General features: G+C 45.0%; 1 protein-coding gene and 2 long non-coding RNA genes across 9 annotated transcripts; all 3 read left to right on the plus strand.

Annotated features, from left to right (window-relative positions):
* Window positions 1-31,381: 31,381 nt before the first annotated feature.
* On the plus strand, window positions 31,382-120,689 carry LOC109494198. 3 transcript variants are annotated; one of them, XR_006589301.1, is made up of 3 exons: window positions 31,382-32,234; window positions 98,621-98,776; window positions 101,375-102,101. It is a non-coding gene; the product is annotated as an uncharacterized LOC109494198 (long non-coding RNA). The 3 variants fall into 3 exon arrangements; XR_006589302.1 differs by lacking the exon at window positions 101,375-102,101 and adding an exon at window positions 98,899-100,478; XR_002148850.3 differs by lacking the exon at window positions 101,375-102,101 and adding an exon at window positions 120,047-120,689 and having other exon boundaries at window positions 31,384-32,234.
* Window positions 68,549-89,626, plus strand: LOC123381834. The gene is made up of 2 exons (XR_006589303.1): window positions 68,549-69,495; window positions 89,394-89,626. It is a non-coding gene; the product is annotated as an uncharacterized LOC123381834 (long non-coding RNA).
* A 10,026-nt stretch (window positions 120,690-130,715) lies between the features above and the next one.
* Window positions 130,716-243,336, plus strand: MYOCD (myocardin). Of its 5 annotated transcripts, XM_019817188.3 has the most exons (15): window positions 131,116-131,192; window positions 174,842-174,907; window positions 179,730-179,774; window positions 184,359-184,414; window positions 185,878-185,953; window positions 189,070-189,231; window positions 207,492-207,670; window positions 209,967-210,092; window positions 215,824-216,068; window positions 218,004-218,157; window positions 228,925-229,809; window positions 231,753-231,896; window positions 234,412-234,540; window positions 237,790-237,847; window positions 240,103-243,336. In XM_019817188.3, the coding sequence occupies exons 5-15, from the start codon at window positions 185,938-185,940 to the stop codon at window positions 240,654-240,656; spliced, it is 2,652 nt and encodes an 883-aa protein (XP_019672747.2). In that variant the 5' UTR covers window positions 131,116-131,192; window positions 174,842-174,907; window positions 179,730-179,774; window positions 184,359-184,414; window positions 185,878-185,937; the 3' UTR covers window positions 240,657-243,336. The 5 variants fall into 5 exon arrangements, with proteins under 5 accessions (XP_006939859.3, XP_011287135.2, XP_019672747.2 ...); XM_006939797.5 differs by lacking the exon at window positions 179,730-179,774 and having other exon boundaries at window positions 130,716-131,192; XM_011288833.4 differs by lacking the exon at window positions 179,730-179,774 and having other exon boundaries at window positions 130,716-131,192; window positions 207,522-207,670.
* The last annotated feature ends 4,552 nt before the right edge of the window (window positions 243,337-247,888 follow it).

The following is a 247,888-nucleotide window of genomic DNA, read 5'->3' on the forward strand; positions in this document are numbered from 1 at the left end:
GTTGCTTTGGGAATGATGTTTTAATGAGGGAGCCCGCTTGCAAATCTTCCTGAAGATGTATTATGGTGTCAGCCATCTACAGCGATCTGAAGCAGTCTGAAAATACAAACGCCAAAGCCTGCCCCCACAGTCCAAACAGTTTGCGGACGATGTCTAAATAGTCTGGTGTGCTAACCACAACTGAGGAATTTATTAGAGCATTAAAGGACTGTAACAAAAATGTTGTCATTCAAAGGCTCGGGGGAGGCGAGTGGCATGTTCCTAAGGCCAGACGCTGGGGCTCTGGCAAGACTGCGGGCAGAGAGAGTGTCAGGAACCCCAGGATCAAAAGGTGATTGAGGGGCATTTAATTGAGGAGTGAAGCTCTGATTATTTGCGGTTTCCTTTCCAGCCTTGGAATTTGGTGCAACCCTTTGAACAACCAGCTCTGGGACCCTGCAGGAAGAGGCCCTCCCCCAGGGATTCCTGGAAATTACAAATAACGGGGGTTGGGCTTTTGTCCGAATGTCTCTGGGACCAGACTCATCATTCTTGATTGTCTTTATTCAGTGCGGGACATCCTGACCAGTAGCCAGGATCTCCCAGTGCAATTAAATTTATATCTAAGACTCTGGAAGATGCTTGCATATTAAAAACAAAAATAGGGGCGCCTGGGTGGCTCAGTCGGTTGAGCGTCCGACTTCGCTCAGGTCACGATCTCACAGTCCGTGAGTTCGAGCCCCGCATCAGGCTCTGTGCTGACAGCTCAGAGCCTGGAACCTGCTTCAGATTCTGTGTCTCCCTCTCTCTCTGGCCCTCCCCCCGTTCATGTCTGTCTCTCTCTGTCTCAAAAATAAATGTTAAAAAAAAATTTAAAAAAAAAAAAGAAAAACAAAAATAAAAAGAAGTGCGCACATGGAAAGAGATCTGCAAGGTTAATGCGATCGATACAGATGTTAGAGTATCACCCAAATCGTTACATGTGCTACTTGTGTTTCCGGTCGTTCCATTTGATGCCTTATGCAAATGTTTCTCGTCAAGCACCTCCCTGCACTGGATTCATTTCCCAGAGTATTTATAGGTGTTCCCTCTTTATTTGGTAGGTCTTCACATTATGCATGGAGGTGGCAAGGGAGTTGAGAGAAAGAGAAGATAGAAAGTCGCTTCATTCTCTCCTTCAAACCCAAGGCAATTTGGAGTCTTGATGAGGACAAAAACACGTATTTGATCATATAACCCACTTTCATTGAACACTTAGGATGTTGGGAGACTGGGGCTCACAAAAATACGGGGGGTGATTTATCCCTTCTACGGCTTCACCACCTTGTCTGAATTTAGGACAGTTATTTACATTTTTTGAAGGCTCAGTTTCATCAATTTAAAAATGGGGATAAGAAGGGACACCTGGGTGCCTCAGTCGGTTGAAAAGTCCGACTTCGGCCCAGTTCATGATCTCACAGTTCGTGGGTTCGAGCCCCGCCTCAGGCTCTGGGCTGACAGCTCAGTTTCTGTCTACCTCTCTCCCTGTCCCTCCCCCATTCACACTCTGTCTCTCTCTCTCTCTCAAAAATAAACAAACATAAAAAAATAGGGATAAGAAGAAGAAATGTGTAAAGGAGAAGACACATAGAGTATCCAATAAATGGCGTCTTATAATAATTATTATTAAAAGTGGTTTAATAATAACTAAATTAAAACATCACCCCCTCAGCATTCAGTTGAGTTGTCTTGTTGCGTTTTGCCAATGTTGCTTGCCAAAACGATGTTTCCATGCCCAACAGCACAGGTCGTAGTCGTTTAGATTGGAAAGGACTGTTCATGGAGTAACTCACATGCTTGCCCTTTTTAACGTTAAATCGTCTGAATTTCTTGGCTTAACTCCAAAGCCACTCTTAAAGGAAGAAAGATACCTTTATATATACAAGGGAAGAAGATAGCGTAACCCAGGAAAACCTTTCTTGTGGGAAAATAACCATTCTTGTATAAACTCTGTAGAAATCCAGCCACAGAAGCCTGACAATAGATGATTTGGAAGTAGATGACTTCCAATTAACCTGCCAGGCAATTGGGGATCACTTCCGGTTTCTTGCCAATCTGATCCTTCAGGTCCCTGTGAAAGACAACTATGCTTAGTTTCCTTGGAAGTGTTCTCACTGCATTGAGGCATTGTATCTTCATGTGGTTTTCTTTTAGAAAAATTTTTTTCTGTTTTTATTTTTTTATTTTTGAGAGAGAGAGAGACAGAGCGTGAGTGGGGGAGGAACAGCGAGAGAAGGAGACACAGAATCCGAAGCAGGCTCCAGGCTCCGAGCTGTCAGGACAGAGCCCGTCATGGGGCTTGAACCCACCAACTGTGAGATCATGACCTGAGCCGATCTGAGCTACCCAGGCCCCCCCCCCGTTTGATTTTTTTTAATTGTCATCTTTTCCTTCAGACTACAAATGCAATGTGTGTTTACTCAGAACACCAGACTCCACAGAGATGCACAGTGAAAAGGCTGATTATCATCCTCCAGATGCTTGTCCCTCCTAACTACAGGTTCACATCCAGTCCCCTTACCAAATTCTCTTATGACCTCCAAACTAGTCTTATATTTTCCCCATGTATAATTATGCCATCTGCAAATAACGATGACTCTGCCTTTTCATTTTCAATATGTACTCTGTCATCATGGCTTTCCTATCCTAGCCCATTAAATAGAAAGCTCTAAAACCTCCTGTAACAACTGCTTATTTCTGATTTTCATTGGGATAGTTTTATGCATAATGATTTTATATTGTGTATAGTGCTGGCCTCAGGTCAATAGTCATTATCAACTTGAACAGCTTTTGGTTACTACTTTCCTTTAGCGGTTTTATTAGAAATGGGACTTGACAGGAATTATCAATGTTATTGGCTCTACAACACCAGCTTTGGGTTTCATTTTGAATGTCCAATGAGTTTTTCCACAGATCACTAATTTTGTCTTTATTAATTTTTCTCTCCAACTTCCTTTAGGTTATTTTTGTTTGTTTGTTTTTTAAGGTTTTTTTAAAGTTTGTCTGTTTGTTTGTTTGTTTGTTTGTTTATTTATTTATTTATTTATTTATTAATTATGTGAGACAGACCTCAAGCATGGGAGGGGCAAAGAGAAAGAGAGAGAGAGAATCCCAAGCAGGCTCTGCACTGTCAGTGCAGAGCCCGACACGGGGGCTCAATCCCAACCTGAGGCAAAATCAAGAGTCAGATGCTTAACTGGGCACCCCAGTGTTCTTTTTTTATGATAGTTTTATTGTGACATAATTCACAAACCATAGAATTCATCCATTTCATGTGTATAATTGTGGTTTTTAGTATATTCACGGATATGCACACAGTTGTGATAGTCCAATTTAGAACATTTTCATCCTGTTAAAAAGATACCCCTCATGCTTTAGCTATAACTTCCAAACCCCTATGTCCCACTGAAAGAACCACTAACCTGATTTCTCTATTGATTTACCTATTCTGTACATTTAATATAGTTGGAATCATAACATGTGGTCTTTTGTGACTGGTTTCTTTCACTGTGCATGTTTTCAGGGTCGGTTGGTTTCTGCTATAGCACGTGTCAGCACTTGATTCCTTATATGGCCAAATGATATCCTTGTTGTGTGGTGTTTACAACTCACCCACTTGAATTTTGTGGGGTTTTTAAAGATCTCACTGGATTTATTCAACAACGCATGAATTGGCCAGCATCCTATCTAGCAAATAAATTAAAAGGGGCTCTGAAGAACTGAAAAATGGAAGACTTTTGTAGGCAGAAGGGGGCAGAACAAGGAAGTTACTAGCAAAGAGTGGATTGCTTCAGGTGAGAACATCTTCTTTTGGGAGACATCCGGGGTTTATCAGACAGATTACTTCACTAGTGCTGACCAGGAAATTCCGGACTGGCTAGGTAAGATTACCTTGCTGGACTGCAGTTGGGTTAGATGTTAAGTCTTGGTTTAGTAATGTGGGCTTAGCACAAGTGACTCCATTTGGGGCCTGTTGTCTCTTTTTTTAACAACGGATATACAGTATTTGTTTACCCATTCATCAGTTAATGAACATTGGGTTGTGGTCACCTTTTGCTATGATGCTACCATAAACTTTCATGTATAAGTTTTCATGTGGACATACATTGTCAGTTCTCTGGGATAAATACAAGCAGTAGAATTGCTAAGTCATGTCTTTAACCATTTGAGGGACTGCCAGACTGTCTTCCAAAGTGGCTGCACCATTTCCCAGTCCCACCGGCAGTGACTAAGGCTCAGATTTCTCCATTGTCTCCCCAACACTTATTGTTGTATGACTTTCTGATTCTAGCTGTCTTCATGGATGTGGAATACATCTTGTTGTGGTTTCGATTTGTGTTTCCATGATAACTAATGATGTTGAGCATATTTTCATGTACTTGTTAACCATTTCTAAATCTTTTTATTTTTTGGAAAAACAGTGTATTCATTTATTTGTAAGAATTCTTTGTATATTCTAGGTACAAATTCCTTATCAGATATATAATTGCATATATTCTCTCTCATTCGGTAGCTTGCCTTTTCATTGTCTTGATAGTGGTTTTTGATGAACAGATTTGTTCCGTGTTAATGAAATGCAGTATATCCATGTTTTCTTTTGCTTTTCATGCTTTTGATGTTATTTCTAAGAATCCATTACCAAATTCAAGGTCCTGAAGATTTCCCTGTGTCTTCCTCTAGGAGTTTTATAATTTTAACTCTGACATGTGGGTCTTTGAACCATTTTGAGTTTGTTTTTGTATACAGTATGATGAAGGGTACAAATTCATTCTTTCATATGTGACTCTTCAGTTGTCCTGGGAGCATTTGTTGAGGGGACTGTTCCTTCCCCATGGAATGGTCTTGGCATCCTTGGGGAATATCTGTTGGCAATAGATGTATGGGTTTATTACCAGACACTCAATTCTATTTTCCTGTTCTATAAGTCTGTCCTTATGCCAGCACCACACTGTTAGATGACTGTAGCTCTGTAGTAAGTTTGAAGTCCAAATGTAGGAGCCCTACAACATTGTTTGTTTGCTTTTTCAAGTTTGTTTTGCCTATTCAGGGTCCCTTGCATTTCATATGAATTTTAGAGTTCATTTTGATTTTCTTTTACTTTTTCCTTACTGTGTCGTGCCAGTTCATTTAATTTCAGTTTATAAATAATGGAATCTTTGTAAGACTTTGAATTTTTTCCCAAAAAAATGTTAGCTGTAAGCCATGGGTAAAAATACAGCATGTTTTCTTTTTATTAAAAATTTTTTTTATAATTTTAGAAAGAGAGAGTGTGAGCAGGAAAGAGGGGGACAGAGGGAGGGAGGGAGGGAGAGAGAGAGAGAGAGAGAGAGAGAGAGAGAGAGAGAGAGAGAGAGAGAGAATATCTTAGCAGGTTCCACACTCAGCACAGAGCCCAGTGCAGGGCTCGATCCCAACAACCCTGAGATCATGACCTGAGCTGAAATCAAGAGTCAGATTACTCAACTGACCAAGCCACCCAGATGCCCCAAGGTGTTTTCTTTTTATCAATTTATATATTGTTGACCTTATTTTTTCTCTAATACAGGAATTATCTGAATTGCATTCCTTAATATCCACGCTCTCTCTCTTTTTTCGATGGTGTCACCTTTTTATGTGAATTACTTCAGGTTTTCTTGTATTATGAATTTTGACTTATCAAACTCTACACTTTGGAATGTGTTAAGGGTTTGTTAGAAACCAAGCACATGATCAAAATGTAAGTGTTTATGGGCATATGAAAACCATGTATTATTCTCCATTTGTACATAACAAAGTATTATACTATCAAGCTGGGTGATTGGTTTTTCAAATATTCTAGATATATATATCTTTACTTTTTGTCTACCATCACATTTTAAAAAGTCATATGGACTTATATAATTATATGGAGTCTCATATCTTGCACAACATAGTTTTTTACTTTTTAGGATTTATTCATATTGTGTGCAACTCTAGTTTATACACCTTCATTGCCAATTAATATTCCTTAATGACAATAATCTATACTGTTTTTAACCATTTTCCTATAGATAGACATTTAGGTTACACCCATTTTGTTTGTACCGATAAGACATTCTTCACATATCCTGAAGTATAAGAACCTCTCCTGTGTACGTAACTATGAGTGAAAATATTAAGTTAAAGCATTGGTGGTCACAGAATGTAGACTTTTTTTTTTCTGAGTCTTTGACATTTTTTTTCTTTTTTTTCTTTTTTTAATATGAAATTTATTGTCAAATTGGTTTCCATACAACATCCAGTGCTCATCCCAACAGGGGCCCTCCTCAATGCCCATTTTTTAAAAAAAATTGACTTATGGCCTAGTATATGGTCCATTTATGAAAATAAACCATAGGTGCTTACAGAGTGTACATTTTCTGGTTGTTGGATGCTAAGTCGTATGTGTGTCTGTTAGTTCAAACGTGTAATTTGTGTTGTTCAAATCTGAAATATAGTTATTGATTTTTTAATCTATTTTATTTGTCAATAATTGAGGGAAATATGTGGCTATTTATGATTTTTCTTACTCTGAAACTTGATTTTTTTTTAATTAGCCTCTCAGTTTCTGTGTTTTAGATGAGTTTAGTCCACTTATGGTTTTTGTGATTGTTGATATATTTGAACTACTTTCTATCATCTTTTTAATTTCTATCTGTCCCAAATTTTTACTAACTTTATTTTAATTTTTATTGTGAAATTTTTGCATATAAATATTGCACAAAACAAAATAAAATCTATAACCCAATGATTTAATCTCAAAGTAAACATTTGTAGAACTGTCACAAAAATCAAGGAAAAGAAAAAAAAAGAATATTCCAGAAACCTCAGTCATGCCTCCTATCAAATATTGGTTCCTTCCTTCTCTATGAATACACCAGTATTCTTACTTCTAATGTATTGATTAGTTTTTAGTTTGAACTAATGGACATGAATTCCTTCTCAGATGACTGACTCCAAGTTCAAAGTCAGCAATGGTACATGGAGTTCTTCTCATGCCTCAGTTCCCTCTGACTTCTTCTGATGGCTTTATATTTTTTAATGTTTTCATCAGTTTCACTGTGCTGTATCTTCAATTGAATTTCTTTTAATTTTGATCCTTGTCATGTGTAGATGGCTTTTTGAACATCTGACTTATCAATTTTGGAAAAATCTCACCCACTCTCTCTTTAAATATTGTTTTTGCCTTCTTCCCTATCTTTCCTGTCCTCAGATGCCAACACTGTAAATAACAGATTTTATTTTATTCTATTCCCTATAGTATATTCTGTATTTTCCTCTTTTTTTTTTTAATGTTACATTCTGGCTTTTTTTTTTTTCAAGAAACAGACTCTTTTTTTTTTTTTTCAATTTTTTTTTTTTCAACGTTTATTTATTTTTGGGACAGAGAGAGACAGAGCATGAACGGGGGAGGGGCAGAGAGAGAGAGGGAGACACAGAATCGGAAACAGGCTCCAGGCTCTGAGCCATCAGCCCAGAGCCTGACGTGGGGCTCGAACTCACAGACCGCGAGATCGTGACCTGGCTGAAGTCGGACGCCCAACCGACTGCGCCACCCAGGCGCCCCAACAGACTCTTTTTCAAAAAAATTTTTACTGTCTATTTATTTTTGAGAGAGAGACACAGACAGAGTATGATTGGGGGAGGGGGAGGGGCAGAGAGAGAAGGAGACACAGAATCTGAAGCAGGCTCCAGGCTCTGACCTGTCAGCACAGAGCGCGATGTAGGGCTCAAACTTGCAGACTGCAAGATCATGACCTGAGCCGAAGTCTGTGACTTAACTGACTGAGCCACCCAGGTGCCCCCTGGCTATTTTTTTTTAACTTCCTATTCACTGATTTCAGCTAAATCTAATTTATCATTAAACTCAGCTACAAACTCTTAATTTTGATTTCTGTATTTTTCATTTCAACAATTTCCATTTATTTTTCTATTGTTTTTGTTCTCTGATTAAGTTCTTAATTGCATCCTTTATTTCTTTGGTCATATTAAGGATAAGTGTGTTAAAATCTGTATCAAATTATTCATTATCTGGATCCCTATATATCTATCTTTATTGTTTGCTATTTGTGGTTGTTTTGGTTTTCCAAACTCCCCCCACCCATGGTCTCCATGGAACCACGGACTCCATTTTTGTCTTTCTATTTACAAGAAGATGCCAAAAATAATGCCAAGGCCTTCAGTTCCTCATCCATCATTTCTAAATGGTTAGAAAACTTCTCAGTGAAAAAGTAGTCACTTCTCAGTTCCTTCTTATCCTAGGTTTTTGCTCTAGAATTATTTCCTGCTCCTTAACTCGGAAAACTTTGAGATTTTCTTTATTTTGTTCATATTTTCTGGTTATTCTCAGTGTAAAGACTGATGTGAACTGAGTGAACTGAGTCCACTATTACTTTGTCTTAGTTTGTGCTATTTTTTATGACTTTCTTACTTTTAAAAAAATTGAAGGGTTTCTTATTTTTTCCTGTAGATTCGTCATTCAGTTTGTACTCTACTGGCTTATAATGTTACATATTTTTGAATTTTCTTTTATTCATGACCCTTGAAATTGTGTTACATACATTTAGCTTAGCAAAGTCTAAAATTAAAATATATCATAATCCTCTCCTGAAAACACAAGGAATAAAAACAATTTTAATTTGATCATCCCTTCCCAACATGCATGCTAGTTTTTATTTCAGTTTAGTTCTCTTCTTTTAAGTCCTTAAACATATTGTTATAAATATTACTATTTCTCTAAACATAAGTACTTGGGTTATGTATTTTCTGTTTCATCTGCTTTTTCTTTGTGCATTTTAGAACGTGTTTCTGACATCATTTTCCTTCTCTTACAGTAGATCCTCTATAACTTCTTTAAGTGCATATCTTTTGGTTGTAAATTCTACTTTTCCCTATAAATATTTTTATAGCCACCTGCATTCTTGAAGGTAATTTTTTCTTAGCAACCAATTCTACGTTCATAGTTATTGTTTTTCTCATCACTTAAAAAATGCTATCCTATTGTCTTCTGGCTTCCATTGTTGCTGTGAGAAGGTGGTTGTCAATCTTACTGCTACACCCTTTTGTGCCGAGACCTTTCTTGCTGGCTTTTAACTGTCTTTTGTTGTTGCTGTTGCTGTTTTTGTTTCGCCCCGGATATGTATAGACATTCTTTCCTTTTAATTTACCCCTTAGTGGGAAATATTTTGAGTTTGCTAGATTTCTGGGTTTACTAGTTTTTTATAATGTCTGAAAAATTCACAGCGATAATCTCTTCAAACAATGCCTGGCCTTTATTTTCTAATCCCTTCCTTTGGGTACCCAATAAGATGCATGCTAGTTTTTCTTATTCTGTATTCATATTCCTGAACATCTATTACATATTTTCCATCTCTCTATTTCTGTGTTGCAATCTATGTAGTTTCTGTGGAAATATTTTTCACTTCACACTTTCCTTTTTCAGTAATTTCTTATCTGCTATGTAATCCAACTTTGATTTTTTTTTTATTTCGACTTTTTTTTTCATTTCTAAAAATTCCTTTCTTGGCGGCAGGGTGGGGGGGTGCCTGGCTGGCTCAGTCAGTGGAGCACGTGACTCTTGATCTCAGGGTTGTGAGTTTGAGCCCCACGTTGGGCATAGAGCTTTACTTTAAAAAACTAAAAAAAAATTTTTTAATTCCTTTTTTGGGGACACCTGGGTGGCTCAGTTAGTTGAGCATCTGACTCTTGATTTTGGCTCAGGTCATGATCCTAGGGTCGTGGGATCGAGCCCTCTGTCGGGCTGCACCATGAGCGTGGAGACTGCTTAAGATATTCTCTCTCTCTCTCTCTCTCTCTCTCTCTCTCTCTCTCTCTCTCTCTCTCTCTCTCCCCCTCTCTCCCCGTCTGCCCTTCTGCCAACTCATGCTCTCTCTCTCTCTGAAATAAAAAAACAAAAGTCCTCTTTTTCCTCCAAATCTTCAAGTTCATTTTTATATGTGATTTATAATTGTATACTGCTTAAAAATATATGGCACTGTTCCCAGTGGTCTCTTTTTGCATCCTTTTCCTTTCTGTAATGGCATCTTTCATTTTTTTAATATTTAAGGTATTTATTTTTTATGTTTTGTATTTGACAGTTCCATTTTTTGTAGTACTTGGGAATCTTCATCTATCGTTTCTATTGAATGTCATTCATTGTCCTTGGACTTGTAGTGTTTGATGATCATGGTCTTGCTGGTGAGTTTTTAGCTTAATTTCGATTTCTGGGAGTTTTTTGGGCCTCAGTTAGGGTAGCTCTTATCCAGAGAGTTTACTTCCACTTCTTCTGGTAGCAAGATTTGAATAATCTTGGTCAGCTTTAGCTCCTCGGAGAGTCTTTGTCCAGAAGTGTGTCTGCCTTGCTGATAGTTAAGGATTTCGAGTACCGGAGGAAATGCTGCTATAGGCAATTGTGTTCAAACAACCACATTCTTCCAGATATTTAATGCTTTGGTCCTAGCTTTCTAGCATTTGGAAACCGATTTAGTTAGTTTTTTTTTTTTTAGCTCCCTTTCCTCTTGATGACATAACCAATACCTCAAAAAATTGTTTCCATTTATGTTACTGTTTTTTGTGAAGTGTGTGTGTGTGTGTGTGTGTGTGTGTGTGTGTGTGTGTGTGTAGGAGGGGGGAATGTCCCTCAAAGCATCTAATCAAGTTAATCATAATGTCCAAAGTTGAAATTTGTTATATTTTTAATCATGACTCTTATTATATCTGATCTATTTCATCTCTACCAGAATTTTTATTACCTGCATATTAGATATGTCATATCTGTCCCCTAAGCTTATCTTCTCAGGTGTGTGGTTTTGTTGTGTGGTGTTTTTTGTTTTGTTTGCATTTTGGTGTTCTTTGCAAGATATTTCTTTATTTGAACTTCCAGGCCATTAATGCAACTTCTCAGGAATAATGATTCATTTGTTGCTTTGCATTTTATTTTATTTTATTTTATTTTATTTTATTTTATTTTTTTTTCAACGTTTTTATTTATTTTTGGGACAGAGAGAGACACAGCATGAACGGGGGAGGGGCAGAGAGAGAGGGAGACACAGAATCGGAAACAGGCTCCAGGCTCCGAGCCATCAGCCCAGAGCCTGACGCGGGGCTCGAACTCACGGACCGCGAGATCGTGACCTGGCTGAAGTCGGATGCTTAACCGACTGCACCACCCAGGCGCCCCTGTTGCTTTGCATTTTAAATTAACAACTATTTTTGGGGGGCCCTGGGTGGCTCAGATGGTTGCACGTCCGACTTCGGCTGAGGTTATGATCTTGCAGTCCGTGCATTCGAGCCCCGCGTCAGGCTCTGGGCTGACAGCACAGAACCTGGAGTCTGCTTCCAATTCTGTGTCTCCCTCTCCCTCTGCCCCACTCATATTCTTTCTCTCTCTCTCTCTCTCTCTCTCTCTCTCTCTCTCTCTCAAATACATAAACATGAAAATTTTTAAGAAAAAATGAACAATTGTTTTTAGGTGCAGATGTATTTTGTACTCTCTTTTCATCTTGAAAATTCTCACTACAATGTTCTTTTACTGCTTAGCCTTGGACCATTGTGCCTTTAACAGTGGATATGGTGATCAGTTTTCTCCTTGACTGAAAATGCCTGCTATTGGGTTATTATCTGCTGTTGCAGATTAGAAAATAAAGCTTCCTTGCTGGGGGAAGCTGCGGTAATATGAGCAAACTTTGAACCATATAATTCAACCTTTTGACTCCACCTCAAGATTTAGCTGATAGGACCAGCGTGTATATGGACCCAAGGGGCGACAATCTAAAGTGTAACCACCACCCTGTGATGTATACTGTCTTGTTACTTAAAAAAAAAAAAAAAAGCTAGACAATAGACTGTCTCAGGAAATACAACAAAAATCATTAAAAGACTTTGCCTCTTATCAGAAGAGGCTGAAGTAAGGAGGTGATGAGATACAGGTGACACTGTAGGGAGAGTAATAAACTAAAGCAATGAGCAAAATAAAGCTTGAGTCAGCAGAAAAGCTACTTCGTAGGATTCCAGGTAGATCCCAGTAATACACCCCCCCCTTTTTTTTAAAGTTTATTTACCTTTGAGAGAGGGTGAGACACAGCCCGAGCAGGGAAGGGGCAGAGTGGGAGGGAGATACAGAATCTAAAGCAGGCTCCAGGCTCTGAGCTGTCAGCACAGAGCCCGATGTGGGGCTTGAACTCACAAACCATGAGATCTGTCTGAGCCACCCAGGTGCCCCAGTAATCCCCCTTTTAGTCAATCCTGTGGAGTCTTTCTTGGGTTCAAACATACCTCACAAAGTTATTTTCTCCTCCTACTGAGTAGCTGGCACAAGGTCATTACCGTAACATTCAATGTATTAGTCAGCCTGGCATAGATCTCTGATAGCCACAGTTTCAAACGGGTAGGGTTACTAGATAAACACCAGTTATGATCTTGGATTATAAAAACGGGGAAAAGGGGAAGTTTTCCGATTGTTTCTGATCACCATATACCCTTCCCTTAAATTCAGGCCAAGTCCCTGCTTTTCTGAAAAAAATATATAAATGCTGCTTGTGACGGACAGACCATAAGGGAGCTGTCTGATCCCTGCACCTTGGTGTCCTTGCCCTAGTATAATCCTCTCCCCTTGAATGCAGGCAAAACTTGTGACTTGCTTCTAACCAATGCAACAAGAATATTGGGGTGTCATTGTCGCAGTTGGGTTGTATTATGTGGCAAAAGTGATACATCATGTCCATGATTACACTACTCTGTACATGGCTCCTCCTTCACAGCCTGAAAATAAAGCCTCTCCTTGAGGACTTAATGAAGTAAGCGGCGAGTTGGAGATGGCTGGTTGGCAAGAAATTGTGGCTGGGCTGTAGGAAACTGCATTCAGCTTCTAAAATCTAAGAGCGGCCTCCAGCCAGCAGCCACCAGCCACCAAAACTGCTGTGGCTCTGTCACGTGGCCACAGGACATGAAATCTGCCAGCATCAGGAATGGGTTTGAAAGCAGATCCTTCCCTAGTGGAGCCTAGTTGAGAACACAGATCAGCGCCTTCATCACAACCTTGTGACCCTGAACAAAGCACCCAGATAGACTGTGCCCTGATTCCTGCCCCACAGAAACCAGAAAATAACTGTATGCTGTGTTTTTTTTTTAATTTTTTTTTAACGTTTATTTATTTTTGAGACAGAGAGAGACAGAGCATGAATGGGGGAGGGTCAGAGAGAGAGAGGGAGACACAGAATCTGAAACAGGCTCCAGGCTCTGAGCTGTCAGCACAGAGCCCGACGCGGGGCTTGAACTCACGGACTGCAAGATCATGACCTGAGCCGAAGTCGGCAGCTTAACCGACTGAGCCACCCAGGCGCGCCAACTGTATGCTGTTTTAAGCCACTAAGCTCGTGGTTGTTGGTTATGCAGTGATAGAAAACGCGTGCACTGGTAAAGGAGCCCAGTAAGAAAGTGCAACACGGAGACATTAACTCCGCCCCCGCCATCTCCCTTGCAGTGCGACACAGCATCAGCAGAGCGATGCCCCGTACAGTTTTCCACTTAGGTTAGTACATTATTTTATGACCCATCCCTCCTTAAGCCTTTGTAAGACTCAAGTGTCTCCCTAGGAAATTTTATCGGGCTAAATTGAAAGTGTTTATTCACCAAGGTAAACTGGTGGTGGAATTTGTTGAATTATACTTGAGTAGAACTTCTACTAGTTTTCATGTGTGTTTACACACATTATCTCAGCTGATACTCATAATCCTGGGAGATGTGTAAGCAAGCGTTTCTTCCATTGAAAATGAGAGATTAAATGGCTTGTCCAAGTATCTTCGTCCATTCAGGCTGCTGTAACAAAACACCACAGACTGAGTGGCTTATAAACAACAGAAGCTTCTCACAGTTCTGGGGGCTGGAAGGCTGAGATTGGGGTGCTTGGGTGAGGGCCCGCCTCCAAGTTGCAGGCTTCTTGCTTGATCCGTGCATGGAAGAAGGGGCTAGGGAGCTCTCCTGAGCCTCTTTTATGAGAACATTAATCCCATTCATGAGGGCCCTGCTCTCATCACACAATCACCTCCCAAAGGCCCTACCTTCTAATACCTGTGGCATTGGGATTTCAACATAGGAACCTGTTGGGGAGGTGGTGTGTGTGTTGGGCGGGGGGGAGGGGGGGAGTAATGACACCAAGTTTACCAGCTAGTAAGTAGAAGAACCAGAAGTGAATGTAAGTCTTCTAAAACCAAAGCCAGTGTTTTCCCTCTACATGAGAACCACCTCCTGTAGAGGTGTCTCCTGTAGAGAAGACACTACCTGAGTCCCAACAATTATATTGAATCGTGGCAATATATTCCCAGGGTCTTTTGTTTTCAAAAATGGAATAAAATTAGAAGCTGGAGATCAGCACTCCCTCTAAAATCATGGAGGTCATCTGGTATACAGTTAGGCTTATGAAGGGCATCAGATGCACTGTATATGATGGAAATTTTGTCATCACTAAAGCACACTAACAGGAATGCTCATGCATGTATCCTTGTGTTAGATTCATACCGACCAAGACATTTTAAGAACACTTCAGGTACGGAAGTCCCTTGTGTTCAGAGGTTGGAGGTCAAGCTGACTGGGTCAGAAATCCTCTGTAGGTTCAGCACAGAATGATGAAGTTTTGCTTCTCGCTGAAGGAAGAGAATGCTTCCTTTGACATTCCAAAAAAAAGTTCCGTGTCATGGAAAGCCTCAGAAGCTTGGTACGAAAATGAATATGGCCAAGAAAAATGTTTTGTTACTTGCAAAGTATATTGTCAGATGGAAAAAAAAAAAATGGTAAGAAAGAGAAGGAAGAAACTCAACTCTCACTTCCAACCCAGTCCAAGGTTTTCAAGGTGGATGAAACTTTTCCTTTTAGAGTAAATTCTAGCTTATGTGGTGAGATAAACGTGTGATTTCGAACCCAGAGGACATCTCACACTAGATTTGTGTCATTGCATTTTGTGACTATCCATGTGCTCTGTGTTTGGTCGGAAATGCAATGATCTTGACCCATTTTCCAGTGTAATATATGTGGTGACAATAAAACATACACGCAAAACACATGGATACCCAACGATTTCTTAATGTTGACACAATCCTTATTGTTAGAGCTTTCTAGCTAGTAGGTCTGCCTTCTGTCTCTCCCGTAATTACTCGCCCTCATCACTTCCACTAATCACCTTCCTAAAATAATAAATTTACTCACGTTACCATCTCCTGCTTGAAATTTCTGACAGGTGTTCCTTCCATCTGGGAGAAAGTAGACACACAAGCCCAGGCACGACCAACTTCCCATTCCCCTTTCTGTACCTCATCCGCCGCTGTTTCACACCCTACATCATTCGTGCCAAGTTCAAAATTTCCCATCGGTAGATATACACTCAGGAAAATATGAGAGCTCATTATTAATGAACTTTTTCTATAAAGACTACTTCACCAAAAAGCACACCCTCTTTCTGTGGCAAATGGAATGGCTCAAATACAAAATCAAATTAATAAACTTGTTACGGCAGACTTTGGCATAACAAGAATAGAAGAGGAAGTCAAGGGTTATGAATATTGAATTGGGTTGTTGAAAGCAAAATAAATACTTTGAATTGTTTTAACGTTTTTATTTTTGAGAGAGAGAGACAGGCAGAGTACTAGTGAGGGAGGGGCAGAGAGAGAGGGAGACACAGAATCTGAAGCAGGCTCCAGGCTCTGAGCTGTCAGCACAGAGCCCGATGCGGGGCTCGAACTCACGGACCGTGAGATCATGACCTGAGCTGAAGTCAGAGGCTTAACCGACTGAGCCACCCAGACTCCCCCAAAATAAATACTTTGGATTATATATCTCTCAGTCTGAACTTCCATATACAAAATTATTTTCTTGCTAACAAAAATGTGGGAGAAGTCAATGAGGGATGTGCACATTTCTTTGTGCACAAACATGTCTAAATAATTAAAATCGTGATTGAGGGGTGGTTCGGTTGGTTGAGTGTGTGGACTCTTGATTTTGGCTCAGGTCACGATCCCAGTGTCATGGGATCAAGTCCCGCATCAGGCTCCATGCTCAGCATGGAGATTCTCTCTCCCCTGTTCCTCTGCTCCTCTCCCCCGCTTGCTCTCTCTAAAAATTAAAATTAAAAAAAATTTTTTTTTTAATTTAAAATTGTGATTGAGGGGGAGCAAGTCCTGCTGCACTTTCAAGTTTCCAGAGTAGGGCCACCTGGGTGGCTCAGTCAGTTAAGCGGCCGACTCTTGATTTCAGCTCAGGTCACCATCTCACTGTTGATGAATTTGAGACCCTGTCGGGCTCTGTGCTGACAGCTCTGAGCCTCTTGGGGTTCTCTCTTTCTCCCTCTCTCTCTGCCTCTCTCTCTCTCAAAATAAATAAATAAACTTAAAAAATTAAAAATAAAGTTGCCAGAGTGTGATGGGACAGGTTGAAAAACATGCAGTGAAATAAAAATCCACAGCACAACACCGCTGTGCCTTGCTTTCTGCTTTACTCGGGCAATCCAAGCTTCAAACGCAGAGACGTTAACATATATAATCTCTTGCCGAATTTCTTTTTCATGCAATTTTTGTATTCATTTGAGAAAGTAAATGCATACCTATTTCCATCTACTTCTATAAATATATATGGTAAACATATATATACTTATATAAATATACGGCAAAGGATTCTCTAAAGCAAGGAACCATCAATGGAAAAAACCACGGGTAAGAAAGGAGAAGGATTAAAAATGAAACCAGGAAATTCAAAAATCAAAAGTAGCCGGACACAAAATGCCATATATTGTATGATTCTGTGCACGTGAAGTTTCTAAAGTAGGCAGGTGCATGGAAATGGAAAGTATGTTAGTGTTTGCCAGTGGCTAAGGGAAGGGGGAGTAGAATACATCTACTATTGGTAGAGTTTTCTCTGGATGTGTTCTGGAACCACACAGTGGTGGTGATGGCACCACTCTATGGACATACTAGAAAACACTGGACACTTTAAAATGGTGAATTTTATGGTGTGTGAGGTGTATCTCAATAACAATAATAAAGGTAGGGAAGTCTTCATAGTCATAAGATGCAGAAGGAAACTGCTGAGTAATCGTGACACACTGCCCCAGAAATGACAGGTTACCAAGAGAAGAGAGGCTAGAGGCAATATCAAAAAATAAAAAATTTACAAAAATAAAGAAGGCACCAGTGGAGAGAGAGCAGAGAACAGAATGAGTTGTTTTTGTTTTTTTTTTAATAGTTTCTTGAACTGGGGCACCTGGGTGGGTCAGTCGGCTAAGTGTCTGACTTCGGCCCAGGTCACGATCTCATGATTCATGAGTTCGAGCCCCGCGTCGGGCTCTGTGCTGACATCTCAGAGCCCGGAGCCTGCTTTGCATTCTCTCTCTCTCTCTTTCTCTCTCCGCCCCTCCCACTCATGCTCTGTCTTACTTCCTCTCTCTCTGTCTCTCTCTCTCCAAAGTAAAAATAAACATAAAAAAAATTAAAATAATTTCCTGAGGGACTCACACTTGACGAAAGACCATATAAAGTTATGGACTCATATGAGGGCAGCAATAAATAGCTAGCAGAAAAACAATTAAAATGTGGGACTCGTGGCAAAGCTTCCTCACAAGCCCCATTGGGTTAGGCCAATGACGTGATTGAGGCTTATAGTAGTATACAGGGGGTGACCCCGGTCCGCACCCCAGCTTTCCCACCTATTTCCTGTGTCTATTCGAGATAGTTCATCTCTCTGGTTTTCAATTTCCTCTTGTGTAAAATGGGAGAATGATAGTACCTACCTCATAGAGTCATTTGTAGAGATTAAATGGGGGGGCGATATCTCGAGCCATCTGGAAATCAATTTGAGCTCAGTGCCTGATATATTATGAACATTTAATCCATTGCAATAGTGATTAGGAAGGATGATGATGGTGGTGGTGGTCATCGTGGTCGCTAATGCTTTTCTATATTATAAATCTCACTGTTACCGGGTTACGGGGTCTGTTCCAGCCAAATCGGTCAACTCACCAAATCAGTGTCTCTACTACATCTGGTTTGTTTTTTATTGCTTGATTCTTACTTCCTCGGTTCGAGTCATTTCTTCTTCTTGAAATGCTGCTTTGAAATGGTACTTCTCTTCCAAGATTCCTCTCCACTGTTGACATTGACCTCATCAGCCCGTTCTTACCCATCGCACCTCTCCCTGAACTCCCGCTTTCATACTTCCAGTCCTCAACCGTATGAATTTTGGCTCATGTGTACAGGGATGTTGGGTCACATCTGCTGCGGATAATGTAAGAGAAAAGAAAAGAAGGGAAGTCAGGGAAGAGGGAGGGGTGGTGAAGAAAATGGCAAAGCCGGATTGCACTTGTAGCTGAGGCAGGGGAAATAGACACAGAAAAATAAAATAGGATCTCTGAAACGACACAAACAGCCACACAACTGTAAGTGTCTGTCACATAGGTTAGCATCAGTAATTTTGGAAGCAGGTGCACCTGGGTGGCTCAGTCAGTTAAGCATCCGACTCTTGGTCTCAGCTCAGGTCATGATCTCACGGTTTGTGGGATCGAGCCCTTGTGTCAGGCTCTGTGCTGACCGTGCCTGCTTGGGATTCTCTCTCTGCCCCTCCTACACTTGTAGTCTCGCTCTCTCTCAAAATAAGTAAATAAACTTTAAAAATAATAATGATTTTGGAATTAAACCATTCGAGCATTTACTCATTTATTCACAAGGCTGCAAATGGTTTGACATGTCCTAAAACCATTAGGATAAAACTATCCTAACCACATCTAAGACCATATAGCCTGGATGCGGGGCTGGAGGCAGAACATGGCAAGGGAAGGAACTTTTGGAAACATACTTATTCATCTCTGACACCCTGACGTGCTTCTATAAAGATCGCCTAAAATTTTTGCTATTGTACAAAAATGGGGTTCAGAATGAGGAGGGGGTCATTAATGAATCATAAAGCCACAAAGACACTGGCTGGTTCAGTCAGTAGAACATGCAACTCTTTGTCTCAGGGTTGTGAGTTTGAGCCCCACGCTGGGGGTAGAGATTACTTAAAAATAAAATCTTTAATGGGCGCCTGGGTGGCCCAGTCGGTGGCCCAGCAGAAGCATCCGACTTCTGCTCAGGTCATGATCTCATGGTTTGTGAGTTCAAGGCTTGCCTTGGGCTCTGTACTGACAGCCCAGAGCCTGGAGCCTGCTTCAGATTCTGTGTCTCCCTCTCTCTCTCTCTGCCCCTCCCCTGCTCGTGCTCTATCTCTCTCTCAAAAATAAATAAATGTTAAAATAAATTTTTAAAAAAGAATAAAATCTTTTTAAAAATCCAGAAAGATGGGGCGCCTGGGTGGCGCAGTCGGTTAAGCGTCTGACTTCAGCCAGGTCACGATCTCGCGGTCCGGGAGTTCGAGCCCCGCGTCGGGCTCTGGGCTGATGGCTCAGAGCCTGGAGCCTGTTTCCGATTCTGTGTCTCCCTCTCTCTCTCTGCCCCTCCCCCGTTCATGCTCTGTCTCTCTCTGTCCCAAAAATAAATAAAAAACGTTGAAAAAAAATTAAAAAATCCAGAAAGATACTGAACATTTAGATAGATGTTTAGAAATAAAGAATAAAATTCCTCTTAGTATGTCTGTTACCAAAAACAGAGGAGAAAAATAATTCATAAGTTCTTTTTTTTTTAATTTTTTAACATTTATTTTTGAGAGACAGAGCATGAGCAGGGAAGGGGCAGAGAGAGAGGGTAACACAGAATCTGAAGCAGGCTCCAGGCTCTGAGTGGTCAGCACAGAGCCTGATGCGAGGCTTGAACACACGAACCGCGAGATCATGGCCTGCCTGAGCCGAAGTCAGATGCTTAACCGACTGAGCCACCCAGGTGCCCCTAAAAATTCATAAGTTCTTATTAAAATTGTGTGGGTGGAAGGTTTTCTTTTTAAGTCTGAAACAAAGGATGAGTTAAGTTCAATTTACAATTCTCATTATCCTTAACTTGAGAATGTATTTTGAAAATTATCAATTTCTTTTAAATTTTCAAAACATATGGGTACAAAATTGTAAATGGTATTCTATTATAAGTTTCCTGTGTCTTTTGCCTAAATAGAGTGGTGGGAATAGAAGCTAAAAGAAGTTAAAAGCCTCAAAACAAGTTTGGCGATGTAACAGATGTCTCTGGGGGCCCCTGTGTCATTTCCCCTTGATCCTCACCTGATTGTAGCCATGTTCGCAGTGGCTATTTCTGTGTCAGGTCACACTCGCCTCGTGTTTCATTGTGAACAAAGAACTTGAACAGAGAACTGTAAGTAGGCATAGGGTTTAGCCACGCGGCTATGGAGGTGGGAGGAGCTCTGGGCAGAGGGAAGAGATAGTCCAAGGTTGTACAGACGTTTGCCAACGTCTCTGAGAAACCGCACACATGCTGGTGTGGCTGGGAAGGGGTGAGGGAAGGAGAGGGCAGGAGAAGGCGGAATCAGAGAGGCAAAGGGGCGCCAGAATATGTGGGGTCTTGAAGGCCATTCTTCAGGCTTTGGCTTTCACTCTGAGTGAAATGGGAAGCCATTTCTGGGATTTGCAGAGGAGTGACTTGATGTGAGATTTATTTTTATTTATTTTTTAAATGTTTACTTATTGATTTTGAGGGGCGGGGGCGGGGGGAGAGAGAGAATCCCAAGCAGGCTCCACGCTCTGCATGGAGCCGGACACAGGGCTTGATCTCATGCCTGGGAAATCATGACCTGAGCCAGGATCAAGAGTCAGTTGCTCAACTGACTGAGCCTCCAGGGCACCCCCTGAGATTTATTTTTAAAGAATTCATACTGGATATTGTTTTTAGAATGGATTTGATTGCACGTGAGGGTACAAGACCAAGGTTGAAGATGAAAATCTGTTAGGAAGCTCTTAGGGTATTCCAGGCAAGAGTTGATCATGTTTCACACAAGGATAGTAGCCAGAAATATGGTGGGTCAGATTCTGAACATATTTTGAAAGTAGGGATAGTCTTGGGTTGCCTATAGAGTTTGAGAGAAATGGGAAAGTCAAGGATGACTAGAAGGTTTTTTAGCTTCAGCAACTAGAACAATGGAGTGTATAGGAATTCAGTTTTGAACATATCAAACGTGAGATGTTTATCAGACATTCCCATGGGAGGAAAAAATGGGTGAATGGATAGTTGGATACACAAGGATGGAGTTTTGGAAAGAGATGTGGCTCTGGTTATGGTTGTGATGACCACGTAACATATCCAAGAAATTGAGTGAGATGCGGAAGATAAGGGGACCATGAAGGGAATCCTGGATGTGCTGAAATTAAAAAGTGAGGCGGAAGATGCAAACTTGTATAAAAGACTGAGAAGAAACAGTTGGTTGGGTGGAGAGGACACTCAGACTGTAATGTCTTAGAAGCCGAGAGAAGAAAATGCATCACAGAAGGAGGGAATGATCCATCACTGAAAATATTGTTGGTATGGCAGAAAAGTGAGCTCTGATTATGAACGATTTGAGTTAGTAATGTGGAGCTCACTGGTGACTTTGGAGTTGACCAGTGACTGGTTTGCTAGGAGTTTTCTCTGCAGTGATTGGGGCAAAATCTGATTAGAAACAGTTGAGACAATGAGAGGAGACACATTGGAGACATGGGGAATGCACAACTTGTTAGAGTTTTTCTGCAAAGAAGAACAAGAAAATTGGGCAATAACCGGTGAGTGAAGTAACATCAAGGGAAGATTTTGGTTTTGTGTTTTTAAGAAATAGCGGCATTCAGTATACTGACAGAAACGATACAAGGCTAAGGATGAATGAGAGAAGCTTGGACTGCTGGAACGAGGCTCCCAGGTTGGGTAATAGGGAATGAGATCTAAGTATGAGTGCCTACGTGTAAGCATTGGCTTTAGACGGGAGCATGGATAGCTCTTGTGTAGAACCAGACAGGAAAGCAGAACATGTGAATGCAGACTCTGATAGGTGAGTAGAAACTGGGATGGGAATCGGAGGAGACCCTCTTCCAACTGCTTGGATAATCTCAGTGAAGTGAGGTGAGGTCTGAAGCTGCAAGAATAAGGAGAGGGTCAAGGGAGTCAAAGGTGCAAGGGAATATGCACCACAGGGAATAACCATAATAATCCACCATGGATTTTCAGCTGGGTAAGAAGGAAATAAAACATGAAAGGGGTGAGAGGTCCTCCTGAACTGGATGTCCTGGTGAGGTGGAAAAGTGGTGGAGGCCAGGGTGTCAGGTGCCCTGAGTAAGGTCAAAGTAGGATGCAAGAAGTGACAGTAGGGAGGGCTTGTAGTTATTGGTGACCCCCAAGTCTAGGTTGTGGGCAGCTGTGGTATATGAGCTCATACTGATCGTTACCTTTCTAAATGCTTTATTATCTTTGCTTTACCTACCTGTTCTCATTGTCATTGTTCCAGTCCTTTCCTTTGAGTTAGTAATCAGGTATTCAGATATTTCAACTTGAGTTATTTCTACTCAATTTTCAAATTCTGTATGTGTGCCATTTTGACAATTTATCCCCTGAAATTCTTTTTCTTCCCCTTTTATTCCTTTTTTTTTTTACCATATTATCTTTGACATATCATTGAATTTATGTTCTTTTTACATTCTTGTAGTATACTTATAATTTGTGTCCATTTTTTTTGATGAGGTATAATTAATTTACAATAAAATGTATATAATTTAAATATATTATGAGAAATGTATACACCTGAGTGATCCTGTTCCCCATCGTGGTGTAGTGTATTTATTTTATGCAGAAAAGCCCTGTGTCCCTTCCTGGGCATTCATCCCCAGAAGCAACCACTGGTCTGGCTTTCCACTCAGTACAGTATCTTTCAGATTTATACAGATTGCCACATACCTCAGTAGTGGTATTCCATTGTATGATGTATTCATTCTTGGACTGATGATGATAAAATATTTTCTGTCTGGGGCTACTATGAATAAAGTTGCTCTGAATAGCTTTGCACAAGACTTTTTGTGGACATATGTTTGCATTTCTGTCAGTAAATACAGCTCTTTCTTCCTTAACTTATGATGGAAGTCGACACCTTGGAAAGTTGAACCATCATTGTAAGTCAAGGACATCTGTACCTACAAATGGGATTTCTGGTTCACAGGCTAGAGAAATATTTTTTAAACTTCCAGACAACTTTCAAAGAGATTTTCAATTTTACTGTCCCACCAGGAATGTATGGGAATTCCACTCAACCCAAATTCTCCCCAGTGCTGGGTGTAGTCAGTTTCCTTTCAGCCATTTGGGAATGGGGGGGGGGGTATAGAACAATCTTGTTGTGGTTTCACTTGGCATTCTCCAAATCCCCAACAGTAACAAGAGAGACTTTTCTTGCACTTTTGTCCATTTTTTTCTGTCTTCTTTTGCTCAGTATCCGCTTAAATCTTTTGCTCATTTTTATTAGGTTATATGTCTTTTATTATTGAGTTGTAAAAGTTTTTATATATTGTGGATACAAGCCCTTAATGAACTATGTGTTGGGAATATATTCTTCCAATCTGTAGCTTCTCCATTAATTTTCTTAATGGTTTCTTTGATGAGTCGAAGTTTTAAATTTTTGGTGAAGTCCGATTTATCATTTTTTAATGGTTTAGTGTGTTCTGTGTTCTCTCTAAGAAATCTTTCTATCTCTAGGTCAAGAAGATTCTTCCTCTTATGTTTTCGTCTACAGGCTTTATGGTCACAGTTCTTACCTTTACGTCTGTGATCTGTCTCAAATTAATTTGTGATACATTGTGAGCTAGGCATTGAGATTCTTTTTAACCATATAAAATTCCAGTTCCAACATTATTTGCTGAGCAACTTTCCTTCTCCCGCTGAATTGCTTTGGCATTTTGGTAAAACATTATTTAATTGTACATTAGGTGGGTCTGTCCTGTTCCAGTGGTCTGTTTGTCTTTCCCTTTACAGTACCACAGTCCTGATCATAGTCACTTGAGAGTAAGTCTTCTTGGGGCGCCTGGGTGGCTCAGTCGGTTAAGCATCCGACTTCAGCTCAGGTCGTGATCTCACAGTCTGTGAGTTCAAGCCCCGCGTCAGGCTCTGTGCTGACAGCTCAGAGCCTGGAGCCTGCTTCGGAGTCTGTGTCTCCCTCTCTCTCTCTGCCCCTCCCCTGCTCATGCTCTGTCTCTGTCTCAAAAATAAATAAAAACTTAAAAAAAAAAAAGCTTCTGAAGTCAGGTAGAGTAAGTGCCCCAACTCTGTTCTGTTTTGTTTTGTTTCTTTTTTCATAATTGTTTTGAGTTACTTGGCCCGTCCATATAAGTTTTAGAAATATCTTCTCAGTTTCTACCAAAAAACCCAAAGCCTGCTTGGATCTCCAGATCAGGTATGGAAGATCTGCCATGTTAACAGGATTGAGTCTTCTGATCCATGAACATAGCATATCTTTCTAGTTATTTGGACAATCTTTAACATCTCTTGGCAGTATGTTATCGTTTTCCAGGTAGAGATCTAATACATCTTTTGTTAAATTTATCTCTAGGTAGGTATTTCACATTTTGAAGTATTTTGTAAACGGTGTTTTAATACATGTTTTATTTTGGATAGTTTTAGATTTATAGAAAAGTTGCAAGACAGTACAGAGAGTTCCCAGATACCCTTCACCCAGTTTTCCTTGCTGTTAACATCTTCTGTTGCCATGGAACGTTTATCATAACCAAGAAACCAACCCTGTACATTAACGTGAACTACACTCCAGATTTTATTCAGATTTCACTAGATTTTCCACAAGCGTCCTTTTTCTGCTCCAGGATACCACACTACCTTTAGTCATGAAGCGTCCTTAGTCTCCTCTCACCTCTGATCATTTCTTCATTTTTCCTTGTGTTTTATGACCTTGATAGTTTTAAGGAGTACTGATCAGATATTTTGCAGAATTTTCCTCGGCTTGAGTTTGTGGGTTTTTTCCCCTCACAGCTGGACTGGGGTCGCAGACTTTGAGGAAGGATGCCATAGAAGTCAAGCGCCCTTCATATCTTATCTTATCAGCAGTGTGTGCTATCAACGTGACTTAACACTGGTCGTGTTAACTTTGATCATCCAGCCAAGGTCATGTTTGCCTGGTTTCTCTGCTGATAAGTTACATTACTCACCCCTTTGCTTCTGCTTATGCCACTGTTTGGAAGCATACCTCCTGAAGAGGTATCTATAAATCATAGATAATTCTTCTGCAGGGAAGATATGTTTCCTCCTTCCCTCCCCTTCCCTCCTGTTCCTCCCCTTCCCTCCCGTTCCCTCCCCTTCCCTTCCCTCCTTATGTAGATCAGCATGAACTCATGAATATTTATTTTATTTGAGGATTATAATCAAATACTAAATTATTTATTTTCTTGCTTAAATTGTTCCAGCTTCACTCTTTGAGTGCTTTTTCAGGTTGGCTCCTATATCCCTATGACACGTTCCCATCCTTTTTTTGGTTTCGTTTTTTGTTTTGTTTTCCCTTATTTTCCAGCTCTACAAGATGCTCCAGAATTAATTCTACAAGATGCCCCAGGATCAACTGTTTCCCAACGAGCTCTGGTTCCTCAGTTGGAGAATAATAACAGATCTGGGCACTTGGTGTGCTCAGAGCTGCTAGGGTATCACTGCTTCTAGGCTTTCTCAGTGCACAGACCTAAGAAATCCGTGTATGTGTAGTAACCTGTGCATAGACTTTGGGTTGCAGACTTGGAGGAAGGCTGGCATAGATTACAGATGTGTTTATAACCATAGGGTGATGGATGTGCCTATAATCATTTCTGTATATATCCGTCTGCATCGATATGGAGCTAAACTTGAGTCCACAGCGGCATCTCCAACTCTAATCCCGTACAACCTGCTTCATTTCTGCTTCCCCTTCCCCCTTTCTTATAACCTGCCTCCCCAACCGTGGGAAGACTGGCCCTATTCATCCTCCACCCCTTAATTCATGAGTCCAGCCCAGGATACATGGGACACAGTTTCAGAATTATTAACCACTTCTCCAGTGAGAGACAACATTATCAGCTGGAGTGCAGTGTTTATGTACAGTTGCTTTTGTCTTTAGCCTTCAGGTTTTCAACCAAAATACTATTTTCCAAAGTGACTTATGTCAACTCCTCCCTCGTCCCCCGCCCCATCCTGATCAGTGAAGTTATGCCATGCATTTGTAATACAGTTAGATTTTTTGTTGTTGTTGTTGTGGTCTGCATTCCATTCTGGGGTTCTCTGGTTCCTGGTTGCTGTGTTTTGTCTTTATTATTTTATCTTACCTTGCCTACATTCAAATTCAGTTTCTGTACTGTAAAGTTTAATGGGTTTTGACCAATGCATAGTGTCATTTACTTCCCTCTCCAGTGCCATACATAATGGTTCCACCACCTTAAAAATTCCCCTTAGGGGCACCTGGTGGCTCAGTCGGTTAAGCATCCTCTTGGTTTCGGCTCAGGTCATGATCTCATGGTTCATGAGTTTGAGCCCCACATTGGGCTCTGCACTGACAGCCCAGAGTCTACTTGGGACTCTCTCTTTCTCTCTCCTTCTCTGCCCCGCATCCGCTCATGGTCTCTCTGTTTCTCTGTCAAAATAAATAAACTTAAAAATTTCTTAATATAAAATAGACAAATTTGAAAAATCCTCCTCTTTATCCTCTTTGTAATTAGCTACTCTCCCTTCTCCAAGGTGCTGGCAACCATTGGTATAGGGTTTTCCATCCCTTCAGTGTTACCTTTTCCAGAATGTCATATGAGTGGAATCATGCTCTAGGTAATCTCTCAGTTTGGCTTATTTCTGTTCACGCACACCAGAGAGGTAGGCATGTTTTGGGATAAGCCCCATGTTTATGGATTAGTGATAATATAAAGAATCTTTTGTGGCAGGTAGATAAAGAAAAGGCTTTAAAATATATCTTGTATTTGGGGGCACCTGGATGGCTCAGTTGGTTGAGCATCCAACTCTTGGTTTTGGCTCAGGTCATGATCTGACAGTTTGTGGGATTGAGCCTTGCTACACACTGACAGCACAGGGCCTGTTTAGGATTCTCTGTCTCCCTCTCTCTCTGCCCCTCCCCTGCTCTCTCAAAATAAATAAACATTAAAAAAATCTTTCTTATATTTGTAAAATGTTCATAATTTTCAAAGTGCTTATAGTATACCATTTCTTATTTGATTTCCACACCGTCCTGTGGACTGGGGAGCCATTCCTTCAACAAAGAATCTAAGGTTCAAAGAGTGTAGGTGGCTTCTCCAAAGACACAGAGCTGGTGAGAGCCTTCTGGTACTTGAACTTGGCTTTTTAATGCATTGTTTGTATCTGTGCTTCTCTAGGGTGCCTTCAATCACGTGTTGCTGTGAATCCTTTTCAATGAGCCACCAAGTCTTGACCAATGAGTAGAATTCATTGTGAGGACAGTAAAGAGGTACTTGATCTACATGCGTCCCACCAGGGGAGCCCCAGCAGAGGGGGCCGGTGGAGTGGTGTCACGAGGGAAGAGGAGAAAGACCAGATGAGTGTAGCAAGTGAGTTGATGGCCACAGGGCTCAGAGAATGCTTGCCAGACAGCAGCATAGGCATGTTGCAGTCTTGAGAATGATTCCAGAGTTTAAAAATCCCAGTGTTTGGCCCAACATGTCCCATGATTGTAGGTCAACCATGTCATCAGGGGCCCAACAAAAGTGATTGGGGTTGTTGGGCAACTGGCATCGCCAGTCCTTTCTTTAAAAGTTTACTTATTTATTTTGAGATAGAGAGAGAGACAGAGCACACACACAAACAGAGGAGGGGCAGAGAGAGAGGGAGAGATAGAATCCCAAGCAGACTCTGCCTGTGTGAGGCTCAAACTCATGAACCATGAGATCATGATCTGAGCTGAAATCGAGAGGTAGACACTTAACCAACTGAGCCACCCAGGCACCCCTGGCATTGCCAGTCTTAAGACTAGAGGATATATGACTGTTTAACAGGAGGTTGAAGAAACTTTTCAAGGCAGTTTTGCCTATCTGGGATTTTTTTCTTACTTGCTGACTTTATGCCCTATACTCGACTGAAAACACAACTCCAGCATTTGCTGGACAGAGAGGACGGGAACACTCCACGTAGAGAACACAGCCTTGCAAAGCAAAGGAGAATCAGGATGTGTATGGATGCTGCCCAGGGACTTCATAAGGCGGTCCCTTTGATTAAAGCCATTTATGGATATGGCACATGCAGTCCTTGGGCTGACTGGTGCGAGGCAGCTAATGACAGCAGAGAAAACATCGGGACGCTTGGGGGGGGGGGGGCGGGGGTGCTATGCAAATTGTAGGCAAAGTGCTACCACTTGCTCTGTTATCTTTGCTCTCTCTCTCCCATTTCGTGCACTCCTGTTAAAGAATCGGTCTCTTTGGGCAGTGATGTGGTCTGTTTTTCTGGAACATTCTGTCTGGCTTCTTGCTCACTCGTTTCTCGTTGCTGGGGGAACCTGGCCACAGAGCCAGGAATTCTTCTCCTTTTCCTCTCTTTCTGGCCATTTCTCATGGGTTTTGCCCACCCACCGTTCTACCTCATGGGGGTCTCCACCCAGGACCCGGCTGGGCCCCTGTTGTCTCCACTGACAGCAGGTCCTCCTGTACCCTGCTCTCCTCCCCAGCTGACATCTGTCTGTCTGGTTGAGTCCTGCCAACAGGTGGTGCTGGAGAGAGAATGACTCTGGAGGACAAGAAGGGAGCTTCGTGCTGACCTTGTCAGGGTTGCTCTGGCAGAGTCTTTCCAGAACCTTCGTTTGCCTCTTTAGGGACCAGCAGCAGCCACTGGGCCCCTTTCTCAGAGGTCTGAGCACCTTTTCCTCAGCGGCTGACATCTCCTTTCTTCTGTCCCATTGGCTCCAAAGCAGTAGCTGTCTCCCCAGGGGTCTTCTGTTCTTTCAATATTCCACACCCAAGTAATCAGTTTGTGTACTAAACCCCGTCTGTTTGAAGTTGCTAGTGTGGTTTCTGTTTTCCTGACTGGATCCTGACCCAGGAAACCAATTAGAAGTCTCCTCTTTCTCCCAGTTCTTACTTCTTTAGCAGATGTCTCCTTCAGCGCTTCCCAAGACTCTGTATGTTGGGGAAAACCTTCTGTGGATTTCATCACATTTTATCAGTATCAAACACTGAATGCCTACAATGCAGACCCCACACTTTTCCGGAGGGTAGGCATGGCAGGGTAGGATACGAATGGAAGGTGGCTCCGTTATATTTTTATATATGTGTTATGTATGTGTTTCTACTACTTTCCCCCTAAAACAGGGCAGAGTAGAGGAAAATAAATAGACACGGATTAACACACACATACATGTGTACCTACATCATTAATAAGTTCTAGGCTCTATCATTTCTTTTATCCCATCAATTATATATATATTATATATGTATAAATTATATGTTACATATGTACAAATTATATATATACACAAAAAACAGTAAACAAAAGCAAATTTAAGACTACATTAGCAAAAACACAGAAGTTTTTGTATTTCTAGCTACTGTATCTCTGTTGTGCTTGGGGAATAGGGCTCAAAGTTACCACCTTTTAATTTTTTTAATGTTTATTTATTTTTGAGAGAGAGAGAGAGAGAGAGAGAGAGAGAGCGCGCGCACAAGCAGGGGAGGGGCAGAGAGAGAGAGGGAGACATAGAATCTGAGGCAGGTTCCAGGCTCCGAGCTGTCAGCACAGAGCCCAACATGGGGCTTGAACTCATGAACCATGAGATCATGATCTGAGCTGCAGTCAGACCTTTAACTGACTGAGCCACCACCCAGGTGCCCCAGTTATCACCCTTTTAAACATGAGGTTTACAAAGCAGGCTCAAAGGGCCCCCTGACTTGCCTTGTTTCCCTGGCTAGCGAGCACCAGGTCAGCCTGCTTGACTCTCGGCCACCAGACACACCATTTCTTTATTCCCCGACTTCCCTGGCCCCTGAGGCACGTAGCATCTCTGAAAGAATGTGAGCTTCCCCTGACAGCCTGGAACAGAAAAGTTCAGCCCCTGGCTCAGTAACTCAGGACGCTATGAGTCTTGCTGTCTCCTCTTTGACTTTCCCCTCCCCCGAAGAGGAGAGTTATTTTCAACCCTCCATCTGTTTTGTGTTTAACGTGCAGAAAGGTTGCACATCTTCACGGGCCTTGTTCATGAGCAGTAGATTGTACAACAGTTTATTACACAAGTGGAGGTTTTTATTGCTGGCCTTTGTTGAGTTGCCAACTGGGAGAAAGAACATAACGTGCTCAGCGGTCCCTATCAGGAAAAATGAGAAAGCATTAAATACCAGTCAAATCGTCAAGCCATCGAAAAGCGGGTAATCAAATCCAGAAATCCCTGTAGCATGACTAGTGAGAAGGACTTCTCTCACTAATAGTGTTTTTACGTCCATCATTGTTTCTCAAGTCACTCATATCGCAGGCAGTATCACGAAGCGTTATGTGAGATGCGTGTCAGTAGTGGAGTGCGTGTGTTTGACCTCGAAAGGCTCATCCGTTTCAAAATCTGACCATGGCCAATACATGGTATCAAACGTTTAACTACTGGTTTGTCCCCCAGGCAGGGGTAGAAAACCTGCACGAAGCATCCTAGGAAACGTTGTATCAGAGTAATACCAACCATAGCACGCCAATCCCAATGGTAATGGCTTACCCTTGCTCCTTCTGTTCCATGTTCCCCAAAGCTCAGAGCATCACGGAGTCAGCCGGATAAAAGTTGTTGGAGACTCAGAAACGGACCAGTCGCACAGTGTTCGGTCCAGTTCACATCACGATCACCTGGGGACCCCTGCCCAAGACTAAGTAAAATCTCCCAGGCTGGGCTAGGACGTCGGTATGCTTTTACGGTTCTCCAGGTGATTCTAACATACAGCCCGGGCTGAGCACCCCAGTTGGAGTCCAGCTGCCTCATTTTACTGGTAGAAGAAAAGGAACCAGAACAATTGGTGGTCCTCTTTTCTAGCAAGGAATTTTCTACTTTAGTTCCCAAATTTCATAACTGTTTATTTCTCAAAGCAACACATTTAGGGGTCCTGGGTCGGTTAAACATCTGACTCCTGATTTTGGCTCAGGTCACAATCTCAGTTTGTGACTTCAAGCCCCGAATCAGGCTCTGCATTGACAGCCTGGAGCCTGCTTGGTATTCTCTCTCTGTCCTCTCTCCCTGTACCTTTCCTGCTGTCTCTCCCTCTCTCTAAATATAAATAAATTAAAATTAAAAAAAGGAGAGTCTGGGTGGCTCAGTTGGTCAAGTGTCCAGCTTCAACTCAGGTCATGATCTCACAGTTTGTGAGTTCAAGCCCTGCATCGGGCTCCATGCTGACAGCTCAGAGCCTAGATCCTGCTTCGGATTCTGTCTCTGTCTCTCTCTCTGCCCCTCCCTCACTCATTCTCGCTCTCTCTCTCTCTCTCTCAAAAATAAATAAAACATTTTTTTTAAAGAGTCGGACAGTTAACCGAATGAGCCACCCAGGAGCTGCAGGAAGCTGCCTTTCAACATGAAGGAGGTACAGTCTTTCCCTCCATTACTTGGCCGTGATTAGAATCCATGCACATATGAACAAAACCAGTCCTGGTTTATGCCTGAGTCCAGCATGAATTTTGACGGTTTCCCCCCGCATCACCATCATTCTCAAAACGTTCCAAACTGGACATTAAATGTTCTGATCACCTTTCTCTAGATGAGTCCCCCCCAAAGTCTCGTCCACGCTTTCTCCGAAAGACCCACTTCTCTTAGGCTGAGAAGCCCCAGAACCTGCCTTCTAATTGCACCCTTGTTGCGAGTCTGACAAACACATCTGATAGCTCACGCCCCGGGGGGACATTGGTCAGTAGCCTTGGACTTCTCAGCTTAATTGCCCTAGCTTTAATGCCACTTAAATCAGAATGTAAGCACTGAAAGAATTTCAGGAATCCGATGATATAAATTGTATTTTTAGAGCTGAGAATGAGTTGAGCTAGTGACACAGTGCAGCGCCTAAAGATAGATCTCTTTAGTTTTCCCATGATTTATCACAGGCGAGTTCACAGCAGGTTAAAATAATTGAATGCGCTGATAGCATGCATATTGGCACGGTTTTATGAGCAGTCATTCATAACATATTTGTCACGAAGCATAGCTTCCAGGATGGAACCCTGATCCGCAGGCAGTGTTTTAGCCTCCACGACGCAGTGGAATTAACTCCTCTGTGGAGCCTGGCCACGTCGTCACGGTGTCCGGCCCCCAGCTAGAGCTGCGGGGAAAAGGATCAAGGGAATGACTGGTCCGCCAAACAAACCGTGAGTATATCATGACGACAGGCACACTTTCCCTGGAGGCTAAAGAGAAAATGTGCTTTCTGGGGACGGCTGTAACTCCGTGCTTATAGACTCAACCTGCACTGACTTCTTTCTTTTCCCTTCGTGGTTCACTTTCCCCTTTTCTCCCAGTGTGATTTTTTTTCCCCCTCTGCTTATGGGCTGCGTCCCCTGGGCATGTACTTTTTCCACAATAAAAAAATGACTCTGCGGGGGTCACTGCAGCAGGTGACAGACAATGCGTGTGTGGTAGGTACACGTGGACCCAAGTTCGGCTGCGTTCCTTATTTTTCTGTGAATCTGCTTAGTTCCTGTGTTGAGCCCCGATTTGGCGTAGGCGTGGAGGCACGTCCTCTGTCAATCCGGGATGTCCTTACTCAAACACAAGGTCCTGTCTGGGTGCTCTGTGGCTGGTCTGCTTAGGGGACACTGGGCTTCAGGGCAAGTGGGAGGTGCTCGGGGCTCCCTCCCGGGGACCCCACCCTCCATCATATTGGCTTTCTTGGCTTCTGTGACCCTCCATCTCCCCAGATTTGAATAGTCCCCAGGTTTGAATCTACTCTGGAGAAGGAGTTTCTGAGATCTCCGATCTCCCAAATCTTAAGTTTCTGTCCGGAGCCTGGGACTTGGGACTCAAAAGCTAAACCTGTGGCTCCTGTTACCTACATTTTACTGGTTTTCCCTTCCCTAAAGCACTAAAGACAGACAGCTGCACTGCCTAATGGGGGGAAAACATGGGGGTTACCAGGGAAAACATACAGGCAAATTTCTCCCAGTAATTTCCCACCGCATACAGCATGCAGTCAACAAAGGTGACTGCTGTCTTTACACAAGGTAGTGTAGAGAAGCAATAAAGACCACAGACTTGATAGCCAGCCTCCACAAGTCCAAAATCTGGCTGCATGGTCTCCTGACTGTGTCCTTGGACAAGCCACCTAACCATTCTATGCCTCAGTTTCCCCACATACAACAAGGAGATGATAGCAGCACCTCCCTACAAGGTCCTACCTATATAAAGTGCTTGGTGAATTAATTATGCTATTAGTATTACCACTTCTACAAAGCTCTGTCTCTCAAAGCCATTGGTGACTGTAATTGCATTGATGCCACTGGTATACACAGTACATCCCATGCATAGAAGGTGAAACCACACCTAATATTTCACAGGGAAAGGAGCTACTATTCCCAGGTGGGAGGCTGGGCTGAGTCTCCTGGAAATGCAGCCCTTTGGGTAAGATGTGGATAGAAATGATCCTTAAGGGCTGGGTTAAGAAGGAATCAGCTGACCTCAGTCAAGGCAATTCTGAGATTCTTGGTGTGGAGAGACAGATTCTTGAGATTCTGGAAGACAGTTCCATGCTTCCAGTCCAGAGGATAAGAGAGTGAAGCAGGGAGAGGGGGAGAGGGAACGGAGGCAGGGAAAGGCTGGCTAAGTCGGTGTGAGGAACGTGCCTGGTCGACCACTGCTGGCCGCTGCCGGAGAACAGAACACGCACCGGGCCTCTCCTAAGAGGCAAGTCCTGTGCTGGCTCTTGCTGAGGGAGGTGCCGCTCCTGTGAGCAGAGACAAGAGGGGGAAACGGAGGGGGAGATGATGGTTCACCAGTCCCTACGTTACATAAACGTCATTCTCTAGCGCATCAAACTGATGAGCTTGAGAAAGAGAACGTGGGGGACTCTGGCATTTACACCTGGTCCCCTTTCTATCCCAGAGCTGTTCTGGTCAATGTCCCTATCAGCCCACATGAAGTCAGGATGAGCAAGTCTGCAGGGACAGCAGAAGCAGTGCCATGTCAAGGCTTAGGAGGTCTAGACTCAAGACCCAAGCGTATGACCAACTAGCCTGTGACCTTGGACATACCTTTCACCTTCCTGGACCAAGGGCCGTCCGTGAAGAGGTAGACGCAGATAAAAGCAGCTTCATTTGGGGAGAGCAACGTAGCATAGTTAAGAATGCGGGTTTCAGAGCCAGAGGGACATCAATATGAGTTGTCTTTGCCATTAACCAGATGTAAATATAGGGCAATTAACTTATTTAATTTCTCTAAGCTCCACTTCCCTCATGTATAAAGATGGAGATAATAACAGCACACTTCTCATGATTATTTTGAAGATTAAATTCAAGAGTGTATGTGGAGTGTTCAGCACAGTACTGCTGAAACACTGTAAGTGCTTGATCGATGGTTGCCAATATCACTATAGCGAGTTTTCGCTGGAACCCAGGGTTCCGTCAGGTCAGGGGGAGATGGAACTCAAGACAGCGGGCCCTCCTTCATTCACATCATCTTTGATTTTCTATCTGCTTTATCTAGTGTAAAAAATAAAAATAAAAATAAATGTCTCACGCTAAAAAATTAACAATAATACTAGATATCACTGGACTAGACCAAGAGTTGGCCTACTTTTTCTGTAAGGGGTTAGGTAGTAAGTATCTTGGGCTCTGTGGGCCACATGCGGTCTCAGTTGAATGTTCTTTTAAATTAGTTAGGGTCAGTCTTGGAGCATAAGAGTGTTTGTTAGGATGGGACCACAGCAATGACACAGGGCCCTCACCCTTGTAAAACAAACATCTCAGTGGCTGCACACAGTTGACATACTTCTTACATCACAGTAAAATGTGAACTGAGCACTGGTCTACACCACAAGTCTTTTGGAGACAAAGAATCTTTCCATCTAGTGGCTTCTCCGTCCATTTGGAGACCTCCGTTGGATGGAAGGAAAAGAGAGATGGGCCCACAGTCAAGAGCTCTTTAAAAATGTAAAATCCAGGGGCACCTGGGTGGCTCAGTCAGTTAAGCATCCGACTCTTGATCTCAGCTCAGGTCTTGATCTCAAGGTTGTGAGTTCAAGGCTCATGTTCGGCTTTGAGCTACGCATGAAGCCTACTTTAAAAATTATAATTAAAAAAAAATTGTTAAAACCTTTCTTTGCTCAGGGACTATACAGTGATAGGCCCGGGCTGATTTGAGCCTGTAGGCCATTGTTGGCACACTCCTGGCTGATTTGAGCCTGTAGGCCATTGTTGGCACACTCCTGGATCAGACCATTTCTTAGGTTTCCTTCTGCAGATGAACCAAACTTCTCTGTGATCAGCCTTGTTTTTCCCCATCAAAGCAGACTAGTGACCCACTCTGTAAGATCTCACACCCTCTGTCATGTGATAATCTTTTTCACATTTCTAACAGTTGTCAGATTAAGTGGTTTTGTAATGTTACAGAGAGTCCTTTTGTGGGCGGTCTTCATAGAGATAGTGTATCAGTTCCCTAGGCCTGACTTTAATAGAGTACTACAAACTGGGTGACTTAAGACAACAGAAATTTATTCTCTCCTAGTTCTGGAGCCCAGAAGTCCAGAATCAGAGTGCTGGCAGCCTTGATCTGGGGGTTCTGAGGGAGAGTCTGGCCCATGACTTTCTCCTAGCTTCTGGTGATGGTCACCAGTCCTTGACATTCCTTGACGTGTAGACATACAGGGTCAACCTCTGCCTTTATTTTCACATGACATTCTCCCTGTGTCTCTGTATCTGTCCCTTGGCCATCTTCTCATTAGGTTACTCCCCACCCTAATATCCTCATCTTCACTTGACCAAATCAGCAAAGACCCCCATCTCCAAATAAGACCATGTTCACAGATAATAGGAGTCAGGGGTTCACTCAATCTTTTGGGGGGACAGAGGTCAGCCCATAACAGGTGGTGAATGGCACGTGGTCATGTATTCTTATCTAGGAACTGTGAAAGGATAGAAGTGATGAGGGCTCAGAGGGTTATCCCATGTGGCAGCAGAGATAAATGAGACAGACCAGGTGGCGACGAGCTTCATTTTTACCCATCATTGTAAATTGCTGTACTGTTACAGCTGCTACCTTGGAGAATGCAGAATTTTGCTTTTTAAAGTGTGTGTGTGTGTGTGTGTGTGTGTGTGTGTGTGTGTGTGTGTGTGTGTTTAATATGGACATGGAACAATGAGCTAGAAAATGTTGCACATTCTGTACCCTCCTTCTATTTTCAACTTATAAATGCTGCATTCAAAATACCGGAACAATGTGGCTTGCGGTTACTAACAAAATTAAAAATAAAAGTAAAAAGCCCCAAAGCATTCGTGTCACCCCGTGAGGGAAGAGGGGCCTGGTGCCCTGGACATAAGGCCTTTCCGGTGAGTTTTTCACCCCTTTCTGCAGAGGTCAGGATTTGAAAATCACTACCAGCTGGTTGGAATTTGGTCCTATTTTGAAACCAATGATTTAGACTGCTAAACCATCGCTGGGACTAAGATTTATTTTCCCCCACTTGGTCTATGTTACAGAGATCCAATTTGCAGAGTGGAGGAAAGGGGCAGAATACTTTCTTGGTGACTCCGCACCGCCTCTGCCAGTGGAAAACTACCAATATCCCACAGCTAACCCATGCGAATTGGTCCATGCGACACCATGTCTAATAATCCAGGCAGGACTTAATGTTCCCCTTCCAAAGTTCCATGGCCTTGTTGTCTTGTTCCTCATCGGTGGCACTCATTATAGGCTGCCATATTTGCAAGTCATATCTCCCCTCCAGAAGTGCAAGCTCTTTGAAGTCTTCCTCTTGTAAAAGAGAGGGGAACAAACCACAAGAGACTCTTTTTTATTTATTTATTTACTTACTTGCTTATTTATTTATTTATGTTTTTATTTATTTTTGAAAGAGAGAGAGAGACAGAGCATGAGTGGGGGAGGGGCAGAGAGAGAGGGAGACACAGAATCCGAAGCAGGCTCCAGGCTCTGAGCCGTCAGCCCAGAGCCCGTCGCAGGGCTTGAACTCATGAACTGTGAGATCATGACCTGAGCCGAAGTCAGACACTCAACCAACTGAGCCACCCAGGCGCCCCTGTAGTTATTATCTTTTTGAAGGAGAATTTGATATTAAAACCTGGCACATTTTTAGCCCAAACATTCCACTTCCATAAATTTTATCCAGGAAAAAAACCACAAATGTGTACAAAATGTATCATCAAGATGACTTACAGAGCAGGACGCTGTTGGTTTCATTAATGATGCCATATGCATTAAAGTAAACACAGGGGAGTCTGTTAGAGGGACACATAGACAGAATTTTCTTTTTCTTTCTTTCTTTCTTTTACATTTATTTTTGAGAGAGAGAGAGAGCACGCGTGAGGGTGGGAGGGGAAAGGGGGCAGAGAGAGAGGGAGACACAGAATCCGAAGCAGGCTCCAGGCTCTGAGCCGTCAGCACAGAGCCCGACGCGGGGCCCGAACTCACGAACCGTGAGATCGTGACCTGCGCTGAAGTCGGACGCTCGACCAACTGAGCCACCCAGGCGTCCCAAGAGACTCTTCATAATAGAGTACAAACCAAGGGATGATGGAGGGAGGTAGGTGGGGGATGGGCTAGGTGGGCAGTGGGCATTAAGGAGGGCACTTGTGGGATGAGCCCTGGGTGTTATATGCAAGTGATGAATCACTGAATTCTACTCCTGAAACCAATATATTGTACTGTATATCAACTAACTGAAGTATAAATAAATTTTAAAAAAAAGAAAGAAATCTTACCCTTTGGACTCAAGGTGGAGAGGAGGAAGCCAGTAGAGAGGGCGAGACTTGAGATGCTAGAGAGCAAAGAAAAGCTTGGGAGTGAATCCTTCAGGATCCAGGAAGGATAGGGCAAAAGGCCAAGCTGGAATGGTCCCTGCCCTATACAGGAACACCGAGTTGTGGAGAATTTCATTTCAGCTTCCCTGGAAGCCGGCTAACCCCTTCTGTTTGGGGTGCAACATCAGACCTAGAAATCAAGAGACTGTACCTAAGGACAAGCGTGTCAAAGCTAGCAGCCCTAAGCAACTCACTTCACTTCTCTCCGCCTTAGCCTTCTCATCTGTGTGATGGGCTACATAATGGACTTTGCATCTTGACATTGTTGCTGGGATCAAATGTGATAACGGGTGAAAAGTACTCAGCCCGTAGCATAGCACAGTGGTCTGTCCCCCAACTTCCCGCATTTACCCCCTAAGAATTTTGAGAGTGCTTGGGTTGGAGCCTGAGAATCTGTAGATGTATCATGCACAGAAATTTTTATTTTCCAGGAATTTGGGGACACAAGGCTGTGGCAATACTAATGGCTCAATAAAGAGTAGCTGTATTCATTTTACTATGTTCATCATCATTAACATCATCACCATTGTTGTCATCGTGGGGAATTCTTTTTTTTTTTATTTTAATAAACAAGTTGATCTCTAGTAAGCCTATATAAAAACATGAATAAATTTAATCTTTAAGAATGGTTTTGAGGGGCGCCCGGGTTGGTTGAACGTCCAACTCTTGATTTTGGCTCAGGTCATGATCCCGGGGTCATGGGATCGAGCCCCGCCTTGGGCTCTGTGCTGAGTGTGGAACCTACTTGAGATTCTCTCTCTCTCCCTCTGCTTCTCTTTCCTGCCCACGCTCTTGCTCTGTCTCTCCAAAAAGAAAATAAAAGAAAAAAGAAAAGAATGATTTTGGATTCGAGAGTACATAAATCATGGATTCTTATTCTGGCCCTACCTGAAACAGCAGTGTGGCTTACAAAATAGTTAATATCTATGCCTCAGTTTCTTCATCCATAGAATAGGTTGTCGCTGGTAAGGGTTGTGGTAATGATTATCTAAAGTAGCTGACACACAGTAGGTCCTTAATCTGTGACAGATTTTCTTTCTTTTAAGCAATGGCTCAAATACTCTTATTATCTAAACTGTTTCCCCCATTAGGTCTTATGTAGGGGCCACTATATAAACAGATAAAGACAGAACTCTTTTGGTTCATGGTTAGATGGGGGTCTTCCCGTCTCCCCACCAAATTCCCCTGTTGGTCCTTAAGTTACCGCCACAGAACGCTATGTTTAAAAACAAAATCAAAACCAAACCAAAACAAAAACCTCTGTCTTTAAATCACATAAATGTTAACTGATCTTTAACATGATTTTCCCAATGTTTAAAGTATCTTTGGAAGAATATATGTCTCACATAGTATGAAAACTTGGCTGTCAAAAATGGACTCACATCATGGGGAATTCTACCTGAAGATAACGTCAGGGGAAGCATTCAGCAATATTGGTGGATTCTGTAGCATAATTGAATCTAGTTGCATCCACCGTGGTCTGATACGGAGACAGATTCATTGTTTGCAGAACTGGTAGGCTTGTAACCAAATCCAAACGACGCCCAGCTTGGAGCTCATGGCCATTTTTTCAATGGTACACTTATTTAGGTGGGAAATGGCCTTAACTTACAATAAACCCTTGGATTTCACTCAATAAATCCATTGGCTATAAATCTAACCCATGATTCCTTTCCATCATTTTCCTGAAATGAAGAACAAGGGAGAGTCAAGGAGGTGCACGTCACCACATTCTGACTGGGGAACTCCCGAAAAGGAAAGAGTTATGAGGTCATAGCATTACAGGGGCAGTAGGGGGAAAAACTCATCCTCCGATACTTTCACGTACAGACTTGTGCCCCCTTTAACTATTAAAACCAATGTTTGTCCATTGTTCTTAGACATCCAGGGGCAAAGCCTTTTAATAAACTCCTCTCTGTGTTTGCTTGCTTTGATGGTTTTCAAACTCCTTATAATCAGTAACACATGTTTTAATTATTTTGTTTTCTGCCATACAGTTTGCTCAGCTTTTCCCAATTCCTGCAATTAACACTTAGGGAGGAGAAAGCAAATCACACAATTCATTGTACTTACTTCAGTATCTAGCATAGGAATTTCTTACTAATGCATCAGTGAAAAGATTCATGAACTGATGGTACCCAATTCATTACAGCGTGTCTTACTTCAAAGTCCTTCATTTTGATCATACCTGTCTAATCATTTGACTGTTCTGCTTCTCTGTATGCTCATTGTTAGATTAATAATGATTATAGATTATAATAGATTAAAGATAGTAATGGATTAACAGTATAATAATAGATTAATAGATCATCGTAATAGATTGATAATTGGGACACCTGGGTGGCTCAGTCAGGCGTCCAGCATAGGCTCAGGTCATGATCTCACGGTTCGCGGGTTTGAGCCCCGCGTCGGGCTCTGTGCTGACCGCTCGGAGTCTGGAGCCTGCTTCGGATTCTTGTCTCCCTGTCTCTCTGCCCCTCCCCTGCTCATGCTCTGTCTCTCTCTCACTCTCAAAAATAAACAATAAACATAAAAAAAAATTAAATAATAGATTGAAAATAGATACTAGTAATAGATTGATTGTAATAATAACAGATCACTCTAAGGGCACATGAGGCTAGCACCTTGTCTGTGGGCCCTTGAAATAACTAAATGGCAGAGGTGTGTTCTCTTAAGGGAAATGTGCGTGTAGGTTATCAGTAGCAAGGCAAAAGGAAGAAACTATTTTTAACTGGGTCTCTGGCCCCACATAGCTCCCAGAAGCTGGGCTGGACAAGGTAGAAATCTTCGCCTACCTCCAGCTACCATCCCCTTATCCCCAAAGCACAGTTCCTGGGTCTCAGAACTTACACTATCGATAAGCGAAACTTCTATTCTGTAGCACCAAAGTGAAAGGACCCAGAAAGACCGAGAGTTAAGAGTGTCAATTACTTAGGACAGAGTAACTCTAAAACAAGCACCTCTAACATCTTAGCGGCTGAACATGATTCAGATTTACTTTTCGCGTTGCAGTACAAAGTAAGTTTGTGGGGAGGGGAGCTCTTCTCCACATAATTTCCCGGGGACCTAAAATTTTTCTATTTAATGGCTCCTCCATCTTTTAGGGCTCTTAAGACCTCCTCTTGATGGAAAGAGAAGAGGTACACGGAACATTTTTTGGTTTGACAATAGGCAAGTCGCTTGGATGTACAGTCAAGAACCCAAACACAGGGCAATCCTTAATTATGAGAGAGCTGTATAGCGGTGTGCCTAGGAAGGAAAGAGAATGGTGAACAGAGCCAGTCTCCGTTACAGACAGCAAGTACTTGTCCCCAAAACCTAATGGCTTAGCTGGCCTCAGCCACTTGCTCTAGACAGTCATGGCAAGTGGGAGTTCCCCTGGGAAAATAAAGGGCATTATGTGGGAGAGACTACTTGGTGAAAATCCTGAACTTTTAGTTCCAAGTAAAGATGGCCCATCGGTGTCCCGGGATCTGAATTATTCACCCAGGATTCCATTCTAGAAGAGCAACAGGCTTTTCTAGAAGAGCAACAGAATTGGGAGGCTGTAAATAGGAGAGGGATAAAATGCTGTCTTCGACTAGCAGCCGATGCTCGATTCCTCTCAAAAACCTGTGCTCTCCTCCTGATTTCTGTCTCCCACTGAAGCACAATCCCTAGAAGCAAAAAACTATTGCCCATGGAGTGTTTACTGTTGCTAAAAGTATGAGTTTTCAATACTCATAAAACTCATACTTTGTTATCATGTGTTCCCCCCCCCCCAAAAAGAGGGACGATGTCTTCCATTCAGATAATTTCTCACCAGTTGTAGGATGATGGTGGTGATCGATGATGCCAAACTTGGATCCTCACTTCGTGTCCGACACCACTCTAAGCACCTTGCAAGTGCTTCCTGCTTAGTTCCTCTAACAGCTTTTGAAATAGGTCTTCAAATTCTGTTCTGCATTTTGCAGCTTTGGAAACCGAAACACCAAGAGGTTAGATAACTTGTCCAAGGTCACACAACCATAACTGGGGCCAGAATTCCAACAATAACAACAACAAAAAGAACGAGGTCTTAACCACCACATTCAACAGGTTCAGTGCCAAAAGCTGAACATCCCCAAAGTGCATTTAAGTGGGAAACAGATAAGCATGATTTTGCACTCAATTGTTGTTTTTTCTGTCAAAAATAGAATTCATTTAAGTTTATTTAAACGGCAAAGCATAACACCACTGTTACCATGGCATTATATTTTCAAAGATTTAGAGCAAGATATACAAATATAAGTTCCTAGATACGAGTAAGCACCTTCTCCACTAATCTTAACAACAGAACATCTTAACCCTTTCTTCCTGCACTTTCTGTTTATTTATAAAACGCTTTCTCGCAGATGGTACCTTTTAAATCCCTTCTGCTCTTTTGACTTTGTTATATTGCACGGAAACATAGTGTTACATTTCTGAGAATCTCAGAAAAGTATTTACCTCCTTCATTCCCATCTTCTGTCTGTATCCTCTTAAATGTGCAATAATTCCTGTCAAATTTTCCTTCCGCAAGAAAAAAAAATAATAATCAGAGCTCAATCGGATGTCTTATGTGTTCCACTCAGAAGAGTTCCCTCCAACTAGCCAATTATTGTTACTTTCATTATACCTTTATGTCATTGGAGAGGTAAAGCTTTCTTGTTTTTCGTTTGCTATTTGCTATTGCCATGGCTAGGACATACAGTGTGCTATTAAATAGCAGTGCCCAGGGGGCACCTGGGTGGCTCGGTGGTTAAGCATCCAACATCAGCTCAGGTCATGATCTCGCAGTTCGTGGGTTCAAGGCCCACGTCAGGCTCTGTGCTGACAGCTCAGAGCCTGGAACCTGCTTCACTCTCTGTCTCTCAAAAATAAATAAAAAAATGTTTTAAATAAATAAATAGCAGTGCCCAGAATGACAGTTGCTTGGCTCCACATCTTCCAGGGAAAAGCATGAAATGTTTCATCATTAATTGTGTCGTTGTAGGGTTTTTAAAAACATTTTTTAACGTTTCTTCACTTTTGAGGACACAGCACAAGCAGGGGAGGGGCAGAGAGAGAGGGAGACACAGAATCCGAAGCAGGCTCCAGGCTCTGAGCTGTCGGCACAGAGCCTGAGGCAGAACTCAAACCCGCAAACCGGGAGCTCGTGACCTGAGCCGAAGTCGGACACTCAGATCGACTGAGCCACCCAGGCACCCCTCCCAGAAACAGTTTCAAGATTGCGCTTTGATACTTTGCTCCTGCCATTTCTAGATGAGTCTGGCTCCCTTCACAAGCTTCTCTGGGATTGACACTCGGGCTTAGTTAACTTGGTACCCCCGGTGCCTCCTTCAGCACACTGCAAGGTACTCCTGAAATCACTGAATGAATGACAGCGGGAGAGACAGACGTGAGCTCGTGTGTGCTAACCTCCGAAAGGGAAACTTTTTTTTCTTCTTAGGCACAGAAATGAAAGGGTGTTACTGTTTATTTAATACGGGACAAGGTCAGATCAGTGAACTTCTACAACTCACATCAGACCATATTACTAATCAAACGCACTAGCTTCGTGTACTATAAAAAGCCAAACAATAAGCCCTCTAAGGACCCCATCCCTTAAAATTTATGTTTGTGACCAAAGTCCGCTGCATCTCCTTGGGCTGATCCTAAAATAACTCTTTTCTCAAAAAGTCGCAGTATCCTGGCACTTCACAATAACACAAAAGGGCCCGAGCCCCGGGCAGCTGTTTGTTTTTATAGGAGCGAAAGCAACTCTTTTTTAATGAGCACAGAGCTCCCCATAGGTTCGGGGATTTTATTCAGCTGTTTTCTGAATCTCTCAAAGCTCGTCTTACTGAAATTTCAGCGAGACCCCATCCACCTTGGCGGCGGGGGAGGGGGGGAGGCGGTCCCACCTCCTCTGCCTGGACACCCACCTCAGCCTGCTGCTCACCAACTCTGATGTCAGACAGACACACAGACAGAGGGGCCTTGCTGGCAGGGAGCGGGGCTGCGTCCCTTGCTGTGTATCCCAACAGCAGAGGTATTCTGGACCAGTGCCCGTGTTCCTGTACTGGAAACAGCACACGACTCAAAGGCATAGTCCCTGCCTGATAGGGCTTGGGTTCTGGGGTGGTAGCAGCCGCTGAGGCCACAGAGGGCCCTGCACACCCTTGATCTGTCTGCTGATGTGTGGCAGACATTTAACCACTCCCCCCACTGGAAGGGGAAGCCGGAAGAGCAGGTGTCTGGAACCCCAGAGGACCTCCAGGGAGCGCAGGCCCTGAATAGACATAGCAGGTCATATGGCTGTAACCTCCACCATCCACCTGTCCCCTACCGGTGTTCCCAAAATGCCACTTCCCCAATAGGGTACAACCCATGCCTTCTGGTTTCTACCTGCATCCATGGATGGGTGGGCTCCAGGGGCCCCTGTCCACCTGAGCCCCTGGGCCCATCCACTCCACTAAAACAGAGATCATAAAGAAAGTAGAGAAGGAGGACGGGTTCCTCTCAGGCAGGTTTCAATACGAAACACAGATGATACATGTTCGAGGAGTAAGGAAATCCCTCCTGCCCTGCGTGTCGAATGCTCCAGGCACAAAGTCAAAACCCTGTCAGTGGTTTGGCTTTTTTCTCCACCATCTCTAGGCCTCTCTGAATCCTGAGTTCATCCGACACCCGCGGAACCTTGTGCTTCCTGAGCATCTCGGAGGGAGGGGATGATTTCCACAGTGTGCCAGCTGCCACGGACACAGTTAAATCTCCTGGTTCAACATTATGTTTCTTGCAGCCACAGGCTGGAAGTGAGGTACGGAGCTGTGTCTTACTTCTGTACCCCAGAGTCAGCGTGCGTTCCACGAAGGCCAGAAACACAGTTCCTCAGAATGGAGTCTGCAAGTCGAATGGGCTCCCCATGGAAAGCGGAGGCCCACAGCTGCCCCCACCCCGGGGCCCCTTCAGTCTGCAGTGGTTCATCCTGGAGCACGGGCAGAAGGGTCTCCTACCGTCTGCCACAAGCCCCCCAGCAGTGCTGGAGGGTAGAGCCCACTGCAGGAACCAGCCCATGGTTCAGTGGGAAATACAGTCAAACCTTGGTTTGCGAGCATAATTCGTTCCGGAAACATGCTTGTCATCCAGAGCACTTGTGTATCAAAGCGAGTTTCCCTGTAAGAAATGATGGAAACTCAGACGATTCGTCCCACAAGCCAAAAATATTCATATAAAAATTATTACAACACTGTAATATAATACAAAACAATAAAGAAAACACAAAATATAAAGAAAAACAAATTCACCTGCACTTACTTTCAAAACCTTCGTGGCTGGTGTGAGGGAGACGAGAGAGAGGAGGGTTACTGCGTAGGACGACTTTCACTATCACTAACGGAAGTTGACTACAGTACGGTATTAATAAACTCTTGTCTTATACTGTATTTAGTGTAATTGGCCATAAGGCAGCAGAGGAAAGGGTCTCTATCTGCAGGCAGCCCGACCTAGAATGGAGCACAGCATTCCTAGGCTCGCTCTTGGATGGAGAAGCCAAGGACTGTCCCTAGGTGCCTCGAAGTGACAAAAAATACACTAATGCCAGTTGTGGGCACCTTCCAACGTTCTGGAAAATCCTTGATTCAGGTCAAACACAGTGGCCTGAGACCAAGCATCCAAGCCTGGGAGATGATCACCCACAATCCCAGGGAGAGAAAGAGAGAGAGAAGAGCCACTGGCTCAGTTGTGATCATGTGACATTCAGCGTCACATACTAGCATTGCAAGACATGGCTCGTTTATCGAGTTAACATTTATTAGCCATGTTTGCTTGTCTTGTGGAACACTTGCAGAACAAGTTACTTGCAATCCAAGGTTTTGCTGTATTTATTCATTCAGCACAATGGAGCACCTGAGCTGGGCTAGGGACTCCACTGAGCTCTGGAACAGGTAGTTGGAGGTTGGTGGGGGGGGGGGGGGGTGCTGCTCCTGGTAACCCTGACCGTCTTGTCCATCCCCACACCTTAGTAGTCAGACCTGAAAGTCTGGTTCACACGTGAAGCACGGCTCTCCCTGGGGCTCACGGCACAGCCATGAGGGTGAAGAACCCTTCCAACAGAAGCAGGAGGGCACACTGCCATCCTCGGTCAGCACAGAGCTCCCTGTGACCCGCATCCCCACTGCGGGATGCTCTGAGGTCCCCCCGGGGCTTGCTTATCTGGTTCTTCAAGCACCATTACTCGGCCACCCCTTTAGAAGCGGAACAAAAACTTCACCGAGCTTGTGAGAATATTCAGACATCCACAGACGCAGAAGCAAATGAGGCCCCCAACGAGGCAGGTTCTGAGCGCGGCTAGACCAACAGCCAGAGATCAGGTCCCCATTCAGGCCCCACCCACCAGTTATGACACTAGAGCGAGTCCCCAAAGCTCAAAGAGTCTCAGTTTCCTCCTCTGGGAAACAGGGGTGGGGAGAAAGAAGGGGGTAATAATTCCTGTCTCCGGTCGCCAAATAAAATGCAGGGTGCACAGTTCACCTTGAGCGTCAGATACATTTGAATGATTTTGAAAGAATGCCCACGCAGTATCTGTCCCCGGCGGTATCTTTTACCTGCTAACTTCGGCAGCCCTGTGCTGGTTATCAGTTAGGGGGGTAGATGATACGGGGCGATGTCTGTAAGTGGTGGTGTAACCTTGAGGAGGATTTGGGGCTGGTCTTATCTACGTTGGGGCTCCTGGAGGCAGAGGCTGGACTGCACAGACCCCCCCAATTCTGACACGTGGACACATAGTCGATAAACAGTATGTTGAATGAGGCACAATGATGAAATGATGTTTAGGTGGCATTTCTGATGCCTCATCAGAGCACTGATGAGGAAGGTGGCTGTAAACACTGTGGAGAACCCACCTCAAGTGCAGCCTGAAGGAGGGGCTCGGGGCTGTTCCCTGCCCGAGACAGAAGCAGGGGGCCAGGACTGCTGGGTTGAAAGAAGCCAGGAATAGCAGTAAAATTGAGCCGGCAAGTTTTCAGAGCAGAGCTCTGATGGTGAATTCGTGACTCAGTGACAATGTGACATTGTCCCCAGACTGTAAAAATAATTGATGTGCACTTGAAAATGGAAAACAGAGGCACCTGGATGGCTCAGTCGATTAAGTATCTTGGCTGAGGCATGATCTCATGGATTCGTGGGATCGAGCCCCACATCAGGCTCTGTGCTGACAGCGTGGAGCCTGCTTGGGATTCTGTCTCTCCCTCTCTCTCTCTCTCTCTGCCCCTCTCCCGCTCACACACTGTCTCCCCCCTCCTCTCTCTCTCTCTCTGTCTCTCAAAAATAAATAGCATAAGTGGGGAGGGGCAGAGAGAGAGGGAGACACAGAATCGGAAGCAGGCTCAGGGCTCCGAGCTGTCAGCACAGAGCCTGACGCGGGGCTCGAACTCACAAACCATGAGATCATGACCTGAGCCGACGTTCAGACGCTCAACCAACTGAGCCACCCAGGCAACCCTCACATCGCCACTTTTAAATAAAATTGTCCACTGTTTTTCCTGGGTGCTTTCAAAACATCTTCAGAATCACTCTTTCACGTTACGAATTAGTATTGTTGTGAAACTTATGGGAAATACTTTAAACTTACCTGTTATCTGGAGAGGAATTACATTTGTAAAATAATGTCTCTTTCCAGGAATAAAATTTATTTCCCTTTTGTTCCATTCTTTAAGGTATCTTGATAAAGTTTTGTAGTTTTTTTTAACTTTTTTTTAGTTTATTTTCTGAGAGAGAAAGAGTGAGCAGGGGAGTGGGAGAGAGAGAGAGAGAGAGAGAGAGAGAGAGAGAGAGAGAAGGAGGGAGAGAGAGAATCCCAAGCAGGCTCTGTGCTATCAGCACAGAGACCAACACGGGTTTCTGAACCGTGAAATCATGACCTGAGCCAAAATCAAGAGTCAGATGCTTAACTGACTGAGCCACCTGTCAGGTGCTCCTATTTTTTTTTTTTTTTTTTTTTTACAAAGCCCCTGAATGCTTCTGTTTTAGTGCATTCCTAGCTATATTGTATATTTTTTTATTCACTTGAATAAATTTCTTTCTCGAAAAAAATACACTATTTGGTTTTTTGAAATGTCCAAAAGAATCTTTGGGGCTTTTGTTATCCTAGTAGTTGGTGCCTATTTATTTTGTTTTAGCCAACTTTCTGTGTAACTTTTTAGTTTGAATGGATTTTTAGGAGATTCTCTTGGTTTTCCAAGGATAAACATCATCCATCACCTGAAAATGATGACTTTGTCTCATTGCTACTAGTGACCCCTCTTTTTTCAGTTGTTTGTTTTATGGCTTTGGCTGGAACTTCGAAATATTGTATAAATTGTGGTGACGGCAGGTGCATACACAATTCCACGGAAAATTCTGGCATTTCTTTGATTTGCTAATACTGATATTTGATTTTATCCCATGCATTTTTATGATGATGCTTAAATGATTTTTTTTTTCTTCTGGGCTATTCATGGAATATATTTTAATGTCCTCATGTTAACACATGCTTTGATTCTTTAGAAAAAAAAATGCAACTCGGCCACAGAGCATGATTTGTTGACGTCATACCAGATTCAAAATTCTAGTATTTTCTTTCTGGTTGGACAATGGGAAAGCAGTTGGTATTTTTTTTTTTTTCTCTTGTACTGTGCTTGTCAAATTTTAGAACCAGGGTCAGGATAGCTTTATAACACTAATTAGGAAGCTTTGGATCTTCTTCTGTCCTTTCAAACAGTTTACAGAGTAGGAGAATTATCTGTTCTTCAAAGTTGGAAAAAATTGTTCATGAAAGCATTGGAGGCAGCGCCTTTTTTGGAGGTGAGCCTTTGACAGACTTTCACTTTCTGCCCTAATTATGTTTTCTATTCTGGCTGCCGGCTTCATCCCGAGTCAATTTTGGTCATTTATATTTTCTAAGAAAATTACCCATTTCATTGAGATTTTCAAATTTATTAGCACATGGGATTCTCTTAGAATGCTTTTAAATTCTCTCTTATCTACAGCATCGTTCCCTTGTAACTAAATCTTGTACGTTTGTGTTTTCTGTCTTTTATTGTTAGTCAGACTTGTAACGTTTGTTTATATGATTGATTCATTTGTGATACTAGGAAGATTCCGATATCAGACTTTTAAAATGAATTTTTTTTTCTCTTTCGTAATGAATTTTTGCTGCTTTCTTCATTATTTTTTTTTTCCTCTCTGCTTTCCTAAAGCGTATTTTGCTATTCTTTTCACATGTGGTAGTTGAGCGCTTAATTATTTTCTACCCATCTCCCTTCTTGATAACAATGAAAATATTTAAGAGTGTGCAATTGCCATGAGTGTGAAGTGTGGCAACATCCCAGGGTTTCTCATAGGCAGCTTTCTTGTTCAGTATTTTCAAAGTAATTCAAAATTAGATTTTCCCCTCGTAACTACAGAAGTTATTTATATAGCATTTTGTCTTAATTTTATGAGATTGGGTTTGTTTTATTCAGACTGGCATTAATGGGGGCACCTGGCTGGCTCAGTCGGTAGAACATGTAACTCTTAATCTCGGGGTCGTTAGTTCAAACCCCACATTGGGTATAGAGATTACTTAAAGAAAGAAACAAACTGGCATTAGTAGTTTATAGTTTTTGTTGTTGTCCTTACAGTATGTTTAAATCATGCTTGTATAAAATTTTTGCTTTGAGGGGGCTCCTGGGTGGCCCAGTCAGTTAAGCATCCGGCTTCAGCTCAGGTCATGATCTCACGGTGTGTGAGTTCAAGCCCCACGTGGGGCTCTGTGCTGACAGCTCAGAGCCTGAAGCCTGCTTCGGATTCTGTGTCTCCCTCTCTCTCTGCTCCTCTCCCCCGCCCCTCCGTGCATGCACTCTCCCTCTCAAAAATAAATAACAACAGGGGCGCCTAGGTGGCTCCGTCGGTTAAGTGGCCGACTTCGGCTCAGGTCATGATCTCTCGGTCCGTGAATTCGAGCCCCGCGTCAGGCTCTGTGCTGACAGCTCAGAGCCTGGAGCCTGTTTCAGATTCTGTGTCTCCCTCTCTCTGACCTTCCCCTGTTCATGCTCTGTCTCTCCGTGTCTCAAAAATAAATAAAACATTAAAAAAAAAATTTTTTTAATAAATAAATAAATAACATTTAAAAAGATAATCTAAAAAATAATAAAGTAAAATAAAATTTCTGCTTCGGGGGCACTCAGGTGGCTCAGTTAGTTAAGCTTCCCACTCTTGATTTCAGCTCAGGTCATGATCTCATGGTTCGTGGGATTGAGCCCCACATTGGGCTTGGTGCTGACAGCACAGAGCCTGCTTGGGATTCTCTCTTTCCCTCTCTCTCTGCGCCTCCCCTGCTTACTCTCTCTTTCTCTCATAATGAATAGTAAACTTTAAAAAAATTCTGCTTTGGGCAACATACATCCTAAGGTTGATTTTGTGAGTAAATATATGGTCAGTTTGTATGAACATGTCAACGGCATTTTAAAATAAAGTGAATTCCATTTTTTTAGGGCTCAAATTTAATTTATGTGTATTATTCTCATTAGCTTGCATACATTAATTTGTTATGATCTTAATTGTTTATGACTTCCTACATTTATGGAAGGACAAGAATGGTATATTGAAGCGTTGTATTTCTGGTCATTTCTCCTTGTACTTTTAGTTGGTGTCGTTTATGGACTTTGATAGAATATTAGTTAGTCATTAAGATTAGTTATATTTTTATGGTGAAGTGCGCCTTTTGAGATATAGCATGACATAATACGACCGTCTTTCTTCTGTGTAAATTATTGTATCTTTCATTTTACTTCAATGGAAATATTTTCACACATCTCTCTTTGTTTATGGGTAAAACTTTATCAGTTTTACTTTTAAATTTTGTGAGTAATTTCAGTTAAGATGTATTGTGTTTAAAAAAACAGACTAATTGGGGACCTCTGTGGCTCAGTCAGTTGGGCATCCGACTTCGGCTCAGGTCACGATCTCACAGTTCATGAGTTCAAGCCCTGCGTGGGGCTCTGTGCTGACAGCTTGGAGCCTGGAGTCTGCTTGGGATTCTGTCTCCCTCTCTCTCTCTCTGCCCCACCCCAGTGCTTGCTCTGTCTCTCTCTCTCTCAACTATAAACATTAAAAAAATAAAAATATTAATATAAATAAATAAGTAAACAAAGTAAAAAACAGACTAATACCTACTTCTTAGTTTTAAGGATTCAATGAGATAATACAATTAAAATAATCATTGTAGTTTTTGGCATATGGAAAATGCTCATTAAGTACCAAAGAATAATAGTATCAAATAGCATGCATTAAATTTTTTAAACAAAATTATAATTTAAGAATTGTACCTAAGGCAGTAGCCTATTTGCTTTTATTGCCAAAGGTCTTATTTTAGGTATTACTTTTGACATTTTGTTTCATATTTTCTATTTTTTACACGCCCGTTGCTTTTTCCTGGTCTGTTCACCACTTTCTCACCAGTGAGTTAGGCTCTGTGCAAAGTGCTGAGATGCTATTGGGAGCAAAGTGCTGAGATGTACCTGGTCTGACGTCAGGGGGCTTACATTCTGGAAGGCAGACAGGAATCAAACCAACATTCAAATGATATGTGTGATTATAACCACAGTGTTTTGATGGGTGTTAAGAAGGTGAAATGGTAACCACCATGTTGGATTCATATAAAGTGTTGGCAAAGCACTTTCCATACCTTATGTCAGATGAGGACCATTATGGTGGTCTAACAGGCGTCCCTCAATCGCATATGATTACAGGGTAAATGGTTAATTCCTTCATAATAAACATTTCTTGCATAAAATGTCACAGCTCACACTGGAATCTCGCATCCTGGGAAGACAGATAAATGTTGCCCTCCAATGGGATTCAACATTTCTGGGGAGAAAATAAACAGAACATTCCTTTCCTTTTTTTTTTTTTAATTAAAAATATTTTTTAATGTTTATTTTTGAGAGACAGAGAGACAACGGGCGTGTGAGTGGGAGAGGGCAGAGAGAGAGGGGGACAGGGGATCAATGCGGGCCTTGAACTCACAAACCCGTGAGATCATGACCTGAGCCAAAGCAGGATGCTTAACTGACTCAGCCACCCAGGTGCCCCCAGAATGTTCCATCTCTTAGGTAAAATATCCAAGGTCCCAGGCTGCAACTCTACCACATTAGAGGGGGAACGAAACCCTACTGAGTCATTAGGTATTTAATAACATGCACTGTGTGTCTTCTGTGTACTAAATACTATGGTAAGCGTACAGGTACATGGTTCCTGCCTCAAGGAATTGCCAGCTGTAGGAGACGCACCATAAGGAGGAACATGGACAATAGATGACTCAGAAATTGGACGTCGTGTTGGGGGCAATTATACTCCAAATATGCAGGACAACTACAATTCTTTTTTCTCCAGTCAGAGCAGTCTAACCATGGAATGAATTTCCTCATAAGGAACTATTCCCACACCCCAACTGCCTCCTTTTCGGAGCTCTCACACTCTAGGCTACTATCCACCTGTCCTGATCACTGCAGGGCCAGGTACCAGACAACTAGGGACAGCCCTGTGTCCCAGAGCCCACTGAAATTATTAAACTCGCCAATCCTAGGGGTGTCTGTGTAGCTCCGTTGGTTAAGCGTCCCACTTGGGCTCAGGTCATGATCTTGCGATTCTCGAGTTCGAGCCCTGCGTTGGGCTCTGTGCTGACAGCTCAGAGCCTGGAGCCTGCTTTGATTCTGCGTCTCCCTCTCTCTCTGCTCCTCCCCCACTCACGCTCTCTTTGTCTCAAAAATAAATGAACATCAAAAAAAAAAGAAAAATTTTAGCCAGTCTTAAGTCTCCTTACCTTGCTTTACCTGTTTTTTTTTTCCAATGGAAACCACAGTAGAGGCTCATGTCCACAGTTCCCTCTTCTGTCTCCTGACTCACCCCAGTGCCTCCCTGTGTGGCCCTCCATACGTGGTATGCCCCCTTCTCTTGAGAACTGTGAGTAATAGACTATCTTTACTATGGCAGTTGTTTCCTGACCAGTTGGCCTTACCGCACCTCAAATTTTCTATTAATGCACTTAATTTTATTTTATTTTTTATTTTATTTTTAAAATTTTTTTTATAACATTTATTTATTTTTGAGACAGAGAGAGACAGAGCATGAACGGGGGAGGGTCAGAGAGAGAGAGGGAGACACAGAATCTGAAACAGGCTCCGTCCGGGCTCTGAGCTGTCAGCACAGAGCCCGACGCGGGGCTCGAACTCATGGACCGCGAGATCATGACCTGAGCTGAAGTCGGCCGCTTAACCGACTGAGCCACCCAGGCGCCCCTAATGCACTTAATTTTAAAGCAATTGCCAAGTAACTTCTGGTGCAAAATTGCCCCAGATCTTTAACCTCAACTCTGGACGTCTGTGTTTAAAAAAAAAAAAGGATCTAGGTGAATTAAGGTCAACAAGATTGGGGAACTCTAACCTTTAGATTTTGTGCACAAAGATTTGACACTGACATTCAAGGCCTCATACAATCTGACCCCATCAAGCACAAATTCTGCCTCCCCCCCTCCATAACCCTTTGTTGCTCTGGGGCTCTGGTTTTGCAGCCTGATTCTTGGCTACATGCTGATCCCTCTTTCCAAACCTTGGTTCCAAATGCAGACTCAGCATTTCCTAAGGACCTCTCGGACTTCTAATCTCTTACATATTTTTTTTAAATAATAAGTATTTGTTTATTGGAGGAATTAACTCACCACTGCTTAGATGCATCTGAAGCTGTTAAAACACCCCTCTCTTGCCAAATGTTTGACAAACTCTCCTGCAAATATGAGGCAGTAATTGCAAATTATCTCATAACCACTGTCAAAGTACTTCTCACCATTTAATTTTCTATTTCTGTCACTGTTTGATTCCTGCCTCTCTCTCTCTCTCTCTCTCTCTCTCTCTCTCTCTCTTGAATTAGAGGCTTCACAAGGTCAAAGATGAAGTCTATTTTTGCTTATCGTAATGTCCACATTACTTCACATCCTGTCCAAGAGTAAATGTTTGGTGAATAAATGAGTAATTGATTAATTACTTACCCAATTAATTAATTACCAGGTTGTCTTGCCTTTTCACCTTGATGCTAGGCTTCCGCACATTATCATTTCCATTGTTTCCTTCCGACCTTACGAATATACTTACATTAAAACAGTACCTATTGAAACAATAAATGACAACTATTATCTGAACTCCATTAGTGTTACCAGTGGTGCTGCACAGAGACCCAGCGACAGATGCCAAGGACTCGTTTGTTTTATTTTTAAAAATGGGCAGCCTCCCTTCGAACAAAAACACAACTGCCTTTGAAAACAAAAATGATGTTATTTGTGGCAATTATGTCGTCACTTATCCAGGAAGGACAGATTTCATTAAAACCGAATGCCGGTTCCTAAAACCAGAAGGTGCCCTTTACAGATGACAAGTGTCATTGTTCTAGGATGCTTCCGAGCACTGGGGAGAATTAACAGAGCTCACTCTCTGCTATCTTTATTTCTGTTTTGTATGCTGAGATGCCCTGCAGCCCGGGGGGGGGGGGGGGGGGGGCGGGAAATGCTGACTTGGCAGTTCGCTGTGAGAATTCCTACCCTCAGTCCAGGGTCGGGTGGTATCTCGGGGCTCCTTGTAGTCCCCGCCACCACTCTCAGGGGGCTTCTGAGGGTTAAGGGCAGGTGTCGTCCACAGGTTCGTTCCCCAAAACTTTCTCACCATGCCTTCCACCACCACGGTCTTAATGCAGTTAAGATCTTGGGGCGCCTGGGTGGCACAGTCGGTTAAGCGTCCGACTTCAGCCAGGTCACGATCTCGTGGTCCGTGAGTTCGAGCCCCGCGTCAGGCTCTGGGCTGATGGCTCGGAGCCTGGAGCCTGTTTCTGATTCTGTGTCTCCCTCTCCCTCTGCCCCTCCCCCGTTCATGCTCTGTCTCTCTCTGTCCCCCAAAAAAAAAATAAAATAAAATAAAAAAACGTTGGAAAAAAAAAAAAAGATCTAATCGTTTCCAGGGCGCCTGTATAGCTCAGTCAGTTGAGCATCCAACTTCAGCTCAGGTCATGATCTCACAGTTTGTGAGTTCGAGCCCTGCATCGGGCTTACTGCTGTCAGCACAGAGCCCACTTCGGATCCCCCTCTCTGCCCCTCTGCCGCTCATACATTTTCTCCCTCTCTCAAAAATAAATAAACATTAAAAAAAAAAAGATCTAATCATTCCCCCCCAATTTGGGATTTAATTTATATGTAAAGGGCTTGACTCCCCCAAATAAAAGGCTGCATTTTGGAGAGAGCCCACAGACATGATAGAATGGGTCAGACCGGGGCGCCTGGGTGGCGCAGTCGGTTAAGCGTCCGACTTCAGCCAGGTCACGATCTTGCGGTCTGGGAGTTCGAGCCCCGCGTCGGGCTCTGGGCTGATGGCTCGGAGCCTGGAGCCTGTTTCCGATTCTGTGTCTCCCTCTCTCTCTACCCCTCCCCCGTTCATGCTCTGTCTCTCTCTGTCCCAAAAATAAATAAAAAACGTTGAAAAAAAAAATTAAAAAAAAAAAAAAAAGAATGGGTCAGACCTCTTCTCTCAAAGAATAAATATGAGGCACCCTGACGGCCGTTGAGTGTCCAGGGGATTGTTTTGACCATAGTTTGTGTAATAACTGCCAGCACCGAGATCCAGAGAAAACTCTCTGTTCTTTCTGAGAGGTGGAAACCTTCGAACTTCCTTGAGAAAGTAAATCTGCACTTCAAAATTTATATCCGAAGGTTGGACAACGAAAGCACGCTTGCCGTTTCTCAAAACGAGAATGGTCATCTTCGAGATGGTTCCAGAGGTGATGGTTATCCCAAGAGCCCAGAGAAACGCCCAACAGCTTTGCTGTCCCCGCCGTCTGTGCCGGGGCAGTTCCCTCCAGAGAGTAAGGTTTGTCTCAGGTCCGTGAAGGGCTCCTTGCTCTTCCCTACCCTCCCCTGTTTCTTCTTCCACGGCCCCTCCGTCCTCACCTCTACCCCCACTGGCTCTTTCCCTTCTCATCCCCTGATGCTATCCCATCCCCTTACCTTATGTCCCTGTCTCTCTCCTTTTCTCCCCTTTGCCCCCCCTCTTTTCCGAGCCCTGCCGTGAATCCTTTTCCTGCTTTTCCTCCTTCCTGACTTAGAACTGCCCGCATCCCTGTTTAAGGTTTGAATCTGCCATGGATCCCGATAAAATTAGATGCGCTAAAAATAGACGCACAGAGGCACCTCAGAGCCAAAGTCAGAGGAATCCAAGAACCTTTCTCTGTCCCGATATTTGAGCCTTCGTCAATGTTAACAGTGGCTGCTTAGACACGTGACAGTGGATGTACCATGTGGTTTTTGAATGTTTATTTATTTTTGAGAGAGAGAGAGAGCGTAAACAGGGGAGGGGCAGAGAGAGAGGGAAGGGGACAGAGGATCCAAAGTGCTGACAGCAGGGAGCCAAGCACAGGGCTTGAACTCATGGACCATGAGATCATGACCTGAGCCTAAGTCAGAGGCTCAACCGACTAAGCCACCTTCCCAGGCTCTGGGAATCCAAGATGGAACCACCCCATCAACCCGCTGGTCTCCCCTGAGCTCACACACACACTGCAACAGGAACTTGTTTCTCCAGAGAACACAGGAGACCAACTGCAAACCTGCAAAGAAATTCTCTAGTAGCCGAGAAAAAAATGGCAGCCCAATCACCTGGTTTGGTTTAGAAACTAACGACTTAAATGGAGAAAGAGTGAGCAGAGAGAGCCAGAAGTAGGGGTTCAAGGCCAGGCTTTCCCAGCCAAGAGGAAGTGAGCCACAGCCCCCAGATGCTCCACCGATGAATGGAAGCCCTGCTCTTCCAAGGCTCTCCAGTCCCCACGGCCGCCTCTGCCTGGCCTCTCAGGACCCTGCATCCAGGAACCCAATCTGGTCTTCTGCTGCGTGCCTGCCCGCTGGATCAGCTGGTGGCCATAGTCCTGTCCTGTCTTCATCTCTCTAGGGCACAACCCACGTCCTAGAAGCCTATAGCTGTTCTGAAGAGGACAGGAGTCTCAGCAGCTTCACTAGCTTTTATCAGCACCCTTCCCTGTTGACCAGCCACCAGGTAGAGAGGCAGGGCCTCTGTCTGGTCAAGGCCACTGATGCCTACCATGCAGGGGCAAGGTGGGAATTAGCTAACCCTGAAGGCTTTTTAAAATTACAGTTCTGGGCGCCTGGGTGGCTCAGTAGGTTAAGCAGCTGAGTCTTGATTTCCGTTCAGGTCGTGATCTCACAGTTCATGAGTTTGAGCCCCACGTGGGGCTTTGTGCTGACAGTGTAGAGCCTGCTTGGGATTCTGTCTCCCTTTCTGTCTTCCTCTCCCCTGTTCGTGCTCGCTCTCTCTCTATCAAGAATAAACATGAAAAAAAAATTTTTTTGATCACAGCTCTAAGTGATGCCACACTCTGTAAAGGATCACTCCACTTTCTCTTTGCTTGCTATTTTCTTTCTTTCTTTTTAAAAATTTTTAAATGTTTATTTTTGAGAGAGAGAGAGAGAGAGAATGAACAGGGGAGAGGCAGAGAGGAAGGGAGACACAGAATCCGAAGCAGGCTCCAGGCTCTGAGCCATCAGCACAGAGCCCGATGCAGGGCTCGAACTCACGGACCGTGAGATCATGACCTGAGCCGAAGTCGGACGCTTAACCGACTGAGCCACCCCGGCGCCTGCTCCTGTTTTCTTTTGTGTGCTTCCGTAACCCAGTTTATGGGTTAAAGGCATTCCTATGCTTTTGCTGGTGGAAAAATGCTATAGAGACCAGAGCCCTTCCAACAGAATCTGATTATTTTTTTCTTTATGGAAATAAGAAAAAAAAAAAAGATGCGCAGAGATTGTGGTTTGCACGCAATTCAGAATCATTCAGGTCACAGAACGCCGTACTGGGAGACATACGCCTGTTTCTAGGAACACATTTTGTGGCATTTCAAAGATGGTTCACATCCAAATATCAGTTTATGAAAATCTCGTAAATGAACATATGGGTGTGTGTGCGTGCGTGCATGCACATGTGTGTGTGTTTTGATGGCAGATCACTTAATAAAACAGCTTTGAGGTATAATTGAAATTCTGCAATAAAGTCAAAACTGTAAGTGACAAGTTAAGTTGGGTAAGTTGTGACAAGTATATACAATATAAAACTAACATCGCAATGAAGAGGGTGACTATATCCATCCCGCATCAAGTTTTCACTTTGTTTTTTTTTGGGGGGGGGGTTGTTTTTGTTTTTTAGAGACTTTATTTTTTAGAGCAAGCAAAATGGAGTGGAAGATACAGAGGGTTCTCTGTACCCTCTATCTTCATACACGCACAGCCTCTCCCATGATCAATATTCCCCACCGGAGTGGTACGTTTGTTACAGTGATTAATCTACACTGACACATCATTATCTCCAAACACCATAGTTTACCTTGGGGTTCACTCTTGGTGTTGTAGATTGAATGGGTTTGCACAAATGTACGATAACATGTGTCCACCGTTATAGTATCATACAGAGTAGTTTCACTGAACTAAAAAATACTCTTGTGAGAGGGGCACCTGGGTGGCTCAGTCGGCTGAGCGTCCGACTTCGGCTCAGGTCCTGATCTCGCGGTCCGTGGGTTCAGGCCCTGCACCAGGCTCTGAGCTGACAGCTCGGAGCCTGGAGCCTGCTTCGGATTCTGTGTCTCCCTCTCTCTCTGCCCCTCCCACACTCATGCTCTGTCTCTCTGTCTCAGAAATAAATAAACATTAAAAAAAATTTTTTTTTAATTGTTTCATTTTGATTTGGCAAAGTGAGCACCAGTATCATTGGGTAGAATGTAAAAAAAAAAAAAAAAAAAAAAAAAAACCTGAATCCAAATCTGTTTTCTTCTGAAGTTCTCTAGTCATTCGGGAGTCCCTCTTTCTCTCTTGCTCTCTTAAGGAAGTTTTTACTTTCTAATGCACAGTTAGAACATAGAGCTTTGTTTTGTTTTACCAGCAGTGCCCTGCATAGTGTGGGAGAAACACCCTTAGTTTCAAAGTAATCTATTTTACAGGCGGACACCATCGTAATTGACAGCATTTGATGTGGCAATATGAGTTCAATGCATTTTCCTTCTTCAGGGCCTGTGCAATTCCTTTTCCTTTAGTCTTGGATGCTTTTCTTCCCCATTCTTTGCCTGGATATTCTTTCCTTATCTTTTAGATATTAAATAAAATATAATGTCCATTTTGCAGCCGGCCCTGACTTAACTACCTCTCTGTTATTCTGTCTTGTAGCATCGTGTCCTTTCCCTCTAGATTTGTGCTGGCCAATAGGTAGCCACTAGCTGCAGGTGGGTATTTAAATTTAAATGAGTTAAATTGAAATAAAATTTAAAATTCAGTCCCTCAGCACATTACCCACCTTTATTTTTATTTATTGATTTTTTTTACATTACCCACATTTAAAGTGCTTAATAACCACATGTAGCCAGTGGCCACTGTGGTGAACACAGTGGGTATAGAACATTCCCATCATCTCAGAAGTTTCTACTTCAGAGTACTACATCTAGATCACTTATAATTTCTTTTTTATCATTTATTATTTATTTTGAGAGAAAGAGAGAACGTGAGTAGGGGAAGGGCAGAGAGAGAGAATCCCAAGCAGGCTCTGTGCTGGTAGTGCGGATACGGGGCTCAAACTCACAAGCCATGAAATCGTGACATGAGCCAAAACCAAGAGCCAGACGCTTAACTGACTGAGCCACCCAGACCCCCCTAGATCACTTATAATTTCTAATTTTATGTTACTTGCACAGAATTTTTCAATTGGTCACTTGATGTTTGTCTCCCTCTGGGCTTATACTTCATGAGTGTGAGAATTACAAAACATTGGTCAGTGCTCCGGCCCTAAGTAGAAGCTCAGTATTTTTTGAATGAAAGAACACAGGAGTCAGAAAGAACTTGCTGGAGCCTGTGAGTGCAGGGCACAGTGTTTGGGCACTGGGAACAGCCTGAAGTCCTGTTTCATGCCAGATTGTCGCACAGGAGCTGGGGCAGAGACATATATTACACAGACGTGTTATCTTTGTGGAAAGCCGGTGGCTTGGATGGCAAGGTGAGAGAGGTAGCAGTCATTATTACATGAAATGAAATACACATTAAATCTCCTCCCTAAGTTATCTCACACACACACACACGTGAAATATACAGTCATTCTTGGTAGAAGAGGGAAAGTGAGCTCGTCGCGGAGGCTCGCTCTACTACAGTTGACAGAAAAGTGCTTCGTGCCCTATATAATGTCCTCTTGGACTGCTCATCCAATGGTTCAGCAAATGTTTGACCCAGAAAAAAAAAAGCTGCCCCCGTTTAGAGATACGTAATAATCAGACAAGAGCCAGCCTGGGGAATAAGCATGGAGGGAAGAAACATACCAAACCAAAACCACTAGAGAATCACCTTGCAAAGCAGAACAATAGTACAAATGAGCACCTACCCACAGAGTCAAAGAATTTTTTAATGGTGTTGGTGCAACTCCAAGCTCAAAGAAAAAATACAGGAATCAGGCAAGACGAGACGAGACCACAGAAAGAAAGAATGGGAGCCGGGTGACCTCCAGGGAAAACGTGGAAGAGGAAAAAAAAATAATCTCAAAACCTAAAGTGTACTGGAATGAGCAAAAATTAAAATCAATACTGCTGACAGAAAAAGACAGGGAGGCTAGTCTTAGGGGAAAAATGAGCAAAATATGTGCAAAGCAGTAAAAGAGCTACAGGGAAAGGAGACATGGTGGGTAAACATGGCGGTGATGGGTGAACCCCCAAGAGGAAACTAACAAATGAAGTAGATACTAACATACAAGAGAAGAACCATCTAAAAAACAATTTTAATGTTTTATGTATTTTTTAGAGAGACAGAGAGAGACAGAGTGCAAGCTGGGGAGGGGCACAGAGAGGGAGACACAGAATCCGAAGCAGACTCCAGGCTCTGAGCCATCAGCACAGAGCCTGAGGCAGGGCTCCAACTCACAAACCGTGAGATCATGACCTGAGCCGGAGTCAGACGCTTAACCGACTGAGCCACCCAGGCGCCCCGAGAAGAACCACTTTATATAACAAAAGTGGGTATTGTCTTATGGAAGGGCACTCCATGTCCCACAAAAAATTGGCATAGGATGATGAAGCAACATGTACCAATTTGCTGCTTTTCCATGATTACAGATAGTACCCTACAACACCCACCTCTCAACACCTCCCTCATAAAGAAAGAAAACATAGATTTTAAGGATTTTGAAAAAAATTCAAGCTGAGTTCAAAATTCTCTTAAGCAGCACATGTCTACAACCCCTCAGATAAGAAATGAGACTGATTTTTTTTTTATACCAAAACAGACATGTTCAAATATGCAAAAAAAATAAACAGCCTCCATAAACCCTTCCGGGAAAAAAAAAAAAAAAAAACCAAGGATTTGATAACCGAACTGAGATTTCCAGGAGATGAATGGGGGACGATGTGACTAAAAAGACAAGAAAGTGTTTCTTAAATCAACTTAAACAAAAACTGGGAAATTTACCATTACAGGAAAATACACACCAATTTTTAGTAATGTTGAAAAAGTAGGAAGTGTAATATAATGTTCTGCTTGGAGGGTACCCTGTAAGGTGAATTATCGTGGGGCACCTGGGTGGCTGAGTCAGGTAAGTGTCTGAATTCAGCTCAGGTCATGATTTTGTGGTTCCTGAGTTCGAGCCCCACGTCAGGCTCTGTGCTGACAGCTCAGAGCCTGGAGCCTGCTTCTGATTCTGTGTGTCTCTCTCTGCCCACCCGCCCCCCCCCCCCCGACTTGCACTCTGCCTCTCTCTCTCTCTCTCAAAAATAAATACACATTAAAAATTTAAAAAAATACAGGCCCAGAAGTAAAAATGCAAATTTGACTTCCAAGTCAAGGATTTATGAATTGTTTGGCTCATATAAGTTACCCAGCCCTTTTTAATGCATTTCCCCTTCTTCTCAGAGGGTCGTTTTGAGGCCGTACGCGGATAATCCATGTCAACTATGACTTTGAAGAGTGCCTAGTACGTGGTGCCCAGACTGTAACTGTCAGGAGGAAAGGTACAAGAAGTGAAAATGGCCTTGGATGTAACAGGGATCACCCAAAACCAAATGACTCAGAAGGACAGCAACGGGAGGGACTGGTGTCATGAGAGTATAAGAGATGTGGTCTGCAGAGTAAGAGAAATAGTCTCCAAGAAGTGATACTTGAGCTGAGACCCCCCAAAGGATCATAGGAACCAATCAGGTAAAGGGCAAGGCGGTGAGCGGAAGATTAGAAACCCACTGGTGCCTGTGTGGGGGAGGGGGGAAATAGCAGCAGAAGCAGCAGGTGCGAGCAGATGATAAAACAGAGAAACGTCAAGTACACAACCGTGGAGAACGGTATCATCTCACTGCTGTGGCAGACGCTTGAGTTAACAGATACTGCAAAAGGAATTTTTGTCACGCGTCCATTCAATTCACTGAACAAATACTGAGCTAAGCTTTTATGTGCCAAGTACTAGGTCAGGTGCAAGGGACAGAGCCTGGATAGGCAGAACCCTTGGCTTCATGGAACTTAGGGTGGGCGGGGGGTGGGGGTAGTTTTGAAAAATTAATCGTCAGTGCACTGGTTTTACTATTTAAAAAAATGACGGAACACTACAGAAGCATATGACTCCCGACTTAATTCGGCATCAAGAAAACTTTCCTAGAGAAAGTGTCTTTTGGAAGATAACTTGAAAGAAAATTGATAGCTCTTTAGGTATGAGGTGGGATGGTCAAGGCGTTCGTGAAGGTATTGAAGTAAACAAAACGTGTTGAATTTGAGTATCCACAAGAAGTTGAGTGTGTCTGAAACAGAGAAAACCAGAGAGAGGGAGAAGAGAGAGAGAGAGAGAGCGAGAAGAGAGAAAATCTGAAGAAGTATGCAAGGCATAGTAACCTATGGTAAGGATTTTACTTCCCATTTCTACAGAGAATCATTGAAAGAGGGTTGACCAGTACGTTTTATGTGTTTTAAAAGATCATCCTGTTTATTGTGTAGAAAATTGTTCAGAGCGGCCAAAAGTGAAAGTCGAGGGGACCAAGTGTATTTGTCAGTGCAGTCTAAGTTGTCTTATAGTAACAAACAACCAACCCCAAATCTCAGTGACTTAAAAAATAAATAGGCTTTTCTCACTAGGGCTGCACATCTTCCACAGACCGCCCCAGGATTCTGCTCAACATGGCCCTTGTTCAGGAATGCAGACTGACAAAATTTCCACGTTGGGGGATTATTCGCCACTGCAGGGAGAAGTGAACAGGGCAGACCACTCAGCAGCTCTTCCCAGAGTGGAATGTGCCGTGTCATTTCTGCTGACATTGAATTGGCCAAAGGACATACTTAACTCCAAGGGGCTGAGAGGTACAATCCTACCATTTGCCTGGATGAAGGGGAATAAGATAGTTGTACACATCTTATAGGCTATTACACCAATTAAGAAGATTCGACGGTATTTCTAGGTTAGCAAGTGACACATGAAGAGTTAAGAAGAGATTTTAAGTTTTATTTATTTGGAGAAAGAGAGCATGCTCAGGGGAGGGGGAGAGAGAGAGAATCCCAAGCAGGTCCCATGCTTTCAGTGCAGAGCCTGACGTGGGCTCAAACTCACGAACCTTGAGATCATGACCCAAGCCAAAATCAAGAGTCAGACAGTTGATTGAACCACCAACTGAACCACCCACGCACCCTAAGAAGAGATGATAAAATTAGAATTACTAAAACTCATCAATTGGTTGGATGTGGGAGTTGAGGGAGAGGGATCATTGCCCTGTGAGAGATAAAGCAACTATATGGTGGGTTGGTGGTGACATATTCCAAGTTAGTGACCCCAGAAGGCACATGTTGCAGGAGGAGGAAACATCTGGAGATGTCGTTAACATCTTGTTGATACCTGAAGCCAGTGGAACAGAGGAGGTTTTCAGAGTAGGGCAAGCAACTTCTCTTCCTTTGGGATTTGCTCAATTTTAGCACTGTTCTATGTGACAGGAATGTCTTCAGGCCCAGAAAGACTGACCGCTGGTCACCCTGTGAGAGACAGAGTGAATATAAGGAACGCCTATGACAGATTCTTGAGGAAGACAGCATGTACTGACTGGGTGGGTAGAGAGAGGAGAGCTGTCAGATGATAATACTAAGAAAAAGAGCCATGAAGATAGAAGGCAAGTCAGGAGGGGTATGCGTCCAGAAACATGGGAAAGAGGTGTTTCAAGAAAGAGAGAATGAGTGGTCAACAGAGACAAATAGTGTCACAAAGTCAGGTAGGACACAGGTTGGAAAGTGCCCATTGCTTTGAGGTTGGAAAAGAGCTGAAATCCGAGTCCTTGATGTTTATACCTCCAAGCAGAGAACCAAGAAAGAGTGAAGGGCTCATCCAGACACGGGGGGGCTGACACATCAGGGAACAGTCTGGACCTGTCCCTGGTGTAGTGACCAGATGGAGGAGATAATATGGCAACTTCTCACACAGCAGAGAAGATGTGGGGCAGATCAGGTGTTCTAGACCTATGCTTCTCTCCACACCTGCTCAGGAATTCAAAAGGGATCCACTTAACACACAAGAGGAATCAAAAATGACTCTCCTTAATTGTACAGATGTAAGATACAGATTTGTACTCTCTCATTCAAAGATACATAGACAGAAAACAGCCACTTTGGGCCTGTGAAGGATTTCGAAACACAAAGATGAACAATAAAGAACATAAAATTTTGGTAAACATCTGATTTTTTTTTTCTCAATAACATTCAGGAAAACCCTGATTATGTAAACAGATGAAGAAAAAGGAATCTAGAATTTCAATAGCAAGTTCGAAATTTTATTCTGCACTCTTACTGGTCAGTGTAGGCTAGCTACTGAGACATGGGAGAAAACAAGCCTCCAAAATTCAAGTGACTAAACATAACAGAATTTTGATCATGAAACAGCAGAATGCTGTTACCATGTGACTCATAGAACTGAGGTCTTTTCCATCCTGTGGTTTCAAGGGGGGACTTTTCCTTTTTCCCCTCTAAATAATCTGTAATTGTAACACAACACCGATGAAAGCCGCTATCGTTTTTGGAACTGAGCAAAGTAATTCTAATGCTCATTTCAAAGAAATACAATTTTGCAAATATTATGGTTGCGTATTAGACCTCTAGAAATTACAATAAATTAAAATGATTTTTTCACCTTATTTTTTTCCTATTTGTTATTAAATAATTATAAATTCAATAGAACGTTCAAATAGCACAGAGAGGTCACATGTACCTCGCACCAGATTTTTCTCAATGCCCAAGTTGGGAGCTTGACCTTGTACAATGGTGTGTACCTAGTTCTGTGTCATTTTATGACGTGTGGGTTTGTGTAACCACTGTCACAATCAAGACACAAAACATTTCATCATTGCAAAGATTCCCCCTTGTGTTACTCCTTTATAACCACATTCACCTTCTCTCCTCTCCCCCATCTCGAATTCCTGGCAACCACGTATCACTTCTAGCTTAATACTTTTGTCATTTCAAAAATGCTATAGAAATTGAATTATACACTGTGTAACCTTTGGAGATTGGCATTTTTCACTCAGCATAGTGCCCTTGAAACTCATCCAAGTTGCTGCATGTTAGGATAGTTGGTTACTTTTTATTGCTGAGTAATATTCCATGGTGTGGATGTATTGGAGTTTATTTAACTCCCACTGGAGGAAATTTGTACCCACTGGAGGAAATTTGGTCATTTCCAGGTTTCGGTAGTTACAAATAAAGCAGCTATGAACAATCATGTATAGGGTGTGTGTGTGTGTGTGTGTGTGTGTGTGTGTGTGTGTGTGTGTAAACATAGGTTTTCATTTCTCTGGGATAAACACCAAAGATGCAATTGCTGGGTAGTATGATAGTCGCATGTGTAAATTTTTAAGAAATTGCCAAACTGCCTTCTAGAATGGCTGTACCATTTTTTAAATTCACACCAGCAACATATGAGAGATCTAGTTGCCTTACATCCTCTCCAGCGTTTGGTATTGTCCCTCTGTTTTACTTTAGCTGTTATAGTTGACATATAATGATATCTTGGTCTTAATTTGCAATTCCCTAATGGCTAGTGATGTTGAAAGTACTTTCCTCTTCTTATTTTCCAACCGTATGTTCACTTTGGCAAAATATTTTTTCGTGTCTTTGGTCATTTTCTATTCTGATTTTTTTTCTTCTGTTGAGTTGAGAGTTCTTTGTATATTCTAGATACTAATCCTTTGATGGATATGTGGTTTGTAACTATTTTCTCCCAGTCCACAGCTTGTCTTCTTTTCCTCCAAAAAGGTTATTTACAGAGCAAAAGTTTTTAATTTTGATGAATGCCAGTGTATTAATTTTTCTTTTTATGGGTTGTGCTTTTGGTGGCATGTCTAAGAACTCTTCACCAGGCCCTGGGTCTTCTTTTTATAGGTAGTTAAAGTGCAAGTGTAATTATCATCTTGAGACTTTCCCTCTTTTCTAATGTATGCATTCAGCACTCTAATAAGTTTCTCTCTTGGAGCTGCTTTCCCTGCATCCCACAGATTTTGATAATGATGTATTTTCATTTTCATTTAGTTAAGTGTGGCTATTTATTTTCCCTGAGACTTCTTCTTAGACCCATGAGTTATTTAGAAGTGTGTTCATTAGTCTGCAAGAGTTTGGAGATTTTCCTGTTATCTTTCTGTTATCGACCTCTGATTTGAATCCACTGTTGTTGGAAAACAGATTCTGGATAAATTTCCATTTTTCACAATTTGCATTATTGTTCAGAGTTGAGTTTATCTTGGTGTATGTTCTGTGGGCCCTGGGAAAGAACATGTATTCCCTTCCTGTTGGGTGGCATATTCCGTGAATCTCAATTTGATCCTGCTGGTTGATGGTGTCATTAAGTTCTTCTGTATCCTTGTTGCTGTTCTGTGTAGTTATTTTTTGAGTTTGGGGGGAGGAACGGCATTAAAGTCTCCTACTTTACTTGTGGATCTGTTTCTTCTCTTTTCATTTGTTTTTGCCTTGCATATTTTCTCTTTCTGGTGTTTGGTGCCTATACATCTAGGATCCCACTATCTTCTTGGTGGGTTGACCTTTTCCTCATTATTCAATGATACTCTGCACCCAGTAATTTTGTTGTTGTTCTGAAGTCCACTTTATGATGTTAACAAAGCCACTGCCACTTTCTTTGGATGCACATTGCACGATAAATCTTTGCCCATCCTTTTTGCAACCCGAACACATCGTCAGATTTGAAGTGAGTTTCTTACAGACAGCATAGAATGGGGTCTTGTCATTGTTATTGTTTGGCTTGTTTTTTCTGTTTTAATCTACACTGTCTTTAATTGTGTGTTTAGATCATTTACATTTAACACAATTTTAACTGTTGATACGTTAAGGCTTGAGTCTGCTATTTTATTTTTATATTTTCTGTTTATCTCTATTCTTTCCCCTGCCTTCCTGTGAGGGACTTGCACATTTTTTTTAGAATTCTATTTTGAGTTGTCTATAGTATTTTTTAATGTATCTTTTTGTACAGCTTTTATAATGGTTTCTTTGGGTATATGTTTAACTTATACAGCTTAATGCATTGCCTTTTCCCAATTCTAGTGATGTATAGAAACCTGACCTCTCTTTACACGGCTTTACTCTCCCCCATTTATAATATAAAATTGTCTTGACTATTTCCTATATATACAAGGAAACCCACACTAGACAGTGTTACAGCTTTTGGCTTCAACTGTTGAACATAATTTAGAAAACTTAAGAAGGAAAATGTATTTACCTATATTTCTTTCTCCTGTGTTCTTTTTCTCTTTTTCTTTTTTAAGTTTTTATTTATTTATTTTGAGAGAGACAGAGAGAGAGAAAGCATGAGCAGAGGAGGAACAAAGAGAAAGGGAGAAAGAGAATCCCAAGCAGGCTCTGCTCTGCCAGCACAGCACCTGATGTGGGGCTCAAACTCAAAAACCATAAGATTATGACCTGAGCCAATATTTAACCGACTGAGCCACCCAGGTGCCCAGCCCCCTTTCTCTCTTTCTGACGTTCTCAGTGTCCTTTCATGTTTCCCTTTCTGTCTGGACAACTTCCTTGAGCCATCATTTTAGGGTAATCTGCTGGTGACACATTCTCTTAATTCTCCTTTATCTTGTAATATCTTGATTTTCTCTTTTTCCCTGAAGGATATTTTCTCTGGATATAGGCAGGGTTTTTTGGTTTGTTTTTTTTTCTTTTTCTTTCAACACTTGAAAACTATTCTGCCATGTCCTGTCTGGTTTCTGACGTGATATTACCATCATCCGAACTGCTTTTTCCCTATAGCTAATGTGTCATTCTCTGGCTGTGTTTAAGAATTTTGCTTTGTCTTTAGTTTTTATGTTTGACTATGATGTGTCTTGCAGTGGGTTTCTTACAACTACACCTTCATTCTTTTTTCTTTTTTTGCCAACTTGGGAAATTTTCAGCCATTATTTCTTCAAATTGTTTTCTAGCCCCACCCCTTTTCACCTTTTCTCCTTTTTTTTTTTAATGTTTACTCATTTATTTTTGAGAGAGAGAGAGAGAGAGAGAGAGAATGAGCAGGGGAGGGGCAGAGAGAAAGGGAGAGAGTCCCAAGCAGGCTCCCCACTGTGAGCACAGAGCCTGATGGGGGGGTTGGATCCCACGGAAGCGTGAGGTCGTGACCTGAGCTGAAATCAAGAGTTGGAGGCTCAACTAACTGAGCCACCCAGGCACCTCTCCTTTTCTTCTGAGACCTCCATCTGTTGTTATGGTCCCACATGTCCCTGGGGCTGTTTTCTTTTGATTTTTTAACATCTGTTTTCTCTCAATCATTCAGACAGGAAAATTACTGTCCTTCTGTCTTCAAGCTCTCTGATTTTTTTTTATGTCTATTTTCTCTCGATCATTCAGACAGGAAAATTACTGTCCTTCTGTCTTCAAGTTTCTTCTCTCCTTCCAGTTCTGCTGTCAAACCCATCTGTTCAGTTTTCCATTTTGGTTCTTGTTTCATTGATAACATTTCCATTTGGTTCTTTTTTATATCTTACATTTCTTTGCTGTAGTGTTCTGTCGTTTTATTGAAACGTCCTGTATTCTTGGTATCATGTGTAATTTTTTACCAAAACCAGGACATTTGGGACTATCATGCTATAAAATTAAATCCTTCTCTGATACTACTATGGTGAATGAAGGGAGGGAGGGGGATGCCACCTCACTTCTGCCAGGTGGGTGGGCTTAGAAAGTCTAGCTTTTCTACTAGGCTCCATTGACACCTGGAGGTTGGAAGGAAAAGTCCCTTGTCACTGCTGGGTGGGGGTGGGAGTTGAGGTTCCCATTAGGTATTCTTTAACTCTATCTCAGCAAAAATGGAGTAGAACACCATTCCTGCTTCCCATGAGCACCCAGTGATCTCCACTGACATCACAATGGGTAGGGGAGTGTCTTGTTACCACTAAGTGGCAGTGAACATTCAGACTCTCCACTAGACCTCTTCTGACACCACCTGGCAGGGTTATTAGGGTATCTCGCTCTAACCTGGCAGTGATGGAAATCGGGCTTCCCCACCTGTTCTTCGCTGCAGGGTTCCAGGTATAGCCACAGCTTTCTGTGTGGTATTTGGCTGGAGTGAGCCCCTGTGGTCTGAATGTGTCCTACCTTGCAAGATGGCACCTTTCCTGATCCTTGGTTACCGAGAAGAGGCTTTCGTTGGGGTCTTTTTTTTTTTTTTTTGTCTGTGCCTAGTGGTGTTTCTGGGTATAGGTCTTTTCAGTTCTAAGTGTGGGATATATGAGGGAAACAGAAACCCAGAAGATTTACCACCATGTTGTTCCTTGGATCCTGTGGTACCAAGCCAATTCATCATCTCACAACCTTTGAGAGTCTTCTTAGGTTTCTTTTGTATAGAATATCTAGGATTTTTAGTCGTGCTTCCCGGGAAGAATAGGAAAATGTATGTCTACTCAGTCTTCCTAGAAATGGATACAAGCTCTAATAACTTGAAAGTATAAAATGTGGAAGTGTTCATTGGTATAATAGGAATGGACACAACAGTCAAATAGACAAAAACCGCTTTAAAAAATCAGTAAGAATTCTCAACAAATGTTGAAAATTCCTGGCTAACCAGAGAAAGCAGAATTAGATCGCTGTGCATATGATGATCCCAAATAAATTCCGGATAGATTAATTGTATAATTAATTAGTTTTAAAAGTGCAAATACATGACAGAATATAAGTGCATTGTATAATCGGGGCAGGAATAAATTTATAACATTCTCAGCACTAATGATAGCTGTCTTTGATATATGAATAATCCTTGTAAATCATTTACAGAAATAGGAGTACTATAAGTAAAAACTAATTACAGAAAGGCCCAGAGTGGGGCGCCTGGGTGGCACAGTCGGTTAAGCGTCCGACTTCAGCCAGGTCACGATCTCACAGTCCGTGAGTTCGAGCCCCGCATCAGGCTCTGGGCTGATGGCTCAGAGCCTGGAGCCTGTTTCCGATTCTGTGTCTCCCTCTCTCTCTGCCCCTCCCCCATTCATGCTCTGTCTCTCTCTGTCCCAAAAAAAAATAAAAACGTTGAAAAAAAAATTAAAAAAAAAAAGAAAAAGGGCCCAGAGAGGTCATTTGCATAAAAAATACAAATATTGCTAAGAACTAGTAAACAACCGAAGATCCCAACATTGGTATATCCAGAGAAGAGAATGCCACAGGGCTCTTAAAAACCATGTTGTACAAGAATATTTAATGCCATGGAAAAAGGCTCATAATTCATCCTTAAGTACAAAACAAAAAGCAGATTACAAGGAGGTTAAGACACTCATGCTATTTTATTTTAATAGTTTAAGACGTTCAGAGAAATAGCATATTAAGAGAACTATTAGGTATTGGGGCTCCTGGGTGGCTTAGTCAGTTGGGTATCCGCCTCTTGATTTCGGCTCAGGTCGTGACCTCAGGATTCGTGAATTTGAGTCTCGCATTGGGCTCTGTGCTGATAGCGTGAAGCTTGCTTGGGATTCTCTCTCTTTCTCTCTCTCTCTCTGCCTTCTCGCCTGCTCATGCACACTCCCTGTCTCTCTCAAAATAAACAAGCAAACAAAAAAGAGAGATAGAGACATTATGTATCAGTGCTTGAAAATTAGCCATTGGAACTCTGACTATGTTTTCTTTTTCATCCTTGTATTTTCCTATTTGCAAAATACATTTTTAAAAAAGCATACTTTTATACTTAAAGTAAACCCCTAGATGTATGTTAGGGAATCTCTAGCTGTTGGAGAAGACTTTCACCGCTTGGTGATGCCATCTGCCATCATTCATCGTGCCATCCTCGACGTGTTGGGTTTCATTTCGTGCTTGTTGCTTCCTTATTACAAGATGGCTAGTGTGCCTCTGGGAGTTGCCCCAACACTCCAGGTGGATACAGGGAGGAAGACAGCCCACCTCCTGCATCACCACCCCCGTCTCATCGGTCCTGTTTTCCAGAAGCCCCCTTCAGCAGACTTCCTTACATCTTGCATGGCCAACCAAGGAGAAGCCAAGGAGTGAGCAGGCAGTTTTCCAGACTCCAGCACAGATACGGCCAGAAAGAAGGGGCTAGGAATGGATGCCAAGTGAGCCAACTGTGATTTTCACATAGTATTTTTATGTAGAAAATTAAGAGCATATTTTGTGGAGTGCATCGATCGAACGCAGTGACAACCAAAATATGCAGAAAGTATGTTTTGCGGGGCCCGTAAAAAGCATTTGTGACATCTGACCGTTAAAAGGAGTTAGGGGATGTACTTACAAACTATTCGGGTCCTGATCCCTGCATTGCAGGGGTGAGACATTATAAATTACATGCCTCTACACTGAGAAAAGATGAGAAGGCTGATGTTGGGCGTGCGTATCTCTACCATAAACTCTTTTACAGGCACTTCGTTGTATGCGGCAGGCAAGAGTGCTTTCAAGCTGTGTTTGCTTACATGAAACCTGAGTCAGCCATCCAGCGACTGCAAAAAAAAAAAAATCATCAAAAAGCAGGATCGATGGTACAACTGAAGGCAGCAAGCTGTCGGACAAAGAGCAAAGGCGGGGGGACGGGTCAGGAGATCTGAAGGCTCCATCACGCTCTGCTGCTAAGCAGCTGTGTGCCCTTGGACACATCATTAACATCGACCAACTTCAGTTTCCTAATCTGTGAGATCGGGGGGCAGTGTGCGGATGAGACCACATAAGCCCTTGGAGCACGAGATGGCCGTATCCGGTATCCCGAGATCCTGGTATCTTCTGAAAATTAGTAACTGCAAAGGTAATGAATCACGCTAACCCTCTCACTGTGGGCCGACAGAAAGGAACACAGAGAACTAGAGGAACAGAGATGTGAGAAGGCTTTGGCTCCGTGTCAGCTGCCATGAAGCCCACAGGGGAAATACAGCAGATGTAAACCCTGAGCACCCAATGAGGCTCATCGACATTGTTCTTATATGATTGGAGAAATGGCTTAGCAATGTACCTGAGCCCACACCCCCCAATCACGACTTAGAGCCCTTGTTGATTTCATTTCACAAACGAGAAAGAATATGCCTCGAGGGTGAAATGAATCACAGTGCCCAGGAAGAGGTCACTGGTAGCTACTAAAATCTTTCAGTCCGGGGATCAGAGGCCATGCAAGCAACCTTCATCGGTACCATCGGAATGTAGCAATAACATTCAAGTTCAGATGTCAGCCACGGCTGTCAGCACAGGCTGTGATGTGGTTGGACCCCTCACTCCACCACTTACCGCTGTGTGACATTCACCAAGTTACTTAACCTCTCTGTGCCTCCGTTTCTCATCTGCATAATAGGGGACAGTAATTGCCCCCGCTCCTTAGAACTGGGTGACAAGGAAAAATTTTAGTCCAATGCCTGGTCTCTAGATAGTGGTTAACAAAGAGGTAAGTTTTCATTCTTCAAGTAAATCGGTAAACTTGCAACTAAGCTTATAAGCTGTTACGTAACAGCTTATAACTGTCGTGGATTTCTTAACGTGGGGAGTAGAGTTTCTTTATCGCAGAAAAGGCAAACATGGGGAGTTTACTATAAAGCTTGGCGAAACTTTTAATGAGATACATTCCAAAGGATGTGTGCAGTTTTGCAAACAGTTGTTGCCTGGAATCCTGAACCTGTTCTCTAGTGCAGGTCAGGTGCCTCTCCTACTGGGGACAAGGTGTGAAACAAGAGAGATGTAAGGTCTGGGGGACAGACGGGAATGGAAATGTATCTTTGGATTTGACTTGGACTGTGTTTTCCAGAAGAAACTGACAATTGAACTGGAAGTGGTCATGGAAACAGAATGTGTAAAAAAAAAAAACTATTTTTTTGTGTCTTCTTATTTCTCTTGCTAGAAAGTTCTCCTGGACCCTTAGCCGGTGATCCACTTGCGGTCTGTTAATAATGGGGTGTTAGAATAGAGTTTCAAATCAGTGGGGAAAAGATTGGATTGTTCATTAAATGGTTGGGATAGCTGGCTGACAATTTGGAAAAACAAAGTTAGAACCCTATCTCAAACCAAAATAAACCACAAATGGGCTAAATATTTAAAGAAACAAGGAGATTTGCAAGCCTCAGAAGAAAATACAGGTGATTAGCAGCAGAACTGTATTATGGCAAAAGACTTTGTGACTATAACACAGCCAGAAATTCTAATAGGAAACGTGATTGCTGCTTGCATAAAAAATTTTATTTTTTAAATTTTTTAACATTTATTTATTTTTGAGAGGTGGGGAGAGGGACAGAGAGAGAGAAGAAAGGGAAACACAGAATCCGAAGCAGACTCCAGGCTCTGAGCAGTCAGCACAGAGCCCGACACGGTGTTCGAAGCCATGAACTGTGAGATCATGACCTGAGCCGAAGTCGGACGCTTAACTGACTGAGCTGCCCAGGCGCCTCTGCATAAAAAAATTTTTAATGTCCCTTTATAAGAAACACCATAGACAAAATTAGGAGAGCAGCAACTTAAGAAAAATAGCTTCATTACATCAGGTGAATCCTCAACACAGAAAAAGCTTTTATAAATGAACTAGGGAAAAAATGACCTATTCTGTTCTTTTCTCCCAACCCAAATGTGGTAGTGGCCACAGATGGGACCTTTGGAAAAAGAAGAGAGACCTATGGCTAATAGTACATAAAGAAAATACAGCTTTACATGTAAGCAGCTACTTTTCATCTATCAAGTTGTCTAAGATAAAGAGCAAACACGTCCATGTTAGAAGAAGCATTGGTCAAGCCATAGGCAATTGTAGATTGCAAATATAAAAAAACTTTTTTGGAGAGCTAGTGGGCCATGTGGGTGATTTTTTTTAGCGAAGAGTCTTTGACAGCCTCCAATATTTTCCCTTAGAAAATTATCACTGACAAACCTGGAGGTTTAGACCAAGGGTGTTCATTCAGCGGATTTGGGAATCTGAATATAGAAAGTTCAGGAGACATCCATCATCTGAGGCAGGCTGATAATCGAGGTTGAGTTTCCACAGTGGAATACTATGAAATTATTTCTTAAAAAAAAAAAAAAAAAAAGGAATGTGTTGAGGCGGAATGACATCGCAATGAAAACAATTATAAAACAGGACTGTAGTATAGGTCATATTTATATCAAAATTCCATACCTTGCTGAGTTTAGTGTGGGAACACACGTACAGGGAAGAATATTAATAAATGGTTAAAAACAGTGTCCCCAGGCCATTAACTCCTCAGAACTGCCACAGTCATGAAAAACAAGGAATGACTGGGCAACTGTCAGACCAGAGGATTCTGGGGAGGCCATGAAAGCGAAATGCAGTCTATCTATCCTGGATTATTGGATCCTGGAACAGAAAGAATACGTTAATGGAAAACTGATAAAAATCCAAAAACAGACGGCAGTATAGTTGAGAACCACATATCGGTATCAGTTTCTTGGTTTTGACAAACGTACCACAATATTGTAAGGTGTGAACAATGAGGGCCACTGGATGAGGGCCATATGGGAATGCTCTACACGATCTTTGCGGCTTTTATGAAAATCCAAAACTATGCCAAAATACAAAGTGTATTAAAAATATGAAGACATTTTTTTACCTGTTGCATTGGAGTGACTGAAAGACCTGAAGACTTTCAGATCCTGTGTATATAATTTTTTATGGTGACTTTTCATATTATACAGTGGAAGATAAACTGATTTAAAAATAAAATCGTACAAGAGTATATGTGTGACCGTGGAATAATAAGAAAAACCAAATTATAATACAGCATGATCCTACGTAAATGTTTCTTAAGTCGGTGACTTGTTTTTGCTCCCTTTTCTAATTTTAAAAACAAACACAAAGTACTTGTAAGACGAAAATAACTAAAGTTTCAAACATCCCTGAAAGTGGGCACTGGCAGGTGAATTTCTCAAATCTCCAGTCCTGCATGTCAGAATCGGGAGTTTCCTGGTCATGTTTTGAGGCCACAGAAACTGTCTCTTTCTCCTAGTGATAGATTTCAATAAATATTCCTTTACTCTAATTGTGACTCAACATATCTTTTCTCTGCTTAGTTCAGTCCCTTCAAGACAGAAGGATAAAGAAGGGAGTCTCAATACAAATAAAAAGACACAGGGAGAGAAGACAGTTTCACACCATGAACTATTTTCCGCTGGGTGGGTTATTTTGAAATACAGTTTTCAGGGACTCCTGGGTGGCTCAGTCGGTTGAGTGTCCAACTTTGGCCCAGGTCACGATCTTACGGTTCTGGGTTCGAGCCCTGCATCGGGCTCTGTGCTGACATTTCAGAGCCTGGACCCTGCTTCGGATTCTGTGTCTCCCTCCCTCTCTCTGCCTCTTTCTGGCTCGTGCTCTGTCTCTCTCAAAAATAAACAAACATTTAAAAAAATGGGAAAAAAATGAAACACAATTTTCAGAGAAAACAACAACCAGCTGATGAGAAAAATACAAAAATCACTCAGCGTGAGTGCTGCCGTTGGAAAACTGAAGACAGAAAGTAAACAACCATTTTGCCTATTCCACGTGTAACCCATAATCACAGCACTACCATATTTGGAATAAATAGCCCGACATTCAAATGTAGATACGACTGGCATTTATCGTAATATTTTGGACATGTGTCCACATAATGCAATCTTTTCATGTGCTTGTCTTACCCAGAAATGAATTCACTGGATGGTGTCCAAGCTGTAGTTTGGGTTTCTAAGAATGTAAATACCACATTATAACTGAGGTTCCCAGTAGCTTTTAAACTCATGGAGATTAGACAATGGGAGTGGCTTCAGAAGCCCTGGGGACATGTCTGCCTACGTCACCTCCCCCGTGGGCCTCCCACTGTTCTGCATCCTATTTCAGAATTCATTTCTGCAAGCCTCAGGGATGTGACGGTTTTCTAGAACCTTCCTCACAAATGCAGCGGCTTATGCCTGCTGAGAGTTACCAACTCCAAGAGAGTTACCACATTAAGGAGGATGAATTTTATCTCAGTGGTCTTAAGGGCTGAATTGTGGCCCTTCCCTCCCAAAATTCATATGTTGAAGTTTGATTTTCTTTAATGTTTATTTTTGAGAGACAGAGTGCAAGTAGGGGAGGGGCAGAGAGAGAGGGAGACACGGAATCTGAAGCAGGCTCCAGGCTCCGAGCTGTCAGCACAGAGCCTGACTCAGGGCTCAAACCCACCAACTGTGAGATTATGACGTGACCCGAAGTTGGACGCTTAACCAACTGAGCCACCCAGGCGCCCCTCATATGTTGAAGTTTTAATCCCCTGTACCTCAGAATCTGACTATATTTGGAGACAAGGTAGTTAAAGAGGTAATTAAGTTAAAATGAAGTCACGAGGGTGAAGCCTGATCCAATGGGTCTGGTGTCCTTGTAAGAGGAGATTAGGACACACAATGAGAAGACGGCCATCTTCCAGCCAAGGAGGGAGGCCTCCAAAGAAACCAACCCTGTGATCCCAAGAGTTCCAGCCCCCAGGACTATAAGAAAATAAATGTCTGTTGTTTGAGCCCCCTAGTCCGTGGTATGTTGTTATGGTGCCCAAATGGACTCATGCTAAGGGGGCAACAGAGCATTTTGAGTAGCAGGGGGAGGATGGTTAGATTCATCTTCCTGAACCATCTCTCTGGCTGATGGACCAGAGACCTAGGTAAAGGGTCTCAACTGCTGTGGAGGCCTGTGCAGGCTGCGCTCAGCACAGACATGAGGGGCACCTTCTAAATAGTTGGTAATTCGAAGAATGTGCCCACAGATCATTTATTAATACACAGTTTGCACACTCATGAGGGAACCCTGATGACAGAGCGCAGGTAAAGGGATTAGAAAGAAGCGAATAGATTTGAAAGAGATTTAGAAAACAGAGTCAGTGGTTTCTGAAGACTGGTTGGCTGCTACTAATGACCGAGGGAGAAGAAGGCAGCGATAAGGCTGCCTGTGTTGGCTTCGAGTTTGAGGAACCGAATGGAAGTGTCCAAGTGGAGATTTTCAATAGGGACTTGCAGATAGGAAGATAGGGATTTTGATATGCGTCACAATTTAAGGCCCACTATTTTAAATTTTTTTTAACGTTTATTTTTGAGAGAGAGAGAGCAAGGGAGGGGCAGAGAGAGAGACAAAGGCAGAGGACCGGAAGCAGGCTCCGCACTGACAGCAGAGAGCCCGACGCAGGGCTCGAAGCCGCAAACCATGAGATCACGACCCGAGCCGAGGTCGGACACTTATCCGTCTGAGCCACCCAGGCGCCCGCCCCTAAAGTTCACCTTTTTTTTTTTAATTTTTTTTTTAACGTTTATTTATTTTTGAGACAGAGAGAGACACAGCATGAACGGGGGAGGGGCAGAGAGAGAGGGAAACACAGAATCGGAAGCAGGCTCCAGGCTCCGAGCCATCAGCCCAGAGCCCGACGCGGGGCTCGAACTCACGGACCGCGAGATCGTGACCTGAGCCGAAGTCGGACGCTTAACCGACTGAGCCACCCAGGCGCCCCTAAAGTTCACCATTTTAAACTACAGGACTTGGTAAGAACAGAAGGAATAGTGTATAAAACAGAGAAACAGCATAGCAGAAATAAAAAGTGTTGTCTGTAATCCAAACTCTGAAGCCGGAGGCTCGTTATGGGGACGTGGCAGCAAAATAAGAAAAATGGTACCTCCCATTTTCTTCCCCTCCTCCGCCCACCCACTGATTCCAGGCACAGCCAGTTTCTCACATCCAATTCCTTGGGTCTTGGGAGTGCCCTGGATACAGAGATGATGGATTCCTGGATTTCCCTATTCATCCAGCAAATACTAGTACCTGTGCTATGTCACGTACCGTGCTAAGCTTCTGTTGGCCGGTAAAACTCCTCACGTTCCCCCCCGTTCTCAGAACAATGCAGATGCTTGGTCTGTTGCAGCCCCCCTGCCCCCAAACTCTAATTCTACTGGCAGTATAAAAGAGCAAGGCTAAGTTCTTGCCAAGTGCATGGCTGAAGTTGCTTTGAGAACACAGGAAGATTTGGAAAGAGGACCAAAGCCACTGGTCCTTCCCCTTGATTGTCATACCTGGTCAAGAGTTGACCATATCGCAGCTGAGGGTGGTACTTTATATTTGGCATTAGGTACGCCGAAGTTCAAATAGGTCTGCTTGTTACACATTCCCCAGATATATTTTTTTTTATTTATTTATTTTTAATTTTTTTTTAACGTTTTTATTTATTTTTGGGACAGAGAGAGACAGAGCATGAACGGGGGAGGGGCAGAGAGAGAGGGAGACACAGAATCGGAAACAGGCTCCAGGCTCCGAGCCATCAGCCCAGAGCCCGACGCGGGGCTCGAACTCACAGACCGCGAGATCGTGACCTGGCTGAAGTCGGACGCTTAACCGACTGCGCCACCCAGGCGCCCCTATATATATATTTTTTTTAATGCATCAAGTGCCTGAAGGCTTTTGTTTAGTTAGATGGGAAGATGGGTTTAGCAATTAGCTTTGCAACAGGACAAGCCGAGACAGAAGAGGCTTCATGGAGACCACAGCCAACTGCCTAGTTTGTGCATTACCTGGGGGGAACCCTCTTGGGACCACCTGAAAGTAACTGATGAGCGGCAGAAGGGGATTTACTCTTGCTTGGGCTCAAAGTATTATCATTTGGGCACAGATGTAAATGCAACCCCATTACTAGCCCCAGGGTGGTGAGGCCCAGAAACGTTTGAGCAACACGAGACAAGTAAACATGTATTCAGATCCTTCTGGGAACCTGGGATAGGATTGTCTTGCTTTTTTAGAAAGAATACTTGTAACGTGAAATAATCATTTATGTTGATATTTGACTTAAATGGCAGTTTGTTCAGCTTAGTAAGTCCGTCAAGAGCAAAAACTTCATATGTAGGAGATTATGGGAAAGCAGAAAGCTTTGGTGTTTTGGCAGAAGGGAAGGGAAATAAAATAGCTTTGACCAAGAAGTCAACAATCCTTAAGCGAGTTGTAAAACCCAGGCTGGAAGCAATGCGGAAATGCACCATCAGCCAATCACGTCCTCACGAAGGGATGGTGACACCACGGGGAAGCTGAACTCTGATGGGAGAAGATAGTAGAAGGGATTTCTCCCAACTCCGCTCAGCTTTGATTCTAGAGCATTCCAAGAGGCCATTCCATGTCCTTTTCTTCATTCTTGTTCAACATAGTTGCAGCCCAAATGAGAAATCATCAGGGCCTAGCAAGTCTTTGGTTATAGAGCTGTGAGAGCTCTAACAAAATCCTCTCCAGTCAGTAGGGAGAAGAAATCCACAAGCGGAAATTAATCCTGGGAAACATACTCTACATATAGGTGGATGTGCCCCCCCTCCCATCCAGTGTTCACCTGCCCTTGTCACCTTGACAAAAAGTCATGCTCCAACAGAGCCAAGCTGTCCCAAAGTAGCCAGAGGACTTTACTGAGTGTACTGAGATGCTACATGCAGTTTCTAGAAACCCATTATGGGGAAGGCAAACCTGACTGTCAAAAGCCCGTTAGCGGTGGACATACTCTACTTTGGCAACTGTTCGAGCAGTGCTTCTCAACTCCAGTGTGCATACAGATAGTCCAGGAGGTGTTGTTAAAATACAGGTTCTGGAGGCACTGGGTGGATCAGTTGACTGAGTGTCTGACTCTTGATTTTTCGTCTCAGGTCATGATCTCAGGGTCATGGGATCAAGCCCCTCATTGGTCTCCACACTGAGTGTGCAGCCTGCTTAAGATTTTCTCTCTCTCTCCCCTTCTGCCCTTCTCCTCTGTTCACACCCATTCTCTCCCTAAGAATACAAATAAAAAAAATTTCTTAATTAAAAGAAATACAGATTCTGATTCAGAAGGTCTGAGATGGGGTCTGAAACCTTATACTTCCAAATAGCACCGATGCTATTGGTCCAGATACTGCTAGGAAAAGTTGACTTTTCCAAGAACATTCCCTAGATGGATAAAAATGGCATTGCCTTTTCCACCTAGCACTGCAAGAGAAAACCATCAGCCACAGATGTGTTCAGCCTCAGTTGAATTCTAGGCTGCCTGAACTTAATGAATGAGCCTCACAGATAATCACCAATTCAAAGGAAAGAGAGATTTATGTCAACGCTTGTAAGCTTTGTTATCTGTCACCATTACGAAACATCGTATCATGAAATACTGAATTTACATACAACTCCCCCAATTACTGGCAAACTGTCCACGCGAAACATCTAATTTCAACTCTGCTCAGTTGAAAAGCATCGTCATTGTACTGCATCACTTCATGGAAGAGAGAACCTGCCCAGGGATTTAGAAGACTTGAAATCCTCGCTCTGTCATTCACCTGCTGTGTGATCCTGAGTACTGCCCTCCGCCCCTCTGAAGCTCAGATATGAAATGAGTAAGACTGACTGCATGCCTGTAGAGATCCTTCAGCTGTAAGGTTCGCTCTGCTGTGTAACATACTGAAACATCATTTAAGTTCTCACCAATGATTAGGAAGGTGCTGGGTGTGGAGGTGGGAGGCTAGTAAACACCCTTGGTTTCACATCAGTGAGAACAGGACTGACAGCCCAGTGTTTGGGGCACTGGCTTTAAAGTCAGACAGAGATGGGCTCCAGTCCCGCCTCCCCATGTAACCAGACTCGTGGTATTTCAGAGAGGACTGAGTTCCTCTGAATTTCAGTTAGATCATCTAGGACTCATCCGCTGGAAAGTCTAGTGCTATACTAATCTGCATAGATAATCGGAGAGCATTCAGTAACCAAATTCTCTTCTTCTTCTTTTTTTTTTTTTTTTTTTTTCCCCACCAAATTCTCCTCTTACAGCCATTTCTGCTCTCCGACTTGTTCTGCTTTTGGAGTTTTGCTCCTTTTCCCTTTCTTCCCATTCTCTGTCCACCTGGACCACTCATTCCAATGGGCTCTAGGTTCCAATGAACCAGCCACAGAGATCAGCATTCTGGTTATGGTTCCTCAACATCAGTTCCTCACACTCCTTGTCTTTAGTCAGTCTTGGTGTTCCTCTCCATAACTTCTGTGGTTTCCATGTTAAAGCATGTTTCTCTATCCAGTGGAAGCCTCTTCACCTTCATCCCTGATCACGTGTGCCCCTACACCCTGGTGTGTCCAGGGAAGTTTTGGCTTACGCTGCTGTCCCAGGTTAGTAGTTAGCCGAACCCACTTTTACTCTAAAAAATGACCTGGTTTGGAAGATAAACTATGTAATCATACTCTCTAGAGCCAGCCTCCAGCAGGATGAATGAGTCAGCCATGCCAGAGAGAATGAAACATTCATAAAAATAGTCAACACTAGTTAGGGTTTGAGGAGGAAAGTCACCCAAAGAAATACAGGTAGAAGGCTAAAATCATGTTGGGGAGTATGTGCTCCTGGGCAAACCTTCATTGCTTCAGGGTAGAAGATGCCCCAGAGAATAAACTTGTACTTTATGAGTAAGACGGTGAGTTGTACTTCTTAAGAAAAAGAAAAAAGTAATATGAAGGGGCTTATTACCAAGCAAGTAGATCGTCACCATGAACATCCACACCTCCAGTTTAGTAGAAGCCACTGGAGACAAGGCTCCTGTAATGGAAGGTGGGCAAAAGAATGGCCTCATGGAAAGATCTTGGGCAAGGGATAAATCAGACAGGAATTAGGATATTGACTTTTTTCCTAATGGTGTAACCTTGGGCAGATGGCTTACTGTGTCTGGACCTTCGTTTCATCGCTTATGAAAGGAGAGAGTTCAATTAGCCATTGGTTTTCAAGCTATGCTCTGCAGAGATCAGGAGCCTTAGCAAACTTGTGGAGCCTTGGGGGGACAGGGGCAGCTCAAGATTTCCCACCACTGCTCACATAAGAGTTCTACTTACATCATTTTTATAGCAAGCAATGAGTTGTCTTAAGAGTTCTGAAATTTGGGGCACCTGGGTGGCGCAGTCGGTTAAGCGTCCGACTTCAGCCAGGTCACGATCTCGCGGTCCGTGAGTTCGAGCCCCGCGTCAGGCTCTGGGCTGATGGCTCAGAGCCTGGAGCCTGTTTCCCATTCTGTGTCTCCCTCTCTCTCTGCCCCTCCCCTGTTCATGCTCTGTCTCTCTCTGTCCCAAAAATAAATAAACGTTGAAAAAAAAATTGTAAAAAAAAAAAAAGAGTTCTGAAATTTGATTTTGAGATCTTGATGTGTTTGGAGATTTTGATGCTAAAATAAAATGTGAACACTTACGGACTAGACCCCTTCTCAACTCTGGTCGATGTGGTTCTGAGGCCTCAGGAAATATCAGCAGTTAGTGAGCCTACAAATGGAGGTAGACAGAAGGTTTCTCTAATGCCCTCGAAGAGCCATGGTAACTTGATATTAAATGCAGACCACATGTGCACTTGTGTGTGTGTGCACTAGTTTGTTAGGGAGGCTGATGAAGACAGGTGTTTCCAAGGATTGTGTGGTTACAGACATGTGAAGGTGTGGCCAGGAAATGTTTTCCCTGGAGAGGAACTTTCTAGGCCTCTGAAAAGTGTTCCTAGCAGTGTTCTCCGTTACTCCTAAAGACCCAGAGATTCTAAACTAGTCCTAGGCTGATTCTAGATAATTAGGAGAAAGCCTGGCATCTGAAAAGTATTGCCAGTATGTCCCAAATTCTTAATTATTATAATGATAAAGTCTGTTGTGTCCTAGCATCTTAGGGATTGGGCAGCACATCTAAATTTAAAGAGAAAAACATCCTTTCTTTTGCAATGAAAATCAGGAGTCTAAACATGTAGGTAAGATACTTTAACAAGGACAAAGTGGGTCAGGGAACCATGGCCTGTTTCCCACTTGCTGGATATTCCTGGAACCAAGAGGAAAAAAGTAGGTTAATGGTGACGGTAGGACAGAATTGCTCACTTTTACTGACCTGAAAGAAAGTTCAGATCTTGAATCATAAGGAAAAGATTGGCCAACACTGGGGGGGGGGGCTTGGGTCCTTGCTACTTATGAAGCCAGGTGTATGTACCCTTGAGAACCAAAATGTGAATCTGGGACACTTGTTTCCTTCTCTTCATAAAAGCACCAGATAAGTTGTAGCTTAACATTGAACTTGAATGAAAATCATCTGCTCTCTTTTTTATCATAATCCAAAAAAATGAGATTTCATCCATTTTACATATTATTGGTCTCATATCTGAAACACTTATTTTTTCTTTCTTTTTTAATGTTTATTTTTGAGAGAGAGAGAGAGAGAGAGAGAGAGAGCGTGAGTGGGGGAGGGGCAGAGATAGACAGAGACATAGAATCTGAAGCAGGTTCCAGGCTCTGAGCTGTCAGCACAGAGCCCGATGCGGGGCTTGAACCCATGAGCCAAGAGATCATGACCTGAACCAAAGTCAGACCCTTCACCAACTGAGCCACCCAGGCGCCCCTCATACCTGAAACACTTTGAAATTTTGGTCTCGATTTGGAATTCATTTGAATCTAGTCTTTTCTTTCTTTTTTTTTTTTTTGGTTTTTTTTTTTAATATATGAAATTTATTGTCAAATTGGTTTCCATACAACACCCAGTGCTCATCCCAAAAGGTGCCCTCCTCAATACCCATCACCCACCCTCCCCTCCCTCCCACCCCCCATCAACCCTCAGTTTGTTCTCAGTTTTTAAGAGTCTCTTATGCTTTGGCTCTCTCCCACTCTAACCTCTTTTTTTTTTCCTTCCCCTCCCCCATGGGTTTCTGTTAAGTTTCTCAGGATCCACATAAGAGTGAAACCGTATGGTATCTGTCTTTCTCTGTATGGCTTATTTCACTTAGCATCACACTCTCCAGTTCCATCCACGTTGCTACAAAAGGCCATATTTCATTCTTTCTCATTGCCACGTAGTATTCCATTTGAATCTAGTCTTTTCTATACTCTGTCATTCCAGAATGACTCGCATGGTTGCTGTTTCTTATTTCATTGAACTTCTGATCATGCCACAATACGATGTTTCAGATTATCCGATGGATTCTACTCCTTAAGGGATGAAGCCCCACGTCTTCGTATGCTGCACATTCATTATTGCATACCAGCCTTCCCTTCAGGCTTGTGGCTTGTGTCCTTATGATCCAGAGGCGCCAGACTGGTCATTAGTTGCCAGACACAACCTGTACCTTCCATTCATTTGCCTTCTTCATGAGCTTTCCCAACAGTAGAGCCCCAGGCAGGAAGAATCACCTTCCTCCACTCCCAGAATCCTCTGCGCCCGGATTCCTCTGTGCCCATTGTTGGCTCAGAGAGCCATATGTATGACTCTGTTTCTGTGTGGACTGTGAAAAGCATGCCTGTGCCTTTCTGTACCTCTGGCATCTAATATAGAACTTGGTACATGGTAGGTGCTCAAGAAATCTTTGTAGAAAAAATTTTTTTCAATGAATGAATTCTCAGTCGCGTCTAGAAATGAGAGGACTGAGCCATCCTCTAAAGGGCGCATGCTTCTGTGGTCTCTTTTAAATGTGTAAGCCTCTTTTACTGGTTGTAGAATGAAGGGTACTGGAAATCTTTAAAAAAAATTTTTTTTAACGTTTATTTTTGAGACAGAGAGAGACAGAGCATGAACGGGGAAGGGGCAGAGAGAGAGGGAGACACAGAATCGGAAGCAGGCTCCAGGCTCCGAGCCATCAGCCCAGAGCCCGATGCAGGGCTCGAACTCACGGACCGCAAGATCGTGACCTGGCTGAAGTCGGACGCTTAACCGACTGCGCCACCCAGGCGCCCCGGAAATCTTTTAAAACTAAACCTTTTCCGCTTAGAATGACTTGTGAAGCACATGTTTTTAATCCCCCTCCCCTTCCAAATGTCTGTAGAATTGCCATTCTCCCATTAAGACAAATTAGCCAGAAGTCTGCATTGGCTTTGAGAAATTGGAAAGGGCAATATCCACATGAAAACAATTCTGAGGAATTTCTGTTTAACATAGTGCAGCTAGGAGACATCAGATGGAGCCCACCCACAGTTTAAGACACGCATCGCAGCCCCGACCTGTGCAGTGAACGGAGAACGCCCTTGAGATGAGCTGCTCTACAGTTCTGTGGCTCAGGGCTTTGATGGGACAATCTGTGAAGGATGTTCAGACATTGCCATAACAAAGGGGAAAGTTGAGGCCACTTAACCACATTGAGAAAATCTTTAAGAGGAGATTCAGATGGGGACACCTGGGTGGCTCAGTCGGTTGAGCAACACACTCTTGGTTTCAGAGCTCAGGTCATGACCTCACAGTTGGTGGGATCGAGTCGGGTTCCTCACTGACAGCGTGGAGCCTGCTTGGGATTCTCTGTCATCTTCTCTCTCTGCCCCTCCCCTGCACTCCCTCTCTCTTTCTCAAAATAAATACATTTTAAAAAAGACTTTATTTTCTAAAAAATTTTTTCTTAATGTTTTTTTTTTTTTAGAGAGAAAGAGCACAAGTAGGAGAGAGGCAGAGAGGGAGAGAGACAGAATCCGAAGCAGGATCCAAGCTCTGAGCTGTCATCACAGAGCCCGATATGGGGCTTGAACCCGTGAAGTATGAGGTCATGACCTGAGCCAAAGTCAGATGCTCAACCAACTGAGCCACCCAGGCACTCCTAAAAAACAAACAGACAAACAAACAAAAAACTTTAAAAATAGGAGGTTCAGATAAAGTCTACGTGAAAAAAAAATTACGAGACAGGGAAAATTGCATACAAACTGAATATTTAATGATTGCAAGTAATTACGTTAGATTTTTATCTTTTGAAGATATAGTAATGGGACATGTAGTTCAGTGATGCTTTTTAGAAAGTTTGTATTTGCCTGTACAGTTGATCCTCATTATTTGTGGATTCCGGATTGGGGAATTTGCCTACTAGCTAACAGTTGTTGGTATCCCCCCGAAACTGATACCCAGGGGGCTTCCGCAGGCATTTGAGGACAGAGCACAGCGGTGAAGTATGAGTCACCCAACATCCTCCTTCCTCCTGAGGTCAACAAGGTGACACTGTGTTTGTGTGTCAGCTCTCATCATGTAAACCAGTATCCTTTTCACGGTCCATGCAATGTCATGGTTTTTTGTTTGTTTTGTTTTTTTTGCATTTTTTGTGCCTTTTGCTCATGAGTTTATTGTTTAAAATGGTCCCCAAGCACAGTGCTGAAGTGCTCTCTGGTGTCCCTAAGCACTGGAAAGCTGTGATATGCCTTACAGAAAAAAAAAAAATAATAACCATTAGATTCAAGCTCCATCCAGGTGTGAGTTCTGATGCCATTGGCCATACGTCCAAAGTTAATGAATCAACAATATATATCAACTAAGGTGTATTTTATCAGGTGTAGTTTATACATACAACTAAAAAACAGGTGTATTTATAAAGGTGTAGTTTATAAATACAACTAAGGTGTATTTATATCAACAAGGTGTGTATTAATCGGTTGACCAAAATGTTGTGACCAGAGGCTCTCAGGAACGCAACCAGCAATGATTGGGGATTTGCTATTTCAGTGTTCGCGAAACTTTAAAGAACCTTAACTACCACAAATAACAAGGATCAGCTGTAAACAGGGATGAATTGGTATGTGTCTGAAATTTGCTCCAAAATAATCTGGAGGACTAGAAGTGGAAATAGAAATGAAATAGTCTTAAGGGGCACCTGAGTGCGGTGAAGCGTCTGTCGGCAAAGCGTCCGACTTCGGCTCAGGTCATGATCTCGTGGTTTGTGAGTTCGAGCCCCATGTCGGGCTCTGTGCTGACGGCTCAGAGCCTGGAACCTGCTTCAGGGTCTGTTTCTCCCTCTCTCTCTCTGCTCCTCTCCCACTCATGCTCTGTCTTTCCCTCTCTCAAAAATAAATAAACATTAAAAAAAAATGAAATAGGCTGGCCATGAATACATTGTTGGAGATGTGAGACAGGTATATGAGTATTCAGTACACCATTCTGTCCACTTTTGTATATATTTGAAATTTCCTATAACAAAAAGGTTTTCTTTTTAAAAGGGAGAGAGAGAACAGCGTCGCTGAAACAAATTTGGCTTTTCTTCAGGCATTAAAAATCATTTAGTATATTATATAAGGAAATCTAATTATTTAGAAGTGGAATGAATTGAATTTCACGTGAAGTATAAATGATCCCGTGGCGGGGAAAGTTAGTATATACAAAACGGCAAACACGAAAGATAGTGCACGAGTGTGGGCTTTATAGATTGTAAGGTGATACCGAAACTGACATGTCGTTTTTGGAAGGAAAAAGGGGGAAGCAGGAGACATGTATGTAACAGACTACCTTCTGCCATTTCACTGGAATAAAGCTCCGTTTCTAATCTTCACTTTTGTTTATCCCGTTAATAAACCTGCTTCAGGCGCCTGGGAGGCTCGGCCCCCTCTGTCCCGGCTCAGAGTCTGAGAGTCCGAAACAGGTCATGTGCAAGGGCAGAAGCCCTGCTTTATCCCCACAGGTTTCCACAATGACCTTTTCTTGCTCTCAGGCCCTCTGACCCTGATTCAGCAGTGGCTTTCGCCAAGCTAAAGCCTCTGTATCATTCTTCGCTTCCTCATCTCCTGCAACATTTTTTCCAAATGTCTTCCGAGTGCTCTTAGAGCTCCAGAGAGATTTCCCTGGGAGCACGGAGGCCGGGGTAAGCCCGAGAGCTGCCCCAGCAGGATCGGGCGACGCCACTTTGATCCGCTCCATAACTCGGGTTTTGCAAAAAGATCTTGCAAGGGCGAAAAGATGATTCTGCTTCTTAGGGGAAAAAAAAAAAACTGCACAAGCCATGCTTCTGGGACACACTTTAGGAGGAGGACGGAGGAGGGCTCGATGTGTGCACAGGGCGGCTGTCCCTGATGAACCTGGCTCACTTCGGGCGAAAGATTCACACTTACTCGGCGTGTTTCCTTCTGTTCTCTCAGAGAAACCAGACTCTCCTGCAGCCCAGATCAACACAGCTTCCTCTGGAATCCTTAGCACTGGCCAGGTTTTGTGCACAGAGCCATGTGTCTGGCCTTTGGGTCTTCAGCTTGAGAAAGATTTGGAGAGCCCCGAGAGTTTTTTGAGTCATCACCCACATCCTCACTACTATGTCTTGAGAGCCCGTCCGATGCCATTTTGCACCAGTTACTTGGCATTTGTTATTTTATTTCACCCTCTCCGCAAGCTTGCAAAGCAGGCGGTGGCCTCCTCGTGTCTGAGTCACACGCTTTGACAGGCAAGTGACAGACACACGCTCTCAGAAGCTCGCAGAAAGCAAGTGAAGGAAAGGCCCAAACCCAGGGCTCCAGTTCTGAAAGGACACCCGTCACCTTCTCTCCTCTTGGCTTCCGTGTTCACCTTGGCTTGCGCTCCGCAGAAGTGGTCACTTCACGTGCTTTGCACAAAAGCGGGGGCCGTGCTTTTTCACTGCAATAGTCCCAGCAGTAGAACAATGCCTTGCACGTGGAAGGCACTCAGAATACATCTCCTGAATGAGTGGATGGGATGAAAACACAGTATGGATTTTTCTAAGTCCCTAACTCTCTGTGCATACCAAAGACACTGTGGCAGTTGCTCATGTACAGTGCATCACAGTGAGCACTGAGCAAGCAGATTGCCATACACTAGCCTCTCTCCAGCCAGCCTGCAGAATGGCCTCCATTACTAGATCATTACTCCTTCTTTCTCACTTTTAGCTGAGTTATTCCAAATATATTTGTACATGATACATGTGAACCAAGAGGGAAAACAAGACCAGAACGTTCTCTTTCTGTGAAGTATATGGGCATGTGTATACACAAGGCTGCCCTTGACTTTGGGTTGGAGTGAAGTCACTGCCATTTTTTTAGGAGAAATCCCTCTTAGCTATAGTGAACCAAATTATTTCATCACGCTTCTATAGTTTTGTCTCAGAAAGAAGCACCCTCCCATAGGCTGGGCACTAAAGAGAGTCCTCAACCTCAGATCTCCAAACACAAAATGAAATGTTTGGGCAAAAGGTTCAAGTAATCTGGTTCATTCCAGACTTCCCATTGCTACCCTCACACCCACCCTTGGGCTTAGCAACTGTCAGTATTTGTTCACTACTTGGGACCAAATCCAATGTGTTTGCCTCTAGCGGGGATCCCAGAAGATGCTGTACGTCTCCTACGTCAGTCTCAGGAAGCAGTCCAATATTGGTACCTAGGAAAATACAACGCCCTTGTATACAAGGAAACAATAAACAAATGATGCAAAGTATTGATGTTGTTTGATACAGACTTTATTAAAATGTATAATGTAGGTAGTAAAAAGGTGAACGTATAAAGCCACAAGGCCCAATAGATGCTTTTCATTTCCAGCTGTCACATTTAAAAAAAAAAAAGTGGGGGAGGGCACCTGGGTGGCTCAGTTGGTTAGGTGTCCAACTCTTGATTTCGGCTCAGGTGTTGATCTCACAGTTGGTGAGTTTGAGCCCCGCATCGGGCTTTCTGCTATCAACATGGAGCCCACTTCGGATCCTCTGTGTCTCTCTCTCTCTCTCTCTGTCTCTCAAAAATAAAAATAAACATTTTAAAAAATTCTTGAGGGGCGCCTGGGTGGCGCATTCGGTTAAGCGTCCAACTTCAGCCAGGTCACGATCTCACGGTCCTTGAGTTCGAGCCCCGCGTCAGGCTCTGGGCTGATGGCTCGGAGCCTGGAGCCTGTTTCTGATTCTGTGTCTCCCTCTCTCTCTGCCCCTCCCCCGTTCATGCTCTGTCTCTCTCTGTCCCAAAAATAAATAAACGTTGAAAAAAAAATTTTTTTTAATTCTTGAAAAAGTAAAAAGAACTTGGTGAAATTAATTTTAATATATATTTCGTAAAACCGAATATATCCAAAACATGATCAACATGGAATGAATATAAACATTGTTTGTTTGTTTGTTTGTTTGTTTCATTTTCAAATTATTTATTCAGGTCAGCCTGAAAATTCCAAATGGCCTTCAGAATACTTCTTAAAGAAACGTTTCCCCATGTTTTACGTTTGCTGGTTGTTTTTTTTTTAATGTTTATTTGTTTTTGAGAGAGAGAGCATGTGTAAGCAGGGGAGGGCAGAGAGAGAGAGGGAGACACAGAATCAGAAGCAGGCTCCAGGCTCTGAGCTATCAGCACAGGACCCGACACGGGGCCTGAACCCACAAACTGTGAGATCGTGACCTGAGCCGAAGTCGGACGCTTAACCGGCTGAGCCACCCAGGCGTCCCTACATTTACTGTTTCTTTAATTGAAACATAGTTGCTGTACAATATTATATCACTGTCAGGCGTGCAAAGTAGTGATTTGACATTTATATACATTACAAAAGGACCACCACGTTAGATCTGGTAACCATCTGTCACCGTGCACAGTTATTAAAATATCACTGGCTGTTTCCCCTCTGCTGTGCATCTCTGTGACTTACTGATTTTCTAACTGAAAATTTGTATATCCTCCTCCCCTTCTTCTCGCCCCCTCCCTCCCCTCTGGCAGCCACCAGTGGTTCTCTGTATTTACGAGTCAGGGGGCATCTGGGGGGTTCAGTTCGTGGAGCATCCGACTCTTGATCCCCAGCTTGGGTCTTGCTCTGAGCGTTACGAGTTCGAGCCCTGCCCTTGGGTCCGTGCTGGGCGTTCATGTGTTCTTTTAGATTCCACATATTAAGTGAAATCACATGGCATGTGTCTTTATTAAATATACCTCAAATACTTGAGATAGTTTTCAAGATCGTTTTTTTTTTTTTTTCATACTAAATCTTCAAAAGGCATTAAGAATTCTCTGGAGTGCAAATGTATGTTACATCCATTTGGAGGCTAAATTTGAAAGGCTTCACCTCCAATCTATGGTCCCACCAAACAATAGGGTTAGCTACCAGGAAAATCTTTTATACTCCTTCGGTTCTGAAGTTTAAATTCAAGTTACAGGCATTTAAAAATTCAGTGGCATTAGTCACATCCCAAGTGCTCAATAGCCACGTGTGGCTGTGACCGCCACATTGGGCAACAAAGTCTGAGGCAACTTGAGGCGGGAGGAAGCTGTTTTAGATACAGAAATCAGGACGATGTCGTGCGAAGATGACACTGGGGCAGAGACACGCGCAGAACGAGAGAGGGGGTCCGCCGAGATGTGAGGGAACAGCATTCCGGGAAAACAGAAACACGAACCGCGTAGGTCCCGGAAGCGGGATCGTCAATCTCCCAACGCATGTGTGACCTTCAGCGTCTTGACCTGGGGAGTCTCTCCACGTGTTCTACGGATGACACATGATGCAGTGTCTCTCCAGTGCTTAGGGCGGCAAGTTCCCCAATTATGCCCGGTTTCCTGTTTCCATTGTTCATTAGAACAAAATATGAGGTTCATCTCCACGATTGTGAAAGGAGGGGCGCCTGGGGGGCTCAGTCAGTTGAGCGTCCGACTTGGCTCAGGTCATGCTCTCCCGGTCTGTGAGTTCGAGCCCCGCGTCGGGCTCTGTGCTGACAGCTCAGAGCCTGGAGCCTGTTTCGGATTCTGTGACTCCCTCTCTGCCCCTCCCCCGCTCATGCTCTGTCTCTCTCTGTCAAAAATGAATAAACATGAAAAAAATTAAAAAAAAAAAAAAAAAAGCATCCGACTTGGCTCAGGTCATGCTCTCCCGGTGTGAGTTCGAGCCCCGCGTCGGGCTCTGTGCTGACAGCTCGGAGCCTGGAGCCTGCTTCTGATTCTGTGTCCCCCTCTCTCTCCGCCCCACCCCTGCTTGTGCTCTGTCTCTGTCTTTCAAAAATGAATAAACATTTAAGAAATTAAAAAAAAAAAAGAAAGAAGTAAAAGGAATTTAGGCTCTCAGTCTGGTCTCAGGACTGAGCCGATCATCTCCCTCTGGCCACTAAAGAGAAATTACAAGAACAGGATGCCTGGGTGGCTCAGTCTGTTAAATGCCCGACTTCGGCTCAGGTCATGATCTCACAGTTTGTGGGTTCAGGCCCTGCGTCGGGCCCTGTGCTGATAGCTCAGAGCCTGGAGCCTGCATCAGATTCTGTGTCTCCCCTCTCTCTCTCTGCCCCCCAGCTCACACTCTGTCTCTCTCTCAAAAATAAAGAGAGAAACTTTTTTTGTTGTTTAACAAAAAGAAATTACAAGAATAAAATTTCTGGGTCCTATCTGGCAGCCAAGCACTGCGTGCCCTCACCCCACCCTTGTCCTTGAGAAAGGTTCACGGTGGCCATCTGCATTTAGCTAATCTCAGTGTTATTTTCTCTCGGCGGGTTTCTGGACAGCTAACACCTTTGACAACGATATCAGAAGTAGGTTTCCAAACAGCACTATCCAGAGCCCATTCAGAGAAATCTGAGCAAATGGATTAAAGCCTTCCTTATCTTTGCTTTTTCTTAGGCAAGTTAGACCGAGGTGTGTAAGTAAGCAGCTGAGTAATCTCAGCCAGGGACAAAAAGTCTAGGGGGGACCAAACAGCCAAGAGCTGAAAGGCCTCCCTGTTCAGGGAGCTCACAGGGCTTAGGAGAGAAATCAGGGAACAGATTCTTTCTGTATTCACACTTCTGCATCCCTGTGCAAGAAGCAAAACACTCAAATGCGTGTGCAGTATCCCTGAAGTGAATTAGAAAGGTCAAAAGGTTTAAGGTGACAAAAACAGATTTTGTTAGGGTGATTAGTTGAAAGGTTTTGGGTTGTTTTTTTTTTTTCCTTTTTTTTCTTTTCTTTTTTCTTTTTTTTTTTTTTGAGAGAGACAGAGACAGAGAATGAGCAGGGGAGGAACAGAGAGAGAGAGGGAGACACAGAATCCAAAGCAGGCTGCGGGCTCCGAGCTGTCAGCACAGAGCCCATCACGGGGCTCGAACCCACGAAGCGTGAGATCATGACCTGAGCCGAAATCAGACGCTTCACCGACTGAGCCCCCCAGGCGCCCCAAAAGGGTTTTTTGTTTCTTTCATTAAAGTTGTCGTTAATGATTAATAGTAATTAAAAGTTGTAACAGTGAAAAGCTGCCCAGCATCACTCATCATCAGGAAATTGCTAATCGAAAGCGCAGTGAGACATCACCACTCGCGTGGCCGAATGGCTGTCATCAAAAATGACAAGCAATTAACACGTGCTGGTGAGGATGCGGAGGAAAGGGAGCCCTCGCGAGCTGTTAGCGAGAATGCAAACTGGTGCGGCCACCGTGGGAAGCAGTATGGAGGGTCCTCAGAAAATGAAAAGTATAAATACTACGTGATCCAACAATCCCCGCTCTGGGCATGTATCCAGAGGGGATGAAATCACGATCTCGGAGAGATACCTGCACTCGCCTGTTCACAGCAGCAAGACCAGCGCTGTGTCATTTCACTTCCACGTGGAATCTGGAAAAGCCGAACTCCTAGAAGTAGAGTGAAGTAAGGGCCGGGGGGTGGGAGAAAGAAGGTACTGGACCAAAGGTACAAACTTCCAGTTGGAAGGTGAGTCAGCTCTGGGGATCTCGTGTGCAGCTTGGGGATTACGGTTAACCATTCTGGGTTATATCCTTAGCAGTTGCCAAGAGAGAGTTGCGTAAATGTCCTCACTGCTAATGCTGTGGCCGTAATAATTTTGTAATATATGTGTCCCAAATCAGTATGCAGTTTACCTTACTTACACAGTGTTTTATTTATATATATATATATGTATTTAAATATATATAATATATAATATCTAAAAATATATATATTTGTGCATATATAAATATATATTTATATACACATATAAATATATATTGATATACGTATATAAATATGTGTATATACACATATATATTTATATATGTATATAATGTATATTTATTTATATGTATATATAATATAATATAATAAATATAATATAATAATATAATATATAATATAATAATATATAATATTGTTATATACATTATAATATTATTAATATAATATAATTAATATAATATATTAATATGTATTATTAATATATTATAATATATTTTATGTATTATATATGATATAATAATATATAATATAATAAATATAATGTATATTTATTTATATGTATATAAATATATGTGTATATACACATATTTATATACATATATAAATATATATGTGTATATAAATATATATGTGTGTGTATATAAATAAATAAATATGTGTGTGTGTGTGTGTGTGTGAATGACATCTCAATGAAGCTATGGGGAACACTGCAAAACAAAAAAACTTGCCACTTTCCATTTAAATTTACTTCTGTCCAGTTTTTGCAGCTCTGTTGGCTTTGAGGAGGATAAATCCACACAGATGCTGAGCTCAGGCTTGACTCCCCACACCTCCCCTGAAATCAAGTCCCTTGAGCATGAGTGCTCCTATCTTGTTCACTAGGTACAACCCCAAAGCCTCATACGGAAGAAATGCTCCGAGAACATTCTTTGAACACGGAAGAGACAATGTTATGTAGGAAGTCATTGCCCAGGTTATAGGACAGAAGGAATGCAGAGAACAGGAAGTGTGTGCCTCAGCAGGGGGAAAGGGGGGTGTACGGGGCCTCAGAAAATGTGACCCCAGGTGCGCCTGGGTGGCCCAGTCGGTTAAGCATCCGACTTGTGATTTCAGCTCACGTCATGATGTCGTGGTCTGTGAGTTCGAGCCCCACGTCAGGCTCTGCGCTGGCCACATGGAGCCTGCCTGGGATTCTGTCTCCCTCCCTCTCTCTCTGCCCCTCCCCTGCTTGAGGTCTCTCTCTTTCTCTCAAAGTAAATGAACGTTTAAAAAAAATTTAAAAAGAAAAAAGAAAATGCGACCCGAAAAGCATTTCTGGAGTCAGCTGAGGAAGGAGGGTCCAGGAGTGTAAAAAGGACATCACGTGGCCCTAGGTTTTTATGTCCAGGGACGCAAGAGACTAGGGGTGCGATAGCACCTGCTCTCAGAGGTTCAGGGCACTTTGATCAGCACGTGTGTCCTCCTGAGGTTTGGAAGGTGCGGTAAATCAGGCGCTAGACTCCACCCCGTGCCCTTATCGACCATCGAACGCTAGAGGTGAGCCCGTGACCCTTGTCACCCAGACAAGCCACTGTGGTGCTTGTCTCCTCACAGCCTCGCCTCCTCTCTGCCCTCAGGGGAGAGTCCAGAGAAAGGTGGGAAGCAAGTGATTTCTCCTGACCCTCCAGCCCGTCCTCTGGACTCCCAGAAGTGTTGTCAGGAAGAAGGAGAGCAGACTTCCCTTGCCCCTTCAGAAGGATGATTGCAACTGAGTCCGAAGGAGAACGTCCAACCGTCAGAGCAAAACAGGCTGCCTCCCCAAGGGAGGTCAAGGGACCACATTGGTGGCATCATCGAGGGAAATCTCCACTGGAGATTGAGCTTGAACTTGATGACCTACCTCTCTAATAATAGCACACCTCCGTGAGCACAGCCAGCACCCAACGCCAACGCCAGCGGACCCAGAGCAGGTGCGCTCATTCCAACCTCTGAGCTGAGTCAGGACCACAGAGGCAGGTGGCCTTTTATCCCCTGGAAGCAGGGTGCCCCTACGATCAATCACACAAACTAGGACGCTCTTACAAATGAAAGGGGACGGTAATAACGTGGCCTGACAGGGCAGATCGGGAGCTATGGTGCTCTAAGTAGAGGGCGCCATTAACAAAAATGTGTGGACTCTTGGTGGGAGCCATAATACTGAACCACAGTGTTCATTAATGGCTTAACAATCTGCCTGGTGTGGGGCGCCTGGGTGGCTCTGTCAGTGAAGAGTCTGACTTCGGCTCAGGTCATGATCTCACAGTCGGTGGGTTCAAGCTCCGCGTGGGGCTCTGTGCTGACAGCTCGGAGCCTGGAGCCTGCTTCCGATTCTGTGTCTCCCCCTCTCTCTGCCCCTCCCCTGCTTGTGCTCTGTCTCTGTCTCTCAAAAATAAATAAATGTTAAAAAAAAATTTGTTTTAAATCTACCCGGTGCTATTAAAGACTGAGAATCTTCAATGAACCTAGCAGTAAATATAGCAATGTGATGTGTCATATAAAGACACTTAGGCTGGTAACTCTGGGGGGGACGGGTTATGATTCAAGGGGACTCCTCAGGTCTGGAGCGAGAAACACTAAGGAAAGGACAGTAGGAGGAGACATGTTTCACGTTGCATTTCCATAGATTTTTTTTTTCACATTTCTCCTTTTATTTTTATGTATTCATTCATTTATTTATTTACTTATTTATTTAAATTCAAGCCTACAGTGTAGTATGCTTTCAGGAGTAGAACCCAGTGGTTCATCACTTACAACACCCAGTGCTCATCCCAACAAGTGCCCTCCTTAATGCCCATCCCCCATTTAGCCCATCCCCCACCCACCTCCCCTCCAGCAGCCCTCACTTCGTTCTCTGTATTTTAACAGTCTTTTATGGTTTGCCTCCCTCTCTGTTTTTATCTTATTCTTCCTTCCATAGATACTTTTTTTTTTTAACATTCATTTCTTTTTGAGAGACAGAGAGAGGCAGAGCATGAGCAGGGGAGGAGGAGAGAGAGATACAGAATCTGAAGCAGGCTCCAGGCTCCGAGCTGTCAGCACAGAGCCCGACGTGGGGCTCGAACCCACGAACCACGAGACCATGATAACCCAAGCTGAAGTCGGACGCTCAACCGACTGAGCCACCCAGGCACCCCCCCCATAGAGACTTTTAAACACCCTTAAAATAAGACTAAAAAAAGCTTCAACTGTTTATGCCAAATTATATGATTTTTTTTCTTTTGTTTGCAGCAGTTTGGGGGTGCCTGGAATAGAATTTGGGGGGAGGAAAATCTCCCTGCCGCATCCAACCGTGCTGGCATTGCCACGTTTTACAACCATGCAAACCTCGGGTCCTCATCCATAAAGCCAGCCCCGAGACCTCTGCCCCCGGGACTCCATCCAGCTTGGCCCTCTGAGACTTCACACTCCTGCTGAACTTGGACATCAGGCCAAGCCCCGCAGACCCACCAGGGTGATTCACTTAAAAGGGTTAGCAAATAACCATGACTTAGTAATGCATCAGTGTGCACACCTAGGAGTCATGTCTGTCCAAACAGCTTTATGATCATCTGCTCTCTCACTCTTTTCCACCGGCTTCCTATTTCTCTCCCCTCTCCAGGGCTCCTAAAGACTCACACTGGAATAGCTTGCAAATTCCCGTCTTTTCTGATTGGGCCCATTGAATGGGGCCGTCACAGTGTCTTCACAAATGGCATTTCCATTAACATTTTCTATTTCTGTCCACTCGGGGCACCTAAAGATTTCCCACCAAGATTTACATTGACTATTTTAAGAAAGTGCTTTTAAAAAGCCAACGCGTTGGCTAAGTTTAAATCTGACTTTCTCAAGGGATGCTTAAAAGAAATATACTAGGGTTTGTTTTTTTTTTTTCAAGAACCTTTGTAAGTTCAAAATAACATTCCAAAAGGAGTCACTAGAAAAACATTCAGGGTAAGAGGGAAAATTTTTTTTTTTTTTTTTTTTTTTTGCAGACCTGGCTACAGCTTAATGTTTGTTCTCTGTTTGTTTTTTGACACAGAAAAGTCAAATAGCTATAAGAGTCAGATAATAACTGGGGAAAAAAAATGGGCTGTGCTTCTCACATCCAGAATATTTACAAAAGAGGGAGGAGTCGATCCACTGAATGTCGAGATCCATTATTCAGTAGGCCAGGTAGAAAGAGAAGATTTTTGACAAATGGTGGATCAAAGGCAGGGCTTTGGAGATTCTCTTAGATCTTACAGCAGCAACGTCGCAGCCATATTTGAACTGTGCCAACTGGAACTTTCCATCGGGCTAATGACCCACGACCTTCTGATGCCATTGCCTTGTGGAATGCCTGATATGCTCTGACAGCTGCCAGTCAGGAAGATAAACCATGGATGATTACTTCAACCAAAAACATAGAGCTGAAGGGATTGTCTCCCTAGGCATAGGGACAGATCTCTGCTGGCAGAGGAGGGCGAATGATGTCTCAGTGAGGATCGGGTTTTGCTGCTAAAACTAATAAAACCCTCATCCTAGGGGCCAGGGGGCCAGGGGGAGGCTTACAGCTGGTGGGGCAGCACCACAATGTCATCAGGGACCTAGACCTTGATGGTTTCCTCTGCCACTTTGAGCGTATGACTTCTAGTCTTCAGATTCACCTCATGGTCCTAGAGAGCTGCCAGGCTACCATCCATTACAACTGCATCCCAAGTAGGAGGAGAGAGAAAGTGGGGGAAGTGTGGTCCTTCTCTTTTGGACGATGTCCCAGGAATCCTAGATGACACTTCCATTCTGTCCCGTCGGCCAGAGTGTGGTCACGTGGCAATTATCAGCCACAACGGAGGCTGAGAGTTGGGTGCCCAGGGGTCTCTTTCATATATCGAGCCTACAGTGTGCCTTTTCTTATCTTCCAGCGGCAGCAGCTCGCCTGAAGTCAGCGTTGTAGCCTGGAAAAGGCTGGATGAGCCTTTGCTCACCACTGGACATAAAAAATAATCTGCATGTTCGAAAAGGATGTGCTGAACTCGTGACCTGTAATAAACGGTTACTGCTCAGTCTTTAAAACGCAGGTAAGAGTCTTCTCCTGTGCTTTTTCCAGAAACGAATAAGCCAAGAAAGCCCATGGTACAGTCTCATAATGATGTGGGGTCTTCAAGTGACTTTTTCTTTAAGGTTTTATTTTATTTTTAAGGAATCTCCACACCCAACGTGGGGCTCGAACTCACAGCCCGAGATCAAGAGTCACACACTCCGCCGACCGAGCCAGCCAGGCGCCCCTCTTTCAGTTTTTAACACATGATACTCAAAGGGGTTCTTTCACACCAAAATCTATAATGATGAAAATGAAGGAGTTATTTGGGAGTAAGTGTGTCCATTATTTATATACTCTGGAAGGAAATGCATGCTGGTCACAAAACCATTGACTGAAGCCACTGTCAACAAGAAACTCTAATAATATGGCCCCGGTAGGGTTTTTTAAGTGTTTTTTTTTTCTCTCCCCCCAGCTTTATCGGGGTATAATTGACGAACAAAATAGTGAGATATTTAATGTATACAATGTGATCATTTGATAGACGTGTATGTTGTGAAAGGGATTCACCCCATCACGTAACACATCCCTCTCCTTTATTTGTGATTTGTTGGTGAGAACATATAAGTTCTATTCTCTTAGCAATTTTCAGTGGTGCAATACAACATTATCCACACAGTCATCGTGTTATACATTAAATTCTCCTATCTTATTTATTTTACAACCATCTCTCCCTACTTCCCCCCCTCCCCGTCCCTGACCACTTTATAAGCCTCTGTTTCTGAGCTCAACTTTTTTGGGGTTTTGTTTTGAGACTCTTCCTACTTCGCACTCCCTCCAGTAGGCAGATTCTTTTTTTTAATGTTTATTTTTGAGAGAGAACACAAGCTTTATTTTTGAGAGAAAGAGAGAGCACAAGTGGGGAAGGGACAGAGAGAGAGAGAGAGAGAGAAACAGAATCCGAAGCGGGCTCCAGGCTCTGAGCTGTCAGCACAGAGCCTGACGCAGGGCTCGAACTCATGAACCCTGAGCTGAAGTCAGATGTAACCGACTGAGCCACCCAGGCGCCCCTCCAGTAGGCAGATTCTTGATGTCCTGGAAGGAAAGTGTCTTCATCTTGGGCTTTTCCACCTCCTCCTCCTCCTCCTCACCCTTATGCCCAGAGGCACGTAACCTGATGTGGATAAATAGGTTCAGAAACCTCTGGAAACTGCATGTCAACTTGTGTGTACTTGCATATTTGCAGTGGGAGCAGGACGCTCAGCAGATTCTCAAAAAGGTCTGTGCTCCTTAAAACTGCTGCCCTGCTGGTTTGTACTTCAGCCATGCAGACACCCACCCCCAGGCCACACACACAGGGTTATCTTGTTGCCTCCAAGTCTACCAGGGGACAAGGAGAGAAGGCATCCCGGGTAGAGAGAAGCGCCGCGAACCTGGTAAACTCCTGCTTTGCTTCAATATTTCAGCACAAAACCTGTCTTCTCTGTAAAACTGACCCCTCCGAGCAGATGGGGGCTTTCTTTGTTCAGTTTAAGCTGCCTGCACCTTGGTTCATCATACTGCATTGTCACTGTTTGCCTGTGTTGTGATTGACTTTTCGTATACGTATCACCTATGACCACAACTGGCACATTCCAGTGAGCTTCCAGTGGGTGGGCATATGGATGATGGATGGATGGATGGATGGATGGATGGACGGACGGACAGATGGATGGATAGATGGATGAAGGATGGATAGATGGGTGGATGGACAGACGGATAGATGGATGAAGGATGGGTAGATGGATGATGGATTGATGGATGGATGGGTGGATGGATAGACGGACGGACGGACAGATGGATAGATGGATGAAGGATGGGTAGATGGATGATGGATGGATGGATGGATGGATGGATGGATGGACGGACGGACGGACAGATGGATAGATGGATGAAGGATGGGTAGATGGATGATGGATGGATGGATGGATGGATGGATGGATGGACGGACGGACAGATGGATAGATGGATGAAGGATGGATAGATGGGTGGATGGACAGACGGATAGATGGATGAAGGATGGGTAGATGGATGATGGATTGATGGATGGATGGGTGGATGGATAGACGGACAGACTAAAGGATAGATGAACCTTCTCTTCTCATTGCTGCTTCAGCATTAGCCACAGATCCCTTCTGTTCCCTATCAGATCAATCATTTCCCTAACTCAGGGCTAACATTAATAGCAATGCCTGAGACTGCTGAAGGTTTAGGCTTTAAAATACACAATCCTGGGGCGCCTGGGTGGCTCAGTCAGTTAAGCGTCCAACATCAGCTCGGGTCACGATCTCACAGTTTGTGGGTTCGAGCCCTGCGTCGGGCTCTGTGCTGACAGACTTCAGATGCTGTGTCTCCCTCTCTCTCTCTGCCCCTCCCCTGCTGGCACTTTGTCTCACTCTCAAAAATAAATAAAAACATTAAAAAAAATTTTTTTTAAATACACAATCCTGATTTATTGAACTTCGGTCCACCCGTTTCTGTTTTCTCCGGACGAATCCTAGAGCCGCAGCGATATTCTTTAAATGGGCTCCGTTCCGCTCCTTAACCAATAGTATCTTCTTTTTGACGGGGACTGCTTCGTAACTCTGCTTTTTTGCAGAAGGAAAAGGAGCTTCCGGGCTCTGGCGGATCTGAATGTAGCACCATTTTTCACAAGTTGTTTTCGCTTTAGCAACTCTACGTGGCTCTCTGTCAATCGCCAGTCCTCACCCTCGACAGTAACTGGATTTTTTAAAAAAAATGGTCTATTTGGTTCCTTCCTGGGGTTTGACTGAGTTTTAAGTTTGCGGTGCTGAGTGGCATGTTTTAGATGTGCTTGCCCCCGGGAGCTGATGAACTTTGCCTTCCACGTCGACAAACCACGAAGGACAGAAGAACCGGGAGAGGCAGGAGTTACTGTCTGGCAAGCCCAGAGTCTGCCTCTGCCTGGAGCGGCGTTTTGGATACAACTCATTATTTGTGGAAATGGTGTGTTCCACAGGCAAAAATAGCTTTTTAAAAAAAGCACCAATCTGTACCCTCCTGAAGTCATGTCAAAATGGATGCAGGGTTTCTCATGGAAAGGAGAACCATTTTATTATGGCCTGAAGGGTCCTCGTGTACTTGGCCTTGCCACATGAAGCCTAGTCTAGGCGGCTTTAGGGTCCAGAACAAGCGAATAGAGGCTTAATGATGAGGTAATGAGAACAGAGGTCACGGGTGGGAAACAAGTTTTCTATTTGCAGCCACACAGCCATGGGAAAGTCTCACCCAGAGACCATCAACCAACGGAAAAAAAAAAAAAAAAACATTGAAAACGGAGAAGAATGTGGGAACTTTCCCTTACCTGATCTTAAGCACAGAGGGACACCGGACTTTAAATAATAAAATCAAACCGTAGAGGTCAGCTTCATATGAGAATCAGCAAAGGGAAACACAAAGAGGAGGCGAAAAAGAGGGGAGGGAGTAAACGGAGAAGAGGGAGCTTTTGTAATTGTTTTAATCACTGGCCTATATTGTTACTCTCCGCAAAGACACGAAGCACAGATAGGTTGAGTAACCTGCCTAAAGTCAACACAGCTAGCTGGGAGAGGAGCCAGGATTTGAACCCCAGCAGCCAGGCTCCAGGGTCTGCCATGATGGGGGTGTGAGGGAGGGCTTGGGAAAGCTGAGTGTTCCAGCTCTGACCCCCATACTGCAGACTGACTATTTGTATCCCTTCAGGATTCACGTGTTGACAGCTGACTCCTGATGGGAGGCTGGGCCTTGGGGTGGTCAGGTCACGAGGGCAGAGCCCGCACAAATGGCCTCAGTGCCTGCAGAAAGGAGGGTCCTTCGGCCATGTCAGGACACAGCGAGAAGGCGATTCAGATATGGAATCTTCCAGTGCCTTGATCTGGGACTTCACAGCCTCCAGAACTGTGAGAAATAAGTCTCTGTTGTGTCTAAGCCCCTCAGTCTATACAGTGTTCTGTTTGTAGCAGCCAGACGGGGCTGAGAGCGCACAGAGCGCCCATTCCGAGTCCCATTCTGAGTCCCCTTCCGAGTCGAGCTGCCCACACTCCACTCACACCACTGGCTCTTGGTAGAGCACCTCTGAATGCCCAGCTCAGCTCATCGCCCCTCACCCAGGGATGAGCCCGGCCTAACCCTCCCAACCTATGTGACCTGGTGTCCTGTCCCCGGGGGGCCTGGTGCCCCATGTCCAATAGGAACATCCAGGAGTTCTCTGCCCACACCTGCCGTCAACACACCTGGCCTGGCGCTTTGATCAGTTCACGTCCACGTTCCTGTCCTAAGCCGATGGAGTCCCTGGCGGGATATAGCGAGAGAAACACATCCCGACTTGGATCTCGGCACTTAGGGTTCAACAGAAACCAGCGCTGAGAGAACGTGTTGAAGATCAATGGAAACGCAGCTAGTCCTCAGTGGGGACGTGCACAGTGGGGTCGGAGGCCAATGCTGAATGGACTCCGTTCCGATCCCATCGCTGTCGAAACCTAGAAGTTTCGGCCAAGCCGGTAAACCCTGCGGGGCGAACACTCCAGCCTCCGTAGCGGCTGGATGTCTGCAGGTGGAAACAGCACACAGTGACTTCTTGACTAGATGGAGGGATGTTTCCAACCTGAACATCTGCCTTGAGGAGACTCGACTGTATTGGGAAAATGTTGTTTTGTAGATGATACACTGTAAATCACTTCTCTGCCCGAAAAGATCTAATCTAATCACAGGCTTTGCCTCTGGTTCGGAAGACGCGGTCAGGGAGAGGCCTGGGTTTGAGTTAAGCTGTGCTGAGGAGTGGAGTGGATACAGTGATGGAACATCCGGACCCCCCCAGCTCCTGGGAGCATTGGGGGCCGGTGGGATCTCAGCTGCATATCATTCAGGCATTTGCTCCCGGCCGAACAGAATTGCCCATGGTTTCATACGCTCCCAAGGGGCCCGTGTGTTCACTGCCTGCTCCTTGGAGACAGGGGGGATGAAAAGGCCTCTCAAGGCAGGACACCTGGAATGGAGGAGCACCCCCATTCCAGAGCGGGCTGGGGTTCAGGACCAGGAGTAAGGAGAGGAAGCCTTGGTTCGTCTCGGGTACCGTATTTAAGGGGGCGCCAAAGATCTCAGGAATCAGGGTGTATACGATTTTAATGTGGCGTTTTCCTTACATAATGCAAAAAACATCCATGATAGTTAGCAAAATTGCAAACCCAGGCTGACCTCAACAGGGCCAGGATTAGGGTGAGGAGACTAAAGTTGAGTCCTACAGGTGCACGGTGAAATTCAGACTTTGTTCAAACTTTGTGTATCGTGGATTATTCTTTTTAATATTAGCTTAAAGCTATTTAAACGCTGCCTTAAAACCTTACGTATCTTGCCTGCTGAGTTTTCTGGCACCCCTTACATATTACCCCCAGGCAAGACTTCGTCACCCTGGTCCCCAGCTGGGGTCTACTGATCCCACGTCAGGGTAACTGACCCCTGCCCCCATGCTGCCTGCTGTCCTCACTCCCTGTAGGATTTATTCCTAAGCTGCACCCAGTAAGCCTCCTGTATCCACACCTCACGATGTCTAGGTCGGTTTCCTGGGGAACCTTACTGAGAATGAGGAGACAGCTCGGTAGCATAGAAAGCTTATATGGTGGGCAAACCCAAGTTCGAGGCTCAGCCCCACAATTCACTGAAAGCGTGGTCCGAGGCAAGGCAAGCTGTTTTCCTCCGGTGCAAAATGAGAACAACGATGCCTGTCGTCCATCTCATCCTGGAGCACTGTGAGGAGTACACGAGCTGATGCAGGCAAGGAATTTCATTCCGTGTCTGGCAAATAACAGGTGTTTGGGAAACAGGACTCCCCCTCCCTGGTTTCATCCTCACCGGCCCTTAAGCAGGCTGAAGAGATCATCAACATGACCCAGTGCAACAAGACTGGAAACTTCGGCAAAGGGATGACAGCGTCTCACTCTGTGTGTGTGTGTGTGTGTGTGTGTGTGTGTGTGTGTGTGTTTGCCAAACGAGCCTGGGTGCATCCTTCTCCAGCTAAATCAACGCGCTTCATCCTTTTGGCTGCTGGTAATCTGACCCAGTGCTTCCCGGTGAGATCCTAACGTGTGAGGTCTTGCTTCTTAGCCGTCTCGAAATATCTGTGATTAGGGACCATTAGGGACTGGGGTGCCTGCCATTCTCTTTACGGCCGAGGAGGAAGTCCCCATGTGCCACTATCAGGGGCGAGACGGCATCTGTCAGCCGCCACAAATCCGCAGGCTCATTCAGACCCAACGCCAATCTTGCGGACTTTATCTCCGTTCCCCCAAATGCCTCAGACTGTTTGCTTCTCGCTGATAGGGGAATCTGGAATCTCATTTTCTCAATGGCCAGATGATTCCTAAATAGCAAGAAACTGAGATAGGTGTTACGGAGTGTCAAGGAAATCAGGAAAACCAAACAGAGGATACAGCCCCCTCTTTGAAGGAGCTTCCAGCCTTCCAGTAGGGGAGAGAGAGTAAACAGACGTGAGACCAGCAAAATCCATAACCGTCTCCCCACATGCTGCCTGGCAGAACCCTTCAGGGGGCTCATGTGACGCCTCCGCCCAGCTCTCCTGCACCAGCCCCTCCCTCCACCCCAGACAGAAGTCACTTCTTTCTATTTCTGTAGCTAATTGCAACACTATCACGGTAGCATATTAGCGTATACAAGAACAGACACATAAAAGCATCTTGAAATGCTATTCCCATCTCTAGAAGCTTTACTTCAAATGTGATTGGCTACACCCACTCTTGTGCATCTTTTTGTCTCGTCCATGGTATTTGTGCAACATGGGTGCTCAGTAGATGCTGGCAAAGGAATGGTACCTCTAGGAAAGGCCAGAAACCCCGAGTGTAGAAAGGAAGAACCTGTTTCCAGGAGAGGTGAATTTTTTTTTTCTGAGATGGTGTTTTTTTTTTTTTAATGTTTATTTATTTTGAGAGATAGTGAGCAGGGGAGGGGGAAAGAGAGAGGGGTGGGGGGTAGAGACAGAATCCCAAGCAGGCTCCGCACTGTCAGTGTGCAGCTGGACGTGGGCCTTGAACCCACGGACCGTGAGATCATGACCTGAGCTGACATCAAGAGTCACGCTTAACCGACTGAGCCACCCAGGTGCCCCTCTGAGACACCAACATGTTCCTCTGGAGTCAGAGTTACAAACCGGAGCTCTAAGGGCCACATTCAGCCTCCGTACACATTTACTGGGCTGGCAGGGCGTTGTGAGGTTTGAAATCTAAATTGCTAGCAGACCCATCCCCCAACATTTGCCATCCTTCCTTGTCTGTCCTCTAGGCCTGGGACAGATACCTGGCTCCCAGGGCCATCTGGCTTCTCCTGCTCTGCAATAGCCTGTCCACAGCCGCTTCCCTCTCTGGAGGTAGACCTGTCTGGCCAGAACACCTGGAGCCTTAAGTTAACTTCTCCTTAATTTCTCAGCCCTGTCCCTAAACGTAAGTAGGGTGAACACTCCTCGTTCCGAGCCAAAACCAGAGCTGGGGAGACCAGGGAGGTAGCCGTGATGGAATGCAGACCATGAAACAATGCTGGTTTGTTGGTTTGTTGGTTTGTCTTCCTGTGAATCCTGACAGCCGCCTTGCGATGAGTTCTTTATCCCCACTTTACAGATGAACAAGCTGAGGCTCAGAGAGGCTATACACTTGCCCAAAGCTACAAAGCCGGGAAGTAGCAGAGACACATTTCAGAGCCACTTCTGCATGGAGCCCCCACCCCTAATCTTGTCCCACTTGGAGCTGCCAGTGAGAGAGGCAGCCCCAGGGCAATGGGGCAGCCTCCATTAACAAGGGCAGAGCTGGGGAGGAGGGCGACACGTGTTCTGAGCAGCACGGGGCTTTGCATGCAAGTAATTCCTGTTTATCTGCAGTAAGGCAGGCCCGTCATGTGCAGATAATCCAAAAATAGTTTCTAATTTTTCTTGGGATAAATATAAATTTTTTTGGCAACAGACACCCCCTTCAAAGCGTGTTTTGATTAGAGTTACACGAAAAGGGGTTCTTATTCTCTGAGGATTTGCCAACTCACGGGCGAAAGGGAATTGAGAAGCATGCCGGCCGCTTTCTCTCCTGCCCACCAGCAAGTCTGTGGACGAGCTGCACAGCTGTCCATGAAAGGCCACCGGGTGGAAGGAGGTCATGGGGGCTGCGGCTGAGTGTCTGCCACTCTTGAACAGGAAACCCAACTCAACCTTCCTCACTTCGCAGACGTTTCTTAGGAAACAAAGATCTGGTTGGGAAGCATCTTGGCCAAGGTCACAAGGCAAGTTTGCACAGAATTGGAACTTAGAATGTAGAGCCCTTGGCTTTTCAGTACTAGCCCTCCTCCCTGATCCTAACGTTGGACTGCTCCAGAGTGAGGAATGACCAGGAATTGGGGTAAAGAGGTGTCTGTCTGCATACGGTTCAAAGTATGGGCCCAAAATAGGAGGGGCAGAAAATGGCAGGTGGGCAATGCTCTGTTCTAGACCCGGAAACCAGACTTCCTTGAATACCCTACTTCTGAAAAGTAATGAGCCAATTGGAGGCAACAGTGAGGCAGTTTCAGTAGTGTGGACGGGGCTGAAACTTGGAGTCCAACAGACCTATCTGATTTGGGGCACAAAACCTATCCTGGCTTTCCCTCAACTACAAAATTCAGTTACCATGAGAACTCCCAGGAGTGCCTGGCGGTCTTGAGGGTTCATGTAGCCCCTGTGGGTGCATCTGGCTTCTGTCAAGTGATTTATTGATTAAATTTAGTGATTTACTGGTGGGTCACTTTTCCTTCATCCAAACATCTCCAGTAGATGAAAGGGAAGTTAATAAATTGTCCCACAAAAGAAAAACAACATGTATCCTCTCTGTCCCTCAGACTCCAAACCCATACTCTTCTGTGCCACCATTAGATGGTGATGGCAGAAGTGGTGACAGAGCTGGACAGGGGACATGGGGAGAGGAAGGAGCAGGAAGTGAAGCCACCCTCAACCATTGTTTTCTGAGTTCACATGCTCTAGTAGACCAACGTTGACCAAAGTCATCCAAGGCAAACAGGAGGACCATTGTGACTGGAAGCGTTAAACCAATGGGTGCCATGTTTCTGTCTCCACAATGGGATCTGAGAAAGCCAGGAGTTGACCATCAACGTAGTCTTAACTCTCAATTACTTGATCTAAGTTGATCTTCAGGAATAACCCAGGAACTGGTCAGAAAGGATTCAGTAATCCCATTTGGCAGATAAGCAAATTGACATTCAAAGAAGTTAAGTGATTTCTCCAAGCAAACAGGGCATGTATGATAGAACCGCTGTTCTAACCTCTGGTGGACTGGAAGGGGCTGTTCACTCACCTCATAACTGCTTGAGGACAGTCTGTCTCTCATTTATCTTTGTGCCCTCAGTGCTTAGCGGACAATAGGCAAGCATTTGTTGAGGGAATGGGTTTCCTATATATCATGCTACTATGCGTATATTTGAAGAATCCACTATAACGAATCCCCACGCCTTGTCATCTCAGTAGCGGAAAATCTCTGTGTCTAGAAACTGAGCCAAGGATAAGTCAGTGTGACAAGTCTTTTTTTAGCCATATTAAAGAGGTTTAGTACAAATGTTCTTACCTAATCATAATTCCTCAATCATTTACAAAGTTATTATTTGCCCACTTTCTAAATATAATCAAGAGGCCTGAATTCTCTAATTTCCTAGGGGAAATGGAAGTAACATAGCATCACCCGATGACATAATTTCGATGTATTTAGGTACAACAGAACGAGAAGCTGAGTGAACCGGGCATGTCTTTGTAATTAACATTGCCAACTTTGGGGTTTTATCTGGAGCCCTCCAGTTTCGTAGTCCTGTAAAATATCGTATTTTGGAAAAAGGAAGTTCCCTTCAGGGGAGAAAAAAAAAAAAGTCCTGTGTTTCTTATTTCAAGATAACTCTGCCCTCCAACCTCTCTGAACCCATCGCCTCTGGTCTTTGGCTTGCATTCTTGCCTATGTATGATGCGTCCCCCTGTCCATTCACTTTCTTGCCAGACCGTCTATGTAGACAAGAACTCTAAAGCCAAGTGTAGGAAGACAGGAGGAGGGGAGATGTCAGTAGTTTCGCGCTATGAAGGAGCACTGACCTGACCCCTGAGTCTGAACTCTTTGACATCACCCACTCAACATGGAAGCTGATTAAGTAGGAAGCAGCTGCGTGCCGTGATTCTGTGCCATTCTGTTAGGTTTTAGAGGTGAGATTCCGGTGAGGAAGAAGGCAGGGGGGAATAGGAGGTAGTATAGATTATCAGAGGGAGTGTCTGAGTTTGCTGGGGCTGTTACAACAAAATACGACAGGCCAGGGGGCTGAAACAACAGACATTTACTCTCTCACAGTTCTGGACGCCAGAAGTCTAAGATTCAGGTGGCCACAGGGTTGGTTTCTTCTGAGGCCTCTCTCCTTGGCTTGTAGGTGGCCACCTTCTCCCTGTGTCTCCACTTGGTCTTCCCTTTGTGCATATATGCCCCTGGTGTCTCTCTGCATGTCCTAATCTCTTCTTTTTATACATACATTTTTTCTTTAATTTTAGATAGCACACATGCACAAGTAGGGGAGGGGGCAGAAGGAGAGAGAGAGAGAGAGAGAGAGAGAGAGAGAGAGAGAGAGAGAGAGAGAGAATCTTAAGCAAGCTCCACACTCAGCGCAGATCCTGATGGAGGGCTTGATCCCATGACCCTGGGATCATGACCTGAGCCAAAATCAAGAGTCAGACGCTCAACCAACTGAACCACCCAGGTGCCCCCTAACCTCTTGTTTTTTTTTTTATTTTAATTTTTTAATGTTTATTTTTGAGAGAGAGAGACAGACAGACAGAGTCGGGGGAGGGGCAAAGAGAGAGGGAGACACAGAACCCGAAGCAGGCTTCAGGCCCTGAGTGGTCAGCACAGAGCCCAACATGGGGCTCAAAACCATGAACTGTGAGTTCATGACCTGAGCCGAAGTCAGACGCTCAACCTACTGGGCCACCCAGCTGCCCCCTAACCTCCTGTTCTTACAAGGACACCAGCTGGTTGGATTAGGGCCCACTACATCAACCTTGTTTGATTTAATCACCTTCTCCAAAGACCATCACATTCTGAAGTACTGAGAGTTAGGCTTTAACATATGAATCTTGAGAGAATACAGTTTAGCCCATAACAGGGGGATGTGTACATACACCAAAGTCAGGCTTCATCTTCACCAATTTTTTCAAGGCAGATTTAGACATTGGACCCAGGAAAACGGAAAACAAAATATGTTTTCTAAGAGCATTGTACACTGGTAAATGTTTAACAACTGTAGGTCAGGCAAAGGGGAAGCCACGATTTGTAGTGTTTGTCAATTTCTGTGGTGTGACCATCCCTACCTCCATATATTTCAAGTTAGCACTGTGGTGTCACTGAACACAGGGCTGGGAAGCGATTCAAACAGGCAAATCTCACCAACACACCTGTTAATAATGGGAAGGGGAAGTGATGCTGTGTTGTCCTGGCCAGCTTCCTTCTTGCCATAGTTGTGTCTGGCTCAAAGTCCTTCCTTACTCCCTATAAGCTACTGGTTCTCTAATTTAGCAAACTGGAGATCTATACATCTAAACATTTCCCGTTTCCCTTCATCTGGACCTGCAACGTTTTAGTATCGATACACAAAATCCTTGATAGAACCCATCTCAACTCTCACTACTGGACAGACCATCTCTTAGAATGATCATGGGGGAAAGGTGGCAGATGTAAGAAAATGTTCAACAATCTCCAAAAAGGGAATTGAACTGATAAATCAAAGGAAATTCCCCTCCCTTCAGTAACAGTTACTGAAATAATCATAGGCAACCTAATCTCTAAGGTGTATTTTCAGTACTCTTTAGAGGATTTTACATTTATGAGGCTAGTCCTGGAAAGGAAGCAATCTGATGTTAGAAAATACTTACTAGCAATTAAAAAATGATAAATGCATTTTAAAGTAAAATATATGCTGTGCATAGCAAATTCATGTAATTATAGTACAAGTTCCAAAAGCTTCCCCATAGCTTGGAGTATAGGAGAGAAACATGATAAAGTGTTAAAAAGATGACAAGCATGGGAGGAATGACCCAGAAGCTCCAGTATTTCTGTGGAACAAGAATTCCAGAAAGAGAGATCAGAATGTTCAAAAGATTAATACTGAAAAGAAATAAGAAAGGAAAAAAATTATTCCTGAACTACAAAAAAGACACGAGTCTTTTTACCAAGTTTCACATCTAATGAATGGAGACACACATCAAGACATAACTTCTTTGTATTTTTTTTAATCGAACTAGTGGGGAGAAAATCCCATGAGCACTCAGATACTATTTAAAAACTACCCACAAAAGAAAAAAAGTCAACTCTACATCAAGCTTCTCCTTTACAACATCAAAAACTAGAGGTCAAGTTTACAGCTTTTGGATGAGAAAATACAGTGACAGAAATGTTCTTCAACATTCAGGCTTTAAAACTCTACCAGTGCACCCATCCCTGCAAAGTAGACCAGAGAAAAACAAATAAATAAAATAGAGATAATGCAAGATTGAAGAAGGCAATATACAAGTAAGTGGTGGTAATAAAAACAGTAATATTTAGACTATGGTTTCATAGTTTTTGTTAAAGTAATTTTGAAACCAAATGCAAATATAAGAACAATTCTTGCCAAAAATACTGTATCATGGAAAAGTAAATAAAGCCTAATTATCTTCTACTGGATTTAATATTCCTGGTCATTTTAACAAAAGCTAGAAGAGGGAAAGTAGCAGAGGCTAATTTATAATCTAGTTTGAATCAGAGAGGGTTCCCAGGAGCACCATTTATCTAAGTTCTTGCAGAATGTCTAGATGATAAAAAGGAGAAGATTGTTCTTAACATAGGGAACATGTAAATGGAAGTCCAGGACATTAACAGAGAAATACATGTTCAATTGCTTTTTTAAAGAGATAAGGTAGTAATAAAAGACTAAGATATAAAATTTGAAAATCAGTATAGGAAAGAAAAACATAAAGAGAAAATTATGAGCCACGTGGGTGGCTCAGTCTGATTTCAGCTAAGCATCTGACTTCAGCTAAGGTCGTGATCTCACAGCTCATGAGTTTGAGCCCCACATCGGGATCTGTGCTGACAGCTCAGAGCGTAGAACCTGCTTCAGATTCTGTGTCTCCCTCTCTCTCCCTGCCCCTCCCCTGCTCATTCTCTCTCTCTCTCTCTCTCTCTCTCTCTCTCTCAAAAATATTAAAAAAAAATTTTTAGTTATGAGATGAATGCTTTTTTATTTTATTATTTTTTTAGATTTTTTAAATTTTATTTTTTTTAATTTACATTCAAGTTAGTTATCATATAGTGCATAAAAATTTTTTTAAAGAGAAAATCATTATGGAATCATAGAGAAGCAGAAAACATAAAACAAGATGAAAGAAGTAATGTTCACAAATAATTTATCACAATAAATATTAATGGGTTAAACCTCCCCCATTAACAAAGACTCTGAAATGGAATCAGATTGAAAATCCAGATTGTGTATGTTTATTAGATAAGTACCTAAAACAGCATGGCATGAAAAGGTTAAAATAAAAAGATGTACAAAGTTGTAACTTGCAGGATAAAACAGAAAGCACAGGGATAGTAACACTAACATTAAAGAACTCAAGGCAAGAAGTATTTAATGGCACGAGGTTGTGTATGTATCTGTTGCTGTTTCCTTGGTATAAAATGGGGGAAGTAATAAGAGATAATAAGAAAATAATGGAGAATATTATAAGTCCCATAAGAATACTAAGTGAGATGTTGTTTAAAAGTATTTAGAACAATTCTGCCTGGCACATAGAAAGAGTTAAATAAATGATGGTGTAGAACTTAAGAGACATCGTTAACCAGTGTCTTCAAAATTCCCTCATACCACACCTTTGCTCTCTCTACAACCCTACTATAGTCTGTCATTATACTTCTGCTGGATTACAGAAATAATCCCCTAACTGCCCTCCCTGTCTCCAGTCCCACACACTTCAGTCCACCCTGCACAGATTAATCCTCTTAGAACACTATTTTTAGTATGTCACTCTTTGGCTCTAAGGTTATACCCAAGAAGAAATCCAAACTTTCCAGCCTGTTATTCCAAGCTCTCTACAATCCTCCGTGATCCTACCTTTATTTACAGGCTTATGTTGTATATTTTCCATATGAACTCTCTGGGAACATTCACCTTTCCAATAGCCCCGAAACACATTTTAATCACTTCTGTCTCTGCGTCTTTCTTTGTTCACACTTGAAAGCTCCTTACATTTATCTCCAGGTTGGCCTTCTCTTCTGCCAACCAACCCCAGTCCCAGTCTCTCTCTAAAGGGGGAGTCTAGCCTGTTCCACAAAGAAACTTTCCTCTTCCGATGACTCAAGAAATTCGGTCCTATATTCTACCACTTAAATAAATCCTCCCTTCGATCGTTCCTTACCATAGATCATCAAATTTAAGACTGCTGATTATATGATAAATCATTATTGTATGCACAAGAAAGAAAAACGATGTGTCAATTACCATGTGACAGTCCATTGATTTTTAAGAGGCATTACTTCTTTGGTGATAGTGCAAAATGGGAAAATGTGCATCTTAGGCTGAGTAAAATATGGTAGGTGTTTCAGTCATTCATTCAATAAATATTTTCTTACTGCCTACCGTATGCTCAGCATTGCACAGATGGTGTCGCCAAACAGTACCTCGCAAGGCACATACGTTCAAATTTATACTCTTTGCACACGTCCTTTACCACCCCCTGCTCCCCAAAAAGTCCCAGGCCAAGCAAATGAACACAGAGGATTATTACTGTGCGTTGTTTGCACTGCTTTATAAAATTACTGACTTCCCAGATATTTTGAATAACAGACCAGCAGATCCTTGTCTCCTGTTCATTTCAGATTTCTGGATTTTACTGCTTTAGAACCCACCCTGGAATCCATGATGGCCACCAGGCGGGGGGCGGGGGGCGGGGTGGTGGTGGGGAGGGCAGACATCCAAGGATTCTGGAGAGGTTGCAGGATATCACTCTGGGAAGCTCCTACTCTTGGAGCATATTCCTTGGAGAGTTGAGTGGGGAAGAGGGCCGCCTGGCAGCCGACAATCCTCATTCAGTCAATCCGCAAACTTGTAAAGAGATTTATAGTGTGTGAGGCTCAGCGTGAGACATACATTAGAGCACATGCAAAGAGGGGTATGCTCTGAAATGAATACAGTGCTCTCTCAAATGAAGCCAGCCCTTTAGGGGACTTCTGTACTTTCAGTTCTGTCTCGTTTTCTTTTTTGATGTTCATTACCACCCAGTGAAATAGCCAGGCCACATCTCACTAGTCCCATTTTACAGTGATGAAAGTGAGGCCCAGAGAGGTTCAGAGAACTGCCCAAACTCAAGTGGCTGAAAAGGTTTCCCAAATTGTAATTCACAAATGACAGCTCTTGACTGTAAATCTAATGCTCTTTGCCAGATTATACATGTAGAGAGTTAGGGATACCAATGGGGTGAGTGGATTTTCAGATAATTCCACAAGTCCTGATGGGATTCCAGAAACATCACCCCCATCCCCTGCCAACAAACACAAAAATCAAAGAACCATGCCAAAGAGTACCGACTGAATCGAACGTCTGAAGGTCCAAATATGAATGACGCATAGAAGGTCTGTGCAAACCAAATTAGCAATGGAAGGTGACGGGAAAATTTCAAACGTCCCCATGTTCTGTTTAACCCTCTGCTCTTGTCTGTGGCTTGGTCCTGACCGAAGAGCTCCAGATGGAATGGACAGTGTCTGGGGCCAGGCTTTGGGGTGTGCTTTGACGGTAAGTTGGCATCTCGCCAGGCTGGGCCTTGACCATGTCCTCCACCCCCCCGTGATCCTGGCCCACGTTGGCTGGCTGAATTATTTAAATATTGTCCATTACTAGTTAATAGACACAACATATTGAAAGTTTTACAATCAAATATTTATGCTGCTAGAAAACATTTTACATTATCTTTAAACAGCCATGTCATCTATTTATTTTCATTCTGTGATCTTTCTGTTTTGTATCAGAATTGGAGAATTTAGCCTATTTACGCCGAAGTAAATATTATGATGAAAACATTGGATAGCTCAAAAGTAGACTTTAGTAAAGTGCAGAAGTATTTTTTGTTAGGGTCAATTGCACAACATCTCTTGCATGGAAATACATTAAGAAATTTCCTTGGGATGCTTGAAACATGGAGATTAATATTTCATGGCTAGACATTGCCTCGACCTGCCTTTGGTCCCCCTTGATGGAGCATCCTGACCCTTCTAGCCATTCATCCCTTTTCCGACCTGGAGAGAAATGCTTCTAGGGCACAGAGAGGGCATTTGCACGTGACTCTGGTCAAGGAAGTACATTTCATACCTAATCTTGGGCTGCAAGTAAGCGTTATTACCTCTAAAGTTACCATGGTCTGAAGCCATCTGTTCGGGAATCAAAGGCCACACACCCCTCAGCTTGGCCTCCTCTCTTTCTGCCAGATGCTCCTACCTTCTGAATGCTTCTCCCTAACTCTGTCCTGATTTGCTGCTTTATTAGGCCTCCAAAGCTAGTGACCCATGTTTCAGGGCCAACTTACCTCTGCCCCTAGAGAGGGACCAGCCAGTAAATTCTTCCCATCGCTGAGTCAGAAAAAAGACCTTCCTTGAATATCAAGTGGTGTGTGTGTGTGTGTGTGTGTGTGTGTGTGTGTGTGTGTGTGTTTTCCATGTCATTTTCAAAGAACACTCTCAAAGGCACAAGAAAGGTGCCAGACCATCAAAGGGCCAGAAAGCACCAACTTTATGATGAGCCTTGACTCCCCGTGTCTGACTCTTGGCATTCAAGAGCGAATTTCAGCCCCTAAATTGGCCCTTTCGGACCCTACTCCTTGAGTGTCACTTCTTCACCCATATCTGATTTCTCAAGCTCAGGCTGAACTCCCAATCAGAGTGATAGCTGCCTCACACCTCACTTTGGAGTCTCAGTTACCTGCAGACTTTCCAGGAACCTCACCAGACTTGAAGAGGGTGTAGGGAGAATGAGGCCCATGTCAGAATCTATGCCACATTCCCAGAAGCCTTCTAACCTCCTTGCATGTCAGCTCCTTCCCCTAAAGAAAGAAGGAAGCTGTATAGGTCTTAGGATTGCTACATGAGGAATAGATAAGAATTTATATGTCCGTGTATGTATTATGTGTAAAGTGCCTCATGCTATGTTTGGTCCAGAGTGCGTACTCGTCAATTAAGTAGCAGTAAGTATGACCATTACTATTTGTGCGCAGATGCCCTGATTTCCTCAAAGACCTCTCAGGTCTTGATTTCCCCTGTTGCTCTCCCATGTGAATATGGATTTCCCCCAGTCATTATCTGAACATCAGCTCTCAGTCGTGCTTCCTAACTACAAGAAGTCACGGGAGATAGGACGTGTCAAAGAACAAGACAATAGAGAAACACAGGGGGAAATGAAGGGTAGAAAATCCATGCTTTAGAGGAAATTACTCATTGTGTTAAAAATACATACATACCCAGCAGGGGTGCCTGGGTGGCTCAGTCAGTTAGCATCAGACTCATGATTTCAGCTCAGGTCATGATCTCACAGTTCAGGAGTTCAAGCCCTGCATCAGGCTCTGTGCTGACAGCTTGAAGCCTGTTTGAGATTCTCTCTCTCTCTCTGTCTCTCTCCCCCCCACCTCTGCTCCTCACACACTCTCGTGTGTGTGCTCTCTGTCTCTCTCTCTTAAAAAAAAAAATTTATACCCAGCAAATATACAGTAAAAGAAGAGGAGTGCCTTTCTACAGATAAGACAGGATACAAATAAGACAGGAACTCAAGAACTGGTAAGGGCAGACCTGTGCCACAGAAACCCTGTTTCAAGTCCCCATATGAGGACCCAGAGAAGGTCCATTTCCAGGGATCTCAGCTTCCTTGTCTGTAGAATGAGACATTCCATCCAGATTCGTTCAACAAATACTTAGCAACCATTTATGGACTGTGTACTACGTACAAAGAACAGTTCTAGGCACTGGGGTTCCTCTGGGGGCACAGGAGAGACAAGATTCTTGCTCACATTCCCGTAGTGGAGACCAAAAAAAAAAAAAAAAGCCACTAAATAAGATCATTTCGGTAAATGATAAGAGACAAAGAAAACAGAACCGAGAAATTCATAGAGTGTGTTTGGAAGGAGTGGGCTACTTAAAAAGGTCGGAGAAAGCCTTTCTGTGAAACTGATACTCCCGTGAATGGAGCCCAGGCATGCACAGCTCGGGTGGGAGGGGGCTCCAGGCAGTGAAGACAGCCGATGAGTGTGGGTGGGTGTGGGAAGGAGGGCAGTCCTGTGTAATTGAAGGACAGTCAACTGAGCGAGCCTGGGGTGAGGTTGGGGGGTAGGCAGGTACCACACTTCGGGGGACCTGAAAGCTAGCCATGTGCAGAAGGCACATGAAAATCTGGCGAATGAAGAAGACGTCAATCAAAGGCATATTTACAACGATGTGGGTGTGGTAGAGGAACCACAAAGCACAGAAAATACCCGAAGGGAAAGGAATGGCAGGACACTTTGACCACCTCCGGTGCTGGGGGCAGAGTGGGGAGCAGTTCCCAGGACCCAAGGGAGGCAGCTGAATGAAAAACACCTCCTAGAAAGAGCTGTGGCCTTCATTCGATGGATGCTGTTGGGGTCAGGGGGACCCTGGGAAACCAGTACCCTGACCACGCTCTCCCACCTCCCTCCTACCCATACCCAAGCTCCCCATTGGCTGAACATGCCTGCAAGTGGGGGGCAAAGGAGCCTATTAATGCTGGCCATATTGGTGCACCTGCCTCAAAGCCTCCAGAGTCAAGGGTGGGACAGGAAGAAGGTGTAAGATCCAGAGAGGAGAGAAAAGAAGCCATCAGAAGACATCCAGAATAGCCACGAGAAGGTGTTTGGTTTTATGCTGAGGGCATCAGGAAGCCGCTGGAGAGTTCTGAGCAAGGGAGCACTCTAAACGGATTTATAGTAAAATGATCACCCTGACTTCCGTGTAGAGAGCAGAGTTTTAAAGGGGCAAGAGTGGAAGTTGGGGAGACTCTGTAGGAGGTTATTAACACCGTCCAAGCAAGAAATGCGTGTTGGTATGACCACGCATGATGGTTGAAGATAAAGAAAAAGGAATGGATTTACTATAGACATTGGAAAAAACTTTCTAGAACAACAAACAATTTCCATCATTGGCAAGAGCTAAAGGTGATCCTTCTACAAACCTAATGGGCAATAAAAACGTACGTATATTGTCACTGCTCTGGATTCAGCACCAGTGGCAACTAATGTTGCTTTTACAGTGCAAAGTGCATTAAGATCAACTTACCCACCCTCTGCTGTTTTTATTTATAAGAAGGAGAGAGAAAATAAGGAATTTTCCAAGCCTGGCGTGTAGAAAAAAATGATTTGTCTAGTCGACCCGATAAATAACAAATAGTAAAGGCTTCTAGTTTTATGGTTGGCGTTATTATAAAGAACATGCTGTACTTATTATCTGGCTAAAGGGGGTTCATGCTGTATGATGTTGAAGTGAGTTATAATCTTTAATAAACAAATGTCAGAAATTTTTAAATTCCACAGTCATGAATGCCTTGCAGAATGGTTGTCTTATTTTTCCTGTCTCTCTCTTTGGTGACTCTTCCATCGGACGTTAGAAATGCTTTTGCTGTGTTCCCAGATGTGGTATTGCTTCCAGCTAAAGATCTGAGGGCCATTTCTAACAATCCATGAACATCCCCTCAAGGATCAGGCCACCCCAGTGATGAGCAGCTTAAAGGCTGGTGTCACAATACCAATCCCAAGCCTCTAATTCACTCCTGGGAAGTCCCAGTGTCCCATAAATAAATCTGAGGAGGCTATTAAAATCATATCCTTATGTAAGATAGGCCTAGCATGGAAGGTGATCAGAGACCGAAGAACATTGTGGAAGGTTTGTTTGATCATTCTGCACACATTAGGATTGCTGAGGAAATTGATCATCTTTGCAAAATGTACATATACAGATCACAACTCCTAGTATTGTAAAAAAATAAAGATCGTGGAGCTCCTGGATGACTCAGTCGGCGGAGGGTATGACTTCAGCTCAGGTCATGATCTCGCAGTCCATGGGTTTGAGCCCCATGTTGGGCTCTGTGCTGACGGCTCAGAGCCTGGAGCCTGCTGTGGATTCTGTGTCTCCCTCTCTCTCTCTCTCTCTCTCTCTCTCTCTCTCTCTGTGCCTCCCCTGCTCATAGTCTGTCTCTCTCTCTCTCTCTCTCTCTCTCTCTCTCTCTGTGCCTCCCCTGCTCATAGTCTGTCTGTCTCTCTCTCTCTCTCTCTCTCTCTCTCTCAAAATAAATAATAAATAAAATAAATAAATAAATAAATAAATAAATAAATAAAACATTTTTTAAAATTTTAAATAAAAGATGTATATGTGAGTACCTCTGACATGACTGAGGTCAAATAACAGCCCCGTCACTTACCCAGCTGGATGATTTTGGTCGAACTGCTTTACTTCTCTAAGCAAGGCTACCCATCTAGGAGGCACAGGGTCTCTGGGGGAAATATTTTGTGTGTCAGCCTGTCAATGTAAATAACTTGAGTCCCTCAACATCAGCATGTCAGCATGATTCTAGCAGCCTATTAACACTTACCAGTCGGGAGAAATGATCAGCTCACCAGGCTGTCCTGCCAGAGTCAGGGCTGGTCACAGGGCCAAGGACAACTCATTAAGCTCCATTGCTGAAGCTCATTTGGGCATCTGGTCAACCCCACCACGCACTGGAAGGTTAGAGAACACCTCAGGAAGAGAAACAGAGACCAGGGAGGGGGCCCACCCAGTCTGACTTGGGCGCAGAGCTCTTAGCCCAGGTGGCACTGTTGACCTCTATAGCTCCTTGGAACCGCAAGAAGACTTAGAAAATTTCAAGGGAGTTACTCCAAAGCAAAGCACATCCCCGACATGTGGCATCCGGGATAGAGCCCCTCGTCTAAGGATGGCACTCTTTCTGAATTTCAGTTTCCCTCTCTCTAAAATGGGCATAAAAATGTTACCTACTTCCCAAGGTTATTGTGTGTGTTAAATGAGATAACAAAACCATCCACTTGATGGTAGCTAATGTTGTCACGGACTCGTATGTACATATAAATACACTACATAAATATGCATGTTACAGCCCAGATTCAGCAAACTTTTTCATGATAGGTTATGTCTATCAGCATCTAACACGTGGCTCTATTTTCTGGCAGGTGCAGTGGTGTGTCTGTCTTCAAAACTGCCAATCGGCAAACCCAAATACAGCAGCAACAGCAAAAAAAAAAAAAAGAGAGACACAAAACCTTTAGAAACATTCGTTCTAGCTTCTCAAAGCTCTACTCAAGTAGGTATCAGTCTACAGGGTCTGTTTCTCCTTTTCCAACAGGGCAAAAACAAAACTTGCAAAGTCTAAATACCTTAACACTGAAAACCTCTTGTTTCTATGATTATAATTAAGTCAAGCATGGATCATTCCACATTGATGTTGCCAGTGGAATCTTTAGAAAAACCTCAGATGCGAACCAATGCAAACCTGTGAGTTGGGGTTTGCCCCCCACCTGTAGTACCACACCCAGCCTGGAGGCACTGAGTTCTTCCGAGGAAAGTCTGGTCTCATGTCACTGGGGGCCGTGTCAAGGATGTTGACCCTGCCCCTCCTTTGGAATCGCTCTGGCTATTTCTACGACAGAAAATGATTCTCTCCCAAAGGACCACCATTCACAGATGCTAATAGGGTAGCATTGGTAGAGCTCTTTAAAATATATGATGTGCTTCTCGCGGTGCCTGGGTGGCTCAGTCTGTTAAGTGACCGACTTCGGCTCAGGTCATGATCTTGTGGTTCGTGAGTTTGAGCCCCACGTCAGGCTCTGTGCTGACAGCTCAGAGCCTGGAACCTGCTTCGGATCCTGTGTCTCCCTCTCTCTCTGCTCCTCCCCCACTCATGCTTTGTCTCTCTCTCTCTCTCTCTCAAAAAAAAATACATAAATAAAATATATGATGTGCTTCTCTGCACTTTAGTCTTGCCTGGGTTGGTTGATGCCTACGCACCATTGTTATCACCACCACCATTGTGGTCACCATCATAGCTCTCCTTTTTTGGGAGCCTCCCATGTGCCAGGCTTTGTCCTGAGAACATTATATGTATTTATCTGTTGAATCCTCCTCCTAACTTTACAACCTAGGTATCCTCATCTTCCAGACAAGGAAACTGAGACATAAAGAACAGAGCCCAAGGTCACACAGGTAGGAAAAGGTAGAGCCAAGGAATGACACTCAGGCATCTGACTCCAGAACCCACGTCCTTTGCCTTAAGTAGCCGCCATGCTGCTACTACCCCTGAACACAAGAGGAAGAATTTCACTGCCAATGGCTCCATGTTTCCATAAACTTCTTTCCAAACTCAACCCCTCAGCCGACGTGTAAACTTTATTGAATCTTTTAGGATTCTCCTTTGGTGGCTTTTAACACATTTTCTGCCAAGCACACTAAAAGATACTCCAGCCCCCATGTCTGGAAAGCCTGAGACACAGTTACCATTGTTTCGCTTTAGGTGATAATATAACAAAACACTGGTTTTGTGTATACGCCAGTGAGCATGAGGTAGTTGTGTTTTTTTTTTAACGTTTTTATTTATTTTTGAGAGAGAAAGAGCATGAGCAGGGGAGGGGCAGAGAGAAAGGGAGACACAGAAGCCACAGCAAGCTCCAGGCTCTGAGCTGTCAGCACAGAGCCCAACACAGGGCTCAAACTCATGAGCCATGAGATCATGACCTGAGCCGAAGTCGGACGCTTAACCGACTGAGCCACCCAGGCACAAACTACCCCCCCCCTTTCTTTTTAATGGAATGGATCAGTACCAAGGTCAGTTGGTAATAAAGAATTTTCCAGAAGAAAAACAGGAATTGGCAATGCACTGTAAGAAAATACGGCATGAGCCAGGAAGCAACATAGAGATGTTTACATTTTCCCTGACATGAATACTGACCACCCAGGGGAATTAAAAAAACAAACAAACAAACAAACAAAAAAACACCTGTCGAAGGCAGGGCATGGGAGACCCAGAGAGAGAAGCAGAAGCAGGTCTCTGAGTCAACTGTCAAAGCAGAGGCGGCATAAGACCCTGAAAAGAGCAGTCACACCGAAGCCTGGAGCCCCCCCAAGTCCTAGTCCTAGCTTCGCCTCTACCTGGAGTGTTAACCTCTGGTGAATCAGGGGTCCCTGTCTTCCAAGTCAGGTCGTCCAGCTGCCACTGTCTTCAACGCCTCACAGGATTGCTATGAGCATCGCAAAGCGAAATACACACCAAGGAGCTTCAAAACAGGTAAGAGTACCTATGAATGGAAGCATGGGAATAGTACAGTTGTAAAACAGAAAAATCTTAGCGGGGAGGGGTGGCAAAGAAGTGGAGCACAGAGGACTTTTAGAGCAGTGAAACTGTTGTGTAAGATACTGTAATGGTGGGTCGTGTTGTGATACATTCTTCCAAACCCATGGAAGGTGCAACCCCAGAAGTGAATTATAATGGAAACTCTGGGGGCGCCTGGGTGGTTCACTTGGTTGAGCACTGACTTTGGCTCAGGTCATGATCTCACGGTTCCTGAGTTCAAGCCCCGCATCAGGCTCTGTGCCAACAGCTCAGAGCCTGGTGCCTGCTTTTGATTCTATGTCTCCCTCTCTCTCTCTCTCTCTCTCTGCCCCTCCCCCGCTCCCGCTGTGTCTCTCTTTCAAAACTAAATATTAAAAAAATTTAAAAACAAAAACAAAAAAATAATGTGAACTCTGGATTTTGGGGGATCTTGAGGTATCCACATAGGTTCATCAATTGGACCACTCTGCTGGGGGCAAGAAGTATACTGGATATCTCTGTGCCTTCCTTTCAATGTTGCTGGGAACCCAGAACTGCTCTAAAAAAAGATAGTCTTGATTTAAAAAGAAAAATCTTACGAGAAGAGCCAGACTAAGGTTGCAACCCCTGTCTTAACACCACGTGGGTTTCAGTCTGTGAGATGCCTCTGTCAGTTTCCATAAAACTGACCTATCCATTCAACGTGTGTTTGTCATAAGGATTTTTGCTTCCCCCTTGGCTGAATTGAATGATTTTTTTTTTAATTTCTTTTAACTGAACGCTGGGGTTCATGGGACAAGCCGAGGGTATTGCTGGGTAACAAGGCTCCCGCTCTGAATTTCCTTTACTGTTATCATAGCTGGTTTTAATAACACTTGAAATTTTTCCCTTTTCAGGCGTTCTCATTGGGAAAGCACTAGTTTTAATAGTCAGATGTCAGTGTTAGTTAACCTGTTCTAACTCCCTGCGTGAGCCCTGGTGTTCTCAGAGGGACACTCCAGACAGTCTCCCCTAGAACTCTCCTGCCTCATTCACAGCCCTCGAAACATGGGACGAGGTATAGAAGGGTTTTGGAAAGCTCTGGAGTGATTGCGGCTCAGTGGGGAGTACGGCTGTCCTCCCCACCCCCGCCCTGGGTAATGCTTGACCATTCCTTGGCCATAATAGGCGGCCCAGGTTAAGGAGGCATGTGTGATTTGCCAGGTCATCCGAAGCAGGTCGAGGATTTATGGGGTTTCCATTCTGTTTTCTGGGGAGCGGGGGAGACGGCAGGAGAGCTGAGTAAAGTGAGGAGTTAGGAAAACAGAATGTGATTAGTTGCCAAAAAAAAAAAAAAGAGGGGGGTGTTGGAAGAAAAGCAAAGCTCCCAGATCAGACCAAATGAACCCAGACTTGGTTCCGTCATCTCTGGAAAACGTGAATGGAGTGACTCAGAATCAAACAGTCCCGAAACCCCAGGCATCACTTCACCCACCCCTGTTGCAATTACTGCCCGAAAGCCACCAGCTAAGACACCTTGGTAAGTATAAAGAATAATAAGGTGTCACCGAAGCCCTCAAGAAATTTATAAACTCTTTGAAGAAGGGAAGATAAAAAAAAAATAAGAAGAAACACTACTCTCTTCTAGAATCATTCATCACAAATTATGTCGAAGGGCAGCTAGGAAACTAGCAACATGAAATTGAAACGGAAAATAGATAGTGGGTTTGGACATGAATGAAGACAATACGTCTGTCCCCCAGTGGCCTATACACTAGTGGAAGGATTTTCGTGTTAAAAAATAATGGACAATACTCCTCGACAAGTGTAATAATAGAAGGACACACAACATAGGAAATCAGCACTCTGCCTGAGTTTTCAAGGAAGGTTTTCTGAATACGGTCAAGTGTGAGTTGGGTTGTGAGGTATAAGTAGGATGTCTCAACACAGAGAAAAGAAGGCATTCTTGGGGGAAAAAAGAAACATCGTAGGGAAATAAAAACAGAGAAAAGCCTCAGTGTTTGGAAAATTATTTGTCCTTGCTGGTATATACAGGATAATATGGGGAGAAAGGCAGGAAATAAAGTAGAAGTTGATGGGGCCGAATAACATGGAGTTTTCTATGTCATTCTTACGAGTGTGGACAGGGGTTCCTGGCTGGCTCGGTTGGTTGAGCATCTGATTCTTGATTTTGGCTCAGGTCATGATCCCAGGGTCGTGGGATCAAGCCCTGTGCTGGACTCTGAGTGTAGCACCTGCTTAAGATTCTCTCTCTCTCTCTCTCTCTCTCTCTCTCTCCACCCCTCCCCGTTCCTCTTCCCCCCACTTCTAAAATAAAAACTAAAAATAAAAGTATGGACATTCTTTGGCACTAGGCAGCCAAAGAAAGATTCAGGCAGGAAGCAAAGTGATCCTGCTTAGGATTTAGAGACATCACTTTGATGACAACAGGGAAGACAAGTTGGAGCTGGGAAGGACTGGGAGCCCAAAGACCACTCGAGAGACACTTGGAATAAACCAGAAGGAATGCAAGGAGGGCTGGAAGTAAGGAAGAGGTGTTGGGAACAAATTAAAGGGGTGGATTCGAGAGGAATTCAGGAGAATGGATGTGGCATGGTGACAGGTTGATGATGGACAGAATGCAGGAGAGGAGAATGCGGGTGCTCTCCCAAGCCGGAGACTAGGTGAATACTTTGCCAATCCGTTTCACAGGAAGTGCAGGAAAAGGGGCAGGTTTGTAGGGACACTTGGTGAGAGGAAGTGGTAAGTGTAGGTGTTGTACCTGTTGGCTTTGAAAAGCTTTTGGGAAAGTCCAGTGGAGAAAGCATTTGGTATGAGTCTAGAGCACAAGGGAACAATTTCAGGCAGACATACAGATGTGCCAGGTCATCCTGGTGAGGGGATTTGCTAAGAAGGCAAGAGCCAGGCATCCTGAGGCCAACACAAGTGAGCCTCAGGGGGAGTGGCAGAGAGAGAGGGAGAGAGAGAATCCCAGGCAGGCTCCACACTGTCAGCACAGAGCCTGACACTGGGCTCAAACTCACCAACTGCGAGATCATGACCGGAGCCAAAGTCGGACGCTTAATCGACTGAGCCACCCCGGAAGGAGTTTTAAAAGAAAGGAAAGGATCAACAGTGTCCAACCCCCAAGAGAATCTAGAAGCACAAAGACAAATAAGTGTCTGCTGGACAAAAAGGTAATTTATTCACCATCTTGTGCCCTCAAAGTACAGAAAAAAAGTGGAAGGGATTGGAAGAATTGGCAACAAGCAAATTCCATCTACCCAATAGTGAAGGGCAACCTTGAGTCCCGTTCTGTCGACACTCCCCCCCCCCCCCCCGCTCCCGTATTCTCCAGGACAAGCAAGTTACCACGGTCCGGCGGGCCTCTTGGACATACCCTGGACCTCAAGGACACAGTCATTGCCTAAATTCATTGCAAACTCGCTTAAGCAATACGAACACCATCGGAATGCACATTCCTTATTTCTGATCCGTGCTGCTTCCCCTCCCTCTCAATAGTCCCAGCAGCAAGGAAGGAGCCCAAGAAGAGGAAATGCACGGATGCATGACTTTTTAACGCAGTGACCCTGCCCTCTAGTGAATGTGGCCCGACCCAGTGGCTTGAAACCGCAATGATATTACATTGCATTCCCTTTCCGCAGCTAGGCGCTGGGACGGAGACTTGCAAAGCGAGAGGGAAAGGGTGGGAAGCGTTGCTGGCAGGCAGGGGAAGAGGGAGCTATGACAGATTCCTTTCTTTCTTTCTTTCTTTCTTTCTTTCTTTCTTTCTTTCTTTCATTGCAGCATTATTATTTTTTATATATAACTTATTGCCAAATTGGTTCCCATACAACACCCAGTGCTCATCCCAACAGGTGCCTCCTCAATGCCCATCACCCACTTTCAACCAAGACTACTTTCTTCACGTTGAACTTAACGCCTTTGTTTCAATGAGGCAAAAGTCCTTTCCCATTCGCCTTTGTGAAAGAACCTGGGTTATATTAATAGAGTGGCTCACAGGCGTTCTGAGACTCTCTCTCTCTCTCTCTCTCTCTCTCTCTCTCTCATTCTCTCAAAGTAAATAAGCATTAAAAAAAATAAGTCAAAAGTCACCATCACATATCCAATTTTGTGCTCATTTTTAAAAGCTCTCCATCCCCCAATGTGTAAGGCCCGGGTCCCACCCTGAACCTGACCCTCATTGGCTCATACTGTTTTAAGACTTCGTTTTTTGGTTTTGGGGTTTTTTGGGGTTTTTTTTTTTCGTTTTGGGTTTTTTTTTTGTAACTACTAATAGTCATTCGCACTTTTAGAAACCAAATACATGGGATATTTTACCCCTGGTTTTCAGTTTGTTTGGATATCTGGAGGGAATGGCAGCAAGGGTCTGTCTGGCCGCAGTCAAGCAGAGCTGGGTCACAGCTGCCCCATTTGGACAAGACCTGTGGGTCCAGTCGGCCACAGACACAGCCCTCTCCCCACCTGCCACATTCTCTCTTATCCGGGGTCCTATCGTGTGAGTCTGCAAACCTGTGTTTATGCTGTGTGTGACCAGAGCACCTGCCGAAGCGGCTTGCACAGATCCCTACGCGTGTTTGCAATGAACGAATCGAAGATGAACAGATGCTCCCTGAAGTCACTCGTCAGACACGTGAAAGACAAAAAGAGAAAACAGACAAGATGTGATACCAGGAACAAGGCGCTGAGGACATGAAGATGAGGAGGTCCAAGGGGACAGTGGTGACCTTGGGTGGGTGAGGGGATTTGCTAAGAAGGGAAGAACCAGCCATCCTGAGGCCAACACAAATGAGCTGTCCCTTTGCATACCACTGCATGCCCTGTGACCCAGCCCCTGACTCCAAGTAGCCCTGTGAGGAGGTCCTTACAGGGTCAGGGTTCAAGCTGACAGTCCTGAGCTGTGCTCTGGACTCATGCCTATAGACACAACCACTCCCAATTGGCCAAAGGCCCAGGACCACAGTTGGGAAAGGCAGAATGCTCAAGTGACCCTCAGTGCGTTATACCTGGCATAATCATCTTCCCTCCGAATGGAGGGGCTGGTGGATGTGACAGATGACATTGCCGTGGTCACGTTATATGGCAAAAGCGAAGGGGTTTTACAGATATCATTAAGGTTCCTGAATGGTAGGACTTGGAGTTTATCAAAAGGGAGATTATCCTGGGTGGGTCTGGCCTAATCAGGGGAGTCCTTGAAAAGGGTCTTTCCTGAAAGAGGGAGAGTCTGCTGCTGGCCTTGACAGAGCAAGCCGTGAGGAGTTCCAGAGCTTTAAGGAGCTGAATTCTACCAACAGAACTGGTAGAATTGGGATTGGAGAGGACACAACCCCAGCCAGCACCTTGACCGCAGCCCTGTGAAATCCTGAGCAAAGGGCCGGCTAAGCCATATCCAGAATCCTGACCCACGGAAATCATGAGATAAAAAGAAAAAACGTGAGTGCTGTTTTAAGCCGCTACACCTGTGCTCATTTGTTACGCAGCCATAGGTAATTCCAGGCAAAGGAAAGGAAAGCCATAGCAAAGGGGTTCAGGATTGCTTGGAATCATCGAGAATGATCAGGAGGGTAAAGGGAGGGACCAGAAACGCCGTGGGGGATTGTTCTGGGCACCCCCAATGTCCTACTTCATTTAAACGTCCCAGCTCTTCTGGAATGAAGTATTCCCAGCTTCCTCTTACAGAAGAGGCCGACGTCTCAGAGGACTTCAGTAACTCACGCCGGGTCATGGAGGTAGCTCAGAGTCAAATAAAGTCAAACAAAGGTTTGACTTTGCAGTTTGCTCACGTCTCTCCTCCGCCTGACATCACAGGCTCACTCTAGGCCTCAGGAGAGAAGCCAGAGGGTAGCAAGGCACGGGACAGGTGCCCCCGAGGTAGTCAAATGGTAGGACAGAGCGGGGTGGGGGGGGGCATCATTGCTGTGGCAGTCTGTTCTCACAGCCGCCTTGGAGATCTGTTTGCTTTGGGAACCTCCTCTCCAAATTCCACTTTTTTTTTTTCCACACGCTCAGAAATGCTTGCATGAAGAGGAGGAAGGATGAGCTTCGATACAAGCATATTTATATCCAGAGATATTCCACACCGGAGGGGGCATAAATCTCAGAGGGCAGACGTCAGCAGCTCTGTGCTGTGATGGGAAAATTGAGGGCCTCGGTTACCAGCATTTCCCAAACTCACTCAAAAAAGAAACCATGCTCCCCTCCACACACACACACACACACACACACACACACACACACACACACAGGAGTCAGGCCTGCAGAGGGAAAACAATGTATTCTGTCCAACTCCCCTAGGTCATGCAGACCCTTCCATCCAATGCTGGCTTCAGCTGTTTTCCTCACAACTTTCGCTGAAAAATAATTCTCTGCCAAGCTGCATGGACCTCTTCTCAGCCCTCCAGCCCTCCGGATAAAAATCTGTTTGGCTTTTTTTTTTTTCCCCCTTTTCTTTTTCTTTCTCTACTGGATTATCTTGCAATATTCCCCCATGTCGTTAATCTCTTCCCCGAAGAGCACCTCTCCGCCACGGGCATCTGGAAGTTGCTGGAGTTAGCTTCTAAGTTTCCAAACCCCACCCCCTTGACTTCTTTCCTTTGGAGACCAGGAGCCTGGGGCTTGACTGAGGGCAGGAACCTGCTGGTAGGGAGAGGGGTTCCCCCTCCCCGCTGTTCACACCTTCATCCCCTAGTGTGACTATTTTAACACTGCCGGGCAAAGGGCGATGACATAAGTAACAGATGGAATTAAGGCTGGCAATAAGCTGACCTTACACTAAGGTTTAGCCGGGTGGACCCAGGGGAATCACAAGCGTCCTTCCAATGCGGAAGAGGGAGGCAGAAGAGGGGGAGGGGTGGAGATCAGAGCCACCCCCCACCCCCCACCCCCAATCAGAGCTTGCCCCCACCACCACTGGTTCTGGAGAGGAAAGGAGGGGGCCATGAGCAGAAGAACACGGATGGCCTCTAGAACCCGGAACCGGACTCAGAAACAGTTTCTCCTGGATCCTCCAGAGGGGGATACTGATAATACCTATTAATACTGGCTTCTAGCCCCTGAGAACCCGTCTCCAGCTTCTGCCCTCCAGCACGGCGAGGTAATAAACTTGGGTCCTCTGGATCCACTAAACTCAAGGTAACTCATTTCTGCAGGCCTAGGAAAGTGACACACTCTGGAAATGTGACACAGTCAAGATCCTCTTGGGCATCTCCTCGGCCTGTCAACAGCCCTCCGTGGCCGGGACACCACTCCCAATGGGAACACGAGTGGGATTGCGCTGCGTCCTTGCTGACACAGGAATTGAACGGCCTGTCTCAAGAAGACTGATTGACACAAAAGACTGGTCAGATCCAAGATGGCAAGGATCAGAGAATTCCCGCAGAGGTCTAAGTTCAAGGCACTAGAAGGTGTCCCAGGAGCCACCTGTCACCCTCTGACCTTTTAAGGGTTGAGTTCTCCTGAGCCAAAAGCGGTTACGTATGCGATAGAGGAGGCGTGGGGCCCACACGGACGTAAGGCTGCGAATAAATCCAACCCAAGGTTAGGTATATAAACACAGCTTGGTTTTTATTTTCCACGCCACCACCTACTAAGCGAACTTCTTGAGAGCAGGGCTTTCGTGTTACTTCTCGATGAGCCTTCTTTGCTGACTAGGAGCAAATGCAGATCACGTAGAGCATCTAACGCCTGGCGCATTCTAGATGTCCAATAACTCCGTTTGGGGTCCGGGATGGATTTCCCCGCTAAGGAGGGACTCATTCATAGGAAAAGCCTTGAGCCTTTTCAAGCTAAAGCCGAACCACAGCTCCTGAGACGATCCCTCCTTGAGTCCCGCCCTACTGGGGCCCCAAAGGGTATTCAGCCAACCCTTGCGTCTCCTCCCCCGACCCCCAGACGGAGGGTCTTGAGTCCCGGGGCTGGATGTGCGCATCCACCGGATCAGGCTGGCCCCGAAAGCGCATATCCCGGGGAAATTAAAGGCTTTCCACTCTCTCCGTGGACGCTCGTCTTGGCGGCGCAGACAGAACGTGGGAGCGCGATGCGCCCGAGCCTGCTGGGCTCCAGGCGCGCGGGCGCCTCCTTCCCGCCGGGGACTCGCACCCACCCCGCGCGCCCCTGCGCCCCTGCCTCAGCGCGCCACCCCCTTGCCCCTGCGCGCCGCCCACCCGCTGCCAGCCCGGACCCCGTGCGCCCCTGCGCCCTTGCTCCTGCGCGCCGCCCACCCACCGCCTGTTTCGGTTCCTGCGCCCCTGCCTCTGCGCACCACCCCTCTTGCCCCTGCGCTCCGCCCACCCGCCGCCTGCCTGGGCCCTTCGCCCCTGCCCCTGTACGCCGCCTGTCTGGACCCCACGCGCCCCTGCCCCTGCGCGCCGTCCACCCGCCGCCTGTCTTGACCCCGCGCGCCCCTGCGTCCCTCCCCCTGTGCGCCGTCCACCCGCCGCCTGCCGGGACCCCGCGTGCCCCTACCCCAGCGCACCGCCCCCCTTCCATGCGCCGCCCACCCGCCGCCGGCCCGGACCCCGCGCGCCCGCGGCTCCCCCGGCGGCCGCCGGCCCCGCTCGCCGCGCCTGATTGGCCGAGCCGCTGTCAGTAGTAAAAAAGTATCAGATGGCAAACTTGGGCCCTTCATAAAGGCGTGGTGGCGATACTCCGCGATCGCTGTCAGCCTATGACATCAGCGGGGCACGCCTGGGATGCCGCCGCTCCCGGCCGGACTCGGTGGAGGAGGAGGGTCCCGCCGGCTCAGAGGCAGTTAGCCCCGCGCGGCGAGGGGGGAGCCGCCAGCCTTCCGGGGACACCGCTCTCGGCCGCTGGCTGCCACTGTCCTCCTGCCCAGGGGCGCTCCCGGAGAGGTGGATGAATTCTGGGTTGTTAGCTGCGCTCCGCTGGGCTCCGGGAGCCCGTTCCTGGTGGAAAACAGGGGGCGTCTGGCAGAGGGACCAGCGGCTCGTGGACACTCAACATGACGCTCCTGGGGTCTGAGCATTCCTTGCTGATTAGGAGCAAATTCAGATCAGGTAGGGCTAAGGCGTTTAGCGTTCCTTATTGCCTTTCCTCTCCGGCAGCTCCCACGTCTAGACTGCTTTCCATCCAGTGTTTCGAAGCCCGCCGTGGCTACTCTCACTCTGTCCCACCCACCCCAGGCACATTTTTGAAACTGGAGACTTTTATTTGACTTTGGAGTTTGGGGGAGGGGTGGGGGAACTTTAAGGTCTTCCGTTTTAAATGCTTTGAGTTGTTGGGTGTGATTTTTGTTTGTGAAAAGGCCAATTCTGTGTTTATCTTTTCTGTATCCGTGAGCAGAACCTTTGGAGGGGTCCATCTGAAAGGAACAACTTTGGAGATGAACAAATAAGGGCTCCCAAGCGTGAGCGCCGCATAATATCAGTTGTAATTGCTGAGGAGATGAACCTGATTCTGTGTATTAATAGACACCGGGTCACTGAAAATGTAGCTAATCCAAACAAATGTATTTCCCAAAAAAAGTCACTTGGGGGAAGTAAAAATAGCAAATTTGGAGCACACCAAGTATTTGAGATGACATCACTGTAGGGGGAAAAAAAAAAAAAAGGTCCAGTGCCACAAATACTTTTTTTTCCCCCCAAACCATCGGATATTTATAAATGGAGAATTCCGCCCCCCCCCCCCTCCAAATTTCCGTGTTAGCGGCGCACAGAGAAACTTTTCAAAGGACGCCGAGTGACGGTGAGTGGAAGGGACAGCCGGGAAGTCTTAGCCGCTGGCCTTGAAGGGTTGGTTTGGGTTCCCATGGAAGGTATCGACGTGTGGGTGTCCGCGCAGCACGATGTGGAATCTCGGTTTTATAAAAGTGGTAATAAACCACCCCACGCAGGGCAGAGTTCCCGCTTAGAAGGTGGATTCCTTAATGAGCACTCCTAAGCCAACACTCGGGGTAACAGGTGTTAGCACGTTGCTGTAGTCGGCTAAGTTTTCTGCAGCTTTTCCAAATGGGGGCCACTCGGTGCTTCACCTGGGATTCGTGTTTCGAAGACGAGAAGCAGGGGGTGGGGGAAAGTGAAGGGTCATCTGTGACTCCCTTAGACCCTCCCGGCCCTTAGAGGCCTGGGGGCCCCACAGGAGGTTTTTGTAAATGGCTGTGTAACTGCGGAAGGGACAGGACCGCTCGAGAGCTTGTGTGGCCACAAGCCTCAGTACCCTGATGCTCCGGGCTCCGGCAGGCGCCGGGTCCCTCGGTGGATTAAGGCCCTCGTCTCCCTTCCCTGGCGAGGTGCGCTGGTTGGTCTGCTAATCCGCTGGACCTGGCCACTGCTCGGTGATACGGTCAAAACCGCAAGGCAACACCGCCACCTTTCTGAAAAAGAGAGTATGCAGCTTTGTTTTTGCAAGAAGCTGTTAAACTCTTGATTTCAGATGCCTGCGCCCTTCCCAATTTCGCGTTGCGGTGGGGGGTGGGCAGGGGAGGGGCTGGTTTGTCTCTAAAAGGAGTTGAAGTACGTGATGGTAGAATTGCAAAAGGGACTTAGGGAACTCGTCAAGGAACCCTTCCTAGGGGTGAAAGTGCAGACGAGAGGGAAGACCATGTGAGCCAGGCGCCTAATTCCTGTTTTAGTGGCTCAGTGGAGTCCTGGCGTTTCCCAGGTAGATCCTGGAGCTTCTGAGGACTCCAGTCCCCACCTCCCTTTCTCTTTTTCCTTCCTTTCTTTTTCTTTTGTTTCCTTTTCTTTTGTTTTAAAGCTTTGGCTTTTGTGTCACTGGAAGGGTAGCTTCGGGAGAACATGATACCAATGCAGATACGGGGCACAGCAAACCTGGGGTCTGGAAATGGACAAAGCGGGTTTGGTCCTCGAAGGTGCAAGGGGTTGATAAGCCCCTGAAAGACAGAGAAGAAAAACAAGCAGCACGTGAAACTAAATGAATGAGGTGTTGCAGACCATGATTATTCTTCCTGGATATAATGACGGTCATAGCTCCCCCCCCCCACAGATGTCTGGTAGGCAGGGTGCGCTTCCCAAGAGAACTGGGTTTATTTTGTAGCCGGCGATGGACAGGGTGGCCTCTTCTCTGTTTTGATTTCTCTCCGGTGCGTTTTCTCGGTGTGCTTTTTTTTTTTCTTGTTTCATGAGCTCCTCAGGTTTGCTTGGAGGGTAGACGGCGGTGATACGTATTGAATAAAAACTATTTCAAGGGAGAAATGCGGCTAGATTGTTCTCTGATCACAGCAAAACGCTTTCTCTGATCACAGCAAGGGTCGTGGGGCTGTTTATAAGTAAACAGATCACTGTTTTTGACTCTGAAACGGACGTGTGTGCAGCCCACTTCGTTGGAGTCACCTCGTTATGAAGTACAAAATCACCCTTACCACAGCAGGAAACTAGGACGTTTTTACATGTATTAACATATTTAATGATACAAACTCATCGTATTTGAGAGGACGAGGGGTCTCGTGGTTGAGTGTGTGCACTACACACTCACTGACTCCACCAGAGATGGTCTGGAGCCAAACTAGCTGGGTTTTTAGCAGGCCGTTTCTACTTTCCAGCGGTATCACCTTGACCTTAGGTACATTGCATGATTCTCTCCGCCTCAATTTGCTTCATCTGAACGATAAGGATGATGACAGGGTTGGAGTCAGGATTCAATGTGATAATAGAAGCAGATCATTTTTTAAATGCCTGGTATTTGGTTAAACCCTCAACAAATACTGTCCTGTTTTTACAGAGCGCCATCCTGGGTCCGTGACTTGCCTTGAGTCTCCGTAACTTAATCCGTTAATGTCCAAGTTGGACGAGGTGATCGCACAGACCCTCTCCTCACATTTTAGGGTTCTATGTAAAACACACAAAGACTGGGAACAAGCAAAATTGCGATTGGGCTGTGTAGCTGTTGGACGTAAATGGTAGACCGTTTCTATAACCACAGTAGGTAGTAGTACTTTCAGACCGGTCACGTTTTTACCTTCTAAAACATTCTGTGTTGTTTGGTCAACATCTGTAATCAGGATCCCTGTCAGTGGTTTTCTTTCACACCGGAGTTTTTGTGTCAACAAAAGCCGAGGACTCCTGCGTATGTGTGTATGCTCACGTGCGCACATACACGCACCACGCACAAAGGATCAAAAGGAGAGAGGTCTGCGTGCCTGGGTGGCTCCGTCGGTTAAGTGGCCGACTTCTCGGCTCAGGTCGTGATCTCGCAGTTCGTGAGTTCAAGCCCCGCGACGGGCTCTGTGCTGACAGCTCAGAGCCTGGAGCCTGCTTCGGATTCTGTGTCTCTCCCTCTCGCTCTCTCTGCCCCTCCCTTGCTCACGCTTTTTCTCTCTCTCTCTCTCAAAAATGAATAAATGTTAAGAAACTAAAAAAAGAGTGGTCCATTTATGGATCCCCCTTCAAAAAGAACTACATTTCTTTTGCTTTTTTTTTCTCCTCTTCCAACTCAAAAAAGTCCATGCCAAGGCAGACTCCAGTATCCACCATGATCTTGCCTCCTTCCCCTGCAAATTTAGGGCAGGTTTAATAAATAAGAATACAGGATGCCCAGTTAAATTTCAGATAAACAATGCTTAGCTCTCTAGCAGATTGCAAAACAAGGGGCATACTCTTACCTGAAGTGCAAATCGAGCCAGGCATTCTGTATTTCATCTGGCAACCCTGCCTTCAACCTGAGCGGCGTCCAGGCACAGGCATCCCGGGTCTGCGGTCCAAGTCTTGTCATCCTTGGCTGCTGTCCTTCTGGAAAACGCAGTGCACCCCTCACCAGGACACCACGGTCATCCTTTAGATCACCTTAAAGGACAACGGATTCACACTTCTGGCTAGATCCTTCCCATCCCTACAATCCCTCTCCTATGAATCGAGGAAATTGAGTGAAGATGTTGGCCCTGAAGGTGTTTACCATATTGGACACCACTGAAGAAATTGTCGCCATGAGCTCAAGAGACGCTCATCAGGCTCTGGTCCCGCCTTCATCATTAATTAGTTTTGTAGCCTAGAAGAAATAATTTAACCTAGGGAAGTGCCTAATTGCATATTATGGTATATATAATTTATATATGTGTATAAATTTGTATATATACACATATAAATATATATATGTATACATATATGTATATGTATATATGTATACATATATATGTATACATATATGTATACATGTATACATATATATGTATGTATATATGTATACATATATACGTATACATATATGTATGTATATATATGTATACATATATATGTATATATATAATTGACCTTTTTAAACTTCATTTTCGTCATCCACAAAAGAGGATTTTTGACTGGTTGCATCTGCATTAGCTTTCAGCCCTAAGATTTGAGATATATATATATATTTTTTTTTCCCCAAGCCCTGAGTGTTTTTGTAACATTGGAAGCCCATAAGCTTCATAAAAGCATTACCATGACGTTTTTGAGCGGATGTGTCTACATGAGAACACAGACAGACGAGAGATGTTCGACAGCTGTTTCTTGAGCGGATAAATAAATAATTCACACCTGTCGTCTTCATGATGAACACGGTCTTCTAAGACCATCCTTTCGATCGCCTTGTGTGCTCTGTCTTCCTTTTCAGTATCTCACTGAAGACCATGTTTTTGTGTGCTTTTACACGAGCACAAATATCTTAACGATTCCTTAATTGCATCTTGCTAATTTTTAAAATTTTTAAAAAAATTATTGTGTTTATTATATTTTGAGAGAGACAGAGCGTGAGCGGGGGAGGGGCAGACAGAGGGGGAGACACAGAATCCAAAGCAGGCTCCGGGCTCCGACCTGTCAGCACAGAGCCTGACGGGGGTGGGGGGGGCCTCAAACTTGTGAACTGCGAGATCATGACCTGAGCCGAATTTGGACGCTTAACCGACTGAGCTACCCAGGCGCCCCCACCCCCCCCACACACACCCATCGTGCCATTGAAATGACCAATGGATCATTTTTAAAATTTGGGAAAACTTGCTCTGTCAAGATCTTCCAGGAATTTCTACCAGATATAATGAGACGAGGAGGAAGATAAGGGCTAATTCTCATGCTCACGCCAGTGTCCATGCAATCTGTTTCTATCTGAACTTCCTGTGTCTTTGCTGACAGCCACTGATTCCTTTCTCAGCAGCAGTGTTTGCCTTCTGTGGCTGTTGAAGCAAATTCCCACAACATTAGTGCCTTAAAACAATGCAGATTTGTTATCTCATAGTTATGGAAGTCAGAAGTCAGAGAAGGGTCTCACTGGGCTAACATCCAAGTGTTATTAATAGGGCTCTCTCTAAAGGAGAATCTGTTTCCTTGGCCTTTCTAGATTCTAGAAGCACCTGCACCCCGTAGGTCATGGCCCCTTCTAGAAGCCATCTTTAGAAGCAATAGTCTAGCACCTTCAACTCTCTCTCTGACTTCCTTCTGCTTCTGCCTCCCACATGCCATTCCATTGGGCGCATTCAGGATAATCTCCCTATTTTATGGTCATCTGATTAGCAACCTAAATCGCATCTACAGCCTTAATATCCCCAGTGCCCTGTGTCTTATTAGCACGGCCGGTATCACAGCAGTGTCATAGACTGGAGGCTTACACAACAGAAATTTATTTTTTCACGGCTCTGGAGGCTGGAGGTCTGAGGGTGCCATCATGGTCCGTGTCTGGTGAGAGGTCTCCTCTTGGCTTGCCTTCTCATTATGTCCTCACGTGGAAAAGAAAAAGGAAAGAGCACAGAAATGGGGGTGGGTGGATGAACTCTCTGGTTCTCTTGCCTCAAGGGCTCTAAGCCCATCATGGAGGACCCTACCCTCATGACCTCATCCAAACCTAAGTATTTCCCTAAGTATTTCCCAAAGGAAGTACCATCACATTGGGGGTCAGGGCTTCAATATATGAATTTGGAGAGGGGTATGGGACACCCTATGGCCCATAGGACCATGTAAAGCAACATATTCACAGGTCCCTGGGACTAAGACGTGGACATCTTTGCAGGGGACACGTTATTTTGCCTATGACCTCGCTTTCCTCAACTTTGCAGTCCCTCTGTCCTGCAGAGTTTCTTCTACAGAACTTTCCCCTTAATATGGATTATGTAGCCACAATCCCAGTGTTTTCCCCAGGGTGGTCCACAGAAGACTAGTTCCACAGGACGTTAAACGTTTGTGTAGCAGGACATTTTTAGCCAGAGGGAAGCAGAATATCCTGAAAATTAGACTGGATCTTTAACTGCAGGATTTCTCGAAGACTTTAGTAGTTCTAATGTATATTATGAGCTCATTTTTTTTTAAGCTTATTCGTGAATTTTGAGAGAGAGAGAGAGGAAGGGGGAGAACCCAAGGAGATCCCACACGGTCTGTGCAAAACCCAACATGGGGCTCGATCTCCTGAACTGTGAGATCATGACCCGAGTCGAAATCGAGGGTCGGATGCTTCACCGACTGAGCCACGTAGGCAGGCCTGTATGTTATGAACTTTTAACAGGCAGTGACTCTCAAATGTATTTCACCTTTATCCACACAGCATCCCATGGGGCAGTTTTTGCTGGATAAACACATTGCGGAAGATTCTGCTCTGCACAGAGAAGCTCACGGTTTTCAACAGTGATTAATGGAGTGAATCTCTGTATGTAGGTTACTGGCAGGCCCTTCCCACCCCCCCAGGTGTGCACTCCAATGGTTTCCCTTCTAGCTGCTTGCTCACATCCTTACCAGTCCTCACATGTCTTGGTTTTTTTTTTTACTGGTATCAGTCATCAGTGTCCCTGACCCCAGGGATATCCTCAGTAGGATTATAACCCTGTCCTCCAGGAGCTCACAGGCAACCTGGAAAATGCTGTGTGTGAGTTCTGCATTTGTTCATTCATTCATTCCACACCTGTTTCTTCTCTGTTTCCCTTGCAATGGAAGGAAGCAAGTTACAGGAAGCTAGGAGCTGGGTATACAGTTGGGGGAGCAGCAAAGAAACATTCCCTGTCGTCACATGGAATATTAGAGCAGCCACAAGTCTACATGAGAACACAGTGAGCTGACCCTTTAAAAATGGGTGCATTTTAGGGATGCCTTGGTTACGGCTCAGGTCAGGATCTCACGGTCCGTGGGTTCGAGCCCCACGTCGGGCTCTGCACTGATAGCTGAGAAGCCTGACTGGGATTCTCCGTCTCCCCCTCTCTCTGTCCTCCCCCCACTCACTCACTCTCTCTCTCTCTCTCTCAAAAAAACATTAAAAAAAAATAAGGGTGAATTTTAATTCCTGAATGGAAGTTGTTATTTGTCCACGGAGGCCAGCATTTTTGTTAGCTTGTTTTCACTGCTTTATTTGGTGGCGGTGTTAGAACAGTGAACCGCATAGAGGGTCCCATGAAATATTTGTTACAAAGACATTTTATTCTTCCCCCCAAAGACTATTTGAACCGCATAGAGGGCCCCACAAAATATTTGTTACAAAGACATTTTATCCTTCCCCCCAAAGACTATTCGAAAGCAATACAAGTAGGCTATCTATGTTTTGATATATTTGTAGGCATATGTGCGTGTGTTTTAAAACTAGAACAACAAGGCGGGGGTGCCTTGGTGGCTCAGTCGGTTGAGAGGCGGACCCTTGATTTCAGCTCAGGTCGTGGTCTCACCGTTTGTGGGTTTGAGCCCCGCATCAGGCTCTGCGCTGGCAGTGAGGAACCTGCTTGGAGTCTCTCTCTGTCCCTCTCTCCCCGCCCGTCCCTGCCTCTATCTCTCCCTCTCTCAAAATAAACTTTAGAAAGCCTGGAACAGCAAGGGGATAAGAGCCTGTAAAATACGAAATTCAGAAAAAGTAGTTATCTCTGGAGTGGGCCAGGTGAGGAGATACGGTGTAGCCTAAAGTAAGGAAAAAGTTGCTGGTGGTGTTCTTAGGTGTGTGGGGGGGGGTGGAGGGGGATGTTATTATTAAGCAAATTAATTAAACTTGTTCCGTTCAAGGATGAATGATGACTGTGACAATGTAACATGAATCAGAATGATGACTGTGACAATGTAACATGAGTCAAGAGTTGTAACTAGTCCAATTTAGTGCACCTGGGGTCCTTTAAAAAAACTAAGTTTTTCAAGACCAGAAAGAATAACCCTCATCTTTCACCTGCTGTAACATGTGACAGGCACAGCCAGTAAGATTGTATCAAGTTGGACTGACCCAGATCACATGGATTCTAATCTAGTCGAATTAGATTGGAGTGTAGGAGAAGACGCCAAAGTGCTTAACCCCAGGGTTGAAAAGCATTTGATGGACATAAATAGGATCTTTAAAAACAAAAAAAAAAAAACAATAACTATTAGCCAAATAATAGTTTTACAGCCTTACTATTTTAGGACTTAGACTTTCTACTTTATAAGCAAGGTAGCAATTGTTTTTAATGAGTGATTTGCACTAAACTCTATTCTGCTATAATCCAGAATAACTAGTAAATTGAACTTTGCTTAACCAGTTTTAGATCTTATTCCTAGATACAATATGAGGGTCTCTAAATGCTGTTAAAATGTATCATTTAGTCCCGGATATTTAAAATAAATAAGGCTGATTCCTGACATATTTGTGTGTGTGTCTGTGTGTGTGTGTATATACATATATGTATATGTATGTGCATATAATAAGTATATATAAATATACATAAATGTGTAAATATATTTATATATGAATATATACATATTCATATATTTATAGTTATATATTAATATATTAATATTATAGTATAAATATATAACTATAAAACATATAATTATATTGATATAAATGTTAATATATTTATATATTTTTTATATATGTATATATGTTATATATTATATATTATATGTATATATTATATTATTTATTGTATATATTATATATATAATATATATGCATATTATGTATATATATGTATATATATGGCTTGTTTGCTTGTGGTTATATTTGCCTGGCACAGCAAAGTGCCCTCTAGAGCCATTGAAAGAAGAATTATTTTTCTCCTGTTGGTGGAAGGAAGATGAAGTCTTCCATTTCCCCGTAGGGCCTATGGGAGCACATGCTTCTCTTACTTTAATCACACCAATTGACGTTTGCTGTATTCAGCCACCTTAGATTAGCCCAAGAAGCAGCAGAATTTTGGCGGTACAAGGACTGACTTTAGTTACTGTAACATTGTAAAGTGTATTTAATGGCTTCCCTCGCGTCTAGGAGCTTAGCCACAGCTCGGTCTGTATAGCAATAAAGAGTGGATCTACAAGCAGTCAGATAGGTAGTCTGTCTTGTCAGGCACCCAGTTCCATCTGCCATCTGAGTGACTTTTCTGCCCTCAACCTGCATCTCTCTTCTCCATCTCTTAAGTGGTGCAGAGGCATCAGGTCTTATGAAATGTAGACAGGTAGCCCCAGGGAGTATGTTCCTTTCACAGATAAGGTGAAGGGACTGGAAAGTGCCCTATAGCTTTCTGTCCTTCCTGTTTCCCCAAACACTCTTCCTTCCAGAAGTCATTCAACTTGGTCCTCCTCAAGACTGGTTCGGCTGGTTTCTCTGAGAGGCGTAGAGTTCCAGGGGAGAGCTTTGTTGGTACTCAAGCTCCAGACGGGGCAATAAAGCTCCAAAACAGGTCAAATCTAGAAGATGCTATTCAACGTTACTTGAACAACGATCTCCTCAGGACTTTAAAAGTTTTTATCGTTTTGCGTTTCCTTCCTGTCCTTGCTGCCATGGGTGAATATTTTTATAAAGTTACAGTCAAAGTGTATACGTAAGTTTATATTCAGCCGTTTTATCAGTCAGCATGATGTCATAAGTTGCTTTCCAAGCTGCTACGCAGCATCACATTCTTGGTTTGGAGACTGTATCGAAGTCCATCCAGTGAGTATAGAGTAATTTGCTAAGCCTTTTCCGCTTGTGTTGGAAAATGAAGCCAGTTATAGTTTTTATGTTATAAATAACACTACTATGAAAATCTTAATGTACATAGCCTTTTTATTCCCCAGGGTTATTTTATAGGCTACTCATTGTTTAGAGTAACTATCCAAGGGTAGGAATAATGGTTATGAATCTTTATGATCCACGGCGGTAGCTGATATTTCTGGAGCACTTACTATGTACGAAGCTTAACCCTAGTCTGATTTCCATTTGGAAATGAATGCTTGCCCCTGTAACAGAACTAGCTCAGAGTTGTCTTGGGTACTTAGTGGCGACTGGTGTTGTATAAGCTTTTCACACCTTCTCGGTCAAGAATAAAAAGGAAAAGGAGTCATAGTTACCAGATACCTTTGGAAACTTCTGTGTGACCGGCTCTTTGGGGGACCACCTGTTACCAAATATGACTGATATCTCATCAAAGGACAAGCAAAGAGGACTAGGAGTTAATGAGAACCTGTTATCTGGGGCACTTGTATGATCTCATTTAATCCTTACAGAATGCTATGGGACACGTATGATTGTCCATCTCATTTTATAGATGAAGAAGCCAAGTCTCAAAGATATTAAGCAACTTGGTCAGAGTAATGTAACCAGTAAGTGGTGGAGGCCACATCTGATCCCCTTGGTTCCACTGTGTCAAGATGACCATTGCTATTAGAACCTAGAACTCTCTCCTCCCACCCCCCATTCTCCCACCCCTCCCCCACTCCAACATACACACCTACTTGGCCAAGTAGATTTAATATGCTTCTTTCTTGACTACAACTCCAGGCATATACCCAGTTGCCATTATTGTCCTTGATTTCCTAAACAGTGATTTATCAAGAGACTTGTTTCTAGTATGAGTTAATCCATACATTATACATGCCATCCTCCCAGAATTTTAGGACTTTTTTTTAAAGTTTATTTATTTTTGAGAGAGATACAGACAGTGAGAGTAGGGGAGGGGCAGAGAGAGAGAGGGGAGGGGGTGGAGAGAATCCCAAGCAGGCTCCACACTGTCAGTGCAGAGCCCAATGTGGGGCTCGATCTCACAAAACCATGAGATCATGACCTGAACCGAAACCAAGAATTGGACGCTTAACAAACTGAGCCACCCAGGTGCCCCAAGAATTTTAGGACTTTTAATGAAAGCTGACTATTTCAATCTTCATTTGAGAACAAAAATGCAAGGAATTTTTGAAAACCAACAACAAGAATAGAGTTGCCCTAAGACCCAAAACAATAAAAGAAATCTCTAGTACCAGAGAGTAGAATGGTGTTCGGCAGGTGCTGGAGGGTGGGAGAAATAAAGAGAGGTTGGTAAAAGGAGACAGACTTTCGTTATAAGGCGAATAAGGTCTGTGGATCTAATGTATATAACATGGTGACTGTAGTTGGTAACAATGTATGTATAATTGGTTTGCCAAGAGCCTGGAACTTAAGTCTCCTCACCAAAGAAACAAACAAACTAAGGTAAATATGTGAGGTCAGAGCCATGTTAATTAACTCAGTGGTGGGTATCCTTCAAAAGCCTGTATGCATATCAGACCATCATGTTGTGCACTCTTACCTTAGAATTATGTCAATTATACCTCAATAAAGCTGGAAAAAAAATACCTATGTAGTAATTAGAAGTAAAACACATTATCAGTGGATCAGAATTGTGTCTGCTGTACACATACACATAGACATTTATGTGTCTATGAATTTAAACTCTATTAATCTGTGATAATGGCTGCTCTCAAATCAGCAATACAATAAAGGTTTGTTGGGAAAATTGTCCTTTCGGAAGCAAATGATTTCAGCTATTTTGTAAATGAATCTTTTAAACAATTCCATATGGATCAAAGAGCTAAGGAAATCTAGAAAATGTTAGAAGAAAACAGTAATTTTATAATCTTGGAATAAGATACGCCCTCCCCAGCATGTTGCCGAAGCCTGAGAAGAAATAAAAATTGACGTATTTGGCCACTTAAAAAGTTTCAGAAGCTACATGGGGGGAAAAACAGCAAAAGAAATTTAAAAATCGAAACAGTAGATTGAAAGAAAACACTTGAAATGTGTATTCAGACAAACTTATTAAAGGGACTTGTATAAACAATAGGATTAATCGCCCACGACCTAAAGAGAAAGATAATTCAAAGGCAAAAAACAGTCAAAAGGCACATGGAATATACTGAAACCACATTCAAGAATATTCAGATTGAAAGCATTTTTTAAAAACATCAGATTTGTAAAAATTTAAAATATTGGTAGCATCAAGTATTTAGCAAGTATGGAGAAATAGACATCCGAAGGCTTAGCACATCCGAATGGGATACAATTTGACATTTTCTGGGGCGCCTGGGTGGCTCAGTCGGTTGAGCGTCCGACTTCGGCTCAGGTTGTGATCTCACGGTCTGTGAGTTCGAGCCCCCGCGTCTGGCTCTGTGCTGACATCTCAGAGCCTGGAGCCTGCTTCGGATTCTGTGTGTGTCTCTCTCTCTCTGCCCCTCTTCTGCTCATGCTCTGTCTGTCTCTCTCTCTCTCTCAAAAGTAAAATTTAAAAAAAAAGAAAAACAACAATTTGACATTTTCTGTTACGTTTTAAATGAGTTTACCATTGACCAAGATGAAGGCATGTAATCTAAAGAGACGCTTGCATGTACAGGGATTCTCATCACATCACATTATAGTTTATAATGCCAAAAAGGATGGAAACAGTGTAAACATCCATCAGTTAGTGGCATGGTTAATTTAATTATGGTACACTCATACAATGAAATACAATAAAATACAATGCAAAGAAAAAAATAAATGATAAAATTCTGTATGAACTGACATGAAAAGATCTCTAAGACCTACAATTAGTTTTTAAAAACAGATTATGGGGGCGCCTGGGTGGCGCAGTCGGTTAAGCGTCCGACTTCAGCCAGGTCACGATCTCGCGGTCCGTGAGTTCGAGCCCCGCGTCAGGCTCTGGGCTGATGGCTCGGAGCCTGGAGCCTGCTTCCGATTCTGTGTCTCCCTCTCTCTCTGCCCCTCCCCCGTTCATGCTCTGTCTCTCTCTGTCCCAAAAATAAATAAACGTTGATAAAAACAGATTATGAAACAATCAGGCAATATATTTGCATTTTTATTTTATTTTTTTAATGTTTATTTTTGAAAGAGAGAGCATGAGAAGGGAGGGGCAGAGAGAGGGGGAGACAGAAGATCCAAGCAAGCCCTATGCTGTCAACACAGAGCCCCACGCAGGGCTCGAACCCCCGAACTGTGAGGTCGTGACCTGAACCAAAGTTGGACACTTAACCGACTGAGCCACCCAGGCGCCTCTGCATTTTTATTTTTAAAAATATTTAGATGTAAACACACAGAAGAGAATCTCCAGGAATAGAAGTCACACTGTTCACAGTGATACCCAGGGGTGGGAGGAGAGTAAGACCTTATCTTTTGTGAATACACACACACGCCATTTGAACCCTTTAAAATAAGAATGTATCGGTATCTATAAAATTTTTAAATAAGCCAAAGTATAAAGAGAAATTGACCACATTATCCTAGTAGTGGAAGAGAGCACATTTCTGTAAGCCTAACTGAATAGACAAAAATTCAGGATTTGTAGGGTTTGAGTACCAAAGTTAAATTGGCTATATATTTTAAGCCTCTGACACGATCTAGAATATTAGAAGACAATTTTAAATTTAGTGCCCGACCCCAATACTTGAAATGTCAAGAAGTTTAAGATACTAGACTCATCTTGACCCACAGGCACTTTAAAAAACATATATTTAAAAGTCGAAATATTTTAAGCTCCATGAGTTAGGAATCCAAACACAGCAAGACACACTGAAAAGCATTTAAGGCATATGCATAGAGAACAAAAGCCTAGAAAAATCCATCGCCAAGGTAATTATTTCTGGGTGGTGAGGCTATGAGTAATGTTGAATTTTTATTTTTATATTCCCATATTTTTTATTTTGATTATTCGGTGTGTCTTGTGCCGTCTCTAATACTCGGGAACGACTCTGGTAATAATCCGCTAAGTGAGCGTTTTTTGTTTAAGTCATGGCATAGTGGAGGTCAGAGAGACCTTCTCTGAGGCACACCTAGATGCAGAGGTGTCTGAGAACCTGATGGGGGCGGGGGGAGGGGGGTGTTCAAGTTCATAATAAATTCCCACCAATAGGGGCGCCTGGGTGGCTCAGTCGGTTAAGCCTCTGACTCTTGATTTCGGCTCAGGTCATGATCTCACAGTCCATGAGATTGAGCCCCACATTGGGCTCTGTGCTGTCAGTACAGAGCCTGCTTGGGAGTCTCTCTCTCCCTCTCTCTCTCTGCCCCTCCTGTGTGCTCTGTCCCTCTCTCTCTCTCAAAATAAATAGATAAACTTTAAAAAAGTAATGAAGATAAGTATTATTATAGAATTTACACAGTATTCTATAAAGTGCTCTGTATACCTATTATCACGTATTCTCTCCCTTTCCAGAAAATTCTTAGGGAAGGCTTTCTTGTTTGTTTCACTCTCCAGAGAGGGGTGATTGTTGTCCAGCTTGGGTCTTTAGGTGTTTCTGAAGAGAGCCCAGCCTCGTCTGGGAGGTTACCACTGGTTCTCGGGATTAACGAAGGCTCATGACTGTTTTTCAGACACTACTGAGAACCGAAATCCTTTACTCTTAAAATTGAAAATATTGTTCTGTCTAAAAATAAAAGCAAGGGGAAGAGCTCTCTGAGGAGGGAAGAACACTGGGGGATCGAGTAGCTAAGAGAACAGTCTGCTTTATTATACTGGATATATATAGTGCATGTTATATATACATATAATATTTTATGGTGCATTAAACTCTCTCCACCAAAAATAAATCCCATTAGTCCGTGTGCTTGTATTTTCATACCAATTCTGTGAGATCACAAAGGTGCTCGTACAGATGAGGAGACATTAAGACTGGGGCGCCTCAGGTGGTTAAGCGTCCAGCTCTTGGTTTCGGCTCAGGTCATGATCTCGCTGTATGTGGGTTCGAGCCCCACATCGGCTCTGCTGTGACAGGGCAGAGCCTACTTGGGATTCTCTCTCTTTCCCTCTCTCTCTCTCTGCCCCCTCCCTTCCTGTGCTGTCTCTGTCTCTCTCTAAATAAATAAATAAACTTAAAAGGGAAAGAAGAAATTTGTCTAAGGTCCCCAGTAGATTTAAAACCAGAACGTTAGCTTCTGGGTCCCCAGAACCAAGTTCACCACATGACCCCACTGAGAAATGTGCCGGCAGGGGAAGCAGAAACCGTGCTAGGATCGGCAGGCGCCTGGCGTTGAACCCAGTGGCTCTCTCGACAGAGCGATCCCCCTGCTCAAAGCTGTCTTCAACGCCACCCGCGCTGGCTTCAGATCCGAAGAGCTTTCGGTTAGGAGAGGAGGAAATCCGGCAAGACGAACCCAGTTTTGGCTGGAGACGAGAACAGGATGAAGCCGAGGGGTTGCAAAGGAACCTCGGGCTCCATGGAGTGCCAGCCTCTGCAGGAGTTTCCGGTCTTAACACATAGATTAGAAGCTGACACCATGGAATGTCCCAGAGACAGAAAATATTCTAAATGTTATGTCTGGTTGTTTCAAAACCTTGTGTCTAACAGCAGGGCTATGATTATTTTCTAACATTAAAAAATTTTTTTTAATATATGGACATTTGCTATTTTTCCAAAGTTGAAAATAACCAGAATCAGTACATTAATGGAAGATGTAAGGCATATATATACATACATATATAACATGCGTATACTCACATATACTCCTATATATACTCACATATGTATCATTTTTTTTTTTAATGTTTATTATGGAGAAACAGTCTCAGAGCATGAATAGGGGAGGGGCAGAGAGAGAGAGACACACAGGATCTGAAGCAGGCTCCAGGCTCCGAGCTGTCAGCACAGAGCCCGATGCGGGGCTCGAACTCACGGACCATGAGATCATGACCTGAACCAAAGTCAGATGCTTAAGCAACTAAGCCACCCAGGTGCCCCTGTATCACTCTTAATTTGTGTCACTATTCTATATATAACAGTGCGAGTGTATAATGTATAGTATTAGACTGTCTATTGTATATGTATATATTATATGTATCCTGTGAAAGGTCAAAGATTTATTCTTTGTGGTATATCTGCTGCAGAAAAATTAAAGGGAAAAACCTGAAATGTTCAACCAAAGGAGAATGTTTGAAATCACTAAAAATGGGATAGAGCATGCACATTAAATATGGTGCTTTCAAAGAATACCTCTATGAGATGGAAAACTGTTTATTTAAAAAAATTTATTTTAATATTTATTTATTTTTTGAGAGAGAGACAGAGCATGAGCAGGGGAAGGGCAGAGAGAGGGAGACACAGAATCCGAAGCAGGCTCCAGGCTCTGAGCTGTCAGCACAGAGCCCGACGTGGGGCTCAAACTCACAGACCGTGAGATCATGACCTGAGCCAAAGTCAGGTGCTTAACCGACCCAGCCACCCAGGTGCCCCAGAAAGCTATTTATAAATCAGAAAAGAGGTTTCAGTGTTCCATATGTCAAACAATCCCAGTTCTTGAGAAATCGTAGGGTAGATATTGTATATATACATATATATGTATATGCACATACTGTGTGTATATATTATATATATTTCACATATATATGCATATGTGTATATATACTGTGTGTATATATTATATGTATTTCACGTATATATGCATGTATGTGAATTGGAAGAAAGAAGGCCGAGTGTTGGCAGGTGTTCTATCACAAGTGTTAAAGACGTGAATTACCATGAACTTTGCTCTCCATCCCGGAGCCTCTGTACAGTTTCCAAATTTTCTATGATGAACATGCCTTTCTTTTCTAATCAGAAAGGTGATACATACCGTAAGTGATGCCAGCACGGATACTACCGGCACCGCTCAGGATCTCAAAAGAACTAAAATAGACATTCGAGGACTCCAGCAATGTGGCATGAAACTTCTCCTCTTCCCTGGGGGAGAATGCCTTTTCCTTGCCCTCCCTGCTCCAAGCTCCGCTTCCCCTTGGCTATCAGTGTTTCTCCAAGTTGGCTCTGGACAGGTACGCTGGCCTTATTAATGGCCTTACGAATGTCCTTATTAAAATCACCTAGCGATTTGTCACTGCTAAAGGAGTCTCGGTCGGACTGTTGCAAGTGCCTTTACGTGGGGCGTGATGATACCTTCCTTGTAGAGATGGGACAGCCCGGTCCAGGAAGGGTTGATCGCCAGCTCCAATTCACGCCCATAGAAAGACAACAGCACAGGACTCGAACCTGGATCCCCTGGCATCGGGTCTGGTGACCTCTCACAGCCAGCGGGTGGCCACCAGGAGGTGTAAATCAAGAGGCCCTCTTCTCAAGGACCCACCCCCCCGCCCCCACCACCCCAGCAATAGCTTTCAAGGAAAGCGGGTCAAATGGCAAGTTCTTTCTCCCGCAGGCCGTTCCCGCTGTCCCCGGGGCTGTGCAAGCTGTCTGCCTAATCCACTCGTGGCTCCACGCCACGAATACATAAAGAAGTGGGGAAAGCCTCCGAGAGGAATCTGGATGCCCAAATGGAACAATTTGTCTTCTGAAATTATTGTTTGAAATTGTTTATGTCAGTTGCCGAGTTTCTGTTCTGTGCCTCGGGGACCTGTTGGTGATGGGGGGAAAAGTTCCCTGCAGCTGGGCCATGGCCTTGGTGGGGCGGCTCTGGGGACGATGTGGTCTGGTGCTCGCCTGTCCTCCCGCCACAGGCCGGGGCACCCCGCGAGTTATCTGGCGCTCGCTGCCTGCCGGGCCTACTCGAGGCGTGTCTCATGCGCCCACTTAATCTTAACAAGGATCCTATATGGAGGAGATGTCACTCCTCCCACCCATCCCACCTCCCCCGTCCGCTCCCTACCCCTAAATGCACAGATAAAGAAATGAAAGCACCTTTAAGGAAATTTCTTAAGATTCCACGACTAGGAAATGGAAAAGGTGGGACGTGAACCTGTACCCCCCAACCCACGTTTTCAGCCGCTCCCCTGTTCTGCTTTCCATAAGCACCAGACCGGCCAGAGCTGGCTTCAGCCATCTGACTCTCTCAGACATCCTCCGAGAGAGCATGCAAGATGTCATTCTGTCCCCTTAGTGACCGAAGTGACAGTGTAACCCCAAGGCATCTCTGCTGGTCCCCTCTGGCATCTTGAGCTCTTGTAACATAAAAGCCTTAAGCTCACAAACCTGGCAGCCTTGTGAGTGAGAGAAATTGGCCTTTTGAGGCACGACTTAGGTCTTCTTCAAATGTTTTGACAAACGGAGTGCGGTGCTTAGGGAAAGAGTAGCTTCGCGGTGTTTGTGTGAACACACATCTTTCTAAAATGGCTTTAGAGCGAGCCGTGAGGCTTGCTCATTGACCTAACTGCGCGGTAATGCTGAGCTGGGCTCTTTGGATCTGAATATTCCCCTGCTTTTTAACCTCCAGAGGCCTGGTGCTAGAAGCTGGCCTGAATTAACGTCGGTCGATCTCCTTAAAGAAACCAGAGTCAGAACCTCTCTTAGAATTAAGAAAGAACAGGGGCGCCTGGGTGGCGCAGTTGGTTGGGCGGCCGACCTCAGCCAGGTCACGATCTCGCGGTCCGTGAGTTCGAGCCCCGCGTCAGGCTCTGGGCTGATGGCTCAGAGCCTGGAGCCTGTTTCCGATTCTGTGTCTCCCTCTCTCTCTGCCCCTCCCCCGTTCATGCTCTGTCTCTCTCTGTCCCAAAAAAATAAAAAAACGTTGAAAAAAAAAAAGAATTAAGAAAGCACAGAGTGCAGGCCTGGGGCCACTGAGGCCAGTCTGTTACTCACCCCCCGCCCCACCCCAGGTTCACCTTCTGCTCCCAGACCAACAAAGCGCCACATCGGTAACCTGGTCATCATCGTTACGCCCTCTTCTCTGGATGTTCCCAGAAATGAGTGGGTAGACGCTGGGCCTTTATCATTCTTGGCCACTGCGGCCACGTGGCCACACATCAGCCTGCAGGGCAGCGTTTGGCCAAGGAACAGTTACTATTGGTACCTTGAGTCAGAAAGCATCAGAGTGTGTTCAGGCATCGAACGACACACAAAAGTCAAGTCCTGGCTCTCTGCCTTATTTGGGAAACACGGCCAGGACAGGGGCGGGAACAGCATAGGCAACCTGGCGTCGGAGGGCACGTTCTCCTCCCCAGTTTTACCTCAGGGGCAGCCAGGGTCCTCTTTAGCAGACGGAGCAAGAAGATGCTAGAGCCACAAGTGACTCAGACGGCTTATGTGAAGGGTTGCTGTGTCCCAGAGTTGGGTAATGCCAGGGGGAAGGAAGAATTTTGTGGGTGGGCCACCCATTGGGCAAGAAGAGGAGGGGTCTGTCTCTAGTGGAGATAGTGAATCCCTCAGTGGTGGCTTTCAGCCCTGGAAGGGACCCGGCATCTCCTCCTCCAGAGGAGTCTTGCTTGGCCAACAGCTCCCCCAATGTCCTTTGCCCGACAAACACCACCACGAAGACAAAAATGTCAAAGTCATGGATTGTACGTAAAGATCAATCTGGCTAAAGTCAGGATTCAGCAAAGTCCAAGGACTAAGTTATGGACGTGTACCATTTACCGCCCTTTCTGAGGGAAGAACCCTCGGCTGGTTGCTGCTGTCTTGTGTCCAGGGCTTGTGCTCTTTACCTGGCCTGGTGCAGAGGGGACACAACGCAAACAGCCACCCAAGATGCTGTACGTGACATGCGTAGCCCAGGTTCCTGGCCAGGAACGTGTCAAGGGCGTGCTCCGGTGGGTGTGTTTCGGCCACCTGACGAGCTCCAAGTCTACACTCCTGGGAATTCTGGCTGGTAACATGTTTGAAAACGGATCTCAACATTTTTCTTGCTTGTGCTGATGGCTCTCTGCCTCCACCGGATTCTCTTCCTCAACGCTCATCAACAGGCAACGCCTTTGTTTGCAAACAACACAGGATCCAATGATAGAAATCTTGATCGAGCTGGAGCGGAGAGAAGCGGTTCCTAGAGCGGTACCTGTGTGTCTCCTGGAACTCAGCCACGAGGACGTGGTTGGACCCCAAGGAAAGTCAGCTGGAATTGAGGACCGGTGTGCCTTCAGGACACTCTCCCGGCTGCTGTCCATACTCCAGTCTTTCTTCTCTGGCAGCCGGCTTCGCCATTTTCCCAGCTCACATGGGTCACGGTGGTCAACCCCAAGAGCTCCCGAGTTTGCTCGCTCTCGGTCTGATTTCCAAAATCCCAAAGGAAGAGCCCAGCGTGCCTGGCTCGGTGCCCGTCCTCAGAACAAAAGTTGTGATCACAGGCAGCCCGGTGGGGACATCTTAGCTGTGTAAAAACCACTTTCATAGCAGGTTTTTAAAAAGACATTTCTGGGGCGCCTGGGTGGCGCAGTCGGTTAAGCGTCCGACTTCAGCCAGGTCACGATCTCGCGGCCCGTGAGTTCGAGCCCCGCGTCGGGCTCTGGGCTGATGGCTCAGAGCCTGGAGCCTGTTTCCGATTCTGTGTCTCCCTCTCTCTCTGCCCCTCCCCCGTTCATGCTCTGTCTCTCTCTGTCCCAAAAATAAATAAACGTTGGAAAAAAAAAAAACATTTAAAAAGACATTTCTTTGTAAGAAACCAGTGGAAAACCGTTCAGAAGAGAGTAGAAGGCAAGGTGTCACTGGCTTCTGTTTTTTTCTCTTATTCCTCACTCAGCCAGTGACTTCCATGTCAGTATCTCCCTACGTCATGATAAGCACGGGTAGACTTTAGGAAATGAAAATTAGCCGCCCCCTCCCCCCCCCCACACACACAGCAAATTAAGGGATATGGGCTTAACAACGTTATTTGTTTCAGTGTCTCTGCAGAAAGAACCAGAAAAGCCTTCTCTGGTTCCCAGGTGACATAGAGCTTCGTCTTCATGGCATCCCCATAATTGCCATTATAATTATTTGCTTAACCTCTTTCTCTTTCTCTCTCTCTCTTTCTTTCCCGAGACTGCAAAATTTATATAGACGGAACTCACGACAGCTTTATTTGCAGCTGGATTCTTTAGCGTCTAAAACAGCACCTGGACGGCATATTAGGTGGTCAGTAGATACTGAATGAGTGAAATGCACGAATGAACGATGCCAGTCTGTTTACCTGACTGCCCACTCCCTGGATGAAGGCGTTACCCCAAGGCCTCCTGGTAGACCTACCAGTTCGGCGACCAATAATCATAGGAACAGCGCTTTCATACCCTGACCCCGCCCTTTCTCTCTCTCGCTCTCTCCACCTTCTTAATTTATTATCAGGGCGGAGTCCTTCTTCTTTTCCACCTGTTCTTCAAATCCTCCCTTTCTTCTCCACTCCCACCACATACCAGGGGATTTTCTTGCCTTCCTCGTGGATCACAGTCTTCAGACCAGCGCTGTCTCCCCCATCCGTGTTAGCATGAAATCGGTCCCCCTCAAACTGCAATGTTAGCACATTACTCTCTTGTTCAAAACACGCCCATACTGCCTCTTTCTACAGGATGTCGTTTAAATACTTCATAGCATTTAAGGCCCTCTGTCCATGAATCCCCACCTCCCTTGCCAGTTCCATCTCTTACCAGCCCACGATAGGATCTCTTTTCTTAAAAAAAAAAATTTTTTTTTAAATGTTTATTCATTTTTTAAGAGAGGCAGAGCGCGCGAGAGAAAGGGAGACACAGATCCGAAGCAGGCTCCGGGCTCCGAGCTGTCAGCACAGAGCCCCACGCGGGGCTCGAACTCACGAACCGTGAGATCGTGACCTGAGCTGAAGTCGGATGCTTAACCGACTGAGCCACCCAGGCGCCCCAAGGATCTCTTTTCTTGAGCAAGCCAGTATTCCGGGGGACGCTACAAAAACGGTGGGGCTCAATGCAAAATGACAGTGTGGTGCCCTTGGCTCAAAAATGGTGAAAATGTCATATGGCCACAGCACTGTGTTGAACCAAGCACAAGGGCCTGCTGAGCGTGGGACTCTCGCAGCGTGGGTCATGTGCTCACGAAGCTGGCCTTGGTCAGGACGTGCTGTGTTTATCCTACATTCAAGTTTGTATGTGTGTTCTTTCCTTGGCCAGGAATGCCCTGTTTCAACCATCGTACCCACACAGTTCTCCCTTGAAAATGTTAAGGGCCCGGTCCTTCCACCCCGGGTAGCCTTCTGTGAATATTTATTCTTGAATCACCTGTTGCCCAACGCTTTATTTATCTAACTCGAGTGTGTGTGTGTGTGTGTGTCTTCTCTTTCCCGAGTAGATTATTCATGCCTTTAAATACTTTGTATCATCATCTACGGATGCTTCTGCAGATAGCAAGGAACCGTTACTGATTACGTTGTACGCAACACTAAATTACTTTGTTTCGTCCTTGTCTACAGATATTTCAGCCCATTGCAAGGAACTGTTAAATACTCTTTGAGAGGCTAGCCTGGCAGATAGATGCATGAATGCGTAAATCCCCGGACTGGCCTGGTGATCCTGAAAATTTCTATAACTATTCTAGTTCACATTTCCCTCTACGGGGCCACTTTAGGACCCCCCACGTTTCTGACTTCTTAGAACCTGTACTCACTTGCTCCCCTTCCCTGCACTTTGAACGTAATGCTAAGAACTATTGCAAGAAAGAAATACTGTGATCTCGTGGGGGAACGTCTAGAGGTTAAGAAAAAGCTCCGAGGTCTGAACTTGGAGACGTACAAAGACCCTGGTCAAAAACGGAGCCGAGTGTCATGAAATGTTAGCACCTCAAGGAGCCTCTGTGACCATCAGCTCATCTTTCTTGCTTTATGAAGGAAGCAAGCTTGGAGGTGAAGTGTCTTGACCAAGGTCACGTAGTTATTTAGTGGGAGGACTGGGGCCCGGTCCCCGAACTCTTATGTGACTTGCAGGGGACATCCCACTGATGTATCACAGCAGACAGAACTTGGAGTGACCTTCTAATCACCCCCCTTAGGTACTTGGCCTGTATGCAAAGCAGAAGTTGAATACAGAGGCAGGTTGTTTTTTTAAAATACAGCTCATTGGGGTTTCCTGTGAAATTCTGGAATTTGGTTGTCTGTCATCCGATACGCAAATCATTTAAAGGATTTACGGTTAGGCATGGGGCGTATCATACATGCAGAACATGAAAAACGTATAGAGCAGCGATCGTGGGGTCTGACAGAAGGATCGTTCCTGTGGTTACCAAGGGGGGCTGGTTGCTAGGCAGGGGACAGAAGATGCGAATCGTAGCCATTGTCAGAAGGTGCTATAGAGCAGCGAGAACCCTCTGCCATCTGATTTAAAAGGAGGCTTTCCTCCGCTGCTGTTGCTAAGGGATCTGGCCTTGGTCCTCGCCGGAATCGGAAGCTTTCTGTGCTTTCAGCCGTCACTGTCCTGCAGGGAAGCTTCAGAGGACCAAGATGGTTTGGGGAACAGGGTTCTCTCGGCGCAACAGCCCCATAATCCATCCCTCACTCCTTCCTTCCAAGTAGAATCACTCCATCCTAAGCAATATCTCTTAAAAGGTTTGAAACCCCCCCCCCTTTTTTTTAGATGGAACTCACAAAAATAAAATTTTAATTTGGAAAGGAGTTAGGCATGATCCAACCCAATGATTTTTCAAACTCTGCTCCCCAGGGCTCTGACATTTTGTGACAGGCTCTCCTTTTATCGTCTGCCCCTGTGCTATTTTTTTTCCCCCTGCATGTAAGATGTCAGTTTTAAAAAATGGTTCCGGTGCTTTTTGGGGTTTTTTGTTTGTTTGTTTCTTAAAATTTGAAAGCACCAAATTCGAATTTAGTCTGTCCTTCCCTTCATGGGGAAGGAGGCTGGAACCCCAAAAGAGGAATTCCTTGGGTTGTTAGCTTTGAAGTAAGGTGTTAGAAGAAGGCTTTTAGGTTCACTCCGCAAAGTCCTGGGGAGTTGCTTTCACCTTCCTGCATGAGGGCAGAGCCATTCCTGGAGGGATGTGGCACCTCGGAAGAAAGAGAGCACGAGGATTCTCTGGATGATGAATTATACGGTTGCAACAGCGAGCACACAGCTTTCACTCCCCATGCACCATTTTGGGGATAATTTTATAATTATCTCTCCCCTCCAAAACACTTGACTTGCTAAATGTAAAGTCAACATAAGTTATTTTAGGACTTTGATAAGTGTTTGAATACGAATTAATTCATGATTTAGAAAAAGACATCAACTACGACCGTGCTTGGAGGCTCGCAGAGGATATAGAGGCCGAGGGGAATTCGCTGAAGAACAAATGGAGGGTTTGGTGGGAACAGACGAACCGTCAGTGGGTATAGGACAGAAAATCGATCAAATACGGATAATAGGATGGTCTTAAGAAGGCAGCGTCACCACGGCAGCGAGGGAGAAGTAACAGGCTAGGATGATGCTCTCAAATGATGATTTATCGAGATGGACCAAATAGAAGGTTAGCACGCAGGTCCCAGCAACTCCTTTGTGATTCTTTGGACGATACAGTTTCTTGGGTCCATGGAGTATTCTAGATGGGAGATCATAAACAAGATGGAACAATTGCCCAAGAGTTAAGAGGCACTAAGATACCTAGTATCGTTGTCCGCGGACAGTAATGTTGCCGGAAGCACTGGAAAGTCTCCTACACCCAATGGAGGCAAAAGCGGCCATTTTCCACCTTGAGGGAAAAACAGGAGAATTTCCGGGTTTCCGCTGGACCTGCCAGTTTTTGCCAGTGGAGCCCAAGCGGCCGAGTGGGTGGGTAGTGACCCTGTTTGCTAGAGGAGGGTACGTAGCTCGGTCCAGCCCCCAGTTTTCTGCTTCCACGTGATGGAAACCATTGAGCAAATAGATTCATTCCGAAATTCTTACGGCAAATCTTCCAATTGAAAACAAGTTTCATTTTGTTGCTTTTCTTTTTCTTTCTTTTACTTGCCTTTCTTGTTCATTCCTTCCTTCCCTCCTTCCTTCCCTCCCTCCCTCCTCCTTCCTTGCTTCTTTCCTCCCTCCCTCCCTCCTTCCTTCCCTCTTTCCCTCCCTCCCTCCCTCCCTCCTTCCTTCCCTCTCTCCCTCCTTCCCTCCCTCCTTCCTTCCCTCCTTCCCTCCCTCCTTCCTTCCTTCCTCCTTCCTTCCTTCCTCCTTCCCTCCCTCTCCTTCCTTCCTTCCCTCCCTTCCTCCTTCCTTACCTCCCTTTTTCCTTTCCTCCCAACCTCCTTCCCTCCCAACCTCCTTCCCTCCCAACCTCCTTCCCTCCCTCTCCTTCCTTCCCTCCCTCCTTCCCTCCTTCTCTCCCTCTTCCTTCCCTCCTTCCCTCCCTCTCCTTCCTTCCCTCCCTCTGCTTCCTTTCCTCCCTCCTTCCCTCCCTCCTTCCTTCTTCCATCCATCCATCCATCCATCCATCCATCCATCCATCCATCCTCCCTCCCTCCCTCCAAATCACCTCCGTATTGAGCCTAGGGAGACAGATAGCTCATGAAATGACCCAAAGCATAGCCTTTTATAAATCCAGAGTTTTTGCCACGATACTTGGCCCCTTATACCCCTCTTGCGGCAGAACCTGGCGTGCCGTGACTTAACACGTTTCTCACCTTCTAGTAAATACACGTGAATTAATAATCTTCACTAAAAGAGATAGTTACATATACACACACACAAATATTCTTCTCACAATGAAAAATATTAAACTACTTTCCTACTATATTTCTTTTTTACTTCCTCTTTCTACCTTTCTTCCATCCTTGCCTTCTCTTCTTTTGTCTGCTTCTCTTGGTGCCTAAAACCCTCAGGACGTTCACAACTGATTCACCCCAGTTTCATTGGATTAAACGTCCTCAACCTGTTACATGTAAGCATTTGCACAAATAGTGGTGCCATCTTAATTCGATACTTTGCCTCTGTTGCTAATGTGGGTAGAAGGTCCTTTCCACTTTGGGGCCCTTAAAAACCTTGTAACTGGCAACTGTTCTGAAGGCTTGGTTTGAGGAATCCAAACTAGGATTCCATAGCTGGGGGATGCAGAGTATCCCAGATTAGACTCCTACACCCCATAAAGTAGATATTTAAGCCTGATAAGCCCAGCCTGCCACCAGACAAAAGAAAATTTTGAGGTTAGAATATAAAAAAAGAGTAGAAACAGATTCAAGGTTCTACAGGTATACGTTATATGGCAAACACAATATCTAAAATCCATTTGATAAAGAAATTATGTCAGAATAATTAGTTAACAATTTGATAAATAATCAGAGCCTTTTTTAATTAAAAAAAATTAACATTTATTTATTACTGAGAGAGGGAGAGACAGAGAGCACGAGCAGGGGAGGGGGCAGAGAGAGAGGGAGACACAGAATCCGAAGCAGGCTCCAGGCTCCGAGCTGTCGGCGCAGAGCCCAATGTGGGGCTTGAACCCACGAGCCATGAGATCATGACCTGAGCCAAAGTTGGATGCTTAGCCGAAGGAGTCACCCAGGTGCCCCTAAAAAAATTTTTTTAATGTTTATTTATTTTTGAGAGACAGAGGAGAGGCAGAGAGAGAGAGAGAGACCTAGAATCCGAAGCAGGCTCCAGGCTCCGAGCTGTCGGCACAGAGCCCGATGCAGGGCTTGAACTCATGAACTGCAAGATCATGACCTGAGTCGAAGTCTGACACTTAACTAACGGAGCCACCCAGGCGCCCCGAGCCTTTTCTTTTTAAAAAAAAAAAATTTAGGGGTTCAGAGCCTGGAGCCTGCTTTGGATTCTGTGTCTCCCTCTCTCTGTGCCCCTCCCCCACTCATGTTCTGTCTCCCTCTAAAATAAACATTAAAAAAAAAACCTTTTTTTTTTAAATGTTTATTCCTTTTTTGAGAGAGGGTGGGGGAGGGGCAGAGATAGAGGAAAACAGACTCTGAAACAGACTCCAGGCTCCTAGCCATCAGCACAGAGCTCAATGCAGGGCTCAAACCCATGAACCCTGAGATCATGACCTGAGCCAAAGTGGGACACTTAACTGACTGATTCACCCAGACGCTCCAATTAGAGCCTTTCCTAATACTGTATAGTAAAATGTGATGCATTGCAAAGTCAAATGCAGAAATCAAAACCATAAAATAACATTTAAGCAAATCTATTATCTGGATATGGAGGTCTTTCTCTGTATACACCGAAGATAGAATTCGTAAGAGTTTTTAAAAGGATTGCATATAGCAATGTTAAATGCCAAAATCATTACAAACAAAATTGACCAGCAAACTAAAACCGGGGGAAATTTACAACATAGATGACTATATTTAGCGTGTTTTAAATATAAATAGCTCTGTTAAGAAAAAAAAAAGAAAAAATTTGCCAAGAATGTTATCAGGCAATTCACATAAAAGAAGATATTAATAGTCAACAAGTCTTTGAAAACATGTTTGGCGGATTAAGAAATACAATGAGAATCCCCTTATTATCGAATTAGCAAAGCTTTTTTCTTCTTTAATAACATCATCATCCATTGTTAATGGGGGTGTTGACCGAGAAGAAGAGGCTGTAAGCAAAAATGCTTATTTGGGGGTCTTAGGAATTGTAGTCCCGGAGACACAGAGGGAACCAAACTCTGTGTGCTCCACATTGTGAGCAGGGAGCAGGCTTCTAAAGGCAGAAAACATAGTTACGTAACTTGTTTTGAAGGAATCAGGACTGGTGCTGACAGAGTTAAACTGACTCCCTACTGCAGGGTTGGCTCTTCCACCAACAGATGCTGCATTATCTCAGTTCCAGTCCAAAGTCCTGTTGTAGGAGGTGGTGGCCGGGAAACTGACAAGTTGCAATTGACAGAAGTCAAAAGTCCCCGGTGTTCCAAAGGCTGAGATAGGAGATGTGCACGAGCTTCCTTCCTCAGTGTCCTCCCCACCCTGTTCTGAAAGACTCTCTCAGCAGTGCTTACCGTAATTTGGAATTTTCTTTAACAAGGGTGTAGTGAAATGGGGGCCCGCCCTTTGTCCTACTGGCAATCCAATATATCACTTCTGGGGAAAGCAAAACATTAAATGTGTAATAAAAGAGGGTTAAACAGATACTGAAACACGATGAAATACAATGTCGCCATTAAAAATGAGAATTTACACACACACACACACACACACACGAAGTAACCATATGTTATCAGTAAAAAAGCAAGGCACAAAACGGTGTAAAAACGTGGTCCCATTTTTGCACATTATATTTGCTTGTTTTTCTTTCTCACACCTACTTTCTCCCCAGAATTTCCGGAAGACTTGTTAAAATAGATTTCCAATATATTCCCAGACCTGAACTAGAATCTTCTAGAAAGGAACCAAGGAATTGGTTGGGGTTTTTTCAGTCCCTAAGTGACTCTTGATATCAGGGAAATTGGGGAAATTGGGATCTAACCTAATCTAATCTCCCCTTTTCATTTATATTGACACTGAGGTCCGGAGAGAGTCTGGGACCTGTCTAAAGCAACAACTAAATAGCAGAAAGAGATCTAGAATCGCATGTGCTGTATTTCAGATGAACAATCCCTTCCTAGCACACCCGGCTTATTTGGACTAATATTCCCTAACTAAACTCCCATCGGCCTATTACTTCAGTCAGACAGGTAACAGAACTTGCCCTCAACTCCATTGTTTCTCATTCAGGAACCATCTCTCTTTGTTGATGGCAAATGGAAAGTTTTCTATTTCCACTGTTCCCTAGCAATATGACATTTTCAAACAGTAGCACAGAACTCTTTAAATAGAAAAGATCCATTTCTACTCTATCGTGACTCAGTAACAGCCACAGGATTCTTCTCAAACTTTCCTAAAAATGTCATCTTTGGGCTGGACTCAAGAGGAACATTTCAGCCAAGGAGGCACATTTTCCACTCTGTCAGGAATGAACGAGCATCGGGGTTGGAAAGTGAAGTGTTTTGCAGTCCTCAGAAAAGCAATACTTCTCGCCAAAACCATAGCAACAACTCTGTGAGATGCCGTCAGAGCGTGGGGCCATTCAGGAGCTTCGTCCTAGTCAGAGACTCGGCTGGGACGGTCACCTGTGCCGGTTAGACTAGTCACCTAGCTGCCTGTTGGCTCAAGAAAGACAATGGTACCCTGCATGACTGTTGCTATAGAGACGCTGCGGGCAGTGCTGTTGAGCTGAGGGTCCCTCGTGTTGAGATACCTAGGTGACAGGTGGCATGAGGTGTGTGCCTTATGTCACAGCAGCCTCTCCTTCTTCCTTTGAAAGGAACCCCCCCCCCAGATGGGGAAATACATGAAAACACAAGAGAGAACATGGTTCCATCTGGAATTTGCACCCGTGAGTCCAAAGTCACGGGTCTGGAATGTGCTTCTCTCCCTTCATCACTTGATGGCCTTGGATGAGTTATTTGCACCCTCTGGGCCTTATGAGCCACACCATGGGATAATCATTTCTAGTCCTACAGGATTAGTGGGGGGTTTTGATGAGATGATGTCTATGAAAGCTTCTGGTCCAGACACTGGCCCTTTGCAGTCCGTGCCAGCCAGGGAGAGAAAGGACTGCTCTGTGATGAGTTCATGACCCAGCTTCGTGGGTTCAGTCCTTTCTCTCTCTCCTGCTGTTCCCACCTCCCTCAATGGGTGGTGGAACCCCCGTATCTTCAGTGCCCTCTTCGTGTGAGATTCCTACACATTCCTCCTTCCCAATTTGTGCCACCTCCCCGCAGAGCCTGGAGCCCTGGCGTGGCCAGTGTTTAAGGCAGCATGATTTCGTCCAGTTATACATTATCGTTCCCACCGCAGGCAGCTCCCTTTTCTCCTCAGATTCTGGAACCAGAACCACACGGATGGGCTTTCTCCTGAAGCTATCATTATCACTGTAACCCAGAAAGGTATTGGACAGCCTTGTATAGTTCAGGAAGTGGTTAACTCATTACCTCCGTCTCAACAACCCCTGCAGCTGGTCATTATGATTTACTATTGATACTAATACTGCTGCATCCAGACGATGAGGGTAGGAATTGTAGACACAGTGACTTGTCTGAGGTCACACAGCGCGGCAGAGTCAAGGTCAAGTCTCTGTTTTCTGTTCCAGCTCCCTCGTTCCGTCATGCTGCCTCTCCCCTGCACACCCAGGAGGGTCTGCCCTGCAGCCCTAGGTGTGTGGCAGGGGTAGCTGTCTATGGGATAAGAGAAATGTCCTAATGTCCGTCCATCCTGATATTCCCTGCCTCTTCATCCTGAAACCCTCACAAGACCTGGTCCTTAATCTCCTGGGCACAAGCAAGTGACGTGTTCGTGGTGTATAAACATATTCTCCCATTCTTGAATCGGGTGCCCAGTCCCAGCTGTATGTATAGCCAACTGGTCCCGTGCTATCCTTGATCCAGAAGTTTCTATACATTCTTTAATCATCATTAAACCGGAGGGCTGTTTCTCTGGCTGGTGTTTACGTTTAATGACTACAGAATGTTAAAGGAATATACTCTCCTTTAGGAGTGGTAGGTGTTTGGGGGATTAGTGGAACTTGCTAGTCTGGTCCTGAAGTTTATTTGGGGGGAAAAACAGGCTAGGGTAGTCACAACATATTTATTTTTAAAGGATAATAGAGGGACGCCTGGGTGGCTCAGTCGGGGAGGCGTCCAACTTCAGCTCGGGTCATGGCCTCATGGTTTGTGAGTTCGAGCCCCGTGTCGGGCTCTGTGCTGACAGCTCAGAGCCTGGAGCCTGCTTTGGATTCTTTCTCTCTCTCTCTCTCTCTCTCTCTCTCTCTCTCTCTCCCTCTCCCTCTCCCTCTCCCTCTCCCTCTCCCTCTCCCTCTCCCTCTCCCTCTCCCTCTCCCTCTCCCTCTCTCTCCCTTACCTGCTTGTGCTCTCTCTCTTGCTCTCTCTCAAAAATAAACATTTAAAAAATTTTTAATTAAAAAAAAAAGGATAATAGAAGATTCTTTGTATCAGACATGAATGTCTATCTTAAGAGTAGAGTAACTTAACTAGTGCAGTACTGGAGACAAGAATAGTCAGACAGACAAGGAAATCAGAATTGAGAGCCCAGGACTTCTGAGTAAAAGAAGCAACTTGAGTGCAAACTTATGACACCCAATTGGATAAGGACCAAAAGAATGCAAAAAAAAAAAAAAATGGGGTCGTGGAAGCTGCAAAAGATTGATACCCAAATGCCAGAACCATAAGAAAACATACTGAGATACCATGGAAAAGACAGCAAGAATTTACCTCACCCTTCAAAGATAACCATACGGCCTCAAAGGAAGTGGAAAACCCCATGAAAACCTGGAACCTGTAGGTGTTTAGAACCGAGAGGGGGGAGGGGAGGCTTGGGCCAAAAAGCAACCCTCTGCTTAAGAGTATTTTTAGCTACGGTGGATCAGTGGAGGTTTGCCAAGAGCTCTGGGGACACAAAAGGCTCCAGCCAGCTGAAAGCAGGGGTGGGGGGGGGGACCTCTCAGGGAGACACACACAGGCAGTTCAGGAAGGAGGCCAGTGCTGACCAAGGACAGCTGTGCCCACAGGGGAAGCCCACTTCGCCCAGCACAGGGTTCCTGCCCGAAGCATCGGGACTCCCCTACGTGCGGGGTGGGGAAGCAGCCACAAAAAGGGAGGGGGCCGTTCAGTACCCCCCCCCCGGCCATTCTCTTGCAGCTCGAGCTGACCGCCAGGCCTCCAGCCTCAGTGGAGAGAAGGATTGCAACGTGATCAGAGCAGCCAAGGGCAGCGGGCAGCGGGCGAACAGCCACGATTCACTAGCGAGAAGAGAATCAGAACGACCTTTCAGGAGAGCTGTTTGCCTTCACGGACCACAAGCCTGCAAATTTGACATTTGCCCGTACCCAAACACTTTCGCTTTCAGGAGTGTATCGTAAAGTAATATTGGAAAAATAAATAATGGGAAGGAAGGAAGGAAGAAGGAAGGAAGGAAGGAAGGAAGGAAGGAAGGAAGGAAGGAAGGAAGGAAGGAAGGAAAAAGGAAGGAAGGAAAAAGAAGGGAAGGAAGAAAGAAGGGAAGGAAGGAAAAAGAAGGAAAGAAAAAGAAGGAAAGAAAAAGAAGGAAAAGGAAAGAAAGAAAGAAAGAAAGAAAGAAAGAAAGAAAGAAAGAAAGAAAGAAAGAAAAAAAGAAAAAGAAAGAAAAGAATAGAATGAATGAATATTGAGGATGTGGTCCAAAATTAACTACAAAGAACACCCACTGTTGTAAAATACTAGAAACAAACTAAATACCCAATTGCCTATAAGCGTTTGGTTTGATCACGTACAGAGTAACCAAAAAATGAAATGTGCAGTTATCAAAATAGTATCTTTTGAAGGGTATTAAATGATATGGGAATATCTGTGATGCAGTACTAATAAAAATCAGTTAGAGAAGGAAAATTTAGGAAAAAGGACCCCAAGGACGTGAATTAGACATGAATAATGGTTCTAGCTCAGGAATAGGTGTGTGTGTGTGTGTGTGTGTGTGTGTGTGTGTATGTGTGTGTGTGTGTGTGTGTGTGTGTGTGTGTGTGTGTATATATATATATATATATATATATATATATATATATATATTTCACCCCCCCCCCGGAAGCTTTTCTTTATTTTGCAGTGTGTCTACACTGAACACATATTGATTTTGCTTCCCAGTCTTTTCTCCCTTTGTAGTACATTCTAAGAACTGTTGAGTTCATCTCCTCGCTTATGAAATCATCTTTATGTTCATTCCAATATTTAGCCACCCATTTGACTTTATCGTTTTTCTTTATTAAGTTTATTTATTTTGAGAGAGTGGGGGAGGGACAGAGAGAGGGAGAGAGAGAAAATCCCAAGCAGGCTCCATGCTGTCAGCGCAGAGCCCAATGCAGGGCTCGATGTCTTGAACCTTGAGATCCTGACCTGGTCAGATGCTTAACCAACTGAGCCACCCAGGTGCCCCCATTTGAGTTAATCTTAATGAACTCTATTCTTATTTGATTTTTGGTTTATTTTCGTGATTTAATTTTTTTATTGTAGAACGTATGCAGTATAAAATTTACTATCTTCGCCGTTTTTAAGTACACAGTTCAGCGGCATTTGGAACATTTGCCTGTGATGCCACCATCACCACCACCCGTCTCCAGAACTCTTTCTTATCTTGCAAAACTGGAAAAACTCCACACCTATTAAACATTAATTTCCAATTTCTTCCTCCCGCCCTCCCCCACCATCCCCTGGAAATCACCATTCTGTCTTTATGGATTTGACAACTCTAGGTACCTCCTACATTATTTGTCCTTGGGTGACTGGTTCAATGTCCTTGGGTGACTGGCTTAATGTCCTTGGGTGACCGGCTTAATGTCCTTGGGTGACTGGCTTAATGTCCTTGGGTGACCGGCTTAATGTCCTTGGGTGACTGGCTCAGCATAACGTCCTCAAGTTTCATCCATGCTTCAGCATGTGCCAGAAGTTCCTCCCTTTTTAAGACTGACTAATACTCTAGTGTATGTGTATACAACGCAATGTTTGTCTGCTCATCTGTTGATGGACACTTGGGTTACTCCTATCTCTTGGTTATCATGAAAAATGTTGCTATGAACATGAGTGTACAAGTTATCTCTTCAAGTTGCTGTTTTTACTTCTTTTGGATATATACTCTGAAGCAGGATTGCTGGATTGTAGGGTAATTCTATTTTTAATTTTCTGAGGAAATGCCATGCTGTTTTCCATAGGGGCTGCACCATTGCTGGATTGTATGGTAATTCTATTTTTAATTTTCTGAGGAAATGCCATGCTGTTTTCCATAGGGGCTGCAGCATTATACATTCCTAAGAGCAGTGCGCATGTTTCCAATTTCTCCACAGTCTTGCCAACACTTGTTATTTTCTGTGTGTGTGTGTGTGTGTGTGTGTGTGTGTGTGTAGTTGTTTTTTTTTTTTTTTTATCGTGGCCGTCCTAACGGGTGTGAGATGGTGATTATTTTAAGTTTATTATTTTGAGAGAGAGAAAAAGAGAGCACATGAGCTGGGGAGGGACAGGGAGAGAGGGGGAGAGAGAGAATCCCAAGCAGGCTCCACACTGTCAGCGCAGAGCCTGACGTGGGGCTCGATCCCATGAACCGTGAGATCATGACCTAAGTCAAAATCAAGAGTCCGATGCTTAACAGACTGAGCCCAGGCACCCGTATTTTATTTTTAACTAATGAAAATTCTTTTGCCTATTGCTGAGAACGACCCGTTTTCATTTGTTCACATTGTCTCCTGGAGTATGTGCTCTTTTCTTATATGTTTAGAGTCTTCCTTTTGGGGTGGAGACATTGCTCCCAGGTTAGGCGATTGTTGATCACACCCTCATGCTGTACCCTTGTAGAGACCTGTTAGACTATGTGATGCACAGGTGAGCACAGCCTGGAGAGAAGAGATATGTGCTGACACGTGTGCTTTGATCTGATATCAGGGATTGGGGAGAGGCACAGGATGGCCAGTAGCTGATTTCAGGGAGCAAAGGATAACTGACCCTCGTGGGTATTGCCAGCAATCCGGAGCTCACTCCTGTGTCTCCCAAGATGCCTTATTTGCCACTCCTACCTGGAGACTGGCAGTCCCATCCCATATCCAGGTCCAATGCGGGGAGGGCCAATGTGGGGAAAAGTACAGGGTATGTTGGAGACTGTCCTTGCCCTTTGGTACCCCTTCTAGCAGCCCTATTAGAGGGAGCCTACTACACCTTCCTGTTCCTGGGCAAAGAGGATTCTTGGCAAGACTTTCCATCACTGACATGTGTGTGTCTTACCATGTGCTTTTCCAGTCCAGTCCCGTATTCTGTTTATCTCCCATAGATTACTTACACTGTCAGTCCACTGAGGTGTCCCCTGTGTCTTTTCTTTATTAAAAAATAAAGATTTTTAAAGCTACCATTTCTGTTATTTATAACCATTCTGTTATAGGAATTAGGTGTTTGCCTGTTCTGTCATCTTGAGACAGAAAACATTTACTACTTTTGCTGCTAAAGAAGAGAGAGGGATAGGAAGTATAAATTCATATAAATTAGCATTTAGCACCTAGAAACAGATCATAGCTCCTATTAGCACTTGAGTAAATGACAAAGGTGACATTACAAATCAGTGCACAAAGGAACGTTCTATAATAAATTGCTGATGTACATAGTTTGCCAACTCTTTGGAGTAAATTAAAATCCTAGCCTGGCCTCAAATCCTGCATCCGATTCCATGTGTGGGGATCTCATAATCAAAGGCAAGGTGAGTAAATGCATTTGGTAGGTGTTGGGTTCAGGTAGAAACAGACTGAGCTGGAGGAGAAAGTTTGGGAGGGGAATAGTGCTGGTGGAGAAGATCTGAAACGCCAGAATCAGGAGCCACTGAAGATACTGCGCAAAATAATCCTATGAAAATAGAGTTTTCGGGAAATTAGTCTAGTAATGCACGTAAGGTGCACCGAAAGAAGAGACTCTACTAACTAGTAAAAAAAAAAAAAAATTTTTTTTACATCCCATAAAAAAAATATGGGATGATCTAGTCTAGATGGGAGTTGATGGTGCCTAACTTTTGGAAGTCCCAGAGACGTCCTAAAATCTGATAGAAGTCACAGGCCGCTCCACAAAAATATGCATAGACACACACATTGCATGCAGTTTCAGGAAATTAACAAGGCCCCTGGGGGAAGAAGGTTATCCCAAAAGGTTGGTGCTCAGAGAAGGCAAAATAAAGTAGGAATAAAAAAAAGGAATAAAAAGATTGCATATTCAGGAAAAACTCAAAACATTGAGTTTCTTTCACCCCCTAGGAAGTTATGGCTTTGAGGGGTGTAACTATGCGTCCCATTCACCATTATGCCAACAACAAGCAACGCCTCTCACACAACCGGATAGTTATTGACACATTGGAGGAACATAATGAATAATGCCTTTGATCTTGTAAATGTGGAAATCTGCAAATGATTAACCAAAAAGCAAGAAGTATGGAAATGAGTTATGGAAATAGCACAATGATTTCTCCATATTAGATACCCAAAACTAATGGTGTCCCAACTTATTTAAGCCCTTTACTGGCTCCCTTTAACGTTACTCTTTATCGATTTGTGATGTAATTTTTAGTCCTATTTTCTTCTTCTTTTTAATGTTTATTTATTTATTTTGAGAAAGAGAGCACGAGAGGGACAGAGAGGGAGAATCCCAATCGGGCTCTGCACTGTCCTTGTGGAGCCTGAAACAGGGCTCAAACCCACTAACCGCGACATCATGACCTGAACAGAAACCAAGAGTCGAACGCTCAACCGACTGAGCTACCCAGGTGCCACTATTCCTGTTTTCTTTTTATCTTTCCTTTCCTCTGGTAATCTATCCCTCTTTGTTTTAGGAATTCTGATAAAAAGGTTTTGGTGGCTACTTATTTGAAGACAATACCCCAAGTCAGCCTTGACTCCTTAGCCTTTCTCCAGCCCCATATTTCAATGGCCTGTCAGGAACATTATTTAAAATTTACCAGGACTCCTAAAATTCAGATTGTATAAAATGAAACTAATCATTTTCCAGACTTCTTTGTCAACCTATCATAATTTATGCATGCTCTCAAAACCCTAGATTTTCAAATTTCTGGGCTAGTGGGGCTTAAATTTCGGATGCCTTGGCCCCCTTTGGGAACCTGGCAAGTGCTATGGACCCACTCCCAGGAAAAAATAAATACGTGCAAACGTAGTTACTGGTAACATCAGGGAATTCTTGAATTTCCAACAGCCTATCTAAACATCCCAGACTAACAAGCCCCTTGAGAGATAGTAATACACATTTCTCTCCTCCCTTCCATCGCTAGATTTTTCCAGTTCTTTCTGTTCAATTTTTTTTTCATTTTTTTCTCTCATTTCCATTTCTACTGTCTTCATCTGGCTCAATCTATAATGTCTAGAGCACCCAAACAGCCTTCAAAATGGCTGATTCTAACAACAGAAGACCTCTGTCAACGTTTTCCATTTGCTGAATTAAGATCTGTGGTGTTGAAGTATAAGTGAGTACTCTTATCTTACTCTGATGTTATATGTAGAAGGTGAAAGTTATTTGATGGAGAACTTGGAAAACAACTGTTTGCGATCACAACATCTTGATTAAATTTACTAGTAAAACCATCTGGGCCTGGGATTTTGTAAGGGGATAAGTTCTTAATAATCAATGCAATTTAGTTACACAACACTATTCAGATTTATGTTTCTTCTTGTATTTTGATAAGTTGTAGCTTTCAAGAAGTTGTTCCATTTTAAAACGTTGTCAGGGCGCCTGGGTGGCTCAATCGGTTAAGCGTCCGACTTCAGCCCAGGTCATGATCTCATGGTCAATGAGTTCGAGCCCAGTGGGGCTCTGTGCTGACAGCTCAGAGCCTGGAGCCTGTTTTGGATTCTGTGTCTCCCTCTCTCTCTGCCCCTCCCCTGCTTGTGCTCTGTCTCTCTCTGTCTCTCAAAAAATGAATAAACATTTAAAAAATGTTTTTTAAGTTGTCAAATATATTGGCACAAAAATTCTTTTTTCAGAATTTTTTTAAAATTTATTTATTTCGAGAGAGTGCGTGCAAGTAGGGGAGGGAAAGACACAGAGGGAGGGAGAGAGAGAGAATCCCAAGCAGGCTCTGCACTGTCAGCACAGATCCCAATATGGGGCTCAAACTCAGGAACCTTGAGATCATGACCTGAGCCAAAGTCAGATGCTTAGCCAACTGAGCCACCCAGGTGACCCCCCCATTTTTTTTAATGTTTATTGATTTTTGAGAGACCATGAGCAGGGGAAGGGCAGAGAGAGAGGGGGACAGAGGATCCAAAGCAGGCTCCGAGCTGTCAGCACAGAGCCCGATGTGGGGCTCGAACTCACGAACTGTGAGATAATGACCCGAGCTGAAGTCGGACGCTCAACCGACTAAGCCATCACAAAATCGTTAATAATATTCTATTTTCCTTTTTAATCCTTTAGTATCCTTTTAGGTCTGTAGTTATAACCCATCTTTTTTATTCCTGATATTGGTAAAATTTATTCTTTCTCTCTTTTTTACGGATGAATGTAGCTAGGGGTTTTTCCAATTTCGTTGGTCTTTGCAAAGAATCAACTTTTGGCTTAGTTGATTTTCTATGTTCTTGTCTGATTTCTATTTTGCTGCTCTAATACTTTCTTCCTTTCAATTACCTTGAACGTTCTTTTAGCTTATTAGGTAGTATCTTACTTAGGTCATTTATCTTAAATCTTCCTTCTTGTCTAACATAACCACTTAAAACTCTTAAATTTCCCTCGAAGCACTGTGTTAGCTGTATCCCATAAATTGCATATTGTATACGTATCATCATTCAATTAAAAATGTTTCAGGGCGCCTGGGTGGCTCAGTCGGTTGAGCGTCTGACTTCAGCTCAGGTCACAATCTCACGGTCCGTGAGTTCGAGCCCCGCGTCAGGCTCTGGGCTGATGGCTCAGAGCCTGGAGCCTGTTTCCGATTCTGTGTCTCCCTCTGTCTCTGCCCCTCCCCCATTCATGCTCTGTCTCTCTCTGGCTCAAAAATAAATAAACATTAAAAAAAAATTTTGGGGGGGCGCCTGGGTGGCGCAGTCGGTTGAGCGTCCGACTTCAGCCAGGTCACGATCTCGTGGTCCGGGAGTTCGAGCCCCGCGTCGGGCTCTGGGCTCATGGCTCAGAGCCTGGAGCCTGTTTCCGATTCTGTGTCTCCCTCTCTCTCTGCCCCTCCCCCGTTCGTGCGCTGTCTCTCTCTCTGTCCCAAAAATAAATAAACGTTGAAAAAAAAAATTTTTTTTTAAATAAAAAAAAATGTTTCTAATTTCCCTTGTGATTTGTTCTTTGATCTATGAATTACTTAGAAGTATACTGCCAAATATTTTCCTAAGTAGCATATTGCTTTTTGATTTCTGACTAATTCCAATGTGATCAGAGAACATACTCTATATGAGTTTAATCTTTTAAAAAAGTTTATTGAGACTTGTTTTGTGGCCTAGTCTACCTTGGTGAATGTACCATGTGAACCTTAAAAGAATGTTAAATTTAGGGGCACCTGGGTGGCTCAGTGGGTTAAGCGACTGACTGTTGGTTTTGGCTCAGGTCGCGATCTTGTGGTTCATGGGTTCCAGCCCCGCATCGGACTGCACGCTGACAGTGCAGAGCCTGCTTGTAATCTCTCTCTCCCTCTCTCTCTGTCCCTCTCTCACTCTCTCTGTCTCTCTCTCAAAACAAACAAACAAATAAATAAATAAATTTTAAGTTATTGAACACCGTGCTCTATAAATACCAATTAAGTCAAGATGATTGATAATTGTTCAAATCCCAATGTCATCAGTGATTTTTTTTAAATCTATTCTATAAAATGTTGAGAGGGGGACCCTAAAATATCCTACTATGATTTTGAAATTGTCTATTTATCCCTCTAATAATGTCAGTTTTTACTTCATTTGAGGCTTTTATTAGATGCCTATCCATTTTTTTTAATGTTTATTTTTTTTTTGAGAGAGAGAGAGACAGAGTGTGAGTTGGGGAGGGGTCGAGAGAGAAGGAGACACAGAATCCGAAGCAGGCTCCAGGCTCTGAGCTGTCTGCACAGAGCCCGACGTGGGGTCGAACTCACGAACCGTGAGATCCTGACCTGAGCTGAAGTCAGACACTTAACCGACTGAGCCACTCAGGTGCCCCTGATGCCTATCCATTTATAGTGGCTAGGTCTTCTGATGAATTGTTCCTTTTATGATTATAAAATGTCCCTTCTTTATCTCTGATAATACTCCTTGACTTGAAGTCTTTTTTTTTATCTGATATTGATATAGCCTGTGTATCATTTTTTAAAAATGTCTATTTATTTTGAGAGAGAGAGAGAGAGAGAGCGCACATACAAGTGGGAGAGGGGCAGAGAGAGAGGGAGGAGAGAATCCCAAGCAGGCTCTATGCTGCCAGCCCAGAGCCCAATGTGGGGCTCAATCCCACTAACCATGAGATCAAGACATGAGCCAAAATCAAGAGTCAGATGCTTGACCCACTAAGCCACCCAGGCACCCCTAACCTGTCTAGCTTTCTTTTTTTTTTAATTTTTTTAACATTTATTATTGAGAGACAGCATGAGCATGGGAAGGGCAGAGAGAAGAAGAGACCCAGAATCTGAAGCAGGCTTCAGGCTCTGAGCTGTCAGCACAGAGCCTGATGCGGGGCTCGGACTCACAAACCACGATCCCAATGCAGGGCTCTAACTCACAAACTGTGAGATCATGACCTGAGCCAAAGTTGGACGCTTAACCTACTGAGTCACCCAGGTGCCCCTCTTTTTTCTTTTTTTAAATGTTTATTTACTCTTCTTTTTTTTGAGAGAGAGAGAGAGAGAGAGAGAGAACGCGAGAGAGCGCACACTAGCGGGGCAGGGGCATAGAGAGGGAGACACAGAATCTGAAGCAGGCTTCAGGCTCTGAGCTGTCAGCACAGAGCCTGATGCGGGGCTCGAACTCACAAACCACGATCCCAATGCAGGGCTCTAACTCACAAACTGTGAGATCATGACCTGAGCCAAAGTTGGACGCTTAACCTACTGAGTCACCCAGGTGCCCCTCTTTTTTCTTTTTTTAAATGTTTATTTACTCTTTTTTTTTTTTTTTTTTGAGAGAGAGAGAGAGAGAGAGAGAGAGAGAGAGAGAGCGAGAGAGCGCACACTAGCGGGGCAGGGGCATAGAGAGGGAGACACAGAATCTGAAGCAGGCTTCAGGCTCCGAGCTGTCAGCACAGAGACCAAAACGGGGCTTGAACACATGAAACCAACCATGAGATCATGACCTGAGCCAAAGTAAGACACTTAACCAACTGAGCCATCCAGGCGCCCCTCCTTAAGCATTTCTTGTAGCAAAATCTGCTGGCAACAAATGACCTTTCCCTTTACCTGAACACATCTTTATTTTACCTTCATTTCTAAAGGACATTTTCTCTTTGGAGTTGACATTTGTTTTCTGTTTTGCATTTTGTTTTCGTTTTATCCTCTGGCTTCCATAGTTTCTGATGAGAATCGGTGTTTCCCTTTATATAATGTGTTGGTTTTCCCTAGATACTTTTAAGATTTCCTCTTTCTTAGGTTTTCAGCCATTGGATTGTGATGTGTCTAAGTGTGGTTTTCTTTTCTTTTTTTTTTTTTTTTTCAACGTTTATTTATTTTTGGGACAGAGAGAGACAGAGCATGAACGGGGGAGGGGCAGAGAGAGAGGGAGACACAGAATCGGAAACAGGCTCCAGGCTCTGAGCCGTCAGCCCAGAGCCCGACGCGGGGCTCGAACTCACAGACCATGAGATCGTGACCTGGCTGAAGTCGGACGCTTAACCGACTGCGCCACCCAGGCACCCCTAAGTGTGGTTTTCTGTGAATATGGCTGGTGTGGGGGTTGTTGACTTTTTTGGAATCTGTGAATTTATGTCTTTCATGAAATTTGGGATGTTTGGGCTATTAGTTATTTCTCTGCACTCTTTCTGGGACTCTAATTAACTAATCTTAGATTTTTTGATATTGTTGCACAGATCCGTGGGGCTATCTATATGTCCGTTTTTTTCCCATCATTTTTCTCTCTCTTCGTAAGTTTGGTCTATTTTCAAGTTTACTGATTCATTCCTCTGATATTTATTCTTTTATTAATAAGCTCATCCATGGATTTATTATTATTAGAGTATATTTATATTTATTAGCATTTACTATTATTATTATTTAGAGTATAGATATCCTACCATTACGTTTTAATTTTTATTTGGTTTCTTTTTATGTGGCTATTTTGCTGCTGAGATATCCTGTCATTCCATTCATTTCAAGCATGTTTTCTTTTACTTCATTGAACATAGTTGAAAATAACTACTTTAAAGTACTTGTAGGATAATTCCAACATGTGGGTCGTCTCAAGGCTAGCATCAGCTAATGGTCTTTCCTATTTAAAATGAGTCACATTTTCCTGGTTCCTTGTATGTAAAGTAATTTTGGATTGTATTCTGGACGTTCTGTCTTGTATTACATAAACCCTTGAGTTCTTTCACAATCCTCTGGAGACTGGTGATTTCTTTCTGTTTGGTTTGAGCACAAAATTAACCCTGAATATTCGAACATTAAGTCCTTTTTTGCCTATGTGCACAGAGGTTCAAGTTTCACTTTGATTTTAAATCTTTGCCGTGCTGCTTTGAGTCTGCCCCATGGAAACTTCATTAAAGGACCAGATTGAAACTTGTGAGGGTCCATACACATAGTCAGGGGATCGCTCCCTTTTCCAGCTCTCTCCCCTACATGGTGTCTTCCTCAATCTATGGTGGTCAGCCATGGTTGTCTGCTTTCCTTTCCCTGAGTCCTCGGGCCAGAAAGATGAGTAGGTTTTCTGTTAAGAGTTTTAGTTGCTTTTGACCTGCTACTTCATGACTCCAGGTCACTCTCAGTTGTCCCCCAAATAGGAAGCTCACCCCCGTGGAAGTCACCTCTCCAAGTTTCAACTTCCCTCTATACCCTACATGATTTTGTTTCCTATTCAGAATCCCCAGGTGGTTATTTCTCATATTTTGTTCAGAGCTTACAGTTTTTATTGGTGGGAGGATTGTTCTGAAGGAGGGCTTAAATAACAAAGTCTCGTATCGTTTTCACTTACCTGCAAAGTAACATAATTTTGTCTTCTTTATTGTCCAGTCCTAACTCCGAGTCAGATGAGGCTGTTCAATGAAACACAGTCTAGCAACTGAAAGTAATTAAAACTAATTCAACAGCATCGATCTCTCTCGAAGAAGGTTGATGATCCAATTCAAAACCATGACAGCACTTTAAAAAATCATCTTTCCCCATGACGCTGACGTTCAGGAGACCTTGTGACCACATTTTCTCTGAAGCCTCACTGAGATCCTAAATAAACTTGAAAGTCAGTCCACATAGCCTTCCTGTTTTTGCTCTTCCTCAAAGCAGTTCTCTCCTTCTCTCTTTTCATTACATGTTGATTAGACCAGTCCCTCTTTTTTACAAACTTTCGCTCTTTCTGTCCTTATTCTGAGCCACTCAAACCCAGGAGCCAACATGGTAAACTTAGAGTCTCCCTGAGAAAATGGGCTCTCCGTGAGGGAGAGGCCAAGTGTCCAAAGGTAGAATTTTTCAGGGGGAGAGGGAGGAGGGCAGAGGAGAAAATTACAAGTGCTACACTCACAATTTTACATATAGTCTTTTTTTTTTTTTTTTTTACTATTTACATGTATATTGTGTATGATATATAGAATCTATTTGCGCTATGAATAGCAACATAAATGTTTATAATACAAAGTTTGGACAGTTTACAGTGTTTTATTTCTTCTAAGCAAAGCATGACTCTAATAGCCTATCTTTGAAATTCCAAATGGATCCCAGATGCCCATAATACCACTGTTTATTGATGAACTATTGTGTGCCCAGCACTCGGCTAAGCAACTTGCGTTTATTGTTTATCGGACTTTATAGCAACACCTTCAGGAACACATCGTTCCCATTTACAGATGAGGAAAGTGAGTATCAGAAAGGGTAGGCAGCTTGCCCAGGATTACCTGCCTTTTGAAGGCGCCAGAGATGAGATTTGAACCCATGTGAGACCCCAAGGCCTCCGCTTTCTTCACGCTGGCTCCCTTTCGAAAGCACAGGCAAATTCCCAGCAGAACTGGGTGGCGTCTATCCCCCCCAAGTGGCTAATAAGGAGGAGAGAGCGAGCCTAGGGCTGTGAGAACAACATTCACTTCAAAGAGGACACGGGTGTTCCAGCCCTAGCTTGTCGCAGACTTCCTGCAAATCCCTGCAACCCGCTTGGCATCTCTCAGTTTTTTCTTTCTCCACGTCTGCCACAGAAACACAAACGTAGTTGACACAAACGTTCGAGACTGGTCTAAAAATGAAATGAGAAGAGCTGGGCAAAAATTATGATGTGAATATAAATGACTGTAATCACACGCGGCCCAACTGACAAGCGAACACTTTGTTTTCTAAGTTTTGCAGTTGCGACTTCAACAGAGAAGGACCCAGGAACAACTTGCTAACCAAGGCATAACACCACGTGAGTAGCCCTGTCTCTTGTTCGCTGACCTGTTACTCTGGGGGCGTACAATTTGGGAGCTGGAAAGCACCTCAGAGGTCCTTGAACCTGAGCCCACACATGGGTCTCCCCAGATCCTCATAGACGCTGTGTCTGCAGAAACTCCAGACCTTGGATGCTTTGCCCCAGACGCTACTCACCTACAAGGGCTTCCCTTTAATGCTGTAGGTTGTACCTGAAATTCCAGTTGATGGGTTTGTTTTTAGAGTAAGTACAATTCCCTGTGGGCCCCCTTCACCCTTCTCTTCCTTTTAGAATAGGACGTAAATCACCACTCTTTCCAGAGGCATCCATCACTTATCCCTCTTCTCACCTCCGTTCTATTTAGGGTACCTGAGTCCACAATTAATTGAATACCATCAAGGAAGGCTGAGAAGTAATGACACTCTAGCATAAATGGTATAATATTGAATTACTCGCCATAAATTGGGTCAAAGAAGGAGGATTGTCATTATCTTTTTTAGTAGATAGATTTAAATTTTCCCACCAAGTAAGCAATTAAAGCCAACTCTTGATTATCTATAAAGAGACAGAAGACCTCCCTGAATGAATGAAGTCCCAGTTCAAGCCCCTTTAGGTCATGCTTTGTAACTTTCTTCCCCAACAAAAGTGAAAAATCAAAACCCATCATGACTCCCGCAGAAATCCAGACTCGTCATGACTACGACCTCAGAGTTCAGCCTCTCACAAGCAGCCAGTTTGGCCTGGATAAAACGTCCTGCGGTCGTAATACAGATTCCTATGACCCAAGGTCTAAAAGTTTAAGTATAGTCCGTGCCTCTGAGCCAGATGAGAACTGAGAATTTTTCAAGCCTTTTCCTTTGTAATTCAAAAATAGCTCTTTGTTAATGGCTCAGCCCTACCGACAGTAAACCACAGGTGACCTTCCAGGAGAACACCTTTTTTTTTTTTAGAGGTTTGCTAATGAGCACAAAAGAAACAGCTCACCCTGCAATTTAAAGCCCGCTCACACAAGATGTACAACCGAGTTGAGAACCCAGAGGGCCACATCTGACTGGCCTTTTTCATCTGAGCCCACTAAAGAGAAGCACTAAAAAGTCGGGAAAGTACAAAAGTCTGCAGACTTCCGGGCAGATCACTACATTTTCACTCAAAGCTGATCAGACCAGTGTTTTGGGGAATCCTGTTACAAAGGTGTAGGATCTGACGTGGTTATGCTTCATCTGGAAGAGTTATTCACGAAGAGTGGGTTGTGGACGAGCGTAGGTCCGCCAGGATCCTCTCTCAGCGGGCCTCGATCTGTACGCATGCCCTCAGATACACGAGGAACACGTCTAGTTGGGTAGTATGAAACTAATCTATTCCCTCACCGGTGTTTCTTTTCTTTGATTCTGGAAAGGCACATGGGGTAGAGAGACCCAGTACATTTCAGTCTGCTTAAGCTGCTCACACCTTATTTATCTAAAGCTTGAGTCATGTGCTTAAATACTCTGAGCCTGAGCCTTGCAACTGGCATTTGGATAAGAATAAATTCATTTCCCCCTTTCTTTCTTTTTTTTTTTTTAATTTTTTAAATGCTTATTTATTTTTGAGAGAGAGAGTGTGTGTGAGCAGGGAATGGGCAGAGAGAGAGAGAGAGAGATAGGGAGAGACAGAATCCGAAGCAGACTCCAGTCTCTGAGCTGTCAGCACAGAGCCTGACACAGGGCTCGAACTCACAAACTCTGAGATCATGACCTGAGCCGAAGTTGGACGCTTAACCGACTGAGCCACCCAGGTACCCCATCTTTTTTTTTTTTTTTTTGACGTTTATGGGATTAAATCTTTGGAAATCCGTAAGAAAAAAAAAACACCTAGGAAAGGTAGAAATGAACCCTATGATGCAATTTAAAATAATACCTCTATGTATGTTTTGTAAGTTTAGTGTCCCTTTGTGGATGGAGTAGGGTTCAATGGCAATAGGATATTTTGTTCTCGAGGATTTCCAGAACCAAATTATGTGCGTATTAAGGAAATACCGCCCGACGGAAATTTTGTATCCTTAGTCCATTGAACCATTAAGATGATTACTGGGAGAAAGTCCTATGAGAACAAAATGATTTTTTTTTTTGTTTCTCATTCAGCAAAATGATAAAGGTTAATTAAATGTCATCCGGTTTCCATGGTCGTCAGCCGCCTCCCCTCAACTAGGCTTCCTAAGGGTATAGATTCTGCCGTGGAAAAATGTCAAACCCGAAACAGGTGCACACGGCCAGCCCCACCCAACCCGGACAGACCTCGACTAAGGTCTTCTCAGGAAGTTAGACCCAAGACATATCTTTCACTTGCTGAGAGGTTGGGGACGGAGATGGTTAGCCTTGTCAATCCAGTCAGAGATGAAACATGCCACCGAAACGCAGCACAGAGCAGAGTGTGTTTTCTCTGGCACCTAACGGTTCGTGTGTAAAGGCAACTGACCCCGGGAAGCAAAGAAGAGGCGACGGTCTCAGGGTCCCATCGATTCAATCAAATTCAACAAATGTTGTCGTGAACCAGACTTTGTGCAGGGTAGTGTGCTGGGCCCTGTAGGGACAACGATGAGCAAGAGAGTCCCTTGAACAGACTCAAAATTCTAGGGGGATTGGTGGTAGGAAACTCACAGAAGTAGAATTCAGGGTGGAGTTTTTTACATAATTATTTGATATAATCTCACTGTATCCATAACATTTGAAATAACTGCAATCCTCCTCCCCCCCCCCACCAAGTTTTAAAACTTGTCATAAATCACCTACATTGAAGGCTGATGGCCAAGCAAACTATTCACTGTCCCTACATCATTACTATATAGCGTCACTGTTCTTAACTGGCCGACAGAAACACCTGCTATCCTTGTCTTAAGTTTTATATTAGATTAAATCTCAATGCCACTCCTATGGTGACAGAACTGAGGGCAGGACCTATACATCCTGGTCCCTGCGTAGGTCCCTGGTCCCTGGTCCCTTTCTTCAAATATTCAAAAGGAATTGCTTGAACTTTAAAAGCACCTACTTACGCACCTCTCATCAAGCATTTTTGTGGCCAAAAGATTCAGTCGGGATGTGGGAAAATTAAAAACACGTGTGTGTGAACATGCCAAGGGAAACCCAATGGTTCTCATAAAATGGCGTCAGGTTTTACATCATCACCTGCGCCTCACCATGACCAAGAGTGAAGGACAAATTTCACCGCATTCGCCCCATGGCAGATCTCGCTTCAGCTGCACATGACGTTGCTGATGAAATTCTAAGGTTTCTCCCCCTACTGACTCCGATGAACTGAGCCGCGTGTAACTTTCCGTTGACTAGTGAAACTGGTCCAAATGAATTGAATCTCCTTCCTTCTTCTTGGGCACGTATCCTGCAGGTTTTGTTGCTGAGAAACAGTCTACAGCACCCAGGGACACATTCTCTTTATATAAGTCCCCTGAATCACTTCTCTTAAGCATTTACTTATTCCTTTTGTCCATTATGGGTCTGGGGATTTTCCCCTTCAGATGCTTTGAATGAACGGAAAGCCGTTGTTCCTTGAATTTAGTCAACAAGGGCAGAATTCCGAGGCCAGCACGGAACTGCTAGGACAACTTTCAGCAGTGGGAGGAGGCTCTCAGACCAGGGAGCATGGGTGCAGGCCAGATTCTAAGATTGCTTTCACATTTAAAATGCCATTGTAGAATTCACGTTTTCAAAATAGTCGTAAAATCTCCGTGAAATACCCTCTCCAAAATCCCACCTCTCCAAATGGAGATTTCAAGTTGTCTCCTTTGCCACCACCAACCAGGATTCAATTTTTTTTCTTTTAATGTTTCTTTAATTTTGAGAGAGAGACAGACAGAGACAGCACTAGCAGGGGAGGGACAGAGAGAGAGAGGGAGACACAGAATCTGAAGCAGGCTCCAGGCTCTGAGTTAATCAGCACAGAGCCTGATGGGGGTGGGGGGCTCCACCCCACGAACCACGAGATCATGACCTAAGCCAAAGTCAGACGCCCAACTGACTGAGCCACCCAGGTGCCGCACCACCAACCAGGATTCAAAGGGAGCACCTCGATGCCCCACCCTTTGGGGGGTCAAGCCTGCAAAAGACGTCTACCTTCTCTGTTTTCTCCCAGCTTTACGACAGAGCCAACCTCCTCCCCTGTGGACCTGTGGGGCTTGGATCTGTTCACCATTTCTCCTGCAGACTTTCTCCATCACCATTCTTTTCCTGGGGCATCACTCTCCTGGGTGGAGTCTTAACACCACCTTATTCCAACCACTTGGGAAGCCTCAGTGGAGAAGGGTGATGAGCTCTGTGGAGTAGGTGTGATGAGTGATCACGGCAGCTCAGTAGTATTTTGACCATCTGCTGTGAGGAGGGCCCTGTGGAGCACAGAGGACTCAGACGTGAGTTCTGTTTCAGATGCCTACTGTCTGGAAGGGGCCCCAGATCACCCCTGCTTGGTTGTTTAGAGTAGCGATATCAGACGACCATGCACCGCTGCGTGGGACTGAATATCTTCGAGGACGGAAGGAAAGAACTACTTTCTCCTTCCCTCTCCCTCTGCTAGTAAAGTGGGGCTAATCTGTCAGAACCCAGGCGGGAGAGGAGGGAACAAGTAGCCCGTTCTCCCGGAATACAGAGCTGAAGAGAACCGCATACACGGGTGGCCCCGAGTGGCTGCGGCATCTCCACGGAGAGTCCGAGAAAGCCACCGCCGGCCAGGATGAAATGTCCGGGCAGCTTGGGTCCATGACCTGATCATTGTAAATGGATTTAAAGATACGATGAGCTGTCTATGAACGGTGCTGCCTTTATTTGTTTTGCAGACTAAATTCCAGCCACAGCAGCCTCACACTTACCGCAAAGCCTTGGTAAATCCCTGAGTTCTGTGGTGCCTTTCCTGAATAGCAGCGAGAATGACTGGGGCAACTCCTGTACCCACACCCCATGCAGCTTCTTGGTAGTTCTGAGAAGTTGCCTGGGCAAAGTGTGTCTTCCTCTTCTCAGTGCATCCTTCTGACTTGGCTTCTCCCTACGTCACCCCAGCACACACTGTTGGCTGTTTCAGCAGAACACGGCACGAGGGTTTTAATCTGTCTGCCTCTTCTCTCCTTTCTAACATGTCAAATTCAGAGTCAGGAAAAGGCCCTGTGGATTTTCCTGGCAAGCCCATACAGGGCGGTGGGGGGGGGGGGGGGAGCGGTGGTCAACAACCCTAAATGTGTTCTTTCCCCTCCCATTTTCTGGTTCCTTGTTCCTCGGAAACCAGTAAGCCGGTGATGACAGGCGTCCTTTGAATTTGTCTTCACAGTCGTCTTGGGAGAAATCCCCAAAGTATTCACGCATGTTGCATTCAACTGCCTCAAGCGTGCGGCCAGGTCTTAAATGTAACGAAGCTACATTTTCAGACTCCTGAGACTGTCCTTTGATACCAAATGGGCAGCGCATTGCCAGTCTAAAGAGGGAATGTCATCTCCAAAGCACGATCACTTACGCAGAGCACGTATCTGGGGAAGACAGCCACTCACGATGCGCTTTGTCTTTAAAAGTGAGGCAAATAGAAGCATTTCGAAGCCCATTTTATAGGTGGGAGACAGAGCAGGAAGACTCCCAGACGTGTTTGAGGAGACTAAGCAAGGATGGAGCCCGGAAGGGTAGTTCCCAAATTTTCGGTCACCCCAAACGACTTTAGTTATACTCCACGCTGCCATGGATCCTGTGTTTCAAATTGTTTTGTCTCCACCCCCCCCCCAACCACGCCCAAAGAACCCTAAATTTGTAAATTATGAATCCGTCTGTTTTTGATGAATTGATGGCATTTAAACTGAACAGCTGGTCTTTGGTGAGAACAGCCGTCTCAAAAGCATGCCGTTGGGATCCTAGGTAGCAACATTGAAAAGTGACAGTTCCATCAGCCCCAATTGGCCTTTCTCTGGGCACCCATACCCCTCTTCTTGAGCTACTTGAGATCCTGAAAATCGGTCCTAGAAATTCGTCACTCCCTGGTTGGACTCCCATGTTCCCAAAGACCCTAGATCAGGAGACACTGGCCTTACAAACTCCAGAGCCAAGGTTCTCAAACTTGTACGTCACCATCGGCAAGGAGGGCTCATTAAAACACGAATCCCTGGGGTCCACCCCTAAGGTTCTGATTTTGTGGGTCTGGGTGGGGCCTGAGAATTGGCATTTCTTCAGCCCATCCAGGGGCCACACGCTGAGAACCACGGTTCCATCTGGTGTCCCAGGACACCAGCCCTTTGAGGCTGCATTTTCGTCCTCCTCTGGAACACTGAGGAGCCGGGTTCTGTCCTGCAAGCCTGGGAGGGGGCGACCCCATGAGCTGCTGTCAACATCAGGCCCCCCACCTTGTACTGGAGAGTCAGCCCCTTCCCTTAGCTGATTCCCCAGGGGCCCCAAGACCTGCATTCTTCTTTTCCTGGGCTCCGGTAGAGTCCAGAGCCGGGGACAGCAGGGGGCCTGGCCTGTCTTAGGACCTTTTTTTCTGAGCTTTAGTAAGCAAATGTTTATGCACACAGCTGACCCAAATTAGCTGGAGCCACAGGACCGAAATAGGAATAGCCCGTAACCAAACTCCAAGGCGAAAACATGAGTTCCCTTGTGAGAAGTGATTAATCTTCCTCCAGGGAGAACGAGTTAGCTATGCGGCTGACTGAATTTACAACCGTATTCTAATTTGAAATCACATTGACTTATTAGTTTTTTTTTTTTAACTTAGAAATCCAAATTCCTTTTCAATCTTAAATGTCAATGTCCCTGTAAAACAAAATTTTGCCATTTGATATTCCCAGGGCTGGCAGCAAGAGGTCCTTTGTTTATTTTCCAAAGAGTCGACTTGGGGGGTTGTGATATGGTTTTCTCTGGCCCTCAGGGGAAATGGCTAAAATGCACATTCTCTCGAGTCACAGAAAAAAGCAAATGTCAATCACAGGACCGTGACAGGACAGTTTTCCATGGTGTGACCTCCAGCCAGTACCCCACATAACATCTCTGAAGCCCTGAGGGGAAGAGCGTGTGGTAAAATGCAGTGTAGGGACCTCTTTGGCTTTCTTCCCAAGCCCTTGCCAAGTGGACATAGCATCTCCCACCCTGTGATAGAAGGTTCCAGAAGACCTTTGTGTTCCTGGCATCAGAGACCCGGACTGTGCACATCATTTCACGGGGGGAGTTGTTAACACCAAGAAGTGATGAATTACAGCTCTCACTCCAAAGCTAAGATACAGGAAATGCAGTGTTTCTTAGAACATCCAATAAGCTATGCTAATAGGAATTGAAGAGCCTTGGGAGCAAGAGAACCAGATAAATTCCTCCTAATTCCTAAGCCCAATTAAAACCAATCGAGTTTGGAATGTAAGTGGTATCTCAGGATAGATTCGTACTGTTCCCTTAAGAGCTGCTGCTTAAGGAGAAGGATGTGTTCATTCTTTTTAACCACTTAGTACAGCCACACAAAGATCATTTCCTTTCTGGATTAGAGAAGTGACTAGGCCAACATCGATATGTAATGCCTAGATGACCGCCAGACTATAGGGCGGAGGTGAAGACCTATCCATTGAGATCGTACGGATTCACCAGGGCCCCCCCCCACCCCCGGACTTCAAGCAGACTTGCAAGATCTGGTTACCTGGGGAAACAGGAGTTGTTTTCAGAACTCCATCAAGATAAATTGCAACTATGATCAAAAGTAGGAAAAGACGAGCCTCCTTTCAAAGGATGGCAAATAGACCTGAATCAGAGGCAATGCACGAGCGATGTGGTTGAACAGCACGTTTCTCCAGATGATTTCCCAGAGTTACTGACTGGGGACAAATGGGGGGGGGGGGGGCGGGAGACATGTGAAATGGCAGAGTTTGCAAAGAAGCCCATTTTAAGAGTGAAAGCAGCAAAGAGAAACTGGTGTTAGATCATTGGGAAATGTGATATTTAAGCAACGTATTCTGTTACTTTTCCTATAAGAAGGGCAGCGTCTTAATCTCTGCTCAAAGTGAGGAGGGTGCTCTTGTCCAGTATTCTTAGCCAGCTGGGGCGATTCAGCATGTTCCTTTGGTCAACATTGTTAACGTCCAGGTGAGGCAGGGAGACTGAGAGGGAGCGTGCCTTAGTGGCTTCCCAAGCAGTGCCCTCCATAGACGATAACGGGGTTGACCAGTTGCCAGGACTGCAGTGCCATTTGTTTGATGTCCAGAGAGCCCTCCTGAACATGTTGCTCAGATTTAGCATGACCTTAAAGACCAAACAAGGCATCACACACACACACACACAGCCCCAAGTGCCAATCCGGCCAGAAGCCCAATTTTTTAAGCTGGCCAAAGCTTGGAAGAAGATTTCATTGCCTGCCACTTAAGAGTGGACATCTGCGGGAGCAGTATTAGAACTCCGGATCATGCGATTCATTGGCTTGCCCAGACTTAACAGTTCAGAAAAGTACTCAGTGTGGTTCTGTAACCACTGACCAAGCTCCTCGCTTGTTACAAACAGTGGTTGCGTGTGGCTCCTTATCAATCGTTTCTGGGGATCGGGAAAACTCCTTAAAAATGCGGAATTTTGCTGAATGATGTTCTACTTCTTTGCTAAGTCAAAACAGAGTCCCCATCACGGTGGAGAGCTGCTTTCAAATCGTGAGCAGGAGCAAGAGGGAGGAATGGAAGCAGCATCGGGCCCAGGCTGCCATGTGCTTTGCCTGACCGGTGCCTGTGTCTCCTGGGTGTTAATATTTTGACATATTTTGTTACTTTGGCGTATTTTGTTGATACGCCTTGAAAGAAGTGAGGTCGTCAGAGGACCTAGGCTCTTAGCCCTAACTGTGTGACCCTGGGTAAGTCATCCGATTTCTGTGGACTTCTATTGCCCCATTTGTTCAGGGTGAGAGTTTATTTCATTATCTCCAGGGTCCCTTCCAGCCCTCAAAGTCTGATTCTGTGCTTCTCACTCAGCACCCTCAGTTGCATGTTCCTGTCCAACCAGTCACCGACCTTATCCACAGTACGTGTCCCTTCCTACGGGTTGGGACGCACCTGCCATGGTCCGCAGCCTCTACCGAGACGTTTGCACTCAAGGGCAGAGCAAAATCAAAGAGGGCGTTAGTCACCCCATCCACCCCTCTCCCTCACTCTGGAGCATCTCCTCTGTGCCTAGTCTTCCACAGGCCCCCGTGTTTCCTCAGGATCTCGAATGCTCTGTCTCCCCCACCTCTCTTTCGATTGCACATCCTGCCTTTGCTGCTCCTCCCGTCTTCGGCCTCGGTTCCACCTGCCTCTGTATCCTGTGGCTTCCGGGAAGCTGGTATCCTCCGGTCCTCTCCTCTCCGATCGCTTATGGCCTAATAAAGGCGCTCACGCCCATACTGTGCACAGCTCCGCAAGCACACCGGCAGATACCATTTTGCTGCTTGGTGTCCTCAGCCCGCCTCTGCTCACGTCTCTGTCTTTCTGTTGCAGCACTGAAAAGCCCAACTGAATTCCATGAGCAAAGAAAACATTTGGATAGTGACAAGGTAATTTTTTGGCAAGCTGCCCTTCTTTCTGAACTTAGACTCCAGGGTATAGATCTCTGAGTGCTGAGCTTTGGCTCAAGCAGGTAGAATTTCCACAGTAAACTTAATACGTGCCCTGCCCCACATACACACACACACACACACACACACACACACACACACACACTGTAGGGGACCTTACTCCTGTGTACCCAAGACTGAAAATGTGATCAACCACATTTAGCTTTGAAACTATTTGTTACCTTAAAAAAAAGTCTCCAAAAAAACCCCAAAAACACGTCTCCAGTCTTTCTGATGTTGGGAAGATCATTGCAAAGATGCTGTAGACGTCAGGTTTCCAAAATCCTTTTATAGTCCTTTCTAACAATCGGATTTTTAAAAATCCAATTCAGTGATAAGATAGAGGCTGTGCGTACAGAGATGACCTACAGCGACTTCAAGGCAAAAGGCATTGAGTTTATTTCTCTTTCTTTCTGGTTTTTTGTTGTTGTTGTTTGTTTCTTTTGGTTTTCTTTTTAACATTCAGGAGGGGGCATAATTGGCACATATGTTGCACCTTCATAGCAGATCTCTGCAAACTGAACTTATCAGTAATACAATAAATACTATTTAGCCGGCATCAGCCCCGTATGAGAAGGAAACGCAGGGAGGTGGAGGGGCGGGGGGCGTGCCTTTGTCCTGGGATTTCTTTGTCCACCTATCCTAGCCTCACAGCTACTTTGTGGGTGGAGAAAGGAGCAGAGCTCTGTACCTCTTTAAAGCTGTGCAGGAGAGGCTGTGGTCTCTGTTCCCTGGAAAACAGCTATCTTTGATCAGAACTGGAGTGATCTCTAGATCCCTCTCAGGGGGCAAATAGGAGATCCAATAGAGTGGCATAAAAACCCAGAACTGGAAATCAGGGCCTGAGGTCCGGGTGTGCCCTGCCAGAGTCCACACTGTCCCCACAGACAACTCCACCATCAAGAAGACTGTGGGACTCAGTAAATTATCTCTGGGCATCCTTCTAACTCACCGTGCATCTGAATGGCAGCCTTTACATTTCCATGGGTCCTAAGAGAGAGGGCATACATTGTCATGTTACACTGGAGGGACTCAGACTACATTTCGTCTCTAACCATAGTCAGTTTTGTGGCTGTTTTAAGAGTCCCTGGAATAGAATGGACTATAACACAGGCAGCTTAGTGTCATCTGAGCTTTATTATTATTTTATTAACACATACCTGCCCGGCCTTTGAGGGTGGACCCGGGCTTCTTACCTCTTCACTGAACTTTTCCATCCTGAAATGACCAGAGAGGCTTTTGTAAATCTTCCCGCATCGAAATGGAAGAGACCGGGGAGATTTGCAGGTTCTGAGGAATGCCTTCCCCTTTCGAGAGAAATCGGGGTTCTTTTCAAGCCCAAAACTAGGCAGTTCGGCTGTCTGAGGTCCACAGTGGAACTTGTTCTTTGTTTGTGCTTGCAGACTGAAGACGCGCTGAAGCACAAGGTCAGAAACAGGCCTGACTGCGCGGACGTGGTTAATATGCACGTACTTCAAGGTGAGGCTGCACCCAAGCATTAACCCGGATGCCATCGAATGGTGGGCCATTGTGCCAGAGTCCTTTTCTTTATATGTTTGTGAAGCCCTCTTAGAAAGCGTCCCCCGATCTTCCAGAGTGGTCATTTGAGTTGTTTTAGGGCCACTTAGACGGTCTGATCAGGAAGGTATAGGCTGGGCTCCAGTCTCCACTGTGCCATCTCTGAGCCTGTCTCTCCCCGCCATGTACCAGATTCCTCTAAAGCATGCCCGCCCTTTAGCCAGTAACAAATCTCTAGCATGTTAACTAGACGTGCCTATCCACTAGACTGGATATATACAGTGATGCTTATTCAGGGATTACTTTAGATGTTGGAACATCGAAAACAGGGAAATGTCCAACTCTAGGGGATTGGCTGAATTAATTCTGCATCAGCCACGTGATTGAATACCTTGCAGCCACTGCAAACGAGGCTTTCAAAGAAAAATGATTTAATGAGAGAGGTCTTCCAAGATGATGTTGAGTGAAAGAGACCAGAAAACAAAACTGGGGGCGCCTGGGTGGCTCAGTCGGTTAACGTCCGACTTCAGCTCAGGTCACGATCTCGCGGTCCGTGAGTTCAAGCCCCGCGTCGGGCTCTGGGCTCATGGCTCAGAGCCTGGAGCCTGCTTCCGATTCTGTGTCTCCCTCTCTCTCTCCCCCTCCCCCATTCATGCTCTGTCTCCCTCTGTCTCAAAAATAAATAAAACGTTAAAAAAAAAAAAAAAGAAAAGAAAAGAAAACTGTATGGTCAGGTTCAGGGATGAAAACACATATGGTCAGGTTCAGGGATGAAAAAACATACATAAATGGTATTTACAGTTTGAAGCTGTGATTAAAACAACAACAACAACAACAACAAAAAAAAAAACACAGCCCTGGGGCACCTGGCTGGCTCAGTCAGGGGAGTGTTTGACTCTTGATCTCAGGGTTGTGAGTTCGAGCCCCACTATGGGTGTAAAACAAAAACATAGCCCTAATAATAAGTATAAATAGTTAAGAAAGACATCCACCTATTAAAAACAGAGTTTCTCAGTGCTTCCACTGTCTTTTATATACCCTTTTTTTTTAGCATTCTCCATACCTAGGGAGGACAAGTACATAATAATACTATAATAAAAAAAGCATGAGAAATGTTACTTGCTACATCATCATGGTCTTGTCTTTTTTTTAATTTTTTAATGTTTCATTTATTTTTGAGAGAGAGACAGGTAGAGTATGAGCAGGGGAGGGGCAGAGAAAGAGGGAGACACAGAATCCGAAGCAGGCTCCAGGCTCTGAGCTGTCAGCACAAAGCCTGATGTGGGGCTCGAACCCACGAACCGCAAGATCATGACCTGAACCAAAGTTAGAAGTTTAACCAGCTGAGCCACCCAGGCACCCCTCTTTATTTTTCAGAGTAGGCTCCAACACGAGGCCTGAACTCGCGACCCCCAAATCAAGATCTGAGCTAAGATGAAGAGTCAGACACCTAACCGACTAAGCCACCCAGATGCCCCAAACTCATCACAGGCTTCAATTAAATGAAACTGTGAGCTGTCCTGGCCCCCAGTTCAGTTGCATGTCCTTGATGGTTCCCATGTGACCCTCTCAGAAATTGAGGATTAACGGCCTAGAGCACCAAGGATCTGCTGGGGTACAAAATGATCCCTCCTTCCCAAGGCTCATGGTCTAGTTCTAGAAACAGTAGTAGAAGATCAAGGGCCATGGCCATGAGTGCTAGAAGCAGTCACAGCAAAAGAGGCAGGTAAGAACAGAGGAAGTAGAGAGGCTTTGTGCTGAGACCCGAAGAGTAGGCGGCTGCTGGTAGGGAGAAGGTAGGAACCACTCCAGGGCGAGGAAACTAAGCAGAGGTACAAAGGTGAACCACTAAGACATGCAGGACAGAAGGGGGAGGACCGGGGTCGCTGGAACAGTCGTTTGGGAATGGAGAATCTCCACTCACATAACAGCCAGACTGACAGACAGAAGGACATCATTCAGGGGGATGCGAGAGAGGAGTGTTTTCTGAAGATTAATCCTGCATTGATGAGTAGGACCAATCAGAAAGATCCCTGAGGCAGGGTATCCAGTGAGAAGTCCTTGCCATGACCTAAGGAAGGATTAGGGGATGTTTTGGAGAGGACTGAGGCTTGAGTGCACCTGTTCTTTGGTTTGGAGTACTGATGTAGTCTCTACCTTACATCAGGTGCATTGAAGATGTGGCTTCTAGACAAGATCTGACCTGTTACAACCATACAGCATCCCTAGACTGCTCCTGGATGGAGATTTCTAGATCAGCCACCAGACACTAGGCCTGGGTTAGTAGGTTGATAATAACAGAACAATAGGGCTGGAAGGCTGGTCTGTAAATATCTGCCCTTTGAAAACTGCAGAGTTGAGAGGAAAGGTACAAATTTTTATGGCCTCTTCACAGTTCTACCTTACAGCAATGACCGGTTGACTAAATTCTCCTCCAAGTTCTTACACAGAAATAAGTTGGGGACTAATCAAAAGAAGAATATAGGGGTGATTTAGGTCTTCTTAGTGACCTTTGTCACCCTCAGATGATGCGAAACTGCCTGTTGGATAAATTCAGTGTTAAAGATCCCCGTTTAATTAAGTAACTGTTTCAAAGGGACTTTTTTTTCCTTTGACAATTGACTTTGACATTTGAATCAGGTAGTATCACAACATCACCAAATCTAAACCCCTTAAGAAGTCCTACTACTGCAAGTAATTACATTACTAGGTAATATTTGCTTCTGGCTTATCCTATGCCAGGCAATATATAGACAGGATGTGCATTCAAGTGCTGCAGCTTAGGGTCAGCAAGCAATGTAGAGCCCATGGATTGCCTGTTCACAGAATCACCAAATTGCACGGTTTTTTTAAAAGAATTGTCGCCAAATGCATTTCTCTAACTCTTCTGTGCCTCTCTATTTGCTTTTATTTGGAAGCATCTAGTCTTTGCTGCTAATCCATGTGAAGTGATGATGATTGCACTGGAAAATTATTAGAGCCCAATGTGGGTCAAAGTTTCACTTACAAAAGCAAAACCCCCAAACCAAAAATAATGTCGCATTCTAGAACAGATTCTTTGTGCTTCAACCCCTTAGCCTCCACTACAGAGAGGTCCATCCCAACTGCTCAGATGAAGCTGAAGAGAGCCCGACTTGCAGATGATCTCAACGAAAAGATTGCTCTCCGGCCAGGGCCACTGGAGTTGGTGGAGAAGAACATACTGCCCGTGGACTCTGCTGTGAAAGAGGCCATAAAAGGTACTTAGAACCCATGGCATGCTTCTCTTGTGTGCTCTGAGATCTGAGGGCAGCCAAGGGTCTGACCTGCCTAGGGCCCTGGGGGCGGGGCTTCTCACTAGACAAGAGTCATGCCAAGGGTTGCTGTCCCAGAGTGGTCTCCAAAACCAGAGGTCCTAGGAGTGAGGACGAGATTCCCACCCACTCACCCTACAAAGGTCAGGTTGACAGCAATCAGTGTTGTCCTAGTCAAGCAGGTGGAGAACCTGAATTGATGGAACTCTCCCAACCTCTCCCCTGCAATGTTCTATCACTTAGGAGTCACAGCCCCCTATAGCCCTCCTCTTCTAGAAGGAAGAAGACTGGTAGAGCAGAAAGGACACTGGACTGGAATCAAAAGACCTGAACTCTAAGCCCTGTTTGTTGTGTGTTGGGGCTTCCCCAGGTCCCTTCGCCTCTCTGAGATGCTGATAATGACACCAGCCTAACCCAACTCAGAGGCTCTCAGGAGTGAAGTTCAGATTATAGACATGTGTGAAAATTCTTTGTAACAATCCTCATGGGGGCCCCAGGGATGAAGAAGTACAAATACTTACAGAGGGAACACAAACATTAATTCTTTCATAAGCTCTATAAAATCGTTGAGACCAAGTAGATGCAAACAGCCCAAGTGCACTGGGAAAACGGTGGTAGAGGAGAGAAAGGGGAACTCAGCATTCCCATAGGTGAACTTGATTTTTCTTCCAGTGATGACCACCAGGAGCTCTAAGGATTATTGATGTTTAATAAGCAACACACATTTAAACGTTTCAACCCACTGTCAAAAGGTGTTTGTGAAGATATTTTATCAAGCACTTAAGTTCAATGTTAAACCTGTCATCGGATGTATTATCCCCCATTCTAAAATCTTGCTGTCACCCAACCATTCAAAAGCCATGTGATTTTTGGGTTTGGAACCTGTAAACATGAAAATCTCTGCTCTGGGAGAGATGACATGGTGACCCATCAGCGCCCACCTACTGTTCCATTGTGACGTTCTCTCTTTACTCTCTCCTTCCACGCTGAATATCCCATGCCTTTGAACTTGGACTAGCCAAGACCACCCAACTGGGTGCTATGTCTGTCTCTACTCTGATAAGATCTAGGACAAGAAAAAGATCTCCATGGGGCATCTCCTCATTTCTTAACATTTTCTATTCCATACATTTAAATCTATCATCGATTTTATGTGATAAGGGGAAAGATCTCAATTTGCAGTTTTTGGTTTATGGTGAGATTCTATTTTTCCATGTGATTTCGTGGCAGTGGCAATTTGTGGCTATTGGCTGGGCATTTTCTCCCCTTCCTGCTTTGTTAAAGCTATTTATATAGAAAAAACTAATAATGCTAACCCTCAGTCGTTCACAATTATCTTTTACCAATTTGTCCTTTGCCTTTTGTATATTTTGCCTAGAAGCTGTTTTTATTTTCTATATAGTTAGATCTAGTAATTTTTGTGGTTTCTGAATTTATCAATTATTGGAAACATTTCTTAGCTCAGGAATCTAGAGTGATTCACCTCTGTTGTCTTCTAGCATTTATATATTTCATTTTTATATTTCAGTCCTTACGGCATACAAAATTATTTAAGTGTGTAGTTTAAAAGACACTGCTAGTTCTGTTTTTCCACAGTTTTACTGATGTATTTTACAATGTATTTTAGTATCTATCTCACAAGTTTCTTTGCACTGGTCTGATATTTCTAATGTTTCTTGGCTTATTCTCACAAGTATATGCTGGGTGAAATTTAAAATCAGTTTAGCCTATGCCAGTTTCAGTCTTGTTAGATTTTTGTTTGGGGTTGCAGTGAATTTATTTTTTTAAATTTTTTTTAATGTTTATTTTTTTGAGAGGGAAAGAGCGAGTGGGGTAGGGGCAGAGAGAGTGGGAGACACAGAATCTGAAGCGGGTTCCAGGCTGTGAGCTGTCAGCACGGAGCCTGATGCGGGGCTCAAATCCACAAACCATGAGATCATGACCTGAGCCAGAGTCAGACGCTTAACCAATTGAGCCACCCAGGCACCTCTGTAGCAAATTTATACATTAGTTGATGGTTCCTTTTTTTTTTTTTTTTTTTTTGAGGGAGAGAGAGAGAAAGCACAAGAGAGGAGAGCAGGGGGAGGGAAGAGAGAATCTTAAGCAGGCTCCACCATGGGGCTTGATCTCACAACCATGAGATGGTGACCAGAGCCAAACTCAAGAGTCAGACACTCAACTGACTGAGCCACCAGCCACCCATGATGGTGCATTTTTACGCTTAAAATATATCAGTTCTGGGGCGCCTGGGTGGCTCAGTCGGTTAAGCGTCCGACTTCAGCTCAGGTCACGATCTCGCGGTCCGGGAGTTCCAGCCCCACGTCGGGCTCTGGGCTGATGGCTCAGAGCCTGGAGCCTGTTTCCGATTCTGTGTCTCCCTCTCTCTCTGCCCCTCCCCCGTTCATGCTCTGTCTCTCTCTGTCTCAAAAATAAATAAAACATTTAAAAAAATTTAAAAATATATATCAATTCTTCTGAGACAGAAATACAGTCTCTCTTCCCATTTCTTCAACTCCTCTATCATTTCCCTTGTAAGGTTTTTTTTTTTTTAAGTGAAGTCACATCCATGATTGGCACCCTATAGGAAATCTGTTAATTTTGCACGTTTCATAACCTTGAAGGGTTTCTCCATATTTCCAATAGTTGCTCCTAAAACTAATGAAAATTTGTCTCCTGCTGCATTTTTTTCCTGCCTTGGTGCACTGATCCTTGGCTGATACTTGAAAAGTAACATCAAGCTTTTATTAATATATTATATAACTAGCATCATGTAGAACCTTGTATACAGTATATTCATAACATATGTCATATCCAAATTCCATGCTTTATTTACAAATTATATATTTGTAAATTGAGTTTTATATAAATTTTAAAGTATGATATACTGTATTATGTAAACCTAATAATATATATTTTACTGTACATATGATATGTTATATGTAAATGTATGTCATATATAAAATTATATATGTGAATTATATAAGGCACACAATTTATGTTATTTCATATACAATAGACAGTATTTCACTATACAATTTAACAACTATTAATATATGACATAGTATAAAATTATTATTGGTACATTGCCAGTGCTTCAAGCAGTATTATACGGTTTTATATTATACATTATGTTTTTGTTATGTTGATGATAATATTTTTCTGTTTCTATCATAAATAGGGATCTCTTCACTCATATATCTCTTTATATGCCATTAGCCTTTGGTATAGATAGGTATTCCAAGGAAGTATTTCTGTATAAAATGGATGCTTAATTCTTAAAATGCTTTCAGGGTGCCTGGGTGGCTCAGTGGGTTAAGCATCCGACTTCGGCTCAGGTCATGATCTCGCAGTTTGTGAGTTCAAGCCCCGCGTGGAGCTCTGTGCTGACAGCTCAGAGCCTGAGGCCTGCTTCGGATTCTGTGTCTCCCTCTCTCTCTGCCCCTCCCTCTCTCTTTCTCTCTCTCCCTCTCTCTCTCAAAAATAAATAAATATTTAAAAAATGTTTAATGCTTTCAACGTGCACAAAAAGACGATCACGTGGGGAACGTGGCATTGCTGTCTTTCCTAATTATCTTGCATTTCTGGGGGAAAAAAAATCCCACGTACAATTTTTTTCTAGAACTCTCCGGTATTTTATTTGAGATTCGCATCTCTTCGTTAGGATAACAGTAGCTGCTAAACCACAAAATTTCAGCAGCCTAACACTAGAAGTTTTATGTCTTGTTCATAAACGGTCGAGGGAGGCTTTTCCTTAACGGCAGATCTTTCAAGCACACAGGCTCCTTCCCTCTGGCGGCTTCACCCACCCCCAGAGCAGGGCTGCAAACTTTTTCTTCAAGGGCCGACAGTAAATGAGCTAAGCTATTCAAACTGTCACAACCGCTCAGCTCTCAGCGACTGCAGTGTGAAAAGAGCCATAGGCGAGAAGTCAGCAAGGGGGCGTGGCTGTGTTCCAATAAAACTTTATTTACAAAAGCAGGTTCACAGGCCATAGCCTCCTCACCCTCTGTACCGAGCCAGCAAGCGGGAGGCACGAATGAAAAGGCCCACCCGCCGGTGTTACAAGCCTCCACCTGGACACCAGCGTATCACGTCTGTTCCCATTTCCCTGTGAAAATAGCGCCGATGGCTCGGGGAGGTATTTGCTGGCGGAACGGTGATTTTCCAGCAATGTCTCTCTACTGTGGAAGGGAGAACATAAATTTTGATGACTAGCTGGTCTTCTCTGCCACAGCGTTCACAAATAGTATTCGTCTTTGTTTTTATTTTACCCTTGTCAGGTTTAAATATCAAGACTTGCACGTGCTTCACACAATAAGTTATAATTATCTTTCCATATTTTCCCATGTTTGGAAAGCGTTTATGACCACAGTGATCAGCTCTTTGAAAACATTGCCTATTAAAGTCACGGGGGCTCAATACTTTCCTTAGGAGTAGGCCTTTAACAGCTTTCTTTCTGTACATAGTTTTTTGGGTATTCACATTTTCTCCTTAGGGTAATGTGTGCGGTTTACCTTATGCAAAAAATCCCCATCGTCCCTCTGAATTGCAGCGTTATTAGCCTAAAGTCCTGTAAAGTCTTGGCTTACAGTTATTCCAGGCTGCTCTCAACCAGGGGTTAGATGCCATTTTTCAATGCAATGTGGTCATTGGTGTGTTTTCTCCCTTCGTGAAGCAGTTCATGAATTTGTTCACAAATGTTGTTGGTTTCTGGTCTTGGATTCATTTGGTTTCGCTTCTCGTCAAGGTCACTGAGCAGGAGAATCTCCACAAGGAGGGTTGAGGATCCAGGATGTTCATCAGTTTCAAGTGCAGTGGAGACAGGTGGAGGCAGAGGGAAGGTTACACAGTGTGCCCCTATTCAGGCGAGGAGTCAGAGGGTATGAGCAGGAGCACGGTCAGTGGAAGAGGATAGAAAGCAATAAACATGAGGGATAATAATAATAATAATAATAATAATAATAATAATAATAATAGAAGGGTGTGAAGCAAGAACTGTGGGGTCCACCACGCTGGTTTTTAGAGCTGGACTCTGTGACTTCGGCCACACAGCCACACACCGACTTAATCCTAAATATCTCATTTGCTCCCCTCTGAAACCCCAGCAACAATAATAGCTCTCTCGGGGTCTTTTCTCAAGTTGGACTCAGTTTGTAAATTATGTAAAGAATTAGCAAGGCATTGATAGTACATGAGGGAATTCGTCTAATTTCGGACCTCAAGGACTTTGCGCTTCAAGAAAAGAGAAGAAGAGAGCCAACTTTCCACATGAAAGTTCCTCTGAAGGGCTGGATAAAAGTCACAGTGGGAACGTGTATGCCTGTACCTAACTAGGACATCCTGGAGGTATGACTGCTTAGCGAGCCCTGAAGGGAGAGGGGCAGAGATCAGTAATAAGGTTGGTGAGGTCATAAGGGCCCTTTATATTGTGTCTTGAGAGCAGGAGAGAGACTCAAACTTCTCTTGTCATTTAAGGACACCAACATAAACACTTTTCTAGTTCCCCAGCAAGGGAGAACATAATTTAAAATAATGATGATGCCAATAATAATAAAGTGGTGCGAGCCATTGGAAGCATTCATGGTGGAAGCCAGAGCTATGTCTGTGTGGAAAAAAGGTGGAGATCCTGCTTCTAGAGAGATCCCTCTGGCTGCAGTATAAAGTGGACTTGAGAGACGTGAAATGGAGCCAGAGTGCTGTCTCCTATTAGGTGACTGTTTGGCTGGTCTGAGGAAAGTTGATGAAGGCATGAATAACAGTTATGATTGGGGGTGTGGAAAAGAGAGACTCTGAAAGACAATTGATTCTGCATGATTAGATGGTCAGTGGAATACACCAATCGAGACAAAAGGAAAGGAGAGATAACACCAAGGTTAGTTTCTCTCCTGGGCAGCGGGGTAAATGGCCGCCATTTGTCAAGATGGGGACCGTGAGTAGAAGAGCAGATTTAGGGAAAGATGTGAATTCTCGTTTCAACTGTTGGATTTGAGGGGCCCACAGAAAATGGAGGGGCAAGCGACTAAGTAAGCAGTGGGTTCCATCGAACTAGAATTCGGGAGAATATTGGTCTAGAACTACAGATTTGGGAGACTGGAGTATAGATGTAAATTTAAACTAATGGTCTAGATAAGATTGCCCTTTCATTCATTTGTTTATTCACTTAATGCTTACGGAGAATCTTTGGTATCAGACACTATTCTAAGGGCTTGGGACATATCAGTGAACAGAACATTTGTGCTTCAACAGAGCTTCTATTCTAGTGGGGAGACATAGACAATAAACATAATGAATGATTACGTATTATAATACAAGGGCGTAACTGATACAAAAGTAAAAGTAGGACAGGGTTCAAGGAATCAAAAGTGCCCACTAGAGGGTAGTTGGGAGAAAGAAAGGATGTATAAAAGGACAAGAGGGCTAGGAGGCTCCCAGGCAGAGGGAGGGAGTCCATGAAGATGAAGGCACGGAATGGCTACAGAAGGAGGTTGTCCAAATTGAGGAAAATCCAGCACCAGCAATGGGGAATTGACCCAGGCATCAGCCTCTTAGCAGTAATCTTTCGATGTGCATGAGAGTTTCTATGGGGGGTGATGGCACTTTGAGTAGCCCATCCGGTGGTGATGATGACCCAGCCCCCTCTTCTGCCTGTCACTTCTTGTGATCAAATCATCTCCCCATGATGAACTGGTGACTCCGGGCAGAGGTTCACTGTGGGCTCTTCTCCTGACATCTGTGTGTCGCACCCTCTCTTCCAGATGTGCTCTTCCAGATGTGCTTACGTTTTCCAGCTCTCCCTGCAGCTGGCTTTCTATGTGCCAAGCTCTGAGAGGAATGCTTTGTCATCGTCTTCCTCCAGGTTTTAGTGAAGACCAATCTAGAACTTCTCTCAACACAGGAAAGGGATTTTTTTTTTAATTAAAAAAATTTTTATTTTTTTTTCAACGTTTATTTATTTTTGGGACAGAGAGACAGAGCATGAACGGGGGAGGGGCAGAGAGAGAGGGAGACACAGAATCGGAAACAGGCTCCAGGCTCCGAGCCATCAGCCCAGAGCCCGACGCGGGGCTCGAACCCACGGACCGCGAGATCGTGACCTGGCTGAAGTCGGACGCTTAACCGACTGCGCCACCCAGGCGCCCCAAAAAATTTTTATTTTTTAAATAATTTTTTTTAAATAAATTTTTGAGAGAGAGAGAATACAAGCAGGGGAGAGACAGAGACAAAGACAGAGGATCTGAAGCAGGCTCTGCACTGTCCACAGAGAGCCCAATGCGAGGCTTGAACTCACAAACCGCGAGATCGTGACCTAAGCCAAAGTCAGATGCTTAACTGACTGAGCCGCCCAGGCTCCCCTATTTTTCATTTTAGTTCCAGTATATTTAATATACGGTGTTAGTTTCAGGTGTACAATGTAGTGATTCAACACTTCCCATCCATTATTCAGTGATCATCATGACAAGTGTGCTCTTAATCCCCATCACCTGTTTTATCCACCACCACCCCCAGCCACCTCCCCTCTGGGAACCATCAGTTTGTTCTATAGTTAAGAGTCTGTTTTTTGGTTTGTCTCTTTTTTCCCCCCTTTGTTCATTAGCTTTGTTTCTTAATTCCACATATGAGTGAAATCGTACAGTATTTGTCTTTCTCTGACTTATTTCACTTAGTATTATACCCTCCAGATCCATCTATGTTGTTACAAATGGCAAGATTTCATTCATTTTTATGGCTGAGTAATATTCCATTGTACATATATGCCTCCTCTTCTTTATCCATTCATCTATCAGTGGACACTTGGGCTGCTTCCATAATTTGCCTGTTGTAAGTAATGCTGCAGTAAACATGGGGGGGGCATATATCTTTCTGAACTGGTGGTTTCATATTCTCTGGGTAAATACCTAGTAGTGTGATTACGAGATCATAAGGTAGTTCTATTTTTAAGTTTTTGAGGAACCTCCATACTATTTTGCACAGTGGGCTGCACCAGTTTGCATTCCCACCAACAGTGCATGAAGGTTCCTTTTCCCTCCCCCCCATCCTCGCCAACACCTGTTTCATTGTTTCTTGTGTTGTTGATTTTAGCCATTCTGACAGTTGTGAGGTGATATCTCATTGTAGTTTTGATTTGCATTTTCCTGATGAGTAGTGACGGTGAGCATCTTTTCTTGTATCTTTGGCCATCTGGATCTCTTTTTTGGGGAAATGTCTGTTTATGTCTTCTGCCATTTCTTAATTGGATCATTGGTTTGGCATGGAGTTGTATGTAAGTTCTTTATATGTTTTGGATACTAATCCTTTGTCAGATATGTCATTTGCAAATATCTTCTCCCATTCAGTAGGTTGTCTTTTGGTTTTGTTGAGTGTTTCTTTCACTGTGAAGAAGCTTTTTAGTTTGATGCAGTCCCATTTGTTTATTTTTGCTTTTATTTCCCTTCCCTCAGGAGACATATCTAGAAAAATGTTGCTATGGCTGATGTCAGAGAAATTACTACCTGTGCTCTCTTCTAGGACTTTTATGGTTTCAGGTCTCACATTTTGGTCCTTAATCCATTCCGAGTTTGCTTTTGTGTGTGGTGTAAGGAAGTGGTCCAGTTTCGTTCTTTTGCATGTAGCTCTTCAGTTTTCTCAGAACCATTTGTTGAAGACACTTTCTTCTTCCCTTTGGATATTCTTTCCTGCTTTGTTGAAGATTAATTAACCAGGTAAGTGTGGGTTTATTTCTGGGCTTTCTATTCTGTTCCATTGATCTATATGTATGTCTATTTTTGTACCAGTACCATACTGTTTTGATCACTACAGTTTTGTAATATAACTTGAAATCTGGGATTGTGATACCTTCAGTTTTGTTCTTCTTTTTCAAGATTGCTTTGGCTTTCTGATTTGACTTCTACAGGAGGAGGCTTGGGCCTCCTTGTGGCCACATCTGGGGAATATGTACCCAATTCCCTGTTTCCTCTTCCTAGAAAGCCACTAATCTGGGTCTGAATACCCACTTCCAACGTGTGTTGGGGAAAGGATTCCCAATCCTAACAAGCAATGCTCAGGACACCAGCTGGGCATCTGACAATTCAACACACAACTCAGGAAACCCATTCACTTACTAGATTAGCAGTTTATTATAAAAGGGTTATAGCTCAGGAACAGTCAGATGGGGGAGATGTGGAGGACGAGCCATGGTAGCCATGCTCCCCAAGTACATCACTCTCCCCAAATCTCCACAAGGTCATCAACCTGGAAGCTCTCCAAACCCCTTCCCTTTGGGTTTTCAATGGAGGCTTCATTATACAGTCACGATGTGATTAGATCATTGGTCATTGGTGATTGAACTCAATCTCCAGCCCCTCTCCCCTTCCTGGGGGCCAGGGGCTGACACTGAAAGTTCCAACCGTCACTTGGTTAGTTCCCCAGGCCACCAGCCCCCATCCTTTGGTGAGGTCCAAAAGCCACCTTATTAACATAAACACCACTTTTGTGACTCTCATCACTTAGAAAGTTCCAAGGGTTTTCAGAGCTCTGTGCCAGAAAGGGGGACGGAAACCAATATAGATTTCTTATTATAAATCACCATTCACAATTATTAACAGCCACAGTCTCTCAGGGCAGAATACTGACACAAAAAAGTAGATATGGTGTTACACGGGAGTGAGGATTTATGAGAACAGAAATTACATCCTAGAGTTTAGCATGGCCTCCTTGAGCTGATGAGTGGGTCATTATTAATTAAAGATCCCTCAGTTTGAGATCCCTCAGTTTGGGTGGCTCAGTGATTTACATGCCTGACTCTTGGTTTCGGCTCAGGTCACAATCTCATGGTTCATGGATTCGAGCCCCACATCGGGCTCTGTGCTGACAGCATGGAGCCTGCTTGAGATTCTCTCTCTTTTTCTCTCTGCCCCTCCCCTGCTTGTTCTCTTTATCTCTCTCAAAATAAATAAACTTAAAAAAAAAATCCCTCAGTTTGAGACCCCTAGGAGCCTGCTTGTGGCTTGTTAATTCTCTCTCTGGCCATGTAAGCCTTTCCTTCCCTTGACAGGAGGAACATTCCTTAGCTCCCATGGAAGCTGCCCATTATCCAGAGGCCTGGCTTCTGCTTGAGTGAAACTGAACCCCTGCTGGCTTTCCTGGTTTTTTTTCAAACAGTGGAAGGACTCTGGTTTTCAGCTCCAGTAGATGAGCCCCTTCTCCTAAAGCGTCTTCACCTTTCCCTTGGTCTGGCCCAGGCAGCCCCCTGAATGCCCAAGTCACCTACTTAGCTAATTTTTTTTAAAGACTCGAACCTGTATCTCAGAGAATATACAGTCTGGTTGTCAAAGATAAATTAGAGCTGGTCCAGAAGATCTCCATTTCCAGCTGTTACATTTCTAAAAGATCTATGTGGGTTGGGGCTCCTGAGTGACTTAGTCTGTTAAGTGTCTGACTTCAGCTCAGGTCATGATCTCACGGTTCGTGGGTTCGAGCCTTGTGTTGGGTTCTGCACTGACAGTGTGGAGCCTGCTTGGGATCCTCTCTCTTCCTCTCTCTCTCTTCCCCTGCCTCTCTTTCTCTCTTAAAAACAAATAAACATTAATTTTTTAAAAAAAGATCCTACACTAGTCTTTGCTCACTCACACCCCCAAGGTGCAGACATCATAACAAAGCAGAAACAATCCCTATTTCCTGAGAATCCAATCTTTCTTCAGAGACTCTGGAAGCCCTTTCTGAACACTCTGATCATTTATTTTAAGGCGCATAGACAATAACCGTGGCCCGAAGCCAGATGGTAGACCATTTGCCTCGTCATAAAAAGAAAAAGGGTCTCTTTGGCATCGCTTTCTCCTGGACAAAATTTATCATTCCATAATGAGATATCATTTCTGAAGTGTACGTGATCCTGGGGGGGGACGGAGGCACAATGAGGCATATGTGGAAAATACTTCTCTGTGCTGCTGGCCTTGGCTGCCCATCAAAGCAGTCACGGGCATCGCTATGAGGTCTGCAGCTGTGGAGAGCTGATGTACCCCCACGAGAGAGCTCTGAAAGGGTGGGGTCCTGCGGAGGGGAAGCAAGAGACAGGGCTCAAATCTCTTTACACACCTGACAATCTCCTTTGACCCTAGAGAATCAACCTCAAGTGCCGGCACAGAAGTCCTTCTGGTTGACTGTTTTCCTCCACTCATGTGGTCCCAGAATCAGAGTCTGTCTTAGAGGCTTCAGGCAAATTTCGAAGATGCCAGGAATCGGAGGAAAAGGAATCCTCATTCCTCCAAACCTCCACGGACACCCATTTCTGTAATAATGGCACCTGACCCCCTTTAAGAGCAGTGGGTTCTGTCTTTCTTGGACGATACAGTCCCTCCTCTACAGACCGTGTATTGAAAAACCTTTAGGCAAGAGCCATGTTTAAAGTTTATTTATTATAGGGGCGCCTGGGCGGCTCAGTCAGTTGAGTGTCCCTTCAGCTCAGGTCATGATCTCACGGTTCGTGGGGTCGAGCCCCGCGTCGGGCTCTGTGCTGACAGCTCGGAGTCTGGAGCCTACTTTGGATTCTGTGTCTCCCTCTCTCTCTCTGCCCCTCACACTGCTCATGTTCTCTCTCTCAAAAATAAACATTAAAAGAAAAGTTTATTATTTTGGGGAGAGAGAGAGAGAGAGAGAGAAGAAGAAGAAGAAGGAGGAGGAGGAGGAGGAGGAGGGGCGGAGAGGGAAAGAAAGTGGATCCCAAGCAGGCTTGCATTGTCCGTGCAGAGCCCAATGTGGGGCTCGAACTCAGGACCGCTGAGCTGAAATCAAGAGTCGGATGCTTAAAAGCGCCCCTAGGCAAGGGCCACATTTAAACCCTACCTATTAACACAGGGATCACCTTGTCCCTTAGAAAATGGATTTTCCTTCCGTGTCTTCCAAGAGGGCATTAAGAGATGGTCTGTCCGCGAATTAAAAATAGCTCTCGGGCCATGCACTGAACAGGCTTGGGAGAAGATAAGCAAACAGGTCCTTTTCCACAAGCCGCTTCGTGGTCTCCTAGCCAAAAGGTACCCAGGACTCCAGCTATCTCCCTTAATCTTGGAATCTTAAATGTTTATGCAGAGAAAGTACAACTGACTCATTCATCCAGTTGCTTCCCGGGGGACGGGGGAGGGGGAAGCTCAGAGTCCAACATCCCCCGGGGGCCCGTGCCCAGAGCCGGCCCCTCGGGCATAGCCGGAGGATGATGTCAGGGCTTCCCAAAGTGGGTCCTTGTCACCGCACCCCCTGACGTGTGTCTCCGGGGACAATAGCCAGCACACCACACTCCAGCAACTCCCAGGGTGCCTCGTGCCCTGGGAGATTGGAGCAGAGGCCCAGGGTCACGGCACAAAGCGACAGACATGGTTATTCCAAAGACAGCCAGATAAGGTGACCTTTGTCCCCGTCCATGTGAGCCTGGCTTGAACCAGGAGGGAAGGAGTGACAGCAGCCTTTGCAGTGACTCCCAGCTCTGAAGGTCTTTGCAAAGCTGACCACAGGACAAGGTGCCTGCTGGGTGGGTCTTTTTAAATTTTTGATAACGGCCCCAACAAAAGCAGTCACAATCACCGCCAGGCTAGGAATTATTTAACCCTTGCCCATCAGGGACTGGGCTCAACCATTCACATGTTGTTCTGTTGTTTTAATCCTCAAATCCTTGAGAGGTTAACTCTGCCATTTCCGTTTTAGAGGTGGGGAAACTGAGGCTCCCAGAGGTGAAATCACTTGCCAGCAGAAACGCGATAGGGATGAGAAACCACCCTCGACGGTTCGAGTCCAGAAGTGAAGTTCTTACTGACCCTGCTGAGCAAACCCCACATACGTCATCTCAAAAGGACATCACTGCCTTTTCCTAGCAGAGCGTCTCAGCTGTTCAGTTTCTCCCGTGAGCAGAGGCCGAGTCGAGCGTGCACATGTGTGGACGCTCCTCTTCCATCCGGGTGGTCACAAATCCAAGCCACCGGCAGCCCTAAGACAGTGGTGATGGGGGAGGGTGGGGGGGGGAAAAGGCAGGGTCTTTGGGCCTGCACTGTAAGGAAGTGGTCCTCCTCACTGGCATATTCTGATTCTGATCTGACCCATGATGCTTTTTGGAAATCAGACATATCCAGAGTCCAGTTTGGGGCCTTAGCCATCACCTTATTGACTCCTTCAGGGTGTAAGTAACTGCCCTGTATGTAGTTGCATGGATGCACGTTGTCTTTGTGGATGTAAGCAGAAAACCTTGTGTTTTTTTTAATTTTTATTTATTTATTTTATTATTTTTTTTTTAAATTTTTTTTTCAACGTTTATTTATTTTTGGGACAGAGAGACAGAGCATGAACAGGGGAGGGGCAGAGAGAGAGGGAGACACAGAATCGGAAACAGGCTCCAGGCTCTGAGCCATCAGCCCAGAGCCTGACGTGGGGCTCGAACTCACGGACCGCGAGATCGTGACCTGGCTGAAGTCGGACGCCTAACCGACTGCGCCACCCAGGCGCCCCTATTTTTATTTATTTTTAAAATATTTTTAATATTTATTCATTTTGAGAGACAGAGTGTAAGTTGGGGCGGGGGGGGGGGGCAGAGAGAGAGCGGGACACAGAATCCGAAGCAAGCTCCAGGCTCTGAGCCATCAGCACAGAGCCCGATGCGGGGCTCGAACTCACGGATCATGAAATCATGACCTGAGCTGAAATCGGACGCTTAACCGACTGAGCCACCCCTTTATGAAGGCACCCCTTTATTTATTTATTTATTTTAAGAGAGAGAGAAAGCAGGGGAGAGGCAGAGAGAAAGGGAGAGAGAGAATCCCAAGCAACTCACGAACTGTGAGATCGTGACCTGAGCTGAAATCAGACGCTTAACCGACTGAGCCAACCCTTTATAAAGGCACCCCTTTATTTATTTATTTTGAGAGAGAGAGAGAGAAAGGGAGAGAGAGAATCCCAAGCAGGCTCCGCCCTGTCGGTGCAGAGCCCCCCACAGGACTCGAATTCAGGAACTGTGAGATCATGACCTTGAGTCAAAATGAAGAGTCAGACACTTGACCGACTGAGCCACCCAGGCTCCCCAAGCAGGAAAACTGCTTTAAATGATGGCTGTCACTTGATCAAGTAGACTTCTAGAAGCCGTGTCTCTCCAGGGATCGGCTCCCCAAATACTCGTCTCCCCTGGCTGGGGGATTTCTTCCTCACCCTTCCCACCACCACGCCGCTCTTTGCACAACTTCCCCTTTGCTCCCCCCATCGCGGTCAAGTGCGCCCTTTCCCCCCACCACCCCCCGTCTGTTGTCCTGTCCACAGCGGAGGTCATCTCAGGCTCAGCCCAACCCCACCTCCTCCAGGCATCTCCCTGGACGTCTCCACATTGCGGTCTCCTCCGTCTGTCCAGGACAGCACTCACCGGGTGGTCTGGTCCTTGACAGATGTCTCCCGTTGTGTCCCACAGTCTTCACGGCGTCCTATCCTATTTTGCTTCTGCTTCTCTGCTTCTCCTAAAGTGTGAAGGCTGGATGGGGACAAAATAATCGGGGAACGCTCCGTGCAGCATTCCCGACTCCTTTCCTCCGGACACCCGACTTTGAGACTTTTCCACGTTATTCTAGTGCCTCGCTCCAAGGTCACCAAATGCCAGATGTCCAAGTGGAAAGGGCAGGCTGAGGGATGAGTGGCAAGAACAGGGCTACCACAGTCCTCCCACCCAGGAAATCGTCATAAATGCCCTCCCCAGAATGTCCCACCTTCTCTGTCCTCACGGTCACGGTGTCACTAGGAGTCCCTCAGACCTCAAGAGCTCAAGTACAAGATGCTGTGGAACGTGGAGATATCCTTAGGTCACGTGTGCTGATAAAGGAGAGACATTGGCCATTCCCCACTGGGTGTTTCCTAAAGACTTACCACCCGATGGCTTCCAGGGAGGGTGATGGCTTTTGCCACCCCTCTGCTGGTGGCTCTGAGAGTCCACACTGCAGTCCTAGCTCAGTCCCTGTGCGCACTGAACACTGTGTGCCCTCCTCCACAAAGCAGTGGTGAGAAAACGCACCCTTCCTCCGACTTAGCGGTTGGAAGGCCTCGCGAAAGTTGGTGCTTTTTGTTACTGCGGCCACTAGTCAGCGAATGCCTGATACAAACTGCTGTTTTTATCGTTTGCTGTCACCCGGCTTGAAACAAAGTGGCATGTTGGACATAAGAAACCATCCTCTCTCTCTCTTTCCCCCTGCCCGCCTCTTGTTACATCTCCACTCAATGTCAGAATACTCGGCCAGCATTGTGGTTTGATGACCTTCCTCTGGTGCATGCATATTTGGGGGGGGGGTGCTTGGTGTGGGTGCAGGTGAGATGGTGGGGGGCCCCCGGGGGTGGGGGAGGGAGACTTTGTCTCATGAAGGATCAGACCGCATGGAGAAGCTCTGTGCCCATTTAGACTGAGGAAAACGTGGAGGGAATATAATAAAACTTTTGGGTGGAGGATCCTGTTGGGCAGAAAAGCCTGGGTCCCCCAAGGGGCTAAACACACTCACAGGCAGGGCTCTCTGAGCTTGGAAATGGAGTCGGCTCAAGGCATGTGCCGAGCAGAGCCAGTGAAATGCTGTGATTTCTGGGGTGGAGTAGGCTCAACACCCCCCACCACCCTCCCATGTGTATCTGGCCCTCAATGACATACGTAAGCCTTTTAACAGGGACAAAGCCTTTAATTTCTACCAATAGAAGTAGGACTTGAAAAAATGTTTTCATTGTTTAACTTTTTATTTATTTTTGAGGGGGAAGGGAGGGGCAGAGAGAGAGGGAGACACGGAATCCAAAGCGGGCTCCAGGCTCTAAGCTGTCAGCACAGAGCCCAACGCGGGGTTTGAACTCACAAACTGTGAGATCATGACCTGAGCCGAAGTTGGATGCTTAACCGACTGAGCCACCCAGGCACCCCCAGGACTTGAAGTTTCAATGACAAATGTTTGTTTGCAGAGCCCAGGGTTTGCTGTGAGAGAAGGAAACGAAGGTGGTGAGCTAACTCTGGACTCTTAAAATAGACCAGAGTCCTGAAGGGGGGTGGGGAGAGAGTGACCCCGGACCTCAGAGAGAAAAGTTGCCATTTATCAAATACCCGGGAAAACCCCTCTGTTAGAAAACAAATGGGTCGCTGACACTAAGACCCAAAAAAGCTAGCATTTCTTTCTTGCAGGTGATATGTAGACAGCTGTTTTCTATTACTCTCTGTACTTTTTTATTTCAAAGAATTTTTTATTGCTTAAAAAAAAGGACACCTCTGAAAATAGAAGTTGAAAAATTAAAGTTTCCAGTAATACAATGACATACTGGGTAGCTGTTACCAAAAATGCATATATATATTTTTTAATTGAGGATGATCTCTGTGTGCTCCCACGGAAAGGACTCTAAGTAACGTAGCGTGAATAAGCAAGTTTCAGAAGACCTATGTGACCGGTCCTACCAATGTGAAGTGCTTTGCATGTGTGTGTGTGCTTTGTTATACGTACAGAACTAAATCTAGAAGAGGCAGGCGATCACGAGCAGGAAGCAGAATGAATGTGTACGTGTGAATGTGGCTCATAAGTATCCGTTACATTTACATTTACAATCATAGGAAGGCAATCATGATTTTGTCAACAAGTCTTGCAGCTGGGGATGGTCCCCAAGTCCTTCCAGGTTTTTGGAGTACCCCGGGGGCGGGGAGATGGGGGTGGGGTCAGCAACTGGAATTTCCAGCCACCCTGTCCTTGTCCTGCTCTTTCCTGATTTGCCACTTGGATGTCTGAGTGAGGGTCCGTGACAGGTGCCGGCGGTGGGGGGTGATGACAAGTCCCAAACCACACGTGTTCCATTTCGTGTAGCTCCTTGCTGCCTTTGCAATCTCTGCCGTGAAAGCTCTCCTCTCTTATCTGCACAAAGCAGGAGTCAAAAGTTCTCGTCCGTGTGATTGCAGAATACCGGGCTGGGAAACTTCCTGATAATACCGAAATGATTCCTTCAGAAGAGCCGCGCCTGGGATGGGCTCCAAAGCACTATGTGGCCTGAGCACGTTCTGTGCTGTGCAGCTGGATGATGAACCGGATGCAATTCGGCAATTTAAGAAAAGAAAAGGGGGGGGGGGAATGTATAAAGATATCATCATATCCCACCTGGCTTGGTAGCCCCCCTCCCCATGCTTATGAGCCTGAGCCCCTCCAAAGACCACGCAGACGGCCAAGGAAGTGATGGGTCCACAATAGACACGGAGCTAGGAGGTAGACAAAGAAAATCCAAAGAAAGAGAGAGAGAGAGAGAGAGAGAGAGAGAGAGAAAGAAAGAGAAAAAGAAGGAAAGAAAGGGAAAGAAAGAAAGAAAGAAAGAAAGAAAGAAAGAAAGAAAGAAAGAAAGAAAGAAAGAAGAGAAAGAAAGGAAAGAAAGAAAGAAAAGGAAAGAAAAAAAAGGAAAGAAAGGAAAGAAAGAAAGAAAGAAAGAAAGAAAGAAAGAAAGAAAGAAAAGAAAGAAAGAAAGAAAGAAACAGACCCCACTGCAGTTTCTAAGACACATTTGTGGCTTTTATAAACGGCAGCGCGTTCGTTGAAAGCGGCCTTGTGCCACCGGTGACCTTAGCTAATGCTGACGTTCAGGAATTTAAACTTGGGAGCGGCCCCAGCATATCCTGTTCTAAAACCTGAGGGCCATGGGCATTCTCCCACACTGCGTTCTCCTTTGGCCTCATTCTGTATCCAGTGGTCTCTTTCTTTCCATCGTCTTCCCTGATTTCGTTTCAAAAAGCTATGGGTTTCACGTAGAAAACTGCATGCGGGGTGCCTGGGTGGCCCAGCTGTCGAGCATCCGACTTGATTTCGGCTCAGGTCGTGGTGCCAGGGCCATGGGATCGAGCCCCGCGTTGGGCTCCTCACTGAGCGTGCACCCTGCTCTCTCGCGCGCGCTCTCTCTCTCTCTCTCTCTCTCCCTCTCCCTCCCTGTCCCTCCCCTGTGTGTGCTCTCTCACAAAAATAAATAAATAAAAACATTGTTTTAAATATGCATACGTCACACATCCTTCCCTCCAGACGCGTCACATTTATAAATGCGGGTCCCCATTTGGAGTAAACGCATGAGAAACCACATCATTGAAAAACCTGTCTTCACTCTTACCTTGAACTAGAAACAGAGCAAAGGAGATAGATCCGTGCCCCTGACAGGGACGACAAGTTGAAGTGTTTCCCGAAAGCCCTGTGGTCAGCGTCTGACCCCCTTCTTGGATTTCACCCCATCAGGTAACCAGGTGAGTCTCTCCAAATCTGCAGATGCCTTTGCCTTCGAGGAGGACAGCAGCAGTGATGGGCTTTCTCCAGACCAGACTCGAAGCGAAGACCCCCAGGGCTCAGCAGGATCCCCAGCGGACACCAAAGCTTCGGAGACCCCGTTAGCAGGTCCTGCTCTGGGGGCAGTCCAGGTAAATAAACCGCACCTCAGCCCGTCGTGTCTTTGTGGTCCTCAAGGCACACTGCCACCTTTGGTTTCGCATAGAGACCCCAGTATGTCCCTGGATGGTGCTTCAGATGGGTGCCTCTTCTTACCCGATCTGGTCCGGGGATCCGTGTAGGGGGGGCAAAGCCTCCAGAAAACACCGAACGAGGAGCCTCTCGGGGCTGTACCCTTTGGCTTACTTGGCTACTCCGCCAAGTAGATGCCTACTATCTCCCAAACTTACGCGCGAGGCTAAAAGAGGCTCTCTGCCGTCAGGTGACTCACCAGTCATCTCCTGGATAGAATGTGCCAGCGCAGGCTTCTGGCTTCAAAGCCCCACGGACTTCCCTGAGTATATTCTCTGCATGGTCCGGGGGGAGGGGAGACCAGGAAGTGCCGACAGGCTGCAAAGCAGGGGGCCCCCCCGAGGTGCATCTACAGTTAGCGGGTTTCTGCCTGCCACACCACTGCAGGGTCCGCGTCCAGCCCAGCCCAGCCCGAGAACAGCAGTCCCCCCTCCCTTTCTGGACCAATCCACAAACACTTGGGCCACGAGGCATGTATATTGCAAATACTGTTCAAAAACACATTTTATGAGAAAACTAATTAACAGCGGCTAGCGCTAGGCATTTCCCAAGCGTTTCCTTTGGGATGCCCCACTGTTCTCCAGGCGGGTAGCATCCATGTGCCTTCTGATGGAGGGGGGACCCGGGCTCTGTGAGGCCGAGCCCCTGTGTGGTCTCCAGACGCTGCAGATTCCCAACCCCCCTGGAGCTTTTGCTTCTAGAAGCCGCACAGAGGCTGGATGGGGGCTGCCCTCAGCCTAGCATGATGGTATTCACGCAGACCCAAAGAGGAGATGTGTGTGGACACACACACACACACACACACACACTGTTCCGGAACCCGTGTTACTCGCTGGTCATCATCATGCCCTTCTTCACGCACCTGCCGAGGAGAAGTGGGAGAAAGATAACAAGGAGAGCCGAAACACCCAGGCGTGTGTCCCGCGTGGGTTTGTAAGCAACGCGTGTTCCCTTCCCCTGCGCGCGGCGGCTGGGCTTTGCCGCCTGGCTTCTCCAACAACAGCAGACAGCAGTTTGGATCGCTTCTGGCTGTGGTTCCGATGGCAAATTCCTCAGCTTCTGACTTAAGAACGGTTTGAGGAGAAGACGAGTTCTTTTCTGCTTCACCCAGTTCGAAGAGGACGAGCCGGGGGGGGTGATGCCGGGCCGGGTGCAGAAATCACTCTGCGATCGTACCCAGCGGCCCCGCTGAGCAGAGAAGGACACTGAGGCTCCAGAGGAAAGGATTCTGCAGAGGTTTTTCGGGCGCCGGGGCTCAGGAAAGGATGGGGAGGCTGCAGGGGGAGGTCGTGAGCGGCACCCTGTCCCTTTCTGTCACAGCATCGGGTGGCAGGAGAGGGACAGAAGATGATCACTCTTTTTTCCAAGTTCTCAGCATCCTGGAACACGTCTCTCAGAAAGGTTGTCCGTGACACTACATGCACACCCCCCCCGACACACACACATATATATACACACACCTACATATACACGTGTGCTCATAAGGAACTATACATAAGCACACAGATACCACACACATATACACACACTTTCTTTACACACATACACATCAATGTACATAAACACATATACACAGACATGCAGACACATGCATACATATTTACACATACCCACACATATACGCATGCACATACCTATGCATGTATGCACACACATCTACACACGCATAGACATATATGGACAGACACACACGTATATACAGACCCACAAAAACACACACACGGCACACACAGATGAACACACAAATGTGTACACGCAGACATATGCACACATGCACACAGACAAACACGTATACCCAGAAACACACACACACGCATGCACACACATTTTCCCTCCCATCCGCTAACCCCCTTTTTATCATTTTTTGGGCCCTACTTTCCGCCGAAATGCCCACACCCACTTCTCCCTCCTCCTTTTTTCTTCAGTCCCGTTATCAAGTCCAACAGGTAGACCTTGTCACAGGTGGAACTCTCACAGGGTTGACCAGCCGTCTGAGTTTTGGGTTGGCCTAGAACAGGCCATTTCTATACCTGTTTTCTGGAGGAATTATTGACGATGACCCCCTTATCTCTCAACAGTGACCTCAGTTGGTTGACAAATCATATATATATATAAAATCATGATATCATGGCCCCTCTACTTTATTTCTACATTTTTTCCTCCTGCATCCTAATATTGCTAAAATTTGGATTTCAGGATCATTCTTCTGGCTCGGAAAATGACAAGAATGACTCAGCCTCACAGCTCAGCAACCAGTCAGACGCGGGCAAGCAAGGGCTTGGGACCCTGGGCCCCTCCAGTGCTGGGCACACTGCTGTGAAGGTAGGGATGGGCCAGCAGGGGGCAGAGCTCTCTGAGTTTAGTGTGGCAATGTGGGGGGAGTCACAGGGACCCCTGTGTAGGCTCAGTCCACCGGGAACATCACGAGTCAGGAGAGGAGAAAGGGGCCTTCTGCGTGCATGGTCCAAGAGTCGGTTCGCTGTGCAAACGTAGCACGGGTCTTCCGTGTAGAGGAGAAACCTGTGAGCTGTGAGCTCGCGGTTGTCTGGGGTCACAGGTCAGCCAGCATGGGCCTGACTTAAAAGACTTCATCGGGCCAGCCTCGAGACAGCCACAGCAGGTCGAAAGGCACACAGGGTTTACACATGCCATCAGACAGGTAGAGGGGAGTTGGGTTTTATGCAGGGGAAGCAGGTCTGAGGGCTTACGTAACGTAAGGCTCAAATCACCTAAGCCAATCTCCCTCTGGAGAGAAAGATAAAGGGCGGGGTCGCCTTCACAGTAGACTAATAACTATAAGCATTATAGCAGATTCTCGGTTAAATCTTCCCATTATAGCTAATGGTTCACAGAAGGCTCTCTCCTCTTTCCAATTAACTGCCTGCTAACGATCACTGGGTTTTGTCGCTAATCATAATTTATCCCAAATAGCTTCTCTAGGGTCACCACTTAATGAGAGCGGAGATGTCTCTTATGAAATATCTGTTAAGAGAGCATAAGAATCAGCGTTTAAAGTAACAGCCCCGGGTCCCTTCTACCGCATATACACAAAAGAGGTTCTCGTGTTCCAGGTGGACGGCAGGCATTTCCGCTTCCCTGTAAATCTCCCTAAACCTCGCTAGAAAGCCACTCCCTACGTAGCTGAAATCTTACTGGCCATTCACTCAGATTCAACAGCCTTGGAAATTACAGGGCCGTTGATAGGTTTTGTTCATTGCAGGTGGAGGAAGGAGGTGGTTCACATTATCTATACCTTTGTGCCCAAGGAGAAATTTTATTACTATTTCTACCAGCGTAGTTAAGTGTTGCATAGGTCAGATGCGCACTGCCTTCAGCCTCACTGTGCTAAGGAAATGTGACGGTTGCCCAGAGGGAGGACAGGTCAATTTCAGTGAAGAGCAGGACTGATGGGCAGCGGATCCAATGGGACTGGTTGTGTATGTGAGAGCCAACATCCCTGCTGGGTTGGTCAGTGCCTGTGAATTCTCAGTTGTTCGACGTTCATTATCTCTACCTTAGGAAGATGCTAGAGGGCTTCTCAAAGAAGGAAGTGGGCAAGCTGGGGGGAAGACATCTGTGCCTTATTGGCTTTGTAAGGTCCATTGGAGGCCACTGAAAGAATGTACCAGAATTCTCTGAAAACTGTCCAGCCCTATGTAAGGGAAAGGTGTTCTCAGTGCAGGCTCCTTGAAGATATATATCAGAGATGAATAAAATAGGATTCCTGTTCTCAAGAAGCCTGTAGTCTAATTGGGTCACAGCCACCACTAACCCATATAGTGTTTTGAGCAGGTAAGAAACGTACCATAAGGGACTTGAGTAGACATTTCTCCAAAGATAAGGAAATTGCCAGGGTGCCTGGGCTGTCTCAGTCAGTTAAGCGTCTGACTCTTGATTTCAGCTAGGGTCCTGATCTCAAGGTTCATGGGTTCGAGCCCCACATCAGGCTCTGTGCTGAGAGAGCAGAGCCTGCTTGGGATTCTGTCTCTCCCTCTCTCTGTGCCCGAACCCGTGCTCGTGTGCACTCTCTCTCTCCCTCAAATAAACTGGAAAAAAAATTTTTTTAAGAAAAGAAAGAAATTGCCAATAAGCACCTGGAAAGGTGTCGAGTGTCCCTGGCCATCCAGTGACACTGTGTGTGCATATGTCTGCGTGTACACATTTGTGTGTTCATCTGTGTGTGCCATGTGTGTCACTGGCCATCAGGGAAATGAAACTCAAATTCACAACAAAATACCACTTCATGCCCACCAAAATGGCTCTAGTGAAAAAACAGTAAATAACAAGTGTTGATGAGGCTGTGGAGATTGGAGAGCTCTTGCACATGGCTGGTGGCAACGTAAAATGGTGCGTCCGCTGTGGAAAATAGCTTGGTGGTTCCTCAGAAAATTAAACGTTGAATTGCCCTATGACCCAGAAATCCCTCTCCTTGGGTGTATGTCCAAAAAAAAATGGAAAATGGGTGTCCCAGCAAAATCTTGTACATGAATATTCATGGCAGGACTATTCACAACATTCAAGAGTCGGAATGAAGTCAAATGTCCATGAGCTGAAGGATGGATAAGTTCGTGGTATATCCAGAGGGATGAAGTCCTGAAAATATGATGCTTAAGTGAAAGAAGCCAGACACAAAAGGCCACATACTGTATGATTCTGGGTGTTTTTTTTTTAATGTTTATTTATTTTGAGAGAGAATGCGAGAGTGTGGAAGGGGCAGAGAGAGAGAGAGAGAGAGAGAGAGCAGGGTGGGACAGAGAGAGAATCCCAAGCAGGCTCCAGTACAGAGCCCAACACAGGGCTCGATCCCACAAACCATGAGATCATGACCTGAGCTGAAATCAAGAGTCAAGACGCTTAACCAACTGAACCCCCCCAGGCACTCTCCCGGTGTATGAAATATCCTGAATAGGCAAATCCAGGCAGACAGAAAGCAGGCGAGTGGTTTCTGGGGACCGCACCAAGGAGAAAATGGGGAGTGACTGCTTAGTGGGTATGGGGTCTCCTGGGGGTGATGAAAACGTTCTGGAACTATATAGTGATGACCTTCACACAACAGTGTGAATTGTATACTTGTGAATTGTGGTAGTTACTGGGGCGATTTGTAGGTTACTTGTGCTTTACCACAATACAAAGAAGAGGTTCCTGTTTCTTGGGTGGCCAGCGCCCCCATCAGGGCCAGCAGTGTAGGAAGCAGGACTCCAGTCTCCCCCACCCCCGGGGCAGGGTGTGCCGTGGTGCGGCCATTATCAGACAGCCTCAAAGTGCTGCCTGACACCTGCAGGTGAGAGAGAGCACTGTGAGCTGGGACAGGCTTCCCAGGTGAGCCGGGGTATGAGCCCCCCGGGGAGAATGGGCAGGACTTAGTTAGCAGGTGCAGGATGGAGTTGCAGACAGCAGGAAATTGCCAGGCAAAGGCGGGGGAGCCCGGTAAGCTTCGGGGTGGGGAGGGGTCCAGCAGTTCAGTGAACTGTCTTGGGCAGATGAGGGTTTGGTCTTCGTCTCGCAGGGCAGGACCCGCAAACTGATTGTCGCGGGGGTGGTTCGTTGTGGGACAGGCCCAGTGCGTGAGCAGGTTTCCCTCAGGATGCCTTCTTGGAGGGGCACCTGGGTGGCTCAGTCCGTTGAGCATCCAACTCTTGATTTGGTCATGAGCTCACGGTTGGTGAGTTCGAGCCCCACGTTGGGCTCTGTACCGCTAGTGTGGAGCCTGCTTGGGATCCTCTCTCTTCATCCCCCTCTCTCTGCCCCTCCCTGGGGCTCGCTCTCTCTCTCTCTCTCTCTCTCTCTCTCTCTCTCTCAAAATAAATAAATAAACTTAAAAAAAAAAAAAAAGAATGCCTTCTTGCAAAAAAAAGTCACGTACTCTTGAGCCACGGGCCGGACCATTCCCTGGGTTTTATATCCACCTCTGCTTTAGAAAGATATGCTCCCCTCCCATTGGCCAATGGTTCGTTTTCTGTTTTCTACCTAGAACCAAAAAAAAAAAAAAAAAAAAAAGGAAAGAAAAATGAACTTGCGACCTCAGGATGTTCTGGCTTCCAAAAAGTATGAAACTATACAGTTCCATGGAGTCAGAGTTCCGTGGGGACAATAGCCTTTGCCCTCCACTCTCCAGAGAAAATGGTCCAATTTGAGTAACTTCCGGAATGTTCCGCGTCCCTGTACAACAGTGGCCTGGAGAAAAAGTTCCCCACCCCTGACTTACCGGCAAGACCAGCCTTGCAGAGTCCCAGGACGAGGTGGGAACAGAAGCCAGGCTGGAGCAAAGCAGGGCCCAGCTGATTGCTGGAGCCCTGCAGAAATTCTCCCAGGGCAGAAGGCTGATTGATTAGTTAATTAGAATGCTAATCGATTAAGGAGAAATGGCGCCACGCAGCACAGGGGAATGCTTGTTCTCATTAGCTATGACTTTCCGAGAGAAGACGCCACCTTGAGAAAACACCGAAGGGGCTTCGGTGGTGGGACGTGTGGCCTCAGAGACTTGCAGGTTGTAGGCTCCTTCCGATGGGTCACTTTCAGATGTGTGCTTTGTGGTTAAAATGGGGACGCTGCCCAGTGGGAACCTGCCTGCCGGCTATTTGGGAGCCCCCTCTTCTGGACACCGCTGGTACTACACTTCCCCTGCACTGTTTGCCCAAAGCCTCAGGATGCTTTTATCGTGACTTCCCGGTTCTCCGTTTCAATCTTCTGTAATAAAGTCAGGGCTTGAAAATTAAGATTTTTTTTTCAGCTGATCACTGTATGGACTACCTTTTGCAGGTTACAGGCATAATCACAGTGTCCTTTTGAGACCTGTTACTATTTCACTGGTATCTTTCAGCGTCCTTGCATCGGTCCCTGAGAGGAAAACAAAGAACATTTTCCCCAACTTTCAGGGGAAAGTAACAGAGATGCGGCAAAGTAATTGTACCATGTTCAGAAATTTGTCGTAGCTTCCTAGCCTGTAGCTTTAACTCATTTCGGTGCATCTGAGTCATGTGCTGCGATGGGTAGCTTCTAGAAGGGTCCCCGTGGGTGGTTAACCCTTCTCACGGTAAGTCAGGAATCATTATTCCAGAAGGTGTCACTTCCTGGCCTTATATCAGTATTTGGGGAAAGTATTGGTGGAAAGGGGACTCTATCTTACTTTTTCATCCAAAGCAGCAAAAATCCACATTGTGGATTTTTGAGGACAGGTTTAATTTCATCCAGGATGATGTTACTTTTCTATTAAGTTTATATATTTATCTTGAGAGAGAGAGAGAGAGAGAAAGAGAGAGAGAACCAGCAGGGGAGGGGCAGAGAGAGAGGAGAAAGAGAATCCAATGCAGGGCTGAAAATCATGAACCTTGAGATCATAACCTGAGCCAAGTCAGACCCACCCAGGAGCCCCCAAAGTGATGTGATTCATAAGTCAATTTACTGAAGCACTTTACTAAACGTGATTTCGGGTACACATTTGAAGGAACTTTCTTATGACTCCATCTCAAGATGAGATCGTATCCTTTCTTTTTTTTATTAAGTTTTTCTAAATTTGATTTTGAGAGAGAGAGCGAGACAAGAGCACGAGCTGGGGAGGGGCAGAGAGAGAAGGGACAGAGAATCCGAAGCAGGCTCCAGGCTCTGAGCTGTCAGCACAGAGCCCGACGTGGGGCTCGAACCCACAAAACGTGAGATTCTGACCTGAGCCAAAGTTGGACGCTTAACTGACTGAGCCACCCAGGCGCCCCGAGATCGTATCCTTTCTTAGACCACCTGTTGGTTTTAGCTTAGGGAAGCCTCCTCACCAAAACATAGGCTTACTTACATCTTCCTCTGCGCTGGGAAGGAAATGCTCCTGGAGCCCCTTCCAAGATTCACGACCCTCCTTCTAGAGTGATACACCTGTAGTAGTTCTGTTGGATAAACACCTTAATGCCCCCAGGATCTCTGTGCATGGTGCCTCTGCTGTGTTGTATTTGTGGGATCCAAGAAAGCCCATCAAACAGACCCCCTTCGTGATCTACCCATGACGTCAAGCCACCCCCACCCCCACCCCCTAAAGCACGTGCCGTTTCTCCACCCCCCTCTGCAGTCCAAGTCCTTGAGCGACAGTAAGAACCGCCACAAAAAGCCCAAGGACCCCAAGCCCAAGGTGAAGAAGCTCAAATATCACCAGTACATCCCCCCAGACCAGAAGGCCGAGAAGTCGCCTCCGCCCATGGACTCCGCCTACGCCCGGCTGCTGCAGCAGCAACAGCTGTTTCTACAGCTCCAAATCCTCAGCCAGCAGGAACAGCACCGGCTCAGCTACCCTGGGATTCACCAAGCTCAGCTCAAGTAAGTTGGGAGAGCCTGGCGGGGGGTGGCGGCGATGGGCAGAGGTCAGCTGGCGAGGGCTTGTGTGTGTCTGAGGCACCTGCCGGGCCGGCACTGGGATGCCCCGTGAGTCCGGGATTGTACCGGGTCCTCGTCAGGTGGGTGTAGAATGGGACTCCGTGGAGAACCCGTGCCCACGTCTTCAGGAACCTGAGGCTGGGAGGAAGCAAAGAAATCAGTGCCCCGGTGAAGGGAACTGGGACAAGAGAAGAGATTAGCACTCTCAGACTGAATGGTGAAACAGAGAGGAGAAACCATGGGAGAATGGTTTTGTTTTGTTTTTTTAATAATTGATTTTTTTTTAAGTTTATCCATTTATTTTTGAGAAAGAGAGAGCAGGGGAGGGGCAGAGAGGAAAGAGAGAGAGAGAGAGAGAGAGAGAGAGAGAGAGAGAGAGAGAGAGGATCCCAAGCAGGCTCCACGCTGTCAGCGCAGAGCCCGACATGGGGCTCGAACTGACGATCACGAGATTGTGACCTGAGCCAAAACTGAGAGTCGACGCTTAAGAGACTGAGCCACCCAGGTGCCCCCATAAGAACGGTTGGTTGAATTCACTCAGCCCTTATGCTTTAGGAAGCAACAGCGCTGAGCGACTCCTGGACTCCTGGACTCCTGAAGATTGACTCCTGGACCCTGATGGGGGCGTGTGACCTCACTGTGGGTCACCGTTTAAATGGGCACCCCTTTCAACTCTACAGGTGGGACATAGGTTCCCTCACCTGTCTCTGTTCAGCGTCCGATCAGGTTGGCAATGATGCTGAGTGCTGAATACAGTCATGCTCTACAAGGCATGATGGTGCCCCCACGGGACAGTGCACCTGCTCAACCATAGGTGGACACGTCCTCTCCCCTCGGCCAAAGTCTCTACCACTCCCTCCTGTCTCCCCAGAACTCAGCTGGAGCTCACTTGCCACGTGTCATGGAGCCTGTACTCTTGTCTTCCTCACCCAGCCTCTTCTGCCGATTTATTAGTTGCCCAATCCTTGCCGGCAATTAGCTTGTGACCTGATCTCAATGCAAGTTGCCCAATCAGGGCTCTGGCCACCCCGTTCCAATGTGCTGGGGAGGCTTTCCCCACATCGCCAAGCTCCGGCCGGGTGCCCTACCGTTCCACTCAATTCTGGCATTGTCTACCTAGAGATAGCATCAGATCCCACAGGTTAAGGGCTCAGTTCTACAAGACTTCCCAGCCTCCTCCCCCCCACTTCAGATACCAATTGCAAGTCTAGAAGTTGTGACCTGGGCTTCTGGTTGACCCGGCTATAGGTCAGAGGCTTCCATGACTTCCTCCTTGGGTTCGATTAATTTGTTGGAGTGGCTCACAGAAATCAGAGAAACAGCTTATTTACTAGATCATTGGCTTATTGTAAAAGGATAGAACTCAGAAGCAGGCAAAATGAAGAGGTGCCCAAGGCAAGGGATGTGGGAAAGGGTGAGGAACTTCCTGCCCCCTCCACTCCCCCTCGTTCTCCACGTGTTCGCCAACGTGGATGCTCTCTGAACGCCATTCTTTTAGGTTGTATAGAGTCTTCATTACAGGCATGACTGATTGAATCATTGGCCATTGGTGAATGGCTTGACCTCGAGCCCCCATCTTGTCTCCTCAGAGTTCAGGGGGGTGGGACTAAAATTCCAACCACAAATCGTAGGGTTGGTTCTCAGGCAATCGGCCCCCACCCTTCGGTGACCCAGGGGCTTTCACCAAGTCGCCTCCTTAACATAACAAGTGGCACCTTTGGGGCTCCTCTCACTTAGAAATTCTAAGGATTTTAGGAGCTCTGTGCCCGAAAGAGGGTAGAGGGCCAAATATGTAATTTCTTATTGTACATCACAGTATCACACCCCCATATGTGTATCTGGCCATGTTTTAAGGGCCCTTTTTTGTTTGCTTTTCAGGGAACCAAACGAACAGATGGTCAGAAATCCAAACTCCACTTCAGCACCACTGAGCAATACCCCTTTGTCTCCTGTCAAAAACAGCTTTTCTGGACAAACTGGTGTCTCTTCTCTCAAACCAGGCCCCCTCCCATCAAACCTAGATGATCTGAAGGTAGAGGATTTGGTGTGATTTTTTCTTTTCTTTTTTCTTTTCTTTTCTTTCTCTCTCTCTTTCTTTTTCTCTCTTTCTTTCTTTTTCTCTCTTTTTCTTTCTCTCTCTCAACAAATACAACAGATTTTTTTAAGCTTTTATTATTAATCTCTGCACCAAGTGTGGGGTTCAAACTCACAACCCTGAGATCAAGAGTCTCATGTTTCACCGACTGAGCCAGCCAGGCACCCCAACAAATACATCAGTAGATTTTTAACACCATTTTTACCCAACTGATTTCTTGAGTCAACTAGTGAAAGGGAGAATGCATGGGGGAGACTTAAGTAAGTGACAGAATTTTATTTTATTTTTAAAATGTATTTATGTATTTTGAAAGAGAGACAGAGAGTATGAGTGGAAGAGGGGCAGAGAGAGAGAGGGAGAGAGAGAATCCCAAGCAGGCTCCACGCTGTCAGGACAGAGCCCAACGCAGGGCTCAACTCATGAAGCGTGAGACAATGACCTGTGCAACCTCGGGCTACTTTCCTAATTTCTCTACATCTTAGTTTGCTTATTTGCACAAATGAGTTATTGTGAGAACCCAGTGGAATCCTATATACATGATAGAGTTTAGCACAGAGAATAGCTGTAAGACTGATGTGAACTTCCAGAATGCTCTTAGAGCTTCGCACGGAGAGGAACTGTAAGATTGATGTGAGCTTCCAGAATGCTCTAAGCCAGTGGTCAATTCCATGATGAACTTTTACAGCCTCTGGTGAAATGAAAAAAGTAAGAATCACGTAAAGGGCTTTTCATAAATCTAAGTGTGTTCAACACACCTGATTGATCTTTATTCCAAGTATTTATTTCCTCCCGATGTTTTCGATGCTGAAGATCCTTTCTCTTAGGGAGCAGTGACAGTAGTGGATGGAAGGTAGGTGTTTCTAGTAGAGTTTTGTTTCTTTGTATTAAGCAGGGGTGTTGTTAAATAAGAATATTAGTCTCAGTTGACAAGGTGAAATGTTGGTAACCCTATGTCCACTGCATAATTGAAAACAATGTACGGTTCTGTGAAATCCCCAAATCTGAGAACCTCTGCCCTGAAATGTCACAGCAACTCGTTAAGTGCTGTGTGTGTGAGAGAGAAAGCCATTTGCTCCGGATCACAGACCTCACGGAGGTCACAGAGGATCAAATGACCTTGGGCTTTGAGTTGAACCTGGTGCGTTTCAGAGCAGTGCTCAGAACGGGCATATTCATATATATTCAGCCATCCGGTGTTAGCAAAAGAACTAAAGAAGGTGGTTGAAGTGCCTTCGATTCCTGTAATGTGTGAGCACACCTTCTCCCCCCAGTGCCTCACTCCATTTTCTGTGGTTACACCTGTTGGCCTGGTTTCTGCCCCTGTGTTACTCTCTACCCTCCCCCAAGGACCTTATCAGTTTTCCCCAAAACATCAGATTCCTATAGGTCCCCAGGGCCTTCACCATACCAGTCTTTCTCAGTCCCTGTTTGTCTCCCTCATCCCCATTCTCAGCCTTTGGTCATTATCTGCTCTGGGGGAAAGGTAGGGTTGGGATTATTTCGAATGAAAGAAAATTAATTCTATGGCTGCCAAGGGCCAACACACCAGTCACTTGATAGCAATCGCTCCTCTGTCTCTTCCACTTGGAATAAAAAATGCTTAGGTTTCACTGAGATTGTTTTAATTTTGCATCCATAAACCTGGAGGAGGATGCCAAGCTTGTGACAATGCCCCCCGCCCCCGCCGAGCAGTGGGTCACCCACCCTTCACTCCCCACCTCATAACTCCATGGAGGTAAAAGTAGGTCCTGTCACCTAGAAAACAATATACTCAATGCAGTAAGCCAGACACAAAGGGACAACTTTTCTATGAGTCTGCTTTATAGCAGGTGCCTGGAGAAGACAAATTCATAGCGACAGAAAGTCCAATGGCGACTACCAGGGGCTGGGGAGAGGAGTATGCGGAGTTGGTGTCTAACAGATACATGGGTTCTGTTTGCGATGAGGAAAAAGTTCTGGAGATAGATAGTGGTGATATTTGCACAACAGCATGCGTGTACCGACCCCAACTGAACTTCATACTTAAAGGTGATTAAATGGTAAAAATGTATGCTGTACATCTTTAACCACAATAAAAATGATTTTTCTTAAAAGTGGTCTACCTTAGGGGCGCCTGGGTGGCTCCGTCGGTTGAGCGTCCGACTTCGGCTCAGGTCATGATCTCGCGGTCGGTGAATTCGAGCCCCGCATCGTGCTCTGTGCTGACAGCTCAGAGCCTGGAGTCTGCTCTGGATTCTGGTTCCCTCTCTCTCTGCCCCTCCCCAGCTCACACTCCGTTCTCTCTGTCTCTCAAAAATGAATAAACGTTTAAAAAAAATTTTTTTAATAAAAAAAAAGTAGTTTACCTTGGGATGGGAGCTTGGGTCAGGTAGATCTGGAGTTGGCTTGGCCCCAGACAAAGCACAGTCCAGATGTGATGTGCCATCTGGCAGAGTCCCCCAGAGATGGCTTTCTCCATGTGCACGTGCTCAGAACGATTGGCTGGTTAGAGTTATAGTAATTAGCACGGGTACGAGGAAAAGATGACCATAGCAGCTACCATTTTTTTTGGGCGTTAACTATCAGTCGACCATCCTATATAGATTTGCTTCCACTTTCCACCATGCAAGATATGTTTTAAATGTGAACATACAAATCAGGACCTCAGAGAAGCTGAATGAATAATGCATCACTCCTCCTCCTAGATAGTGTTGATATTTACGTGTCGTGAGTGCTATACGGTGGTTTTCTGTATAAGAGAAAGATATTGTTAATAAACTCAATACCGAAGCTGATAGCACAGGTGAGAATAGTGGGAGAAATACACGCGTTCCATCAGAACATAGGTGGACGTGCAAATCTTTTATCTTCGTGAATTTTCTCCCTCGCCTGTGGAAGCCATCCCAATTCCATGTGGTCATTTGATGGCTTTGCCTTGTGCTTCCAGAGCCCACAGGCTGAATGCTATGCAAGTTAGCCATCTTGTAGATGATAAAACTGGGGGGCTGAACCTAAGCGAGTGACGTTTTTGTCTTTTTAGTGTTATTTTAAATTCCAGTATAGTTAACACACAGTGTTAGTATTAGTTGCGGGTGTACAATATAGTGACTCAGCAGTTCTGTACATCACCCAGTGCTCATCACGACAGACGCACTCCTAAATCCCCATCACCCGTTTCCCCCACCCCTCCTCCCCGCTGGGAACCATCAGTGTGTTCTCTATAGTTAAGAATCTGTGTCTTCGTTTGTATCTCTCTCTCTGTCTCTCTCTTTTTTTGCCTTTGTTTTTGTTTGTTTCTTTCTAATGCCACATATGAGTGAAATCAAATGATATTTGTCTTTCTCTGATGGACTTACTTCACTTAGCATAGTACTCTCTGGCTCCATCCACGTCACTGCAAACAGCACAGTTTCATTCTTTTTTACAGCTGAATAATATTCCACTGTATATATATACACACCACCTCTTCTTTATCCATTCATCTATCGTTGGACACTTGGGCCGCTTCCATAATTTGTCTATTGTGAATAATGCTGCTATAAACATAGGGGCGCATATATCCCTTTGAACTGGTGTTTTTGTGTTTTTTGAATAAATACTCAGTAGTGCGATTACTGGATCATAGGGTGGTTCTGTTTTTAATTGAGCGATTTCAGAGGTTTTGCTATTATCATTTGAGATGAGGGGAGGGACAGACAGAGAAACCTTAATTGGACTTGACGACTGGGTGTGTGGGGAGAGGTGCCACCTGGGAGTGTGACACTGGGGGCAGAAATTGGGAGGCCAGAATGGGGATCTGATCTGAAGGGATGTTGGCAAGTGCATTCATTTTGGGGAAACTGAGTCACGGGTACCACCAGGACAAGCGAGGGGAAATGTCTAGCCAGTTTCCACGCAGTTAGAAACACACTGCCATAGTTCAGCTCAACTGTGCTGTCGGGCTAGGCACAGAAATTTTGGAATCTAAACATTAACACAAGTTGGGGGCACCTGCGAGGTTCAGTCAGTTAAGCATCTGACTTCAGCTCGGGTCATGATCTCATGGTTCGTGAGTTTGAGCCCTGCGTCGGGCTCTGTGCTGACAGCTCAGAGCCTGGAGGCTGCTTCGGATTCTGTGTCTCCCTCTCTCTCTGCCCCTCCCCTGCTCATGCTCTCTCTCTCGCTCGCTCGCTCTCACTCTCTCTCTCTCAAAAATAAATAAACATTAAAAAAATTTTTGGAATTGTTTGCATAGCGGGTCAGTTTGAAATACAGGACTGACTGAAAGGGAGAGCAAATGGAAAGAGTGGGAGGGAAGGAAGGAGAAGAGGAATAAAGGAAGCAGGTGATGTAATCATATCTTGGAAAAGGAAGAAGTAGGAGGAACTAATAAAGGTGACCCTTAAAACAGGCAATCAGAAAGATAAGGTAACGAAGGTGGATGTTCTCCCAAAATATTCACATTTTGCAGAATAGGAATAAAAGGGGAAAAGCATTGAGAAAAGAGTTTGACTTCTCATTAAAAAGTTATACATGGGGGCGCCTGTGTGGCTCAGTCAGTTAAGCGTCTGACTCTTGGTTTTGGCTCAGGTCATGATCTCATGGTTTGTGGGATCGAGCCCCGCGTCGGGCTCTGTGCTGATGGTGTGGAGCCTGCTTGGGATTTTCTCTCTTCCTCTGCCCTTCCCGTGCTCGCTCGCTCTCTCTCTCTCTCTCTCTCTCTCTCAAAATAGTTATACCTTCAAAAAAGAGTTATACATGGTAACATCACAGTATGTGCATTTTTTTTTTTTTTTTTTTTTTTGCATCTTGTTTCTAACAAACTGGAGAGCCAGAGAGCATGGGAGACAGACAGGGAGAGAGAGAGAAATGGGAAATTTAAAAACTGGGAAAATATGAAAGATTTTAAGAAATAATTGTTCGTGCGTTTTAGTTCTCATAATGGTCTTTTATCTGTGTGTTTTTTGTAATGTACTTATTTTTTAGAGAAAGATACCAAAATATTTACAGATTAAATTATATGATTTGCTTCAACATAATTCAGGAAATGTGGAAATGGTTTGGGGATTAACTGAACCCAGACTGAACATGAATTGATCATTGTTGAAGCTGGTTGATGGGTACATGCGGCTCATTATAATTTAAAATTTTATCAACTTTTGTGGATGTTCGAAATTTTTCATACGACATGGTTGAAAGAGTTATCAGGGAATAAAAGACCTGTGAATGTAGGAAAGAGGTGTATACAAACCTTTGTCCCAACCAAGCCCACCCAGCCTAATATTCTGAAACATAAAGTAAACTGAACCCAACAAGTATTCGTGTTATTTCAGAATATGAGCTGCATTATTTAATGATGTAGTCTAAAATATTCAGTGCCAGAACAGAGCCTAAAAATAAATGTAGAACTCGTTAATTTTAAGGAACTCGAAGTTAAAACAATAATGGGTTGCCATTTCGCACTTTTTCAAACCAGCAAATCTAAAAGAAAATGATAAAACCATACCAGAGAGAGGAAGAGGAGAAGGTATATTGTTTGCCTGTGGTAGTGTGAGTTGTGGCGATCCTTTTAAGATAACTTTTAAATGATTGTAAGGTGGTAATATATTTACTATTGAAGCGTGACAATGTGTGGAAAAGTAAAGAGCATTTTAAAAGATAATTGAGGGGCGCCTGGGTGGCTTTGGCTCAGGTCATGATCTCATAGTTCGTGAGTTCGAGCCCCACTTTGGGTGAGCTCAAGCCCTGCTTCCAGTGAGCTCTGCTTTTTTCTCTCTCTCCCTGTCCCTTCCTCCCTCCCTCCCTCTTCCTCCTCCCTGTCTCTTTCCCCCTCACTCCCTTGTGCCCTCTCTCTCCCCTCCCAAAAAGATCATTGATTCACAGCATTGCAGATCATATTTCCTTATAGACTTTAAATGCAGATGCACATGTTTTGTTTTCAAAGTTATTGTTGTCAAGTAATTCTGTAAAAGCATGAATTTCTGGCATGGTTTTTTGTGTAACGTACCAATGAGCCTTTTTCATAACTTTCAATATTCAACTAACATTTTAATTTTGACTTAATTTTTTTAATCTTTATTTACTTTCGAGAGGCAGAGAGACAGAGTGCGAGCGGGGGAGGAACAGAGAGAGAGGGAGACACAGAATCCGAAGCAGGCTCCAGGTTCCGAGCTGTCGGCACAGAGCTCGACGCGGCGCTCGAACCCACGAACCGTGAGATCATGACCTGAGCTGAAGTCGGACGCTCAACCGACTTGAGCCATCCAGGCGCCCCTCATTTTTATTTTTAATAGCAGCACATCATTCTACCACCTAGTTAATATTCCTCTGCTGGGCACTTAACTTGCTTCCAAATTTTTTCTATTAAAAATGTAATTTGCACATACATTTATTAATTTATCTGATTATCTCCCCAGGCTAAATACCTGGGAGTGGAATTCGTGAACCAAAACCTATGAATATTTCTTGGGGCGGCTGGGTGGCTCAGTCAGTTGAGCGTCCCACTTCAGCTCGGGTCATGATCTCGTGGTCTGTGGGTTCGAGCCCCACCTCGGGCTCTGTGCAGGCAGCTCTGAGCCTGGAGCCTGCTTCACATTCTGTGTCTCCCTCTCTCTCTGTGTCTCTCTGTCTCAAAGGTGAATAAACATTAAAAAAAAACCCCACAACATATCAATATTAAAGTTCTTGCCAAAGAATTCATATTGTGAGATGTCTGTACTGAATGTGCCAGAAAATTGGAGGAGGAGCCAAGATGGCAGAACAGCATGGAAGTTTTTTGCGTGTCTCACGTCCATGAAATACAGCCAGACCAACACTAAACCATCCCGAATGTGTGTACCAATCTCCTGCCAGAGGCAGTGCGCGAAGGCAGCATTTACCAAACATCAATGTGCACACTGAGTCACCTGGGGCTCTGGATAAAATATAGGTCCTGATTCAGTAGGTTATGGGGAGGGGACCTGAGCCTCTGCATTTCTAGCATGTTCCCAGATGCTGTTGGTGCTGCTGGTCCAAGGACCACACTTGGAATAGCAAGGTGTTTTAAGAGCTTTCTTTAAAAACGTTTTTATTTGAGGGGTGCCTGGGTGGCTCAGTCAGTTAAGCATCAGACTCCTGATTTCGGCTCAGGTCATGATCTTGCGGTTCATGAGTTCGAGCCCTGCATGGGGCTCTGTGCTGACAGCTCGGAGCCTGGAGCCTGCTTTGGGTTCTGTGTCTCCCTCTCTCTCTGCCCCTCCCCCACTCATGTTTTCTCTCTCTTTCTCTCTCTCTTTCTCCGTCAAAAATAAATATTAAATTTTTTTTAAATGTATCTTTTGTTTGTGAAGCATTGGAGTATGTCCATGACCCATTTTGGGGTGTTGGTTTATTTGGGGGGGGGGTTATTAAGCACATTTGGTGCATTGAGCTTTACTGACATTTTATTATTTGCCCTGCAATTTTTTTTGTCTGAGATTGCTATCTGCGTTTGCATTTTCTTTTTGGTGTTTTTGACTTATAGGAGTTTTTGTTTGTTTGTTTTAATTTGAAAGCATGAGCAGAGGAGAGGGGCAGAGAGAGAGACAGAGAGAAAGAGAAAGAATCTTAAGCAGGCTCCACACTCAACACAGAGCCCAACACGGAGCTCGATCCCACAACCCTGGGTTCATGACCTGAGCTGAAATCAAGAGTGGGGCGCTCAACTGACCGAGCCACCCAGGCGCCCTGGAGTTTTTAATTTTTGCTGTCAGTATTTTTATGATCACTTTCTTGGCTTTCAGGCTCAAAAGATCTTTCCCTACAAAATATCAGAAGACTATTTCCCTTCCCTATATAGTCTTCTAGCTGTTTTATGGCATTAACATTTAGATATTTAATGTTTCCTGTTTTAATTACAAAAGTAATATCTTATGTGAAATATTTAGGGGCTAGAGATAAGGAGAACCACTGTTAACATTTTGAGCTATCGTTAGCCGTATATTTTCATCTGCAAGCATAGTTGTTTTTTTTTTAATTTTTTTTCAACGTTTATTTATTTTTGGGACAGAGAGAGACAGAGCATGAACGGGGGAGGGGCAGAGAGAGAGGGAGACACAGAATCGGAAACAGGCTCCAGGCTCTGAGCCATCAGCCCAGAGCCTGACGCGGGGCTCGTACTCACGGACCGCGAGATCGTGACCTGGCTGAAGTCGGACGCTTAACCGACCGCGCCACCCAGGCGCCCCTGCAAGCATAGTTTAAACACACACACACGCACACACACACAAAGGCACCTCGGTGGCTCAGTTGGTTAAGCGTCCAACTTCAGCTCAGGTCATGATCACACCGTTTGTGGGTTCAAGCCCTGCGTCGGGCTCTGTGCTGACAGCTCAGAGCCTGGAGCCTGCTTCGGATTCTGTGTCTCCCTCTCTTTCTGCCCCTAGCCCACTCACTCTCTGTCTGTCTGTCTGTCTCTCTCTCTCATCCAGCAATTCACACTATTTTTCACTTAATAATATACCATAAACAATTCATTATTGTATGTCAACAAATACATATAGCATCAGTCTTAAGGGATTTAGACATTCCATCATTTGTAGGCACCGTCATTAATTTAGTTCCTGTACTTTTAGGTATCTGTAGTTTATAATTTGTGAACATCGTAAAAAATGCAAGGATGAAATAATTAGATGTGAATCCACATAATAATAATAGCAAACGCTTACACCACAGTTACCATTTGCGAGACACTATTCCAAGCACTTTACAAATTTTCAGCCATTTAAGCCTCACAAAACCACATAAGGTATGATTCTCTCCCTTTTATAGAAAGGGAACCAAGGCACGGAGTGATCACTGAGCTGGTAAGAGGCAAGGTCAGGATTTGAATCTATGTTCTTTTCTCCGTACATACTCTCTGTCTCAGTATATCCAGCCAGTCACTAAAATTAGGACAAAAGTGTTCATGTAGAACCATGGATCTCAAAAACTGGTCCAGGGACCAGTGATATCAGCATCCCCTGGGAACCCGTTAAAAATGCACATTCTCGGGGTGCCTGGGTGGCTCAGCTGGTGAAGTGTCCAACTTCAGCTCAGGTCATGATCTCGCGGTTTGTGAGTTCGAGCCCCGCGTCTGGCTCTGTGCTGACGGCTCGGAGCCTGGAGCCTGCTTCGGATTCTGTGTCTCCCTCTCTCTCCGCCCCTCCCCTGTTCACGCTCTGTCTCTCAATAATAAATAAATGTTAAAAAAATGTTTATTCATTTTTTTTAACTTTTTTTTCATCGTTTATTTATTTTTGGGACAGAGAGAGACAGAGCATGAGCGGGGGAGGGGCAGAGAGAGAGGGAGACACAGAATCGGAAACAGGCTCCAGGCTCCGAGCCATCAGCCCAGAGCCCGGCGCGGGGCTCGAACTCACGGACCGCGAGATCGTGACCTGGCTGAAGTCGGACGCCCAACCGACTGCCCCACCCAGGCGCCCCATACTTTTTTTTTTTTTTAGCACGGAATTAAAAAAAAAAAATTTAACGTTTATTTATTTTTGAAACACAGAGAGACACAGCATGAACGGGGGAGGGGCAGAGAGAGAGGGAGACACAGAATCGGAAACAGGCTCCAGGCTCTGAGCCATCAGCCCAGAGCCCGACGCGGGGCTCGAACTCACAGACCGCGAGATCGTGACCTGGCTGAAGTCGGACGCTTAACCGACTGCGCCACCCAGGCGCCCCTAAAAAAATCTTTTTTAAATGCACATTCTCGGGGCACCCGTGTGGCTCAGCCAGTTAGGCTTCTGACTCTTGATCTCAACTCAGGTCTTGATCTCAGGGTCATGAGTCCCAGCCCCGAAATGGGTCCCTCACTGGGAGTGGAGCCTACTTAAAAAAAAAAAAAAAAATGCAGGGGCGCCTGAGGGTGGGTTAGTTGGTTAAGCATCAGACTCTTGACTTGACTCATGATCTCACAGCTGGTGAGTTCGAGCCCCCATTGGACTCAGTGCTGGCAGTTGGGAGCCTGCTTGGGATTCTGTCTCTCTTTCCTTCTCTCTCTGCCCCTCCCCCACCTCAAAATAAATAACTTAAAAATATAAAAGTAAAAAGTAATTAATTAAAAAAATACACATTCTCAGCCCTTCACCCCCCACCCCAGCGCCACTGAAGCAGAAACTCAAGGCCGGGGCCGGGGTGTCTGTGCTGTAGTCTGAGGACCAGTGGTTCGGGCACGTGCTCGGGTTGGAGCACTAGGGACAGAGAGAGCCTGGTAGGGAGAGTGCACTCACCGAGGAGCGGAAGACCAGGAGTCTCCACCTGCTTTGGGATGATGGGTTGCCGGCTGATGGCCAAACCCAGGCAGAGATCAGTTTTCTCATCTACAAAATGGGGACAAGGACCAGGCTGGGGCTTGGAGGCTAATAGAGTAGGTGACTCCTGTGGTTCATGTGAGCTCTGCATTTCGAGCATTCTAGGATGCTAATTTAAAGCTAATAAGGGGCACCTGGGTGGCTCCGAAGGTTAAGCCTCCCACTTCGGCTCAGCTCACGATCTCACAGTTCGTGAGTTCCAGCCCTGCATCGGGCTCTGTGCTGATGGCTCAGAGCCTGCAGCCTGCTTCAGATTCTGTGTCTCCCTCTCTCTCCGCCTCCCCCGCTCGCATTCTGTCTCTGTCTCTCTTGCAAATAAATAAAACGTTAAAAAAAATTTTCAAAACAAAACGTAATGTAATAAGAAATTAAAAATAAATAAGTCACTGTCCCTCAACAGCTCACTCACCACGCCCTGGTCTCCCTGCAGGTGTCCGAGTTGAGACAGCAGCTTCGCCTCCGGGGCCTGCCGGTGTCTGGGACCAAGACGGCGCTCATGGACCGGCTGCGGCCCTTCCAGGACTGTTCGGGGACCCCTGTGCCCAGCTTCGGTGACATCACGACGGTCACCTTCCCCGTGACGCCCAGCAGCGCGCTGCCCGGCTACCAGCCCTCCCCGCCCGCCAGCGCCTTACCCAACGGCTTGTACCACTTCGGCAGCACCAGCTCAAGCCCCCCGATCTCGCCCGCCTCCTCCGACCTGTCGGCCGCGGGGTCCCTGCCGGACACCTTCAACGACGCGTCCCCGTCCCTCTGCCTGCACCCGTCCCCGGCCCCCGCGTGCGCCGAGGAGAGCCCACTGGGCGGCCTGGGCGCGGGCCCCCCGGCCCCCGAGCTGGACGCGCCGGACTCGGAGAAGGACAAGATGCTGGTGGAGAAGCAGAAGGTGATCAACGAGCTCACCTGGAAGCTACAGCAGGAGCAGCGGCACGTAGAGCAGTTGCGAATGCAACTGCAGAAGCAGAAGAGGGGCCTCGGGCCCGAGAGGCCGCCCCCCTTCCTGGCCGTGCCGGTCAAGCAGGAGGACGCCGTCCCCAGCTGTCCATTTGCGCCCCAGCCGAGACCTGGGAAGAGACCGGGCCCTGCTCCCTGCGCCTCCGAGGCCCCGGGCCGCCCCGACGCCCTCCCCTCCACGTTTCTCAGCCCCCAGTGCTCCCCTCAGCACTCCCCGCTGGGGGCCGTCCAAAGCCCCCAGCACATCAGCTTGCCCCCGTCCCCCAACAGCCACTACTTCCTTCCCTCTTCGTCGGGGGGCACGCAAGGAGAGGGTCACAGGGTCTCCTCACCTGTGGGCAGCCAGGCATGCGCGGCACAGGTAAGAACGCCTGGGCCCGGTGCACCCGGCTTTCTGGAAGTGGGGTGTGGCTTGGCAAGGCTAAAAAGCTGACTTTGCAAGTTTCGGTGGGAAGGGTTGACCAAAAGCAACTTCTGGACTCTGCCGCCGTCCCCAAGCCTTCAGGGTGGACCGGACTCCCTTCTCTGAAATGGAGGTTGGCAAAATTGCCTTCCAGAGGGCTAGATAACAAGTGTTTTGGCTTCTCTGGGCCATGTTGGTCTCAACGGGACCCTTGTGGCGTGAACTCAGACATCTGCAAGTGAGTGCGTGTGGCTGTGTTCCAATAAAACTTTATTCACAAACGCAGGTGGTGGGCCAGATTGCCACAACCCCCGTTGTCAGGATTCGTCGGCATAGAGCCTTAGCGGGGGCCAAATCAATTCATCGAGAGAGCCGAAGGGGGGGAGCTACCAGACCTTACTATTCGTTGCACGCATTGGCTTGCATAGGGCAAATAGTTACTGACCACCTAGCATGTTGCAGCCCCTGTTCTGGTCTGTCTCTGGTCTGAACTAGCCAAACAAAAATCCCTGCTCTCGTGGGAAGACAGTAAATAAAATAAACAGGTAAACTATACAACATAGTACAAGAGGATGCATCAGGTGGAGAAAAAGGAGGCTGGGATGGTGGGACATTTGCAGATTTGCAACTTTAAGTCAAAGGTCTAGGACCATTTGAGCAAATCTTTGAAGGAGGTAAGGGAGAAAGCCTTGTGAATATTTGGGGTGAAGGTGTTACAGGCAAAGGAAAAACAGCAAGCCTAAGGGCCGTGAGGTGGGGGAGTGCGCGGAATGTTCAAGAATCGGAAGGAAGGCCCGTGTGGCCAAAGCGGAATGAGACGCAGTTGTAGACACAGCTTACGGGAGGAAATAGTTCAAAGACTAGACCAAGGCGATCATCAGAGACTTTCCTTGTCCGTGAAGCTAACGAATCATGGGGGAAGTCTACCGAAGTCTACCTGAGAAAGAAACTTACATCATCAAAAGTTCTGAAATCGGTGAGAAAGGAAATAGGAAGAAGACTCACACTGGTGACCAGTGTTAACAAGCACGCGTCTGAGTAATCTCGTTAATTTTCACCGTGACCTCATGCGCTCTAATTCCTTTTCCTTTCTTTGCCACGGTTTACAAAGCACTCTTTGAGGATATGAACAGTTACACGATATTACATGATAAAAAGATAAAGAACAATATAGAATAACATGCCTGATCTGGGCTTATCGCAGTTAAATGCTGCACAAAGCCCTGGGGAAGGCAGGGGGAAGCGGGTTGGTCACGAAGGGCTAGAAAGGTCCAGGAAGGTTTTGCAAAGGGGTTGGACTCAATGAGAAGTGTAGACTTAAAAAAGGAAAGTTGGGGGCGCCTGGGTGGCTCAGTCGGTTAAGCGTCCAACTTTGGCTCAGGTCACGATCTCACGGTCCGTGGGTTCGAGCCCTGCATTGCGCTCTGTGCTGACAGCTCAGAGCCTGAAGCTTGCTTTGGATTCTGTGTCTCTCTCTTTCTCTGCCACTCACGCTCTGTCTCTCTCTTTCTCAAAAAATCATTTTTGAGAATGAATACCTTTAAAAAATTTGTTAAACGAAAAAGGAAAGTTGGGAAAAGAACATTCCATGTAGGAAAAGGTAGGGAGGTACCATGCACAGGGCACACAGAGGGAAGTCCGTGGCAGTTACTGGAATACAGGCTTTTGAAAGAAATAGTACCTGACCTGGTTTCGGGTGGAGACCCTATACGGTGGATGCAGGGGAGGCATGGAAAGTTTTTGAGCAGGAGGTGATGTGCACAAAGCCAGATTTGAGACATTGATCGTGGGATTAAGGGAGGTTTGAAAAGCTAAAACACCAGGGCAGGGACCAGGAGTCTCAGCAAATGCTGTCCAGTATGCTGCCGGTGACCAATGAACTCATTGCTTCTTCCTTTCAGAACTCAGGGGCACATGAGGGCCATCCTCCAAGCTTCTCTCCCCAGCCTTCCAGCCTCCACCCCCCTTTCTCTGGAACCCAAGCGGACAGCAATCATGGCACTGGGGGCAATCCTTGTCCCAAAAGCCCAGGTGTCCAGCAAAAGGTAGGCACCTGGACAAAGGTCTAAACTTTGCCTCTTCCCTCTTCTGTGGCCTCGTCCTCCAAATGATGAGGCTCAAAGGCAGAAATAAATGGGGTGGCTCAGTGAGTTAAGCATCTAACTCTTCATTTCTGCTCAGGTCATGGTCTCACGACTGTGAGATAGAACCCAGGCTCTGTAAGGTCGGGCTCCACACTGGGCATGGGGCCTGGGATTCTCTCTCTCTCTTTTCCCTTCTCCCTACTTGTGTGTTCTCTCTCTCTCTCTCTCTCTCTCTCTCTCTCTCTCTCTCTCTCTCTCTCTCTCAATTAAAAAAAAAATTAAATATCTAAAAAAAATTGGGGTGGGGGTGCCTGGTTGACTCCATTGGTTAAGCCTCCAACTTCGGCTCAGGTCATGATCTCACAGTTTGTCAGTTCAAGCCCCATATTGGGCTCTCTGCTGTCAGCATGGAGCCTGCTTCAGATCCTCTGTCCCCCTCTCTCTCTGGCCCTCCCTGCCACATGCTTTCCCCTCTCTCAAAACTAAATAAAACATTAAAAAAATAATAATAGAGGAGCTCCTGGGTGGCTCAGTTGGCTAAATGTCCGACTTCAGCTCAGGTCATGATCTCACCGTCAGTGAGTTGGAGCCCCGTGTCAGGCTCTGTGCTGACAGCTCAGAGCCTGGAGCCTGCTTCCAATTCCGTGTCTCCCTCTCTCTGCCCCTCCCCCCTCCTCTCAAAAATAAACATTTAAAAATTAAAAACAAATTATAGTAAAATAAAAATTTCACAAAAGGCAGACATAAATGACATTTCGATAAAAACAAATCCACTGGGAAGAGAGTGAAACGGATGTACAGATATAAATTAGGGTGTTCCAGGGAGCCATTTCCTGGGGTCATTCTAGAAATCATGAGGACTAAAATGAGCACGGTATGTTTGTGAAACAACATGCATGGCAGACAAATCAGTTTCCATGGAGTTGAAGATTGGAATAGAGGCATGCGGGAAAACAGTGCTTGAGAAAGAGGAAGGTATGTGGATCTGTGGAAAGGTCTAGAAAGGTGCAGAGAATTCGAATCACAGTGCAGTATCTCGGTGGAAAAGGGCAGAGGCGGTACATACCAGCAGGTGGAAATCAGGGATGTGAGAGAACCAGGATATGGGAAGTCCCAAGGACTAAGGAAGAGGTAATAAGGAGGCCAACAAGATGGCCACCATACAGAAGTGCTACCTGCTACAAGTATGGACAGGGCGTCCTTTGGAGACAGAGACCCTGAAATGGCCCAGGCACTCCATAGAACATGGAGCTCACAGTACACAAGGCTGGTCCCTGAAGAGCTACCCCAACAATGTCTCCACCTCTCTGCAAATGCACCGGTTAGGAATGAAATGTCCTGAGGGGGTAAAGTACTCTGGGAATTTCTGGGTGACTTCTTCCTGTTGGACTGGACTCTTACTTTATTTCCTTTGCTCCTAACCAAAGGTGGTTCACTCTAGAGAGGGAAAAGAATCTGTTGGGCTCCTGGGTGACTCAGTTAAGCCTCCGACTAAGATCAAGGCTCAGGTCATGATCTCACAGTTTGTGGGTTCGAGCCCCACGTCGGGCTCTGTGCTGACAGCTCAGAGCCTGGAGCCTGCTTCGGATTCTGTGTCTCCTTCTCTCTCTGCCCCTTCCCCACTTACACTCTGTCTTTCTGTCTCTCAAAAATGGATAAACATTTAAAAAAAAATGGAAAAGAAGAATCTGCAAGGTTCCCATCGTATCATGTCTCCAGCAATATGTCCACGGTCATATGTACTATTAATACACTGGGGTTGTTTTCTAAGCCTTGGCTCTTTTTTTCCACTCAAATCAATTCTTTCCCAAAACTTAGCTTGGAGTTTATAAAACAGAAGCAGTCCCATTTCTTCTTTTTTTCAGAAGTTTAAAAGCTGTATTTTTTTTCATATTATTGTTATCTTAATAGAATTTATTGCCAACTTGGCTAACATACAGTGTAGACAGTGTGCTTTTGATTCAGGGGGTAGATTCCTGTGATTCATCGCTTACATTCAACAGCCAGTGCTCATCCCAACAAGTGCCCTCCTCAATGCCCATCACCTATTCTCCCCTCTCCCCTGCCTCCCCCTGCCATCAACCCTCAGTTTGTTCTCTGTATTTAAGAGTCTCTTATGGTTTGCCTCCCTCCCTCCCTGTAACTATTTTTTCCCCTTCCTCTCCCCCATGGTCTTCTGTTAAGTTTCTCAAGTTCCACACATGAGTGAAAACACACAGTATCTTCCTCTGACTGACTTATTTCACTCAGCCTAATACCCTCCAGTTCCATCCACGTTGCTGCAAATGGCAGGATTTCATTCTTTCTCATCACCGAGTAATATTCCATTGTATACAGAAACCACATCTTCTTTATCCGTTCGTCAGTTGATGGACATTTAGGCTCTTTCCTTAATTTGGCTATTGTTGAAAGCGCGAAGCAGTCCCATCTCTGACCCTTGAGTTGACTTCTCTTTTTCTGCATCTTACTCCCACAGATGGCTGGTCTGCACTCTTCTGACAAGACAGGGCCAAAGTTTTCAATTCCTTCCCCTCCTTTTTCCAAGCCAACATCAGCAGTTCCAGAGATAACACAGCCTCCATCGTACGAAGATGCAGTAAAGCAGGTAACTACAGGTTTTGTTCTCTGTAGAGAAACAGGTTGCCTAAATGGGCGTTGTTTCTCATTATTCGACTTCGGGCAGTCTTAGGTGCCGACATTGAGTGCATTGGTGCCCCCCTACCAGGATGGGCAGAGTTTCTAGATGCTACGTGTAGAAAGGTAGTGCGTGTACAGTAAAACCTTGGATTGCAAGTAACTTGCTGTGCGAGTGTTCCACAAGACGAGCAAACATGGCTAATAAATTTTAACTTGATAAATGAGCCATGTCTTGCAATACGAGTAGTATGTGACCCTGAACGTCACATGATCACAACTGAGCCAATGGTTCTTCTCTCTCTCTCTCTCTCTCTCTGTCTCTGTCCCTGTCTCTGTCTCTCTCTCTCTCTGCGGGATTGTGGGTGATCATCTCCCATGCTCGGATGCTTTGTCTCAGTTCACAGTGTTTGGCAGAAAGTGATTTTCCAGAACGTTGGAAGGTGCCCACAACTGGCATTAATGTATTTTTTGTCACTTTGAGGCACCAATGGACAGTCCTTTGCTATTCTATCCAAGAGTGAGCTTAGGAATGCTTTGCTCCATTCTAGGTTGGGCTGCCTGCAGATAGAGACCCTTTCCTCTGCTGCCTTATGGCCAATTACACTAAATACAGTATAAGACAAGAGTTTATTAATACCGTACTGTAGTCAACTTCCGTTAGTGATAGTGAAAGTCGTCCTACGCAGTAACCCTCCTCTCTCTCGTCTCCCTCACACCAGCCACGAAGGTTTTGAAAGTAATTGCAGGTGAATTTGTTTATTTTCCTTTATATTTTATATTCTTTTTATTATTTTGTATTATATTACAGTATTGTAACCATTTTTACATGAATATTTTTGGGTTGTGGGACAAATCGTCTGAGTTTCCATCATTTCTTGTGGGGAAATTCGCTTTGATATTACAAGTGCTTTGGATGACAAGCATGTTTCCAGAACAAATTGTGCTCGCAAACCAAGGTTTGACTGTATATAGAAGGCTGACAGAGAAGAGGCTGGGCTGGGCTTAGTACCAACACCAGGTGCCTGGACTTGGTACTGCCAACAGCCATCTGTCACTGCCACTAAGGTTGGACAAGTTCTCAACTTCCCTTATGTGAAATAGGGTCCCTATCTACTTTGTAAGGGTTCTCTATAGTGTATCACCGACCACATTGTCTGGGCACAGGATAGCTACTCAAATATTTGAGAGCAGTTGCCAGGCTGATACTTTGTGAGTTTCTTCTTAGTTTCAAAATCCAATGATCTTGTCAAAGTATTGATGACTGTCGTATACTCTACCGTCATTTATGTTGGGAAATTATCCAAATAAAAAGTATAAACCAGAGAGAGAGAGAGAGAGAGAGAGAGAGAGAGAGAGAGAGAGAGAGAGAGAGAGAAGCATTAAATGATCTCACATTTCAAATGGTTTGAGCCCGGATCAAGTATCAGATGGCCCTTTGTATGTGCCCAACCTAGCAAGGACAGTCTACGTCAGCTGCCGCATGCTGGTGTCCCACAGAGCCAAATCGGCTTGTAGTTGAGTCTCACTTGGCTGCAAGAGTATTTTTAAATGTCAGGAGATTTTATGCAAAAAGTGGGCTTTCTCACTTCGGAAAAATGAGAGGATCTAACAATGGTGGAGCCACGTCTCTGCCAGAGGACAGTCGCCTGAAACAAAGTATCCGCTGCATCTTTGAACCACAGCATGGTTCCTGCATTTTGTCCCTTCTTTCTTGTTCTATATTGGGCTCTTTTACATTACCTGTCAGACCCTGTGGAACCTCATGCCTCCTGGACTGGCAAACGATTCATTCTTTGAGCAGGGCTCCCATCCGTGTTGATTACTGATGCCTCTGTTTATTTCAGAGTGGGCTCTCAGGGGAATGGGATACGTATGTGTCTCTCTTCCCCCCATTTCCTACCTACCCCGGTATCTGTAAGCACCAACTGATCCTTTATGGCTTCCAGAGAAAAGAAAATGGTCAAGCAAAGTGGACTTCCATCAACAAGACTCTACCGAATCATTCAGATGAACCATAGGGAAGGGGTGTGGACACTACATGTGTCAATGGGTTCCACAAGCTATTGCGATGATGCCCTAGGAAAGTATGAGCCACGTTCTTGGGCCACAACCACAGCACCCAAACAGGAAGCAAATCCAAGTCACTTCAGAGTGGCCCAAAATGGGTATACTATCTGTGGATTAAGATGCCTCGCTCCTGGAATGGAGGCCTCTCAAAGGACCGGACACGCTCTGAGGGATGCTGCTGGGAGCACTCTGCCTTCTTGTCCCCTTCTCTTGTTGTAGTCAATTGTTTCATTCAGTCCTTTTCCTGTCTGAAGTTAACCTTGAGCTTCAGTCGCACAGTTGGTTACCGTCTTGCTCATGGCCGCTTCATTCACAAATGGTGGAAGCATCCCGTTAAGTCTGCTGACAGACGAATGGTTATCCAAAATGCAGTGAACACACACAATTAATGCTAGTCAGGCCTAACAAGGAAAGGGATTCTGACAGGTATTGCAACACGGATGAGCCCAGAGGACATTATGCTCAGCGAAGTAAACCAGTAACCAAAGGAAATATACTGTGTGAATCCACTTATAAGAGGGATCTAGAGTTGTGAGATTCCTAGGAACAGGATGCAGATTCCTAGGAACAGAAAGCAGAACCGAAGTTGTCAGGGGCTATGGGGAGGAGAATGGGGAGTTCGTGCTGAATGGGGACAGTTCCAGTTTGGGAAGATGAAAAGTTCTAGAGATGGATGGGGGTGAAGGTGGCACAATAACGTGACTGTAGAGGCACCTGGGTGGCTTGGTTGGTTAAGCGTCTGACTTCGGCTCAGGTCGTGATCTCGCAGTTTGTGAGTTCAAGCCCCGCGTCATGCTCTGTGCTGACAGCTCGGAGCCTGGAGCCTGTTTCGGATTCTCTCTCTCTCTCTCTCTCTCTCTCTCTCTCTCTGCCCCTCCACCACTCATGCTCTGTCTCTTTCTCTCAAAAATAAATAAAGGAAATAAATAAATAATGTGACTGTAAGGTATGCAATGTCACTGGACTGTCTGCTTGAAAAAACGATGAAGATGATAAATTTTGTGTTGTATTTTTATCACAATTTGAGGGGGAAAAAAATACCCTAACCAAACCTAGTTCAAAAACCTGTAGTCCTGTTCCTAATGGTTTCCCACAGAAGAGGGAGCCAGCCTTCTAACCTCTCCGTTCTCTTCTGCTTAATTTGCGACAGCAAGTGACTCGGAGTCAGCAGATAGATGATCTCCTGGATGTCCTCATTGAAAGTGGAGGTAAGACTGCCCGTCTTGCCCATTGGAACGCCCGGTACCTACATGTGCTCTAGACAGTGGACCCTCAGGACCAAGGTCAGATGCTCACCAAAAGCCATGGATGGGTAGAATATCTCTGCTTGGGAGCTCTCCGTCCACGCTGGAGTGGGGGAAAGAAGGCACAATGGATGATTTGTCCCCCTGCCCAAAGAACTTGCTCACCAATCATTTGACCCTATTTACCCTACTTCCCTAAGTGTTTTGCCTTATGACTCCATTTCTCTTGGCCCTTCTAATCCCAGTCTCCCTATAACAAGAGTGCAGATAAAGCAAGTTTTGTGCCACATCCTCGAAATGAAATTCAATCAGCGATCTCCCACTGGATGGTCTGTTCAGGTGCAGACATCATGCACGCTTGCAACAACACCAAAAAAATGATCAACGTGTTCTTTTGGGTTCCTTTGCAGTGATTCATTTATTAGCTTTTAAAAATGGGGGCGCCTGGGTGGCTCAGTCGGTTAAGCGTCCGACTCTTGATTTCGGTTCAGGTCATGACTTCATGGTTGGTCGTGAGATTGAGCCCCTCATCGGACTCCAGGCTCAGCGTGGATTCTTAGGATTCTTGGAATTCTGTTTCTCCTTCTCTCTCTGCCCCTCCCCTTCTCACATGCATGCACGCACGCTCTCTCTCTCTCTCAAAATAACCATAAAAAAATAATAAAGTTTCTGAGAAGGAGTAGGCAGGCATTTACTGGCTCAATGCTGCACCAGACAAAGACTACCTTTATGGAGCTCGCAGTCTGGTAAGGGAGATGGAAAACAGGAGAGTGAACAGGCAGTTTCTCCATTGTGTGTAGCAAGAGTAAGAAGGAACAGATGGTCACAGGAGTCTGTATCTTTATAACTTTTGTGATGGAAAGATAAGAGGGACTATCAGACACCCCCCCCCATATTTCGTTTATTTATTTATTTGGGGGGAGAGCAGAGAGAGTGGGGAAGAGAGAATCCCAAGCAGGCTCTGCACTGTCAGCACAGAGCCTGACACGGGGCTTGAACCCACAAACCATGAGACCATGAGCCAGAGTCAGACGTTTAATTGATTGAACCACTCAGGCACCCCCACCCTTATATTTTTAATGAAGTGTATGGCCCAGTCAACAAAGGTGAGGGTGCAGGAGGGGAGCACGGGAGATTCAAGCACAGAAGAACAATCATGAATCAATCACAAATGAATGGAGTTTCCTAGAGAAACACAGTGGGATTGCTACACTGTATTGAGTGCCAGCTGTAGGCTGGTCACCTTGAATCTAAAGTGAGACCAGCCAGCTCTGTTGTGTCATTTTTCTCTTGCAACCAAGATTCATTCAGGTGTGGAGTTTTGCCAAGGGAATATGGGGCAAGGGGATTGAGCACATATGGGGCGCCTGAGTGGCTCAGTCGGTTAAGCATCCGACTTCGGTTTAGGTCATGATCTTATGGTTCGTGGAGCCTGCTTCGGATTCTGTGTCTCCCTGTCTCTCTGCCCCTCCCCCACTCGTGCTTGCCTCTCTCTCAAGGATGAATAAACATTAAAAAATAATTTTTTAAAGGTACTTTAGGGGCACCTGGGTGGCTCAGTCGGTTGAGCATCCAACTCTTGATTTTGGCTCAGGTCATGATTGTGGGATGGAGCCCTGTGTCAGGCTCCAAGTTGATCATGGAGCCTGTTTGAGATTCTCTCTTTCCCTCTGCACCCCCACCCTATTTGCACGTTCTCTCTAAAAAATAAAATAAAAATAAAAAGTACTTTAAGTCTATCCAGCTCTTAAAACCAAGATGGAGTCCTTCTATGTGACCTAAAATAAGTTAATTATCTTAATCACCAGGACCTGTTCCTTCCTTAATATTTATCTTGGGGCCAACGGGTCAAAACAGGTCAAAAAGCTAGAGATGGCCCTTGACTCCACTCTTGACTTTCTACCTCCAAATCTAAAACACACACTGTCAGGGCATCTGGGTGGCACAGTCAATTAAGCATCCAACTCGGCTCAGGTCATGATCTCACGGTTCATGGGTTTGAGCCCCGTGTCAGGCTCTGTGCTGACAGCTCGGAGCCTGGAGCCTGCTTCGGAGTCTGTGTCTCCCTCTCTCTCTCTCTGCCCCTCCCTGCTCATGCTCTGTCTCTTAAAAGTAAACAAACGTTGAAAAAAAAATTTTTTTAATAAAAATAAAGATCCCCGCTGTGTAGCATCTCCATTGGTAGTAGTGTAACAGTCCCCATTGTGTTTTGCCAACAGAAATGCCAGCTGATGCTAGGGAGGATCATTCATGTCTTCAAAAAGTCCCCAAGATAGCCGGGTCTTCCCGAAGCCCTAACGCCGCCCTCTCCAAACCCTCATCTTCAGGAGGCCAACTCTCCTTCGATCACTATGGTACCGACAGTGATGAGCACCTTGAAGTCTTATTAAATTCCCAGAGCCCCTTGGGGAAGGTGAGCGATGTGGCCCTTCTAAAAATCGGGCACGAAGAGCCTCCTTTTGACGGGATAATGGATGGATTCTCCGGGAAGGCAGCAGAAGACCTCTTCAGCGCGCACGAGATCTTGCCAGGCCCCCTCTCCCCGATGCAGACTCAGTTTTCACCTTCCTCTGCAGACAGCAGTGGGCTGCGGCTAAGCTTCACCGAATCTCCTTGGGAAACCATGGAGTGGCTGGACCTTACTCCACCCAGTTCTACACCAAGCTTCAGCTCCCTGGGCCCCAGCGGCCCCAGCATCTTTAACATTGATTTCTTGGACGTCACGGATCTCAATTTGAATTCCCCCATGGACCTTCATTTACAGCAGTGGTAGATAATGTCTGATGAAGAGGTGCTTAGGCAGACCCATGGGGATGCCATGGGGAAAATCACACAACCAAAAACGCTCCTGTCATCCAAAAGGAGGAAGAGGTAGGCGAGGAGGAGGAGGAGAAGGAGGAGGAGGAGAAGGGGAGAAGGAGAAAATTAAAAAGACACGATGGAGACTTCTGTGACAGTCATGGAGAGCAAATAGGAGTCTTTAGATCTATGTAAAATGTAATATTTACCAGCGTGCAGTAACTGTTCATGATTTCAGCTGTGCACTCAGATATGTGATTTCTGAGATCAAGAATGCCAAAAAAAAAAAAAAAAACCTAAAATTCTTTCACTGCCTTTTCAAACACCAGAGTTTTTGTAGCCCATAATTTTTCTCAGGCATTGTTTGGGCGTGATCGCGCTTCGTATGCTTTTCTCGTGAATTTATACTGTGGAAAGGAAATGTAGCTCTTTTGGAGTACAGGGAGTATAGCATAACCATCAAAGTTTCTGGAAGATTCACTCAGTGATGGAGGCTGTGTTTCAGCACCCCCTTCCCTGTCTTTCCAAATAGAAGTCAGGCCCGACTTCAGTTGGGTGCTGGAGATAGAATAGAGGGACAGAGCCAACCCATTCCCAAGGAAGTGGAATCAACTCGGTGTCTCTTGGCCACAAAGCTGCCCCATTGGGGTGGTTCCAATTCTGGACCCAGGATTACCATGTGGTCACTGATAGCAATGAACCTATGTTTGGTCCACCCAGAATTTCCCTCTTTCTCAACCAGTAGCCCAATCACTCCTGCTGTCTCTGTGGTGATAAGCACCACAAAACAGCCAAGAACCTGAAAGCAAACAAAAACCAAAACCCCCTGCCATATGGAACATTCCCCAACACAACCCCCCTTTAGTTTCAAAGACTGGAGATGATCCCACGATCACATGGGAAGAACATCTCTAGCTTCGGGAAGCCATGGCGGGATCATTCAGACAAGCTATAGAGAACACTGTTTCACGTGTCATGAGAATAAACACCATGGATTACTATAGCCGGATGACTAATTATGGAAGTCCAACTTTTCTTGGAGGGTGGAAGGGGGCCCACCTGTTTTATCTTTTCCCACTGAACTTTTCTTTCAAGATACCAATCTTTTCTTGCTCCCCTTTTGAAACTCCTTCTTTTTCTGCCCCAACTTGGACAGGAGAGGACTCCAGATCTAACAAGGTGCCATACCCCTAATAAGCCATATTTTAAAAAGCTGAAACTCCAGGCTCTCCTGGAGAACTCATTCTCCATATGCATAATTTGCTTCAAAAAGCCGAAAGAATGTCCTTGCAGTGAGGGGGGAAGGATAACCTTGGGGTCCTCCGTCCCAAAGCTCATTCTTCAGTCATTTGATTTACTGCAGTCATCAATTTGGGTGGTTCAGGGGAAATTGGAAATTATTACGTTGTAAAAATCGATGTGAACGATATTTACCAGGAGAGAGGATTTCAGGTCTTGGTGGTGAAAGGAAACAGAGTCGCACGCACATGGAAAACGAGGGAAGGAAGAATGACAATTTTTCTCGCGTGCGTTCCTCATTATCTTGTGCTTTTGCTGGGAGTTGTTTTCAGCTCAAGTGGCAAGGCAGTCTCTCTAAAGCTCACTGTGGCTCCCAGCTCAGCGTTTTCTAGTGTTGCATGCTGTAGAAAGTAGCTATTGCTGGTTTGGTTGTTGTTGTTGTTGTTGTTGTCGTTGTTGTTGTTGTTGTTTTAATTTAAATCACTAAGGCACTGTTTTCTTCTTTTGTAAAAAAAAAAAAAAATTCACTGTGCACTTACGGAGAAAATAACCAAAAATGTTGTGATTTTAGAAGTTCTCTCTTGGAGAAACCAAAGATTTAGAAGTCATTCCATTGTTACCTTGTAAACATGTGTGAACACCGAGTGTTTTTGGTGACTAGTAATCTGAAAGCTTCCAGAGCTTATGGGGGGGCAGGGTAGGTATGCATATGTGTATAGATATATACAGATGCATATGTCTGTGCGCATATGTGTGTGCATATATACAGGGATATGTATATATCTATACATATATGTGCAGTTGTGTGTCTCTTGAAAAGCAGTGACACAGAGTCCTGTACCAAAAGCCTTTGAAGCCCCAGTTTGCTGTGAAATACTTGGCCTTTGTCACTACGAGTTCCCGATTAATCAACCAGACTCTACGTTGCCTCCCTGTGACTGACTAACAGCTCCAGCTCAGTGACTCACAGCCACTTGCTTACCATGAACACGCTCATCTTGACAAAGAATACGGATGTGAAAAGACAGAACTGCTCCCCCATTAGTGATACAGTCTCTAGTAGAAAAGCATCAAAGGGCCATGAAAATCGTTTTTACATTCCTTGATCTGCATTGGGCTTTAAGAGATCCACGTGCTAAATTCTGCATTTTGCGGTTCACGTCAGTCATCGGAACCCAAAATCTAGAGGGGGAGGAAAGAATCCCCAGTGTTTTCTGTGAAGCCGAGGATACGGGGAAGAAAACTTTGTTCGCACATTCCTCACGTGTGCTTGTCCCTCGGAGGTCAGAGTTTTATTTTGGATCTTGACGAAGCTTGCTGGTCAGCCCATGTTTCATGTGCCCACGTTGTACCATTTGTATGTTTATGTTTTCTCCCTTTGCTGCCTTTGGAAAACAAACTCACAGTGTCCCTACTCTGAGACTCTGGCCTGAGCGTTAATGATGGTTCCCTTTGGGTATTTCTAGCGGAAGGACTAGACTTGGTCAGGAGGCCGCTGTGCTTTGTAAGACTGTGCACTGTCACGGAGACCTTTTTAAGATATTACCAGCACCAATACGCAAGCATCACAGCCGACAAGAGATACTTGCTATTTCCAACCAACACGCTTCACACAGAGCAGACCCTGGATTCTTGGCCTCAGCCCCCCTCCCACAGGCTCCACACCATATTCGCTGTATCTCTCCGTAGAGCAGAAGTGAGATACACGGTAGAAAATCAGGGATATAGCTGAGAAAACATCAAAGAAGTTGGCTGCACCCAGTGGATCGGATAAACCATGCTAATTCATCTGTCTCCTGTTGGGAGTGTTTAAGTTCTTTTAGACTCTAAGGGCGTCCTCTTTTCTGGGGACCAACCAACCGGGCATGACTGGGAGATGGACAGAAGAGACTTCTGAAGATGGCCACCAAGTTTCTTAATGCTCTTAGAGCCTGAAAACAACCATGGGTCGTTTTCTTGAGACTCCTGAGCCCCCCGTGGTGAAGCAGACCTGCAGACACAGACGTTTGCAGCCAACGCCAATGTTGCTGCAGCCACATGGGTTCTAATGGTAGTTACCAACAGACTCCGAAAATTCATCTGTGCAAATACTTTCGTTAAGCCAGTGCTTAGTAGTATTAGCCCTGCTACTAACAGTGTTATTGAGACAACATGCATTCTGTTATAAGGGGGAGAGAGAAGAAGGGAGGGAGGGAGGGAGGGAGGAAGGAAGGAAGGAAGGAAGGAAGGAAGGAAGGAAGGAAGGAAGGAAGAAAAGGGAGGGAAGAAGGAAGGAAGGGAAGAAGGAAGGATGGAAAGAAAGAAGGGAACAAGGAAGGAAGGAAAGAAGGAAGGAAGGGAAGAAGGAAGGAAAGAAGGAAGGAAGGAAGGAAGGAAGGAAGGAAGGAAGGAAGGAAGGAAGGAAGGAAGGACAGAAGGAGAGGAAAGGAGGAAGGGAGGAAAACCAAGAGTGTCTCCACCTGAATAGTCAGGGGTCTGTGCACTGGTGGCCTTAGCCGTTCAAAAACATTTATTTCTAATCTGGAGGAAAACAAAACAAAACACCCTACCCTAAGCATTCAAAACAGTCCTTCTCAAAATTTATTTAAGCTCCATCTGCTCTTCCAGAAGCAAATGCCGGTCTGGCTGAAAACGCCCGCATCAAGTTTACTCACCCAGTGGACAATTCCCTGACGTATGACCTACGCAAAAGCGCACGAATCCCCAGACATCCACTACTAAACTGATAAAGTACAGATAGTTCAGATTCCGTGATGGGGAGCTGCTGTTCGTGTAAGGAAGAACACTGGGAATGTCCTAGCCCCGAAACCAGAAACCCCTTAGCTCTGAATTTTTAAAAAGTGGGGGGAGGGGCTTCGTTTTTCCAGAAGGGAGAGTAGAGGGCCCCTTTTCTGCCAAAACCTATCACCTGCACATTTTTTTTTCTTGTCTCTGAGATCCAACAGCCATAGCATAGCACTTGGCGATCTTTTTGTATCTCCCACCCCTGAGCGTTGGTTTTCATTGCTAGATACAGAAGCCCCTTGAAAATCAGGAAAGGGTTAAGGAAACCTCTGTCTTTTTTTCCATTCACTGCCTTTGGCTTTCATAGCAAGCTCCGGATGCAAAAGGGACACTTCCGGGGGAGGGGTGTCCGTGGGGAGCCACCACCCCTCAGGAGGAAATCACTTGGCCGTCCTCTTCAGGGCTTCATTCCTCACCATGGGAAGCCCTCAAGGGCTGGCACGCAGTTTGCTTGCCATCCGGTGTGCGAGAACTCAAGAGTGAAGACGGTCTGGGGCTTTCCTTTCCCTGTAAATCCAGTATAAACCAGCAGGGGGGCTCAGATGATGAATTTGCTAGCTCTTTCTTAGATGGATGATATCACTAAACACGCAGAGTCCAGGTCCTGAAACAAGATGGTCCTATGGTTCCGGGGCTGCTCAGGGTTGTGTTCAGATGCTGGGTTCGATTCTAGAATCCACATTTTCAGAGGACCCCTGGCTAGGTGGAGTCTACGCCTGAGAAGATGATTTCAAGACATGGAAAGATCTGGGAAGAATTTCTCTATCATCTATCTGCCAGGGACCCACTGGGTTCAATAACATATAAGTGAGCTCCCTTTTGATTCTAGGGTTTGGCGATTCCCCCAATGGATTAGGACGAACCAAACTCCTGACCATCTCTTGTGCTTCGTATAACCACCTGCTCCCATCATGGATGCTGGTTAATGTGAGTTTCCTCTATAAATGGTTTCCCAGCTCCCAAGTGTTTATGGAAAGGCGGAGCATGATGGTGGGGATCCTGGATGCTATTCTAGTGTTTTCCAAAGAAAGAGAACCCACACTGCTCCCTGGAGCTCCCCTCCAGTCGGCCGGCAGTGAGGAAAGAGGGTGATGCATTGCTGGGTGCCTGAAGCCCTCCCTTGGTGAAACACAAAAGAAACGCTTTGCAAAGCAATCAGGAAAGCCAGCGTATGGTTCTCTGTGGGACCTGCATATTGTTTCCACTTTGGTCTCCTTTGCTCAAGTATCCATTACCAGAAAGAAACGTGTGTTACCAGGAAAAGAAGCAATAGCTAAAATACCAAAGTTGGCATGTATTCTTTTTAAAAAATATATAAATATATTTTTAAATAAAATGTTTTATTTTGAAAAAGACCTGTGAGCTTTTTTCTCCCCCCCCCCCCCCCGATTGTATGATATCCCAGGCACTGTACCAGGCCCTCTACAGGTGTTTTATTTATTTTTTTTTCATTGTGTTCTCACAATGGCACCTTGAAACTATGATTATTACGCCCATTTGACATACGAAGAACTGGAGGTTCAGAGAGGCTAAGGAAATTGTTTAAGATTCTGTACCAGGGAGGTGGGGGGGGTGGGGCACCTGACTGGCTCAGTCAGTAAAGCACGTGACTCTTGATGTCAGGGTTGTGAGTTCAAGCCCCACGTTGGGTGTGGAGCCTACTTAGTTAAAAAAAAAAAAATTCTATACCTGAAATATATTGAGCCAGCAGTCAAACTCTTTTTTTATTTCCAAAGTCCTTGATCTCAAACAGTGCACATCTCTGCATTTGTCACTGATGACACTATTAAAATGAAGACTTTTGTGGAGAGGAGCAGACTCTCCTGTCACATACAGCGCAGAGTCTGATGTGGGGCTTGAAACCACAAACCATGAGATCATGACCTGAGCTAAAATCAAAAGTCGGATGCTTAACCGACTGAGCCATCCAGGTGCCCCAAGAGACCTCATTTTTGACTTGATCACCTCTGTGAAGACCCTATCTCCAAATAAGGCCACATTCTGAGGTAACAGGGATTAAGACTTCAATATATGAATTTGGAGGGGAGGCACAATTCAACCCATAATGGGAAGCAAACAGGGGCCATGCCATGAGGAGCCTCCTAAGGCATACTGAGGAGTATGAACTTACAGGCTTTACCAGTATGAGCTTTGGGGCGCCTGGGTGGCTCAGTCAGTTAAGCATCTGACTTTGGCTCAGGTCATGATTTCACGGTTTGTGAGTCTGAGCCCCACATGGGGCTCTGTGCTGACAGCTCAGAGCCTAGAGCCTGCTTCTGATCTGTGTCTCCCTCTCTCTCTGCCCCTCCCCCACTCATGTACATGCGCGCTCTCTCTCTCTCAAAAATAAATAAACATTAAAATTTTTTTAAAAAGTATGAGCTTATGAAGCATGATCTTTAAACCAGTAGGACATCAGTGAAGAGTTTTAAGCAAGAAAGAGCTATAATAATCTTTAAACACTTTAGAAAGATAACTCTACAGCATGGATATGGATTAGAATGGCAGGATAAGGGAAGGCCAGCCCAGTCAATTTTTGTGAATGACTATGATAAATCATTGGTGCCCTACTTACTCTGTAGACACAAGAGCTTAAAGGGAAGTGATGAGTAACCAACAGACTTGATTTAGAATAATGCTGGGCTGGGAGTGGGGTCTGAGTGAAGGTGGTTACGAACCCACTGCAGTAAACCAGCCAACCAGCAGGTAGTAACTCTCCTAAGAAAGTGGTAGTGGGAATAGAGAGATGAAGTTGGTTTGAAGCATGTTAATAGAATGGAAAGTATGAGATCGATCATCGGGTGTGGATAGCAAGGAGGATTCGGAGTGGGAGGGATAGCTGGATGTTGGATGTTGAGTGCATGTTAATTCCATTCACAGGGGCAAAAGGCCAGAATGAGGAGTAGATACTTGATAGGAAAAATCGTGAATTTGATTTTTGAGGGTCTCGCGCCTGTGGGACACACACACATCAAAAGTCTTCACTAGAGGGGTGCCTGGGTGGCTCAGTCGGTTGAGCATCTGATTCTTGATTTGGGCTCAGGTGATGATCTCGAGGTTCGTGGGTTCGAGTCCCCTTTTGGGCTCCACACTGAGCGTGGGAGCCTGCTTAAGATTCTCTCTCTCCCTCTCTGCCCCACTCATGTGCTCTCTTGCTCTGCTCACTCTCTTGCTCTGTCTCTA

This window comes from Felis catus, chromosome E1, assembly GCF_018350175.1.
Source record: "Felis catus isolate Fca126 chromosome E1, F.catus_Fca126_mat1.0, whole genome shotgun sequence".
In the NCBI taxonomy this organism is placed as follows: domain Eukaryota; kingdom Metazoa; phylum Chordata; class Mammalia; order Carnivora; family Felidae; genus Felis; species Felis catus.

Coding starts and splice junctions, on each gene's coding strand:
- MYOCD (XM_006939797.5), top strand. CDS start 131,138: ATGACGCTCCTGGGGTCTGAGCATTCCTTGCTGATTAGGAGCAAATTC. Junction 189,232..207,491: donor TGTGAAAGAGGCCATAAAAG/GTACTTAGAACC, acceptor TCACCCCATCAG/GTAACCAGGTGAGTCTCTCC. Junction 218,158..228,924: donor CAAACCTAGATGATCTGAAG/GTAGAGGATTTG, acceptor GTCTCCCTGCAG/GTGTCCGAGTTGAGACAGCA.